Here is a 258,812-nt window from a genome sequence, read left to right on the forward strand (position 1 = left end):
TCGTAATCATACTGATGGCGCGCAATATGAGAGGTCTGGCATCATTATATTGGGCCTACTTAGCTTACGAAAACTGGAAATGAATCTTTCTTGATAAGCAAAAATGTAAATCCAAATCATAGACTTAATATGTCTGTTATGCACAGTTCTATAGCCGGCACTTGAAAAGACAAAATAATGAACACAAAGATCTGCTGGCACGAAAGAAAATGCAATTAGAAGAAGAAAATGCTCACTTTTTCTCGGTGATCATTTCATTTATCGTCATTATTTCGTAGAATATTATTTAAAACTTTGATGTTGATTTTGTTCCCGGATCTCTAGAATGTGCGAACATCCTTTCGAATAGTTTTGGGGATCGTTTAGAAACATTGCCATTCGATTTCGCGTTTTGTCATCCGTTTTCTTCAACATTGCTTTTAATTTGCCGATCACAGTACCTGAGCGGGATACAGCAAAATCTCTCGCTCAGCTGCTGGAGGAATTAACCAGTTCCATACTGAATTCGGAAATCCCCATATATTTAATACACAGGCTACAAGGTTCCCGAGTGGAACGGGTTAAGGTAGTTACGACGGCAACATATCACCAAGTTAATAATCAACGATAGAACGAAGTGACCGGAGCAAGCAGAGCCACGAATGGAAAGAGTCGACTGTAATTTTTCCCGTAATATCTATTAGACTATCTATTTTCATTAGATTCCTAATTTTGGGATAAATCATAAGCCTTCAATTGAATGTGCATGAAAGAGACAAATGATAATTTAAGTACATTTTCACATTTTAGTTTGAAAACAAATTATAAAAAAACTATAAAATACGAATGAGTATTCAACAAACACACAGACACACGCACACGAACACGCACACACGCACGCACACCTTGCTCATGTCACACACATACACCGTCTCACCCCACCTCCCCCCTTCCCCCTTCTAGGTGTACCACGCCCCCTCTCCCTTCCCCTTAACCCCACCTCCCAACCCCGCATATACCAACCCTTGAACAACTTCGCTCCCTCACCCCAAAACCTACTGAAAATGAGTCCCCAGCCAAGGGACTCTGAAACCCGCACTGCCAGGCGGACTGACGCGGATCAGAAAACGAGAAAAACCGAGAGACCGTATAGCTTTGAGTTTCGCTCAAGAACGAAACATGACAACAGCACAGTGTATATTGCACTGTATGACAATAAGTGATAACTACATGTGGCGTTTTTCTGTACAAACATGACAAAGGGATAGAATTATGACACTATCACAATGGTCGAAGGGTTGTAGAAAATACAATTATAAAAAAAAAACTGTCAAAACGCTATTTCTTAAACTGCGCAGTTATTTTTTTCTAAGCTAAGAACTAGTGGGTACTAGTCTAACATTTTTCCTGCTTTCTCAGCAAAAGACACAAAAGTGGCTTTAGGGGGAGTTTTCTTCAGCCGACGGATGCAAAGATACGGTGTTTCATTAGCAAAGATGAATATGATAAAAGTTTATTACGACCAATCCCAAATAACTTTCTTCAAAATCAGTAACATTGAAGATGGCGTCACAGCTCATGAAAAATTATGGCCAGGAGACCATGCTAATATAATGTATCGAGCAACCTTTCCATTGTCACATGATAAAAAGCACAGTTTCCTTCTTATCATCACATAAAGTGTAATTAGGTGAAGGCCTGCAGGTTGCCGTTGCAATAAAATTGCATCGCTCAACCAATGCCAACGATTTTTTAGAGAAGTCGAGCGGGCTATACAGCGGGACAATCTCCTACCGGTCACCGGCCGATTTGTAAAAATCGCCAGGCTTCTGGTCTTTGATAGGAGGGACATCTGCGGTGTCCCATTGGCGTATAGCAGAGGCGGCCCGACGGTCATTGCTGGAAATTTCTCACGAGCAACATATAGGATTATGTTTCACTGCCCTTTGGTCATCAACAACAACTAAACGCTATTACACTGCATCTGAGCAGTCAACGAAGTCAGTGGGCCGAATGCATAAGCAATTGCTTCAAGCAAAAGCACAAGCTCGTCTAGCAAAAGGTCTAGCTCAAGCAATTGCTTAAATCCATATGCATAACCTTTTGCTAGTGCTTATACCTTTTGCTTGTCCAGCACAAGCAATTGCTTGCGTTTTCAACAAAAGGGACGTCACGCCTAGCGCCTGTGCGAACACAAGAACAAAGGTGAGTGTGGCAGCAGGTATTTGAATGGGCATGTGTGTGCAGAAACATTTCCTGACATGTAGCCCAGTCAAAATATGAAATGACCCACAACTAATTGCAACAGAAACGATTCCACTTGCATTTGACCCGGAAGAGCTATCAAAATAACATATTAAAAGTTCCCTAAAATTCGAGTGGTGGATCAGTGTCTAATTTGCATAAATTCAAAATGGCCGCCATACAACCTATTTATGCCTATATCTGGGGATATATAACCCACAGAAAGTAAATTCCGGTGTCTAATCCTATGTTTTTTAGGTCAAGGAATACAATTATGTTATGTATAGCAACTTTCAAACATCCTTTTATATAGTTTTTGCATATATTTGCATATAATTACATGCAAAATGGCCGCCATATCGCCTGCGCAAGCCCGTATCTTCGTATATCATTAATGTAGTACACTCAGGAATAAGTCGCTATATATCTGGACATAAAACCCGCAGAAAAATAGATTCTGGTGTCTAAACCTATAGATGTTTTTTAGGTCAGGGAATACAATTATGATATAAGCAGTAACTTTCAAACTTCCCTTTATACAGTTTTTGCATATATTTGCATTCAATTAAATCACAATGCAAAATGACCGCCGTAGTGCCACTACAGGCTTATATTTCTATCTGTAAAAGGTACCTAGTGATGGTGTCTGTGGTCTTAATTTTACTGCTGAGAATCACTGATGTAGAATACGTTCCACTCAGGAATAGTTACCTATATTTCACTAAAAATTTGCATATATTTATACATAAATCTATTCAAATTACTACCGTAAATATGATTTCAGATATACGAATACAAGCTGCAGAACGTTATTTGTACTGTAATGTCTCATCCAAGATATCAAGGGAAAATTGTTATAATACCATTTAAAACCTTGATGATTATCCTACTCCTAGTGTGTATATTCTTGCAGTTATCAAAAGTATTGTATTACATTGTACTCACATTTTCTTGAGATACAGCCTCAAAACAGAAAACAACTGTAAGTAGCATCGAATAGAACATACCTTTATTTAACTGTAAATTCAACTTATCTTCCAAAGTGTGCTCAATAGGTACACAAATATTAAATTCTGAAATTATGTAGTAGGAATCGTTAAAATATTTCATGATTGCATGATATTTAATGTATTATGTTTTGTAATTTGCCCTCATGTTTACTGCTTATTACTTGTGTCTATGTTGCAATTCTTTATTTCTTCTCTCTTTTTTTTTTTTGCCAAAGGGGGGGGGGGGCATATCATCAAGTTCATGATTATCCATAAACTACTCTACAAAAGTTTCATGAGTTTGGACATATCTCATATAGCTTTCAAAGTGTGCTTACGGTACACAAAAATTGGTCTTAAATCATTCAGCAGGGTTTTTTTTTTTTCAAACATCTTTTTTCTTACCTGCGATGATTTACATCCATGTTTAGTTGATACTTGTGTCCTTTGTTGCAAAACTTTTGGTAAAGGCATGTTTATCAATGAGCAACATATGACCGTGATAATTTGTATGGAAGTGGATTTTGTCATATTTTTGCACGGTTTCACCCAGTGACTCACTGAAAATGTAAAACGTTGTGATTTACAGCCAGATACAAAGAAAAAGAAAAAAAAAGGAAATGCCTTAACATTTCTATTACTAGTACTCTGGATTCATCAGTCGATCAATACAAACAGCATCCTTCTCATTGGCTTCAAGCTCATACAACACATATAAATTCTTATAAGTCTTACTTTTACAATTTTTCGTGTTGTATCTGCAGCTTTATTAAAAGAAATGTTTCCTATTGCATTGAGGCTTCGCACTAATAACATTTTCACCAACACACAGTTGTTGTTTTTTAGAAATGCGAGCAGAATGAAGGCTGAATTCAATTTTGCTGGCGAAAAAGCAGTCTTAAGTCAGATAAAAAAGAAAATACATAACATCATTTTCTGTTCCTAACCCTTCCAAAAGGTCCCTTCTCTCCACCTCGGTAGCAGCTTTTCTTCAAGTTAAACAGTGGAAGGGAAATGACATACAATCATTGGAATTGGGACGATTTGAGGAAGATGTTTAATCAAAAAAACAAATATGTTCTGATCACTACAGACAAAGCTGCAGCTATTAAGGAACTCCTGAAGAAAGTCTGATGCAACTGCAAGACAGGATGTTAGCAACTGGCAGTGTATAGTTGCAGGGCAAGCAGATTTGACTGCACACAACCCATACCAGTGTCAGATGCGGGCCATTATATATCAGACACCTGTAATGTTGTATTTCTAAAATATGTGAGGAGTGAGATTATGCTATTCTAATTGGTGACTAGGAATAAGAAACGTGAGACTTACCACGCTTCAGTATGAAATGGAGCCGAGATCCTGTTTGCTTTAAATTAATCAACTGCAATTTCACACCATCCTAGTCCAGAATTTGTGGTAAACACATAAAACACTGTGAGTGTAAGCTATAGTTTTGTATACTCGTTTTTCACTTTTATCATTGATCTCTATTTTGAGAGATCACATTACATACCTTAGTATCTGTATTATCACAAGCTAGAAAATGAAAATAATGTACAGGAAACGAAAGAAAGTTTTCTTGAAATCAAGTGACTTTGATCCATTAGATTTTAAACTCATCTTAGCCAAAGGTTCAAGACAGCAAAAAAGGTTCAAGCTAATATTGCAAATAGCCCTCATTTATATTCTACTGTCCGGTCGTCGGTCATGCATACATTTTCAAAAACCATTTCCAGGTTCTCTTTAAAAAACCCATGTAATGACAGATTTTCAACAAACTAGGCAAGTAGCATCCCAAGGATGATAGACTTTCAAGGTGTTCAAATAGACACCATGTCCAAAAGGTCCCAGAACCCCGAAATTAAGGAATCTATTATAAAAAAAAAACTCCCCTCACACACACACACCCTCACACACACACACGCACACACACACACAAAAGTAGAACCAAGTGTAACAGAGCTAGGTATAATGTACAAAGTTGAATATCTTGGAGATTGCATATAGATTTAAGTTTACTTTCGCAGTTTAACTTGTTTTCGAAATATTACACATTGTACATATATATTATATATATATATATATGATACTTGTAATCCATGTGTTGGCACCAGTACAGAAAAGATGACGAATTAGGGTGGTAATGCATTTCAGTCCAACAGTGCTATTTAGTCAGACCAAATTTTCGACGAAAACATTCGTCTTTCTTCACGATTGTCGTCGATCCTGAGGAAGACGAATGTATCCGTCGAAAATTTGGTCTGAATAAATAGCACTGTTGAACTGAAATGCATTACCACCATACTTCGTCATCTATTATATATATATATATATATATATATATATATATATATATATATATATATTTATATATTACGGGTACCATCTACCCCAACCCCCCCCCTCCACCCCAGGCCACAGGATGCCCAAAGGCACCTTAAATATTACCTATACCGGACGCCTTGGGGCTGGGACCAAATTATTGGGGGCCACTTTTGATTTGTGATCCTCTTTTTGAAAACATATGGTCAAATTTTCAACAAACTTAGTACTGTAGGTGCATTTATTGCTAGTGTCATGAATATATGAACATCATGCCTCCCTGGACCATGGAGGTCCCTAAAGGCTTGTAGATATGGCCCTAGAGGTTCCCAAAGTCTTCCAATTTCCTCTCTCCCAAGTAATAGTCTGTAAGAATGGATGGAAGGTGAACTTGAGATACTCAGTGAGGGCTGGACCCCTGGGTCTTTTATTCAGAAAGTGAGTGAGTGACATGGTACCCTGATATGACAAGAACATTCTCTAAACAAATGTCCAAACTCATGAAACTTTTGTAGAGTAGCTTATGGATATAAGCTACTCTTAATTTGAATAGATTTATGTATAAATATATGCAAATTTTTAGTGAAATGTAGGTGAATATTCCTGATTGGAACGTTTTCTACAACAGTGACTCTCAGCAGTAAAATTAAGACCATAGACACCACCACTTGGTACCTTTTACAGATAGAGATATAAGCCTGTAGAGGAATTATGGCGGCAATTTTGCATCTATTAAATGCAAATATATGCAAAAAATGTATAAAGGGAAGCTTGAAAGTTACTGCTAATATCATAATTGTATTCCCTGACCTAAAAAAAAACATAGGTTTAGACACCAGAATATATTTTTTTGTGGGTTTTATGTCCAGATATATAGCGACTTATTCCTGAGTGTACTTCATTAATGGTATACGAAGATACGGGCTTGCACAGGCAATATGGCGGCCATTTTGCATATAATTATATGCAAATATATGCAAAAACTATATAAAGGGATGCTTGAAAGTTGCTACAGATAACATAATTGTATTCCTTGACCTAAGAAACATTGGTTTAGAAACCGGAATTTACTTTCTATTGGTTACGTATCCCGAGATATAGGCATAAACAGGTTGTATGGCGGCCATTTTGAATTTATGCAAATTAGACACTGATCCACTACTCGAATTTTAGGGAACTTTTAATACGTTATTTTAATAGCTCTTCCGGGTCAAATGCAAGTGGAATCGTTTCTGTTGCAATTAGTTGTGGGTTAACCCACTTTTTGTCGTATTTTGACTGGACTAATGGCAGAAGAGCTATGAACTGACACTTATAAATGCACACACAGACGCACACACACAACTATACACACACACGTATTACTGACTGATTCCCATCACTGCTTACAGTAGCCCGGATCTGCCAGATCGCACGTGGAGAGACGTCTCCTTGCTCTCCACCGAAGTCAGACATCCTACCTGTTTTTCATCACATTTTGCGTACTAACCACTGGACATTCCCGTTGTTGAAATGAACAATTTCTTCTTCTTCTTCTTCTTCCAGTCTGGTACAGTCCGCCTCTGGCGTATTATCGTACCTTGTGCTTGTCAAGTGCTGGGTGTACAGTGTGCAGGTAAAAATCCTCTACAAAAATTTCTATGTGCAGCTAAAAAACAAGATGAGAGCTCATCGGAGCTTTACAAGTTGCACCTCCTTCTTGAAGCTCTCCAAGGAGGTGCAGCTAATGGTGGAAGGTGGTAGGGAATTCCACAGACGAATAGCATCTGGATAGAACGTGGACTGAAACAAGTGAGTTCTGGCAAATGGAACTTGAAGCTTATATGGGTTTCCGCGTGTTGACGGTCCTGCAACTGGTATGAAGTAGGTGACTGGAAGATCTACCAGACCATTAAGAATGCTATACATCATGTAGACTCTTTGCTGTGCTCTCCTTTCTTGAAGAGTGCCCCACTGTAGTTTATTGAGCATGGCAGTAACACTACTTTCTCTGTGGTAGTCACCTAGGACGAAACGTGCACATCGGCGTTGCACCATCTCCAGTTTCCTGATGTTCTCTTGTGAGGATGGGTCCCAGACTGCCGAGGCATATTCCAACACAGGGCGAACTAGGGTCTTGTATAGTAATGCCTTTGTCTTTGGTGGGCAGGCTCTCACATTTCTCTGCAAGAAGCCCCGTATTGAGTTGGCTTTCTTGGTGGTGGCATTTACATGGTGATTCCATTTCATGTTGTTTTGGATGTTAACCCCCAAGTACTTTGCAGTTTCCGAGACTTGTAGACGGTCTCCATGAATGAAGTATGGAAAGGAGGTTCTGGATGATGCTCTTTTATTGGAGACATGCATGACCTGGCACTTTTGCGGGTGAAGTTGCATTAGCCAGTCTGCCTCCCATTCTTGAATTGCCTCTAAATCCTTTTGCAAGCAATCCGCGTCCTCCTTACTTGCCACCTTCCTGTACAAGATGCAGTCATCAGCAAATAATCTTACCGTTGACCCAGATGATATACAATCAGGAAGATTCTTACTCTACTTATGAGTAATTTCTTGTATATTTATGCCACTCCTTCACAAGTGTGGTCTTTCTTCCATGAATATGAATATGAAAATGATACTTAAAAGGGAACGTCCCAGATAAGCAAAAGTTCAAGCTCATTTTACAGAGCTCGGAAAATCGTAAGCAATTGCTAGCAAGAACTAGCTAAAGGTATGTTTTATGCGTACGTTTTTAAGCAAATACTTGGTCTCTAAGCAATTACTTGCGGGCAGCAAGCAATTGCTTGTGTTTGCTAGCAAAAGCTTCTGCTCACAAGCAATTGCTTATTTTTATGCATACGGATTCAAGTAAAAGGCTATAGCACAAGCAATTGCTAGCGTTTATGCATCCGGCCCAATGCCCCGTTTAGGATGGATATTCCGCAGCGTTCTGGTATTTTGCGATTGTATAGGTTTTCCCATCCATTTTCGCACTTTTGTCATTCAATTTCAAAGATTTATTATTCAATTTCGTCCCGAGTGGCACGCGGAACGCAAATCCTAACTTCAATTTTGTCAATTGTCATTGTAATTCGTTTTTCGTCAAACATTTTCGAAGACATAGCATTCAAAATCCTCAATTGTCATTCAAATTCATCCCTCCCGCCGACGGATCGCAGAATGTGAAGATCAAATTCGTTTTTGTTCACATAATTTCATGAATTTTTCATTCAAATTAGCCAGATGTTGTCGTATGCGAGACGGTACGTCCGTTTGTATCAGTGTATACTCGGATTGCTTGTGTGTGTGTCTGTATCTGTGTGTGTGTGTGTGTGTGTGTGTGTGTGTGTGTGTGTGAGTGAGTGTGTGTGTGTGGGGGGGACACTTGTGTGTATGTTAACTCCTGAATGTAAAATGTGAACGGTTACAGAAAAAAATACATGAATGACTGGGAAATCACACCGGATAGAGATATGAGACGAATATGAATGAAAATGTAACGAAAATGATTGACAAAAGACGAAATCGATCCTGCTGTTTTGAGTGCTGCGAGTGAGACTGACGAATTTGGAACTGTAAATGACGAAAATGTATGCCAAATGACTAAATTGAATGGACTTTATTTGAAAATGAACGACGAAAGACGAATTTGAAAGTAAGATTGGCCAATTCCCGACATCCCGCGACGAAATTGAAGTAAAAATTTGTGAAATTGAATGAAAAAAAGTTTGAAAATGAATGGGAAAACCCATATTAAGAATCTTACTGCCCATTTTTATATTTTGCTCTCTTAAAAGTCATTTTGAACATGGATTCGAAGTTCCCTTTGGACTGGACTCGCTGATAAAGTCTCTTGCTGGTTATTTTCTTTCCAGGCCACTATGTCTAATTTCAAACTAAATCTCATTGTGTGGTGAATGGACATATCATTTTAAGAAGATAAACTTTCAGTCTGCAAGAATGTGTGAATAATACCACGTTTGATAGAAGAGGAAGTGAGCTTCTTTGTATGTCAGTGAATAGTATTATTATTCCACTTAGCAATGTTAGTTTCGGTCATAACGTAACTTGATCAGAATGATGCTCAAACTTTCGAGTACTTGAAGTCTATAATTATTATCTTACGTTTAAAATCTACTGGGTAAGTATCCTATCATTTTGAATAACAACACCGTTTCGGAATTAAAGAACCTTCGGATATCGAACCGTTGTTTTTTTTTTCGGACTAAAAGACTTTATCCGAATGACGAACTGTGACCATCGCTGATGTTATGCAGCTGTATATCTCATTCGGTTCAGATTATAATCCACAGGAACACAATTATTTTTGTTTTTGACGCTAATGATGTATGAAGTATATGCATCATGCCGAATGATAACAAAACAGAGCAGTTTTTTTTTTTCGTCGATGCATCTAGACAAGTATCCCAACTTAATGTAAGTGATATTAATAATTGCAAGTCATTTCTTGAACCTTTGAATAGTTAATACAACTAGGATTTCAGATGTATGTGTGACTTTCCGACCCGGCATCATTATACACATGACTAATTTCAATACATGAATCTCTTTTTTCTTTATCAGACGTGTCCACCTGTAGAAATACCAACACGGACCCTGAGTGAAGGAAAATTCTGCAGGAAGTACATCTTCTCTGGTATATTCAGCATAAGAAAGTCTCTAAATATATTCCTCTCCATGCAGGTGCTGAAATTGTGGACCTCAGCAATCTTCCTTCATTAACTTTATAGCTTCCCTTCCAAAAACATGTGCGGGGGGGGGGGGGGTGTTTGCTAGCCTCCCTTCCAAAACCCTCCAATGGGAGTAATTTTGATGGGTTCCCTTGAAAAGCTCGTGATAGAAGGTCAAAATCCTCATTTCCCTCTGTCAATCTGTAAAGGGGGTATCTCTTGGAATTTGGCCAAGCATTGTGTTTGATTGAACGCCTGAGTTGGGGAGGCGGGACTTTCCGATAAATATGGAATCACATAATATCATTTCTAAGGATTGTGAAGCAGTTGTTCATGTTTTGTTTTTTAATCCGCGGATTGTTTGAAACAGTCGTTCATTTATTTCTCAATCCGCGGCGTATTCATAATTATGATCATAGATCATACAGGAAAGCAAGCGAGTATTGTTCATGCATTGATTGGCAGTAGAATTTACTACTGTTTTGGTCTTTTGTTTGGCTTGCCCGAGTCACAGATAATGAAGTTGCAAGTGTACAGAATGCCTTTGAAGACATGTGTGTAACTCTTCTGAATAATATGTTTTGTATTATACTCCTCTTCTAAAAGACTTCACTGGCTACTAATACGACAGAGAATTGTGGATCCCCTTGTTTGTGTATAGAGAGAGGTTTACGTTTGATAATAAAATTATTGTCATTAACAATCTCTCACTCTCATAATTTGCGGAGCTCAACAATGACAAACTATAGGTTTGAGTTTCTTGAGTCTGTCTTTCTCTACAAATGAAAGAGCTTTCACCCCTCTGAATAATATCTTTCTTTCAATGACAGACTACTTTTGAAAGTTCCCTCTTGTAGAACAAAGGCGACGCTATAGGAGACAGGGCTTGCATTCATAATGTGCGACCCCGAGCTGTTCAACTTCTCTCCATTTGTTCTTAAAATCATAAATGTTTCACTTTGGTTTCAAGGCGAGGTCACATAAGTGACTCTTTTTTTCTTCTTTTTTTTTTACTTTTTCTTTTAGGGATGAAAGACAAAACATAATTTCAAAGATGCCACTTGTGGAATTTGCCAGTTTTGCAAAGGATTGCTTTAGTTCAATTTCTCGATCATTCTTTTCGTCGCAACCACACGAAAATGCAAAGTAATTAAGAATTCCGTTTGATGTACCTCACCTATATACGCACGTGTTATTGAAAGCCGTTGTAGTTTGTGTCTTGTGAGTGTTTGTATAAACTAGTTTCGATCAGTGCAAGTTTGTTTACTCCATATGGAAGCCTTTCTCCTTGGTAAAATTTTGCTACTCGCCTCATTCTTTTTTTCTCTCTCTATAACACTATAACATAAGTTACCAAGATTCGGCATTCGTGGTTCGGAACTTTTATGCGTAATTGATTATCTATCTAATAGAAAGCGATGTGTATAATAGATAATCTTCTGAATCCCGGAAATCCGATATCTATGTGGTATTCCCAAAGGATCAATATCTGGAACCGTGTTGTCCCTCGTGTGTATCAATGATATAGTTATTATGGTAGATTCCTTCAGAATTCTCAAAGTCATACATTTTTGCCGATAATCATGCTGAATTACTCCCATAAAAAACTTGGAACACCCATAGATACGTTTATAATCAAAGAAAAAAAAAGAGTTTTTGCGATATGAGTATCTGCTCTGAGGATTCTGAGTTTTCTTTCCATGCCAGGAACCTGAAGAGACATCTCGCAGCCAGGGGCTACGGTACCAGGAGAGTTCAACAAGCCATCAACAAAGTTCGTTCTCTCCCCAGATCTGAAGTTCTCAAACCGAAAACCAACAAGCAGGGCATCACTGACAGAATACCCCTCGTGACCACTTTCCATCCCAATCTACCCTCTCTCTACAATCCTTCGTGATAATCACCATATCCTTCACATCTCTGATCATCTCTTACAGGCCGTCCCAGATACTCCCATCCTGGCATACCGACGCCCCCACAACCTCAAGGATCTCATCGTCCGTGCTGAAGTATCCTCCCTCACTGACAATTCTTCTCCTTTACAGCATGGCACATTCAAATGCATCATTTGCAGCACACACATCCATGAGAGTGACTCTTTCACCAGCAACTCTACCCGCCTCTCTCACCACACAAAGGGAAACATCACTTGTACTACCACTAATGTTGTGTATCTCATCACTTGCAGAGTTTGTATAGGATTCAGTATGTTGGGGAAACTTAGACAACACTCAAAAGACGCTTCTATGGACACAGATCTACTGTCAACACAGCCAAGCTCGACACTCCAGTGGGCCACCATTTCAATCTTCCCGATCATTCCATCACTGATATGACTCTACAGGGCAATGAATCTTTAGGCACTCGTCCAGACACAGTCAGAAATAGCAGAGAGAAGCTCTGGATGAGACGACTTCACACCATCCAACCACATGTCCTCAACATCCAGGAGGGAAACGACTGACCACCTTTATTTTTTCATTATTATAACCACCATTATTATTCTCTTTTTCATTTTTTCATTTCATTCTGTTCTTTCTTTGAGCTTTTTCCATTTGCAGACCCTTTTATTCCCAATTGATTCCTTCCTCTAGTCCGAGTCTCTTTTATACAGCCTTTTCCCACCTACACATACACACACTTGGTTTAATTTGAAATACATACTTGTGCTTATTATGCCTTGCCTGCTTATCTACATACAATGTATACAATTTTCTCTCCCCCAGTTTTTCACATGTGCTTTATTTTATTTCTTTTATCAATATATATATTTCTTTACTGTTATTTCATTGTCATTATTGTCATTACTGTGTGTGTATATACTTTGATATGTTTCATTACTTCCTTTTGTTGCCTCCTCCTGGTACACCTTTTAGGGCTCACTATTTGCTCAGCCCCCCCCCCCCTTCCCCTTGCTGTTGCTTTTTTCACTCTTTTCCTTTCTTTATCCCTCTGGTGTTCCTTATCTTCTTTGATGTTGCCTCCCCATTCATCCTTTTCCTTCAATGGTTGCCCCCCTTGATCCTCATGATCATCACTGACCCTCCTCTGCCTTTTGTCTGTCTGCTCTCCCCTGCCTTTTGTCTGTCCACCCTCCTGCTCTAATCCCCTCCTTTTACCTGTTGGGCTCCTTGCCCGTGACCTCCCACCCTCTCCTTTGTTTTCTTTGTTCTGTGTACCCAGCCTGTCCCTGTCTGTTCTTGTTGTGTGAAGTCCTTTATGTGATTGTTCTCCCTGCCTGTTTGTCATTTTGCCTCTGACGAAGATTCTGCTAGGATCGAAAGCTTAGGCCCCTTTTGACTCCATTTTACTTCATTGGCTCGCCTTCATTGGATAAGCAGTTTTCAGCAGCTTTTTTTGCTACATTGAATTGTCCCTAAAAGATTTATTAGTTTTAAAGTATAATATTTCTATTTCACAAATTGATGATAATAACGATAATTATCTTAACATTTGTATTGATGGAATTTCATTTACGTAATTCTTTGGAGTTATCACTGACTCCAGCTTCACTTGGTGAATAGTCACATTCATGTATTCACACCTCTGACTTTCAAAAGAAAAGGCTATCTCGTGTACACCGACTGAAAAACTTCGTATCTCAAAATGTTCTTATAATGCTGTGATTTTTCAAATATTATGTAATATTGAATGAAGAATGTCATTGAACCCAAGTAAATGCAAATAAATGCAATAAATGTAAATACAATATACACAATAATCATGTCATCTTGTTCCCATAATCATAGATTATTTCACTACAAACTTGACAGTTCTTTCATACCAAGATACGTCAGTCGTCTAATTACCATCTTGAAAACCCCAGAACCGTCATAACTCCCAAAGCATTAAATGGGCCAAAATGTCTGGAACTCTTTGCCTGCCAATCTAGAACAGTGTACATCTTTACTTTTTTTTAACAGAACTAAAAAGTATAACCTTACATTCGAATATTCTCTAATTCAATTACGTGAATAAAAATCTAATATTTGCCCCTTTGTAGGTTTCGGCAACTCAAAATTCGGGAACTCAGGAATTCCGTAAAGAGGGGAGGCCTTTACAAAATTAAGGGGGCGCACGTACCCCACCCCCAATGTTTTTCCTTTTAATTTCTTTTAATTTAACATAAAATAAAGGGGACGCACGTCCGGTTCGCCCCGCCTGGATCAGCCACTGCTGACATACATGGACGTTCTACTTCCCAGAGCCACATCATCAGTGGCGGATCTAGTCTGGGCTCCGTCCCCTTTTCCTTGGTGCCAAGAGAGGGCGCAAACTTTCTGATTGCGATATTCGAGAGACTGCGCGCCCAACGGGTATCGCAGTTCTCGGCGTATCGCAATCCTCGGGTGTCACGCCCTCATACGGCTTGACTCGTACACAATCACCGCTACGAGTAAAAAGAGTCCAGAAGCTAGACTATGGCGGATCCAGAGGGGGACGCAACCGGCGCACGCACGGGGTTTATGTCGGTCTCGTGGGCCTTGTTAGCTTAGTGTCGAACTAATGGGCTGTATGACTCGTGAGCTGTATAACTCTTGGGCTGTATGACTTGTGAGCTGTATGACTCTTGGGCTGTATGACTCGTGGGCTGTATGATCTGTGAGCTGTGTGACTCGTGGACTGTATGACTCGTGGGTGCCAGTCTCGTGACGTGCACCCGATTATACAGAGTCAACTTTCCAGACAAGTCATGCTTACGAATATTGGTCCCCTGCAATCCAATTATTTTCTGTAAACTTTACTGTAATCGAAGTGTCCCCCTTTTTAAGTGTTCATTCAACATGACATTGCTTTATAAATCTTAACTTTCAACGTTTTTATCATAATGTGGAAAGTATAGGCCCTACATACAACTATGCTCATTATGTATATGATAATGTCGCATTTTAAAGCTTTCGTATAACCACAGTGGAATACAAAAATAGAACTGAACTCAGCTGAAGAGAATATAAACGAGTTGAAATGCAAAAAAAAAAAAAAATGCTAGATCCATTTCAACTTGAGATTGAAGCTGCTGAAATACAAAGGAGATTGTTAAAGTAGTACAAGTTATAGTTACAATAGCATTTTCAAAAATATCTCTTGTTATGTCATGAGTGCAGTATCATTAAAAAAAATGATTTGTGTCAACTTTTAATGATGACCTAAAAAAAAACCAACTTTGGATTATGTCATTTATCTGTTATTGCATTCAAACACTTCATGAATCATGATCATGGAATTGTGAACCACTGTTTCATCGTCCTTTTAGATAATGATAATAATGATAGTGATAGTGATAATAATAATAATAATAATAATAATAATAATAATAATAATAATGATAATAATAATGATGATAATAATAATGATACTACTACTACTACTACTACTACTACTACTACTACAATGATAATGATGATAGTAATGATAATAATAGTAATGATAATGATGATAATGATAATAATAATACTATTACTACTACTACTACTACTACTACTACTAATGATATAGTAATAATAATATTTGTTATTATTATCATTATTATCATCATATTCCTCCCATGACTCTCAATACACCAAGTGTACGTAGAAGGTATATACATGTATACATCAAGTGTTCTTTCCCTTTAGATTATGCAAATATTTGGTAGATAAAACCACAGCCTAACAGTACCTTTTTAAGATAACAGAGATTGGTTACCGGAGTTTGGTACACTGGAGGAGAGTTCTCCAAGATTGTTAACATTAGAGTTGGGGAGAGAAAACACTAATTGGAAGAGAGAACAAAGAAACCCTCTTCACTGCAAGGGGTTAGGAGAGTGTTCTGTTGTATAAATCTGATAATGTTCCACTGTTCAACTGAAGACCGTGCAGAGCAGTTACTTCTGAAGTTTGTGCAGAAGTTTCCATTTGGAACACAGGGTTTAAAACAGTTTGTTAGTTCAACTAATTCATTGTTTCATGTCTAAGCCTTTTCTCAATATTGTATATTGTAAGGGTAGCAACTATATACAGCAACTACCAGAAGGTTAAAGTCATGATTCTCCAAGAATAATCCGTCATTTGATTATGGATCATATGGAACTCATGGCATGATAGATTGCAATATACGATACAGTGTCTTTTCAGTATACTTTGCTGTAAACAGATATCTCACATGAAAAGTGAACTCTGTTCGTTCGTTTTGGATAGAGGATACATACATAGTAGCTGATCACACACTATAATATGGATTTAGACCAGTTTAAGAGATAATTCACTGAAGTTTGCTACATGCTGTGATGTTGTAAATAACACATAAGTGACACATTGTTTAGATGTTGTATTATGGCAGTATCATACATTGTATTATATTCATGATTGATATAAGCTCATAATTTATATACTTGCATGCTGTTTACGAAGGCTCATATTGAGTTTAATTGTATGATATGTTTGGTAGGATAATCTGTAGTTTACCGATGTGTAATATAGAGTTTCAGATTTACTTGTGATACAAATTCATCGGAATTATTTCTTACAAGAAATACATTTTCACTTCGATTAAGTAATTTGACTGTTTTGGTCAATAAATAAAGAAAGGCTACGTACTGCACAAGATGTGCCGATTATATTTGGGCTTATGGTGATATATGAAAAATGCAAAATTTGCAGTAATAATGACACCACATTTAAAGGGTGTGTACAGTTCTTGTCGAGGTGAGGATGTAGCTTTTAACATCTTGCGAGATATTCAGAAACCACTCGATGAGATGTCAAAGAGCACGCAATTCTAAGGGGTATCAAAAGTTTATTTTGATGAAAATCGGTCTTGAAGTGGCCGAGATATCCAAAAGCAATGTGAAACAAAGAGATCCTGATAAAGTTGTGGCCTGTAGTCTTTTATTATCATTATCACTTTTTGGGATATCTCAGCCATTTGAAAACCAATTTTCATCAAATAAACGTTGAATCCTTCTTAAAATTACATACTCTTTCATATTTCATAAGAGGCCTCATTATCTCACTTATGAATGTAAAAAACATGAATCCCCACCTCAACCAGTACTTGTGTAACTGTAAGACAACAGGTGTTTGTTTCATCTATAAATGGGAATGTCAGGAAAGGAATATATTTGCTCTTATTATAATTATATCCATTTTGTATAAAAGTTCGTTAGGTCGATGCCGTCTCTGTTAGAATACCCCAGACAATATACATAAAAGAAAATTAGTTAATTGGATTCAGTTATGCCGTGTTATGTGCTAGATTCAGGCGAGCTCATCCGGCTGTGAAGTTAGGGTAATGATATTCAGGAATATGATTAGGTGCTAGGGAAGTCTTAATTTAGTAAGTAGAGATAGTTTGCTTTGTGAGGATGATTTTTAATGCATACTTCTGTCTGAGCCATATGTTAATTGATTTTAGCTGTTTGTGTATAAGTACGGACGTTGCAGAGAAACATTTTGGTTAGCACGTAAGACACACATCGGTACGGTGCTTGAACTAACGTTGGCGAGCGGGACTGTTATGCTGAGGCGACTACCGACACGAGCCGAGGGACGAACCTCGCTACCTGAGCCACACCTGCTGAGCACTTACTGAGCCACGCTTGCTGAGCCACAACTCGCTGCCGACCTGCGGTCTACCGGGTACGACGCTGGTGTTGTACCAACTACCGGGGGGGGGGGGGGGGACATGAACCCGGAACTCAGAGCAGTATAGCCCAAAGGTTACGTGTTTATTTGTACTTTGTTTTATATTTTTGATATTCTGATATCACATCTTCGACTCTGCAAGCAAAACCAAAACTTGATTATCATTATTAAAAACATTGATTTAACTGTACTTGATTTGTTTCGACTTGAATGATTACGTGTCAAAGTAGCAGAGTAAATAACAAAAAAAAAAGGTTGCTTATGTGACAGGGATACATATCTTCCAGGATATAGTACAATGTACCAATTTGGCTGTTTTATCTTACTTCAATTGTAAATTTGTTTGTAGGATTAGAGATCGTTGAACAATAGCTAGGAGTTGATTCTTATAGTAACCTGTACAATTCATTATTTGCTTATTTCAGTAAACCGTAGCGTCGTCACGTCATCACGTCGCATAACGTCACCGTCAAGTCACGTTGCATCGTCACGTTGCATCGTCGTGTTAAGTTATGTCAACATTACCGTCAAAAGCTTCTGTGTGAAGCTACGTCACATTACATCGTAACTGGCAATCGAAGTTTATACTGCAGCAGCATCGTTGTTATTCTTGTATGAAGTTGATCATCGGATCATCTTTTGACGCTGAATAACAAGAATACAAGTTCAACGAAACCGAAATTATGTGCGCTGACTGATTTATTGTCGTTGACGCGTTTGCTCAGTGATTAACCCCGGAGTTAGCAACTTATGTCATGTAGCAGAGGCTACAGAAGGAGAAAAAAGGAGAAACTGCAGTATAACTAGATGCCATGATTGCGTGAACCGTGAGGGGCCCTCTTCAAAGAATACTCGTAGAAATGAATAAAAAATAAAAACTGGATATGAAACTCGTAACTGAAGACGAGTTGGTGCTACGCTTGGGGTCATCAGATATCGGTCACACGTAATCGGCAACGAAAAGGACGTGATTATGATAGCGACTTAAAGGCCGTGTCACACCTTTCCGGGCAAGCTACGCGGGCCTGTTGTGAGTAGGGGTTTTCCTGCAGGCAGGAGAATTTTCTGCGGGCGGACAAGAATGTTTGCGAGTTTCGCACTTGTGTCTGCTAGACGCGTGCTACTTACCTTCTACTTGCGTGTATTCCGCGTGACCTTCGTGAGAACTTTGAAACCGATCCATTTTCTGTTACTAGCGCCTTACGGGTACTGCGAATTGCGAAGTACCTGCGTTGGAGTTGCCTGCATGTGACATGCCGGTAAGTGTCTTCTACTGGTGTTCTGCGTGTACCTCTTGGGACATATCCCCGAGAGTCACTCGGAACAAGTTTTGAGCATGCTCAAGGCCTTGTCATACCGTATCTGGGGAAGTTTTGCGGGTTGACCTGCGGGGAAACAAATTTGCTTCCCAGAGCTCTCCGCAGTTGGTCCGCACCTGACAGTATCTAGCGCGTATCTCGCCCGTAGTTGCCCGGAGGTGCGCACACAAGTCCGATTTACCAGCAACCAAGTTTTGAGCATGACCAAAACTATTCCCGGGTGAGTCGCGGGGATTGCCCGCAGAGGTCCATGCAGAACGCCAGAAGGAGGCCCTTAGCAGCAGCACCTCGCAGGCAACTCCCACGCAGGTACTTCGCAATCCCCGTATTCGGCCAAGATAATGACATTCTGTGGGATTTCTGTCATTCCTTCAGAGGAATTCCTTCACTGAGTTGTCAGCCTCCACGCGCCTGGCACGCAGGTCACACAGAATACCCGCAAGTAGAACTTAAGTAGAACGCGTCCAGCAAAGTAAGACACATGCAAAACTCGCCTAAATCTTTGTTCGCCCTCAGAAATTATTGCCTGGTATGCTGGAAAATCCCCACACGCAACAATCCCGCGTAGCTTGCCCGGAAAGGTATGACAGGGCCTTTAGCTTTATTGGGATACGTTCGTGGAGTCCAGTTCTTTGTACCCTTAAGGCCGTAAAGACGACTTGTAAAGAACAATGTTTACTACCCGGAGGTCCCCGCAGATGGCCCGCACATGACAGTACCTAGCACGTATCTCACTCGTTGTCGCTCGGAGGTGCGCACGCAAATCTTTTTACCCGCAACCATATTTAGGCCCTGTCACATCTTCCCGGGGTATGCTATGCGGGCTTGTTGTGTGTGGGGATTTTCCAGCATACCGGACAATTTCTGAGGGCGAACAAGGATTTGGTCGAGTCAGAGCATGTGTCTTACTTGCTGGACGCGTTCTATTAAAGTCTACTTGCGGTTATACTGTGTGGCATGTGTACCAGTCGAGTGGGTGCTGACAACTCAGTGAAGGAATTCCTCTGAAGAAATGGCAGAAGCCCCACAGAATGTCATTATCTTGGCTTCATACGGGGACTGTGAAGTACCTGCGCGGGAGGTGCCTGCGAGGTGCTGCCGCTAAGGGTCTCCTACTGGGGTTCTGCGTGGACCTCTCCGTGCATCCCCGCGCTCACCCGGAAAAAAAGATTTGGTCATGCTCAAAACTTTGCTGCGATTAAATGGGACTTGCGTGCGCACCTCCGGGCAACTACAGGCGAGATACGCGCTTGCTACTGTCAGGTGCGGACCAACTGCGGAGAGCTCCGGGTAACAAATTTGTTTCCCCGTAAGTTAAGCCGCAAAACTTCCCCAGATACGGGATGAAAAGACCTTGAGCATGCTGAAAACTTGTTCCGAGTGAGTCGTGGGGGTTCGCTCGCAGAGGTACACGCAGAACACCAGTAGGAGACCCTTACCGGCAGCATCTCTCAGGAAACTCCAACGCAGGTACTTCTCAGTACCTGTAAGTCGCTCGTAACAGAAAACGGATGCATGGTTTCAAAGCTCCCAGGCAGGTCACACGGAATACACGCAAGTAGAAGATAAGTACAGTACATCACCCACGGATACGCAAAGTGAGACAGCCATGACGAAAATAAAAGTTTTGCCTTTTTTTTTTTGGCCTGAAGTTAATTAGTCTCAACCAAAGCCATACGATGCATTTCATCAAAAAATAAATAAATAAATAAATAATGTGTGTTTGTGTGTGTGGGTTTTTTTTTCAATCTGAATAACAAACGATGTTCGAAAATAACAACGGGAGACGTAATTTTCCTGGGGCAGGGTGGTTGTAAGAGGGGTGATACTTTGTTTGGGACTTAATTTCAACAAGGGGTAATTGTCAATGGAGGTAATGCTCTCTGGCAATTATACCAAGGAGGTCGGAATCTCTTCCCTCTTCCCTGATATACTGGTTGTTAATGCCCAAATGATGCAGTATTACGGCAATTCTGAAATGAGCGTTTATACGACAGTGAAATCGCATCTAAGAAACGCCTAAACACAATAGGTGGCAGTAATATTCACACTACTGTACCAAAAAAGGGTGTTAGAAAAACAGCTGAAAACACATTTTTCCTTTCATTTTATGATCCAAAACTTGAAAATAATGTGGAGGAAGAATATAGCTCTTTCACAAAATATGAACAAGTTAAGATTGGTTTGATTAAGGGTTTCATCCTTTTCCTTTTTTTTTTTAAATTCCTCACATAAATTCAAGGGGAACGACTTTTTGTTGGCTTTGTGATGCACGGTCACAATTTTGCGACGTATTTTTCATGTCATATCAACGACGTATCAATGACGTTAAATTTACGTTGATTTGCAATGTATTTATGACGTCATATTAGCGACAATTTAGTGATGTGACATTTACATCAGAATTGCGACGAAGATATGACTTCATTTTAGCGACATATTAAAGTCAATTTTTGCGACGCATTATTCGCGTCATATTTACGACACTGTGTATTCATTACGTGAAATTGAAATTGTTATGCGACGTATTAACAACATGATGGTTACGTCAGCTTTGCGACGTATTTATTACGACATACATATTAAAGGACAAGTTCACCTTCATAGACATGTGGGTTGAGTGAATGCAGCAATATTAGTGGGTTATATTAGAGAGTTTGAGGAAAATCGGACAATCCGTTCAAAAGTTATGAATATTCGAAGTCTCTGCTCAGTCACGGCTGGATGAGAAGACTACTATAGCTTGTGATGTCATAGTGAGTACAACCATTATAAAGAAAGTATAAAGAAAATTCAAGATATTCTCACTTTTCTCACACAATAAAAGAACACTCGACTTCTCTCTTTCAGAAGTCAGGGAGATTGATAATTATTACCCCTAATATAAGTCAGTAACAAGTCGAGGAAATGTGCACTCTATTCAAAAAGTGAAGTTTTGTGAAATTCTCTGTTTATTTTCCTTATATCGTTGTACGCATGTGACATCATACACTGTAGTAGTCTTCTCCTCCAGCAGTGATTGCACAGATATTTTCAAAATTCATTACTTTTGAACGGATTGTCGGATTTTCCCCAAACTTTCACTGATGTGTTCTACTAACATTGTTGCCTTTACCCGATCCACATGTATATGAAAGTGAACTTGTCCTTTAAAGACGTAGAATTTGAGCCAGTTTTGCGCCGGACACTTTATGATGTTATACTAACTGCGTATTAATGACGTCAAAGTTAAGTTGCTATTTATCACGTCATATTAGCTCTGACAGCAGAGACACGCCATAATGACGTTTATTTCAAAGACGTCAAAATATATATCGTCTTTCTGACGTAGATGGGCAAAGAAAATGGACGCAATTTCGACGTCTCCCTAACTGACGTCAAAATGTGGTATTTTGGTTAAATTGGAAAACGTCTAAAAGACGTCATATTTGTGAGTTGTGTCTGACGTCTAGGTGGTAAAAGACAAATCATAAAGACGTTTAAATTGCTACTTTAAAGACAAAGTTAACGTCAAAATAACGTATTTTTAAAGTGAATAAACAAAGAAAATTGACGTCATTTAGAGGTCTGAAACTGATGTCAAAATGTCGCATCTTTGCTCAAATGGAAGACGTCTAAAAGACGTGATATTTATATGTGACGATTGTCGGACGTGTACATAATCGGTCATTTAGAGACGTCAATGACATGTAAATTGCTATTTTAAAGACAAGATGTCACGTCAGAAAGAAAGAAAAAACGTCATAAAACGCATAAAGTGCATGGAAGGTGTAATCATTGCGTTGTCAGGCGCCCGCCGTCGAGTTTTCGGTACAAAGAGAAGACAAAAGAAGCTGCAACATTGCTCATGTATGGCGCTAGAGCACCTGTCCATTATTATAGCTGTAATACCATCATTCAAACATACAGTGATGTGTCAGTTTCCTGTCAATGCATAAGAACTCGTCAGTAGCGTTTGTGACTCTGATGTGATGCTTTTGATGCTCCAATTTAATGGAAAGATCTTAAATTTAGACAGTATCGGGTAAATTTTTTTTGATGAAATTATCTTGCTCCAATGACATCACACAGTAAAACGATCGCTTCAAATCGCTTCCAGAAATGTGTATTATTTGAGAATCATAGCAGTTGGTTGCATTTTTTTTTCTCCCACACGTAGACACAATTATAGCTATACTAATATCATAAAATTCCCACGGGTAAACTGATATTATCTTCATTATCTCATCACTTTCTGTGAGTGTACGCCTTTCTTTTGTATGTTTGAATACTGCGCTACTTCGAGACAAGAAATCACGCATGACTTCCTGCCTTGAGTGTCAGTCGACAACGAATGGTTTGTACACATTTAATCTCATGACCCTAACTGGAAATCTGATACCAGTTTGGAACTTGGCTTCTTTTGGTTTCTATATACCCAATCATGAATTTTCATGAAAATGGAAGCACATGCATATGAATGCAAATGCCGTGCATTACTTTTTTTTTGTAGTGTAGGCCTACATTGATTAGGTAATAAACACAATGACAGTCCCAGTATTTATTTTGTGTTATTTTTTTAGATGTTTGAAATGTCACGCAGCTAGCAAACAATAACAACATGCTCACTTCGTAATCAAGTATGAATGATGGAATCGAAATAAAAACATTTTTTGAAACAACATAAGAGAGAATCTACGATTTGGAAACTAGTGCAAATAGAAAGAAGACCTCATACACTGAAAAAGTTAAAGTTAAACATGTTCAAGTTAATGCTAGTTCAAATTGCATAGCTTTTTAACTTGACGTCATTTTTACCAGTCTACTTTTTTGTGACTGGTCGCAAAGACGTCATATAAAACGTCATAAATCAACTAATACGACGTCCAAAGATTTCCATATCGATCATGAATATTCATAAAATTGAATCTGATGTGCACAAACAAGTGGAAATAAGGATAAAATATTCATAATTGCAGAATTCATTCTGTGTTTAATCTCAAACTCTGTCATAACACTTTTTTCTTATTTTATCCAATCTTCCAACTGTGTTATGAAGGCAATGTTTTCATATTTTAATTGCGCTGATTACAAAATTGTGACCTAGTCTAGTAACCATGACTCATGAAGCATTACAATTTTTCCCATATGTATAAAAACGTGATACAATAATTCAGTAACTATAATAGGTGGTAAGCATATAGGTGTAGCATTTATAGGGACTTTAGAAGTATAGGTTAGATTAGATCCCGCGTATTATAAATGGTTGTATCTGAAGATACCCACAGCTTCATTAGATCTTGTCATAAACTCTTCAGCACGTCTTTTTTTTTCTGTACCAATAGGCCCTTAAAGGCCTACGTAAAAGATCATAAATTGACATGTAAAGGACATGTTTATGACGTTATTCTGACGTGACATTTTGTCTGTGAAATATTGATTTAAACGTCATTAAGACGTCTTTGTATGAACAAAACGTCAGAAAGACGTCAAAATATGACGTCTTTTGGACGTCTTCCATTTGAGCAAAATAACGTCATTTTGACGTCCGTTTGAGACGTCTTAATGTCTGCTTCATGAAATGCCCCCTGAGCCTTCTTTGCATAGTGTCTTTTTTTCTGCGTTGTGTCGAACTCATGGGCTGAAACTCGTGGGTCTAGTTTACTTGATGTCGAACTCGTTGGCTGTATAACTAGTGGGCTGCATGACTTGTGGGCTGTATGACTCGTGGGCTGTAGGCCTATAACTTGTGGGCTGTAGGGCCTATACTCTGGGCTGTAACTCTGGGCTGTGTGACTTGTGGGCATCGGTCTCGTGACGTGCACCCATGTATTAGACCTAACCGTAACTTTGCCTACTGCGCAGAAGTTACATGTACAGTGGCGGATCCAGAGAGGGGCGCAGCGCGCACCCCCTCTTTGTTCTTTGTTAAAACAAAGGAAATAAAGGAGAAAATCGGGAGGAGGGGGCGTGTGCGTCCCCCTTTTAATTTTATAAAGGCGCCTCCCCTTACGGAATTCCTGGATCCGCCCCTGCATGTACGCACGAAAATTAAATTTGACAAGAAAAAAAAAGGCACCAGAAAGAAGGAGCAACGAGTGTATTATTCTAATTATAATCAATCTTCTTTTTTTGTGCTGCTCTTCTTCAAAGAGAGAGAGAGGGAGAGATGGAAAATAAAAGCCCAAAACTCACGACCCTCATGCAAAATGTCAACCGGGAGATGTATTGTCCGTACCTCTAGATGGCGCACTTTATAGAGCTCTTGAGCTGTTGCAAAAAAAATTGACAACCTCAGGCGCTTCCGGTTCCTCGTTTGTAAATGGCGGACGATTCGAATCTACTGTATTACGCCTACGGTGTAAGGGATGTTCCATTTTCAGCCATACCTTGTCCAATGTCACTAAAGTAAGTTATAATCAGCTTATTAAGGCTGCCTCGAAAGGCAGAATTAAATAATCGAGTCAATAGAGTACTGCTTATAGTTATGTTTATAGAGCTGTACCTGTATGTCATGTTGCCTGATCGCACACTAAGCAGTTCATGAACACGATGAAACGCGATAAACACTCGCAGGCTACGTTATACATTATGCACACCGCATATCCGCACATGAATACAGGGACCGCAAAGCCAGCCAGCTGTTTATAATGTATGAATATGGGGTTTGTGTAGCCCGACCAGACGCCGTGACTGTGCACGGTTACAGCGACTGGGCTGTGCTTTATACCTTCTATCATTTAGTAGGGGTGTTACTTGTATGGAATATAGTCTGATGATAACAAAATTATGATCGTCGATGACAAGGTACAGAGCTGTCAGCCGTGAGAGCTGGTTGTGACTTGTGTATTGTGAGACACTGTGTGTGTGAGGAATTGAAGCAAGCGACCAAAATTAAAATGAGCTGAGGATCAATCGAAGTCTAAGGTGAAAGCGACGGTTGTGGTGGTGGTGGACGTATAGATGGGGGGGGGGGGGGGGGGGGGAGAAGAGCATGATGCCTGTGTGGGAGTGTTCCCATTCCCCTTCACTGTAACATTGGGGAGTTTGACATTTCTGCATTTAAAATAGTCCACACATGCAAAGAGTCTAGAGAATGTACCTGTGGGTGGGTAAATCTTGGCGGCAATTGACTATTTTTGGGACACGACACATTTGTTTATTCATTTTTACTTTCTGTTTGTTTGGGTTTTTTTTGTGGGCCGTAGGGGAGGTTCTTGAAAATTCCGTCACTGGAGTGAGACATTAGTGTATCTTTTTATAGGCAGAATACTAGAATGAGTGCTTTCAGAGTCTCTCTATTTATTATTATTATTATTGTTTGATTATCATTTACGTGAGTCTTAATTGTGCTAATAATTGTGTGAGATGTACAGTTGCAATATGTAGTCACTTTTTTGTACGGTACTAGAATCTGTCTAGACTATGTAGACCAGGGGCCGCGGAACGGGGGGGGGGGGGGGGGGGGGGGGGCTTGACCTTGACCCCCCCCCCCCCCCAACACTGAAAAACGTTCCGCGGCCCCTTAAGACCCTATCACTTGTATATGAATTGTACCGTGTTATGATGTAGGCCTGTTCAAGAAACGTGTTAATGATCAGCGTTGTGAAATCCAGACCAATTAAGGGTCCACTATAGAATTGCATATACTTGATCACAGTCAAACTTGAAAAGTTGGTGCAGCAAATATTTACTGTATTTCAATTCTTCACAACAGCAAAATATACAGTACATGCATTGATTGAATATGAGTCAAAAATCTAATTTATAAACAAGTGTAAGTATTACTGTGAACTGCACAGGTAATCTTGTGAATTAGAATCAGTCTTTACAAAGTGTTTGAGGCAAAGAAATCTACAAATATAAAAATTGTTCTGATGTATGATGAACTGCAAAGTGGTCTTGGCAAGTCTTACCTGATTCTGTCCAGTAGATGATAGTTCAGTCATATCTAAAATATGTATACTGGTTGCATTTTTGCTCAGATGACCAGCTCACAGTATGTAAGCTACCCATGAGGAGGGCCTAGCTAACACACAATGGCAGGTGTACCAGAAAGGAAGTACACAGCTCTCCGGAAGCGCCTGGACCAGCTGGGATACCGGCAGGCCCTGGGGATCGAGTCCGTGCCCCTTGTGGAGAGACTGTTCAATGATCTCATTCACACCACAGAGAGCCTCAAAAAGGCCAAGTTACAGGTGAGGCGGACCCTGTGAGCTATGGATGTGAATTTCTCCAAAATTCCATCAATCTGTTACTTTTGCTTTTCAGATGATTATGCTTCTTGAGAGGGTGCCATGTGTTTCTATCCTCTCCCCTTGATAATGTAAGTGGGTAATTCCATGAAGTTGGGGCAGTGTCCATGTAGCATCGTGATATTTGAAAAATATATTTCAGCATAACTCAATATTAATGATGCTATACATTTATTGTTTGCAGGCTGTACATTTGCATTGAGTCCACACATTTTCCTGGAAATTTTGTGCCATTCAGACTCAATTTTGATGAAGTTATTAAACAATATGTAACGGTGTCCTGTAGCATCGGGACGTGTCCATGTAGCATCGTGATATTTTAAAATTTGGTCCTAGGAGACAAATTATGGCAATTAGCTTGACCAAAATTTGATGCAATATGCATATTTACTAGATTTGTCAGATAGCTAAATATCTCAAATTTCCTGTACACAGTTTTAATATTAACAGAAAATTACAAAATGTATCATGATGCTACGCGGTGTCCTTTTTTGTTACATTTGGTGGACACCGCGTAGCATAGTGACACATTGTGTAAATTTTCTTGTAAAAGTAAAACTGTGGAAAGGAAAGTTAAGATATTTAGCTATCTGACTAATCTGGTAATTATGCATATCATATCAAATTTTGGTCAAGCTAATTGCATTAATTTGTCTTTCAGGACCAGATTTTAACTATCACGATGCTACATGGACACGTCACGATGCTACAGGACACCGTTACATTTTTTAAAGATCACTTCATCAAAATTGAGTCTCAATGGCACAAAATTTCCAGGAAAATGTATGGTCTCAATACAAATGTAAAGCCTAGAATAAACAATATATGTATAGCATAATTAGTATTGAGTTATGCTAAAATGTAACACTTTGTGCCCCAACTTCACGGAATTACCCAAATACTATGCCAAGAGGCAAGGTATTCCACATAGGATAAGTTGTGATTATTCTCTGAACGTAAAGCTGTATAGATCAATATCAATGTTTTTGCCCGATGTGTATCACTATAGCCTTCCATGAGTCAATCGGGGCATTGGGAAAGAATTACACAGAATTAGATGTACAGTGCACTCCCGTTACAACGAACACGGTTATAGCGAAATTTCGTTATAACGAAGTAAACTTCTGGTCCCAAAATTATCGCTATTAAAGTCTATGGTACAAAATTCGCTTATAACGAACACGGTTACAGCGAAATTTTCGTTATAACGAAGTCTTTTCCGAGCACCACTGACAAAGAAAAACAAAAGACATGTGTTCCGTTATAACGAAATGCGGATCGCTTTCGAAAATACGTAGCGGAACAAGGCATTTACAGCGTCTCTCTGCATGGGCGAACGCGTCACATCACTGTGTGTTCGCTTGGTGTGTCACACAGAGTTTCCGAGGGGAACATGTGTTATTGTAATACAATAATCTGAAATTGATTAACTATTTGTTTTATTGTTCACTTAGCTTTAGTATGACGAGTATTCAACAAACAGAATATATGCGTGGCTTCCTTGTTTTCGTTATATATTGTATTTGTTCGGTTATAACGAAATTTCGTTACAACGGAAGAAAACTGCCGGTCCCGAGCATTTCATTATAACGGGAGTGCACTGCAGTACATTTATTCAACAGTCATTTTAAAAGTCAAATTAGTATGGCTGTTACTATGCTAATTCTGATTGATAACCTGTCAGATATCTCAAGAGGAGTGGGTGGCATCTGTTTTCTGAATCAAATTTTATTACAAACCTGGTCATTCCACAAACTCTGTTTTATACCTTGACCAAATGTATTATCTATTACTGGGCCACAGAGTAATTAAAATCTAAGAATTCTTTGCTAGCCAACATTAGCATGATGTACTTTATTGGGGGGGGGGGGAATGGGGTAGTAAACTCCTTTGTTTGAAAATCTGCTGGCTTTATATTTTGTGCATCGCTCCTCATTTATTACTGGTTTGTATGCACAATATGTTTGTGTGAATGCATGTCCATTTTTGTGTTTGAGAGAGAGAGAGAAAGAATGCAGAGATTATCACAATGTTGGGGTTTTCCAGAAATTTTCATGTCTGCTCTGTTCTCATCCCAGGCTGGCAAGACAGTGAAAGAGAAAGGTAGCTGGGAGGAGCAGATTGAACCCTATCGAAGTGAAAATGCCAAACTGATGAAGGAAAGTAACGATCTTCATGTACAACTCATTCGCCTGAAGGATGAACTGGATTCAACTTCCAAAGACCTCAAGGTAATCATACAATGTAGCTGGGTAATTCTTTCCAAATGCAGGGGTTCGCTTGTGTCAAAAAGGTTGTTGGCAGTGTAGCTTGGTAGATTCTCATAAGTTCTAAAAGTTTAATCACAGGAAAGACTCAAGAGTAAGGTACACTAATTAAGACAACAGGGAAAAGAAGGTGAAATAAAGTGGTTGTTGTTGTTGTTTTGTTTTGTTTTTTGGTTTGTTTGTTGTTGTTGTTGTTTTTTTTTTTTGGGGGGGTCCTTTATGTACAATTTGTATGTATTCTTTTTAACATCCAGCCTTTGAAACTGAAACCATGCAGTTACCAAAAAGTAATTATTCAGAGTTAGATATATATATGTAATCTTCAAGTAATGATGCCAAATCTGTCTACCCTATACTTTGCTTCTCACTCTTATAAAGAGCACCATTCGTAAACTGGAGCATGAAAATGCAGACCTGCGCTTCCTCAACTCGCAATATGTGCACAAGGTACGTGCCTTAGAAAGAGACTGCAAGTCACGCAATGACCGCATCGCCCATCTACAGGAAAAGAACTTCCATGCTGTGGTACAGACGCCAGGTTAGTATGTGATCGTGGCGACAAAAAGTGGTCAATATTCAAATTTCCGTTATTCTTGCATGAATTTTATGTTGCAACTGATCAACAAATTTCTCTTCATCCTTGTAAATAAATGCTGATTATTCAGTGCATAGAGTAATAGCCAATCATGGGCATACCTGATCGGATAATTGGTTAGATACTGGGCAATATGTCTGTTTAGGTATGCTTGTTCTCATACCACAAAGAAGCAGAGGCAGTACTTGTTTCCATTGTTCTCATAGACCTGTAAAAACCACAAGTTGTGATTAAAACACATGCATTCAAGTGTAATGAGGTTTTATTTTGCTTGCCCTTATTACCTGAAAGTGTTTACTGGTTATTTATGTTCATTAAAATGTAAGCACTATAGAGTTTGGCTTCCTAAAAAAAAAAGATTATAAACAGTCACTGGAGGTTCAAGTACATGCATTATATTTGTGCTTTGCTGTATTTAGAAAGGTTCATTTTTGATTTGAGCCATTTTTCTCATCTGATAAAAGTGCATCTGATAAAAGTGTTGACTTTTCAATTAGTCCCTCAAGAAATGGCAAGTCATAGTTCACCAGAAGGAAACACTGATCATAAACATTTCCAGTTGGATTATATTGGCCATTTACAAGTTATCACTGAAGTATATCCAAGGTTGTGATTTTGTCAGATGTACGGTAGTCCTTTACAATGACAATGCACTTTTAATACTATGCTTTATTGAAGTCCCCATTTCTGTAGCGAGATATTGGGCCCCACTTATTTGTGTTTATGATGCAACATTTTGTCTGACATGCTGACGTTCTTGATATTTTGAAAATCAGAGGTAAAACAAGTTTGCTCAGTGTGTTCATGGTCATAAGGATTCACTGGCAATTCTATCTCTCAGCCATGAAATGTGCAGGCAGTTGAAGCCGACGTCTGTGACGTATGTTATCTTGAACATAAATGCCAGCTAAAACCAATATTTTGTGTACCAATGAAGTGTTTACCGAAACAAGAATTACAATGTCGGAATCTCGGAGCTTGGGTATTTGTTCTATGTTCATCGTGTCACTGCCGGCAACCAGGGACACCCTGGTGGTAGTGTCGCTGCCCGGAAAGCAGTAGATGACAGGTTCGAGTCCCACTGGTTCCTTTTTTCCGACATGTTTGTTAAATTACAGATCAGCAGTTGCGATCTTAACAAATTTTCGTTTGTAGAGGGAGACAAACTGAAGAAACTCAAAAACCTGAGCCTTCACCCCTCTGAATAATATCTTTCTTTCAAGAATTATATTAATGTTATCTGTAGAGTCACAGTGTCTTTTGATAATGAAGACCTATGTGGTGTATGAGACTTGGAATATAATTCTTCTTTTTGTTTTGTTCTGATTTGTTTTGTTTTTTGGTTCTTTGTTCTCTGAAACCAATGCCTGCAACTGTACAGGTGGCCGCAAGAAGAACATTCCCTTCAGAAGACAGCGAATGGACATTGACTGCTCTGTGCCAGGAGCGAATTACTCTCCGGCTGGCATTCCCCCGGGAGTGGACGACCCGTACGTGGCGGATCTCATGAATGTTGCAGACGAGAGGGTGGAGAAGATGCAGAGGGACGTGGAGGGAATGATGGAGCGGCACGAAGCAGACCAAAGAGCCATCAAAAGCTTGAGGAAGCAGGTACAATGTGCATTTTGTAGGAGAATTGAGGGGGTCGGTGCAATAAAGTGCTAACCCACACAATAGCCATTTTGAGATAATCGCTGTTGAATGTTTGAAAGTCCATACATTGTACATAAATAAAACATGAATGCATGCATTTTTACCATCTCATTGGTTGAATTCAAATATGATATTTTCACAGCGGCTAGAGTGAAGGATAAGGATTATGAAATTGCATGTAACTCAATTTTGACAAAAGTGTGGGTTAGCATTTTATTGCACAGACCCCTTCAATTACAAAAGCATATCTGACTGTGTGTGCCTTTACTGTTGTGTGTTAAAGTGTGTTCTCTTTGGTTCTTTCTTTTGTTTTTGTTTTGTTGTTGTTGTTGTATTTTTTTTTTTTGGGGGGGGGTGTGGCCTATTCAAATGTAAACAGTGTAAATGCTGTTGAAACATATATATTGCATGTACCAAATATATCCTTCCTTGATACTCATCAGAGACCTAGAATGGCAAGGTTGAGGAAATGATTAAATCAGATCATGCCATACACTCATCAAAAAGGAAATTTTGTCTACCATGTACATTGTATCTTGAAACAAAGATCATTATGTTTGTGAAGGAACGGCACACAAAGAGCTGACAACTGAATACATTGTAACAGTGCATTGATGATTGAAATGAGATGGTGTATTTAATCCAGTTTTAGACCTAGGAGTGTTAAAGTCGGGGTGGAGTTTCATAAATCTTGAAGTGAGACGGTACCATGTAATGCCTTCAGACAGAAGAGACTACTGTGCATGAATTAGACTTGCTCAAAGAAAGAACTATCCTGGCTAAAAAGCATAAATCCTGGAAGACAACTGCTTTTGCTGTGGCTATTGCAGTAAGTAAATGTAATGGTAAGTTTTGTTGTTGTGTTTATTATTTTTTTTTGGGGGGGGGGAGGGGGAGGGCTGCATTTGCATGTATATTGAGTTCATATACATGTACATGGAAACTGGCTGTTATGTGCTACTACTTTTTTTTCCTGCTATGGTTCTAATTTGAAATAAATAAAATTCTGTTAAGAAGACTAATCAAATAGAATGAAAATAGATGTCACAATTCACAGTCCGTGAGGAGGGAAACTGTAAAATGGGAAAGATTAAGATTTATATCGGGGTTTTTTTAGACCAAAGACATCATATCATGGCTTACATACATGACATACTGAAGTACCTACATGTTGTAGTCCATTTGTATTGTAAAAGTACCTTTGTCTTCAATATGTACTGAACAGTGGCAAGATAACATTGCGTGTGTGCTTGTGTGTGTGTGTTTCACGGAAAGTTGGCCTTATACCGAAATATTCCAGTCAACAGGATGCTGAATGTCTAACAATGGAAAAAAACAACTATTGCAGACAGAGTGAATATTATAACAATACAATGGAACCTATGTTGTAAAGAGGTCATCAAAAATCCTCTTGTAACAGGGTGCTTTTGCAGGTCCCAACTCGTTACATTTCTTTATTTTTGTACCCTGATCACAGTGAGAAACCTGATACAGTCAAACCTGTCTAAAGTGGCCATAAAAAGATGAAAAATACAGTAGTCGTTGTAGACAGGTGGCCCCTATAGACAGGGTCGTTAACATGGCTTTTCTCTTGGGGGAATTGTGTTTAGTAGTCACATACGCTGTATGGCAGGTCGCCCCTAGAGATAGACAAGTTTGACTGTACAACAAGGGAATTGTTGTGGGTTTTTAGGTCCTTGTTATAACAAGGTTCCCTTGTAATATGTGCAAGTTGATATTTATTTGTGGAAATTACAAGGCATGTCCAGGTGATAATTTGTGATTTGATGTTCTATCTACAATTTCATGGTCATACTTTACAAATGTACCTAATCTCAGACATAGTAATGATACAAAGTTCATGGTGTTATTTAACTGTAGTTTGGCCTGAAGTAAAGGACGTGGACCCTTATTAATTTTAAAAACATGCTATAACTTGGATAACTGAGTAGGGCATGCATCACACATGGCTGCTTCAAGTGTTTTGCATTAGGGCAATTCCATGGAAAATGTTACTCATGTAAAATCAAGGAACAACTTTGTTTTATCCTGGAAAGCGTTCTTGAAGGGTCTCATTATAATGATATACAATGATGCACATGTATTTTTTTTAAAAATGTACCCAATTCAGAATTTTTCAGCTCTTGAATAAAGTTGTTTTATAAGACATTGCAGTTAAATTCATTGTGATTTGCATGTACATGTATTTCCTCTAAGTAAAAATTGTCAATTACTTTCAAGAAATCATTCTTATACAATATGTACATATGTTATGATGAAGCTGAGGACTCATTCTTACGTCATCCTGCTGGAAACCAAACGAACAAAAAATATGTATACACATGTATATATATATATGTATATATATATATATATATATATATATATATATTATTGTCATTAGCATTGAATTGTTTTCATTTTCATATTAAAGTGTAATGTCCATAACATTTTACATTTACAAATCTTTGTAGCACAAAGTGTAATGTCTATAACAGTTTAGATTTACAATTCTTTATAGCACACTAGTGTTTTGGTCCAACTCTGTTCTAAATTCAATGGACATGCAAAGCTAGAATGTGATATCGCACAACACATCCAGAGAATATTTTGAGAATTTACATACTGGTACTTCATCAAAAAGTGTCACAGACAATACATCACCAATGCATTATGGACATTACACATTTGTAGCACCAAGCATGTGATTTCAGCAAATAGTTTGGATTCTACACTGCAATGATGTCCCTGTTATCTCATGTGTGACATGTGAGTGTTCAGGGGCCCGTTGCATAAAAGTTACAATTATGGTAACTTTGCCATCCAATGGTAACTTCCATGGAATTCTTGATTTTGATTGGCTGTTGAGTATTGTTACCATGGTAGTTACCATTGGATGGCAAAGTTACCATAATTTTATGCAACGGGCCCCTGGAGATCACCGAGCAGAACGTCACTTTCCATGTCGGCAACAAAATGGATGAAGTGTGGGTGTCTGTGAAGGGAGCACAAGGAGTTTACTTGCATTTGCTGCAAGCCATATTCAGAAAAACAACTAAAGCAAGCTTGATGAACACTTCTTCACTGATGCTGGAGAGCTACAGTTTGTACGTGTACAGGAAGATACGAGCAACTGATTCCTGCTTTAGCAACAGCTTCCATTGGGCCCTCTGTTTGCATAGAGTTCCTCTAACAACAGAAGTTTGCTATTAAAGTATAATTTGTCGCACAAATCAAAAGGATCCATATTGGTGGATGCACTGTGAAATTTCTGAAAATGACAAGGATCCATGAATTTCTTTGTGTACAGTAAAAAAACAAACAAGAATAATAATTTGTTGAATAGTATATGATAGCATTGGTACTGTATACCCTCTCATACAATGGACAAGAGGAACTGCTTGTATTTTCAAGCCGATGTGGAAGCCAAATAAATGAAATTTTCATAACCTGGACTTTTCTGACACTTGACAGACTGTAATATACTAAAAAAGAAAGAAAGAAAAGCAGATCCTTTAGTGAGCAAAAAGACAGTAAATTTTAGTTGAACCAGAGTATTATGCATTTGTTTTAATAATAGGAATTAATAGTTGTTTATCAGTTTCTAGAGTTTATGTTCAGCAATGGGTATCAATGTGAATAGTGTGTATAAATTACCATCCAAGTGAAAGGAATAAAAAGTATGCAAGCATGTGATATCTACTAATCAGTGATGAAAGTGGACAAATCTGCAGTGTCCATAATCAGGGCTAACACTAACTTGTTTTACTGGTGGCCTGTTCGAACTATTAAAATCTTTGAATTTGACATTTTGTTGGCTCTGGAGGGTACTTTACATGTTTCATATGTTTCACTTCATTTATATAGACCGATTCGGGTTTGTTGAGGGCAGCAGACAATTTGTGGCACTGGGCGCAGCCGGGGTCGGCTAAGACACCGCGTTAATGGCGCTGCCCATGCCAAAAATACACATATAGCGCGTCACAGAATCGGTCTATACGGTACATTGTGAATTGGTTCTGATGTAATTCAACATCAGTTTATGAATAAACTGATCTACTATAATGTGCTATAAGTAAATTCACAGAATTTCCAGTGAATGTACAAGCATGCAAAAAGTGGTGTTCAAAAAATGTAGTGTTCATGATGGCAAACCATTATGTTCAGTAAGTACCACATGATGTGCTGAAATGGATTGAAACTTTCATTGTTTGTAATTTTGCGTTATTTGTTTGTGATTCTATTCAAAATGAATTAAAGACAAGAAAAGTTGCATTATCTTAAGAGTTTACAGATTTCTGTACAAGCCCCATTGTCTGTCTGCTTGTCATTTTTTATTAACTTATTAAATATTTTCAAGAGATCCTCATCTTGTATTCCCCTCCTCCACTAAAGTAAAAAAACACAAAAGAAAACCAAAAAAGAGAACTCTAACATGCTTGCATAATTTCTTTAAGAGAATGAATCCCAAATACATGCATGCAAATTGTTGGAATGCAGCAATATTAGTAGAACACATCAGTAATTAATGTCTAAGGACAATCCATTCAGAAGTTTGGAATTTTTATGTTTTGGTGCAGTCATCACTGGATGAGAAGACTGCAACATTTTGTGACATCATGTATGTATGACGTGAAGATTATATATTTGACATATCATATTCACTGTCTAGTATAATGAAAGAACACTACATGTATTACTTTCCTCTTTCAGAAAGCGAGGGAATACATGTAATTTGACCTCTACATGTCAGTAACATTTCAAGGGACTGTGTAATTTTCATTCAAAATGAAATTTGGTGGTCCCTTTTACTGGTATGATATCTGTTTTCTCTCGCAACGATTTCTTTATCTCTCATGCACAAAGTTTAGCCATGATTTATGATGAATTGATGTGTATTTTTTCAAAAGTGATTTGTTGATTATATTTTACCATGCAGAAATGATAAATGAAATGAAAAGATTTTTTAAATAATGTTTTCTTGCAATTCAAACAAGTCATACAAATAGAAAATGTCAGTGAGTATGTCAGAAGCATTTTCATTTGACAAAATACTTGTAAGTTGTAACTAGACTACCGGGTAGGTAACTGGCACCAACATTGACACGAGATTTAAAAAAAACAAAACAAAACACACCAAACAAATCAGAACAAAAATCAAAATATAAACAAACAAACAAACTACAAACAAAACAACAACAACACTGTTTGCAGCTTCAGACCATGTTATGTAGCTAGTATAAGTCCCCTAAAACTTGTACTACAGCTAGGTACAATGTGTAGTCGTGTCGGCAATCAGATTCAGAGTCTCGGCGAGTAGACTCGAGATAGATGTAAACAGATACTAAGTACTCAGAAGTCAGAACTACAAAAAGGTAAACGAACCCGGATTCTCTGGCTGGCTGTAGACAGTTGCTAGGCACGCCAAGTTATGTGTACGCACATCCCTACTTGCAAATTCATAAAGTTTGTTATCAGTTTAGCACGCTCTTTTTGATAGGTAAGAGCAGTAGAATCGGCGAAATTGAGCTGGTACGATGCACTATCTGAGTTTAGGTACACAAAACAATCGTCGGTAGCCCTAGGGTCCCGATCGGATATGTATGAATAGAGTGGATCACGGATAAAGCCGATCGCACACGAGGACACGCATGTTGAAGAGGGGGTCAAAGGGCACAATGCGCGATGCGGAGGGGGTAAATTCAGTTAGGATTTGAACGCAAATACGGTCAATAATGGGATCAGCGAGTGTATTGTCGGCTGCTAAAGTGCTCGTTGCTTGGGATTTTCGCAAAGGCTTGTCAAGTCATATTTCGCTATCAATCGTCAATGTGAACGAGCAAGCAACGGTTAATCATGTCGGATCGACATAGCAGTAGAAGGAAGTCTAGAACTAGGAGTCGAGTGAGTATGCTATTCGCGAAAAATTTGTGTGCATTTGTTAATCAAAATTCAACGTTCTTCACCGCACCGTCTGTTTTTTGCACGCCGCTGAGAATCTGTCAAAAAGTGCTTGCCTTCTCTTCTCTGTAAGGGCGGTCTTCGTTCGGTTGATTCGGGGTGACGCTTGCGGCTGCCGCCGGTCATTGTTCCGTAGAAAAGGCGTGAATAGAGACAGGTGTTCATTCTCAAATTATGCAGACGGCTACTGTACTGAGAGTCAATGTAGCTCACGTGAAAATAACGGCTAGTCCGTCGATATCGTACTGAGATTTAGGGAGAGCAGAACGTTATACTTAAAGTATGTGTCTAGTATTACTAGATTTTCTTGAATAAAAAAAAAAGGGTTGACGTTCAATCAGCCTGGCTTTAGCTGATGATGGTTTAGATGGTGTAGCCTAATTGCTCGCAAGTGTTGAGAAAGGAGAAAGGACACATTAACAACTAGAATTTTGTAGGTAAAAAGAGAAGTTATCCTTTTTTTTAAATACAAGATTCAAGAATATAAAGGTCTAGTGGTATGACCAGCCTTGTGGGACCGGACAGGTTGTGGGACGGGACGCGTATGTAGTGGTATTGTACATAAGTGCGTCTGTAATGAAAATGACGCACCCAGGAATTCTCACGCCGTTTTCAGAGTATGTTGTCAAGTAATAGTATATGAGGAGTCTATATCATTATCATGTCTTTGAGGTAAAGAAGGGTGCATATTCTGTGTAAAATAGGTAAGTTTTCACGCGCGAACTTAAAGACGTTTATAGTGTCCGGGTAAACACAACCTCCCATCATACTCTGTCTCTGTAACGTTACACTTCGAGTCGCAGCTCTAGGTGGAAACTAGTGTTGCAAAGCAAAGATGGAGGTACAGAGTGTATATGATAGCAATTTTACTTTGTGTTTTCGTATTCAGGGCATCTATGAAAGAGTGTACAAAATAAATAGGCCTACATTTTAACATTTTGAAAATTTGTTGGGAGTTTGGTTGACACATTGTTACTATGACTCACTAGTCAGCATTCTCCATGTTAGTTAAGCCTGGTGAATGTAAGTCGGCCATTGCGGGTACATGTATGTGTATCATGACTTTTACTGGAATTTTTTCTTTGTATGTGGACAGTTATTCTGGCTGTAGAGTACAGTCTGCAACAGATTTAATCTATTTGATGAAGTCATTGTCATTCATTAGCTCTTTGCATACCATATCACAACCAACTCGGGTATTGGCTTGCCAACTTGGCATATTTTGCTTAAAGGCACAACTGCGCACACCTGGATCAATAAATTGCAATTTGCCACAGTATTGGTACAGTAAGGCATCATAGCCATAGTAGCTTTGTCATGACTTTACATCACAAAGCTTGCAATTTTCTCTGTACAACTTACTTTGCTCTTTAGAACTGCAATTTTAGCATTAAAAGGCTTCTCAAAAAAGTTACCTGGCTTCAAAAACAATGTTTTCTAAAAGCACTCATGTTGCAGTCTCAGAATAATGTGGCACAGAGGAGGTTTACACCATGTAGCACATTGTAAGAATCACGCAATTAACTCAGTGCAACAAGCTCTTCTGAGAAAGTTCTTTAAGCAAACATTGCAACTCAATACACATCCATTTGAATTGATTGTGATGATATTGTGTATTATTTTTAAAATTGTATAAATGATGGGATGATCGATTCAATAATTAAGCTAAGTTGTCAATTTCACCAAATAAAGTGAACATTGGTGTTTGGAAGTGGAAATGTCATCTGCCTCTTCTGCTGCAAGATTTTGTTTTCATATTCAATAACCATACAGAAACTACATACAGGTTGCACCTGTTTGTTGTATAGTAGATCTATGCATAACAGATATCTCTGTTGAAATATTCATGAATGAGGAGGTCAATTAGACAATTTTTCGAGATGTTGTATTCGTGATTTGACACCTTTGGCTATCGTAAGTGCACCAATGCTTGTCCACTAGTGCATCAGCTGGAGGTTTCGCTCATTGTTAAAATCTTAAATTTGTGGCCCAACGGTGATTTATAATATTTATGCAAATTAAACCCTCATGAAAAAAGCAGCTTTCACAGTACATTTAGACCTGCCTTAGCTTTCACCTGATGGGCAAAGTAAAGGTCAATATGAGTCACATGTTGTCATACGTACTACACTTCCCATTGAACTGACCAGCTTGCCAACTCAGTGTGGTGTTTGATGTTTTGAAGTACTTACCGTATCACCAAACTTGCATCGTGAAACTTCTCCATCACTACAATAACATTAGAAAGCAATCAGCATGATTTAACATGGTTGTTTTTGTTTTTGTTTTCCATATGAAGTATTATTTATAATGTTGTTCTCTGCTAAATACAGTGCAAATCAGGAAAATTTCACATTGAAATTCTGAAATTTGTTTGAAAATTCTCCAGCAGCTGATTGACAGCTTACATATCTCATGCACAATAGAATAAAAGGTGTGATCCTAGTACATATTGTACATGTTCAATTTATGAAATTGTGTAATGTTTTTTTCAGCCCATTCCATTTCCATGTTAATGAACTACAAATTGTGGGTTTTTTTGCAGGTGGATAACAGGGACCAAGAGATATCGAGACTTAGTCGTCTCCTTGAAGGAGGACGCCCTCTAGAGGTAGTGTCTACAGAAGCCCAGAATCGCAGCAATGAGAGGCTCATATCACATCTCAACATCCAGGTAATGACTTCAGCAAAGTGACTTTACAGCATCCTTTCACTATCCAACAATTCATGCGATAGAATTAGCACTATAATGTAGCAAAAACTGAATATTTGTTCTTGCACTATAATGACATTAAAATTAACATGGCATTTGTGTTAATGTGTACATTTGAAAAATACATTGACTAATACTTTTTGTAAATGTTTTGTTTATCATGTCACATGGATCGGTAGGTTGTTTGCAAAAGCCATTGTATTCTGCAAACATTTCAAAACTTTTTGCATTTACATTTGACAGAATTACAGAAATATTGAAAATACAATTTGAACAAAAGCCACAATTGATATGCCAGTTACAATACTGGAACAAATTATGAATAAAGCTGAGGTGATAGTCAATGTTATGAATGTGTTGTTTTTATCAAAAAATGTTGTTTTTTCTAACCACCATGCATATTTGGAACAGATTGAATACCTACAGCAGGCAAACCGTGAACTTGAGAGGGAGCTGAAAGACTCCAGACAAGCGAGGGAGGCAGCTGTCGAGGAGAATATCGTTCTCAAGGGGCGCAACGATGAACTGGCCGGCGAGCTCCGCGACGTTGACCGTCTGGCCAAGCGGTTGCAGGCTGACCGGGACAGTGTTATGGCTACAGCCGACAAGGACATGATTGAGGCCAAGACAGAGCTCACTCAGAGCACCAGGGAAATCAAGGAGCTGGACATTGAGGTGGAGCAGCTGAGACAGGTAAAGCGATTCATCAATGCCTTTGTATGACTTGAAAAACTTTTTTTTTCAATTTAATCTTTATTTCTGATTCAGTATATAGATATACACTGTAAAATATTAAAAAAGAATATGAGCAAATTGTACAAAAAGTGTAGTTTGAAAAAATGGAAACACTGACCAAACCAGGCGAGATTATGAAAAAGACACACATTAAAAATGGGGAAATCAGATAGCATAGGTACGTGAAGTACAGAAACTCATTATCATTGTGTGTGTGGTTGATCGGAAAATGATATGCATGTAGAAAGCCAGAATAGGCTTGTTATGTTGCACATACCCTGCGTTTTAAAACCACTCTAAATATTTGTGACCTTGCATCACAATCAAACAAAATAAGTCATGCAACCCCATATTATGCAAGGATTCAAAATAGGTGAAATGGGCCAACCTAGTGAATCTTCAATTTTTCATATTTTGTGAATTTTGAGCAATTTTTCCACTTCAGAATGATTAAGTTTTGGATCAAAAAATGAAGCGAAATTTTGTTCCTTGCAATTTTTGTAGAACAACTTTTTCTAGAATGATATGATTAGGCGTGTTCAAGAGGTCCTTTTTCATTTTGAAATTTTGGTCGCAATCCTAATTATGACCCAAAATAAGGCATCACGTTTGAATGCAATGAAAACATTACTTACAATGTGCGGTACCATCCTCATGCGCACACAATTATCCGTTATTTCAGGTGGCGATCAGGTCACCAGCTGAATTTCAAATCTTTTGCAATGAGAACGTTCCTACTGCAACATAAACCAGTACGCATCATTGGTTTCTGTTTGAAATTTGGGAATGACTTCAAGTGAGATGTTGACTCTTCAACAATATTTTTGTTTTGTTTTTTTGCTGATAATCCAGGAAAGAAAGAATCTACTCGATGACATTGATGCACTGAGGAGTGAGGGAGCAGCCAAACAGCAAAACATCAAGAGGTTGCAGAACCTAGTAGACAAAATCCAGGAGGACAAACGCAAGCTCAGCGAGCGAGTCAACAAGCTCACAGCAAATGGTATGTACTAAGCTTCAGGGCTCCCTTTTCACTAAGCATTGTACATCAGTTGCTATGGCAGTTGTCAGGCAACAGCCACTCATCCCTGAGAGTGAAGCCATTCTGTGGTAACTTGAATAATTGAAATTACAGTTACAAATTTCAATTTGAAATAGGGACCTAGTGGAAGGCTTATGTTTGAGAGAGTGACTCATGAAATCTTACTGTTTTTCTTATGTGAATCATCTTGTGAGGTAAAAAGTAAAAATATGAATGTAAGATTACAGGCATCTTCACTCATAAAATAAAAAGCAATGAAATTGGAAGGAAGTGACAATTGTAAATTAGGCAGATGTTTATACCCCCGCCAAACGAAGTTTGAAGGGGGTATATAGGAATCGGCGGTCGGGCGGTCGGGCGGTCGGTCCGTTGCAAATCTTGCGTCGCGAACTACTTCCTCAGTTTTCAACCGATTCCCATATAACTTGGCACAGATGTGTGCCTTGGGTTGTAGATGTGCAAGACATATTTTTTGACAGTACCCAAAAGTACGTTGCCATGGTAACGGCATATTATGGGCAAAAATGGGTACAAATCTTGCGTCGCGAACTACTTCCTCAGTTTTCAACCGATTCCCATAAAACTTGGCACAGATGTGTGCCTTGGGTTGTAGATGTGCAAGACGTATTTTTTGACAGTACCCAAAAGTACGTTGCCATGGTAACGGCATATTATGGGCAAAAATGGGTACAAATCTTGCGTCGCGAACTCCTCCCACAGTTTTTGATCAATTTTTATGAAATTAGGTACAGATGTTCATCTGAATATATTAATGTGCAAGACACATATTTCCGCAGTGGCAAAAAGTGCGTTGCCATGGTAACGGCATGTTATTGGTAAAATATAGGGCAAAATGCTTCATGGCAAAACTGCTTCATCAGTGTTCTTCCAATTCTCATGGAATTCATATTGAATGTTTGTCTTAGGATATAGGTCAGCATGACACATTTCTTGACAGTGACAAAAAATATGTTGCCATGGTAACAGCTCACATATTATGAGCCAAAATGATGGAAAATTTTGTGTTGCAAACTACTTCCTCAGTTTTTGCCCAATTTCCATGAAACTTGGTACAGATGTGTGCCTTTGGTTGTAGATGTGCAAGACGCATTTTTCGACAGTACCCGAAAGTACGTTGCCATGGTAACGGCATATTAATGGCAGAAGATCAAGGAAAGATCTTGCGGATTTAACTACTTCCTCAGTTTTTTGACCAAAGCTTATCAAATGTTGTTTTGACCAAAGCTTACGAAATGTTGTTTGGCGGGGGTATAACCAGTCGCTGTAGCGACATTTCTAGTTATAACTTTGTTGTCATTTTCATGCCAGTATGCTCATCAAGTAAGGTGTACCATAGCTACCTCGTAATAGCAGTTACAGCCATGTTACTGTGGTGTTGTTGACATCCTGTAGTTTGTGTTGCGGACAAACAACAAGACTATTAAACAGTTAGTGTTACCAAGCAAATTGAGATGAAATCTATTGCTCTCTTAACTAAGTGAAAGCACATTCTATGTAATATTTTCAAATTCAATATCATCCTGATGCATTTTAGTTCTAAGAATATACCAGTAATTTGTACATGAGAGGGCCTCAACATGTGTAGGACCTACTGTTAAATGTGAATTAAAAGGTTAATTTGGAGCTGGTTTCGTGGGATGTCATTAATAGGGGACATTGATCATTCCTGTCTTTTCTTGCTCAACAGAGAGGGAGCTCGTGCTTGAGCTGGAGCGAATGCGTAAAAAGGTCGGTGGCAAGGCGCGAAAAGATGCCCCACCCACCAAGCTGGACAGCTACACAAAGGCTCTGGAAGAGGAGAGAGACTACTACAAGGGAGAGGTGGAGGTTCTCAACCGCATCCTACGCAACAAGGATTCCAGCTCCAGTGGGGCCAAGGACCGGAGCCCCAAGAGGAGCCAGAGCCCAGGGAAAGGGAGCAGGAGTGCAAGCCCCAGCCGCTCTACAAGTAAAGACACAAAGGTCTGCACCTTCCAATTCCTGTGATTTCATTTTTAATGAGTATTGAAGTGTAGCATATTTATTTTTTCATTTTTTCTTTACCCAGGGTAGCCCCATCAGTGGTTTACACACTGTTATCCTAGGGGGCCCTGCAACAAAATGAGAAAATATAACAGTTCAACATACACAAAATAACAAATCAATCAAGGACATCCCTTTTTAAATCGTAACATCAACATAATATCAATACTCCACATAAATGTATAAATGCAAAATTAATCTTATCCAGTATATTATCCAGTATTCTACACGAACCCTATTCTATACGCACTCCTGTCTCTTATCCATTATTGAGCTTTTATCAACAATTGGTGTAGATATTTCTGCAAGAAAAAAAGGAAAAAACATAGGACAGAAATTTAAAAGTAAAAGAAATGTTAGGCCATAGCATTAGTTTTCTGAGTTTGCGTTTCTCCTACTCTTTACCTCTATTCACCATTAGATCAGATCTTTTCTTCTTCTTTTCCTGCTGTCACAGCATCTTGCAGATTTTCCCACACAACAGTACTGTAAAAGTGGAAATTTTCGTGATGTTGAAATTTTCACGCATTTCACACAACCAGAAACTAGTGCGAAAATAAAAGCGCACAAATATTTTTGCTTGCCATGTGTTCCAGTACTTGATGTCTTGATTCTGGGGAATTAAAAACACGCAAAACTCTTCTTACCCGACTGAGCGCGAAAAATTAGTCACGCGAAAATATCTACTTTAACAGTAAACTATTATCCTGCCTTCTTTCATCAGCTTAATTTTGAGTTTGTGCTTGTAGATTGCTCTTTAAGAATGGGGTTGAGGTGTGTTGGGCTCTATTCACTTCACTCATACTATCTAGAAACTTTAAAGGAACCCTGTACTGAGCTTTACCTAACATCATGCATTTTCAAGGACAGATGACAGTCCTGTTGTGCTTTTTATCATCAGACTACTTGTAGTTTCCCAACTGGAAAAGAGTGTTGCATGTTCATAGGTTACCATACTCAGCCACAAGGTAGTGTAGTAAATCTCACAAAGGCCACTTGGTGGGACTATTGAATGGTTTTAATAGGGCTTGCTCTAGATGTATCATAACCTTAGTTAACAAGGAGTTGACAAAGTTGTAGGAGATTTGTTTTTCAAGTTTTGCCCATGGAAGCAAGGACAGGGCACACAAGGGGTTAATCAGAATGTATTATTTTACTGATTTTAGACCGATGCCCATTATGAAGCCATCATCCGGGTATTGGAGGATGAACGGAACTTCTACAAGAGAGAATATGAGACGCTGAAGGCCCTCAGGGCTGCTCAGAAAGCCAGCAGCCCCCTCCGCAAGGATAACATATCTGCCATGAGAGATCTGGTGAGTTCTTGCTACGATCTGTTGTTATCAAGATTACTAAACATTCATTCATGCAGTCACACAGTTGTCTGAAATGCAAGTATGAATAAGTACTTGCATCATCCAATAGAGAATACGTGGGTGCCACTGTTTCTCACAAAATAAAGAATTGGGCAATGAAATGAATAAAGATAAATGAACATAGAAGGTTCCTACCTGAAATTTTGCTTAAAGAGCTAAGTTGACTGAAATTTTGCATTAAGAGCTAAGTTGACTGAAATTTTGCTTAAAGAGCTAAGTTGACCGTCATCACCATGATGCCATCAGATCAGTAGTATTGCGAAAACTTGGCAAGCTTACTATGATGTACTTTTACATGGTAGTGAACAGTTCTTATACTTGATATGCAGCAACAAATGCTAAATAAACCATGCTCTTTGTTTCCTTCTACAAGATGATGTGTCCCTTTTTTTCAGTCACTGGTAAAGAGGCAGGAACATACTTTGGAAGACTTTGTGGTAAATAAAGCTGGAAAAAATTGAAATATACTGTATACGCCAATATTTTCGCATACAGATATTTTCGCGAATCACGGTATCAGTGGCAATTTCGCGTGTTGTTAAATTCGCGATTAATAGTATTAGTAGGGTCTACTGCCAAGCCCGAGAAACACGTTCAAACACTTGCCAACGTACTCGTAACGTTTTTCCATTTGCATTATGACTTCCCAAACATGAAAATAGAAACGACACAGTAGAAGATTTATAAAATGAAACAATTACGGCATTCACCAGTACTCGGTACCTACCAAATGTTGCAACAAATAGACGACAAAGTTTCAGAGCTGCGCTAGCGCTAGCGAAAGTTTTACATGCATCCTATATACTAGTACTCTAGTACACGGCCCTGTCGCTGTACACAAGTGTCGCACTAGCTACACCTAGCTGCGCATGGCGTCTGCACGTCCCTGCACACGCGGCGTCTGGTCGAGCTACATGCATCCCTAGGTCTCATCCGTGTACCCAACCACGTCGAGCTGGTTTTCGTTCGCATAGGGTAATGTAGCACGGAGATAGCACATTTTAATGCACGTTTAGCATCGTACTGCACTTCCACAATCGGTCGCACTGTAACGTACGTGCTAGTAATATAGTACTTAGTATGTGTACGTACTGGCCGATGTAACAGCCGCGTTCTGGTCTGGCCAGCGTTGGATGCATTTTGTCATCAATTTGCACATAAGGTATGACAGGGTAATATTTTCGCGTGTCTTTAATTTCGCGATCAGCCCAAAGCTCGCGAAATTCGCAAGAATGAAACCCTCGCGAAAATAACGGCGTATACAGTATATGCCAGTCAAGCTGTCATGAAACAGTTTTATGCATTTTTTTTTTTTTTTTTTTTTTTTTGCTTGTGTGAGGAAGAGATGTGGGATGGGTAGTGGTGTTAGCCAAAGATGATTGACGGATACTGTAACAAGAATTGTAGTAGTGATGATTAAGTAGTGATTGTTGCTTTCTAATATCCTCTGTTCCAGAGGATATCAGATGAAGCAGAGATGCTCAAACTCAGGAGGGAACGTGACGACTTGCAGTCTCTCCTCGACAAATTTGAGAGGCACATGGCTGAGGTAAGTAATTCGGTTAATCCCACATCAGTCAGTCCGCAGCGTGTGCGATAATGAGGCACGAACGACAATTTTATTCAGAATCACGTTTGCGCAGTTTGTGCCCTTGAGACTGACGAGATTTCGCAATACTTCACAAGAGTTTTTGCAGAGGTCGCAATAACAGCTTTCATAGCTTTCACAGTGCATTGTTTGACCCAGGATGGTTAGGTAAGTTATAGAGCTGATTATGCTCATTAATTTGATACCTAATTTCCCTATTTTTGATCTCAATATAGTAGTCCATTTTAGCATCAAAATAAACGATTATTTTGCCAGTGTTCAAGAAGCTTTTAGATCATAGTTTAATGTTTTGCTAGTTCCTGACTGGTATTGAAAATAGATCTCTGTAATTTCTTCGATTTCACAATCGTGAAACTTGAGCGAGTATGATCAATTAAAAAACGAAGAGGGGCACCATTTTTAAGGTTGTGAATTTTCCTGTGGAAAACAAGGCAAATTATGTTTTCTTACCGGAAGTGGGGTAGTGAATGAACACGCGTGGAGTGTGTTGTTGATACCCAGACAATGGTCATGGACAATGACCAGGATTGGAATGCTTCATGAGGAATTCCACTATCACAGCTAGTCTTTGTTCATTCTAAAATGTGGTGTGTGCAAGCACATGGAAACATGTGCTTACTTCTTTCATGTGCATGCATTTCACCCTGTGTCAAGAATTCAGACTAGCAGTGCTCAGAGCAATCCACATGAATAATTGATAAAGCATTCATGTGCCTTGCAGCAGAGCTCGGGACAGGTGGTAGCCAGGTCCATTGTTCAGGGTCATTGTAAGTGCACACTCACATACACATCATTGGTTCCTGTGTAAAGTTCAAGTTTTGTATAGAGAGTGAAAATTCGATCACAATCTGGAACCTAACATTTAAAAAAATCATGGATTTCATGAAACTAATATACGCTTTCATTTTCAAATTACCTCCTACTCAATTGTACACTATTCAGCTATTACTCATATCAATGACACTTTTATCTGATACATAGTTTTTGAACTCACAGCATTGAGTCAGCAGCCAATGGATGCTACGCAATGCGACACGCCGCGTCTTGCGACAGATTTCGACCAATCACAGACCCGGAATTCCGGTGCAAACGCGATGATAATCTTTTTTAAACTCGACGCTAGACATGTCTCTGAATTTTGCTAGTTCCTGACCCGTATTGAAATGAAGATGAGAAAACGTGCCCTTATTGTGATACTATATACTTTAGGGACATGGTCTTCACCATATTTTAGAGGGGTATGAAAGATTTCAGGTTATTTTTTTGGCGTCAAACGTGAAGGAATATTTTTGAATACATACCGAACTTCAAGAGAGATTTTGATATTCTATATTCTTCTTTTCCGTTTTATTTTGATCATGAGCATATTTGCTAATGTTTTCTCTTTCAGTCGATAGTAAAAATGTCGAAAACTGACAAGAAGTACTCGTTCTACACGGATTTATTCATGACCATGTATCTGCTCATTACGTATGCAAGCACCGCTCAGCCGTGCATACGACTTGAATAGATATGTGCGTTTTCGCTCGCGCTGCGGACTGACTGACATTTGTCACCAACAACTTCACATGACATCTGATGTACAGGCAGTAGCTGGTTGTGTTCAAATAACTTCACAAGGAACTGGCACAATAATTACAGATTATTGTAAACAATCATTGAACCACTGCACCTTGTATAGGGGAAAATCTCCTGTTTTTCCTCTTTCTTCTTTTTCTCTTCCTCTGTCTTTCCTTTCTGTTTATTTTTTTTTGATAGAAGAAATGAGAAACATCAATATTGCTTCTAAATTGAGGTGTCATCTTCTCCTTTCTCTTCTTTTTTGATATATCCATTTCTTTTCTTATTTACAACATGATGGATGAATTTTCATGTTTATTAACCAGGCTAGTTCCTTTTTGATTGCCTTACCCATCTTCAAAGGTGTCACCTCAAAAGGGGCAAAAGAAAGTAAAATGGAATCATTATTTGATAAATGATGTGGATTTACATTGCTCTCTGTTTTGCTTTCTGATATCCACATTGTAAGTGTCTTACTACACCAAGAATGTCGGGACTTTAATACTTTGAGTTCATGGGTTGTTGTTTTTCTTAATTAATATGATGAAATAATTTAATTTACATTAGGATTATGCTGTAGTTAGTGTTTTGTGTTGCCATGTTTGAAGGATCACAAATAAAGTGTACACTTTAACACTTGAAGTTAATACTTGCACACGAAACTCCATGCAGTGCATTTTGTACTTGATGGCATATATCCCTGACTCTGACATTCAAATGTATTCCATCTATGTTTCTAGTTTTCACTTATCACAATGATCCTCACTCTGACAGATCCAAACTAATGTTAAAGTGCTGACATCTGAAAGAGACAAGGTCAATCTCTTATATCAGCAGGTAAGACTGATTCAAAAGTTCCAACACTTCTTGCATGCATGTATCAGTTGATACAATAGGTAACTACCGGTAGTGTGGATGTATTGGAGGAAAAAAAAAACCCTAAACAACAACAACAACAAAAAACATGCATGTGTATCACATCAGTGGATTACATTCATATTGCATGGAAAAATCTCAATAGAAAGCTTGAAGTATAAAGATGAAAGGCGGCTACAGCAGTGTGTTCAGTTTTGAAGTTAACATGCCAAGGAATGATGTGAGGGAAAACTGCAATATTATTTATGGCATAACTTATTCCATTCTAATGTACTAGAAACTGTAAAAGTGGAAATATTTTTGCGCATTTCGTGCAACCGGAAACCAGTGTGAAAATAAAAACATGCTAATATTTTTACATGTCGTATGTGTTCGACTATTAATGTCTTGATTCCTGCGGAATTGAAAACACTCAAAATTCATCTTGCCCGGACAAGCATGAAAAATTACTCGCACGAAAACATCCACTTTGACAATATTATTGAACAGTATCTTGACACTTTCAACACAGAGAGAGAGAGAGAGAGAGAGCCTGCAGTGTTACTTTTCAGTGAATATCGTGTAATGGGCAGTCGACCAATCAGATAGCAAGAATTTTTATAGGTGTATTGGCTGTCATGTTCCCGCTGCTCCATACATGCAAAAGACCGAAAGTGTATTCTCCTTTCCCCACACCAGAATATATACCAGCGGTATAGTCTTCATTTCAATGACTTTTCATTCCTACAGTGCTGCACTAGATTTTGATTGAATGGTATGTATTTGTCTATAATTGAATGGCATAATTCATTCCTTAATTTCATAAACATAATATGTCAAATGGGTGCGTGCGCGCGCACACACACACACACACACACACACACACACACACACACACACATTGTTATGCACAGTGTATAGCATCCCTTGGCAGCTAGAGGTGGAATTGCTAGTGTTGCAACTGATCAATGGCATATAACAATCACTAGAATGTCTTATGACACACAGAAAAAAAAGTAAAAATAAAGGTATGTGTTGAGAAGATGACAATAAAGAAATATTCAAAATAGATGAAAGAGTGCATACTGTGAACTTTGCAGGCAAACGATGAGCTTCAGAGATTACGTCAGGAAGCGGTCAAGTCACCCAAGTCCTCCAGGGCATCCCTGGCAGCCCAGTCCATTGTCAGACGGGTAGGCAATGAGCGCGATGATGCCATCGCTGACCTCCGCCGCATGACCACCGAACGTGATAGTCTGAGGGAACGCCTGAAGGTGAATTGCTGTTTGTTTTGGGACTTCGCCATATCTAAATGAGAAGGTTAAATCATTGCATAGAGCCATAAGGAACTAGCAAGTTTTTTTTTTTCTTGCCTGCTGTTTCTGGCAAAAGTTTGATAACTGTGGCCTGCAGCCAGAACCATTTGTCTTGATTTTCAGTAATAGAATCCTATAAAACACAAAACACAATCTCACACAATCACAGAGCTGGATATCACTAGACATCTCATTGATGACGTGTTTGCTTTCTTTTGTTTCCAATATCAACACTATATAATCTTTCCACAAGGAAGTTTGTAGTTTGTAGTGTGTGGCTCTGTTATTATTTTTTATACATTCATTTATTTTTTGAAGATGGTCCAAAAGCTTAATGGCACTTTGAGTGACTCTAGCTAGAAGGCAAAATATGTATATTGAAGAGTTTGAGTTTCTTCAGTTTGTCCCCCTCTACAAATGAAAATTTGTTAAGATCGCAACTGCTGATCTGTAAATTAACAAACATGTCGGAAAAAAGGAACCAGTGGGACTCGTTCCTTTTTTCTGACATGTTTGTTAATTTACAGATCAGCAGTTAAGATCTTAACAAATTTTCATTTGTAGAGGGAGACAAACTGAAGAAACTCAAACCTGAGCGTTCACCCCTCTGAATAACATCTTTCTTTCATATCATATTGAAGAGTGTTTTTACATAAAATTATCCTCCTTGTACTTGCTTTCGATTTAATAGCTTTCATAGCTTAATGCTTAATGTGGGCAAGAAAGAAAGAAAAAAGTCAGATGGGTCTCGTAGTCTATTTGCAACAATTCAAATATGTAATTCCCATTTTTTGCTATTTTGAAATCTTGTGCAAGTTGTCTGAACATTTTCAGCTTTAGAATGTGTACGCAAATTTAGTGTTACTGCCAATATAAAGATAAGCGATGTATCTCGACTATGCAGTCTGGTTTCAGACTGAAATCAGAAAAAGATGGTGAGGAAGATAGATATATTCAATGTACTAAATTTTGTTAAGCACTAAGAGAAAGTACATGTATGTGAACAGAGAAATAGACTTCCTGAGTACCTACTATATCATGTGTATTCAAGGTAAGACCACACCGTTCATGTTGTTAAAGAACATATTTAGGAGCAAATTCACTGAATTGGTATTATTATACTTTTAGAGTACACGTGTGTAAATGGTCCCAGCTGAGCTAGCAAATAGTGTGTGTTTATGATATTATATTCTTTTCTGCATCTTGAATAAACACTTGTAATATGATTTTTATGCCTCCACCAACGAAGTGGCCGGAGGCATTATGTTTTCGGTTCGTCCGTCCGTCCGTACGTCCGTCCGTACGTCCGTCCGTACGTCTGTACGTCTGTACGTCTGTACGTCTGTCCCGTTTTGTTTTTGTCGATATCTCAAGAACCGTGAGGTGGTTTTGCATCAAACTTGGTAGGAGGGTATATCCTGGGGGGATGATGCTTTGTTTTGATTTTAGGGTCACGGGGTCAAAGATCAAAGGTCACAGGATATTTTGTGAAAAAAGGTTGAAATTTCATTTTTTTCTCCATATCTCGCAAATGGTTCGAGGTATCTTCATGGAACTTAGTATATACATGTACCGATGGGCAGTGATCATCTAGGGAAGTTGGGGGTCATGGGTCAAAGGTCAGGGGGGTCAAAGGTCAAGGTCAACTCCTCAAAATATCACTACTTTCCTTATATTTATGCAATGCCTGAAGGATTTATTTTAACTCTATGTATGCATGTATAACCCAATATATATTCTGTGGAAAGTTTGTTGCCAAAAGGTCAAAGGTCAAGTGAAAGTGCTAAATTGCACTTCTTCCTCCATATCTCAAAAGTAACTCAAGGTACAATTGTATTATCATGAAACTTACATATTTATGCATGTTCTACCTAACAGTGATTCTCTTTGGAACTGTGAGGTCAAAGGTCAAAGGCCAGGTTTAGATAATACTATTTTACCATTTGATACTGAAATTATACTTTTTCTCAATACCTTGAAAATTACTCAATGCATAAACTTAATATAAAAGGGTCAAAAGTCAAGTAAAAATCATCAGTTCCCCCAAATACCTGCACTCTGACGTTTTAATCATTCATCCACATGAACCTAGTTCTAGGAAAGTGAACATTCAGCACATTTGTGACAAACCTATCATTTTAATATTTTGCCAATTGTGTGAAACTGTCATCACACATTGTCAAGACATTGTACTATAGACCTATTAGGAGAACCATGCATTATGGCGGAGGCATACACCAGTCGCCGTAGCGACATTTCTAGTTGAAGTATAATCCCCCCCCCCCCCCTGAAATTTAACTAAACTTTCATATCTTGTTCATGGATATTTTTCTTCAGAATGTTTTGTGACATGCAGAGTTTGGCAGCCCATTTCTAGCCATAATGTTCTGTCATGCATTGTAAACCTGTTGAAGACTAGTCCCAAGTACACTCGGCTAGGTGTCTATGAGAAATACGTGTTATAGCAAAATCAGGTCATCCCCAGTGGGTTAATGTTATCATTGAGGACTCTCCCCGTCCCTTTCCCAGATTTCTACCGACACTCACCTAGGTGACAAAGCCAGACTTGAACAGAGAGTGGAAGACTTGGAGCTCCTTCTACAAAAGGTACTTTGCAGCATGTGACTGACTGTATGCGAAAAGTATTTGTGGAGTGTTTATATGATTGTTGCTCTCACAAGATGATATCTTTTGCTAGCCAATGCAAAACTCCATGTTTGTTTAGATATGTCATCAGAGACTGAAACTGACTCGAGCAGGTACTGCGGTAATCCAGCTTCACAAAGTCTTCCTTTGTAGTGTGCGCACAGAGCACCAACACTCAACTCTTTATATGCCTCAGTACTATTTAGCTTTATTACCAAGCTTTGTCATCAGCACCCAGTAATCCATTCAAACTTGACCAAGTTAAAGGTACATGGTCCCGGTGTTTTAGTCAAATGCGTACGTGGGGCACGTCACAAGTTTCCTATAGAGACCTACGCTATCGACTCCTCTCTAGCGCTTACGCTTTGGCCCACTTCCCCGAGTCTGAAGAAGTCCGATTCACTGTAGTCAGTGGTCGGATCACAGTTCGGCTCATGATTCGGGTGAGGAGGAAGACAGCTTTTAGCAAAGTTCTTTTGTGATGTCATAATAACAAGCACATATGCACGCACCATGGCATTACTACAGACTGCGCGATGCGCAGAGAAGGCAACGCAGGCAACGTTACTTAGCAACAACTACGCACTTTACTCTTGATGACAGCTCAACTTCGGTAATCTTCGTATCAATGCTAACGGTGATCGGCAGTATCATCAACAGCGCCCTCTACACCACCGGGACGATGCCCCTTTAAAGATTAGCCAGCCCACTCAGATGTAGCAATGTGTCTCAGTCCAACAGGAAGACCACATGGATACAATAGGGATTTATTGGGATTACAATCTCTATTCATTACTTGTTACACTCTGGATACCTGCACCAGTCAGTGAAGCAATTACTCCAGGGCCCCATTTCATAAAGAGTTGATATGATAGCAACAGGGCTCGTACGCGTCATGGAATTTCTGGAAAGTCAGGGAATTTCAAAATACTTTTTCCAGAAGCAAAAAGTCAGGGAAAGTCAGGGAATCCATCTATTTCTTCTGGAAAGTCAGGGAAAATCATTTTTTCAAGATATTTGTTAAAATGATATTTGATTTCTCTTATCAACAAAGGAAGAATAGTTTGTCAAATTTGTGGTTTCTCGTATTAAGACCGTTTTCGTAACAAACTCCACGCACATTGGTGTCTAATTGCGTCTTTCATGGGCATGTGCACGTGTACTTGTGTGTATGACTATCGACTGGCAGTGATGTAAGGTGCCGTGGTGCCTTTGTGTACACATATGTACATACGTGACATGAGCGCTGCTGATGATGTGAATGGCATTATTTTAAATTGCGTGCATGATCGAAGCGTCAGTCATCTAATACAGGGCTCGACACTAAGGGTGGGATTTCACGGAGCACGCGAACGATTTGCGAAGGACGCGAATGGCAAAATCCAGCATTCGTATTTTAGTCTGCAAAAGATCGCCAAACGAACGTGAGGGTTCGGAAGCGTCGTCAATTGTTCGCGAATGTCGTTTTTACTTCGGCGAGAATTTCAAAAAAGTTTGAAATTTTTGGCGAACCTTTTCCACACACTTGGTCGTGATTTGCTCGTGAATTGTTCTCGAAAGTGTCTTTAAAGCCTCGTCATATGCGCAAGATCTTCGCAAGACACGCGCGATGTTCGCAAAATGTTCGTGAAACCCCAAACAGACTCCGAAACTTTGGAGAATGTCTCGCGTATGTTACGCGAAATCTGCGAAGTTTTTCCGATCATTTTACGACGTAATCGCAAACTGTTCGCATACCTTTTGAGATATTCTCGCGAACGTTTAGCGCACGTTTGGGGGATATATTACCTATACGTTTTCTACAAATAAAAGTCGTAGCATACATCTAAACATCAAACAATTATTAACAACTACAGTAACAAAAGAAATTAAAGACTAGCAAAGAGAAAGAAATGTTTGATATACAAAAAAAAATCGCAGAATACACTTAATATTAATCTAAAGTATGCAAAATTTCCTTTAAACTATAGAGATTATGTGTTGGAGGAATTGCTTAAAAAAAATCAAATGCTTTACTACTTGTAGTGGAGATAGGTCCTAGGGGAAAAAAAATGTAGGCAAGCACAGGATAGAAAAATGAGAGAAAAAGAAAGGAGAAATAGAGGAAAGAAAAAAAAATCAACTCAAGACAGCTTCCACCTCTCCTTGGGTACATTTCCTCCCATGATTATTGAAAAATTTTCGTTGTTCGCATTTCCGTCGCGTGTTCTTCGTGAACGTAACATGCTGTACTTTAGCAATGATACACACGACATTCGCACAAACGTCGTGGAAACTTCGCACAAATTGCGCAAGAATAGTTTTCGGCTTCATTGTCGAAACGCATTCGGAGAAAAACTTTTCCGAATGTTGGATTTTGTCATTCGCGTCGTTCGCAAATCGTTCGCGTGCTCCGTGAAATCCCACCCTAACGGTGGCCCGGTAGCCCGTGGCCACAAAAAACGCACATCGGGCCACCAAAAAAAAAAAAAGTTGGAGGATTGCCTTTACTTTTGGAAATGGACAGCGGTAACAATCGGCTCCGTAAGATGCTAAAATAAATGTCAGATGTTTGCTTTTAATTTTGGAAATGAATAACGGTAATATTCGACTCGGTATGATACTTAAATAAACGTCAGATGTCTGCTTATACTTTTGGAAATGAATAACGGAAATATTCAGCTCCGTAGGGAGCTAAAATTAATGTCAGATATTTGATTTTGCGTTCGGAAATGAATACGGATAACATTCGGCTCCGGAAGATGCTGAAATAAATGTCGAATGTTTGCTCTGACGTTCGGAAATGAATACTAATAATATTCAACTCCGTACGATGATAGAATAAATGCCGTATGTTTGCTTTTACGTTCGAAAGTAAATAGCAATAACATTCAGCTCCGGAAGATGCTAAAGTAAATGTCGAATGATCCCTGTGACGTTCGGAAATGAATAACAATAATATTCAACTCCGTACGATGATTAAATAAATGTTGGATGTTTGCTTTTACTTTCAAAAGTAAATAGCAATAACATTCGGCTCCGGAAGATGCTAAAATAACTGTCAGATGATTGCTTTTTCGTTCGGAAGTGAATAGCAGTAATATTCTGCTTCATACGATGCTAAAATAAATGTCGGATATTTACTATTATATTTCGAAATTAATAACAGTAATATTCAGCTGCGTTTGATGGTAAAGTAATTGTCTGATGTCTGCCTTGACGTTCAAAAAATGAAAAACAGTAACATTCGGCTCCGTACGATGCTGAAATAATTGTCAGATGATTCATTTCACTTTCGGAAGTGAACAGCAATAACATTCGGCTCCGTACGATAATAAAATAAATGTTAGATGTTTGCTTTCAAATTTGGAAATGAATAACGGTAATATTCTGCTCCGTACGATGCTAAAATAAATAATAGATTGTTGCTTTTACATTTGGAAATGATTAACGGTATCAATCGGCTCAGTTAGATGCTAGAATGAATAGCGGATGCTTGCTTTCACGTTCGGAAATGAATAAGGATAACATTCAGCTCCGTAAGATGCTAAAATGAATGTCAGTTGTTTGCTTTTAATTTTGGAAATTAATAACGGTAATATTCAACTCCGTATGATACTTAAATAAACGTCGGATGTCTGCTTATACTTTTGGAAATGAATAACGGTAATATTCAGCTCCGTATGGGGAGCTAAAATTAATGTCAGATATTTGATTTTGCGTTCGGAAATGGATAAGGATAACATTCGGCTCCGGAAGATGCTGAAATAAATGTCGAATGTTTGCTTTGACGTTCGGAAATGAATACTAATAATATTCAACTCCGTACGATGATAAAATAAATGCCGGATGTTTGCTTTTGCGTTCGAAAGTAAATTGCACTGAAATTCAGCTCCGGAAGATGCTAAAGTAAATGTCGAATGATCCCTTTGACGTTCGGAAACGAATAACAATAATATTCAACTCCGTACAATGATTATGTCTGATGTTTGCTTTTATAATGTTCGAATGTAAATAGCAATAACATTCAGCTCCGGAAGATGCTGAAATAAATGTCGGATATTTGCTTTGACGTTCGGAAATGAATTAAAATAATATTCAACTCCGTACGATGGTAAAATAAATGCCGGATGTTCGCTTTCATGTTCGAAAGTAAATAGCAATAACATTCAGTTCCGGAAGATGCTAAAATAAATGTCGAATGATCCCTTTGACGTTCGGAAATGAATAACAATAATATTCAACTCCGTACGATGATTAAATAAATGTCGGATGTTTGCTTTTACGTTCGAAAGTAAATAGCAATAGAATTCAGCTCCGGAAGATGCTAAAGTAAATGTCGAATGATCCCTTTGACGTTCGGAAATGAATAACAATAATATTCAACTCCCTACGATGATTAAATAAATGTCGGATGTTTGCTTTTACTTTCAAAAGTAAATAGCAATAACATTCGGCTCCGGAAGATGCTAAAATAACTGTCAGATGATTGCTTTTACGTTCGGAAGTGAATAGCAGTAATATTCTGCTTCATACGATGCTAAAATAAATGTCGGATATTTGCTATTATATTTCCAAATTAATAACAGTAACTTTCATCTGCGTTTGATGGTAAAGTAAATGTCTGATGTCTGCCTTGACGTTCAAAAATGAAAAACAGTAACATTCGGCTCCGTACGATGCTGAAATAATTGTCAGATGATTCATTTCACTTTCGGAAGTGGGCAGCAATAACATTCGGCTCCGTACGACAATAAAATAAATGTCGGATGTTTGCTTTTAAATTTGGAAATGAATAACGGTAATATCCTGCTCCGTACGATGCTAAAATAAATAACAGATTGTTGCTTTTACATTTGGAAATGATTAACGGTATCAATCGGCTCAGTTAGATGCTAGAATAAATAGCGGATGCTTGCTTTCACGTTCGGAAATGAATAAGGATTACATTCAGCTCCGTAAGATGCTAAAATGAATGTCAGTTGTTTGCTTTTACTTTTGAAAATGATTAACGGTAACATTCGGCTCCGTAAGGTGTTAAAATACTAGTAAATGTTGAATGATTGCTTTCACAATCAGAAATGAGTAACGGTAACTTTCGGCTCTTTACAATGCCAAAACAAGTGTCGGATGTTTACAAATGTCTGTAAATGCTCCCACTTTATCATTTCAAACGTAAGTTTTGACCACCTACATGTAAATAGGCATCAACTTTTATGATAACTCTATTCATTTATTTTAGACATGGGTACCTGTATCACGTCAGTAATGCTTAATATTTATTTTTCTATGTTTAGTAGGACCGATTTAGTTTTTCTTGTGTTTTTCTTGGTTTTTTTTTGGCCACCAGATTTTACTTTCGGGCCACCAAAAAATAGAAATCAATGATTTCGGTGGCCGGATCGGGCCACCAAAAATAGAAGTTAGTGTGGCGCCCTGTCTAATAACACGAATGTATGATTACTTTTGGATTGAGATAGTGCATTGATTTTGATATAGAATTTGAATTAAAGCATTTTACCACAGAATATTGACAACACAATCATTTCAATGTAAATAATAATCATCTTCCCTCTCCTTTATACTTGAGGATGTTAAGGCTTAGATAATTGTGCGTACATTTATTATTGAACTTGATCAACTGCATTATCGATATCCAAGAAAAAAACTAGAATTGTGAAATTCTATGTACAAACTCAAAGGAGAGTTGTCCTCTTGTGATATCACATATTCTGGCATAGTTCTGTCCAAAGAGGGCAACATACACACTTTTGCATAATTCTTGTTAACAGGTTATCCAAATTTGCTCAACATTTTACTGTTGGGTTTCTAAAATTGTTTTCTACTCACCTAATCCACGTTGTTGTTTGGGGGAAATTCCCCTTTAAGGTGCTTCCTTCAGAACAAAGCATAAGTGTGTATTACCGAATATACACACTTGTTTTGTGTTTTGCTTCCTAGTATTATGATGATGTATTTTTACACACTTTAGAATAAGATGTGTACATCGTGTAAAATAGTCATGGAAATTTACATTTTCTGCTCTGGAAAGTCATGGAAAGTCAGGGAATTTTGAAAATGTGGAAGCGTATGAACCCTGTAGCAACTCTTGCTGGAATGGCAATTGTCAAGGTAACAACAAGAATCCAGCCTCCTGATTGGCTGTTGCTATGGGAAGTTGCCAATCCAGCAAGAGTTGCTATCATAACATCTTTTATGAAATGTGGCCCTGGTTGCATACCAGTCAGTGATCAAAGCACAGTTAGGGTTAAGCAGTATTTTCTAACACTGCTCATCATTTTCTCCACCCATTCATTGCATTATGCTGGCACTCGGGGGCTATGTTATGTGTCACACAGATTGTTAAGTGTGTGAAAGACAATTGTTTAAAATCATGTATGTATACACATACAACTTTGTATCTACGTAGCAGGATTATGATTTAATGTTGTATTACTTCATTTTGTACATATTTCTTTGATAATGTTTACTTGGGTGAAAGTCACTTTGGAAGAGTCAAACAAAGTGCAACGAGATTCAATAAACAAGTACATTGTACTCATTCTAGATTATGATAATTGGTTTAGATCAATGTTTGTGACATTTCCAGTAAAGATTTAATTTAATTGATGAAGAGTAATGTTCATACAAAGACAAAACAAAAACAAAAACATGAACAGAAACACTGATAAGGAGAACACCATCTTCTACTGAACAATGAAACTAATCATACATTCAGAGAATTTGAAATTCTACATTGCTTCAAATTTTAATAGTCGTACATTGAATACAGTGTATGTGATCTATAGACTGGGGAAATGGTTGGATATGGTGACCCTATTAGTACCGGTATTTAAAAGTGGTGCTCTGTGCAAGATGACATCTTTGACGGTTGAATATGATAAACGAAGGGGATAATTTCTTCCTTTCCCCCCTTGACACCAGGCGGAGCAGGAGCGCAACAGCAGCCAGTCTCGTGTCTCTTCCCTCCAGGCCATGATAGTCACCCTGGAGGAACAGGTGCGCACCCAGGTGCTGAGAATTGAGGAGGCTAAGGAGGACGCCTCAGCGTCCAAGGCCCAGGCCTCCAAGATGAGGTTTGTTGAACATGCCCACTCCCCGTTAACCCTTTTTGCGCCAGTGAGTCTAACATGCACAAATTTCACACACTTAACCTGTGAACAAGAAATTAATGTGGCACGCAGAGAGTTAACATACACAGAATCTATTGTCCTATTCTTTCACAAATGTTTACCCTTATCTGAGCCTTTGTTTTCCCCTTTTTCCCCTGAAAGGCAAGCAACGTGTTTGCTGTAGATGGAAGCCCCCTTTACCATAATAAGCCTCACCAACTTCCAATACATTTTATCTGATGCTCACTTGTGGTGACAGAATGGCATATTGCAAGCTTTAGCACCCCCTCCCCCCCCCCCCCCCTTGATTTGATTCAGGTGTAGCAGCAAGGTACAAGTCTTGTTCTTTCATCATCCAGTATTTTCCAAGAAGTGATTAAAGGTGCCTTTTAGTCCACTTGATCTGTGTTGGTACAAGTGTTGCAGATAATGGTGGCTGTAATGCTGTTATGTTTTCAATACTTCAACCCTCAGTCAGTTTACATCACAAGGAGTCCATTCTTTATCCTCCTCTGCTGAGCAATATCTTGAGGAATCCGCTCCATCCATACTCCCGGTTATTGCCATTTCATGCCTAAGAGAAGACCCATTAACCTGATGCAATGTAATCATGACCAATGTTCGCCATCAGGTTGATCGCAGACCAGACGGAGCAGTCGGTGGAGGAGTACCAGCGCAGACTTCACACCAAGTCAGGTGACCTGCAGGTAGCCGAGGAGAGGATCGTGAGACTGGAGGAGAGAATCAGTAAGTGGGCATCTTGGCCCGTAACTTGTCTGTTGATGAGTGTTCTATTGTATGGCAGGAAACTCGCAATCTTATCCACACCTTTCATTTCAACACTTCATTATTGCCTGGATATCCTATGATCATGCTGTTCTCTCTTCGCTTCTGCACAAGGGATATTGTAGTCACATACCAGGTACCATACTCCTTTGAGATGCTAACAGAGTAGCTGCTTTCTAGGGAACATGCAACTCTTGGATAAGCAGAATTATAAATGCAAATTATATCAATGGGGAAAGTAGGACACATACATGTACAAACTGTATCATAATCTTGTTTGAGAAAGATGTGCTCAGTATTGTGCAATGCTTTTCCCAAACCCAGCGGACATGAATGCCAACAATGCACTCCTGAGGGACGAAATCAACGAACTGAGGGGGACAGTGGCTTCCATCGACCGGGAAAAGGATGCTCTTCAAATGGCTGTTGACGAGAAAACAGAGAGGGTCATTGACCTGGAGCGGGATCTGATTGAGAAAGGCCGGACCATTGGTGACCTGAGAGCTACAGTGCACGACCTAGAGACCAGGCTAGAGTGAGTCATGTAGGAGCATTCATTGACGATGCTGCTGAGATATGCAGTTAGATTAAAATTATCCTAGAATGCATGAGCATAAGGTCTTTCGTCCTTACTTCCAAGTGAATGAATGGAAGGCATACATGTAGCATTTGGTGACATGAATGTTACGGAGATATGAATGTACGATATGGTTAGTTCCCCCATCCGCCAGCTGTTGCGTGATGATCAATTGAACCCTAGCAGGAGTGTCTTTTAGCAAACTACATGCAATTCACTCTCGCGTAGGAGATCAATCGCTTTGGTCCAATTTGTCAATTATTGATAATCCATCATCAAACATTTATACGGAACAACTGTGATCAGATACATGGTCAGATTACAGTACTGTTGCCCTACCTTTTTGGCCAATATTTCACATATTTACCATTAACCAACTGAAATTGTGTTATCAAAGCATTATTTCTCACATTTCTCATGCATACACGTACATATGTGTCCATGTAAGAACAAATATTGTCAGTATCTGCAGGCATGTGGAAACTCTTGTTTTACCTTTAATATCTGCCTTTTTAGGCAAGCTGTCAGCGACCTCGGTAGCAAGGATCGGGAGATCCGCAGCCTACGCCGACAGTTGGACTCCACCAGGGATGAGCTGACAGATGCCTCACGAGGCCGGGATGTCACCATCAGGGAGAATCGCCGCCTCCAAGAGGACCTTGCCACTATGACCAGGGAGAACCAGGTGAGATGACCCTCTTGAACTGCTTGAATTTGTCTCACTATCTCCCTATTGTTTGTTGTCATTTGTTGCTTGCTGCAACATTAGGCTTGATCACTGAGAAATAAAATCAATGCACATGAAGATGCATTGCTGATTTTGTATTGAAGAGGAAGTTTCTGTCCATGGCATGGTGAAGATTGTTGATATCCTATAGTACGTATGTATGTACTTTGCTTTGTATGGTGGTGAATATGAAGTACCGTGGTATGCGTAAATGTGAATATTGTTTGTTTGTGTCTTATTTGGCTATAATTTGAATATCAATCATCTGGACTACTGAGAATATCAGTTGCATTAATGGTTAAAATCTTGTTTGACTTGTCATCACCCATTCCCATGTCAGACCGTCAACCAAGAGCTGGAAGTTGCCATAGAAGAGAGGTCCACATTGAAGACCCAGGTCCAGGAATACATTGCAGAAGTGGCCCGTATTGAAGACCTGCTGGCTGGCAAGGTGTCATATCTGTAGCAGTATGCAAAATCTAAAGGGCAGGAAACTGTAAATTGTTCTGTCTGTCTCACTGTCTGTCTATCCATTGATCCGAATATCAAACAAGATAAGCAAGAAATTTACAGAATGTATTTCTTTGATTGGAAATAGAGTAGTAATGTATGAATTAACTTTTTATGCTACCACTCCAACAGGAGCCAGACACGCTTGGCTTTTCAGTTGTCCATCTTTCTGTTTCTTTGTTATTCTGTCTGTCTGTCTGTCTAAATGACTTACATTAGCTGTCAGAGTCTCAATATACTACTACAAAAGTAAAGTATATAAAAGTTGTTCATGAATTAGATTTTAGGAAAAAATGTATGTTTAATCAGTGTAATTTGGGAAAATTCTGATTCTGAAGTGTTGTGTAAAGCATTCAGAGTAATTTCACTGGGTTTGTATGTACGTAGGTTAAACCATATGTGACCATGCATCACAGAACGAACAAAAATTCGCACGTACTGATTTTGTGTGAGGACTGAAAAAAAGGTGAAATGGGTGAACCTAGCTAATTTGACTCCTTCATATTTTCTGAAAGAGCAAGTCTTCTTCTACATTATACTAAAATTTGGGATCATAAAACGAACAGTAAAGTGTGTTTTTTAGCAGTTTATCTTGAACACTTTTTTTTTTATAATAGCGTGATTAGGAGTGTCTGTAGAGTCCCCTTTTCTAAAAAACCCTGTAGACACTCTTCATTTCCAACTCTTATAACTTTAGAAAGGGTAATGCTACTGCTTTGAAAGTTGGCATTAATCATGGACAGAATGTGTTGATAAAGCATGCTTAATTTCAGCTTAATCTGATAATCCCTTCATTGCTGTTACTCCGGTGGTTTACATCCTGTTTTTTGTCCCATTCATGGCACATCTAGCACGGCTTGGTAAATATAAAGCGCTTGAATAGACCCTGTACTTTAGAGCCTCTTTTCTCAGTTCACAGTTTTCCTGAGTGTGTGCTTTCTTTCCAATATTTAGATAGGTTAGGGGAGTCCATTTGATCTGAGTTATACATCATTTTAAAGCTCAAAGTCTGCTCTTTCAGAACATGCTCTTAACTAATAATCCATGTCTGGCGACTTTTTGTTGGTTCTGTGATGCAGGGTGACATATAATGCTGTTTTAATAGTGTTTAACCCATTGAGGAGGAGTCCTGAGTATACTCAGGCAAGTGTCCATGGGAAATGCTTGTTGTAGCAAATTCAGCCCGTCCTCAATGGGTTAATATTGACAGAAATTGATGAAAAAACAAAACAAAACATGTGAGGGTGTTACGAGAATGTGTTTTGCTGTAATGTGATCTTCCCTGCCTGTTTCTCCGCGTACCCAGGAGCGAGAGCACCGCGACCTGTTGGACAACTACCGCTCAGCCACGGCGGAGGCTCAACGCTGGGAGACGGAGGCCACAGAGAGGACCAGCGAGTCCTCCAACATGCGGCTGGAGCTGATGGCCAAAGACACGGAGATGAAGAGGATGCGGGAGAGAGTGGACGAGATGGAGAGGGAGATACATGAGGTCAGTCTTGACCAGTGACAGGACATCTATCCCTGGGACAGTTGCTCTGGTCTTATTTTTTTCCAAGGACTTGGTGTTAGGGTTAGGGATGTCATGGTGTTTTAGGTTTAATTTTTTTTTCCAAGGATTTGGTGTTAGGGTTAGGGTTGTGATAGTGTTTTAGGTTTAGTTTGATGTGAGGATTAAGGTTATGTTTGTGGGTAGAATTTATGTTTGGCTTAGCATCAACATTTTCATGGGAGCAGTCGTTGCAGGAGCAAATGTCATGAAACCATATTGACCAAATAGATAAGAAGTTGGGGTGTGGTCATAGGATTTAAAACTGTCAAGAAATCAAATTTTACAAAAGGGGAAAAAAATGCTTTAATTATTGGGAAGGCAGTCTGCTTTTTAAATTTCCACTCGTAGGAATATAATGGTAAAGATTTTTAAAAAGATCTCGTTGATTGCTCTTTCAAACCCCTGTGATTTTGGTGTGTCAATGTGTGTTAGTGTGATCCCTTCAAGTTCATTGTGCCGCATGGTACAGTTTGTATGCTGTCTTTGAAGTGCCGTCCCAAACATTATTCACAGTGAAATATTCTTGTCTCTCCTTTATCGACTTCCTTCAGTGAGTTGTAAGGATCTACTATTAAAGGGATGGTACAGTATTGGTGGAGATGAGAATTGGACTTTTAACTTTTTGCGAGATACCAAGAAAACACTTATGAATTAGTACAGAGCATGCCATTTTAAGAGGAATTCAAAGTTTATTTGATGAAAATCGGGTTTGGAATGACTGAAACATCCAAAAACAAAGTAAAACAAAGCGATCGTAATAAAGTGTGGGTCCCACACTTATTAGAATCACTCTGTTTTGGATATCTCGGCCATTTCAAAACCAATTTTCATCAAGTAAACGTTGAATTCCTCATGGAATCACATGCTCTTTCATATTTCATAAGAGGTCTCTCATTATCTCACCAAAAAATGTTAGAAACCTGAAATTAAGTCTTAACCAAAACTATACGATCCCTTTATATATACTGCTGCTGCTTCAGTTAATGCTCTCTGCATGACTGATGAGCAGTTGCTGCATTCAGTCATACAGTGTATTCTGATTTTCTTGCTATTACCTGATACATACCTCATGCAAACCCTCACACCTATGCAAACTTTACTTTTTCTCTCTATTTCTACCCCTTTCCTCTTATGCTGCTATTGTGACAAATTGCCTTCTCCATTCATATGCACACCTTTTTATCAAATTTTCATATTCTTTTCCTACCCCCACTCCGCCTTCACACACTCACCTATACTTCACTCATAATATCCATTACAGCATCTATCGACCCAGCAAACCTATGAGATGCAGGTGTCCAACCTGACACGCTCCCTGTCCAACATGGAGGGTAACTTAAGGCAGCTCCAAGACGAGAAGGACTCAGTGGTTCAGGACCTTGCAGCCGTCAGAGAGCTTTGTGTCAAGCTAGACTCCACCAAAGAGTCCCTGTCACGCCAGCTGACAGCGAGGAACATCGAGTTTGAGCAGGTAAGGACACTTTACGCTACATGACATTTTTTTTTTCTCTCTCTCTTTTTCTTTCAGTGCCAAAGTGTTTGCAAAATGACTTTTATAGTGAATTCCTGTGAAGGTGAAGCTCCCCTGCCATGGGTGCTGTGATTTCTGCCTTTAAAGGGGAAGGCTAGTAACTGATCAGTGGGAATCAGTAGGAATGCTGGGGGATGATTGTTCCAATCCCTGTGGGATTCATTTAAGAGTACATTATACATCTATTTTTGTGTGAAAATTATTTGCTTATTATAAAGTAATGTGCAGTTTAATGTTTCCAGGTTAGTATGCCTGTACAGTGACAGGGTGATCGTTAAGGGCCCCGTTAACGATCGGCATTCTCACTGATTCCCACTGATCAGTTACTAGCCATCCCCTTTAAGGAAATTCCTTTTCTTTAAAGTTGTTTTACTTCACCTTTTCTTCTTTCTCTGTTCCAGTGAATGTAAGCCAGTCTATGTGTTGCTTCAAATGTGAACACTTTAATTACTTTGCTGAAATAAAGAGTGGACTTTGATGCAGTTGGAAGTGATGATACACATGGGAATGATCACGTCTTATATAGTTTGTTCATGCAAACAGATTACACAATACATACTAGCTTTTAACCCATCCTTAACAGTAACTATACATGATTTTTAACCTGTTTGTAACAACATCATACTCACCAATCATTGGCAGGCACATTGAAACAGTCTTTTGCTGGCAAATATGTAGTGATGTGGTGGTCCATGTTCTACACATAGGATTAGCCAGTCCACCCTGCAGTGCTTGTTTCCCCATCCTATGGTCATTACCATCTTTGTCTCTCTCGGTAGTGTGAGGCCAGGACTGAGGACCTGAAGCGAGAGGTGGAGATGCTGCGTAGTCAGGTGTCCACCGAGAGGACCACTGTGAGGAACCTGGAGGCCATGATCGCTGGCAACAGGGAGAAGGAGTTTCAGGCCCAGCTGGACAGCCAGGAGCAGCGGTCAGAGCTTCAGCTGATCAAGGACAGACTGGCCTTGGCTGATAGTAAAGTGTGAGTGACGTATTCAGAGAATGGTCCTGTTAGACAACTATGTCAGACATTTGATTCAAGTCAATAATAGTTTTTATTTTACCTTGCATTAAATCCAAGAGTTGAATTAGACATGGTTTACATACCAAAATGGTAGCTTATGACATTAAAATTGATTACAATGCTGTGATTAAATTAATTATTGTACATTTTCTTTTAGTCTTTTACTTTTTTTATATGCTTTCTCTGTAGTTTGTAAGTTTTATTTTTATACATAGGCTTATTTTCTGTAATTGAGCTTGTGCACACAAGAGTTTGTGTAATCCTTTTTTTTTTGAGGGGGGGGGGGGGCATGTATGGCTAATGCAATTTAACATCTATTACATCTTGACTGATCATTATTTTGAGTTTTCAGCCAGTATAGGATTAAGATTATATTTTACATTTTTATACTAGAGAAATTGAATGTTCATAAGTATTTTGTACACAATCACTAGATGACATCACCAATCACTCATTGCTTCATGTCAACTGTTCATGAACTGTTCGGTAAAAATTAACAAAACTTCACAATTTCATAGCTTCTCTAAATTTTATCCAATAATATTCAAATTTTCACTGTTGTGGTTAGAAAATTTTGTTCTTTCTTTTTCAGACTAATTTTTAAGTGGTTTTGAATTGTCATTTGAATCCTGCATCTTTCAGGCAATCTCAGTTACCATACCAGGATGCCAGTGTTGCAAAAAGTTGATTCCATAACTCTTTAAGTAGTACATGAGTTAAATCATATTTAACAGGACACTTGCTGTTTCTGAATTGTGTACTATTGTTTGTATAAATGATAGGCAAAGTCAGAGCCGGGAGATCCAAACACTGCGATCCAGGACGACACAACAAGAATCTGAGCTGGACAGAATCAAACGTCAGTTGACCAGTGAGAGATTTGAAAAGTAAGTTCCACTCTAGTAACAAATGTCTAGCTAGTGATATCAGTACCTCAGTGGCCTTGTTTCATCAAAAATATTTGTTGTTGTTATAAAATCAATTGCAAACTTTCATGTGCATGAAGCAAAAAAGAGATTCACTTTAACCCGTCGAGGACGAGTCCCGAGTATACTCGGGCAGGTGTCTATATGGGAAATGCGTGTTGTAGCAAAATTGAACCGTTCTCAACGGGTTAAATGTTAATAGAAGTTCATCAAATCCCTAAGTAAATGATACTTTTCTTTTTATAATGAAATCATGTTAGAATAAAAAAAATAATGAAAATAATGAGTTTTCACAGTAAAATCTTTGAACACTTCAGAAATATTTTGCATCAGAGTTTGTTGTCATGCATTTACCTTTCATAAAATTTCTGAAGTGTTCAAAGATTTTACTGTGAAAACTCATTATTTTCTTCTTTTTTTTCATTCTAACATGATTTCATTATAAAAAGAAAAGTATCACAACCCAAAGTATCATGTCATGGTTTTTTGCCTGTATTTTCAAATCATTAAAATGGTTGTATGAAAACTGATAAATTTTGTCTGACTCGGAATGGTTTTGTGGACAAGTTTTTCATGTGACAACATTAGGGTTATTGAAATGATTGAAAACTTAGTAAAGCCTGATGATTTCATTTTCCTTCAACGTACAGAGAAAGACTGACACAGGAGATGAGACGCAGCAGTAGCCATGGGCGGTCTGTGGCCAATTCCAGCGTCAGCTTTGAGAACCGGACCTCAACCTCCCATATAACATCTACTCTCACCACCTCATCGTCACGACGACGGTCCTCCAGTCCACAGAGGGCGTCCTCACCAATCCATCAGATCATTTCGCCTGAGCATTCCCTACGCCGCTCCCCAGAGAGGTCCATCCTCAAGACGTCCAGGTCGTCGTCACCGTACCGGTCGCGATCCCCCGAGAGAAGTATGCACAGTAGTCGAAGTGGTGGTAGATATGGTATGGTTGATGATAATGATTGGTTATCTGATGGTAGTTTGACAGGTGGGGATGACAGAGAGAGCACTCTTTTCACGCCCCTGAGAGCGTCGTCACGATTGGTGAGTTGTTGTCCCCCCTCTAGTGCTCAACGTGTGAAACAAAACATCCAAAGCAAGCTACGCAAAACACATCAAGAACTCCAGCTTGATGCAAAATTCATTCAGACATCCTGCCATTTCTTGCTTCCAAGGACCACAACATGTCGAGGGGTCATAGGTCATTCTCTGTTGATCATCTGTATGTCGAGGTTGTCTTTCTCCTCGTCTGATGTTTAATCTTGTGACAACCACTAATGGATCAGAGTGAACGAAATCACACAGTTATCGCATGATCCCATGGGCATTATTTTTATATCCTCATCTCAACTCATCTTTGTGCAATATTGAATGTCATTGATGTTCATACAGCAGTGAGCATTTGTGTGTCTGGTTTTTCCTGGTGTATTTGTGACACACTGTTTGTTGTGTTCAAGGCTGCTGTTTCAGCTTTTCAGGTATAATGCTTGTTCCATTGTTACTGTGGCTTATCATAAATACTGAACGTTGCATATTGCACATTATGGTTTACACATGAAATGGATACAAGGTGCTGGCAAATTTTCAAAGCTGTAGTCAAACATTGTGCATACTCACATGTTGACATGATCATTTATGAACCATGATGATTGATCAGTCTCCAAAGTTATCAAGCTGACATATCTTTGTTTCTCATGTGGCAGATGAAACTTGGCACTGGCAATAATGAACATGCATACCTTGGAAATTCCTGGGAAGTCGTGCATTGCGTAGATTTTGAAGATTTATGGACTGTACTTGTCTCTACTGCTTACGATTCTAACACTCTTTGTCATGAGTGTACCATCCTTGTCCTGAAGGAAATGAGTGACGCTTTATTGTGCAAGTATAATGCAAGAAATGAGAAGCCTCAACAGTGCTGTCATCTAAATTTACAAGCATCCATTCCTGTCATTTGTGATGCCAAATCTCTGTCTACATCGTTCATGGCATCATTTACATTATGTAATCATTGATGTAACATTGCAAGAGATGATCTTCCAAAGATGGCATTCCTTTTTTACATGGATTTCAACACATTACATCTATTGTGTCTCGCGGTTATTACAAATCTTTATAACAATAATTTTTGACTTCACGGTGCATCTCGCCAAAACAACCTGGTGTATGTTCAGTAGAAAAACTATTTCCCAAGACATTCTTAACATCTTCCCCAAGGTGTTTCAACCTCTTGTAGCAAGCCTGATATACGAAGGAAGCTCTGGCAAACAATGAATGGGTACATCTATGCAAGGTTCACTGTAGTAACATAATACATGAAAAGAATTGGGTGTTGTAATAGTTACTGAAGTTTTTAGATGTTCTGAATATGGTTGACTCATGTAGATTATCTGTCATTATTCATCTTAAACTTAGAATTTTATTCACTTACTTTATTCTCACCAAAGCAAAAAAGATACATTTTCATCAATCAGTGAGGTGATTTTTTTTTCTTTTTTTAATCCTGAGCAAACAAGCCTCTACCCAGGGTAGCTTTTCTTCATTCATCATTGAAGATTGATGTAAAGATCTGAAGAGTTTGGTCACAAAACAAGCTAACTCCATTGTTGTTGAATTGAAATATTTGCGATGAAAGCTGCTGCAAAAACAAAAGAAATAATAAAAAAGTATGAGATATTTGTAATTATAACTTTAAGAACATTCCTTGTTATTTTACAAGTGAAGTATCACTTGCAGGCCTCGAATTAACCGACGGCCACCGACGGCCATGGCCGTTGGTGCCCCTCTTGTTGGCCGCAATGCCTTCTTTTCCTTGATCAAAGTTACAGCCGAAAAAAAATGTGCCCTTTTTCTTGTGGCCGTGGTGCCCTTTTAGAATGAAAGTTATTATTTATGATGTATAATATGCCCTTTCTCAAAGTCTACACTTTAATAAGCTTGAACAACTTTCCTGATCTCAAATATCATACCTTCAGTTCACTTGCGTCCCAATATATCTGATTCAAACTCAAAGTATCTTTCCGAGATACGAGATGACGTGTAGAAGTCTATGTACATGTACGCCGACCGGCTTTTACCGTCCCGACTGCCTCCGCAGCAGCGCAGCGGCCATAGAGTTACTAGCTAGGCAGCGGCGGGCCGAAGCAACTGGTCGCAAGCCATGCTAAAAAATGCCAGGCCTGCAGCTGTCGGACGGCTGCGAGCATTGCCATCTCTCTCGCTCTGCATTCATGCCCACATGCTCAAAGCAAAATGGCGCCAGAAGTGCTCCAAAGCGAGCGCGGCGTACGCATTGAGAACGTACTGTATTACAGAACCTACATCGTATTGCGTATGGCCTACTGCCTAACGTCTTCTGCTGCGGAGAGATCTTATGCGTGCGTGCGCTGCTGGAGTGTAGCAGCACGGTCGATAGCATATACAGCTCTATGGGGCATTCACATCACGTATAAACACCCAACATGCCCTTTCCAATGTGGCCTTGGTGCCCCTCTGACTGACCTAAGTGCCCTGGCCTCTTGGAAAAAGTGCCCTTTTCTAAATGGCCTTGCCCCTCCAAAATCCTATTTCGAGGCCTGCACTTGAAAGGTTTTATTTTGCTCTGATGGTAGACTAACTTTGAAAATGTTTATAAAAGCAGTTAAACTCATTTTGCGATCAAACTCTTCATCTTTAGCAGCCGTGCTGTCCTTTATGTGTTAATACACATTTACCCATACACCTATCCCCCTGTCATATTTGTTTTCTTTTCTTGTTTTCTCTTCGCAGGATGACAAGGGATGGCACCTAGATAGGACGTGATGTTTCATCCATAGGTTGGTTGATACTTCCTACTTCTTTGCAATCTTTGAACAGGATTTTAAGTTTGTTTGGTATCTGTTAATTTGTTGATTTGATGGCTTCTTCAAGAATAATCAGTAAAATTTTACAATTATGGCCTGCATATAACTATGGCTACATGGATGCATTTTCTTCGAGTTCCACTTTCACCTATATCAGGTCTATGGAGGTGGTTAAAACCTTTTAAGTTCATTCCTAGCTTTTATTTTGATGGAATGTAGCCAATATTGTACTTTTAAAAAAAAAAATTCATGCAAGATTTTTAAATAAGTAAGTGGTTGATATTTATTCATTTCCTATCGTTAAAAGAGGAGTGAATTCATGAATTTGCACTTGCATGTGCCTAAAAACTTAAGAACGCTGTCACAGAGTCAAAGGATTATAATCATGTCTTGTAAAGAAAACGATTAATAACTATTGATAACTGATAGATAAGTGCAATCTATGTTCAGGAAAATTGTGTTCCTCATCAGGTATGTGTTTTCTTGTTAGTTTGATATTTTCTTCCTTGTTCTCATGTTTTGTACGGCATATTTTTCTTGAAGCGCCAGAAAACTGAAAGGTGGACATAATGCGCTGCACAAATAACCACTAGTATTATAAGTCTACAGAATTCAAATAAAAGTGAATCTTGAGCCCATGAACCCATTCAAGTGTGTACTGTAACTACAATTTAAATTAAAGTTAAGTGTGCTGACAATACTCCAAAGTTCTTATTACATAGTTATCAAAAGATTTCTTGCATATCAATTTGTTTGCATATCCATTTCTTCTGCAGATTTCCAAGGTTATTTCAAGGAGAGCAACCAAGGCAATATGGTGTTATGTGCATATCAGGTCTTGTCAGCAAGTTGTTTCTTGCCACCTTAGCTGTAGAACCTTCCCTTTTTACAATTACATTTCAAGAACTACTGTGGAGTAAAAACTTCACACCCAGCTGAAAGTTCTCAGGTGACTGTTAATCTATTCCATGAAAAAAAAAAAATCAAATAAGTGTTAGATGAGTAAAAATTGAGTATGCCTTATCGTCACTGGGGCGACAAGACCTTGTATCTACAAAATGTCAAGTGTTCAGGAGAGCAAAAAAAAAAATGGCAGCCAAAGCACTACTGTATATCAAATGGGATAGCCTTTCATTTGACATGCTGTGGTGGCTTCATTTTTTAGGTAAGACAGATAGGATTTGGACAGGACATCACTGAACTGATTATCTGGCCATTAATCAAAGAAAGGCATTTTCACCAAAATTTGAGATACAAGGTCTTGTCACCCCAGCAACATTATGTAAAGAACAAGCAATAGTAGGAGAAAGGCAATCACATGCCATAGTAATAAGCTTTGCACAGATGATTCATCAGATATGTATGGCCAAGGAGGAGGTGCACTGTACAATATAAGGAATTGTTACCACATATCTTCCGGGCATCTTGTGCAAAATTTTGTCTAGGCAGAAGAAGAGGAGAGTGTGATTTTTATCGTACAGGCTTTCCTGTATCGACTTGCACAGGCAGCTGGTCAGATATGCCACAAATATTGCTGAATGGCTCAGTCAATATACCACCTGAAAATGATGTGCTATTTGTTTGTCATTTTGTGTGTGCTCTGTTTGCACTATCCTCATGACTAAAAAGCAGGTTAAGAGAGTCTACATGTACTGACACAATTTCCGACACATAAACTCAGTATTCAATTAACTTTAAGTTGGGAACAGGACATGGCACTAAGTCAAGTGAGACACAGTGCATAAGTGATATCAACAAACTGAAAGTAATGTAACATTACTGTCATTCTTATGATAGATATCTTAGTTGCCCTAACTGCTGGTGTGTGTGATGAATTGAAAGTAGGGATGGTTCGTAATTGTAAACTGTGGAAGTTTAGATACACCAACAAAGCACAAAGACTAATGAAGTACAGGTGAACTCTTTGTTATGAACATATAAACAACAGGATTTCAATTGTCATTATGTCCATTATTTCCTCTGTCCACTTTCATGAGATTTTATTACAACAAGCAGTTCTTGCAGTTCGGAGTCCAGTGAAATCTCATAATTAGGTAGGATATAACTGAAGCAAAACCTTATTATGAGAAGTTGAATTTGCAGGTCCAATTCCTTATATTCTCTGTTATTGTACCCTAAGTGTGAAATCCGATGTCTATTGGTCCTTGTTGAAATGAGGCTTCTTTATGTCTTGTTATAATGGGTTTGCCTGTGTACATATCTATTTGTCAAAGGGCATTCCATTTTCTACCATTCCTGTACTGATGATTTGTATTTCTGTATTTTTGCTCTCCCAGTGCTTCTTGCCATTTAAGCACAGATACAGTATTCCATTATTTTTTTTTCCAAGTTTGATTCTAATGGTGTATAATTTGCTCATTGTCTTAACCCCATTTGTTTGATATGGCGTGTCCATGCCACTCTCCTAAACTGTTACTTTTTCAAGAAATCAGTCAATACCTTAATATGCAAACATTCAAGTCAGCTTTTCCTACACTAAGGCCTCACAACCATTTTGGTTACAAAAAAGTGTGTGTGGAAGCAAAATGTGTGACATTTGTTCTGAATGATGAAGTATGCAGCTGATGCAGCTGATGCGCCTGAGGATCCCATAGTTATTTCCATTCGCTCTTTTGCCCAGGTGTAGAAATATAGGGCAGCATAACGTGCTGGAGAATATACAGAAATTATTTTCCATTTTTATGCCTTCAGGGAGTTGATGTGTAATACTAGTACACTGTATCTCCATGAGCCTTGCTCAAGTCGACCTCATATAAGTCAAATAATTGTCTAAGTCAAAGGTCTTTTCAAGTCCTCTTTTATATTCTGTGATTTTAATCCCTCATAAGTCAAATTTTCTCCGAGTCAAAACTATTTCTTCAGTCCAAATATATTCGACTTAGGCAAGGTTGATTGAAGAGGGACAAACTTGTCATACATATGCAATTATATTTTGTGTCCTTTCCCCAAATTGTAGTACACAGGCTGTTTTTTGTGACACCTTGAGTTCTCAGCCACCCTAACCTGTGTGTATGTTTGTATGTGTACATGTGTGTGCTTGTTGTGTGGAGTTAGGGTGTGTGAAAATGTGTGTGCTTTTCTATCTCCTTTATCATCCCTGCACCACCCTCCTGTGCAGTCTAGTCTCAAAATATAGTTTGACATTTACTAGGATGGTACTGCGAACACTTCCAAAAAAAAAACTTCATGTTGTTCAGAGGGCTATCCTTCAAGCAATGAGCAGAGGACTTGTAATACATGTAAAAGCTTGATAATTAAGCTGGGGATTTATTGAACCTTTTTTAGCAGACCATGCAACAACAAGATCTGTGTTTACTGCATTTCTTGATCATTCAGAAAGCTGCCAGTAGGTGTGCATGAATATGAACACCATTATTACATGTACATGTACAACTGTGGTTTGCAACTTTGTGAATTCTTAATCCAAAGTCGCTTCAAGCTTCACATTGTAATGTTAGAGCAGCTCTTCTTTTTGGGTTCACAGTAAATGATATTTTCTTCTGTGTGGAATATGATGTGTCATATCAGACCTCATCCAACATAATTCCACGCAAAAAAAAATGGCTTCAAATTTAATGACATTTGAGCCTGAGCTATGATTGTACATGGAAGGATTATGCAGGTTTATCTACCCACCACCTTGCTGTGATTAACACAAGCATTAGCAGACCCAACGTGCCTATACATAATTTTGTAATTTGTCCAAATTTGAACTTGACTTCAGCCTCCCATCATGAAAACACTTGTCTGCTTGTCCAGTGGTTAGTTTCAAGGGAGCCATTTCTAGCTTGGAGTGTACTAAAACAGCAATTCAGTGAACATACATCGGCATTCCTAAATCTTGAGCTTGTTTGCAATGCAAATTACAGTTCATGAAAGCAGGTTGGACTATATGACTGTGAGTCTCCCTCAATAGGGAGCATAAAAGTGGCTTACAATACACGTACACATTGTATTATGATGTCTACGAAGTAAAATGTATGTGTTCATTCTGCATCTTGTGAATGGAGTGTATTATAGTGTGCATATTGTGTATTTCACTTTGTACGTTGCAATTACAGAACCTTTTATTTATGATGTGTACAATATGTACAATGTGAAAAATTGTAATTGTATTGATTTGCCCTTCAATCTTTAATTTAAATAGATAACAATTTGCCATTCATGTATTTAATATGTACAGCTCTGAATTGTTAATAAATTGCTGTGAATTTTATTGTTTCCAGAATTTCTGCCACTTCTAACAGTGTATGATGTCTTTTGGGCCATTTACAATGTACATGTAAATGCATAATTTATTTTGTAGCTATTGTACAGCATTTTATCTATGGCCAGTAGCCTTGTACATTACTTTTGTTACTCAATGTTTTAAATCAAAAGGTAACAGCATTGTGAAAGCCATAAAGCAGGTATTACCAGCTACATATACAATGGTACACACACTGACTCCATATTATTATTATTAATCAACATACATTAATTTGTAATTTGAATACTGCGTGGTGAAATCAGGCAAAAGAACCACGATTTCATAAAAATCAGATAGAGAATACAATGTTTCAGAATGTCAAAGTTTTTACATGGAGGATGCTTTTTTAAAAACATTGGTATCAGACATATCACATGCAAATTAGACGAGTTGATGAAGTCATGAATCCACAGGTCTTCCACAGACTAAAAAGCAAATTTCAACTAAACATTGTTTTCCATGAAATAAAAGAAACAATCTTTTGTGTCCAAGTACTGGTACATGTATTGTAGTCTTAAAAATAAGCCATAGAAGAGGAGTGTACTTTGCAATAAATGTACCCTGTATTATTCTCTAGATAATCTGCAGGGAAGAATGTGAGGCAGTAATAATAAATGTCCTCATTAATTTACATATCTGGTTGCAACCAATACATACCTATGTATCATCGTTTCTTCTGTCATATAAAATATTTTGTTTGATTTGGCTCAATAGGTCAACTTGAACAAAGCATGTATAGTGCACTCCCGTTATAACGAACATAGTTGTAACGAAATGCTGGTAACAACGAAGTAAAAATTCAGGCCACAAAATTATCTGCTCTTTGTTCTTTATTGTTTGTTTGAGTTACAACAAAATTTTGATAAGTGTATATTGAAAGGAAATTGCCGGTCCTGAGGACTTCTGTTATAACAAGAGTCCACTGTACATTGTAGGGATTTATCACCATCATCCAAAGACATTCAATGACAAAGAAATTCATACCTCTGCACTCCTTGCTGTGGAAAGGAAGTGCCAAAGAGCATTCACACTGCAAATCACAAATTAACTGTTACACCAACATCATTAGAAAGCAATTCGTAATGATCAACAAAGGAACACTGCTAAGCTATAAACTGTCATTAAGCAGAAAAAAATTTATTACACTTGCATACATGTACCTGGTGTACACATACTGTAAATCATCCACAGTCAACTTGTGTAAATTGATTACTGAAGGGCAACAGCTAAAAATAGATTACATGTCATCCAAGTATGGATTAATTTCTTCCTGGATTAAAAGTAGTGAACTGGTACTGGACATACCAGTAAGAAAACTTGGTATCTTTATGAATTTAAGGGGCAAAACTTATTTCTTCACATACCTTTGTACAGTGCACCCTCGCTCTAACGAACATGATTACAGATGTAAAATGAAATTCTTGTTACAATGAAGCAAAAATTCAGGCCTCAAATTTACCATCTGTACATGTACAATATCTTCATATACATTGCTGTCTGGCTACAACAAGGTATAGCAAAAGAAAACCACCTGTCCCGCCGACTTTGCTATAACAGGAGTACACTGTGGAGTGTCCTGGAGGCAAGGACTTGAGTGTCAATCAACCTTGCTTAAAGTGAAAACTAAGTTTCGGTAAGTGCTTGAGAACCCGTGTAGCACCATTTCATTTTTGCTTGCAATATATCGAAAGAGTCCACTAAGAAACTTACCTTGCTGACGCGGTTTGCCGGAATGATGAGTCGATTTGGAGTATTTTGAGAAAAATAATAATAGTAGGAAAACCGACTTTTATTCCAGAAGGCTCCAGACTAACTCGGTCTCGGGAAAAATTCGACCCTACTTCAGACAATTCACACGCAGTAAGTGATCGCCACTGTATTACTGGCCACTGCATAATTCAAATGAGGCCTAACTGAATGGACAGGAAAGTGCGTGCTAACGTAATCCTGTACAAAACAAAACAAAAATGACAGCGCGCGGCCCTCAGTTGCTGAGACGCGCGGTCTTTGGAGTTTTTGTTGTTGTTTATCTAGCGCCTTTGATTGTTTTAGAGGTGCTTGATAGGCGCACACTAATTTTGCATGCGCGCAAAAGAGGTTTTTGATGCGCGCGTTGTAACAACTCGGACCATTACTGCGAGAAGCCAGAACACGAAGCGCTAGTTTATACAGGCCGCTCCCATAGGACAACACTGTACAATCAGAGGGACAACCATTAAAACTCATCCCGCCGTCAAAGCGAAGCCGAGTTATCCCCGAGTCCGAGTTTAGCCTGACCCCGATCGGGTAAGTTCTGAGACTGAACCTTTTTGGTTAATATTTCGCATTTTCGTCGTTACCCATCAAATATCTTGTAATAACATCGTTATCCTGCTCATTTCCTAAACATACGTTCACATTTGGGAGCGAAATTTGACAACTTTTGCAGGCCTACCAGAACTTTGTTTGGGCTTTAAAGGTAAAACATAGTTCTAATTCGCCTGCAGAACTGTTGAATTTTGCTCCAAAATGTACACGTATGCCTAAAGAACTGCGTGGAACAAAGCTGTAATAAGAAGATATTCATTGGGTAATGATGAAAATACAAAATGTAACCAAAAAGGTTTGCCGGAGTCACAATCTCAGAATAGGGTCAGGCTAACTGGGACTCGGGGACAACTTGGCCTCGCTTTGACGGCAGGGCCGAGTTGTCCCTCTGGATTGTACAGTGAACTAGTACATTGGGAGCACTTCGCATTCTGGCTGGTCGCAGTTATGGCCCAAGTTGATACAACACATGCATCAAAGAACCCCTTTGGCGCACATACAAAATGAACGTGCACCTACATGGATGTATAAAATATGGCGATCACGAACTGCATGTAAAATTGAAATAGGGCCAGGTTGTCCCTGAGACCGAGTTAGCCTGAATCCTTCTGGAATAAAAGTCAGACAATTTTTTATCTCAAAATACTCCAAAACAACTCATCATCCCGGCAAATCCAGTCGGCCAGGTAAGTTTCTTGGTAGACTCTTTCGATATATTGTACGCAAATATGAAATGCTGCAAGACGGGTTCTCAAACCCTTACCAGAATTATGTTTTCACTTCTAGTCGAACTCACATTAGTTGAATAATCACCAAAGTCAAAGGTCTTTTCATGCAAGTCTTCTCTTTATATTCTGTTGATTTTTATCACTCATAACTCAAATTTTCTCATAGTAGCTATTTCTTCAGTCAAAATAGATTCGACTTATTAAGCAAGGCTGACTGTACCTGTATGTCTTATTCTGCTCTGATTTCTACTGATCTGTTACAGTGGACTCCCATTATAATGAAGTCCTCGGGACCGAGAGTTTTCTTTCATTGTATCGAAATTTCATTATAATCAAACAAGTTTATATAGAGCGGGTAAAGTTGCAGCCTGAATTTTTACTTCGTTGCAACTGGAATTTCATTATAACTGTGTTCATTATAACAGGAGTGTACAAATGTACTGTATTTTGCTGCTACATACTGTACGTAGCACCTTCACAAGAACTATTGTGACATGTTACTTCTGAAATTAATGTGCCTGTGAGTACATGTAACTCCAAACTCCAAACACATGCACACTACATTTATCAGCAGTGGCGGATCAAGGGGGTTCGGGGTTTAAATCCCCCCGCCTCGGGCTCCATATAATACTGAAGCGGCACCAAAAAATTTGAAGATCTTTTTATTCATTTTTATGACCGAAACTTGACCCCCCACCCAGCAAAAAGCAAGATCTGCCCCAAATCAGAATGCACACAGTGCTTCCAAATTCCATCTTCAGTTCAAGTTACACATCTGTACACCACAGAAAACATGAAATCAGTTCATACATCTACTATGTCCGTTAGTTTCCATGGATCTCCACATCATCTTCACTCAGCTTCTTGAAAAGTAACAGACCGAAGCTCACTGCTACAAGTTGCCATGGTGATTTTGATTTCTCCTTCATGTCGCACCAACAACAGTCATAATTGTTCCCACAATCCCTGTATTTTTCGTTGCATGTAGAAGCGCTCAAGTCAAGGTAACCTGGATGATTTTTACCAGCATGCAGCACGGATTGTGGTGAACAGGAGACTTGCTGAGTGATGCTAGCTTGTCAGCAGATTATCCCGACTTGCACAACGTGGATCAAGAGGAAAACCCTGTCAGAAACACATATACATGTACACAGAGTCATAAGAAATATTTCCTTCATTCAAATATTACAATAAGAAACACAAATCAAACACTGTTTACATGAATGCCGATTATTGCAAGGGATCATTCAAGAAGGGGTGGCAAACTATATACTTAGTGTCTATTAGTATTTCATTCATACATGTATAATGTTTTTGTCTTCAGCCTGCATAAAGGCTGCCATTAAGAGAAGAATAAAAAGATAATCCGTCAGCCCACAAAGAATACTGAATAGATATCTGATACGTCATTTGTTGCAAAACATGTAGAACCCTAGTCTATGACTATGTAAAATTCTCTAACACCGTTTAATAGACAGCAGTGTGGTAGAGAGACAGTAAATCAAATTAATACTACTAGCTTTCAGTACTTACACTGTACAACTGTACGGTCTGTAGTCGATGTCACTACAAATCTAATTGTACTACAACACTACAGTACACATACATGTACTTGTTAAACAAATGCATGCCAGTGCTTACCACTACAGCATAGATTATTTTAGTCTGTGCCCACAATCAACCGATTACTACCACTACACTAGGCACTACTGAAGAAATATCCAACACAACTGGCAGTAGTTGGGACTACACATTATCCAGAGTACACGACAACTGATGTCTGCGAGTGTCCGATAATACTTACATTTTCTGGCCACTCTAATGACCCCCTTGATGCTCTCTCAGATTCTGAAAACGATTGGCAATAGCTAGTGTCGTATCGATGAATCTTTCCACGCAGTTGACGAGACAAGTCTCAGTTTTACTGTCCAACTTCGAGCTAGGTTTATCGACACATTTGTCCCAGCACGAATCCGTAAAACTATGGACCTGCTGTTGGAATTTCGCCTTTTGAGTTTCCATCGCGATGAACTCTTTCAGCTCAGCATCCACTGCTCCCTCAATGTTCCCTCCTCCTGGTGCGCTGTTACTGAAATTCATTTTTGAAAATACAAATTTGTTCCCGATGGGCAAACTCGAAGAAAGACTTCTCAAGGCTCCGTGCTCCCCACTGTCAGACACGTGTGTGTACAACAGCGGCAATGCGTAATGCAATGCCCAATGGGCGATGATGATTATTGCATCACATACTTTGCATCGATTCAAATTCAAAGCCGTAGTAATGTAATCGATTAACTTTAGAACGATCTCCTCTGCACTCGGCTTGTCTGCACAAAATAATGTATGATTCAAATTGTGGAGATAACATGTTTGAAAAAATACTTTCACTTTCTACATTATTTTTTTGTTTCTTTTGTCGGGTTCATCTTTCTATTTTTTCTATTGTAGGCCTATACTATTTCTTTCCCCCTTTAGTATCTCCTTTCGAGCTTCCATGGAGCGAAATGCATTTTTTCGTTGTTGTTGTTTGTTTTTTTTATGGCACCATCCCTGGCCTTTGCTAACAACAGTGGGTTCGACCTCAGTCTGAGCATGGAGGAACTATTTAATTTCACCAGTCTTTAGGGGTTAACTTCTAACATCGAAAATCGTTTATGGTAGCTATGATTCTGAACATCCTAAAGTGGGAAGCGGGATCAACCTATATGAAATGCGCCTTGGTGATCATACGTCACAAAGAAAACGCGTAGAGCCATTTAATTACTGCGCATGTCCGACTTACCTGGTAACCACACTGTGATCTGCTACAAAGATGAATCACAACTCAGTACAATGTACTATAGTTAGTAGGAAGTGAGCATTTTACATAATTTACCTTGATACTATACAATCGCTGTTTCACTTTATCCAAATGGTTTTGTTTTTGCAATCAGAGAGTTTGATATTAATGCTACAACCGAACGGCAAAGACAGACAAATAGATTGATTAAACACAACAAAGGGGCCACTGGCAATCAATTCTCATCACACTGAAATAAATCAACACTAACTTCATCAAAATGGAAGACGACGAAACCGCCTTCAACAATGACGACGAAGACATCCGGATTATAATGAATCCCGAGTTGCGAAAGAGGCGGATGGCCGCCGCCGCCGACGGACTAGAAATCGGGAGCAAGTTCAAGGATGAGGCGGAAAAGTACCCGTCTGCAGAAGAGGGTCTTGACGAGGAAGGGAGGAGAAGTGGCACGGCCGAGGAGAAGGAAGACAAGGTCCGTATCAATCAATGATTGCCGCAGAGCTTGCAATCGAGGTGTTAGGGAGGGATGGTTTTGTATACCCATCCTCCGTGTCGCCCAAAAGTTTTGCGCGCGATCGCATTTCTATTTAAGTATGCATTTATTATTGTTATTATTCATTTTCAATCTGTGAAGATGGCTGGATAGCCCATATTCAGCTACACTAAGCTGGTCTTCTGGGGTCCAGTTGAATGTGAGGTCCTAGCCTCATCATTCCTCATTCACAACAAACCGAACAAGCAGCGTGCAGTAGGCCTTCCCGTGTAACACGTATAGTATTTAGTTATATATTTGACAGTAATTGTTAGTGTGTATAGGAAAAGGACACGCTCTCAAAAATCAGTAAAAAAAAATGTACTTCTTTAAGTGTAAAATGCTATTAAGGGCGCGGAAACACGCATTAGCCTATATTTAATCCGCAAGATTTCACATTCAGGTACAAAACCTGGCAAACAAAATTATGCACAAAAGGTGTGCGCAAGATGGTTAATTGCTAACTTTTTATGCGATACTATACTTTCCCCCCTTTTTTAATCCCGGGTATTGACAACAAGAAGATCTAAAGAAAATGACTTTAGTTCTGTAACATGTAACCAAAATATTCCACACACGGTTTCAGCATTTCTTCTGAAATTACTTGCATACATGCGAACAAATACAAAAGAACAAATACTTTGCACACTGCATGGGTACCATCTTGGTCGCCTTGAATATCTCGAAACGTCCAGGGAAGTAAACATTGCATCATTCCAGATTCGAATTTAGCACCCTCGAATTATTAAAGGACAAGTTCACCTTCATAGATTATGTGGATTGAGTAAATGCAGCAATATTGATGTACACATCAGCAAGAGTTTGACGAAAATCGGGCAATCCGTTTAAAAGTTATGAATTTTTGAAGTTTCTGCTTAATTACTGCTGGATGAGAGGACTACTACAGCTTGATGTCACTTGTGTACAACGATATAAAGAAAACAATAAAGGAAATTCAACATATTTTCACTTTTCTCGCGTAATAAGAGAACACTTGACTTCCCTCTTTCAGAAGGCAAGGGGGAATGATAATTACCCTTAACATACGTCACTGACGAGTCGAGGAAATGTGCACTTTTTCAAAATGTAAAATTTTGTCAAATTCTCTTTATATTTTCCTTATATCGTGGTACGCATGTAACATCATGCACTACAGTAGCCTAGTCTTCTCATCCAGCAGTAACTGTGCAGACACTTGAAAAATCGTAACTACCATACTATTCTACTAATATTGCTGCATTCACTCAATCCACATGTACACGAAGGTGGAAAGCCATCAAAGAACATCACAGATAACAAAACGTATGACTGTTGGAGAAAAATGTACATTGAGTTTTATTATTGACTTGGCGAAGCATGTACATGGAATGTATGAAAATAAAACATTTAATGTAGAATATATCAAACTTAATTAAAGAACGGTGAATAAATGAAAAGTTGGGGCTATCTTATAGATACTTTGCTTATTTTATCATTATGTTGGTAAGGTTGGTATTGCCGGTATGGTAAGGTAGGGATGATTAATAAAATAATTGTTTGCTTGCTGCTGTGCTTGTTGGAGTTGCTGTTGCAGGGGCGGTTTTTCTCTCGGGTCCGGTCGGGATTGTAGGGGGTGGTGTTTTTGTGTGTTCCTGGGTGTTGGTAGGGGTGTGATGGTCTTGATGGTGACGGTGGTGTGCGGGTGGGTTGTATCTGCAGTGATGGGTGTGTCTGTGGGTTGCGTGAGGTGCTTTTGCTGCACGTCCACTCATGGCGACCATCAAGGAGAGTTCCGCCCGACCATCGTTGTTGTTGTTGTTTTAGATTGTGGAGCTCTCTGCCGGGTGGGCAATTTGCTCCAAAAAATATAATTATTCAGATATGCCTGAAATTTAATTATAAAAACCTAAAATACTTTAAATTATTTACAAAAAACAAAATTACATTTATTTTTATATTTACAATGATATATATACATCGGAAGGAAGGGGACAGGGTTCCGGAAATGATGTCATCTGCCTACTCCTGCATCGAGAGAAATGCCGTTCCCGTCGGCAAAGCAGGTATAGGACCCGCCCCGCCGACGCCGCCCGACCATCCGGGGGTTGCATCTCTTTTATTAACTCCTGGATGTTCTGCATGAATGACCCCGAGAAGCCTAGTCTTTTCTTGCCAGCCGCTTTTTTTTTTTAATCTAGACAGGACAGCGGCAAAATGAATGACCCCAGTAGCCTAGTCTTTTCTTGCCAGCCGCTTTTTTTTTTTAAATCTAGATAGGACAGCGTCCAAAATAGTACAACCACATTATAATAGGGAATTTGAAAAAGGCTCGCGCGTGAAGATCAAACTCTTTATTGTCCGGATAAAGTGTCCACGATCAGGTAGAACCTAGCCGCATAATAAGGAATTAACCCCTGATCGAAACCACAATCGGAGTTCCATTTATTCGGTATACAATAGGTTGTGAATTTCGATGGCAGTTTCAATACACCTGTGGGCAGATTTTTCCCGTTGCTGAAAAGGAATCTTGACACCAACCATTCTTCCAGTGTGGTCGAGGCTCGAAGTTCAAAGACTGGGGCGGACAATAGATAATTCAAGCCCGGTTTTCTATACGGATTGCGTAAGAATGCCGCCGTTTAGTGTCTCAAGGTTTTCTGCCTGCATTTTACAATTCGCTCCAGGGCAGTCATTAAGGCGCAAAATCAAAATTCAATACATTACCAACACCTTCTCATAGGTACACAAACTAGCAAAGTGACTCTCATTACTATCGTATTTTTGTTGATGTTGTTGTTTTGGGGGTTTTTTTTACCATTATTGGTCACACGTAGGAAAAGGGGCGCACGCCACTCCAGCGGTTTCGCGCCATCGCCAACACGGTGAAGCACAACCTAAAGTGGGCCAAGATGTTATCCACCCAAGAGGAAGAGTCCAAGTCTTTCACCATCCGCCAGACCGAGGGCGAGGCAGACAACACCCTCACCTTCGACGTCAGTGCCTTCAAATCCAACGTCCAGTCGGTGGGATCAAGATCGCTTCCGCACAGGGCCAAGAAGATCATGCGGAAGAACTCGTGGGAGCGGACGCCTGAGGAGCTTAGTTACCTCTTCGGCTTTGTGGACAGGGTACGAGCCTCTACTGGATGGATTTCAATTCTTTTCCTGCTGAATATTTATTTTGATCGAAGCGTCATGTCGGCTCATGTGGTCCCCCCCCCCCCCCATATCTTTAGTCTAATGCTTCGACTCCTTGTTTTTCTTGATTTTGATTACACGTGATTAGTCGCGAGACTTTTGTAGAGCTGAGCATAATTATGATAATAGACTTTGAATTCTTGTTTGTCGTTCGACATTTCGTCGTTCAGGACACTTTTGTATCATGGTTAATGAGACTGTGCAAAACAGACATTACTCAACAGATACAAAGAGGAGACAGACGTTTCAATAAAAGCTGTCTTTTTATTTATGAAAAAAAAATATTCATAAAAGCCATCCAGCTTTGAAGTTGATACAGCAGATAAAAGATCATACCATGCCCTTTATCTATAACGAATGTAAGCACGGGATAGATCCATTATGAATTTTAAACACGATGAGTTAAATTGCATTGACATTGGAAACAGCCATCTTAGACAGTAACAAAAAACAAACAAAAGCGGATCAATGTATACGTCTTGGTATCATACACCATAGTAGTTGAATAAGAATTTTAAATGAAATCATCCGGCACTCTTTTCATGTGTTCATGCAAACCTAACATTGACTAACATCTGATTAGTATACTGGCTGTTTTGTTTCGTGTGCAGATAAGTTTTTACATTTATTTCGAAATAGATATTCACAAACATTACAATCTGATATAAAATGACAAAATAATCAAGTGGTAAATAACACTGTACACGAATATGGATATTACATGAAGAAACCTTGTTTCACAAGATAGATACAAAATATTGATGTACGCAGACCACGAGATTATTATCAACTGTTGCATCTAAAGGTTATCTTAACTTTCTCCTCTTTGTGATCTATCTAACCACAATTCCACAATTTGAAATTCATCAATTAATATAAATGCAATTAAACTTTGTGATTCATCAAAGATCTGAACGCAGATTAAAACGTTCACACCTATTTTGCGAATAATTTTCTTCTCAATACACCTATTTTCTGTATGTTACTATACCATAGCTGAAATGCTTCGACAGATATTCGTCAACGATCAGACACGTGCTCGTGGGCGTGATCTACTACGATACCTTCGAAGAAGGTCGCGTCATCGTGAGGCAGGGCCACCCCGGACTCGCCTTCTATTTCATCCTGTCGGGTTCCGTCATCATCGAAGTCACGGAGACTGATAAACGAACCGGTGAGAGATGCCGAACGTTGTTGCCTCCACCGCATTTCATCTCGGACAGACGAGACATAAAATGCCGCAAAGAGTACTTTCTCCCCTTCATAAAGAGGATGAGGGGAGGTGGGTCGAGATATACTCTTTGAAAATGTTTGTGTTATGAACTCTGCGCTGCAAAAGATATGTTATCATGATGATCTGTCCAAATGCGCCACGTCATGTCTACAGGCCATGGACATCCACAAACTCAGTGAATCTCAAAGGACCAAATCCTGAGCTGACATTGATGCTGATAATATAAGCATTACTCGTATTGTTTTCTTTTGTTTTGCTTTGTTGGCGTTTTTTTTTTGTTTTTTTTTTTGTCGTCGATGTAATGGGTCTGCTTTCTTCAGACTTGTGAGATATTATACTGGCCATAAAAATATATGAAGATAAAGAAAAATATGGCCCCCCAAAAATACAACATTGTCAAGGTAGCTATAATCTTTAATAGATATGCATTTCGATTATGATTATGCTTTGGTTATTGTTAACAGTGATACTTTTGTCGTTAGCACGTTGTTTTCTTGTTTATTTGTGTATCATTTTGTTTGTTGTTCAATTTCATTTTAAGGAGAAACAAATACCCGGAAGATGGGCGAGACGCACGCTGGGGCAAGTTTTGGCGAGTTGGCCCTCTTACACGGCACGAAAAGAACAGCCACGATTCGATGTAAAGGTAAAGTAATCTTTTTTAATCATTATAATTTAGTTGAGTATTGATTCATGTTCTCTTTTTGTGCCAGTGGTATTAGCCATTGCTCTTTCAGGGAAATCCAGTCCAAAAAATAAGTTAGTCTGATAAAAAAGAGTAAAATCTTACGAGTTCAATGGTAAAAATTTGACTGAAATGGGATGAAAAATAAGGAAGTTATGAAATTTTGAAGTTTTGCTAATTTATGCAAAACAGTTCTTGTACAGTGGATATGAACATGCAAATGAGTGAGCTGACCATGTCATACCCTCACAATTTTCCGTTGATCATGTACAAAAAGTGACGAAAATTCAATGTTTCTGTCATTGAAGTCTGAAACATATGTTATTCGTGGTTGAATAACTTCACAATAGTGATCAGTTAGATATATCAGGATTTGAGCCTCGGGCATAATTGCGTTTGAATGAAAAACTGGAAATTTCAAAATTGAATGTACAAACTACTAGTATATGGCAAGTTGTGTGGGGATGACATGCTCACTTTGCCATTTGCATAATTATTCATATTGACCGTTCAAGAACTGTTTCCTCAAAAATTAGCAAAACTTCAAAAGGTCATAACTTCCTTATTTTTCATCCGATTTCGATCAAAATTTAACTCGTAATATTTTACTCTTTCTTATCAGACTAACTTATATTTGGAATGGATTTCCCCTTTAACGTCTTGAAAGAATGGAAAAATTTCTCACTGTGTAGGACCAGGGGTGAAGTCCAGAATCAGATGTAGGACTTATCTCTCTTACTAGCTGTTTATAGCTGCCTTTTCTGATAGCCACATTGCTCTCTAAGCCCACTTTGGTATTTCCTCATTGGATAAACATCTTGTTACTTTGACACTCAAGCACATACATACACACGCGCGCACACACACACGCACACACACACACACAATCCACACTCATTCACACATAGACACTCACAAACACAGTCACATCAATCACACAAACAGGTTTCCTAGCCTTTGTTACAAGGTTATGCTTTATGTCACCTCAAAAATATTGATTGTTATTAATATTGTTATTATTATTATTATTATCATTATCATTATCATTATCATTATCATTAGTAGTAGTAGTAGTTGTAGTAGTAATCATCATTATCATTATTATCGTTATTATTCATTCGGCATTTGCAAGACAATACTAGTGAATGATCAAGCAACAGACAAACAAACAAAACAAGCGTAATTCATGGGTGCAAGATGTCCCTGGTGATCTCGCCTAGGTTGCTGGGTTGGAAAAAGCAATCAAAATCACTATGGCCCTTGGGCTTCTCCAACCAACTTAAGGAAGCACATCTGGGAATAACTAAAACACACACAGAGAACTTAATACAAATACAAAAAAAAAATAATAAAAAAAGTGATAGATTGATAACGACACCGATATCTCGCTTCTTCTAGAGGACTCGGAATTCCTGCGCATCGACAAACCAGATTTCGACATGGTTCTGCGCAGGAGTTACCAACAGGAGTGGGATTCACGGATGAATGCCCTCCGCTCTATACAGACGTTCAATGATTGGACGGAAGAGGAGCTGCGTTCAACCAATGACAGATCGAAGGTGATCGAATACCAGCCAAACAGTGTGAGTCTCCACCCACTTAACTTCACATGGTCGGGTTTTTTTTCCCCAAAAGTTTAAAGGGGTGATATAGTTTAGGTTGAAATGGAGGAATCAGATTTTTATTTTTTTTTTTCGAGATAATTAGAAATTATTCATGAAATATTGAAGATCATACAATTCTAAGAAGAGATCAAAGTTAATAAAAATCGGATTTGGAATGGCCGAGATATCAACACACAAAGTAAAAACAAAGTGGTCCTAATAAACAACCTCTTCGCTTTTGGATTTCTCAGCCATGTAGAAACCAATATCATTCAAATAAACGTTGAATTCCTCTTGGAATTGTATGCTCTTTCATATTTCATATTTATGCGACAAAGTAAAAAAAGTTGGAAACCTGAAGCCCCTTCTCAAACAAGAGTATACCATCCCTTTGGATAGACTCTGGATTTTACACAAGATGAGGGACAATGTTTCTTCTCGCCTTTATTGTTTATACACACTATGTTATGATCACACCGAGGCAACTAGAATGTACCTTGATTTCTGTCGGTAATATAATATAGTAAACACCTTTGCCCTGCAAGAAAGACCGGAATCTTTTGAGAGCACATTCATTAAAAAAGAAAATCAAGTCGCCATTCGTATGCTTCAAACAGTAAGCCCCGCCTAAAAAAAAAAACAACTAAAAATAAGTAACAGTGACTAATAGTCACCACCAACGACATGAACGAATATAGAAGGTATAATATTCATACTCTTTGGTCACTACTTACACGCTTTCATCAGTTGGTAATTGCTTAACTGATGTCATGGATAGATGTACATGGATGTAAAGATGTACCACCACTCTACCTGTTCAGGTGATACTCAGCAATATTGTCGGAGCTCCCGATCATATCTACTTCATTCACTCTGGAGATGTGAAGATTGTTCGCGAAGTCGTGCTGCTCGAGAACCGACTCCCGTTCGGCCGGGTCAAGCTCACCCCTCCACCCCTCACCGATCGCGACGTCGCTCCCGACTTCAAGCCCGAGAAGTACCAGCGACTGGTCCGCAAGCTCCTGCACATCGCCACCATCGGCAAAGGGGACTTCTTTGGCGTAGGTTCGTGAAAGCGACAAGCTGTATCCAGCAGATACGATTATTTTTTATTTGATATTTTCCACATTCTTCTAATTTTGATGGAAACATACAGAACTGATAACAAATCAATTTCTGAAACAGATTTTTCATCCTGTCCCAATGAAACGCGTTCCTTTGATTGTGTATCTTTTTCTTTCTTTCTTTCTTTCTTTCTTTTTTTAGCTGTTGATATAAGAAGGTTCAAAGAAAATGGGAGCAAATAATGACTCTAATGGGAAGTCCAAACGAAGGTGAAGAAAATCCATTTTAGAATTAAAATTATGAGAGTAAAGTGAAATCGGCCGATATAAAACGTATATAGCCATTGACTGAAGGTCACTATCGTATATTTGTTAGAGCGGCCTTAATAGTATGTGGAAAGTTTTGCAATGACCGGGTGCATGGTGGGTGGAATATGGAGGAGGTAACAATCGTTGCGGCTTTGTTTTCTTTTGTGTGTGTGTGTGTGTGTGTGGAACTATATATAGCTTAGTTATGTGATATGCACTTTTTTGTTTTAGTTTTTGTTTAACGCTGAAGCTCAATTCTACAAAGTTGGGGTGCTCAAATCGATACAGAACATCACCAAACTCACTGAAATCAAAACCAAGCCTTCAGTGAAGTACAGTGGGGAGTAATCCAGCCCGGCTCGCACTTTTCTGCATGCACATGTGCTAAACTCCAGTATATCATATCAATCATACTTAACATTCAGCTCCTACTGGGATCCAGTCATCTTCGTGGATAGGGGCGAGAAGTTGGAGTGTCTCGCTCTGAGACACAAGTGCTGTGGCAAGACTCGAACTCTAGAATTTCTCGGTTTTAAGCGCAGTGCGCAATCCGCGGGGCCGCGACACTACCATTGTACAACATCTTGCATCTTAAGAGACCTAAAAAAGGCAAGCATTCTCAAACTTATGTACAGTTGTACTTGTATCTTTCTAACTGAAAATTATATGGTTTGTTTTCTTTCTATGGTTTCTTTCCATCTTTCGAAAGGTGAGGACCTGCGCAAGACACACCTCATCGCCATTAACAAGGTGGAGTGCATCCTAGTGTCCAGGGTAGCCTTCATGCGCCACCAGCGGGGCAAGTGTCTGGGACCGATGAAGACCGAGGTCGAAGAGCTTTTCCCTACCTACGAGGAGACCTTCTCTAGCTACCTAGTGGACAAGAGATGGCGAGCTTACAAACGCAACCTGGTGAAGGAGTTGGCCAGCAGACGACACATCCCCAACAACACAACCATCGAAGACGTACCCCTCATCTTACGGCGGGAAAACTCTCAATCCACGTCGAAGTAATCTAAAATGATACAGGCAATAGCGCCACGAGCTTCCTCGAATGGCTTGCGTGCAATATAACATGCTCTATCATTGTACGAAATCATGCTACCATTGTGGACGTCATTTGAGAATAATTGGCACTTGAAGAAGATTGGAAGAAAGCTACAGACATATTTCAACGAAGGTATTATTTGTCATGGCAAAGCAGACAAAAATCCTTATCTGCTCTGGGTTTGTTACGATCTCATACTAGTTATGAAAACTATAAGAGGTCTACAGGGGATTAAATTCGAACTCCATCATGTCAAGTATGATATATGTCCATGAAGTCCGAAGAGTATAACTGAATACGCATTTTTATGTAAGATGTGATGAAAGAATGATTCTATTTTTTGTTTTTATTTATTTCTTAATTTCCTTTTTTTTTTTAACGAAACATCATAATGGTACGTCAATCCTTCATATCTACATTCTTCTGATTGATAAAAACCCTTTCTCCGGATGAGGCAAGTATCACATTACTCTACAAATTACCTCTTTAGAAATTAATGTCCAATTTCATGCGTGGGCTTGATAACAAGAAAAAAAAAATGGAATATACGTAGGTGAATTCGTTGATTCATCAGGTTTTTTTTTTTTTTAGGTACGGCTCGACTGCATCCATACTTCTGAACCAATCACATTTTAAATAAAACATAATAAAGAAAATACGTCTTTTCATGACTTCTTCCACTCCGCGTTTCACTATCTTTTATTACAAATCTTAAAATGGAACATTTATAATAATATGTGTCGCATATACCGCATGTCACGTGACACGTACAGTCATATTCAATTCACTATTTGGACGCAAACTAAGAATCAAATTGAGATGATGGGAAGCGAGCATTTCACCTAATCGTTTGCTATACATGCAGGTATACATGCGTGAATTAAAGGAGTAGGATATAGGTATTTTGTACAACAACGGGTGTGAGATATATTTGTATATTGTATACTCCTTTGGAACAAGGCAGCAGATTAAATATCTCGGAAACAAACGAATAGACTCATCTCCACAGCTATCAAAAGTTCATGCTCCCCTTCCCTTGCGAGAACTTGCAAAGGTCGGTAAATATTATGTGTTTGGCTGGAGAGATATGGCTGACTGTTGCATTCTTCTAGCATTCTAATATTTATTCTTTGACGAAGCAATCTGAAGTATCGCAGGTACACTATAATTCATATTATTTAACCGTGGCTTGATGTAATAAATGCATATTATTTAACCCCGGTTTAATGCAATAAATACGACGGCATGACATTTTGTACAACAGCTGTCTTCAGTGTAGGCTGACTCATGTATACTTTCCATGGAGTCAACGAGCTGATCCGTGACGCATACAATGCATTATCATGCGGACAACAAATATTCACGAAGACAAGTTAACAAGAAAAGGAATTCAGAAATCTCGTCCGTGGTAAATCAAAATGACATTGTAGCAAAACACAGGAATTTTAAGAGCCAGTGCGCCAAAAGAAATCATAAAATACACCGTGCATGTATTCATGGCAGAAGTAGGAAAAACTAATGTGCCGTGACAAATTGATACACTACAAATATTCTTACTAACTCCATGTGAATGGAGAGCAGCCTGTGTCCATCACGTATTCCGTATATAATATACGAACTTATCGAAAAGAACAGAAAATACCAAACTGTCGTCATTTCCGGGCGTCATTTACAGAGACTGATGATGACAACTGCTTTGATTTTATGCACGACAAAATTAACGACGATTCCGACACTGTGCACATGAAATAGAAAACTTTGAAAAATAATTCGAAGTGATGGCGGAAAGAGTAGACTAGTGAGTGTGTTACAGTGCAGTCCTCACCACCCTTCTGCTTGCTTCAGATACTCGGAATGACAAACCCCAATCCTAGCTAAATAATAGTACAAAGAGTTTTCTACTGAATAGCTATAACACACTTAGTAATCCTATGATTACAATGCCTAGGTGTAACACCAAAGTCGTAACTGGGGATATGATTAATTATACCAAAAATAGCTGCAAAATTAAACACATGGTATTAAAGCAGGAAAATGCACCAATATAGCGCATTCATGAGGATGAAACCTAGAGGAAATGCGATCCTGGAAAATTCATCAATCTTGCTGACACTGTTGAATGGTTTTTGGTCCTTACACCGCCGAAGTCTACTGTTGCGATATTCGGCGTTTCCCGTGATGCAATTCCAGGCGTCGCTGCATAGCGTGGTTTCGTGATCCGAGTATCTCCGATCATCGTCCGAAGGTGTCCGAGCCACCTTCACCTGGTACCTCGTGAATCCTCGGATGAGTGAGAATCGCTTCTTCTTCTTTCGCATGAGAGTAGCTTCCACTTTTTCAACCTGCTAAGAGAAATGAATGGATCGTGAAGTTCTAGTTAAGCGCCCGTCGACGACACGGCCCCAGTGACAATCTTGACAAGAAGTATAATGATGATATAAGACTTCATTCAACGACACTAAATAATGATTACTCATTTGGTTAGACGGCTCATGTCATGAATTAATGTTACTATGTTTGACCAATGTTGCAAAATAACGGCCGCAAACTTTGCAACAAATAAATAAATAAATAAATAAATAAACAAACAAACGGAACAATCCAACAAGTAGAACCTAAGGTGATAGAGGAACTGTATTATGTAAGGATAACAAAAGCATGAGGGATCAATATGACATGTATTGTATAGCAGTAGGAGATATCAACGGAAATGAAACGTTTTAATCTAACTCTCATTTTCATAAAACACTTCTTTTTGCCGGTTATCTTGTCAATTCACACAATTTTGTTTGTTTACTTACATCAGGGAACAAAATACCCCATAATAAACAGGCTGTCAATGCGCGTTACTATGACGAATTTTAGTATCAGAAATTTTTGTTTCTGGTCAATGTACTCAACACTCACTGCATTAGAAGTTTTGAGAAGGAATATCTATTTTTGCAATCATGGTAACTTATCATACGGTACAAAATTACATGCTGTATTGATATGCTGATATTGATAACAGTTCATGTTGCTACCATCGTCAGGGAAAATTTTACTACATCTTCTATTATTGCTGCTGCTACTGCTCCTGATACCATTATTATTATTATTATCATTATTATTATTGTTGTTATTATTATTATTATTATCATTATTATTATTACAATTACTATATCAATATCATTATTATCATTATCATTATTACTTCTACTCATACTACTACTGCTACTATCACCACTACACCTACACCTACTACTACTACTACTACTACTACTACTACTACTACTACTATTACTTCTGCTACTACAGGTGACTTTACTACTACAATATTTTGTTTGCAATGAAATTATGAGCATCCAATATCAAACCATAGCTTACAGTTGGCGTTACATATCAAACCATTGTCCACGTCTGTGAGGAGTAAGTGAGTGTGCAAACCTCGATCTCCATGTGGTCATTGATTACCTGAGCTTGTGCGAGGTCATCCTCCTCATCGTCAGCCATGCCAGGTAGCATGCCTGTCCGGCGCTTCGTGAAATAATTGACGGTGGCGAACTCGAGCACTGCGCCCAGCACGAAGACGAAGCAGAGAATGATGAACCAGTCTATGGCCTTGGCGTAGCCGACTTTGGGCAGCACAGCACGGGCACTCCATCCAAGCGTGGTGATCGTGAGCGTGGTCATTGTCCCTGTCGTACGATGGTTGAAATGGGAGCGATCGACAGTGAAAACCAAAACAAGCACAGCATGAGAGGCCTATGCGACACAATAAAGACATGTCTCAATACCAACCTGTACTATTTGCATAAACTTGATCTTAAGAGATTTCAAATTGCCATTAAGGAGTTCCTGAATCTTTTACAACATTGCAAAATCCTCGACGCTCAGTTATCTTGAATTAAAACTTGAAGAAAAAAAAATTGTTAAACATTTATTGGACAAAGAATAAGGGATCAAGCTGTTGTGAAGTAATACTAGTGAATATTAGTCAGCAAATGGAAAACAAGCATGTATAACAAACAAAACGGAAGACCCCCCCAAAAAAAACAAAAACAAAAAACCTACCATCACCATGGAAACGGTGAGATTATCATTAGACATATCTATACACTGTCGAAAGAATGTAGATAACAAAATATTGTGTTAATCTGCCATGAAAATAATCAACATCAGCTATTTGGGGGCTTACATTATCAATTTTTCCATGTATATTTATTAGAACATTAATGGTCACTAATAATGACAGTTATCTCATAAAGCCTCTTCTCAGCGTTTGTTGTTAAATCGTCGTTTATTTGGCATTATTCTATCGGTTACCGTCACATCTAATCGTGACGAGAACAAAAATCGTATGTTAACGATGTGTCATATCATTGATTTGCTATGTATGCATGTTACATTTTATGCATTATCATTTTTCTTTTTACCTTATGATGTCTTTTTATATAAATTATGTATGTATGTTTATGACGGAAATACAAAACAAACAAACAGAGCTTTCTTGAAAAGCAGCTTGTTTTATTCGTTATGTTTTTGAATGAATAAACTCACATGTAGATTCTTAAATTGTAGTCGTATGCTGAAAAAACAAGGTAACAGTTCGATATGTATTGCCTGAGAGAAGAAAAAAAAAGCCACCAAGCCCAAAAATCTGAAATCAATCATCATCTTCGCCAGTGGGTGTCACAGTCTTCTCTATTGTCTCACTTGCGTCCTTTTCATCCTCCCTTCTTTCTTTACGATTCATCGTTGGTGTGGTTGTGTTTCTCGCAAGATCAGATTTAATCAACTGAAACTCAATAGTCCGTACAAAAGCTACCTTTTACAGCTCTCAAAAATCAATTCTCATCAGAGGTAGCATTTCTTCTTCTCCTCCTTTTGCGCACTTCGGTCGCACCATTTCTTTTTTTAATCAAATCCCCAAACACCAGAAGTTATAAACAGTGGAGCTCAGGTAAGAATGCAATTGATAAAACTTCCGATTAGCAGCAAAATAAATAAGAGGGTGGGGAATCAATAACGAATATTCCCTCACTAACCTCCTTTTTTCCATTTTGTGTTCTTAGATTAAAAAAAAAAGAAGATGAAGGGGGCACAAAGATCTCTTCAAATGTTTTTGATGTGTGTTTATTTTCGATTATAATTTGTCCAGGTAGTAAATGGTAACAGTCCCTAAAGGCTTTCTGTCGCGGTGATGCAGCCGGTCGTAGAAAGGCTTCTCACGAAATCAATTTGGCAACCGTCTCCGTGAGAGAAATAAAGATCGTCCGCATCGAGATGTAAAGTCAATACGAATTCTATTTTGTTAAAAAAAAAAGTTTCAAACAAAATGAGGTAACTGTAAAGTATAGAAATATAGAGTCATCTATAGTTGTTTGCATAGGCAAAGTATTCTTATTGAAAATGTGAATTTGAGTTCTTCACGACAGACTACTTTCATCTGATATTCTATTTTTGTACGTCTATTTTACTCCTTTTCTTGTGATAGCAATTTCTCTACAGAGTATCTTTATATCACTAATGAAAGTTTGTCGAGATAAATATTGCCTTAACCCTTGATTAAGCTTTTCTGTGCAAGGGACTTTCGACAGTGTGTACAATGCTATGGGGTTCCTGTGCAAATCATCATTCAAATCACACACAGGGTTAAAGGGAACCGAGGATACCATCATGTATGAATATTGTGGCAGATAGCAATATATCGGAGATACTGTGATTTTGAAGAACGTCATAATATGACATCTGCTTTCTTCATGTGGCGAGATTTCAGTACGACATAGAAGTCGAATTTAACACCCGCAATCTATGTGGAGGTAAAAGTTTAAGCCTTTTCCATACCTATGATTGCTTTCATTCCTGGCTTTTGTCTTCCGTTCTTTTTTTCCCCTCCATTCCTCTCTCTGACCCTCCCTCTCTCTCGGTTGTTTTCGTTTATCCAGTACGACTTTTTGATGGAGTTATTGACGAGCTCACTCACGGTCGCGAAGCCTCATTTGGCGAGTTATTGGTGAATGGAATAAAGAACGTAAAGAACGTCACGGTCACCCTAGCTCTGCTATTCCAAGATGCCATTGACTGTGGACACGGCGCTTTACTACTAGATTGTCAAATGACAATAATTCGCGCTGATGTCTCTTACCTAGGGCGACACGGGCGGGAGTGGCTTCACGGTTTAGCCAGAAAGACACCCAGGATAGGGCGACAATCATGACACAGGGAAAATAGGTCTGGATGAAGAAGAATCCGATGTGGCGGGCGAGTATGAAGTCCACTGTCAGCATGGTTCGATTTCCTTGAAATAAAGGCAGACACAGAAAAAGAGAATGCCATTAATGCGGGGGGGGGGGGCAAGAGAGAGAGAAGAGTTTGTTTGTTTGTTTGTTTGTTTGTTTGTTTGTTTGTTTGTTTGTTTGTTTGTTGAAATGCCTCATTCTTGAAGTTCACGATGTCTTTATCTAGATCATCGATTTCATAAAATTTTATTTTTGTCTACGTATTTTTCGTCCTGAACAGCTCAACAGGAACATGGGAAACATAAAACAATGATGATGATTGAACACTACTGGGTATTCTCAGTTGGGCCTACAGGACACAACTAAATCTTTCTCGAAGATTGTACAACAAAGTACTCGCACATTACGCGAGAAACATGAAATCAAAAGGGCTGCATACTTCCCTTACCAATCTAGACAAAGGAAAAACACAAGAATGAAAAGGAGGCCATTTTGCCACCTTCAATAAGACTTGCATAAGCTTGTTAAACTCATGCTCAGATTTCTTTTGTCCCTGGCTTCCAGGAATTTCAATCAGGTGAGCTTGTCTATTTCGTGCTAAGTGCAAAACAGCGTCCGGTTCAAATGCAAAAAGGACGTAAATACATTGATGTACTGTATCAAAAAGGTAGGACGCCTTCATGGCAAAACACTGACAGAGCCACAAAGAGCAGGTGGTACTTAGTAACCCAATGTGGACAAGTGATATTCAATCTAGGTTTCTAATTTACTTCGTTCCGTCAGATGAGAAAAACAAATAGAAAGGAAAGTAGACTAAGTCAACAACAGAACACTATGAGGTTTACCTAAAGGAACAGACTAGGGATAAATTCACCTTAATCAGGCGCTTTGGCATGGGGGTGGGGGAGGGTATGAGAATTCGAAAAATTAGTCGTCTTTATTTTTCCCCATTGCTGAAACGTGTTGGCTCGATAGATGTCTAACTTATATATTATGATTGTTTGTTTGTTGTCTGATTTTCAGCAGTAAAATTATTTTGTTGAAAAAAAGAGGTATGCTGAAGACCGTATGATATGAAAGAATGTTTGCATCAAACTTAGGCCCTTTCCGAAATTGTATGGAATCTCTCAGATAGATCAGCATTGTGATCTCCTACGTTCACTTGTAACAAATCAGACAATCTTAGTACGCAACAACCAGAGGGATAAGCTTTAAAAAGCGTCCGCCAAAAAGGACTGGTCATAGTTCAACTAAGCCAGTTTGAAGACTTTTTAATTCTGCTGTGGGATTGTTTGAACTGCCACTGTCGGAGGGTGAGGCAAGCTGCGGGAAGAGGTCCGAGCTGCCTGCGAGACACTCCACAACCATTCTTTACCGACTGCTTTGGACGTCTTAACCCGATGGTATCCCTTCCAAGTTTGCAGTGTGAACTGGGCTAACCGGAGCTCGTCGGAGACCTCTATGGAGCGTGAGGCGTTGGCATCGGATGGGTACTTCCACACGTACTTGACGTCGTTCTCCGAGTAACTGTCTGGAGGAAAATAGAGAGTGTAGAGTAATGTGATGCACGCAATGAACAGAGAGCCACCTGGCAGATATCGATAGATGTATCAAGGTCAAGCATGGATACATGCATGTGTATGCTTTGCTGCTATCAACAAGTTACTTTTAAAGACAAAATGTTGGGAAATATGTAACTATTGACAGCAATAAAGATGAAGATATTGTATTAAAAAAAAGAATTATTTTGTATGTGTGTTGTATATGTATGTATGTTTTTGTGTGTAAACATACATCCGTATACTTATGCGTTTGTATATGCATCTTCATGAGCGAATGCTAAAAAAAAATGAAGAAAAAAAAAGGAGAATAAATCGACATCAAGCAAAGAAACGGAGCACTCGAGAAGAAACCGTAAACTTGGAGTTCGTGTAGGACTGCAATCAATGAAAACAATCAAGGGGGAATAGAAGACTACAATTGTAGTCGATCGGGTAGACTGGTTTTCGGCCTTTGGGCCGTTTTCTTCATCATTTCCAAGTCTTTGGGGGAAATACTATTCCCTCTGCAAGGCATGCCTACATCCCAATATAACTCATCATTGGGGTATGGAGTAGGAAGTGGGGCTTCACTGGAGAATTGATCAAGAGGTAAGAGTAGGAGAAAATCTGAGAATGGAAGCGATTATAGTGGGAGAAAATCTGACGAGGTAGACAGAGCAGGATAGAGGGAACAGAAGGAATGAGGGAGAAACATATAGTAGAGAGAGAAAAAAACATATAGCAGAGAGAGGGAGAAATATATAGCAGAGAGAGGGTGAAACATATAGCAGAGAGAGGGTGAAACATATAGCAGAGAGAGGGTGAAACATATAGCAGGGAGAGAAAAAAAATACAGCAGAGAGAGGGAGAAACATATAGGAGAGAGAGGGAAAAACATATTTAGCAGAGAGAGGGGAAAACATAAAACAGAGAGAGGGGGAACATATAGCAGAGAGAGGGGGAAACATATAGCAGAGAGAGGGTGAAACACATAGCAGAGAGAGAGGGAGAAACATATAGGAGGAGAGAGAGAGAACATACAGCAGAGAGAGGGTGAAACATATAGCAGAGAGAGGGTGAAACATATAGCAGAGAGAGAGAGAGGGAGGGGGGAGATGGAGACGGCAGAGAGAGAAGGGGGGAGGGGGGAGAGTGAACTTTTCTTCATCTAAAACTAGGGCTAAGGTTATTGGTACCATAGTTCCAGGCAGGACACGATGATAGGTTTGAGAAGATCACCCTTGTCATAATGCAATCCAAAGTACGTGTTGATTGATTGGCCAAGAGATGGGAGATAATGGGAATGAGGTGGCGTCGCAGGAGTGGGCAGGATGTCCTGCCGCATCACTCGTCCATCTACTTCAACATGCGAGCTCTTCTCCCTCTCCCTGTTTTTTATACTCTACCGACTCCAATCTCCATTGGATAAACACATTTACCGCAGTCTTTGTGTGTTGGCATTTCATAGCATGATAATCGTTATTATAGTATTATCATGTTTAATCATTATGACTAGTGATTTTCATCAAAATTCAAACATATGGACTATCAGTCTTCTTCTTCAACCTGCTTTTCTGGTTCAAGTAACATTGATTGTACCTTGATGTACTCCCTCTCGCTCTCCCGCTTTCTCCTTATCTCCCCCCCCCCCCTTAATCATTTGCATTTTTGGAAACGGTGCATAGAATAATGCAAATTAATGTTGTTAGCAGTAAGGCACGGGTTGAATGGGATAAGATATAAATTTGAAAACGTTAAGGAGACACAAAGTTGTGTCCCTAACGCACAGTGTGTCCTTAATTTCTTAACCATATAACCATATTAATTGTCTCCTTTAGGTGTCATCCAAAGAAAAAATTATAGAAATCATGTATATACTGACAGATAGTTATGTGTATTGCTCGTTGTTGTTGTTGTTATTATTATTATTGTTGTTGTTGTTGTTTAGGTAGAAACGTTGATTTAGATTTAGATGCACTATCATAGTCGAAAAGCTTTATGCTGCTCGAGGGCGTTATTCGGAATCTACACATTCGCAGCTGAACCCCCTTTCCCCCATTTTCTGCTACGAATGATTGAAATTGGTCAGCGGCCATGAACGTTCGACGAACTATCAAAAAATACGGCCGTCAATTTGGTAGTGGGTCAACCCCTAACGATGTAATCTCTTGCGTCCAATTGGCTGATTGTGGAGCCAGTATAAAGAAGACACTCTTTTTGTTACAGAAATCGAGGGCGTTGCACTACTTTTCTTGCTGATTGTAAAAGCTGTGTCTCCGCGAGGCTTGATGTACTAGCATTTCATTCTGTTCTCATTTTCTTTGTGCACATGACCTCATTCAGGTACACGCCGATCAGTGATTAAAGATACCAAATTTAATAGTAGAAATGCCCCCAAACGGTAGAATTGCCCCAGTTTTTTTTTCTAACTCACAAGATTTTGCAATTTCCGCAGTTTTGGTTGCACAAGGGCAAGTGAAAATGTTTTCTTTTTAAATGTCCTGCAAATAACTGCGACTTTTGATAGGGAGAACTTATGTGTTTCTTTACCTCATATACCACTGACTGGACCAGTTTGAAAGAAATCCTCCTCCCAGCATAACCATGGTAACCGTTATCATGCCATGATTGACATTTGCAGAGGACAGCTCTTTCCCGCTGCAGAGAACTCCAATTACGACATGAAGGAGGTTGTTGAGAGAGACTAGACCCAGTCTCATTCTTTTCTATGAACCTTTTTCTTCTCCTTCTCTTTATATCCTTTTTAGGAGGGGGGGGGGGGGTCTCTGTGTGTATTTTCCTATAATTTTCTTCATCATTATTCCCGATTCTATATGAGGCGTGGATATGTGAAAACAGTAGGCTTGACATACATCATTCGTCACGCAGTGAGCTAAGGACTATTCAAAGTTCAAGCACTGAAGTACAGTGGGTGCAAAGACCCATGGCAACGATTTCTAAAAGACAAAACCTGCGATGTGTTAACAATGTCGTTTTATCGCAGATGACCAGCTATAGTGGAAGCGGGAATTCCTGATGGTGAATGTGAGCGTACAACTTCCTAGGTGGTGAACAACCTGTATTCTATTTGCCTTTTCTTTTTAGATATGACTATTCGGAAAAGACGACTCGCAGTGTAACTCATTTGTTGTTGTTTTTTATTATTATCTTTCTTTATTTTTCTTTTGGTTCAAACTTTTTTTTTTTTTTTTGCGGAATCCGGCAAATCAAGGCAAAGATCTCAAGACCATCACAAAGAAAGAATCTTTTACCTTTCAAAATGTAAAGTTGGTTGCCAAGGTTATACGTTCATATCTGAGACTTGTAAAATATGGGAGATACAAAAATAGTAAAATGGAATTGGAAATATGAATGAAAGAAAAATGAATCCGCAAAAGCTTATCTCCCCCAAACTGAAACCAATATAGAATATTGAGTGACTTGATACTCTCAACGGTAGGCCAAATGGCAACAACGATCAGAGATGGGGAATATTGTGGAAAAGTGCAGTGGTATGCAAGTGGGAAATATAGGAATACAAAAGTATATGAAAATATACCAAGGAAGGAAAAGGCATGAGACAGATAAAAACAGAATTACTTAAAGTAGGAGGTGAAGAAAGAGATATTTTGAGAGTGAGTATATAAGGGAAAAATAAGATATATGAAGAAAGATATAGAGACAGAGAGAAAGAGAAAGAGAGAGGGGAGAGGAGGGAGTCATAACAGAGAAAGAAGGAGATAGGAGGAGAGAGATAGGACGGAGAGAAGAAGTATTAGAGAAAGTGGAGAGTGCAGGGAAGTTATAGCACGAGAGTGGGACAGACACACATAATATAAGCGAGAGAGACATAGACAAATTGAGAGAGTAAGAAAGAAAAGGAGGAAGAGAGCAAGAGAGAGGGGAGAGAAAGGGAGAGAAAGAGAGAGAGAGAGAGAGAGAGAGAGAGAGAGAGAGAGAGAGGGAGAGAGAGGAGACACCGTTGTGCGTCACTTTCTATTTATTTTGGAAGGCAATCCCGCGCTTTTTGCGAGAATTGAACGCGGCCATCTGTACTGTTTTGGGTTTCTGTCATGCCCTTAACAAAATGACCAGTCAGGGATAGTAGCGCACTGTTCTCTTATGTGTCACCCCATTTTCATTCCATACCCCCCCCCCCCCCACTCCACGTCCCCAGGAAGTAAATGAAAACATCGTTTCAGTACAAAGCCTATGACGTTCTATCACGTGACATAATACTTGACATGAAGTCGAAAAAGGAGAGAGACAAATTTAGAACACTAAATTTCAAACAGTGTGTGCCATAAAGAACAAAAAAGATGGCATTGAAGGTCTCAACGTTGTTTTATTTCATCTTTGTATTCTTACCGATGAGAGTTTTCTTCCATGAAAAATAACAGATGATTAGTTGACGCAATTTCATATTTTGTGTGAATGTCAAGAAAAATTGAGCAAGTTACGTTACTTCAACGCTGCAGACAAGAGATCAAAAAGAGCCTTGAAAAAGCACACATTGCCTGAAGACTGGCGTAGACGTCCTTGCGAAAACGCTTATGAAACAGAAGCAAGGCCAAACAACAACAGTAAAGAACAACATTACAAATTGCTGGTTGGGATGGCATAGAATTTTGTCAGTGAGTAAATAAACAACAAAAAAATGTCCTTCAGGGTAGTTCTTTCTTTGATGACATTAATGTACGTTGAGTGCATTTGTATCAGGGTATGAAGTGGAGAATTATGTATACTGCTTTATCAAAAGGGATTTATGTGTGCATGTGGAAAGATCTGTTTCAACAAATCTGATGTGTCTACATCTTGCGACTGCATTAAAGGGATGGATAGTTTTGGTTGAGATGGGGCTTCAGACTCCCAACTTTTTTTGAGAGAGATAATGAGTAAACCTCTTATATGCTCTTTCATATTTCATAACTGGTTTCTAATCGTCTCGAAAACAGTTTAAATTGGAATCTCCCATCTCAACCAAAACTATATGCACCATCCCTTTAACATCTGTCTCGCTGTCTCTGCATGGTATAATGCGCGTGCGTACTCCGTTCCTCGCAGTCTGTCTGTCTGTCTGTCTGTCACACACACACACACACACACACACACACACACACACATATATATATATATATATATATATATATATATATATATATATGTATATATTACACACACACACACACACACACATATATATATATGTATATATATATATATATATATATATATATGTATATATATATATATATATATATATGTATATGTATATATATATATACATACACACACACACACACACACACACACATATATATATATATGTATATATACATACATACACGCACACACACACACACACACACACACACACACTTTATTTCTGTGATCTCTGTTGCTCACGATTACAAGTGCTCTACAAGAAATGCAAACATTCAAGCCGTTGCTTCCGAGAAGCTTATACATAGTCTCATAGAATTCATCGTGCATGATTATACGGTTCCCATCTGTAAGACGGGTTTATACTGCAAGGGTTACTGTCAGCACATTACCATGAACATATTATTCTTTCCTATTTATGGCTAAGAATTGTTTTACAAGACTTTCCACACTAATACACCACGGTAATCTATTTAGACATGAAGCAATAGAGGCCTCAAATCCTGCCATTATTCTTCAAAACAGCAAAGGCAATTTTCCATCTTCTCTATTACGTAATAAGACAATTTACTGTTACACCCTCTATGGTCAATACTCAGATAAATCATTATTTTCATCATTTTCGTCATCAGCGCCATCACGCGGTTGTGGCATTAAAGAAGAAGAAATGGAAACAAAACCCGTAGGAAAGGAAACAGGATGTAAATGTGCGTATCAGGGCAATTACCCCCCTAGGGCAATTACCCCCCCCCCCCCCCTAGCTAAATACTGGCTAGTGATAAGGTTAGAGTAAAGATTAGGTTTATGGTTAGGTTCAGGGTTAGAGCCTAGTTTACGGTTAGGTTTAGGTTCAGGATTTAGGATTAGGGTTAGGGTCAGGGAAAAGGTCTGGGGTATTTGCCCAGGAGGTAATTGCCCTAGACCCGTAAATGTGACCATATTAAAGGAAAAAGTAGACATAGAGTAATTTTGTTCCTTATCATTGCCTATGCATGTCCTCTGTCTGTTTGTTTGTTTGTGTTTTTGTACTTACTACTGCCGAAAGAGAGAGGGCAGACTTGCTTGTCCATGGGGTACTTCCGTAGATCCATCAAACACTGCGCCACCACCGTCAGCCTGTGAAAAGACGAATGCAGTAGATTACCTCCCTATAATTTCATAAGCAACAGAAAATTAAAGTCAAATTATTTGTAAATTGTACCAAATTGTCTGTCTTTAATTCATGTATTCTCTACCTATCTATACCCATCCATCTATTTATCTAGCTATCCATTGATTCATCTCTCATTCTTTATATTGATCTATCTATCCATCCATCTATCTATCTATTGATCTGCTGAACTATCTTCTTACTTTCTATCTTTCTGCCTACTACGTGTGAACACATACGAAATCAGTGATATATATTATTAAACTATCTATGTATGCATCTACTTCTATTCCTGACCAGAGTAGACCTTGCTTTGTTAATGTAAGTGTGATGTAGATTTGTGTGTATGATTCTTTTCGGTTACTACCATATTGTGTGTGACTTTTTGTCCTCCTTATTTATGCTAGTTACTTCTATTGCCCCTTACTGTAAGTGCAATGAACTGCACTATTCATTAGACAAATGTATATCACATTCACAAATCAAAATTCACAACTGTTACAGGAGGTGAGGGGATGAGAATAATAACCTTCTTAAAATCATACAGAACAGTTGTGATACCAATTATTCCAGTAATTTTTAATTTACGCATGACCTCATGCAGGAGCCACGTTGAGGTATTACAACTTTTATTGCAGATTACTTTTCATAAATTTTCACTTAAGACGACGCTTTGGTTCTAGGAATCAAACGGTCGGTTTGTCTCCCGCCCGTGACGTCACCTTGACGTGTAGAGAATGTCGCCATTGGGTGACACCCTGAACATTCGATTGGGTGTGGTCACGCTGTGTTTGATGGACCGCTTGCCGTTGAAGAAATAAGTGTCTGGATACCAGATACTCTCCAACATCACCGTGTTAAGGCGGAGCTCGTCAAACGTCGTCACGTTGAACTTCAGCCTTGGGTCGTTCCAGCGCTGCCGAAAGAACATGTCGATGTTGTACTCCTGCGCGAGAGATAGGTAGAAATATAGTTAGATAGATAGATAGATAGATAGATAGATAGATAGATAGATAGAAAGATCGGAAGATAGATAGATAGACAGGTAGACAGATAAAGAGAGAGACGGATATAGATAGATATATAGATAGATCGATAGACAGAGAGAGAGAAAGAGAAGATATAATGTGAGACATATTGATTCATTGGATTTCCTTTTCAAGCCTCGAACATTAACCCCCATCTCATCAGTCTGATCTGAAAACCTATCTAGAATACCTCGTGTCTCCTTGAGAATGTCAATATGAAGTTCATGTCCATTCTTACCAGGTTTCCTTTGATTGAATTAAATGTTTTAAACATGCGTATCTTTCAGACCCTCTCAAAAAGCAATGGATAGAAAGTCAAATTCATGAACCAAAAAAGTTTCATCTTTACCGGAGAACAAGCTCCATCGAATCGCCACTGTCTGCTATTTGCTATCTGGACACCATCTTGGAAATTATAAGGGAATTGCGGGCGATTGCACCCCAGTGAGCAAAGACATTCTAAAAGACATCTCCCAAAAGACATTTTCATCGTAGGTTATTCATTAAAGTAAAGGCTCGGGAGGATTTCACTGACTTGAATCTCCATACACAATAATTTTCCACAGGAACTTGTTACACTTTATGCTGATGTTTCTGCACATACCCTTTTCTCTCAAGAAACGAAGTACGCACATCAGTGATGGGCAGCAGAGTCAAACGTCCCAATCAAAGAAAGACTTTATGTCTGAGGCATTTCCTGTCTATTTCCCATCTCCCTCCGTCTTTCATTTTTTCCTCCCTCATGAGCAGAGACTATCATCTCCCTGGGTTGTAAACACGGTTATATTTAGTCAGGGCGATGAAAATCACGGGTTGTCGACGTTGCCAGCGCCAGGCAACAGTACTGCAGAGACTTGCCTTGATGCATATCCCAACGGTCAACGGTCGAGTTGCCCTTCGGTCATTTTCCCGCTCGTGTGCACGGGTGTGTAATAATGAAACACGCTAGAGCATGACCGATGCCCAAGGCTCTGAGGGAAATATCAGGATTTTGGCATGATATTGTTATCGGAATACTTCTAATATATCTCAATTTAGAGCTGTCTGTTAGCTACCTTATATCAATGCCTCTTTCTCCTCTCTATCTCCTTCACTTACCCTTCCTCTCCTCCTTTGCCTTTTTCATCTTCTTCTTCTCCTCCTCCTTCTTCTTCTTCCTCTTTTCATCTTAATGTCATCCTTTTCTCCCTTGTGCCTCCTCTGTCTTCTTTCTTCCTCTCGCTGTATTTATCTGTCAGTCCTGTTTCATTATCTCTCTCTCTCCATCCCATCTATCATTCCCATCCCTCTCCTCCAACGGCCATTACTCGATGGCACGATTTAGGCTAGATTTAAAAAGAGACCAAGGTTTTGAACCATCCCTGCACCCCGCTTAGTTAAGAAATCTTCTGTTTAACGTCATAATTCTCTCATACTTGTAGCAGGTTCTATGACATTTACTCCTAAATTGCTCCCATGAAATATCTGCACGCTATGCCAAACGAAATTTCTAACCACAAACATAATTCTAACCCTAATTCTAATCCTCACATCAAACTAAACCTAAAACCCTATCAGAACCCTAACCCTATGTCCTTGGAGAAAATTAGACCGAAGCAAATGTCGCAGGAGCAAACGTCGTGTCACCCTCATTATCATCATCATTTCATATTACATCATGTTTTAATTGTATCATGTAAAGTCATCTTACAGCATGTTATACCAAATTTCATATTTTTGATTGAATTGCACTAACCTGTTGGAATATGTCTTTCTTGTGCCAGAAACCACATCATCACAACGATTATTCTATAATACTATGAAGGAATATAATGTTAAGGATTTTTTTTTTAATATTCTTGAAATGCCGGACGGCGAAACTTTACCCATCAACCAGCGAAAACGAGGGTAATCGCGTATGAAGGATAAACGAATCAAAATTTAATTTTCTTCCAACACTCTGTCCAGTATGTCGGTCAAGATCAGCTTGTTCCTATTTTGCTCAGGGAGAGATCTCTCGCTGCAAGACATTCACCAATGAGATTGATGAGGGTTCTTATGGTCTGAAATCAGAGCGAGGCAAACAAGTCACATGATACCCCAGAATTCAGATCTGTCACGTGGCCTTGCCAAATGGTACATCGGCACAGACCAATAGAGCTGTTTGACATGAGATGGTATTACGTAGTCAAACTGCCTTTCTGACTAGGTCGAGTGCGGACTCTTAATAGATGCATTAACATCTCTTTTATGAGCACAAATAGAACGCAGATTAATGCAAGGAGAAGACATCATCATCATCATCATCATCATCAACAACAACAACAAAACGATAATATCCGTAATTGCGCCTTTGGCAGTGTGTTACATTACGACCTTCTGAATACTGAAATATATCGGCATCTAGTCATTTTGTTAGGGAAATTAGTTGCCTATTTACCTATTTCTGCTTCTTGAATCAGAAAACCCAAAACAAACACTTACTTTCAGGATAAAACATCAAAGAAAGCACAAATATCGCAGCAAACCAACCATCAACGATTGAAATGATAATGAATTAGAAGCCACTTTAAATCAGTATTAGTAGTCAGGTGATTTGCAATAGTCGTTGCTAGACATTTCTGTACAATTCTCTCTACTCTTTGTATATGCAAAGTCTGGTAGGTTGTAGAAAGATTCTGTCCAGAATTTATTCTATCAAAGCAACCTACTTTCCCCACAAATTTTAACCCCACTCATTGCTAATGGACAATTATGGAATTGAAAACAAAAATCCCCCGAAAGGCAAAAAATTGTAACGAAAAAAACGCCTTTACAGAAAAAGAAAAAAATACACTGACATTATTTTCGTCAACTCTAGAAAGTCTTGCCTGGCGGACAACTGTAAATGGGTACACAAAACATGTGGATCTTGGAGAATTAATTACTTACGTGGTAATCTCCTTTCTAGCAAACAAGTAACATAAATACACAATTTGAAGGTTGCTGTTTTATTGGCAAAGCTTGCTTGCACAACACTCCGAGAGGACAGTGAGATTCAACGATGCTACAATACTGGTGCAAAGTCAACAGGGTCGGATAACCATGGATACTGGATCTAACACATTGGGAAAAAGTATTTCGGTAATATTTGACCAAACTTACATGACGTATAATTATTTTCCCCCTCCCCCGTCTTTCTGCCTCCCATTCTCCCCCCCCCCTCTCTCTCTCTCTCTCTTTACCTCAGGTGACTAATCTTTTGGTTAAAAAAAATAGTGATGTTCACAAAGGCCGTAAAACAGATGGACCATGCTATAATTTTTGGAATAACACTCCTGTGGAATTAGGGATGGCCATGTGTGGCTTATTTGGGATTGCACGCACTTTGCTCAAAGTATGACTTCAAATGCAATAACACGCGTCAACTGTCAATGCCGATTCTCTTTACAGACTTTGGTAGCATCTTGTCAAGCATGAAAACTTCCAGTCGTTAGAACGTAAAAGAAAGAACAATAACATCGTGTCTGCTTTCACTCTCTAAGTCCGGTAGACCACGAAAAGCGAAGACATTTTGTTCAAGAGAGATGTTTCAAAGAGACGCGTTGATATTACCCCCTAGCCCCTACGGCACCATAACGAAACATTTAGGTTTTGAATAGCACGGCAATATAACACGTTTCGACATGACATGTCAAACATCATGCCATCTAACCTAAAACCTTAAAATGAGGTTTTACGGAAGGGCATTACTTTTTCCTCTCTTGTCTATTCATAGATATCTTATTTTTGCTGGTAGCGTTTGCAAAAAAAAAGGGGGGAGGAGGGGGCGGTTGACAAAATATTGTTTTCCCTCTTTTTACCCCTTTCTTTGACGATGAGGAGACGTGAGGGTCGACGATCTCCTAAGTGTTCCATAACTCACCATGTCAATTTCGATAACGGGCCCGATACTGAGGACGAATATGTCGGCCTTCACGAGAACCGGGTCTCCTGGATCAAGAAGAAAGGCGAAAGTATGAATCAAATTGGATAAATGCAAGTCTTTATCGTATTTGAAAGCAAAGGAAATAAGACAGTAGATCACTTATGCGGGACAGGCAACCTCTCTGTATACGGTGCCACTAAAGACATCATGATACACATACAGACGTTTGTTCGTGTTACATTGAAGAGTGGTTGTATGCTTTAGGCGGCAAAGTGAAGTTGTCTGTCCAGAGCAAAAGATTTCAGCGTCTGTGTTTGTAAAGTCTTACTTTGAATTGCGCACTGACTTTAAACATGGACGTGTTTTATCGAATGTAAGCACGCATACGTTCTTTCTCAACATTCATGTCTCCATGTTTAGGCAAAATGGGAGTAAAAAGTTAGACATGTGAGCGTTTAGGAGTATCTACAGTCTTGGACAATTCATTACAATGTTCACAGTCTGCATTGTCGGTTGAGTTGGTTATGTTATCAAGAGACGGAGGCGTATTTATGCGGATTCAGCAGCTTGTTTTCCCGAATCAATTTGTTTCACTTGCGCAACGTAGTCACGTGAGCGTACGTTACGAAATCTCTATGGTGACCTTTGAAGTCCTCATGCCTTCAGTATGATGGCAACTCATTATGTCAAACAATTATGACGTTTCATTAACACAGAGATGCGACGTGTGACTAAGGACTTTTGATCGGCAGAATATATACACTATACCCTGTACGTATAACATACTTTCACTGTGAAGCATGTGGTTCATTTCCTCGTAATACGCAACTAGTGCTTTTTTCTCTCTTTTTTTAAAGGAACATTTGCGGAATAGTCATTGCTTTGCACTATTGAAATAGTACTTTTGTATTAAAAAAAAATGCTCCTCGAAGCAAAAAGGGCAATGAACCAAGGAACTTTTTTTCGCAATATATTGCTGTTTTTTTTTTTCAGCATCAAGCGTGTACGCTGGTTACCTTTGAAAAAAAAAGGCAATGACATTGCATCAACTTATGACGCAAGTGAAAGTACATCTAGGAACAGTAAAAAGCGATTGATTCAAAAGTCCAGAAACTACTCAAGGTTAGATTATGGGAACGCAGTGAACTGTGAACACATCAAAGCATGCTTTCTCTTCTTGTGTTTTTCGCCCATGTACCGATCATAGTTCTGACTGTATCCTAGGATACGCAATTGTATGCAACTCTTGCAGACATCTGTCGTAAATTGAAACCTTAAAATAAATTTCCTGTACCTTTTCTTACTGCAGTGTTTGTTCAAAAAGAGCAGTTGATTGATACGTATTGATATTGCGGGGGGGGGGCGATGTTGTTACACGTATGTTGGAATGTTTAGACGGGTGTAAACGATTGCAGAGACACATCTTGTTATTAAACCTAAATTTTTAGAAGAAAGGGTAGACCTGTATATTGGCGTCAGTTGTAGCCCTCAAAATAAAATTCTGGGTACCACTTAATGTTAGAAGGATAAAACGTGAATATGTGCAATTAATCCTATTTTCGAAGAGTGGAGAGAGTGATTTCTTCGCCTGAAGACAGAGTATATAGTTACAAACTTGAAAGGAATCTGGGCACTGGTGGTTTAAATGAAATATAGTAAACAATACCAATGGACTTAAGTCACATTTTATCACTAATGTTTGCAGATTGTGTGTACCACAAGGTGTCTCTCTGAACTATCATGAAACGATGTTGTAAACAACGTATGATTGCATTACCTCAGAACACCATGCCTTACCCAAGTAATCCCTTCTCAGCTCGGATACGGGGAGAGAAAATTGAGCCGTTTAAATCTTCGTTTCTTTATCCATTCATTACCTTAATTTTTAACTAAAGCAAGAACTAAATAAGAAAACTAGGATACATCCTCTTCGAAGTACTTGGGTCAATAAACTTTCTTTTGAAAAGGTTAGAGAATGGCGGTCATGGCAAAGAAGGACACGGAGTAAACTGGGGAGTAAAATCAGGTTGATGGGTATACTACTTTTATATGTCACGCCTTCTATTCTACTTCGACAAAGAGAACGCCGGGCCCCGGAGCAAACATCAGAGGGAGTAGGGAAGCGTGAGAGAGTGGGAGGGGGATAAAACCACATTCCATAAAAAGAATACATGAATTTGGGAAGGCGTTAATATGTTATTCGCTTAATGATCTCTAATCTACCGCGGCAACACGGGGGAAAAGTCGAAGATACCTCCGGTCGAGTACCTCGCTTAATCATGGCTGGAAGATAACATACCGCAGACGATATTGTAAGCGACAGGCGCGGAAGTGAATTATTGAATTTTGCGCTCACCGCGGGCATGAGGCAGCTAGAGAGATTCTTTCTGACAACAGAAGGGAAAAGGCGTGATATTTCAATCACAGTCCTGTCTATCCGAAGAAACTTCGCATGTGATCAGATGGAGAAAAAATAGGATCAAGACAAGCAAACATAAGAAACAAACAAAAAATAAACAAAGAAAAGCAGACTTCCCTCCTAAATTTGGTAGTCAATAGATTTTGTCGCTTCTAAGGTTGAGAATCTCTTGCAAGCGCTTAAACAAAAAAAAAAAACTTTTTTTTTGTTCTCGTGTGAGAATGAACGACATTGGAGAATATAACCATTAATCGTAGGCTGCTAACAGTGTAAAGTGCCATAAGGCAGGCACTGATACAAGATTAACTTGTCACGTCTCGTTGGTTGAAGAAAACCAAATTCTCTCCTTATGTTTCGTCCAACTAATTCTACTCTTACTTCGATATCAGCGGCAGAGATTAAGCACAGAGGTTTTGCACGGTGTTAAGGCACTGATGGGCTCAAAAGGTTGAACAGAGAGCAAATATTAGGTATAGATGTGCTTTGTGTAGGGGTGGGTGGGTGTTTGATGACTCATGTGTGTAGGAAAGAAAGAAACAGACAGATAGAGCGCACACATAGTAACAAATTGAAAAGTAAAATAGATGCATAAGAGACACAGTAATACGACGATAAACATCAGTGTTTTTAGTGACCTAAAAGAGAGATAAAAAAATATATACAGTATGTCCTAAAAAAATTACAATCAGATTTTCGCACTGATAACACCCAATATGATTAAACTGTTTAAATGTTACTTCAAGGTCTTAAAATATAACATCTTAGCTCTATTTTGCAGAAAACCCCATTCAATTTGGTTAAGCGGTCACAGAGAAATGTGGATTGTTGTAAAGCATGTCATGAGTCTGATTCTTCCAAGTTTAGCACTTCGATGCTCTTGTGTGTGAATACAATAGACAAAACTTAGAGGGAAGAGATTCCTGACATCCTCTCCAAAATTCCTCATTTCTCTTTGACCACAGAAGCAAATCGAATGGGGTTTTCTGTAAGATGTGGGCAATGAGTTATAGTTTCATACCCTGAATTTGTATTTAGATTGATTTGCTATTTCTAAAGATATCATTGTGGAGCTCCCGTTGTAATTCTATTTGGACATACGGTATAATGGCAGACTCGGACGTTGGTCCACAAGTGGACTCAGCAAGCTTCAGGTTACTGCCTATTGGGAGCAGGTTGGTTCTGTGCCCACTCTTTATTTCAGATTCTTGTAGCGAACGGCTAAAGCCCTTCGTGATGACGAACTTAGTTTTACGCTCTAGCTCTGGGGATCTCTCCTTGACTACTTGTTGTGCTGGTCAATGACCTTCTTTACATTCGACCTCATTGACGTCAAGAACCACCCTCGGAAGTAAAATTCGCTCCAGGAATGTCACATTTGGAAACAATCGTTGTATTCGAGTTCGCCATTATGCAAACAAAACAAAGCAAAACAAAAATAATTAAAATCATGTTCAATCATATGCAGTTCCACATGATTATTAAGTTATTGAAAAACCATTTCCAAAGTTCGTTAGTTCCTTTTTTTGCCAACTGTCTGCTATTTGTGACTAAAAGGTAATAATGTGAAAGAAGATGTTTTTTGTTGTTGTTTTTTACCATCAAGAAAGGTAAAGTACCGAGAAATCTCCCAGGTAACTAAATTTTGGGTAGAAAGCCGAACGGGTTCGAAATCGAACCGAAAGGAGAGAAAGGGATTTGATCTAGCCGCTGGAAGAGATTACCAGCGTGATCAGTTTCCAATTAGGAATTCGAGTAGTGTACTCGTCGAGGATTCGCTCCAGCATCGTTGGATGTGCGTGACTGATGATAACTTGTATTGCAGGATTAGGGTACGGAGAAAAAGGACCAAATAAAAAAAAAAAGATCTGGAAAACAGACAGAAAGACAGACAGACAGACAGACAAACAAACAAACAAACAAGGACAGCTTTTCACAACTCATATCTAGAATTTATATATTTCATTTTGCCATGCACTCTAAAATCGGTAATTCATTCGGCTGTAAGTGGATCTTCTACGCTAAGCTTGGTATGTATATAAGTATGATAAGTGAACATCGTGAAAATTTTTTCTTCTACGTTCACAAACAAAATGGTTATCTGAAACTTAAATGAAATAAAAGACAAACATGCAATGAACCTTTTGTATTTGTATTTGTATTTGTATTTGTATTTGTATTTGTATTTGTATTTATTCGTTTATGCAAGGGAATATAAAAAATGCTTTCAGATAAAAAGCTGTTTTTTTCTTAATACTCTGAGATTTATTTTTGTTTCATTTCGAGAGAGCCGAAAGAATTATACTAATGGTGTCATTAAATCTATCAATGATAATCTAACACTGCGACTACAATCTTTCCTTACAAATGAGCCAATACTCTAATTTTAAAAATGTATTAATCTAATTGCCTCTTTGACCATAGATAGTGGTACATTGCTGATAACAGACAAATATACAAATATATATATATATATATATATATATATATATATGTGTGTGTGTGTGTGTGTGTGTGTGTGTGTGTGTGTGTGTGTGTGTGTGTGTGTGTAGATGTACATAAAGTTGGTGAACGAGGAACTAAAGACGACAGGTTAAAAAGGTTGTTACATTATTATCGTGATTTCATAAATTTGTTTACAAAAAAAACACCTGTTTCAAAAGCTTCATATCGATACACCTTATATATCAACCCTTATCATCAACCGCCCCTTATCGTCTCTGTCTCACCATATGTGAAATACTATATTATGTATTTACAATACAAAATGTCTGATATAATTTATGTAACATACATATGCGTGTGAGTGTTATACTTAACGAGAGAGTGAAGAGCATAGGAAGAGGAGAACAGAAATTAGAGGAAGCAGTGAGTGTGAGAGAAAGAGAGGGGGAGGGAGATTTTGAGAACATAACGATCCTGTTTACGCTCGATCTTCTCTTCCCTTCTTCTCAAGTGATCGCGAGGCGAGAAATTGAGATATACTGTGACCAGACGCCTTCAAGGCAGTACCGATATGGGCTGCATAAAACACACTTGAGGAGGTCAAGCATTTATCCGAGTCGTCGAGTGGTTACAAGGTTTGTCTTCATTCGCGCCACCATTTTTCGAATAATTACGTAGATTGGAGGCTCAAAATTGACAGCAGCGGCAGAGTGGACGGCATTACACGCGAGGGAAGAAAAAAAAAAGAAAAACCGCAAACACAATATGGAGGCGGAATACAACTTAGGGAAAAGTAGCTGGCGGTGTACACGAAGCTTTATTAAGCGGAAATCAGTCGAAGTCCAACGAAACCATCAGTCTTTCGATGATATTAATACCGATCCCATCACGCCTAATTTCCCACGAGGTTGTCGTGATTTCTGGATATGCTTTCTTCCTTATTTCACGGCAAGGCCAAGTGGAGATACTGTGTCCTCAAGGTGCCCCCAGTTCATGGGGATTTTTCATCAGTGTAATCTGAAAGAATATAAGTAAGACAGATTGATGCACGGCACAGGGCTGACTTTATGTGATCATCGGATTTATTAATATTTTGAATAACACGCTAGCGAGGATATCTCATCTAGAATAAGTTTGCTTTTTTTTTTTCCAGCGGACAAACTAACGTAGCATTTTCCGATGTATATGTAAGCATAAATATTAACGCCCTACCCCCTCTCCTTTGAAAAAGTTTTACAAATCCCAGAAAATATCTATGTAATGCCCAATATACACGTATGGATCCTATTGTTGTGGATGTGCGTGCTCTGCAGCAAGTTTCCTTTATTTGCTTCCTAATTTCCTCTGTCCTCAGCATCCACTCTGCTTGCTCACGTCTTAGTCAAGGCTTCAATCACATCATGGTTTGACTGCCTCTGTCGGCATATTGCCAGCAATTGAAAACTAGAATTGCTTAACTCGCTTGTGATGTCCGGTGTTACATCCTAACACGACCAGCCAACACAGTGAATGAACTGCAGCCACAATCTGACAAGATACCAACCTCCAGCTACTCTAGTTCAAGTGGCTTTAATTTAACTGATGTCGATAAATATAGAAAGCTAGTTTGCCTTTTCAGAAACACCAAGCCTCTTGCGAAACTGACGGCCATCAGAGCTAGTCCCGTCTCAACGCAATGCTGGAGAACCGGTCGGCGGGGCAAAGCCAAATGCGGCCGGACATTAATGCAATATTTAGCTATTGACTGTGCCAGTGGTAATAAGGAAGTCGCATGAAATAGATGGAATAGATTACTGAGTTGAAAGATTTTAACCTTGCTACAGACATTGATCGGCTAAAGGCGGAATTTACCCTTTTGATTTACTCCCTGAAAGGTTAACGTCTCTGATATTATTTGAGTATACGTACAGTTTGTGTTGCATTCAATTTACCCTTGAGTGAATAAATGTCACTGTCTGCAAAGCGTGATGTATGAGGAGTTTAAATGCTGGATTTTCCATTTTGTTGTGATGAAACATCATCTTACGGATTTAAATTTCATAAATATTTGGTTTCAGGGGATCACATGATCTTTCTATTTTGTTCAGGCCCAGAAAACATGATTTATTCAGAAATTTTGACATGGGGAATTGAATGAAATCTAATTCATTAGATTATTTATAATGCGTCTTGTTTTTAACATACAGATGTCTTTACCAGTGTCTCTGTACTGTGTGTGTTCAATTGGTGTTCTCTATGATGATAAGAAACAAAGCTTAATGTAACAGAATTCAACTGTTATTCAAAGTTGAAGGGGCAGGCTTCCATGCTTTGTAACAAGATAAAATGTTGAAGATTTTGGGTTTAGTTGGGAAGTCCATATCAAGTAAGTTTTGTGTAAAAACATCTGAATGTAATCAAATATCTTATATACCAACCTCTATCCGCTGTTCAGCTTAGAATCTTTTGCTTTCTTCTCTTTATTTTTTTTAGGAGGAGGGTATATAATAAGAACAGAAAAGAAATGCACTGCTATTACTACGCTAGCAGAGTACAATGTGCATTGGTTAATTGTTTTGTTTTGTTTAGTTTTTGTTTTTGTTGTTGGTGGGGTGTTTTTTTTAAGCACGGCTTTCCACCTGCTGTGTGAGACAAGTCCGATTGGTGGCGGATGGTGGGTGCTAGCTGGCAGCTGATGCTTTAGAATGGACCAAATCACGAGCCATTTTACTGGACAGCCGTACGCTAATGACTCCTGCACGTCTACCAACCTATACCACTGCATCTCATGCGTCTCCTGCCTTGCACTGAGTGACGTGTATTGTATACTACTGGAGTCAAAGGGGAGATGGGAGGGGGGGGGGTCATTAACTTACTATAGGAATGGCCCTTTTATATCTGTTGGGAGCCACATGCGCTCTTTGTATGTTGGTGGAATATTATGACGCATAAATGCATACTTTATGAAAGAATAGAAATCAATACAAGGCTTTTTATTCTATGGTCAATTCTATTCAATTCGATTCCATTCAGAAACATTATGTGTGTATGTTAAAACATTAACAATTAATAATATTCGACGATACTTCAAAGAAACCGTACCTACTTAACATCGACATACAAGTTGGTTCCATGAATTTTATGAATTTGCCGCGTAGGGTATCTACTTCTATTCTATAACATTCATTAGGCAACCGTGACACCATCTCACAATCTCAGGGGGCGGAATGAAATAATTCTTACTGTAAGTAATTTGATTAATTCATAATTGATGATTACCTAAAATCTACAAACGACTTAATCTTACACAGTTGTTATAATTCAACTCATCACTGCAAAAAGGAGAAATGATAACATACACATACGCGCGCGCGTGCTTGCGCACGCTCACGACGCGCATGCTTCCATGTCGAAGAGTCGCCGTCTTTGCCTTCGTGATTGTTCGTCGTCGATGACTCTGTCGGCAGAGGGTGGGATGCGAACGGTGACGGGCGGCGATTCCAATCTAATGAATACGACTGCGAAACGATACGCGGGGACAGGTGCCTGTCTGAAATCAACCCATCTTTGACTCAAACTATTCCTAATGTCCTCTCGACGCCCTTTACTGCTGCCATAAAAAAGGAGAAGAAATAGAAGCGGGCCTTCGCACTTTACAGCGCGGATATCACCCACAATGGAGAAAATGTATGATAGGGCCATGGAGTGTACGAGAGTGAGAGTCAGTTTGTCGGAAAGGGAAACGGGATGACCTCATACTTACTCTCACTCCCTTTCTGACTCTTTCCTCCCTCTCTCTCTCTCTCTCTCTCTCTCTCTCTCTGTCCATGGTTCTCTTTCCCTCTTTGTTGTCATCTCCCCCTCCCCTTTCCTTGCTCCATGAGGCACGGCTGGGATTGGGCGATCGGAGCTGCTCTCAAATTCCCATTCCGACATACTTCGGAAACTAGGTGTCAGGTCCAATTTTCCCGATCTGTCAGAGACGGAATAGGTCTGTTACCAAAGCCTCGCCTCTCTTCACGTTGTCGTATCGGGTAACTGTGATAGGCCCATCATTGCAGAACATCGCTGGTGGCAGATAAAAATGCATCCCACGATGATCCGACGTATTCGGGCGATTCCCCGGCAAATTGCTAACAAATAGCTCCCACCGGACCTCCTCTAAAACACCCTCGGAAAGCCGCGGGGGGAAACGAATGTATCATGTTGAGCAGAGCTGCATGCCAACTGCCGCCGAGGTCGCGTCGCAGCGAGGTGGCAAAGAACTTGGCAAGTCTTTGCATGCAACCCACAGACTTTTCTTTCTCGTTGCAGTCTTTTTTTGTTATCAAGGACGAAAGTGACAATGCTACCCACCTAATACTTATAAAAAGTGTAAGTTGCAAGAGTGCAAGTTAGCGAGATGCATCAATATCAGAATGAGAAATCTGTGAAGAAAGATAGATAGATAAAATGAGAGAGAGAGAGAGAGAGAGAGAGAGAGCGAGAGAGAGAGAGAATAAGGACGAATGATCTCAACACTGTGACCTTCGACAGAAAAAAATGCAAAATCAGATTTCACTAAAAAAACAGATACAGGACAATATAATATATATATGAATATATATATATATATATATATATATATATATATAGAGAGAGAGAGAGAGAGAGAGAGAGAGAGAGAGAGAGAGAGTGAGTGAGGGAAGAATGAAAGAGAGAGAGAGAGAAAGAGAGAGAGGAGGTGTTCGAGGATAAAGCAGAATATCAGAGCAAAAAAAAAACTTAACAGAAATGCAAACGCAAACACTGCTTGAAGCACATTGGAGCGTTAAACTTTCTGTCCGTCAAAATAACTAGAGGGTATCTGAAGTTCAGTTTTGATAGAAAAGTCAGAGCAATGCAATGAACACACCGACAAATAAAGCTTACTAGATAATATATCCAACGGAGACCCGGTGTATCTTGTAACTTGATCTCACACAAGCAAGTCATACAGGAGGTTCATATCTAACGTAGATAGCGTAGTGCATACTGCCTACAGTATCATAGAACCATTAATTGCCTGTGTGATGCAACCGACTTCGCTCCTATTGTTGTCATTCACGTGATGGGGACTCGTAGATCATTTCCGAAAGAGCACACAACCTTTTTAGATTGGTAAATGTAGAAGCAAACATTACATGTTGCGATACATGACGACGCATAAATTTGTCACTGTCGAACGAATGTTAGCCGAAGTAACCTCGTTTGTTAAACATTACGCTTTATTTTAAACTGTGGCCCTCTATTCAGTTGCAAACCAAACACACTGAGAAATGCACACACGTTCGAATTCACAGTAATGTCATGTCAGGAGTATTCAAATGTTAATTAGATTTATTCCCAAGTGTTAGGGGTAACATAGCTGCATTTCTTTTTGAGAAAAATACATCGCTTACAATCTTCCTGTTCTAATTTCCGATATGGATATGATAACAAATTTGAGTTTGAAGTATTCATGTTGTAAAATTAATGTCCAGGTTCCGAGAAAATGTTTAAATTAATTGCTTACTCCTTTCATGCAAATCGGGATATAGTGTGTGTCATGGCGAAGGAGTTTCAGTTCAAACTGCATGAGTTTGCAACAAATACAATTATACGATTATTTCTTCACCTTTTTTTCAAAACTCCGCAATAGAGATTGTCGAAATTTTGTTTCATTTGAAAATACGAGCCCAAACAATAATTATGTACATGTATTTGTATTATTTTACATTGCAAACTTGCCCTGTATTAACCGTGAATACTCAACAGATTATTCATAACTTTGAAATGGGTTTCACGTGAAAGGATTTTCCTCCGACAGAAAACCAAAAATTTGTTTTATGCTTTCGTTCGATCAACCAATATATGCATCTACATGTAATTTGGAGCAGAAGGTCGCAGTTTAATGTACCGAAACACATCTCTAGTAATGATGATTTGCACAAGCAAATGGATCTTTACTCAACGTGTCTGGCGAAACGCCAAGCTTGCTTTAGTTGTTGCCGTCGGCACCGCGAGAATCAAGCTTTATCTATTTCTTGTCGGTGCTCTGTTTCTGTCGGTCTGTCTGTCTGTCTGTCTGTCAGTCTCTCCCTTTTCCTTGGTTTCTTTGCGTGTGTCTGTGTATGTCTGTTTTCTGATGTTTCTCTTTTTATTAATTTTATCAATCTTTAGCAATCATACCATTTTGACGACAAATGTATTTTTTTATATAAGGGAGAGAGAGAGAGAGAGAGAGAATGGCGGAAGAAGAAAAAGGAATATAAAGAGACTGAGGAAAAAAGAGGGGAGTCACTACATATTGCCGAAAGAAATATGGACAGCCACGGTAGGTTACTACTTCCTGGATTGTATTCAAGCATAACATCTTTTTTTTTTTGCTCCATCCATTTGCTGATTTCCTCTCTATTCTGCCTTAATGACGAACACTGTACGTCTTCAGGAAATTTTCTAGCATAGCACAGCCAAGAAATAAGTGTCCTTCTAGGGGGAGAGTGGCGCCCTAAGTGTGGTATAACATTTTTAAACATTCTGGCAGCAGAAAATAAAGAGGTGACTTGGATGACCGTAATTGTGCATTCTCCAAGCATTCGCACGCGATGTGTGGCTGCGGCTAACTTACTGTACTGGATAAATCGTCAGCTTATATTCCATTCGCCATAAGGGGATGTGTGGCGAGAATATTTGAATAATTCAAGGTATCCTCGGCTTGCCGAGATGTGACCGCTGTCAGTTCGGTAGGTGAAGCTAATGTTGACGTGCAGCTTATTTTTCTTAATAATACCCCTATCTAATCTTACTCAATTTTCTCTTTCCCTCTTTCCCAGCAGTCTCTTGAATTCTCCCTTGTACAACTCAATCTTTCACTCTATCTTCCTTTCTCTCTCTTCTCAGACGTTCTTTCTTTCTTTCTACTTTCCCATTTCTAGTTATTTTTCACTTTCTTAATTAAGCACCAATTAGCTGTGGAGATATATCACGACACATCAATTTGAATCGTCATCTTTGTTGTAGTATGAACGGAACCACCCCACCCCCGCAACATAGGACTAAGAATTTTCTTCTGGAGCTTATACTCTTTATTATTAGCCTATGAGGTTATTTCATTCTGACGGCGTTGCATTATTGGTATACAAAAGGAAAACATTTTTCTCGTCTTTCCATGGTGTTTTTCATAAGCCTGAAATGCTAGATACATTCTAGATTGCATTTTAGTGCGGTTTATGCAATCAATGCAGACATGACTGAACTGGAGATTCAACAAAGCGACTGTAAGTTCCGACGAAGAGTTTGGGCGTGACTTCGTTTGCCATCAGCTGAAATGGTTCGTACTGTGTCATTTGTGAGACAAACATGTACAAGTATCTGTCATTTGTGAGACAAACATGTACAAGTATCTGCCATTTACAATGTCGAGGTTAGACGGGGGCGGGAGTGATGTCATTGTACCCGCGCAATTTATAGAGAAAGAAAAAGAAATCTGTGTATACAATGAATACATCACTAAACAATTCAGTTCTAAATTATACACTTGCTTTCAATCGTTGTCTTGTTTTGACATAAATCAAATGAAGTCAACCATCTTTTCATCACGACCTTTAACTCTAATGCATTTTTAGAGTTTGACAAACAGGCCAAAAATCAACAATCACTGTCTTGATGGCGGACAAGAAGTCTATGCTTTGGAACACCGCACATGGCAGAATGATCCAAAATGGATCAAGGTGTTAATATTTACAAATCTACTTTACGATTGTTTTTCAAATTCTTTCTTGGATCGTGTTATCATTATAAACTGTCAGAATCCTTTGCACGCTCCATCGAATTGTCTGTCTGTACGTGTATTTCTCTCTACGTCAACTCTTTCTTACTCTCTCGCGCTCTTTTTCCATCATTCCACATTCCGTTCTCACACATTTCAGACAGCCTCATCAGTTTCAGACAGCGACCGCTGGCAGAAATTTGAATCAACTGACATTTCTCCCCTTGTTGCCGTTGACACGGCCAATCACATTAGTGATATTTACCCCACGCAAACAATAAACACTCAGTGCGACAATGTGATCGCTACCGTCTCTCTTTCCTCTTCTTGCCGTGAACTTTCCGATGATCAATAATCAGTGTCCTGATATCACAAGCTGAGACAAGTTCAAGGAATTGGGACAAGTGTGTGCTTCTCCGCCCCCACCTCTGGGTTGTTGGGTTTTTTTTTTCCTAGCTGTTACGAACAGATATGGTGCGAAAATACTGTCTCTTTGCTGGGGAGTATTATTAGTGAAAAGAAACTTTGCAAAAGCAAGTGCGGATCACCCCATTTGGCTATGACGTTGAAGTTAGGTAATAAGCAAGGTCTTGGAAATAGGGATGGATGTAAAGCCGAAAGAATGATGGAATGCTGTAGTTTTATTCAGGGGTAATGACAGTAGATTAAGACAAATGTTATGTGAAGAAAGCACTTACAAATTGTAGCTAACATTAATCAGGTTTTATCATGCTAGCTCTGATTTTGGTCACAAAATGTGATTACAATTATATCATTGGCTCACCTCAGACGTAATACTGGTACCGTAATAGGTGTATTTTGTTTTGAGATACATTTACTTTCATTTTGTAATACCTTTCTTTTTTTTTCATACTATCTCTTACAAAAATCTTACAAGTTGAATTCAGAATGCAGAATACAAGAAATATCACATTCTTTCTCAATCCTTCTTCTCATTACTTGAATATTTTTTTTTTGTCAAACGAGGGAACGGTGACGTACTGATTCTAATGTGGTAATGTGCGGGGGCTGTTTAGTCTTCAGTGACTGTATAATCAATCCACCATAGACAGCCATGTGTCAAACATTTCCCCCTTCATTGCATGCTGTCAGGGTCTGTCTTCATTTCACCACTAAAATGAGTCGTTGCTGCGATGTAAAAAGTACGTGATCGCATTCCCTCCTGCAGCGTTGAAGCACGATTCGAGATTTAAACAGTGTTAAAGGCAATCGTTCTGCCGTGGGCATGCTATGTTAATTGTTACGAACACAGTTTGCTCAATTTGAAGCAGCCTAACGCAATTTCAGACTTAGAGCCACCCCAGATGTTACGTTCGCTGATAACCTCCGTTAATAGAAACAGAGCATAAACTTGCAAGAGTACATATAGCGGCTATATAGTGGTTAAGAATTGTCCTTGTTGAAATCACGGATTCTTATGTCATCGGTTTTTCTCTTTTATAAACAGTAAGCAAATGTTTGAGGCACGTGAATTGACGTGGTTTTCAGTCGCCAGAGGGATATATGGGAGCTATAGAAGAGGTCGTTAATGACTAATCGGATTTGGAACTCTAATGATCATAGTGTTCTCGAGATTTTTCAAACAGATGCAGAGATGATATCAAACGTCTAGGCAAAACTGCCCTACTTTGGCAAAAGGAAGCAAGTGACATTGAGTACAAATGCTACAAATGAAGAAAATATGTTTTTGGGCGGACCCTTCAACATGGAAAATTGTGTTGAGAAATAATGTCGGTATTCGTGCAAGTCATTTGGTGATGCATTTATGACATTTCGAAGAATTTTGATATTCCCATAGAAACTCATTATTATGTAACTTGCTTCCTTTTGCCAAAGTATTATAGATTTGTAGCAAACATGAAAAATTTGGCAAAAGGAAGCATGTGACAAGCATATCATGAGTATGTTACTTGCTTCCTTTTGCCAAAGTATTATAGGTTTGTAGCAAACATAAAAAAACTGGCAAAAGGAAGCATGTGACAATCATATTATAAGGATGTCACTTGCTTCCTTTTGCCGAAGTATTTTAGATTGTGTGCAAATATAAAAATTTGGCAAAAGGAAGCAAGTGACAATCATATCATGAGGTTGTTAACTTGCTTCCTTTTGCCAAAGTATTTCAGATTTTTAACAAACATGAAATATCTGGCAAAAGGAAGCAAATGACAATCATATCATGAGAATGTTACTTGCTTCCTTTTGCCAAAGTATTATAGATTTGTAGCAAACATAAAAAAATTGGCAAAAAGAAGCAAGTGACAATCATATCATAAGGATGTTACTTGCTCCCTTTTGCCAAAGTATTTTAGATTGTGTGTAAATAGAAATGATTTGGCAAAGGGAAGCAAGTGATAATCATATCATGAGGTTGTAACTTGCTTTCTTTTTGCCAATTTTTTTTCATGCAATTTTGTACACTTGCTTCCTTTTGCCACCCGAAAATCTCAGAAATGGGCCAAAATTGTAACTTTTGGATTTTCTGTTAAATGGAGCATGCTTCAAATATGCCAAATCAATAAAAAGGTGATATCCATAGAAATGTCACTAGCTTCCTTTTGCCGAAGTAGGGTAGAAAAATATATCGTGGTATATCTTCCTCTTTCCCTGTCTCTCTTCCTTTCTCTATACATTAAGCAAATGCGCATAGACAGCAGAATTAATGTTCACACACACACACACACACACACACACACACACACATAAATAAACATATGACTGTATCTCTCTCTATATATAATCATAATTACATATAATCATATATTATATAATCATGTATATAGAGAGTTTTATAGAGCGAGATAGATACATACAGAGAGAAATAGACATAACTTTTGAAATAGATATAAAATGTTTATGCTAATTCACTGCATTACATAGAGTGGCCAGTCTTCATGTTGCACTATTGGTCAGATTATCAGTGTGTACTGGTGTATAGTGTTTACTCGGTGTGAAGTGTGTGCCACCTGGTGTGTTCAGCACTAAACAGGGAGCAACGCTGTACATGGCCGTAGGCTGATTAAACAGCCGTTATGTTTGCAGAGCAATTTGCCCCTCTCTCAAAAAGAAAAAAGAAAGAAAGAAGAAAGACGCCTCGGAAAGACCTTTCTGCGGGGAGATCACCTTTAAATTGCCTTCTCCCCCACCTTCAAATCCCTTTGCTCATTCCTTTCGTTTCACCCACTTCTTTTCCGGTTTAGAGCTCTGTCGTATTTACCAGTTACTAAATACCACCATAAACACCTAACGTAGACTATCTTTTGTATCTAAAATGGTATATATCTAAAATGGTTTAAATGGAAATTGTTATCATTGTTACAGTGGAGTTCATGTTCAATTACCGATTTGTTCTAGAAATTAGGAAACAACTTGATACCAAAATTTACCCCCGCCCATAAAATCATAGAATAGGAGATAAACAATTGTTTATACACACATCTCATAGTGCTATTTTGCAGGAAAAAAGATGAAGTTTACTTTGAATCTGTACTACTGGTTACCATCCAAACACCTGTCAGCTGTAGTATATGTGTACTTTTAGTATACTAATGATGCACAGGATAGAGTGTGTTAGTGAAGGTGCGGCGCGCTCGAGAGTACTGACAATGGTGCGACATGCACGAGGCGCAGCCGAGTGCATGTTTGCAACCGTTGTCAATACTCGAGAGTGAGCCGCACCTTCACTAACGCCACGAAATAATCCTGTGCATCATTTGTTTTATAAAATGGGTCGAAAACTAACAGCATTATTCACGTACCTTTGTGGGTCAATACCAGTCAGCTAAATGTAGCACTCGCTCAAAAGTCAAGATGTCCGTCCCAAACATTTACGCACGTCGCACTCGGAAATCCCGCACATAAGTACTGTACGTACGTATAAGAGTATACGTACGCCACGTACTGTAATGCACAAGAAAGGCCGCCGGCTGTTGTGGCAGCCCGCGGCCCGAACTAGAAGTTGTTTACCGGATTGACAGCGCGTATAGTAGCGCGTGACGCACTTGTAACAACTGATTGAGTGCGCACTGCTAGCGTAAACATTGTGACGTACGTCAGGCCAGGGAGGTGGAAGAGAGACTCTTCTTAGTGCATACCTGAAGAAAATAATGCACGCACACGTGACTCATTTCAGCGCTTCCAATTGGCTACATTCTTGAACCCATTTTATAATAGCCATTATACAACACCTCAGAATGATGTCGAATTGTGATTGGCCAAGAACATGTCACATGACATTCAATAGAAAATACCTACCAAACTCATTGAGAGTGACAGCCATACAATAGGCCCCTGGCATGGGCCTATTGCACGGCTCGAAGGTACTATAGCACGGCTTCGTGGGGGGCTACTAATGCATGGCCGCTCACAGAGGAACTTTCTGTGGCTCACAGCAGCAAAGCGCCAGCAAACTACATTGTACGTGCTGGCAGGCTGCGCTGCGATGCGCTGCCGGTAAACAGACCAGTCGCGGCGGAGTACTGCAACGTTAACGTGTACGCGCAGCTACTTTACGTAGCTAGTTGCATGTATTGCGGCCTACCTACTGCTGTGTTTTTAGTTTTGACTCTGATCTGCTACGGGGACCACAGTGATCCCAAAATCAAGACTTCATTTCAGGTTGAGAAACCGTAATTTGATTATTTTTCTGTGTTTTTATACAAAATGATCTTCGGAAATAGAGAAAGTCTAGACCTACTACTAGATCTACCAACATCTCACTCTCAGGTAGGCTTTACAGTCAGGCCTAACTCGATCTAACGTTAGCGTAGAATGGGTATAGACCCTGCGGAGTTTGTGATTCCTGTGACTGTGTGGTCGAATCATGACGAGTGTTTGAAAGCAGTACACAGGGTGGTTTACAATTCTCGGCCCAATTGTTATTTTTGGGCCTTCCTGAGTTAGCGGTCACTAATTTAGTACTGTGATTGTGGACAAGGTGTTGTATAAAACGAATAATTTATGATTTTGTTCGTGCATTGGGGCACGTAATACCGCACTAGGCGCGAGATTCGCCACTGGTCTATTCAACGCGGCGCTACGCGCCTTGTTGAATAGACCAGTGGCTTATCTCGCGCCTCGTGCGATATTCGTGCCCTATGCACTCACAACTCATAAATTATTCGTATATTATAGCGACATTGACACACACAGATTGTCAGCTAAACTTGCATTCATAATGTGGTGGTCCGAATGACCCATTTGAATTTTTAAACGTCTAATTCCACCTACTTTGGTCGTAAATAGGCAATATAGAGTCTTTTTGCCCCCCCCCCCCCCCCCCAAAGAAAAAAAAAAAAATCTATTTATGAATTTCCAGTCAGACAGACCGGCAAAACTGATGTTCCATGGAAATTCATTGATTAAAATGCCGGCTTGAAGTTTGCTCACGGCTCCACTTTATGAAAGATCGTCAAATTGGCAACTTCCCACATAAACGGGCACACACACACACACACACACACGCACACACACGCACACATACAGATATATAATATACATATGAACAGCCGAAGCAGAACGATAAGAGCGTAACTGTACCCGCATATCGATATACTGTTGGCAGTTTCAAACGGCGACCGCCCCGGGGTATGTCGCGTTCAGTATTACGGTATTCGGACTAAATCGATGTTTTTTGCAATTAAACGCGTGTTCATTTCAAGTATCCAATGAAATATTAAATTTTCTTCGGAGAACGACAGATGGATTAGGAATAACAAAGGTTAATCAATAAAGAGGGCATGTGATCGTCAGGCCGTGTACCTGAAGTAAACAGCTTGAAAACATTGGAAACCACTTAGCAGTACCGAAGCGGGCGGCTTCCATTTCCTTTCCATTTTCTATTTTTACCCCTTAAAAATAATTTTCCGATATGTAAGGAAATTAAAGTCACCCGAATCGAATTAAGACGAAATGAAATCTAACCTTTTGGATGGACGAGTTTTTTGTCTAGGGAGTGTCTCCCCGCGCTATTACGCTACATTTGTATACTATGTCATTTGACTTGCTGTACGAATGATATCCCCGTCATTGTTCCATAACACACAGAACATGAGCTGCCTTTGACTATACTGCAACAAGTGCAAACAAGCCGTGCAAGTCACGTATAGTTATATAATTATGTATATGTGTAGGTATATATATATATATATATATATATATATATATATATACATGTACATATATCTAAACACTCCTCTCTCTTTGTCTCTTTCAAACAATGTAGGGGTCATGATAAACTAAACTCATTTTCTATGCAGCATTTATTTTATAATTATAATCATTGCGATGAAGCGAAAATACACACAAATGCGCTAACGAATCTATGGCGTTCTGAACTTTGAACTTTCTGCATCAAAATGCGGTCACTTCCTAAAAAAAGATGGTCTAAAATCAAACTTCTCATCATCTCGGTTCTAACTCTTTGGACCTTGTGGTAACTGAAAAAGGTTTTACAATCTCTTCTATCATCATCATCGCTGTTTTAACAATTTCAGAAGTGTAAGCAGGTCTCAATCTGTATTCCTGGTTTGTGATTGAAAACATTGAGAATTTGAAAAACAGTATAATATAATGATAATCAAATAACATCGTAATAGCTTGATATTTTTGTTAGTCATGGGAATGTTACTCATATCAATAGAAATCCAAATCAGTCATTTGAATCGTTATCTATATTTTCATTATTCGCAAGGGGTCTCCAAAGATGATATCTGAATTTGGACTTGGGCCGTTCTTAAATTCGGCTACTAATTTGGTTGAATTGGCATCGCTCGCAGTTGATTGTTTCCAGCATCGTGCAATAATGATTATTATTAAGTATTGTTGCATAAAGAATGTAAAGGTTGAGATCATGCATATGTCAGAATATCAACCTTTAGTTTCTGAATACTCAATTCTGATTGGCTGATACCTTATTTCTTACGTTTGATTTTCTGACGTATCTTTTATAGCATCTTTTTATACAACAGGGCCTTGGTGTTACGCAACCATTAATCAAGATAATTTTTTCAGTCTGAATGTCATCATATACCTCTCTATTTTGACATTGGCCACGGTGAAATAGAACTGCACTTGGACTTGGATTCTTTTGTCGTTCAATATGACTTAGTATAAGATCATGCACTGTATAGGCACTATCCTGTCTCTTATAAAGGAATTTCGGCTCTTTTTCAGTGGCATTATGATGTCATTGTTAAAACGTAGATTTCAAGCACAAACCCGTCCCCACAATGTCCTGATCGTCATCTGACATCGTATAAGGCAAAGGCATACAGTGCCTACAAGCATTTGACCCACCCCAACCTTTCAAGAAAGTTTGACGCTGGGATAAAATCCAGCCACAAGTTGGCAAAGTAAATCCTGAGAAATTCGAGCTTTTCCTCTCATTGATTGGACAGCAATGGCAACATTCATGTTTTTGTCCGAATAACTTTCATTTCGCTATTCGAGCAAGGGTACAGTACAAGGAAATGTATAAGGGCACTGAACCCGTGTGGGAAACGATTCTTTGCCGCCAAATTGCAAATGTTATCAAGATACGTTTCCATCTCTCCTTTTTGCCACCTCCCTCCCTCTCTCTCTCTCTCTCTCTCTCTCTCTCTCTTTGCCTCTCTCCCTCTCTCTTTTTCCCTCTCCTTTTCTTTAGGTTGAAAAGTATCAGGGAATGTGTGTAACATGACTCAGAAACTGTAGGCGTAATTTATTCCGTGGCCTTCCATCGTTCATCCTGTGAGTCTGCATATCAACCCGTCTCGATATGACCCGATCGGTACCAGAAATTGTTCGATTATGTGTATGCGTGTGTATTTGTGTATGCGCAACCTTGCGAGATGATGAAACACGTGTTTTCTTGTATTTAAGGATCACGATTGTGTCTTGATCCACTCCGCAAAACAAAACAAGACGAAACAAACATAACAAAACAAAAAACCTTGGCATCAAAGAAACACACGATTTTTCTTGATTAAACCACAGCCGGGGACTCACGGACACTGTGACTTGTGTTTCAATACCCCGACTATGATTGAGGGTGGAGGAAGGAAAGAGTAAAAAGGGGAGGCCACCGGACATTGATCTCGGACATTGGAGGAAGCTGAAAGAATGTTTGCTTTTCAAATCTTGGCAGTGTCTAAGAATTTAATCAAGCACGGGTTTGACTTTGATATATCACTACATTTCTGCTTCCTCTGGCTCACTTGAAATAATAATAAAAAGCAAAACAACAAATGTTTTTCAGTTTGAAACGCTCGATATGGATACATTATAGACACTTTGACAAGATCAGATGCTACCTTTAAGAAGCTATGACCTGATTGGACACTGAGGGCGGCCTACCTCCCATGTTCGGTCTCAGATTCTTGTCATAGTGGCTCTCGTTGACGAGATGATCCAGTATACGAGAGATGTTTGCCCGGGCTTGTTCTTCCTTCTCGAACTCTAGCCACTCCTTGTCGATGACGCTGGCGACGTCGCTCTCCCTAGTGACTTCATCCATACCTTCGCTGGTCGTCGTCAGAAAATCACAGAGTGTACTGTGAAGAAAAAGAAGATAAACAATTATCAATCTTTTCTCTTTGAACCCTATCCCCTTGAACAGCAGGCCCAAACAAACGTTCACTCACAGGCAGGGAGAGTGAAAGACAGAATATTAAACAGATTTACTTAAATAATAACAGAACATAATATAACAGAAATACAGACTTCTGTCCTTATATGCCTATACTGCAATAATATCTTTTCTTTTTTCCTTTGGTCGAGTAAAATCATAGTCTTTTTTTTATCCAGGGCATCCTCTTCATCGTTGCCATTGCTTTACCAGAGGACCTTGCTATTATTGTATATTACCTAAGCGTTGCCAAGTACCCATTTATACACCTGAGTTGAGAGGGACATGATGACACGACCATTTTTATCTCCCCTGTCTTCACTCCTTTTTTCCTATGGATTGGGCTTTCCAGCCCTGCGGAAAACTGGTACCAACAATAGCTCAATCCGTGTGAAGGACTTATAACCTCTCGCGGGAAAAGATGACGTCAGGGCCATAGGCTTACAACATTTGAACTGTCACTTTCTCTGGGAGTCACATGACTACTAATCAGAGCAGTGCATCAACATAATTATTCCCTACGGATTATGACAGTATCCGTGTTATAAAACAAAAATTAAAAGCCAAGGAATTTCTAAAATAAAGGAAATATACAATTCCCAATCTAGAAATAAGACAAGAAAAGATATTAGAAAGAAAAGGAACTTTGAGAAAGAGAGAAATAAAGAGAGATGTGATCGTAATACACACATACACACAACAATCATGCCTATTAGTTTATCTATGTATTTATCTCGTTACTCAGTAAGAGGTATATAAGAGGTATATAATAGTTAGATTGTGAACCAGTTGCAACAAATACAACTCGACGCGAGACTTTCAGTGATATGAAAGAGGTACTATCAAAACAAAAAAAGAATCGCATATTTTCTGTGTACGTGTGTATGCGTGTATACACATCTTTACGTGCCCAATGACTTTGAGTAAAATGCTAGAAAAAAAGGCTTATAAAAGATGATGAAGTTATTAATGCCAAACAATTTATTTAAATCGATAGAATTAAGAGGAGATAATGCTATTGTGATCAATGTGTTCATATTAGGAACACAAACACACATCAACTGAAGTTGATTGATGTTCGGCCACTTAGTGCATATGATAAAAACTACAGCAACAACAATGACAACAGGAGACAAACAGGCATCAGGGGGAAATGGAATGATATATGACGGTTTATTTCTGAATCGAAAGAGTGGAAGAGATCATTCTACATCCATGACTGCCAGTATGTGGGGCAGAACATTATTACACACATTCATCACAGGGTGGCAGAAAAGTTCGCCATGCACTCTCAAGGTTTGATGCATTGATAAGGGAATCGTCACCAATAAGTATTTTCTCTCTGGTGAAAATGTGTCGTGTCATGCGAATGGTGTGTGATGTAGTTGCTTTCTTTTTTATTCCGCTCTATATTTTCTTTCTTTTTCTATTTGTGATTAAAGTTCACCCTGTGCCGGATACTGTCGTTTCACTGGAATTGTATTTCATTATGAATGAGAGTGAGTTGAGAATCGACCACGTGTTGGGCCATGACGACACATAATCAGGGTTATTATGAATCACATATATTTTGGATTACATCCCATTTCAATAGTGACTTTTTCTCACCCTTTCTCTCTCCGTTACAGCTTTTGTCATTTTCTCTGAATAAAGATTCTCCAATCGATGACGTCACTGGAGCATTTTTTTTCTGGCTTTCTTGACCATAAACGATATTATGCGGCATCACACGGGGAGCCGTTCTCGTGTTACCCTCTGCACAATTCAACACCGCGAGTATCACGTAGCCTGCCTTCAAAAAAACACCACTCGTGAACTTACGATGCACTTTGGGGAAATCAGAGGCGAAAGAGATTTGGTGATGTCAGTTAGCAGCTCTTGAAAAGAAGGAGAAGAAAATATGACTGCTTGCTCGAGAATCTGCTTCATATCCCACCCCTTCATTGATTTTCTTTGCCCTCTATCAGTGGGGTCATTCCTCCTATCAAGAAGACAGAGAGAAGGGGGGGGGGGAGGTCCAGAGGCAGAGGGAGGGATGGGGAGACAGGAGAGAGAAGAGAAGTACGTATAACGTACGAATATAGTGTAATCGGATTTTAACCAGTAAGGATTGGTTCCTAACGCCGTGAAATCGGCAGTCGTGCGGCAATTATTACTATCTGTATTAGATCGATACATCCCGCTGAGCCTGACATGGTTAGAAGGAGGAGGAAGGTAGAAGGAGATGAGTATCAGAAGAAGTGCTTAGCCAATAATAAGGGATCAGATAGAGAGAAAGAGAGAGATAGATACAGATAGACCAACGGACAGATGAAGAGATTTATGACAACAATGTCTAGCGAGATTCTTTGGCTAGAGTACAGAAGATTAGGAGTCGTATATCTTTTTAATCGTGACACTTCTGTCCTAACTGCCTGATTGGTATTATTCCCAGGCTCTCAATTTCTTGACTTCATGAGATGATTCGTGATCGTTCGTTTGATGAATTACTTTCGCCCCACTCTACATTCATAAACCATGAAGGTGAACACAAGTTGGTAGAATATCAAAGACTTTATAAAGCTACAAGTTATACTAACCTCATCTGCTGATGGCAATATCGCCCTGTCTGTCTGTCTGTCTGTCTGTATCTTTCTCTCTCTTCCTTTCTATTTTTTCTCTCTCTCTCTTTTATCCTCCCTCTCTCTCTCCCTCTCTCTGTCTTTCTCTCTCATATGCATAGAAAGAAAGATGGAGAAGGACACAAGCGGAAATGATGGGAGAAAAATGGGGATAGACAGATAGATAGATATAGATACAGGGTCCAAACCGATTTTGTCGCCTTCAATCATGAAATATAGAAAGAAATTCTTCCCACCTGCGGCATTCATCACGCTTTCGTTGTCTTCCAATTTTTCAACCGGATATGAAAGTACACTTAGTGGTGTTGTCTTTTTATCGAAACCATTTAAGGTTTGATGATGGAAAAGAAAAAGAGAAATGTTCAAACCAGCAATGGGTTTCGAATTGCCTGCAGTTATTATTGCATAGGGTTGGCTAACTCCGTGACAGTTTTTTGGGATGGATGAAAGTCGGCGATACAGATGAAGATACGCTTGCGTACAATCCCCCCGAGCAAATGTAATAATCTCGATGACACCAACCCGTGTATGCTGTGCACGTATGGCTGGATTTATACGACGTGTGTGCTAAAACCTGCAGGTGTTTAAAGCCAATAACATGCGGGGTATGTTGTTGAGATTATGTAGCGTTGGCTGCCCAAAAGAGGCAATATGTTTAGGAAGAAAAAGGAAAATACCGGGTCGTAGTGACGATAGGACCCCGAGGGTCACAAAATAATGCCTCAGTACCTGTTGGCTGGCTAACCACCTCACTGTCTGGGCATTGAACTACTAGCCAGCAAGTCAGACGCGAGTCTTGAAGCAGGTTTGATGATAAAATCTACCTCAAGACGAACTGTTTGGAGTTCATTGCGATTGATTAAGTGCACAATTCCAACACGTCCAATATTCCCAATAAAGTTTAGCCTACAGTTGTATAATATGACTCATGAAGTTGAGTCTACCCGTTGAGGACGGGCTGATTTTGCTTCAACACGCATTTCCCATAGACCCTTGCCCGAGTATACTCGGGACTCGTATTCAACGTGTTAAGAGATCCATGTAGGTAGATGAAATATTGTAAATTCCCTTTAGAGTAGATCTTTTAAGTCAATGATCGAATAAGTGAATCAATCAATCAATCAAGAAACGAATGGGTGAAAGTATGAACAAAAGCATGTGAAAGCATGCATAGCATAGAAGCAGGTGAAAGCATGCTAATGAAAGTATGCACAGTAGGATATTTTGGCCCAAGAATGTGGAATAGTCTCATAAATTCTGTTCAACAGTGCACTTCTGTCTGTTGTCTATCTGTCCAGACTCAAGAGAAAATATAAGTTATTGTAAAATCACAAAAATTTAATCCTGCCTAATTATCAAGATGTTATTGCTGCCAGTATACATTAATAATCGAGCTTTTTTGTTCTGCTTTTGGTTGCTTGTTCGTGTCTTGCTTCTAAGCATAAAAGTATTTTTTTATTATTATTATTATTATCAGGGATTTGAGGTAAATTTGGGCAGTTGTGAAGATACTAGCCAAAGCATTTAGTTAGCGACAACTGTGTGTATGGAAAAACCTCGTAGATTTGCGGTCTTACATGGTTTATACTGTACAATAAACCGAAATGAAATTAAATAAAGTGCGTATTGAGAGACAGAGACAAAGAGACATCCCATTCTGTCAGACAAATTAAGACCAAAAAAGTAGACATAGACATCACTAGTGAATGAAAAAAACCGGGTGCTGTTCGTTATTCCGAAGGTTCGCTATTCCGAAGGGTCGTTATTCCAAAGGGTCGTTAATCCGAAACACGCAAATTCCCTATACCTACAGGTTCGTTAATCCGAAAATGAAAAAGGGTTCGTTAATCCGAAAATTTGTGGCGTTATTCCGAAGATTCGTTAATCCGAAAATGAAATTCGGACAAATGAACCTTCGGAATAACGAATCTTAGGAATAAAGAGCCTTCGGAATAACGAACCTTCGGAATAACGAGCTGTAACCAATAAAACAGCCCATCTTTAATTGAGCTCTCAGCAGTTGGTAACCAACAACTGTCAGTGCCGTTCGAGCGAAATGATACATCGTCGTGTTTTGCGTAAGGAAGACACTTGGATCGTTTATCCGTGGGCATTGCTGTCACTTTATGTGGCATTGTGGTCGGAGAGCTGACTGTTCTTTTCTTCTTTGGTTTTCTTCTTTGTTCGGGGAAACTTAAAGGACAAGTCCACCTTCATATGTAAGTACGTGTGGAATGAGTGAATGCAGCAATATTATTAGAACACATCAGTTAAAGTTTGGGGAAAATCGGACAATCCATTCACAAGTTATGACTTTTTAAAGTGTCTGCGCATTCGCTGCTGGATGAGAAGACTACTACAGTGTATGATGTCACATGCGTACAACGATATAAGGAAAATATAAAGAGAATTTCACAAATTTTTATTTTTTTGAAATAAAGTAACCATTTCCTTGACTTGTCGCTGACGTATGTTAAGGGTAATTTTATTCTCCCTGCCTTCTGAAAGAGACAAGTCAAGCGTTCTTTTATTATGCGAGAAAACTGAAAATATGTTGAATTTCCTTTATGTTTTCCTTGTATTGTACACATGACATCACAAGCTGTAGTAGTCTTCTCATCCAGGAGTGACTGAGCAGAAACTTCAAAAATTCATAACTTTTTTCCTCAAACCCTCACTGAATTGTTCTACTAATATTGTTGCATTCACTCAATCCACATGTCTATGAAAGTGGACTTGTCCTTTAAAATGAACAGCGTTAACTCTCCTTGTTTCATGTGCATATGTAGATTTTTTATTTCGCACACGAACATTTGTGATCCCCGTCACTGTCGTACCCGCGAATAGCCTGTGAGGTTTTTAGGAAGCAACGCTTAGCGTAAATTGGCGCTTAGTCAGTGAACTAGTGTTTTTAGTTGGACATGTTTCTTTTGATATTTCCCTAGATACATTTAAAAAACAACTACATGGATAACATATATGAAGAGCTTGCTTCCAAAAGGCGCTAAATCCATTTTTTTTTTCAATTGATTTAGCGCCTTTTGGAGGCGAGCACTTTAATAACTTTGAATGTATGATGCGTCACCCGATAGAGTATACCAACCCTTTTCATTATTTTGCACTCATCAATCCACAGTCTAGATGTATAAGCAATACCGATCGTTCTTCGTATTTAAATTTCATTCTCACATGCCCTTGTTTTTGTTTATGCTGTATCTTAGGCTTTGTTAATGTTTTTCTTTATTTTTGTCTCTTGTGTCTGAAAAAAAATTTACCACTGTGTTAATATCCATATTCTTCTTTTTTTTCATGGCATATGTTCTATGTTTGTAATACTGTATATATTAATAATGCTTGTACTTTTAACCTGTTTTGACGAGGCTGACGAGGGTGTTCCACTCTATGAGTGGAAAATAAAAGATTGAATTGAATTAAACTGATTTGAATTCAACTGTCGATTCATACACGCACACACACAAACATCTTTGTGAGGAATGATAATCTATGCATTCCGATTGTTCATTTAGTATGAAAACAAATTCAACTGTGAAAGTTTAATCAATGGTGTGTCAATACAAGGCATTTTTGTTTGTTATCACGATGTATGTATGTCTATGTATATCTATGCATATTCTCAACAACGCGCATGTCATATTTTTCATATGCTTTGTTCATTCTGTTGAAAAAAAAGTGAAAATAAAGTTTGAATTGAATTGAATTGAATTGAATTAAATTGAATTGAATTGAATTGAAGTTGCATTATTCAACAAAACTAACTCAATGGTGGCTTAGGCCATAATATGAGATCAATAAGACTTCAATATTACACATACATGAATGGGCACCAGGCAGGAGGTATAAATCCCAGTGAGAGTCTATAAAATCATTTATCTTTTTGGCACTCAGGCATCAGTAAATCAGTAATCCCCAACGCGACTTTTTCTCACACGCACAACACAGCCCGAACGAAGCGTGCGTGACATTGGTCCCCACGCGAGTTGAAGTATTTCAGAAATATGAATGTAAACACGGTCCTCCCTCCCTTACCAGCACCCTATCATCCTTTTGTCACGAGTCTCATTGTTTGTTCATCGTTCGAACCAGACAGATCGGAAAATTGATGACGGAAAGATGATGTTGTGATTACGCAGGCACCGATAAAGGGTTCAGTAACCGGGAAAACGCTGGTGCTTCGTGCTCGGCAAGGGCAATTATCTCTTCTTTTCAGCCATCACCGGAGCTGCTGCGCGACGTCGCGCGAAACAAAAATCAAATAGATGTGATATCAAGTAAAAACAGCTTCTCTCGCACTTTCTTAGTTTCCTTCCGTCATCTACCACCTGCATGACTTCTCAGAGTGATAGAAATGCACTGTTTGAGATACATATATCTACCTACTATATACCTCAGAGCAAGAGACTGAATAAAACATCGCGTCTAGTTTATGGCACCGATTCTTCGTGCATAAGTCAATCAAATTTGAATAGCAACCTTACTGACTTGGCAATAAAACAGCATCACTATGGTTTGTTGTTTCTTCTTCTTTAGTTTCAAGTATAGAAAATTTTAAACTTGCGGTGATCATCATAATTCCTCTTACATTATCTGATTGATGTTGAGTCCTTTAAGAGCGCCATGTCCACTGCCGTATATTCAGTGGTCTTGTACATGGGAGGCGGAGAAAGGCGAACTGGTGTCCGTTTCTTGTCAATATCCTCTCTTCGTCCCAAACACGTGTTGCCATCCCGCCATGGGAGATGAATCTCGGTCTGTTTCAGCTGGCCAATACTTCTTCTTCTTCTTCTTTTTTTAACGTGTAAGACCCTTTTCAGATCACGCAATTTCACACGGTATATCCACTAGATTTCTTTGCGACCTGAAATCATCTGCTCATAATTCAAGTCAACACTCCGATGAAACACGAGTGTTGATTAAACAATTACAACAAATAAACCGACAAACAAAACCTCCTTCGTCCTCAGGGTTAAGTCCTGTATCGTTCAACAATAAATCCGTTTAATAGGAGAATCCGATCAGTAAACTTCTACAGTGGAAACTTTCAGAAGCTGTTTTAATTCCTTATACTTTGTGTGTATAAGTATCAAGCTGTTTATTGAGTAGGTGTGTTTTGCGCTTATTTTTATCGGGGTTCATTGTTTTGTTAGAAGCTTGAAAAAAAAACCCTCACTGATAACAAGCACACTTCTCCTCGTACAATCAAGGGGTAATTAAGGACAATCATTAGTCTGAATGGGGTAAGATATTGACCTGTCGGAACAATATAATATCATATCTGTGCGCAAGCAGCGTGTGCGCACGTGGCAGACAACAGCTGGAGATTTTGGCGCCATCACCGAGGTGTGTCACGTGCGTTACCTTTCGTCTTCTATCATGGCATGGGTACGAAAAACTAGACAAGGAATACACGTGCATACAGCGATCATCTATACGTATGATTCATCGTGGAGCACGAGTTTAAATCAATTTTTGTCAAATTTCCGAAGGGCAAGAGCCTTGGAAGAGGAGGGGGTAGAAACCAGGGAAGAGGCGGAAGAGGAGGAGGAGGAAATTCAGAACTTTTTTAGTTTCATGCATTTCAATCTTTTGACTACGTCACCAATTACGCCGATGTATTGATTCAGAAAATCTATATAGATTATGATAAAAGGCAAAAGAGATGACAACGAAACAAACGTAAGCCATGCTACGAAACATTTCAAAAATCAATGTGTCTCTTTGATGTGTGTTTTGTGTACAGATAGGTATGGATCATGGTTAGATTGTGAGAATGAAATTGAAGGATTGTGCGTTTTACGCATAAGGTTTAATTATTATTATTATTTTTTTTGGTTTGAGACAGGAGAAAAAAAAAGCAGTCTCCGTCAGAGACTAGCAGCAGCAGACTGGGGGGGGGGGGGGGGGAATGGACCTAATTTTGTTGGTGTTGTTTTACTACCTTCTCCATAAAGACATATCTTATTACTGGTACTTCAGCGATTATCTTAACCTGAATTTCTGTAATGAGTTCATGACGAAGAACAATTTCGCTGAAAACAGTTATCAAATGCTGAGCCCACTTTCACTTGTCACTCTTCAGTAATTTTTTACTGGTTTTCTTCAGTAATATCTTAAATGTAATTCTGATTGGATAGTTATGTTGTTGTCAGGTTTTCTTTTTCTTTATCACAACCCTCACCGTTGCCCAGTATACGTAATAAAAGGTTGCTAGGGGTCCACTCGCATTGGATTTGGCGTGTGGTCTCTACAATTCCTGGGGGTAAGAAATTAATTTGTATCCCACAAAGGTGTTTTGAAAAATAATACATAGATGAAGCCAAGCGGACTAACATGTCACGGGCCTTCATGATTGCTTTGTTGAATTGGGACTAGTCTCGGTTACCCAGTGCTCTTTTTGTTTTTGTTTTGTTTTCGGTTCCCTTTTTTCTCCTTTAGTTTGCATTTCACTTGGGAAATTTTTGCCGCTTGCAAAACGGCAGATGAACAATCTCGTATCCTCAGAGTAGGAGTGGTTATTGCCTCCGTGTAATTGGTACATGGATAGGAAGACTATGTGAGGGTATAGTGTGGGGCTTGATGATGCAGTGTAATATACTATATTTATGGCCTACACTAACATCTTGAACGTATGCACTGATGCAAAGTTAAAAAAAAAATACTGGGAAAGGGCATAATCACTGCGTAGTATTGTAATGATTAGTGGGTCCCTCCATTTTTCGAATTATCCACATCGTTTACTTATTTCAAATCACTTGAGTTTTATGATAATTATCGTAAGGTGCTACAATCATTGTACATTCTTTTCATCCTACATAGTTTTACGCATCTTTTTTTCTGTTTTCTGTTACAAAAAAGAAGAAGTGATGTTTGTATATTTTTGTCGAAAATGAAATAAAACATTGAATTGAATTGAAAAAAAAATTAATTGAATGATTACAGAAACACATAGCATCGACATAGAAAGTAAATCTAAGTATGTGTGTGGTTGTGTGTGTGTGTGTGTGTGTGTGTGTGTGTGTGTGTGTGTGTGTGTGTGTGTGTGTGAGAGAGAGAGGGAAGAAAAAAATATAAGAGGTAGATGCACGTGTATACGACAGTCACGACACTTTATTCTACAAAGAATACCGTATTGAAAAAAAATACAAACAATACATGAGACCCCAAGAAACTGCTTTCTGATTATCAAGTAGTTTTGTTTCAGAGTTATATTTCATCAGATTGTAAATAGTTTCCAATGCAATATTATATTTAAAGCCGAGACAAAAGAATGCAAAATGGAAACAATTCCTCTGACTGTCTGTTTGTCTGTCTCTTTCTCCCCTCCCCCTCCCCCTCCCCCTCTTGCTGTCTGCATTTCGTTTTTAATCAAATTATTACTTTCAACTTTGGCTACCACCTGCACTTGACATGTATGGAGATTAATTCCTGTTAATTTTCAAAAATGTACATACATCCGTTTTGCACAGACAACAAGAACTCAAGTCAAAGTTGTAGGTCCGTCCACACACTTGGGATGTCGCTAGAAACCGTCCCGACATCTGGATGTACCTAATTCAGTAGGAGAACAGACACGAGTTCCTGTCCATAGATTTCATCGATCCTTCTTCGGAATCGCACGACCCTTGCGGGGGAAAAGGGTGCCTGAAAAGGGGGATGGAATCGAAAAAGCGTTGTCAGGCTTTGCTCTTGGAAGACCTTGGAAGTTTCATGGCGTGATTATTCCGTCATGGGATTCCTGCTAAGGATCGAGTGGTATCCGAGAGGAAATCGAAGAGAAAGGGATTTGGTAGACGTTGAAGAAAAAAAAAGGGGAAAAGAATATGGACCTAGGCAAAAGAAATCCCCTAACTGTAGCAAGTTGAGTTCCTCTCAACAGTCTGTCTGTTAGAAAATCTGGTAATAGTTTCCCAGATGAACACGCCGCAATCAAAACTTGGATTTAGCTTCTTTATATCGTAATCCTAGATTTAGCTTCTATCTATCCTAAAACAATAGCACTGTGTCACTACATTACAGGGGGTAATAATCTCTTTTTTTTTAACTTAGACAATATGTCTGTTCAATTGCAGTGACCAGCAATGTCGTTTTAACCTCTCCCGAATGTTTATAAGGGAGTATGTGGGGGGGGGGGAGCCTGGAAGACGTGACATTTTGCGGATGTCTTCCAATAATAAGTTGCAAGCAAGTGCATACATTTAATATCGATCTCAGCATAGTACCCCTTCATAGTAAACAAACTGGTCCCCTTTGATGACAGAATTCATTTCATTGCGCTGATATGGTGTAATTTGGTCGGCTGTAGTTTTTGATAGCAATTTATTATGTAATGTTTAATGTTGATTACGTCATTTCCTGTGTCATTAGAGAGGAGGATACGACAACGATATAGTTTGACACTCTGCATAAATGAACTCATCAAACATGAGAACGCCTGAGCACACATTCCATGCACTCATGCCTACATTAACATGATTAAGCCACGAATCAGTAGTCCCAATCGTTAAAAGCGTTGTCAGTAAGTGCAGTCCAGAAAAATAGATTTCTCATATCTGTACAGCTGGTCATTATACAACTCAGATAAGAATAATGAATGTAACAAACCAGGTGTAAGGCACAACTTTTCTTCAGGGGGGCATTTCATCAACGAGTTCGTCGGAGTTTTCACCGACAAATTTGCTATCAGCCAATCAGACGCAAGGATTTCATTAGCTTTTAACAGTTGTCAGTGTAAATCCTTGCGTCTGATTGGCTGATGGCAAATTTGTCGGTGAAAACCTCCGACGAACTCGTTGATGGAACGCCCCCCAGGTGTTCTTCCGGAGAGGATGTTGGATAGTGGAAAAGCCTTTGACTCAAACGGTTCTTCGTGAGGGGGGGGGGTTACAAAGAATTTAAGTCGATCTTAAATTTTAAGAACAATTAATGAAGATTATGGTAGGCTGTATGTGACTTCAATTGATATTCTCACTTAATTCATATAAGAATGAACATTTTGGAGATTTTTTCATACAGGCATTAATTAACAAAATAAAGTACGGGACAATCTTTTTTTCAAAATTTTGATAACGATTAGATGTGGATTCTGAAAACGTTAGATGAATTGAAACAATGAACCAAAGGCCTACCATAATTCTAAGTTGATCTTAACTTTTAATTTCAACTTCAATTCTTTGTGAAACAACCCATCTCCCATAGGATTCTGATCCTGCACTGTTTGATACGTACATTCTTGGACATGCTGTTTTACACCATTTGTCCCTATTGACTGGGATGCACAAAATGACTACTGGTACAGTACAGGGGCGGATCCAGGAATTCCGTAAAGAGGGGGCGCGTTTACAAAATTAAGGGGGGGGGGCGCACGCACCCCTCCCCCAATTTTTTTCTTTTTATTTCTTTTGTTTCAACAAAAAATAAAGGGGGGGGGGCGTGCGCCGGTTGCGGTCCTCCCTGGATCCGCCCCTGCAGTAGGGGTAATATGTTTGTTTGTTTGTTTGTTTGTTTGTTCATTTTCATCTGAGAAGATGGCTGGATAGCCCATATTCAGCAACGTTAAGCTAGTCTTCCATGGGGTCCAGTTGGATGTGAGGTGGGACCACTTCACCGGGTGAAACACCCTGCTCTTTGCGATGAATGAATGAAGCGGGATCTTTTACGTGCATGAGTTGTTACCTCTCATACACGGGACCTCCATTTTATGTCCTATCCAAGGGACAATATAATGGCAAGGTGCTCTTGAAGAATACATCTTTAAAGAGATCGTATATAGTGTTGGTTGAGACCTAACTTTAGGTTTCTAACATTTTTGGTGAGATAATCAGAAAGCTCTTATGAAATATGCACAAGCACGTGATTCGAAAAAGAATTCTACGTTTATTTGATGAAAATTGCTTTTGAAATGGCTGAGATGCCCAAAACAGAGCGATCCTGATAAAAGGTGGGGCCCACCTTTTATCATGCCCTCCAAATATCAACGCAATTTTGTCTAAAAGTCGCATTTGGTATAAAAACATGGCAGTCTCAAGCTTCCATGAAAGTAGAAAACATGCGAAAGCATTCCTTTTGTATTCCGCTCTTTCGTTTAACATGTGGCCTACTTTTTTTTCCTCTTCTCAATTTTATTCATGTCAAGCGGCACTAAAGAACATTCGCTGAATTTTAAAAATGTGATTCTTGGCTCCCATTCACCTGTGACGTCACGTTTAGATCGAGGCACCGCCTCTATTTCCAGGATGTTCTTGCAAATGAGGGGCATACCGACCTTGAATGACATTACGTTTTAACTGGGTTAGACTGGCTGCGTATCTATAAGAAGCATGTGAGACGCTCACAGAAAACAACATCAAGCCATTCCTGAATGCTAGATGGCGGGAAGAATTAAATCAAGGAATATAGTTAATAAGCACGTGATTTGGGACGAGGAATTGCAGCGCGACGATTCCAAGATGTGTGAAACAGGGGGACAAAGAAGACGAAAAGACTTTCAAAATTGGCGGATGAGGTTACCTTTGATACATTTAGGCTAAAATGCGGTGAAAGCACCATCATTACAGACCTTCAACTGCACAATCACATGTCAGATTGGCGGGATGAAAGGGAAGAATGAATGGTGACATTAGGGAGAGTCAACAATTTGATCAAACGGGTAAATCCTGCCCTATACCCGGGGCACTGCATGAGAGCCTGCGAGTTTCATTCCGTCACAATTGGCGTAATCCAATTTCTGGCTGGGGAAACACATGTGCGAAGGCATGTCAGTGCGATGATGCGATAACAGTTCGAATACAATTCGCCTTCAGCAAACCAGTTCTTGTCATCAAACTTCTCACTGGGGGAAAAAAAAGCACTCCTAGATGTGCTGTCTTTCCAAAGCTGACTGCAACAACGTGTGTATTTGACTACCAATCAGTACAGGCAGTTAATGAATAACTAACTACAGAAATGGATAATGATAGATAAATAAAAGCAAAACTGAATTAATGAAATTACAACAAAAACTTATTAGAGTAACACATGAAAAGTAAATGGATAGATTAGTATAGATAAAAAGGTAATTGACACAAATTAATTTGCTTGATCGTAATTCATATTTCGACATAGAAAATGATAAGTTTGCTATATATGCCATCATGAGAAAAATGCGTACAAGTTAAGCGCCCCTTTGTAATCAGTACTTTGTCTAATATCAGATGGGGGGGGGGGGGGTCTTCGTCAGATGAAAGATGGGAACTTCTAAGTTTTACCGAGTAACAATACATTTTTGGGATTGAACCATGGATCTTCCCTCACTACAGGTGAGTTACAATCATAACCCTTGAGCCAATTCACTCCCACTATAATAGCTGAGGAATCACTTCACAATGGCAGAATCAGGAGTATGAAGTGCTGTTGGTTGATAGCAAATTTCATGCTAAAACACAAATACACAAACACATACAGAAGGGTGACAGACAGGATGAGGTATCGAGATAAGAGAGATAGAGATGCTTCCAAGAAGACACCGGCACTGAAACATACCGTTTATCATCAGGTAAATTTTAGTCAAAGTCGGATGAAGTGTATACAATAAATTTAAGCTTTAAAGTTTTACTGAGACCTTCTGCCTTGAATCTAGTAGACATTGCACATTATATCACACACAGGCATAATGTGTAGGTGTGTGTGTATGTGTGTGTGCGCGGGCGTGTGTGTGTGTGTGTGTGTGTGTGTGTGTGTGTGTGTGTGTATGTGTGTGTGTGTGTGTGTGTGAGTGTGTGTCTTCGTAAAGTACAATATTCGCCAATTTCGTTTACCAGATTTAAAAAGGGTAGTCTCCTAAAAGCAATGGAATTAGGGTTAATGGCTGACCGAAACCATGTAGACCTACTGTAAACGAGAGTAGGTAGCAACAGGCATTGCTTCCCTTCACTCTACCCCCCCCCCCCCTACCCCCGCCCCTTTATTTTGATGACACGTATTCGAGCACAACACAGCCACCCTAAGGTTTTGATTTACACCAAGAGCTCAGTATTTTACCTCGACGATATCATTGCAGATTTCGTTAGAGAATTAATGTGCATGCGTGTATGTGTGTGTGTGTAATGTGTATGAGTGTGTGAGAGAGATGGTGTATTTGTGTGTGTGTGAAAGTGTGTGTGTGAGTGAGCATCGATGCCTTTGAGTATGAGCATGCACGCAGGCGACAAACGGATTATACTTCCAACCAGTGAACAAAGAATGATTCCCAGAGTGCCTCAGACTTTGTCAGTAAATAAGTGCCGACCAGGCGTCTCATTTTGAGAACAATGAGGGCGCCAAATGGAGTCTCTTCCGTTCATCGGAATCCGGGTATTAAGTTACTTCCCCGAAACTTCCTTCATAATCTTCGGAGACAGTTGGAGGAAGTATGGACAGTGATGAAAGAGACTTGGCAAGAATTAAAAAAAAAAAAAAATCAAGGAGAAGGGAATGAAAAGGGGTTAAGAGAACCAAACATCCTGGTATGAATTACTCACGATTCATGTTTGTAGTCACGAATATTAATAAAAACATTAATTCAATACGAAGCAACTGATATTCAAACTTTCACATGAATGCTGTTTTTGATTTGTTTTGTTTGTCTGTTTGTTTGTTTCTTTACTTCTCATCCGACTAAGAACCACTCAGCGGAATTTAAATGTTCAATATCGCAAGCCCATGAGTAGTGGATTTGGGAACACATTTGGGAACACTTAACGTATTCCCTTAGGGAAAAATGAAGCTGTGTGAATGGGAAATTAATGAATTGCATAAGCCAGTGTTATGAAGGTCATGTATGAAGCTTAAGTTCGGATTTCACAATCTCGTACAGAATGAGTTCAGAGTACTTAACGCATGCGGTCATACGATACACGTATAACCGTGCCATTAATTAGTTGGACATGGATTAGTGGATGGGAGAGGACCTACATTGGAGCTGAGGTACTTATCACAATACAGCGATGATTATGATTAGGCACTCTTAAGAATTTATGATATTGTGCATGAGAGTGCTCTGTCAAATACCATTACAATGCAGTTTCACTATGTTAAAAACAAAACAACAAAATTCAGATAGATTCAGAAGAATAACCTCCTATGCGTACAGTTCGCGGTTGCTCAAATTAGGATAAAATTTTGAAGGGTAATCTCAGATAGATGGTAAAAAGGAATTTCCATGAGATTCTTTCTGCAGAGTACACTGACTCCAAAACCCCGTGAGCAAGAAAGTTGAAATAGAAACGAAGGAGAGTAAAACGTATATCAACATTCCTAGCAGTTAGTATTCAGAGAGCAGTTTTAAAGTACGATAACGCATATATGATCCTTTAAAAATATGCCAAAGGTCACTTTCACTCATCTTCTGCATATTTGGTCTTCAGTACATCTTTAGACGCTATTCCGAATATATGTATCCATTCAAAGCTATTATGCAGCTTGTGTGTTTAAAGGGATGGTACAGTATTGGTGGAGATGAGAATTGGGCTTTTAACGTTTTGCGAGATACCAAGAAAAAACTTATGACATAGTACAGAGCATACCATTTTAAGGATAATTCAAAGTTTATTTGATGAAAACCGGGTTTGGAATGACTGAAACATCAAAAAACAAATGGAAACAAAGCGATCGCAACAAAGTGTGGGTCCCACTCTTTATTAGAATGGCTCTTTTTGGGATATCTCAGCCATATCAAACCAATTTTCATCAAATAAACGTGGAATTCCTCATAGAATTACATGCTCTTTCATATTTCATACGAGGTTTCTCATTATCTCACCAAAAAATGTTGGAAACCTGAAATTAGGTCTCAACCAAAACAATATAATCCCTTTAAGTTATTTGTATAGATGTTCGCCGCATTATTCTGTCTGACTATAGGGAAGATATAAATGGGCTTACAATAAAACACATTTTTTGGAATGCTTTATTTTCTTTGATTGTTTGCTAATTTCCTTGTTCGAAAAGAGAACGCGCACACACACACATACACGCACACACACCCTCTTTCTCTCTCTCACACACACACACATACACACACACGCACACACACACACATACACACACACACATGGAACCCTCTCGTTATGCTGCTATGATAAGGTGGTAAAAAGTTACTTGAAACAGGTGCGTCAACGATTAGATGTTACTCATCACCCACTATCTCTCTCTCTCTCTCCCCCTCACCCTCTCATCTCCCTCTCTCTCTCTCTCTCTCTCTCTTTCTCTATCTCCCTCTCGTTCTCTCTATCCCTCTCTCTCTACACTCCCTCTCTCTCTCTCCCTCTCTCTATTCCTCTCTCTCTCTCCTTCTTTCCCTCTCCCTCCATTTCTCTTTCCACCGGGTCAACGACCTGAAGTTCGAAGTAACGCCCATCATGAATAGCTGCATTCATGTGCCATCTTGATTCTCCCGAGATAATTCTCATTAATAAGCTGCCATTTTGTAAACATTTCAACACTTGAATAAAAAAGAAACAATATCTAAAGATTAACGTTCTTTGTTACTTGTGACAAGGAATTTGAATATATGAATAAAAAGTCATCTACTAAAAAGAACCAAGCCTATTCTATATAAAGAAGGAACAAAATATTCAAGTGATTTGTATCAAATTGAAGAAAACTGTTACCACAAAGTGATTTTTGTTTCGTTATAAAGAGAGTAGACCTGTTGCATTTGCTGTTTGCTTTCAGAAATGCACAGGGTCAAAAAACACAAACAAAAACAGCGTTTCAAGATTTCATTCATTCAACGTGCCAGTGGATTGTAAGTGAAGTATTACGTCAATAGGAATCTGAAGAGTTTTCTGGATGATTACCGCTTTTGAGCTGCAAGGAAGCAGATATAGTCCTTTATGTGCCCCTCCCCGCAACTTTTCAATTTGTGACAGTGCACTTTATGAAGTCACTAGCCCCACTAATAATCTACTCCACTGATATCATCATGACTATATTTATCTTCTGATGGCAACGAACTCCAGACTATCAAGTGTCATTCTAAACTTTGATTCAACTGATTCCTTCTATGTGACATGGGAAAATATTTAGCTTATTTTTCTTCTTCCGGTTTTCAAGCAGTCTGGTAGTTGCCGAGGAATTGGAAATATTTTATGATCAGTTCCGGCGCAAATGTGCCATTAAAACCACGAATGGGATGTCGCAATTTGATCATTGCGCGTGTCATCATCCTAACCGTCTCAGAACCATTATCCCGTGCTCGATGCCATTCATGTTGTATTAATGTTGTCAATGGGAAGGGCAGGCTTATTGTAAGACGATAGACTTTCTCCATATTCACGTCTACTGAATTTGACGTGTTTGGGACATGCACGTTTGCTCGGCAAAATTGATACGGGACTCAAGACGAGGACACGAAATTATCTCTACTTTGTGAGATTAAAGGGATGGTACAGTTACTGTTGAGATGGGGCTTCAGGTTTCCAATGTTTTTTTATGATGATTTTTGAGGTAATGAGAAACCTATATGTGAAATATGAAAGAGCGTATAATTCTAAGAGGGATTCAAAGTTTATTTGATGAAAATTAGTTTTGAAATGGCGGAGATATCCAAAACAAAGCAATCACAATAAAAGTTGGGACCCACCTTTTATTAAGATCGCTTTGTTTCACTTTGTTTTTGGATATCTCACCCATTTCAAAACCAATTTTCATCAAATAAACTTTGAATTTCTCTTAGAATTGTATGCTCTTTAACATTCTTTCATGTAGTGGTTTCTAAGTATCTCGCAATCAGTTAAAAGCTGAATACTCTCCTCAACCAATATGTCCTCAACCAATACTATACCATCCCTTTGATACTTTAACCTGAGGCAACATAGTGTTTCATTTCACAAATTTTTGATAATCGACTGTTGCCCATCAAAGCCCAGCTGGTCAGTTTTTTTTTTCTTGTTTGTTCTTTGCAAGTGGCAATGCCAAATGTAAGCGTATAGAGGATGTTTAAAGGAGACCTCCGGATGATTTTCAGAATTTTACATTTGAACAAGTATAAGTTGGTTATACTGAGTACAAAGTTTCAGAATTTATAGTGATTTGGATGAGGAATAAGAATGTTTTTAAGATTTATAACAAATTGCAATGAGCAGGGATGATGACATGGCAGCCTCACCATCAGAATGCATGAGTTGGGGCTCAAGGAAGCAGAACAAGAGAAGAAGGCATGCATAGATTCTGCACAGGTGAACATGTTATAAGCAAGCGGTATTGTAATGGGAATTACACTGCTACATTTCTGAAATAAGTGAGGCTCTGATGTCATCGACACTGTTCAGTGTAATTTGTTTGAGATTTTCAGAGTATTGGTTTCTCTGCTCAAGGGCCACGATAAATTCCACAAATCTATACATGGAGCTGTCGATTTATGTACTACGTGATGTGAAATTATGAAATAAGCTGCTCACTAATTCTGTCAAATATGCTATAGGAGGACAAAAACAGGAGTCTGGAATGCCCCTTTAAACAGTCGGTCTACCCAATGTTGGGGAAAATCCCGAATTTTTGGTATGGATGATATGCTCGTATGTAAATGTGCGTTAAGTATTGAAGCGAGGCAATGTATATTAAGATGTTCATTAACATCACTATTACCGCGCATGTATAGGCACTTGTGATAGGAATTTCAGAGAGATAGATAGAGGGCAGAGGAGAGAAAAGAAAATAAGCTGCTCACTAATTCTGTCAAAAATGCTATTGGAGGACAAAAGCAGGAGTATAGAACATAAACTGCATTTAAAGATAATGCAATATTCTGATCACAATATGTGGCAATTACCTAATTAAGATATCTTTCATTACCACGAATTAGACTCAGACGGACTCTCCTAGATGTGCTAAGTTTTGTAAAAATGCCGCAATTCAGTAATTTATTAAACCATTAATTGATACTCGACTGTTGGAAATCACTCTACCGTGCTCTATGCACAAGTTAAAGCTTTCGTTAAGTCGGTTGTTTGAAACTTATTTTCAAACAATAATTGAGTAAAAGAAAAAGATTTCAAAGAAGCAGAACAGCAATGAAAATTTTCCCAAAGAGGATAATGTACCATCACATATAAAAAAAAATCACGATAAAAAAAAAGTTCTATAAATGATGGTTTCTCAATTGAGAAAATCTTTTCCAAGTAGTATGGCCGTCATAATCATAATTATAATAATTGCTGTCATGGACTCTTTTTTTTTAACGTGTGCTCGTTTTGTTTTGATTTTAGATATACACAATCATGCCATGTGCATTCTTTAAAGAATTGATAAGAGAATAAATCCGTTACAATAATGTTTAAATATCGCATTGTGAAACTAAATGGGTGAAGCAAACAGTCATAAACGCATGTTATTCGTACATCTCAAGTTTGTTATCCGCAATCTATACCTCGTATAAAAGGACTGTGAGATGCTGAAGTGTTGATAATGGCATAGAATATGAAGCATCATGTTCAATTTGAGACTATCAGGCTGTATTTACCAAGCTTGGCTTACAGAATAGTGTCGGTCGAGAGGCTCGATGACATGGTAAGAATATATCTGGGGAAAGGTATTTTGTTTCTAATTTCTTTTTAAGATCTCCATCACGCGTGTCTCAACTCACGGATAGAACAGAGGGGTGAAATTTAGGACGCGCATCGTTTTTCAGTGGGCCCCGATCCGACATGAAAGCCCCGCAGACCTCTCCAGGCATCATCTTCTCCATTCATAAACAATGAGCCATTCGCAGCCTGCTAAGCTGTGGGCCCGTTTCGTCTTGCGTTGATGCAAGGCCGCGCGGAAGTGGGGGGCCTTCGACAAAATGACCTAAAAATGTTCTGCTGATGATGATATTGTTTTGAATGGCTTTGAAAAGCACTGAGATTTGCGTTTACATTTTTGTTATTGTTGCTGTTGTTGTTTCACGTGGTTATGAAGGAAAACGTTATGTGCTGATAATGGCGCAACCATGTACGCGGGGTCGACAACTTTTAAGTCCCATCCTATTAAAGAAGCATGTAATGAAAATGAAGGACCTTGTCTGAAGGCAATACCATGAGCACTGTTTTCCAAGAGACTCATACTAGGGACCCCAAGTCCTCTGATCCACATCGGCTTCTTGAACATTTTTAATTGCTCGTCAATATTTCAAATGTCTTTATTCTCTTACTGATGTTGATTTTAGAACGTGTATGGCTAAGTCGACGAGGGGTCCTATATGATTTTCTGATGTTATTATCTTGCTTTTGTTTTGATGGGGAGTCGTCGGCAATTCTGGATTCATAAGGGTTCAAGAAGACTTTCCAACGCCTTTCATATATTCTTTTGACTTACGTATTTACTTCAGCTCTTGTTTTACATTTACGTACCACTTTTGAAGAAAATGCCGACAAAACTCACAGATTCCTATTCTGCTATGAAAGAAATAACAACAACCGGTTGAATTCTCTGAAGCAAAAAAAAAAAAGCTTTCATATAAATATTCTTCGCTTTTGCCTCAAATCGGTAAATAACGCTTACTATTCATAGAATTGAAGATATCGCCCACAAGATTTCTTTGAAAATGCATTTATTACGTGTTTTCATTCACAGAAAAGGCCAGATGAAAACATTTAGAATATTTGTCATTATCCCTGCGGTTTTATAATTTGCCCTGAAATTTTGAAAACCCCTCATGCTAATTCCATTCTGCATATCGTAGATATATCATGATATTGCTGCCTTTGATTCTACCCTTGATATGGTTCTATATCCATACTCTACTGCACTTTACGCAGCAAAAATAAAAGTAGAACACTCCATGCACAGAGGATTTTCTTCTACCATTCATTGTCTCAGATATGTCAGATGTCATGGATCTAGTAAATACACTTGCAAAATATCAATATAAATAAGTAAGAAATTAATAGATAAATCATTTGATGAAGCGATAATGAAATGGATACATAGAGAATGGAATACGTAGATAAGTGAATGAATAATCACATCAATTGGATCACAGAGGACAAACAAAACAAACAGAAACAAAGACGGAAAACAAACAAACAAACTATAGGCGTGTCTTCATCAGCCCGAAGTTCAAACTAGCGGGACATTTTGCGGTCTTAGAAAATAGCCCGATACAGCGAATGTGCGTCTTCATCAGCTCGAACAGCCTGCTTCGGGAAATTAGTCCGAAAATTGACGCATGCGCACTTTGCAATATTACTCTGCCTGGCTCGCGGTTCGAAAGTGGATTTCCCCGCTCAAAATCTCCCATATCACCGTATGTACGATTCTACAACCAGGGAGGTGAGCAGTACAGCAAATTCTCTCCAAAGGGATATTAATAACGCTGCTCTTTCTTCTGTCCAGTGAGGCATCTTATACACGTGTATGAAATTAACGAATTGAAATGTTTAAACAAATCCAAAATGCACACAATCTGCAAGAATCTTCAGCTAAGGTAGAGTGGACCAGAAGAAGAAGTTTACAAAAGAACAGCCAGCATGCACGGCTCTGTTTTAATAGGGAGGTGAGAGAAATCACCTCCCTGGTTCAGATGACAACAACAGTAGGCCTATAGTACACACATGTGATCCTTGAATACACCGTGCATGTAATGTACTACACACAATCACTAGCTGCTTGTACATGCGCTTTCCATTGCCAGCTGGCTAACCAGAAGCGTGGAGGATCGAGAAAATTTCGGGCTGATGGAGACGCACCCAAGATAGCGCGCTATTTCACGAATTAGCGCTCTAGTTGACGAACTAGACCAAGATTTTGGGGGAAATTTTCCCGATCAAATAGCGCGCTATCTGCGTCTTCACTACACAGATAGCGCGCTATTTTGACATCGGACTAGTTTGGTAACCGCAAGATAGCGCGCTATTTTGAAACTTCGGGCTGATGAAGACACGCCTAAACTCAAAGACGAATGCTAGAAACAGCTACACGAGTAGTTGTATAAGGAAGTGGGCAGCTGCTCATTGTGCCAGCTATCTAATAAGAAAGCTATGCAGGAAACCATACTATACATCATTCATCGCTGAGGAAAGGGAGACGGGTGGTTCTCTTCCCTGGAGCTAACCAGAATTTGATTGGGAAGGCAAACGAGACACTGATGGGGGTCCAGCGGGAGTCATCAGTAAAATGTCAATATTACACACACGGTGGACATTGTGATTTGTTTTTATTTCTTTATTTTTTCTTTTGCAACTGCGTGCATATGTGCGTGTGTATGTGTGTGTTTGTGTGTGTGTGTGTGTGTGGGAGTGTATGTGTGATCCCGAGGGGATGAAAGCTAGGGGTCAGTAACCTTTTTTCCCCCCCACTTATCGCTTCATGCACATTACATGCACGACGTGGGGATTCCTTCAGGGCTGCACAGCATAAGAGCCAGAACAGATCCTCTGCCCCCCCCCCCCCCCCCCCTCCCAGCCAACCCTACTCCACACAAGGACCACATGTACATGTTGTTAATTATGATGCTAGGCTAAATCAAAGGACCTTTCACATCACACAAGATGGAAATAGAGTAGAACGTATATCAGCTTTAAACAAGACGATCATGATAGTTCTCGAAATAGATTCGTAATGTGGTCAACAGAGCATTTCGTATGTCCTTCTTTAACATTATTTCTCAAATTTGCGATAATTCTTGAATATGACAACAACCTTAGACTTGACAACCTCATCATTAAAGACACTTTGCCATATCGTCATAGATACTTTTCGATATTTGCCTCGTGTCTGATTAAAGTGTCTCTTGAAACTAACAACAGCCCGTGAAAACAATCTAGTTGTGATTAGTATCTGTGATTTCTTTTTCTTTTCTTTTCTTTTTTGCCTGTTTTTGTTTCCCGTGTTTGCCGGCATTACGGTATGCCCGTCTTTAGAATGAACGTATATTCTTGTGTGGTTCTTCTCCCGACTCACAAATCTAGAAGGCTGAAGAGAATTGCAAGTCAGAGTCGTGGTTTCGGTGTCGACTCTTCTATCCGCCTCCATCCCCTCCCAAAATACATATGAAAAAAAAAACCCGCCGTAAACACTGTCTTGTAATGCCGTCTGCACGTTTGATTGTCCTGTGTCAAATGAATCCCATGCGGGAGCTATTCTCTCGCACTGTTGACATTTAGAATAATTCTGCAATGAAATTAGGAACCACTGCGGGAATTGAGCAGTTCACTCGTCCTGAAAATTGCGTTCTCCTTCGTTATTGGGTCAACTCATTGTGTCCGCCATTCGTTGATAACCAATCAGACGACTTCCTTCTTTTCCGCCTCTTGTTTTATTGGTGGGAAGAGTTGATGGGTTAGTCGTTTATGGACACGACTTCTTTCTGTTTGACTTTTATTTCGCTGCACTTTCGCGCAATGAGGTCTAGATGGTTTCCGTTGTTGAAGCGGTATTATTCAAAGACGAGTAGACCTCTCCCTTTTGCAAATTACGGTACATTTTCAACATTAAGCTGGATTTTACGTAAGCTTAGTATTCACCAAAACTGCGACACTGTCGCATCCCAGATAAACTACAAAAACACAAAGAAGCAAAAAAAAAAAAAAAGACAATGAAAAATAACCGTACTTTTTTATTTTCATCTACCCCCTTTCATTCCCATTCTCTTGTTTAACGTACTTACTATAACTTCATTTCTAACTCCCCCTGTCGCGATATGTACTCATAATATTTTCGGCTAAGATATATTTCTTTATTTTAGATTCACGATCGCAAGAATTGTACCGGTACAGAGTGCGTTATCGCCATTAAAGTTCAACATTTTCCAATATGTGGTGCGTTACCAGCCCTAAAACTTAAACGTTTGGCAAGATGCGCCGAGTTCACACCCTCTTGTCTTAGGGTTACCGTCCCCACGGCCCAGCCCCCGATCTGCTCCCTTTGTGCCCCGCCTGTCGCCGGTGCCAGCGAGTAATCGATGGGATGAATAATGTACTCGGCAAGCTAGCTTCCTTTGACGAGGCATCGGGGAAGTAGCTTGTAACCTTGGAAGTGACGTCAGGGGTGAGGGAAGGTGAATGTTACAAACTATGTGTCTGTATGTAGCCTTTCCCTGCGTGATCAATGCAGAAAATATACGTCAGATGGAGGGAGATTACACAGAAAGACTTGTGTCACAGAAAACAACCTAAGCATATGTAGTAAAATCGACATGATTGTATGTGTGTGTGTTTGTATGTTTGTAAATATGTTCATACATGTGATTCTCTTATATCTATTTAATTTTCCTACTTGTTTTTTTTTTCTCCTCAAATAGAGGGTTTGACTGTTTTTGTTCTAATCCTTAGATTTCCGTGATCTTCTCATTCTCTCCAATCTATTTCCTTTTCATTTCTTTCCCTAACTCGTCCTTCTTTAGCTAAGTTTCTTTTTTTCGGTTAAAAAGATAGGTCAAGCTGAATTCTGCACTTGGAGTATGAATTCACATAGTTTGGCATACTTACAAAATCTGGGGGATAGATCCCTTGGTTGCAACAACAGCAAAAAAAAAAAAAAATACTGCACATCAACAAATCTTCACGAAACAAAAAGACCAACAAAACTTTCCTTTTTTACGTAAATTGTTTTGCTTTATATTTAGGGTATATCTGAGGCTCCGGTTCAAGCTCGTCATCATCAATTTTTAAATCAAATCTAACTGCAATGGAAGCTTTTCTTTTCTTTTCTACAATGCTGACATGATTGAATAGAATGCGAAGATTTCAAATCCATTCCTTTTCTTCTTTTTGCTGTTATACGCAAAATTTTTCTTAGAGAGGAAAAAGTCCCTCAGGCAAAAGATTCGTGAATGGCATTCCTTATTTTTTCATTTTTTGTTTAGCATATCGCCAAGTGGATGCATTTGCAGTGTCTTGCAAGCAAAAGTAGGAATGTCCTACTTTGATCATTTCTACAAGTTCAAAATAATCTAAATGCAAATTGATCAGTGGCTTTCTCGGTAACTAATGCAACTCGGGTTAAAAATAGGCCAAGCAACAAACAAAGTCAATTTAATCTGAACCAAGGGGAACACAGTGCCCACGTCGTTCTTTGTATTTGCCCTACATATCACAAAAAAACAACAACCTAGCCTTGACTGTATGATCATAACATATTCTTGGATCCTCCAAACATAAAGAATGCCCAAAGCCATGTCTTTGACATGAAATTATATAAATATACCTGTATCTTATTGTTCCAATCTTTCAAAAGTCCATTTTGAAACCGATGTCACAAAACGTTGATGGAATTAGTGTCCTTTTCCTAAATCTATTTCATTTCATTTATTCATTTTCACTTTCTTCATTGGGTTTACAAAGTTTGCATAAAAAAACTCTTATCAAACATGATAGTGGTGGAATCATGAGAAGCACTAAAATAGGCTTATTGAAAATGATCCCTAAACATATATTATGATGTAAATACATGCAATGTTTCGTAATTATTAGTAATTAGGCTAAAATGAATATTAAAAAAAAAAACTATTTATAGAATTCAGAGCAACTCTGAATTCAAGAACATATGCACTGTTAGAGAAAAGAAGGAGCTCTACATTCAGCTATTCATCAAGTTGTAAGGTAGTTGCATAAAAAAAGTGTTGTTTTATTATACTCTTCTACATTTACCGAGTCCTGTGAAAAGCACCCTATAAAAGTTGAGCTATGACTTCTTACTTTTGACGTATAGCAAACATCAATTCATCATGATTCCTCTGTAACGTGGAACGTGGGACATCCTACAATTATATCCTTGCCACAATCCGACCAAAGAATTCGGATTCATTTCCGATAAATAATGGAAGACATCATAAGGGGCCCATCTGTTTTTGAACAATCTTCCCTAAAATGTATCGCATGTTATTCTGGGGCCTCATTTATCATGTACGCGTACACAGCCGATGTCAGATGAAAATTCAAAAACAGCATAGGGAAAAAGTTAGTTGGTTCCTTTAATGCCATTTGGACTGCAAATGTCACGACTGTTTGATATGTGGCAGGTAAAGCTTAATGGAATTCTACCCGTATTGATCGAAGTTCATGGGCAGTGTTTTGCTATTGACGGACTCGAAATATCGCTTTCCCCGCAAATTCTAGCCACATTGCACGCACAGCTCCGCCATTGCCGGCGAACGAGTCGAACGTCGGGTACACTGCGTCCCAAGTATCATGAATAATTTGGTGTTTATATCTCAGTTTGGGTTAAGGAATAATTCATGTGCCGCACACTATACCAGTCTCAGATTAGTTGCTGTCAGGAACTAGACACAAAGTTCAACTCATATTCCTCGTCGCGTTTTCTTTTTTCTAATACTGTTTAGGGGTATTATATCTTCTTATTTTAGAAAGAAAAAACAAAACGAGAAAAGTATCATAACTGAGGAAAGGTATATTGCAGTGGCATAATGCCGGCATTTACAATACGTACCGTTGGCTAGTGTCGTCTTTTGATTAGAAGTGTGACAAAAGATGTCGCAGGATATAATAATACACCTGACATCCAGACATCAAAGCATAAATCTATTGAGCACCAGAGAATGTGCCGCATTCAATCGTTTCCTTTCTATCATATTATCACATTTCTATTTCTGTTGATATTTCTGTTGTTGCTTTTGCTCTGACAAATAACTTGATAAAGTTTTTATGTTCTTTACCGTGTTTGCAAACACCATCAATTTCTGTGAACTTAGAAGTTATGATCACAGCATGAATTTGTGAATAATTTGCTCTAACCATACCTAAAATAGCATTGTTTTTTTAAAATCTCGATTGATTTTGTGTCAATCCCTGTAGAGTATGGCGATCTAGCCTATGGCGTATATGGGGTTAAACGTAGGCCTATACATTATGATTATGAGCAGAACGTTCAGGATGCGTAGTATCCATTTGTGGCATATCTCCCATTATCACCTGTCTTCATATCAGCCCAACCAGGTATCATTTTGCTGCACAATATGTATCTTCATTCTGATTTACGCATGGTATTTTGCACTTGGTGAGGACTGTTAAAATTCTAATAAAACGATGAATTTATGAAGAAACAGGAGAACATGTTGAAAGGGGGAAATGAAAAGAGGGATGAAATACACTTATATACTGTATTTCAACCCCTCTTCTTCCGTTTAAACGGAAGCTTTAGCTGATTAGCTTTTTATTATATTGTAGGATAAAGCTAATCAATAAATGATAACAATGCAATTCATTGTTACATAATATACTTATGATTATTGTGTTAATAAAACTTTTAGCATAATGTGTGGTTTAAGATATAGATAAACTGAAAATGTAAGGCACTGTAGCAGGGAATGGAATGGTAACAGACAATCACGAATATAATTGTATCAAATTAATACAGATGGCTATAGAATCAAGGCACGTTTGAGTACCATAGGCATATGTGGTGGGTAAATTTTATTGCCAGCAAGATCGATTGAGTCTTTCTATCGAGAGAACCCTGATCCACAATGTGATGATCTGTGTAAAGCATTATCTATGTTGCTTTATACCGATCGATCTGCTTTACCTCACCAGTGCCATTATTCATTTAAACAGGGTTTGGTCACGTGGACACAGTCAGTTTATTTGTTGCGTGAACATTAGAAATAGGCATATTATGACATCCGACATGTAGTTTACAACCGCCGTGGTACAGGCACTCTAAACGTTTTATAAATCCCTTGTAATGAAAAGTTGCATCTCTTGTTAACGCCCTTTCAACTTTATCTTTTCCGAACGCTCTGTGACGAATATCAATTGAACTACCAATAGCGTTTTGATATTTATATACATTATTCCTTCTTTATCATTCTCTTGATCTTTTTTCGATTATGTGTCTACGATAGAGATTAAAGTTCTTCATACATCAATTGAAATTAGACCCCTTTCTCTCTCCCCATCCTCCCCCCTCAACGACTTTACATTGCTCAAGCCAATTGTAATGAAGGTTAAAAAATATTAACTGAACTTTCATCCTTCAAAGGAAGTTTCCAATGGTCGAAATACATTCCTGTTCAGGTAACTCTCTAATGCCAATCAATGAAATGCCTACTATACGATCTGATAGTAGCGTTCCATCAGTGATCTAATTGTCTTCTGTTAAAAAAAAAAAACAAAGCAAAAAACTCTCCGGCAATAATATTATTGATGGGCACTGTATAGGCGTTAATTCAAGATTTGTATGTTACTGAATAAAGGAGAGCCGTTCACCCGACACACCATGACTATACCCTAAGTGTGAGATTAGCCATCAAGTGTAATGGATATCTAACAACAAATGGAATACGAGAAAGTAATATTTCCTACATCATAGAGAAACAAGTTGTTGTATGAGTTATGCGGTAATTATACTTCGCGCCAATACAGTGGCTCCATTTTCTTAACCGTCACTATGCTTAGTTCGACGATTGGAACATACGCTGGAGTGCAATCTTTGTCGACTGGCGCAGATGTCTGTGAAATAATTGTCAATGAACGGAGATTATCTCATCTCCCCATTCCATATTATGTCACCATGGACCTTGTGTTGGGGCACATTGGGACACAATGCTACATTTGAGCTGGCTTGCGAGGTCACTTTATGATGGATTTCTGAATGCTGATGACAAGGTTTAGCCAAGTGTCTATAGGCAGATATAGTGTTAAACAGAATCTGCGTCAGTAACCGTCCTTGTAGTGACGGTCTTTCTCTTCCAAAAACCTCATGGACTTTGTATAAATTTATCAGGTATTCGTGGATGAAAGGTACTCTTTCTTCCTTTCCCCTTTCAGCTTTCCGGGTTATATTTCCGCACCCCTTAGTTTTCCATTACTTTCATTTATTCATCCCTCCATCTCACTATATATTTTTTCTAACTCCGAATCCCTTCCGTTGCTGTGTCTGTAACCCATACATCCATGTCCTCGGCTAAATGTGTGAATGGGGAATTCATACGTATTCATATCCCAAGGAGGGGACATATTGCGGTTGAGTAATACCTAAACGTCACGACTCGGCGGTTGGATGAGTTTCCTTGGGACATTAATCAGTCAGATGGATGGTGTGTACTAATTGTCGCTGTTGCCAATGGTTGCGAAATAATGCACTCATGATGTGGCGCACACACTCACACGAATACACGCACACACACTCCTTCTTTCTCCGCGGCGTTAATAGAAAATGTATGCTTGTCTGATGTCCTCTTGTCTGGATACAAACCGCGAAATGAAAAGAAAAAACTGTGGTCTAATGCATTATTGTTGAGGTGCGAATACCCGTCACAAAAAGAATATATTTTCTCTCACCTGCACTATCTCTCTCCTATCTCTCCCATCTCTCTCTCTCTCTCTCTCTCTCTCTCTCTTTCTCTCCCTTTCTTATTCCTTTTCTCCCCTTCTCCCTCTCCTTCTCTCCGTTCCTCACTCATTTTCACCCTTCCATCATCCTCACTCCTTTGTTCTTCTTCTAGTAGCATTATGATAGAAATTGGCTATTTCGTGCGCCATCGAACACAGCTCTTGAATTGACTATCAATTGTTTATGGAGTAAACCGATGGTTCCATCTCTTACCCCCCCCCCCCTCGCCACCAGCACCCCGATCTAGCTGCACCCCCGTTAGACCTTTAATCATGGAGCTACGGAGCTCCATACTTTAATTGAAGAACGACATGTCTGAGGAGCGGAGAGAAATTACCCAAATCTAGTGTATTATAATCTCATGATAATAGACAGAGGGGCTTGCGAAACGGGAATGAAGAAAAGTGTTTTGGAATTGATAGCTACATGCCGCGAAGATGCTGATATGACATGATATTGGTGATTATAGCTGCGCCAATTATGATGATGCTTCAATCGCGATGGTGGTGTTATAAAGAAATACACATCATTGAAATGCTGGAAATGTAAGATCAAATACGTTATGACCGTAGGGCAACAAAAAATGATAGACCGGTGATGATGATGATAGCGATGAAATTAATGATACATCAGCAACTTCATCTATTCTATTTTTCTATCACTGTCATTAAGCCATTCCTGCTACTCTTTTTGTTTCTATGGAATTGCTTGTTTGTTTGGAATCGATTTTTGTTTGATTGCTGTATATATTTTGTTTGACAAATTGTACATGAATAAACAGGAAGGAGGAAAGAAGAAGACGAAGAAGAAGAAAAAAGAAGAAAATGATAATGATGATGATGATAAAAGAGAAGAGGAGGAGGAGGAGGAGCAAGAAGAAGAAGAAAGGTATTGGGGACTTCGATATACTTTTTTTGCGTGAGAAGTTTGCGGATAACAAATCATACTCCGGATCGTAAATTGCGGTCACCGACATTTATATCCCCACGATCACCCCCCCCCCCCCCCCCCTCCTTCCCTTCCGCAGCTCCTTTTCTCGAACTCCAGTGGTTCGGGATCGAGCACTGATCGCAAAACGTCCCGGATATGATGATATCTAATAGATACAAGATATGAATTGGGTCGATATTAGCGCGTATCTTTCACGTCAATCAGCCAGTAGGTTGGGATCCACGGTCTGTTTAAACAAGGACACAAAATCGACCGGCTACTATCGAACATGAGAAGAGGGGACAGAGAGGTGGAAAGAGAAAGAGAGAGATGGGGGGGGGGGGAGGGAGGGAGGGAGAAGTAAAATGCATTCGTGGAGGGTTTGCATTCCAAAACTGTGCAGATGGCTGCTAACAATGCAGTGGTTGTTATATTAAAAAGAAAAAGAATCAAACCATGTCGTTAAAACTCATTAGGCATCAAAGTGTGTCTCGCGTGACACTATATTAATTGGGAATCGTCGTTTGATGCACGTCCGTCCCCATCCCATCCATGAAAAAAAAATGAATAAATGACAAATCTAAAAAATGCTTATGTCACCACACACGGAAGTCTCTCTTGTACTTCCGGTAAAGGAATAACACAAAAATCCCTGGAAAAGGAACCCTCCTCTGATCTTGATTTTGATAAATTCCCTTTAAAACAGAGCAACCTTTTTTTGTACAATGCTTCTTTCCCGAACTGTGATATTCTGTTAGTTGTGAATGTCTGCACGGAATTGGGATGTATTTTTATCATGAGGATTTATCTTATTTTGTTTTCTATCATCTCAAAACCATAAAGGTATATTGGTTTTATTTTTCTAAATTCATCTGCACTATAAAAAGGACTTGCACATTCATTCACACTTTCTGTGGTCCACCTCGTCTGGTGAAAACACTTATTGTGTCAAAACAATCCATGGTAAGAATAACGTCTGTTTACCATATTCTTGAATTCTTAACACATTATTCGAGTAATTTTTCGGAGCTTACCTATAAAATAAGAAAAGTTTTTTTTTTTTCTTCAACGACCTTAAAAAGTAGTGTATCTTTACTTTTGTTGCTGTCGTGCATGGATCCAAGTTGGATAAAAACAGGCATTGAGATTTGTTTCTGAGATAGGAAACTTATTAACAATCTATTTAGCTCATTTTGGTTCAACTTCAACCTCAGGAGGAGACATTTGGCAGTACGACAGAGCCTTCCTTGTGGCATCAATTTTCTCAAGATTAGTAAGAGGGGCAAACATCTCATCCATTTAATCAAATAACAGTCTCCTACATCTTAGCTATAGGCGTGAAGAAACAACACCGACAATTCTTGTAACAGAATTGCAATGTTCTTTAAGTACTGCATAATTGAAGACCTGCGTTTTGAAGTAGAGAATATACCGCTCCACTAGGCCGCGAACCACCGTCTGCGCTCTAAGCGGCGGTGTTAGCGCGGTCTGATCGTTTGCCTTTACCCAGATGGTGTGATATTCCATCCGGGCTTTGAAGCCTCTCCTCCACTTGGCAGGCAAGTTCCCAGCTCCCGATACGGAACCCTCAGCCATGGATGCATTGGGTATTGTGTTACCCAGTGCTCAAGCATCGAGGCGCTGTCTCGATCGCTCATCGTTTGTTTCACTCTTCTCGTACAGTTGTACCTCTTGAATTATGCGCGCGGGTGCCGATTTGGGACGACGCAGCAGCGCAGGGAGCGTAACAGCAAACACTATTTGTCGCTCGTCATAAGAAGTTAGGTCTCGTGCTTTATAGGGGTTGTACAGCCGAGTCCTGAATACATGGAATATTTTACATGAGGGATCAATTCAGAGTTCTCCAGGACAATCATAATGGCCAAAGTTATTGTTGTTCTCTTTGGAGTTCATAAACGAAAGACAAACGAAGATGGACTATAAGGAGACATATATCTATGTTTTGTGAAGAATAATGATAAAATGACCATCAGAGCCACAGGTCCACTTGCGCAAAATTTCTAGAAGTCATTGTCTACGAGGTATTTTTGTTATCGATTTGTTGCTTTTGATAAAGCTATATGCGTACCAGCGCAATGATGTCTTCATGTGATGTTGTCTGTGTGTGTTTGTATGTGTGTGCGTGTGTGTGTGAGTCGGTGTGCTTGTTCATGTGTGTAAGTTATTTGTCTGTGTAGGAAGGTTTGTGTCCTTTCGTGTCCGGTCAACGCTGAATTTTCGAATGATTTTGTTCACCTGCCCTCTCAGAATTCGAAACATTTCAACTCTTAAAATGTTGCCACACACAAATGAAGTCAAACCAGTCCATAGCGGTCTTCCAAGGGATACGAACAAATTGGCCGTTACAGACAGGTAGCCGCTATAGGCAGAGGAGTTTTATTTTAATAGGCGTACATACGGCAGGTGGCTGCTACAGACAGGTGGCCTCTAAGGCAGGTTTGACTGTACCACCTTACTGAAGGTGAAGTTTTACATGTTGCCACTGAACACTCGTATCAGCCATAGACATAATATTTTACGCAATTAAGACAAGAAGAAGATGTTATCCCCTCACAACGGCCCTCTTGTATGGTTTCTAGGCCATTCAGAGAATGAGATACAGGTTTCAATACTTACCAGCTAATACTCATTTAACAATTATCAAATCATCACAACTTTCTTGCATTTCCATCCACAGATCTTCGGCACCGTGTGTGATGTCATTTGCATAAAGTCGTTGTGACAAACAACCCTGTTTCGTAAAACAAGGGATAGGAAACATTACAATTCCAAAAGTTTTACAAGTTCTGTATTTATCAGGTTTTCCTGTTTGTGACGGTGTACTCCACTCTTCGTCTGTTCATTGAGTCGGGTTTTACTTGCGACCATTTCGCTCCTTCCTTTTGATTCCTATTGAAAGCAGGAAATATAGGGGAGGGTGGGTGAAGGAACTCAAAAACAAACGTAAGGAAACTATTAAATTTCTAATCACAAACGTTTCCCCACACAATTCGAGTGGATATTCACTATAGCTGTCATGCTCACTTCGTTGATTATAATTAAAGAGTTCTGATTCAATCTGGGCAATCTCTTAATGCGCGTAGTAACTGTTCATTTTTCCGACCCCCTACTACACATGCCTGCACGAGGAAATCAGGACGTGAAACCCGTAACCCGAATCTCAACACGAAGGCACTTTCCACAAGCCAGCGCAGACGATATAATTTGAGGTACGGCATACTCAAGGGAAAAAAATCAACCTCAATTATCTCATGCGATCGTTGGTAATCTAATGAGACAAGAAAGCTCACGCGCAGTCATTGAAAATGGAAAGAAAGAAAATGATAAGGAATGGAAGAAGGAAAAAAGAAACTGCACCGATTAATCGATGATACAGATATGTCATCGCAGAATGTTAACGAACTCGCAGTGTTTAGAAAATGGCGTCTAATGACGTTAAATGCCTCTCGGCGGCATTCTGCGTCATGCTGAGTGGCCATGGAATGCTAAGGCTTTTACTATTAAAGCCAATATGTAGTTTGGGATACATTCACACACGCACATACTGTATAAGCACATTTATACACACATACACACACACACACACACACACACACATACGCACACACAAACATGTATTCGTATGTTATTATACTTGTACATGCATATGGGGGCACTCGTCTTCCTTTCGCCCCTATGAACCATGATGCTCCTCCAGAATATGATCTTCATGAAGTCATGGCTTAGATGTGGGGTAAGCATGCTCTCTTGCCGTAGATTGAAGCAAACACATAAATCAGAAGATAACCCTGTAGCACGCACCAGACACTTCACCTAATATTGCGTCAACATTAGACTGTATGATTTATGATGGCGGCATAAATCATGTGGATGCAAAAAGACAGCGAACCGCTGATAGAAGTTGGCTGGGGAATGGCCCGCATTCAGTTCCCCTTGCTTGACAAGCATTCCGCGCGTGATTTCGGGAAAGCAGGTTTACAAACATTGCTTGGTGCCAGGGTAAACTTTAGAGGGGTTCAAAGGGTCGCCCTTGGATTTCACACGTCTTCCTTCGTCTTTAGGGGAAAGCCATTACAGGCACGTGCTCAATACGGGAAAATCTTGTTTGTGGTTTGTTATGCATTTGTGTGTCAATACGTTTGAGTGTGTGCGTGTGTGCGTTTGCTTGTGTGTGTTCGTGTGTATGGGTATGATGTCCGTGGGTGTGTGATATGTGTGTTTGTTTATAAGTGCGCATGTGTGTGTGTGGGTGTGTTTTTTAATCTGTTCAAAATGAGGGACATGATATGTGCGACTGGTCGACATGCATTCCCTGTTCGACCGTACACGCTCCCTCGTGTGTTTCTTCGTTTTTCTGTCAGGGAAGTCCGTAACATCGAACTCTATCCTTGAAAAACTAATTGGAAAACGATCATCCTTTCTATGCCTGTCAATCGGGCCCATGACGTACACCATACGAAAAGTGTCGCCCCTGATTTATGTACGCAGAATTTGGCGTCCATCAATTTTATACTCCAGCGTCCGGTCGTGCATGCTGGTAAATCAAAATTCACTCTCAGCGAGTCTGCTGCGCTGCTTAAAATGCGGGCGTAATCAAGGCCTACGGACAAGATACTCTTTAGCCTGTTATATTCCACTTTTTGTTCCATTTTCCTCAATCCACTTTTTCCATCCTATCCAACTCCATGCATTATATATATATATATATATATATATATATATATATATATATATATATATATACATATATGCTTTAGTTCTTTATATTTTAGTGCGACGTGATTTGCTTTTGCGTATTATATTCTTTTTGTGAGTGGGAAAGTGGTTAGGGTATATTGTTGATTATTAATCTCGGCACCGTTAAAATGTTGTCTATCTTCTAGAGAAAGCTAGTCCAATCATTTTGTTGACGTGCGACCGGTTTCGTCATGCAAGTTTCAAGCGAGCTCCTACATATCCCTAGACCGACAAGAGCCATAGCAGAGTTGCTCCCTCGTGGTTTGTACAACATCACCATGGTTACGGATGTTGATCCAGGCATCTGCCAGGATTCGAAACCTACCAGAGGAGTACATCATTCCTTGGACATGACCAAGCTGATGATAATTTTAGCCAGCATGCCTCTCTTTGATGATAGGTGTTTAAATGAGCTCGTTTGTAATCATACTAATGCTATTAATACAATTCCAAGCATTTCAAAGAGAATAAAGGGCACAATGCCAGGCTGACCTCGGCAAAGTGAAATCGTATCATTGTTTTGTTTAAACTTCATTCTCCTTAAAATACACATCGTTCATAACAGAACGTCGTTATTCAGCTGCGTTTTTCTCTTCCTCTCTCTCCTCTGAGATTACGAGAAAGAACTATCGAAAGAAAGTGGTATTAGCTTTCCTGTATTGAGAGAAAAGGGCATTTATATTCTTGAAAGAAGAAACCCTGACACACAGACAGTAAAACAAAATGACCACATGATAACATGTAAATTTCTTTTTATGTTTCTTTTCATTGTATCGTTAAAGGACGGTAAATAACCAAGCCTGGTACCAACGAACCCTGAAATCCTAAAACCGAAACTTGTGAAACCGACTAGAACTACCTCTTATCTATTTTCAACTTTCTAAATATATTCTTCCGGTAGTCCTTCCTCGGAATCGTTGCAGATTCTCTAAAGCGACTCTGAAAATGTTGAACCAACCGACCTCTCCATCCTCTTATGTTGGGGAATTGATCACTCTTAAACACAAAGTCCTGCGCAAAACAACATAGATCTAATGAAAATGGCGTGTCTGTATGTGTGCTAGAGTAGCAACGTGGAAGCCTCGCTACTTTTGATTGATTCCCCGTCCCAGAAACAACAACAGCTGCTGCATTCTGCTTTTGCCTCTGAACGTGGCGTCTTTACGCTTGCCGCGCGTTGCATGAAGACAAATAATAGCGTCATTGACTGTAGATCGTAATCTGTTTTTGTCACGGAGTACACAGATAAAAGAGTCTGCAGAGAGCCGGTGTAAATGACAGCGGTAGTACAAGGCACTGTGATTCTCTCGCCGTCTCGCTCAAGTTATGGCGGTGAGAGTTTCCTTCTCGTAGCGTGATCGAACCATCTTAATCCATTTCCTCTGGAAATCGTGTCCCCCCCCCCCCTTCAAGCTTTCCGTCTTTCGTGGCTGCTTTTGCTTTCTCCCACCTTTCATCACTTTGTCTCTCTCCCTCTCCATCTCTTCATGTTTGTTTCCTATCTTTTGTCAATTTTCCCCGCTCAATTCCTCTCTTGGCCGATCTCCCGATCGTCTGCCCCACCAAGGCCCCCTGAATGTTCCCTCGTTTGTCACCAGTTCTGAAACAATCAGACGTATGGAAGATGATAATCAGGTTTGAGTGTATGTACCTAGTGAATCACTTTCACCACAGGTGAGGGAAAGGGGGGGGGGGGCTGACAAGCGCACAAAGCGCTCGTGTAGGACTCATCATTGTTCATAGTGAAATTCATACTTGAATCTAGAATACATTTTGAATCGCACACTCCTTCTTTTATCTCGCCAGCATAGGATTGCAATGACAAGAGCAAGGTAAACATGTGTCGGAAAAGAAGAATACAAAAGCAGGATGTATGACAATGCATTATTAATTGGAGGAGCCCTGTTGCATTAAAAATTGATCGAGAGAGCATGTATGTTTGTTTTCACTCTTGCCTCGTTCAACTTGTGATCGCATGTTTCAACGTCACACTATTCAGCTACGTTGAAATGACGCATTGCGTAGTAATTCTCAAATCACTTCTGATATTCCCTCTCTCACCCTCTCTTCATTTCCCCCTCTCTCTTTTTCTTTCTTTCTCGATTCGCCTTTTCTCTTTCCCTTCTATTTTCAAGACATTCCTGTAACGACTTTCTACGCTTATTCAGCCCTGTCGTGGAATATTTTGTGTTAATCAACAACGATTATGAAAACGGAAAAGGTGTTAAACACTACGTCCCGTGCGCGTCAGTCTTTTTTCCATTTTGTTGTGATCATATATAATGAATGTACACACTGACATGGCGCTTTCCGACACTTACGTGTCAACACATCCAGGCTTATATTGATGCCCGACACAAGGCGCGTGAAGAAACATCAACTTGTCAGTTTTCATTATACGACTGTCAGGATCGGCTCCGTGACACAAACACAGGTAATTTTATCGTAATTACAGGTGATATGTCGCGATCAACTGAGCGGCTAGATGGATAGGCCACCTGGTCGGCGACAAAATTCATCAGGAATGGCAGAGAAACCGACGAGAGAGCACCTCAGCTATCTCCTCTCCCCCTTCTGCCTTTCTATCTACCTGTCTATCTCTTTCTACGCAGCATCCCTGAATCATTGATAGTGTTTGTGTAGGCAGCGCAAGGTTAAAATGAGCCTCAATCCACGGGCGGGAGTTCGTGACGATCGCTGCCAAGCGAGTCTGTTTTCGAGTGTGTCATTTCCATATCGAGCACCGAAACCACCACCTTGGCACAATTACGCGTTACTCTACTATCCCAGATCTACTTCTGTGAATTTCAAGAAGAGTTTCCTGATGGTTTTTTTTCTTTTACCTTTGAATAAAACTTCTGATACTACAGTATCTGCTTGTGGTTGGTGACAGGATGATATCATTTCAAAGACAGGTGATGATTTATTACAATCTTGATTGGTATAGACTCTTATCATTCGTTCGAGTTTCGACTTTAATACACAAAAACATAGCAAACATAAAACTAGTACTATTTCAAAATATAAGACATTGTCATCGTCAATTTCATGACAAGAGGGTTAGTAGGTCAAGAATATAAAGAATGCGTAGAGAAATTTGCTCGTCTTGCACTCTCTGTAACCCAAAATGAAATGCTACATACAATGCAAAAATTTAGAAGGGAGCTATCAATTGGCTCCCACAATCTTTAGATTTCGTTTGCAATGTATTTAGCTGCAGTTGTCTTCTTGCGTTGGTTCAACGGGACATTTTATCGCGATCAGCAAAGAGCTCCACTTCTGAAGTATACATCTATCAATGAGATTAGGAACTGACATGCGTAATCAGTTTGATTAACCGGTAAGATTTAAAGTTGTATGTGTTTCTCCATGTTATTCTAGTGAATGTAGAGTGACGTTTTGTAACTTCTAGGAGAAATGAAAGCAAAAATGTAAACATTTTATTCTTCATGGCAACCACTCGGTTTTGTCTTGGATTTCTGACAGATAAAAATCTAATCTAATGATCTAATCTGAAAGCTCACTTGTTTCATTAATGTCAATGGAAAATGCGCTATATAAATGTTATTATTATTATTATCATTATTATCATTATTATTGTTATTGTTGTTATTATTATTATAACTGTTATTATTATTATCATTATTGTTATTATTATTATAATTACTGTTATTATTATTATCATTATTTCATTATTATTATTATCATTATCATTATTATTATTAAACACCACGTTGTATCATTTCACCTCTCGAAAGACGGAATATTTTAGATTTTTATCTTAAAGAATATGACAACCACGGCTACCATTGAATATCATGTTGTGTTGGTAGCATCCTCAAGCTATCATCGCTAATAACTCTTCCTTCCCGTAAGGGTGGAAGCAACATGCCCCCCGTGGACCCACATGCTGCGAACGAATTCAACAGCGATTGAAGATCATCAAGAAAATTAGACCGTGACATAGATAAAGGGCAGAGTCACATTGGCTGGCTGCATTCCTTTGTGCACAGGCCGACAGTTTTCATATGGAAAGAAAAAAAAAGAGAGAAATCGTTCAATTCACTGTACTACTTAAAGGTCAAGGTAGGTCCTTTGAGACCCACAAGGATGAAATCAAACCTCCCCTGACTTCATTGGAGTGATGTTACCAGGAGAATTCTAAGCTCAACACCTCCCTCATCCCCCACCCCTTCTATCCTTCCCGACTTCAATTTGATGTCAGCCCACAGCGAGTCAGGGTCGGCGCTAACTACTTTACCCCGCTCACTACGGGATTATTAGCTCCCCATAACTTTTCAAAGCATCTACCAGCACCCTTCAGTGGACGATGAGTTAACAAAGAACTGTGTATGAACGAAATACCCTTACCTACATGATGATAGGAGGTAACACAAATCTCCACCCATCTGAGCAGTTCACATAATAGTTCAGATATGTGTTACCCCAACTAATAAACCTTCTATATCTTTGACTTTGTCTTGTATTTTTGTTGACCCTCTCTGCATGGTGATCCTCCCCTCCTCTCCGAAATATCACCTGTCTGCCTGTTACACGTTAATTCGATTGCAGTGGGCAAGTCTGGTTGTCTGCATATTTTACGTAGTTCTAAAATTCGCACATTATAAGTAATTAAGTTAGATCTAAGAGAGGTCGACCTGGCCTAGTAGTCCAAAACAAAACAAGAACAATAACACTAGACTTAAGATTGACTGGCATCATGAAACCGTTGTTCTTACGGTATTCCTTTTCTGAAGAAACGGGGATTCACAAGTGAGCCCATCATACCTTGGTCAATGCTGAAATGCATTCTCAATTGTTATATCTGCTAAGTTCATATGCATGTATTAACAATAACAGTAAAAAAGTAAAACAATAACTCGTTCAGTGCCATGAGTGCGTGAGGGATTGAGAAAAAAACGTCGAGGACAAGATTCACGGAGCTCTGTCTAGTGTTTTTGGCGTTTGCTTCTGACACCTGCTATTCGAGAGAGTATCATGGTTATACACATTCGAGTAGGGACTTCATCATGCAGCTACATTATTAAAAGGAAGGATAAGAACAACAACAATAGCAAAAGATTTACCCGAATGAACCTTCTAAATCACTGTGACAGCTTGCTCAAAGAACACTTGCGGTGATTTGTAACTATTTTATTGTGGGAATAGTTTAATACTCCTCGGGGATCATAAAAACGACATCAGCCGCTTCCATAATTTTTCTGCCACACCAACTTTGACAGATAGGGGTAGCAGTAGATAAGGATGCCTCCAGATATGCAGTCAGTACAGTTTTAATCATATGAACACTTTTATTGGAAAAAAAGAGGGGAGCTTAATTCATCATCATTTGTGGAAGTGAAAAAAAAAAGAATGCCAGCGCGTTTACATCTGAGCGGTGATACGGACAATTGTTTTACCAGATTTTCATTTTCTCAAAACGATTGAGCGCATGCTAATATGATCTGCATTAGACAGTTTAAGAGATTCTGCAGCAACCGATAAAACGCGCTTTCACTGTATTATCCCTTCCTACGCAAAAGGAAATGTACATAATTATAAACATGTTTATTTATCTTTTATGCATATATTTTTCGATCTGTCCGTCTGTCTGTCTTCCTAGCAGGAATAATGTGTATACACCCATACACGATGCACGCAAGTATATACACACATGTATACACACATACACATACATACACGCGGATACATAATTATGTGCGTGCGTGTGTGTGTGTGTGTGTGTGTGTGTGGAGTGAAAGAGAGAGAGAGATGAAAAATAGGGAGGGGAAATTCCCTATGTTGTTCATGTGTCCAGTAAAAGTCAGATTCTTTTTTTTTCAACCGCGGTCACCACAAGCCAGCATTCCAGCATGTTACCATCTTCCTTAGATAACACTACCAGAATATTGTAATTTGAGGTTTACTAGCAAGATATTTAAGGATTGCTTTAGATATCGTTTTGTTATAACTATGGGTCGAACGCTCTGGAGCATCGGGGTCAGGGTTGGCAGAACGGGGGGGGGGGCTCGCTCCCCCCACTTTTTTTTATAATACATATGAATGCATAGGGATCCCTTTTTCTTTTCTTTGTTTTTTTTTTTGGTTGTCAGCTATGGAAACTCAGAAGTATTAGCAGAAAGTTGCGCGGATAAGGCCCCTTTTTTTAGCTTGTTAGCTCATGAAACCCGGAAGTACACCAGAAATATAAATTGCCATCCCCCACACACACACACTTTTCAAAACGTGGTGCCGGCCGTGAGAGTAACCTGTTACCTTTTGACTGCTGTAGCCAATGTACCGACATAAACAGAAAACGCGTGCAAATCTTGATACGTCACTTTAACCCTCTGAACTCTTTCGTCAGACAAAAGGACAATGTCAAATTCCAGTATACCCCAAGTAAACACAGCCAGCCATCTTGGGATACACAACGCGATGGGGGAGGAGGTGCCAACTCAATTCCCAACCTTTTATTATTTATCCAAACTGGCTAAGGGATGCTCGCGTCCCTGCCCCTTCTCTATTTGGAAGGAGGAAAAGCGGAGCAACCTGCGAAATTTAGCACCGCTCAAGGAAAGGAGAGCAATCAAACGGCCATTACGAGATCAGACCAACGCGCCACGCCAAACATCAGGCCGGTGCATCCCCATCCAAACACACCAGACCAGCTCGATGAGAGGGTTCTACAGAGGACACCTACTATCTTGATTTTTGGCGGGGGGGGGGGGGGATAGAAAGGCAAGGAGCCAATAAAAGGTGGTTCTTTCCGAGAAATGGGGAGTAAAATTTGCTTGCACATTCACCAATGAGGCCATGCCATGGGGTAATAAAAATGGTGTGGCAGTTCTCAATGATGTCTCTTCACTCTTTACGACTGCGTGCACTCAATCGCGAGATTTTAGATCTTGATTTGTTTGGAAAGAGATGAGGGAGATGGATAGAGACGAATAGATAGACAGCGGGAGAGAGAGAGAGAAAGAAAGATGGGTGAGATTTGAGGGAGACAAATGAGAAATATATAGAGAGAAATAGATATAGTATAAGAGACAGGAGGAGAGAGTGTCAGAGAGATAAAGATGAAGAGAAATAGACAAACAGGGAGAAAAAAAGACACAAATGAGATACATGCATACAGACAGATGGACAGAGTGAATGAATGAGAGATAGAGAGAGAGATAGATAGATAGAAAAAGAAAAAAAAGAAAGATAAGGAACGAATGGTAATACACAAGGTTTCGGATAAATTTTCCAGTGATAACATTCAGCTAGGATGCTATCTGACAATGAGATGGTTGATGATATCGACGATGACTTCCCTGCCAGGAATGCGACCAACGACCCTTGCAGGATGATCCACGGAACATCTGGTTGTCAAACAGCCACTTTACATCAGTATCATCCTCCTTCTTTCCAGTCCTCCTCTTCCCTTCTCCCTTCCGTCTCTCTCATTCTCTCTTCCTTTTCTTTTTCCCTTTCTCTTCCTTCTTTCTCACGCTGTCTTGCTCTTTCCATTTTTAATCAGTGCTGCATTGTTGACTTTAAAGGGACATTCCAGACGATTTTCATAATTTCACATCATGTAGTACATAAATCGACAACTCTATAATTATACAGATTTGGGGAATTTATTGTGGTTCTTTAGCAGAGAAACAATACTTTGAAAAACCATAAACAAATTACACTGAACAAGGATGATGACATAGGAGGTTCACATATTTCAGAAATGTAGCAGTGTAATTCCATTACAATACTGCTTGCTTGCGAGTTCACCTGTGCATAATCGATGCATGCCTTCTTCTTTTGTTCTGTTTCCTTGAGCCCCAACTCATGCATTCTTATGGTGACTCTGCCATGTCATCATCCTTGTTCATTGCAATTTGTTCTAAATTTTGACAATGTTCTTATTCTTCATCCAAATTATCACAAAATCTGAAACTCTGTCCTCAGTATAACTAATTTATGGTTGTCCAAATGAAAAAATCTGAAAATCATCCGGAGGTCTCTTTTAATCAATGAGATTTTAAACAGCTGAGGGCAAAAATTCCAATATAAAGTACAAGTTTAGATGAACTAATGGAGACGTTTCTCAGTCAAGTGGGGTTTACGTTTTCAAAGGACAGGTGCTTATTTTCCGTCGGAGAGCAAGCTACAATCTTAAGTGTTTCAGTGAAAGCTGGTATATCCGTCTACTAAAAGAATGCTTCCGCAGGAAAGATTATGATTTTGCGAATGCAGTAATACGAGCAAACAAATTCAGCAAACAACATCATTGATTTGATCCCATACTTCTATCAAAGATCTGATCAATGTCAAGGAATCATTCACTCTTTCACTATTGAAAAAAGAAATGACCAAGAAAGTACACACCACTCCCTTTCCCGTGCCTTACCACTATCTGTATCTGATGCATATAGCATATATGGGCTTCTTTAACTGATATACATTGAAATACGATGTGCGAACGAAATGCGAGAGAGGCTCATGTCACGCTTTCACAGTTTGTACACCCGTGATAGATTTGCGAGACAAACTGTCAATAGTGGTAACTGCCATTAGACAAGTGATTCACAAGGGACGGGCGGGTGAGGGGGGGGGGGGACGGTGGAGGGTAGCAACATGAATAAAGCATACGAATGAACAGTCCATCAATAACACGCCAGATTCGATAAATATTCTGTCTCAATGTAGGCATAAAGTTATCAAAGTGGTTGTTAATGCCACTGACGCTTAGAGAACAATGAGAGGCGATAGAAGAAATTTGCCTTCACCCAATTCCATAATTTTGTCATTCACGCACTCGTTATTTTTAGACGGACTCTCCCCAAATAAGAGCAACAACAAAATGATATCACATTGCTGTGCATTTTACGTCATGACTGCTGCGACCGTGGTGACTTTTGATGATTGCACTGCTGAAAACCACACCTGGTGTAACCTCTTCTCTGCAGCGATGGTAATTTCTATGCGTGGCACAGCCAGACACCGGATGAAACCAATCGACAAATAATGAGCCCCTCCCCCACCCCCCCCCCAAAAAGCCAAATGGCGATTCAAATACAAATTTTACAGTACAATTTGTACAATACTGAATATATTAAACACCTCTTGCAGCCAATCAAGCGCTTCAGGAGCTGTCATATAAATTAGATCTTTGTTGAACAACTACGCGCCTTAAGCTTCGCAGTGTGCTAGGGATGCTGCAGGTGTTACAGATGCATTATCGTACTCAAGCCAATTGACATTGGCCTATTGTGGTGACCTACTTACAGTGTCCTCTCAAAACAATTTCAAATGTGAAATATGAATATATGGTTATGATCTGCTGTTCATTGTCGCAAGGCTGTTGCTATTATTCCACATACTGCTTTCTGTTTATTCATTCTTTCTCTCATAGAATGTCGTTTACCTTTCAGTAATATCCATCAATACCACGCTGGATATTCTTTTTTTTTGCCTCAATGTAAGAATAAAACGACCTAAGTAGCTTTTAACGCTACTGACAATTGGACAATAAGAGGTGATGGAAGAACGTTGCTTTCACTTAATTCCATTACGTCATTCACGGGCTCATTATCTTTAGACGAATGTTTCCCAAATAACAATACGAAAATGATATATTGGTGTGCATTTTGTGCGATGGCTGCTGAACCTGTGGACGGTAGCAATGCTAAACGTTTGAAAACCACACATGGAGTATTCGATCCATGCGGGAAAGGTAATTCTTTACATGACACAGCCAGACACCAAATAAAACCAATAAAGAGGGGAGGGGGGGGGGGGGGGAAGCCATGACTTCATCTAGAAATACAAATAGTCGAGTATATAATCTTTACAAAACTAAATACATCAAACACAATTGGCTGTCAGTCAAGCGATAAACATGCTGTTATGCGATTGTCATTGAGTCATTGATGAATTATGTGCAACGCATTCCTTCTTTTATAGTTTCTGTCATAGTTTCATATTTCACCTCATCATAATGAGGGGTTCTAGTAGTAGTAATAATTTCATTTCATTTCATTTCAATCATTTATTGTCCATATCATGGATATTAGTTTTGTTCACATGCTTTAAAAACTAACAATACAATTTCATAATGATAATGATAATGGTAATGAAATAAAAAAGCAACAGTACTAATTATGAATAATAATTATTATAATATATATAAACATATACACACACATATATATTACATTTATATATATATCGTCTTATTTCTTTTTCTTTCATAAAAATAATAGACAGTCGGAATGTATGTGTGTGTCTGTCTGTGTGTAATCAGCATGCATGCATACCAGGTGACTCCTATAACTGGCTGCTTTAGCAGTCGTTAAGTTGCATATACTTGCTCCCAGTAATACGGAAGTAGGCAATATCTCCTGGCCTTTATTCTCTTGCAGTCTTTCTAAGATGTAGGGCCTACTGTGAGTTCTATCGATCTGCTCGGACTGAACACAATTTTGTTTCTATCTTTATCTTTGACCGCGAGCAATCACACTTACAGCGCGCGCACACACACACACACATACAGAAAAGTTTACGAAACACTTAACAAAGGAAATCGGAATTTGATCATGGCGCGGCGCCGACAAATCTAATTACTCCACGCACGGACATTGTTATCGCGCTGATCAATTTCGGCCGGGTCAGCCATTGTGACCTGGATGCCAATAGACAATGAACTTTCGTCAGAGGAATTTTGATGCCCAGCCCTGCGCGATGGAGAATGGTAATGTAGGTGGAGGTGGTGTGGAAGGGAGTATAGGAGATATGGCGGGTTGAATACACGCAGGAGATCAAAACTTAATGCAGGAATAATACCACGCTTCAGCGCGCTTCCAAGCCGGTCTTTTATAGTGCAGAGATGACAACGGGCAGCAGGTGCCTATATCATGGTGTTTCATATGCTTCCCTTACATTTTTGCGCACACCTGAAGATAACAAAATGCGCATTATGGAGTATATGACTCACCAATGGGTTCGACTATCTTTTTCTAGGGCGATATCTGTTCCTTCCAGCAAGAAAAGTATTCACATTAAAGGTAGCATTTTGTTGATGTCAATTATTCTACCAAAAGCGAAAACTAGATGCTGCAGTTGCCTTCTATGGCAAACAAAGTAAGATGGTCCGCGATTGATAAAAGTCCTAGTCTGGTTGGTAAATACAGTCATTTAATTGCACCGCTATAAAACCCCGTCTCTCCTTGCGCAGCTTGCTCGCATGTACAAAGCGTGTACCTTTATATATTTTACCCATGGCATTCTTTTCCATGTGTTACACGCTCTGAAATGAACAATGCTTGTATGTGCATGCCCTGCCCCCTCCCCCCCCCCCCCCCCCACCCAAAAAAAGAAAGACTGCTACCATTCTGGAGCAGTATTGTTTCTTATACATCACAAATCGACAGACACCTATCGCGAAAGAAGACCCGACAAATCTTAGGAACTTTGGGGTACAGATATCGGGAAAATTTGATAGTGCCATAACTCTTCGATTACAGCACACTTTCTTTTTCTTTCGATCCCCTTTGAAACGAATAAATCTCCGCCTGAGACTACTTATTTATGAAATTTAGGGCACACCATTTAAAGGCCTTTCACAATTCTTCTTGAGTATAATCTACTTCATTTCTTTTGTTACCTAATGGGCAATGAAGTTAAGGTAAATCGTAACAACATTAATGAAAGGAAAATAGAAATACACATTTATTTACCATGTAAATGTATACTGTGTGTGTATGTGTGTTCATAGATGTATTTATGTTTCAAAACGGGCACTCTCGAATAATCAAGACAACATTAGTCAAGGCTTGAAAAAAAAAAAAACCAGAACTTGATAGTAATTTGGATATTAGCCACTGCCAGACGATAATCATATACTGTATTGTACTAACTGAGATCAATTACATCACAAGCAGTGTACGGCACTGCTCAACATGGCAGCATGTCTACATATCAGGCAATGACGCAATGTTGTCAGCAATATGAAGGATATTGAGTGGTTGTTTTTCCTGCTGAGTATTATTCAGATTTCATAGTTCTTTTCCCGTTTCCCCCGTTTTGGGGGACAGGACGGAACTGCGCTCAGATGTCGATGTTGAGTGGTTTACCGATGAGCGAACGCAGTCTCCTTTTCAGCGAATGAAACTGATACCGACACCAAATCTGACTTCAACCATCCCCCCCCCCCTTACCACCAGTATCTCCGACTCGTTAACAGTACAGTTTGTTTGTAAATCATTCTCATACCTGGGATCATTCGAACACCATCGCATTTGTAGAGGAGATAAATATCCCTACTTTGACATAATTTTATACAAAGGATATCATGTTTCCTGTTTGTTTGCAATAGGCAAGTGCATTTATGAATTTCTACACTCCATTCAATTTAAGAGGTGAGTCACGTGGTTCACAATGAACTACCTTCACGGTGTTTTAAAGTGCAATTTATGCTATCATTAGACACACAATATTTTTAATCTCAACTATGATGCAATAATTATCGGTCACAGGCCCAAGAAGAGGGACATACTGTAGCAGTCCTTTATCGTGTACGCCAATTAAAGGACAAGTCCACCTTCATATACATGTGAATTGAGTGAATGCAACAATATTAGTGGAACACATCAGTGAAAGTTTGAGGAAAATCTGACAATCCATTCAAAAGTTATGATTTTTTTAAGTATCTGCGCAATCACTGCTGGATGAGAAGACTACTACAGTGTATGGTGTCACATGTGTACAACGACATAAGGAAAATAAAAAGAGAATTTCATAAAACTTTTCTTTTTTAATAAAGTGCACATTTCTTCGACTTTTTACTGACGTACAGCAAGGGTAATATCATTCCCCCTGCCTTCTGAAAGAGAGAATTTGAGTGTTCTTTTGTTATGCGAGAAAAGTGAAGATATGTTGAATTTTCTTTATACTTTCTTTATATCGTTGTACACAATAGATATGTGACATCATACACTGAAGTAGTCTTCTCATCCAGCAGTGACTGAGCAGAAACTTCAAAAATTCATAACTTTTGAATGGATTGTCCGATTTTCCTCAAACTCTCATTGATGTGTTCTACTGATATTGCTGCATTCACACAACCCACATGTCTATGAAGGTGAACTTGTCCTTTAAGATCATTGAGTATTCTATATGAAAACACATGATGTGGTCAGTGTAATATGAGAACACATGACGTGGTCAATATTTGATAAGCTTGCTATTCAGGAAGAGGAATCACAGATATCTGAGGTTGTCTTTCAGATCTTCCTTGCACTCGTATACAGCTCTTTCATATTTTCTTCGCTCAAGCGGTGTCATTTTGATGTCGTCCCGAAGGTCATCCAACTGTGTAATCTGATTTATTATGTATTTTGTAATATATTATGCATTGTTTGATATGTTACATATCTATCTTATATTGTGTTATGTATTATGCATTTGTTTCTGAATCGTCGTCATACTTAAATCGTAATCATGTGATTTTCAAAGAAAACAATGATTGTTGTATACATAGACAATGCCTGCCAAGAGAGGGCTTGCCTATGTACATGCCGAAGAGGTGGGGCTTAATCAGGGTTCGAAGTGCTTGTAGTCCCACATACAATAGATTATGCTGACATGTCCGGGGTACCTGTTGGTGGACTAACTGGGTGACTAGCTGGAGAGGGGATAAGAGATGAAGGGAGGTAAGAAATGGCCGAACTGCTAGCATAAAAAGAACAGGATATATAAAAAAGGGAGGGGATTTATTTATTTATTCTCAACTGCGGTTTTATGATAAATGAATAGATAGATAAATAAATGAATATATATACATATATATATGTGTGTGTGTGTGTATGTGCGTGTGTGTGTGTGTGTTTAGATGAATAGATAGATAGATAGTAGATAGATAGATAGATAGATAGATAGATAGATATTGTTTGTCTACGTCTGTATTCGTATGAAATATCATTTCCACTCTCTGCGCCTAGTTGGCATGGTTATTACGTAACAATATGAAACTAAACATTTCTACCCTTCATAATTTCACTGTGAAGAAGGACGAGATCTATTGCCTTCCACTTTAACTTACCTTTCTTTTTTATGTTCTTTATTAAATTGGGGAATGGGCAGCTTTTGAATTTTCATAGAATTTTAAACCCTGCTGCCATTTTCATATTATTTGCCATTCATAATATAATCATTACACGTGTAATCAATAGTGCCATAGTAATAAAAGAACAGTCCTGTTTCTCTCTCTTTAAATGGAAGACTGCGGCCATTGCCCTTGTTGGGCGATAAGGTAGTGATCAACCATAAACCATGATGGACGTCATAAATAGAATGTTTGGTCGTTGAAAAATGGTGGGAAATTGGCCGGCGTTGCCAGAGCAACCTGGCCGCTAATCAGATAAGGTCATGTGCGCATGATTAAACATGTGATAAAAATTAGATCATGTAATCATGTTCATTTGTCTCTTTCATAATGCCAGTATTCAAACCGACCCTCCAGGTTTTGTCTCTTAAGACTAAGGAAGGACAGGACGGCTAGGAGCAAATTTGGTTATCTCATTACGTGGCCCTTGATAACCATTCTCCCTCTCCCACAGCACCCGGCATGCCCGGCGAGGTTCTTAAGTCTTTCGTAGATATCCGTGTCATCACATTCCTAGACGGGGGAATTCGTAGTCCGGGAGTGTGCTTTACACGGAGGAAATAATTATGATTCAAACACGGCCTTGACATTAAATTTGATGTATACTCTGCATGCTCTGCGGTGAATTCTCCTGATCAGTATGGGAAATAATAGTGATGAGGATGCTTATCGTCAATGATCAAGAATCGTAAAAGTAATAGCACTCCAGAAAGGAGAGGTGAATAAGTAAAAACTATTACTAACATTTTAGCGCTTTTCACATGCTACGGAGTAAACATAATGTATTGTCCGCCAATGTCTGTAATAATTTCAGTATTGAAAGAAAGCTTTTTTTTTTCTAATTCGCACCGATACTCGTGTTGAGTTCATTTCACACTGTGATCATTTGGCTTATGTAGGGACACTACGTCAGGTATAACGAGATCAGCCCATCTGCTTACGGGAGTAGCTACTATTATTGGTTTAGGTGAGGCATTGAACTTCATTGAACTTCTTTTTTCCCTAAGACACAGACTCAGACAAACAAACACATACATAAACACACACAAACACCAAATCACACACACACATCTTTTTCTTTTCAGTCACATCTCTAAATGTAAAGTCAGTGATGATCCCGATTTTAAAAGTAATATGCCTTTTGATTACACTAATACACTATACACAAAATATTTTAAGATGTATAATTTGAGGTTTGAATTTTCTTCTCCCTCTAACAAATGGAATCTTTAAGATCACAACTGCTGATCTGTAATTTAACAAACATGTCGATAAAAAACACACACACGTGACTCGAACCTGTCATCTACTGCTTTCTGGGCAGCGACACTACCACAAGACTATCCCTGGTTGCCGGCAGTGACACGATGAACTCGGAACAAATACCCAATCTCCGAAATTCCGACATTGTTATGTTAAGTATAGTCCAAGGCGGACGAGGCTTTGTTGTTCAACATTCTTTATCATATCAATAAACAATGTAACATGATAGAGAATATCAAGTAGAAGAAAATTGAAACCTCAACCTTCAACCCCTCAACGTAATATTCTCTTGCATTTATGTGTAATTTGATTGATGAAATATAATACACACACATATCATTAGTATTTACGCATTTTCATGTATATGTATATATGACTTTATAATCATATACAACACATTTGCATATCATTGGGACATATGAGTTATGAAAGTACTCCCTCTCCCACCCCCCTCATCCATTTAAAAAGTTTTTTTTTTTAAAAATATAATACGACCTGTGCAGATAAATGCGTACTCGCACATACTTCTATACACAAGCGCGCAGACACACATTTCTCGCCACACCTTCACGTGTCTAATGCCCGTGCCATCACTATCGAAGCGGAATCGAATCTCCGGAACGATTGGCGCCTGTTTGCACCTGCGCTCCGAAATCTTCCCCCCTCCTCCTCTCTACCCACTTTTGCTTTATGTGATTCATTCACACGTAAAGACTGCTTGCAAGACAGCGCCGGGACCTAGAGCAAAGTCAACTTTAATCAGGACTTCCAGTAATGACTAGTATGGACAAAACAAAAATCATCAAGACAATGTGTTATTCATGTGAGCATATTTTTCATGAGCTTGCGTAAATTTTGAATAATATTATTCTTCTGAGGAGGTTAAAAAACACGAAATCGCTATGCATTCCTCTGCAAAACAAGACAATGGAAGAATAAGATATGATTCGAGTAATCACCTAAGGATCTCTGCAAAAAAAAAAAACAATGAGGGTGATTTCACTTTTGTTCTTTCTTTGGCACAAGGAAACTTCACATCGATAAACATGTCATTATTCTGTCAAATTAAGTACAGAACATCAGAATGGCAAGAGACACTCAAGGGCGCATAGATGGTATGTTTTCATTACGTAACACGGTCGACGGTAACATAATCATCCTACTTTGCAAAATAAGCCGCCAGGAGCTAATGGTTGCAGCCCAGATAGTTTGCCCTTTATGTAAGAGCTGTCCAATGGCTCTTGCTTTCCACAAGTTATTCAAAAACACATGCTTGTTTTCTCTATATACACAATCACACACAAAAGTGCATTTTTCGCTTCATAATGATGGAATGAGTAATTGTTGCCGTCAAAAATGCATAATGCATAATGTTGCAAAAAAATGCAATAAGATAAATAAAATATAAAAGTTTTGAAACATGTGACTCAGTTAATAGGAATATTTCAATAATGGTTTGAGTGAAACGCAGGTACATGTGGTATCTTTTCTTTGCCACCGTTATCATTATTAAACTATTACTAGGCATGCTACTGTGCAATTCTTAGGGAAAGCACTAGTGTCAGTTTTATTGATGTCAACTTTGTATGCTTTTTCGCTTCATGACTTTATCATTCCCATTTTCACGATCGATTTGAAAGCGTTACCGCAATTTGTTTAATTCTGATTACGGTAGTTATTTTAACGCTTGCTTTAGGAATGTCTATCACTGGTATGATCAATCAGGTATTCGCTTCCCGGCCAGTGCCTCTAGACCTCCCCCTTTTTTGCGTCACAGCAGTGATGTGTGTAGTATAGATGATTTCTGTACACCTACGAACGCCTTATCCAAAGCAATAATCTCTGAGCAACAAATCCCAAGTGGGCAAACCTTCCAAAGTTAAGGTATCATGGTTGAAAAAAGACGTACCTTGTTTTTGAATACATTGATTGGGGTAAGATACATAATTCAGCGCAGCGTGGAAACCGAAAGCATTGCAGCAGAAGAGGTTCTTTGAATTATATATCCAGTACACCAGAAGAATGCTTGTCAAAGGAGTCCAAGGGAGAGAGGGCTGCTGCTGGAATAAATGCCAGCACAGACGACATCAGACAGTAATGCCCCGGGGGGTTCCAGACAATACCCAAGACCTGTGTGTTCACCTCTTTTCAGGTTCGAGGTCACTCTCCGTGCTGGCAGTTCAGATCATGGATAAATGTTGATAAAAGTATTTGGTATGGATTTATCAGGTACACATATATAGTTAAAGTTATCGCAAATAAAATCATTGCCAATGCTATGTGATTAATGGTCATGTTGCTCACGCTCAATAGCTGATTAAATAATGATGCAATAGTAATAACGACAGTGAGAATGGTAACAAACAGTAATCACCTGAATAAATGTTGAGACACGTTGTTGTAGTCTTTCACAAAGACAAAGTGGTCGTTCGAGAATAGATTAAAAAAAAGTGTAAGTTCTGTATTGGTGCACGTTTTTTGCCACTCAAATGGTTCCATGTGGTGTGAGATGCGAATGACTTCACCTGCAGAACATTTATTCCAACAAATCACTACTCAACATGATTTATCTCCCTGGAAGATGTTCAGTGGCCTCGAGTCGGTTGCCTTTAAAGGCATTGTTTACCTTTTGCAGATGGAACAAAAACCCCTGCTTTGGTGCTTCAAAATAGTTCTAAAATGTGAGTTAGGGATAGAAACAACAAATGTAAAGTGTTTGATCGTTATAATCAGTGTTTAATGTGTGAACAATAGCTATACTAGGATTGTGTCTAGGCTAAACTGTCTAGAGTTGTGGTTTAGTGAAAAAAAAAACACCCAGTAATATCTCATTTTTATTCTGGGCTTTACTGAGAACTTTTTGAGATGGTAGGATGTTTTGTGATACAACTGACCTACACATAATTATGCATCAAATGTGATAGCTCGAACAATTTTTAAAATCACTGCTCCCAATGGTAAACGATTCTTTTAAGTGCAAAGTGTGCAGGGAGTTATAAGAAAAGAAAAACACATAACAGGCAGAATTACATTTACTAATAATACCACGGAATTACCAATACACATCTCCTACACTATACCACGGTATACTTCAAAAATATAGTAAGGATTTGAACCCCAAGCTTTCTGTGTATAAATCCTGAGCCATATCCACTATAACACAGTGGTCCCACAAAGGTAGCTTTGAGCTTCAGGAGCTTCTTTCACGGGTACAACCATGCTTTAACACCAAATTTCAATATGTCCATGGTACTCAGAATAGAATTCTACAAAAAGTGTTTTAGTAGAATTTGGCAAAATAAACAGAACATTTTGAAAGTGGTGTCCCCACTTTAAAGTGCAATGGTGGTGACAGTCACGTATACCGATTGAATGCAGTGATTATGTCATCGCGTCAGGAGTTTCCTATTGGTTTGCGAACAATTGTCATCTAAACTTCCTACATTGAGAAGTATCTTCAGAATATCTACAAAACATCAAGTCATATTATTCGCACAAAACACTGTCCAGTTGTAACCGCAGAGCAATGAAAACTCTTTTTCATTTATTGGAAAATTCATTAAGCAATGTTAAAGGGATGGTATAGCTTTGGTTGGGATGGAGCGTCAGGTTTACAACTTTCTTTTTGTGAGATAATGAGAAACCTCTTATTAAATAGGAAAGCACACACAATTCTAAGAGTAATTCATAGTTTACTTGATGAAAATTGGTTTTGAAATGGCCGAGATATCCAAAAAACAAAGTGGTCCAAATAAAAGGTGGGACACACCTTTCATCAGGGCCACTTTGTTTAACTTTGTGTTGGAATATCTCCGCAGTTACAAAACCGATATTTATCACACAAAGTTTGAATTCGTCTTAGAATTGTATGCTCTTGACAATATTTAATAAATGGTCTGTAATTATCTCGCAAACAGTTAAAATCTGAATCCCTATCTCAACCGAAACTAGACTATCGCTCCAAAGAACGATGTCTATAAACTTTTTAGTACAAATTGATGAGGAAGTGGTATAGAGCTTTAATCGGATGGTTGCCTTTAAAACCATTATACACTAATGTCTTGTTCTGCACACGGCAAAATGAAACAGCCACGTCAAGGCTGGTAGCTGTTCTTCTCTCACCCCACCCCTCCCTCTTCGCCCTTTACCCTAAAATAAGCGACCCTGACTTGAGCCTCAAAGCAGCACCTCTCGATCTGCTTGACAAAGTATGATTAGCATTACATCCATTGGCAGAGAACTTGGGCAGGGTACCCCCTCGTGGGATCACCTTGGCGAGCCCTCGACCGCTGGACCGTGAAAATGGCACTTAACTCTCCTAACAGCCTCCCTCCCTCCTCCAATTAAGGTGACTCTTCTCTCTAAGTGTATAATTCAGTAACGCACCTTCCCACCATCGTGAACATATGCTTTGCAAGCAACGGATTTGCAGTGGCAGACGTATTTGTCTATTCCTCTGTTCACTGTATATTCCTGTAAAAGTAGTTAGATGGATTATATATTGCTCATTAAGCATCTATTCGCTTTTCTTTCTTTCGGGCCTAAAATGAGACACATCATGTAAAGAAGCCTTCAGTTGCATATCTCATAATCATTATGGTTGAGATGCCTTTACATTGCTGTAGAAGATTAGAGCGATGCAATAACCTCAAATTGTGGGCATGGCGAGGATCAGTCGCATGAGCAAGTAAGAACTTTGAGGGAATTAGAGAAAGAGAGACGGATAAATAGACATATATATAAATTATATTCGTCTTTGGTAATGTTTGGTAAAGCATGATACTCGGGATTTGAATGGACATAAATGCTTTATGTCCTTCACGCTTGACCGCACTTAAACCTCAAAGCCGATTTCAGTTTCTTTTAGCCATTTCGGAGGTACATTTTAGTCAATTAAACCAATTACGACAAATTATACATGAACAAAAACTTTAATGCACACGAATTCACCTATACCAAATGCGGGAAATAATGTTCAGTGATTTGATCAGGCCTACATGTTGTTGGGTTACAAAAGATAGATAGATAGATAGATAGATAGATAGATAGATAGATAGATAGATAGATAGATAGATAGATAAATAAATCAAATTTATAGATAGATGAAGAATAAAAAAAGGAAAATGTGCAGAGAGAGATATTTTGCCTCGATCGTTCCCCTCTTGACTATTTAGTTCTCCCACTCAACTTGAAATCGATAGTGCCTGAAGGGCGCAATGCACCATGGGTAGAAGTCGACATGAGGAGTGTGATGCCCACTGGCCTGTACTTGTAAAGGCAAATATGAATTTTAACCTGCACTCGAATGGTTACACCTCTATGACGTTTACAAAAAGAATGTCCCTCAACATTGCGTTCACGGGATATCTGACTATCATGTTTATCAAGCCCGTCTATACTTTGCCCAACACTACGCCATCAAAATAAAAACGGTTTTCTAAGTGTTTCATATTTCACCAGATAACCAAGGGAGCAGTCATTTCTACATCAGCTTTCGAATCTCACAATAGAATAAGACTGCTACCTCACCCACATCTGAAACCAAAGGGAAGAAATAACTACTTCAACTCTGAGGATCTCACGAAGATGAATTTACCCTCAAGGGTGAAACATCCAATAAAAATTTCACAACATTTTACTCGTGTCGCTAGTCTTAGCCGACTGGAGGACAGCGTGGCATAGATGAAGAGAATGAGAAAGAAACATGAGGTGAATTACACGCATAGCTTCAGTCCTTACCGCCTATGACAACTAACAGCTGGCGTTGTCCGTAACATGATAAGTACAAGCTGAAAATAACTGCCATCTTTACTTAAAACTGAAGCTTTGAGCTCACAGTCGTTACCTTAATTATCTAATAGCCATTACGTAAAAACGCTATTGACAATGTGTATACGCAGGCTGCCTATGGAAATGACAGGGTTAAGGGGGCAAAAAGGCCTGAGGTTTTTGTGCCTCCAATGCGGATCTTCTAAATGAATAATTCATTACAGCGATAGCACAAAACGCTACGGGTGGGACTGCTGTTTTCGGATATTCAAGGAATTCGCCCCAGGTCAGGCTGTTTTTAAGTTTGCAAAGTCAACTCAAGGGAAGGACACATTGTCCCCTTTTTGTAGGACATGTCCTAGTTTTTTTTTTCCATTTTCGCCCTGATTCCATGGATATGAGAAAACAATGCTATCTGTTTTGGGGCAGAGAATTTGAATTAAAGGTATAGGTCTACTTCCTCTGATGATTGAAAGGGCGTGTACATCTTATCTGGCACTAAAAATACAACTTCTTGTAAAGAAGAATGTTTTGAAAGGACACTTGTTTTCTTTTAATCAAATTGATAAGTAGTTTTGTTGATTGACTGTAATTTATATGTTCTCAATGTGTATGTTATTGTATTGTGAAGGGGGTCGCTCGTTGTATGATTACAAGTGTTCTTTCTCCATCATGACAATTTATTTTAGATGGTGTGGGAGAGAGCCAGAAATGTGCCTACAATCAGCCGAAAATAAGTGATTACACGAGTCAGAAATGACCGACCATCAGGCATATGCACGATGGCCAATTTTGGTAACAACAGAGCGTTCTTTTATCTGGTCAATGCACGATAGATGAGGAAATCCATTTAGGTGTGAGTTTCACTTATTTTCTTGTACAAAATTAAGCAAGCAATCAGCCAACATGACATCATAATGTATTAGGTGTCATGACACATAACGGAAAGATAGGATGGCGAAAATATAGAAGCAGGAGATATTTCAAGAATCATGTGAAGGTGCCCGTTTTCTGCTGTAGCCACGCTCACCACTGAAGGAAATGTACACTGCAGGTTGTAATATACACGAGTCATCTATCAGTTGGCTTCCATCAAGAGTAATGCTATCACTATCGACTATCTTTTTGGCCTACACCACCCCCTCCCCCCCCCCCCCATCACTCCCTTCCCTTCCCCTTCCCATGGTTTGAAGCGTAAATCTGATTTGCTGATGAATAAAGGATCTTTCGTAAATCATGTGAACAGGTGATGTTCATACGTTCTGTGCATTTCTCTCTCTCTCTCTCTCTCTCTCTCTCTCTCTCTCTCTCTCTCTCTCTCTTCCCCCCCCCCCCTCTCTCTCTCTTTCCGTCCAGAGCTGTACATGGTAACCTAAAATCTACACAGATGTGGGTCTTGCATCTGTTCAAATTCTTTTATTTAGGATTTGGGAGCAGAGCCATCGTCCATAATGGGAGAAACGATTTTGACGCCAAATGTAAAACAACAGAAACACCCATCAAAGCCTCTCCTCCCCCTCGAAACGGACAGCGTCAAGGAGAGAGAGAGAGAAAGATGGGAAGAGAGATAGAGATGGAGAGAGATAGGAGAGAAAAATAAAGAGGGGAGGCGTGAAGGAAGAAAGAGACGGAGGAAAGGAGCAAGGGAGAATGACACATTTCGATGATAGAGAAAGGTGTAAAGTAAAGAAGGCACAAATCTGCATATTTGGCAAGAGTGGTTGGATGAGATGTTAGCCTCGACGGAGGTACTGCAAACATGACAATGGTCAGCGAAGCTACGTCATAATACCACGTGTTACGTCAACAGGGTGCTGGTATACTGCGAGCCTTCGGTGGCGAGACACACAGCAGACTTGTTACATACGACAAGTGCGAAGAGCATTGAGTTGTGTCATTGTATAAATGTATAATGACATACAATGTACTACCAAAACGTTTTAGATAAGCGTACAAACAGACTAGACAGACAGGTAGTACGAAAGTGCTCTCTCTCACACACACTCATGCATACTCAAAGCCACAAACACGCACGCACACACACACACACACACACACACACACACAAGCAGACACACACGCATACACACGCCCATATTCAAAGTCACACACACGCACACACACACACACACTCAAAGTCACACACTATGACAAAAAAATCCTCTAATACATTTTTCTGAAGGTTATATTGTAGCTGTGATTTTCTGAGATTCAACTAAAGCAACCTGTCAAGTACTCATCAAGATTCTACTTGGCATTTCAATGATCTCCCAGGCATGTATCGAATCACCAACAAGACTCTTCGACAGTTATACGTCAAACATTGTGATTCTTATTTTTTCATTTATCACCATCAAACATCCATCCGCCTTTTTTACATATCTACCATGCCCTTCACAATGAGAATACGTGCTGTTCGAGGGATTGTTGTTGGTATTGGCCGAGCTTTGAAGAGGAACGTAAGATGCGCACCATGAAGAATGCAAGGTATAAATGTTCCCCAACTCAACACGTTGACTTCGGTTGACTAGCGGGCTCCCTCATTTATGCTCTGCAATTGCAATTTATGACTGCATTGATATCAACCGAAAATTGCTGTTTGTCGCGGCGGGCAGCTATGTCGCGTTCAGCGACTCGATCAATTTATCAATTTCTGATTATGCGACGCTGTCCCGGGTTACTTTTGAGCAATTACCAACACAATTGGGAGCTATCTAACGATGCCTTGCACTAAATGTATGACTTCATTCCATCATTTCACGGATAACAAGTAAAAGCTTTTCTCTCACCCCATACATAATTTTCTCCTCCAGAAATGGCAAGGTTATCAATCCATACGAATCGTAATTATGCAGAAACTTTTTTTTTACTGTCCTTTCCTTTCCAACATGACAGCAAAATGGATAACATTGGAAAGGTTTTGCTTATAAATAGGTAAAAGTAAAGAGTCACTGCCATGATGTATTGTGCTTTTACAAAATGTGATCGGGGCGATATTTCACTTTATCAAATGTTTTTGTTTTATAGCCCAGAGATCTAGTTCAGAGACGCCTAGAGGAGATGTGCAGGAGTGCCTCAGGATTTGACGGATCGAGAGGCTTAAAGAGCGATGTGAACGGGGGGTTACTCCTGGAGCAGTCATCTTTCAATATTTTGAGAAATCTGCAGTCAAGGTTTATATCGGTGGCTATTTGCTGTGAGATGTAAACAATTTACTTCTCCCAATATCACGGACGTGTATTTCCTTTATCTGAGACGGACGAAAGAAAGATGGAGAGAGAGAAACAGAGACAGGGAGAGAGAGAGAGAGAGAGAGAGAGAGAGAGGGAGAGATAACATGAGGTTTGGTGAGATGCACAGGGGTGTATTCAGCCACTCTAGTCCTCGTCTGTCTGAATATTACAAGAACACAAGCATATAAAAAAGAGGGTCACGGAAAATAACCTTATATGTAGAGTCTGTGGCCGCTACTTATCATGTTTCGTGCGACGTCTTTTGGGCTTCTATTCCTGATGTTTCAGTGGGATCAACTTTCTGTTATATTGGAAGGCTCTATTCAAAACTCGGCCATTACACCAGTGATATGGCTCGGAGGCACTATCAGTTGAAGACCTATTCGATGCACTGCAAGTTAAAAAAAAAAAGAACCCAACAAATATTAACGGCAAGAAGGGTATGTAGTGGTAGTATGTATTATGACTTCTCTCTTCATCTCTCTTTCTTTTTACTGTCAAATACTCAAAACACACACACACACACACACGCACGCATGCACGAACACACAAACACACACACACACGCATATATATATATATGTTTATACATACATAATGTGTACATGTATATATATATATATATATATATATATATACATACATAAACAAATTAAAATATATATATATATATATACCAACTTTCCAACTATTGCACTTTTTCCGAAGGGAGGAACAGTAAGAGGAATAATGATGCCAAAGCTACGCACCGTTTTCTTCTTCCTTTCCCGTATCTTATAATATATAATATATATACGTTATATATATATATATATATATATATATATATATATATATATAGTAAGTTGTCCACGTGTTGGTGTGATAATATCATCAAAAATCAAACTGAAACCAAATTATGGTTATGTGTAGATTTTGGCTGTATACGGTGCACATCATATAAGAAATTGTTCGAAAGCATTTGCAGGTCCTATATTCCCTGTTGTAGAATATTAGCAATATTATTTGAAGAATAATGTGAATTTAAGAAGGCCTGGCACCCCATAAATCATGCAAAATAACAAAATTTTACCCTGAAAATGTCAAAAATTACGTACATGTGTAGCTAGAATGTTGGCTCTACAGATACAGTCTCTTTTGAGCCTTTTGCACAATACTGAAATATTGTGTTCTTGGTATCTTTCATGACCAGATTAGTTTTGAGGGAATAGTAATGATACTGGTATTCTTTTTCTGCTTTGTTTGCTCAAAATTTATTCGGGCCTAAAGGCCTATTCCTCCTTCGCCTAATGGATGTCAAAAGATTTTGGTTTGTCATGTAAATGGTATACAGTGACAACGAAGTGAATGATGTGATATTATATACACCACTACTTGAGTTGTTTTATTAAGCTGCAGTGAGCCATTCGCCACTTCAATCCCTCTCCTTCCTACCCCCTCCCTATCCACCATCCCTTCCCTTTACCGATTCTATACACGTCATTCTTTTTGACAGCCACGTCGGCGTTACCAGAACGTTTTAATACACAACCGTATTGCCACATTTTGCATTAGCACCCCTGTGCTGTGCAGTTGCGTCAATGTATATACTATATTCTCCCGAGTGTCGATGTGGATTCTATTGTATTCTCTTCCGTATTAGAGAGAACCAGTGTATGATATATTTTCAGCTACCTAAGAATCACGGTATTGTGCCCCTGGACACAAGATGGCTTCATAATCCCCTTCCAGATTCGCAACGGATGACATTGAATACGTCTGACATGTAAACATTTTGGGTTCCTTGCTTCCTACTGCACACGAAGGGATTTTATTCCCCTGTAGAAGAGAAGCAGTCTGAGATTTGAAGATTGGGAGCGTTCCGCGATAGTATGAATACAAATGAAACTGCTTTCTACTTGTGTACAATGATAACCATTTTATTTTGGTAGGGCAAAGGGCAATGAAATTTCATTGTTTTTATCTTCTCTATGGGGACATGACTTCTCCGCTATTTTCATGAAATACCACGAAATTCCCTAACCAGGCTTATTATAATATAAGACGTTTGAATATCATACAATATTTTTAAAATCCAGATTCTTTCTGTTTCTGTTTTCCGTTGTCTTCTTCTTTTTTTTTCACTCTCAGTGCATTTTCATATCTGCTGAAATCACTCTCGCCAAGAGTTTCCATATTTTTTCAGTGACAAATTACGATGTTCCGTAAAAAGCTTAACATATTTTCACAAATATTATAATTGTCTTTGGATGACTGAATGTATGTGGCTCTCACATTTAGTTTGTTCTTTGGTGAAAAGAAATAAAAAAGAGACCGTGAGAGTTAAGACTGATGGGGCGGGTACTGCTTTTTTAAATCAGATCTGGTGTTCCGACAGCGTTTTGCGAGGCGAAATGATTTACCAGTAAGCTTGCGAGATTTTTTCGCTCGGCGTCGTGAAAGTTGGACTATCCAAGGCAATGGCGGGATTTCCTCACCAAGCCTGACTAGGCTGGAAGGAGATTACTTCTACTCAATAACAGGAGGTATCGTATGGCTTTTCCAAATGACATAGGGATTTCTCGAGTGTATGTAGAACAGAGATTATTACCAATCTTTGTGTATGTGTGTGTGTGTGTGTGTGTGTGTGTGTGTGTGTGTGTGTGTGTATGAGTTAGGGATTATGTTTGTGTATGTGTGTTTATCGGAAAGAGGAAAATGCCAAAAAGAAATAGGTCTATGTTAACGTAATGGAAAATATTTTTTTTTTTTTTGTCAAGATCAAGATTGCCGGAGCAATGAACTGCCATGCCCTCGTGATAAAATAACCAACTGTATTTACACCCGTGGCGTATGATAGTGGGATGTGACATGTACTAAATGTTAGAGTAATCATTGTTATCTAAAGAAGGAAGCGGGTACTCGATGAATTTAGGTTCCCTTGCTTTGAGCAATTTGAAGACAATTTACGCACTTCAAGAAACGAATGTTCAGTGAACGAATATTCAGTGTTCGCTATCTATCAGATTTCTTGGCTGAGCGTCAGATGTCTGTCGTCACATTAAATGTGTGAGGCTGATTTAAAACGCTTGAGAGAGAATGTAACTCATGTTATTCTAAACGAAGGAACAAAGAAACGGACAAAAAGGGATACAAGACGGGAGAGAGAGAGAGAGAAAGTGAGAGAGAGAGAGAGGGTGGTTGAAACATGAAGAAGGGAAGGAAGAACCAAGACGCCAAGATAAAAAGATAGAAAGATTCGATGCGAATGATCTCATGCAGCTGGGGACCATTATGTCATTCTATCACACTTCGTTTAACTAATAAATCTAATATTCGTTGCTTTTCTATTAAAAAAAAGGTTTCTATTCTTGCTTCTGCCGGCTTCGGCCGGTTTCATTTCAGCCTTAATCTTTGATGAAATATATTAAAGGGATGGTACAGTATTGGTGAAGATGGAAATTGGGATTTTAATTTTTTGTGAGATACCAAGAAAACACTTATAATATAGTACAGAGCATTACATTTTAAGAGGAATTCAAAGTTTATTAATAATTTTAATGAAAATCTGGTTTGGAATGATTGAAACATCCAAAAACAAAGTAAAACAAAGCGATCGCAATAAAGTGTGGGTCCCATACTTTATTAGAATCGCTCTTTTTTGGATATCTCAGCCATTTCAAAACCAATTTTCATCAAATAAACGTTGAATTCCTCATGGAATTACATGCTCTTTCATATTTTATAAGAGGTTTCTCATTGTCTCACCAAAAAATGATAGAAACCTGAAATTAGGTCTCAACCAAAACTATACGATCCCTTTAGATAAAGGGCGCCATAATATTCTTGGTAAGCTTAACTCTTTGTATATCATGGTGTAAACCCCTGTAAGCCACATCATTGTGAGACCACAATTGATTGCATGAGCACTTTTGCAAAGTTATTCTGTTTTTCAATGCCATGTTCCTTTATATAGAAATATTTATGCTAGAAATAAAATACAACGAAGTTGTAGAGAAAACATATCATATACATCATATACATGCTGAATAAATATATGATTATATATGTATTATCCGAATCCCTTTCCCCCTCTTTTTTTATAGTAAAAGCATATTGTAACTACAAGGCCATATGATCATCATTAATCTAATTCGACAGTGGATCGTATAAACATACAGGGCCTGACAATGGCCAATACAGGGCTCGAGAATTTTTGCTGGCCCTGTGGCCCGGTGGCACCAAAAATTAATGTCGGGCCACCAAACTTTCGAAAAGCATATCTTTTTAGTGGCCGCACCGGGCAACCAAGATTGAAAAGATAGGTTTCCTATGTTCTCTTTTATTTGGCACCACTGCACTTCGTTTTCGGTCCACCAAAATGTTAAACTTAATACTAGTAGTACCATGGCTGGGCCAGCAGAGAAAATAAAAAAGCTAGAGTCAAGCCCTGACATATATATTATATAATATAACACCATTTTCCTCTTCTCAGTCACTTTTTCTCTATCTTTTTGTTTTCAATCTGTATACCACTCGCTAACAAAAATTCAAGTTCAAGCCTCCTTGTCACTATTAAAGAGTGAATTCACCCCAAAAATAAATAAACTTTATTAAGAAAAAGAAAAAAAATCCCTACAAAACGTTCCAAAAATGAGGGGAGTAGGGCATTTTGAAATGTTACATTTTTTCTTTCGGAAAACAGTTCTTGACCAGTCCTTATGAATATTCAAATGAGAGAGTTATGATATTTTGCCCTCACAATTTTTCATGTACGTAATAATAATATATGACAGTAGGAAAAAAATGTTATTTTTAGCTAAGACAGGTAAGAGCATAGTCCCATTAAAAAATATATTCGAGTTAACATTTATTCTCTTTAATTGCTCGGGATTTTAATGCAAGTTTTATATTTTGTATAGCTTAAATATGAGATTTTTGTCATTTCTGTACATGAATTTAATAAGGATTGTGAGAGCATGACATCATCAACAACTTGTTGAGTTGAATAGTCATAACGACTGTTCAATAAATGTTTTCCGAAAAACAAAATAAATTTCAGAATGCCATATTTTCCTTATTTCTTATCCGATTTTGATCATTTTAGCACTGTTCTGCAGGAAATTTTGTTCTCTTTCTTATGAAATTGATGATATTCTTGATCTTGAGTGTATTTCTTTTATAAACATAAACGCACTTCCCGCTACCTGTACATTAGTAAAAAGATACAGTACGTAAATTTACGTATGTTTCATGTACGTAAGGGTGTATGTATGTATGTATGGACAAGTATATATGTGCGTATGTACCTATACATACACTGATACACTAATGTGCGTATATGTATGTATGTGTGCATTTATATGCATGCATATGTTTTTGCATGTAATTATGCATTGATCTTGTTAGTTCGAGTCCGCCATGTAATTTTTAGGGTAATATTTCGTAAGGCAATGGCTAGCCATTAATTACAGATACTAGTATCCATTGAAGACTGGAAGAAGGTTCCTGAATTGGAAATGTAATGAAATATCCTGCACGTATACCAGAATATCTTTTCGTTAAATGCTTCGAATCCTCCTTTTTAAGACATAATGGGACTTGAATTTCCCAAAGAGCCATGACTCGTCTTAAAGTCTTCTGTTTGATGTACTCGAAGCGAGTGGTGCCGACATGACTACCCATTGATGGTCGTTAACTTGCGTCGTTCGAGACTCAAAACGACGCTTTACAAGGACATGGAAGGGGAAGAAGAAGAAGAAAAAGAAGAAGAAGAAGAAGAAGAAGAAGAGAAAGAAGAAGAAACGTTAACTCCTAGCTTACGGCGCCAAGCGATTCCTGTATAAAGTCTTTTAGAATTTTGAAAATTCCATAGGAAACGGGTTACACTAATTAATGTAATTCTGGCGTCGAGTACTTTTTTATTGCAACTGATCCATAAATTGCCCTATATCAAAGTTAATATTCGAATATGAAAAACTCCACGCAAGAATTTCATAAATTTGAATAAATACGCATTGCCCGCTGCATGCTACCAGGATTAGAACCAGCACTCTCTTTTGGGCGGAAGTGCGGTGGTCTAGTGGCTGTCCGCTGATCGTAGGTTCGAATCCTGCCCGGGTATCTATGCCCATGATTTGTCGTCAGTAGTAGTAGCACAGATTAATTTGGTGCACATTTAGGGAAATTCGTCAACAAGTTGCAATAAAAATGGTTTATAGTAACTTGTTAAGTTATATCCGTATTATAGGGAGATCAAGTCGTATTCTTCTCATCTATGTCTACATAATAAGAGGGGATACTATGGAATCTTGGAATCACAATTATGTTAAGATTTGGCCTTAGGTTTAGTAGACAAAGTCAAACAACATATTGCTCCCTTATCACATAGCCCAGAAAAAAGTAATCAATACCAATTAAAAGTCACCAACCTTAACCATTACACGAAAACTAAAAAACCATCAGATAAAACTAATAGGATATTTTGCGAGACGTAATAGCAATGGTAAATGACAATAGGTCGCTTGTCAAATACGGAAGAAAGCATAATTATAATATAAACAAATATATAATTTTCATTAAGCTCTACCTGACGTTATTAGTCCAAAAGAATCACATATGCCTCGGAAGTGAGATCAATAATATAAACTGTGGAGTTCCAAGTTCCTCTCTCACACATCTTCGAAATGCATCGGCAGTGAAAGGTAGCGTACACACATGGGTAAACCGCCCTCATTTGTCAAGGTGGTTTTTACTGTTACCGGTGCACCAGACCTGATTTCATACCAACTTTTCTGGTTCCAGTGGCTGTGATACGATTGCAATAATCAAGGCTTGGATAAGACAAATATATTATGGGATTATTACTTTCACGCTCTAATTATGTAAAAGCCATTCACTATGTTCTAACGTATACCAACAACCATTACCATTTCATTGCGTATCTCGCACATATTTTTCAATTTAGTCTGATATTGATTGATATGACACTTCTCCTCTTTTTATACCACCAAACACAATGACAAATACATACACACATACAAACGCACACGCACACACGTATGCACACAAACATACGCACACACACATGGAAATATCATAAACACATCGTTTACAAAACGTAGTCATCTGCTCCTTGCTATTAAAAATCAACAATTCTTAACGCCCATCCCGGTAGTTTCAAATCTTAATCTTCCTTGTTCAGATTGTTTCCTCATATATCAAAACTATATCATTATGTCCAATATGTCTGTCAATCTTTAACAACACAAGCAAAGAGACAAGAGAGATTTCCAGTAAACATCAATCGAAATTCTCTTTCAGCTTCCTTTTTTTTTCAATCCTTGCTGCATAGAATTAACACTTACATTTCGGAAGCAGCCTTGCACGAAATACAATATCCATCGGCAATGCGTCTAAACAGATTATGCATTTCCATGGAAACCGTCAGGAAAATAATATTTACCGTCTGACCGAAGAGAAAATGAAATATGACCTGCCTTTGGAGGCAAGTGGTTTTTAACTTGAAGGGAGAAACACTTTGTTACGTGAGTGGTTTGCTGGAGAGGGTAAAAAGACAGTGAATGTTATCTACGGTAGATCGTAAAGCACTCGGAAATCCTTTACACGACTGCAAAAGACTTGTTAAAGGATGCATTATTCTCTGGTCTCCTTTGTGTTGAAATTCAGAGTATCAACCCAAAAATATTCCAATGTTTTCTCACATGATAATGACATCATTTTTAACATGCTTTTTAGTTATTGAACAGAAATTTCTTTTCTTAAAGTGCATTGATTTTTGATACATTCGATCTTTCACATATCAACACTCAACACATTCTTTGCTCCCTATGATCCAAATATAAAATCTGACAAAGGGGATACAAAAGGGATTCGATGGTAAAGAAAAAAGGATAGTATTATTCTTATATGCATATATATGTATATATTATGTACATATATATATATATATTTATATATATGTATATATTATGTACATATAAATATATGTATATATATATTTATATATATATATATGTATATATGTATGTATATATATATATGTATTTATATATATATATATATATATATATATATATATATATACATATATATAATTACATGCATATACATGTATGTATACACATATGTACGCACCTACATACACACAATAACTTTACATGCCCACAATATACATAATAGATATATACCAGAGGAAGGAGGAGGAAGAGAAAAACCCGACAAAAATGCATTAGAACGAAGAGATGTCTCGTTCTAAAAAACACACAACATGCCTTCAGGCAAGAGATACACCGAGAAACCAGGAAACCACCTCTCTCCATCTCTCTCTCTCTCCTTCTATCTTTCTCATTCCCACTGCTCTCTTCTAGTGTATGTTTGGGAGTAAACATTATGTGTGATATATATAACGTCCCAACTCTGCTTTTCTAACATATTAGTATGCTAGGGGAAAAAAATCTCCTCTCGTACAAGCTACTACAACGCGCTTTAAGCATGCACAGTATAGGATAGAGAGCAATGTGATTAATACTACAATTTTCTCAGTGCACTAGTACAAATGGGCAGGTTGAGATGAAATCGTATACGTTCTACGCGTGAGGCAAATTCCATGTGATAATGAAATCGGAAAGGGTGGCTTTTCAGAAGAGAACTTTTGCAATTAATAATCATTCTCTTAAGGGGTGATGGCGAGTGATAACGCAGCTGTCAGAACACCCAGATACCGGGGCAACAGTGTTGTCACACTACACATACTGAGGTCTCTATCCATCGATACTAATATATCTCTCACTAGATCTGTTTCCCCCCGTTCAGTACAGAGAGAAAAGCATTGACTTTGCCTAACGAGATAAATGCGACATGTGTGTCTTTGGCACACATCCCATTAGTAACGCACGATTCAAGTTGCCACACACATTCACATTCTGTTCAAGAATGTAGTTGCGCTCATTGGTCCTGTTTGTATCTGCTTTTCTTCTTCTTAATGGAAATGCATGAGCTCTTTTTTTCACAACTAAGGGACCCATGCTAATCTAATATAAGTCTTTACCGCGTGGTAGAATACCATCAAAACAGAGCACAAAAGAGATCACAGAACACGAAACATTTCGCCAAAATTTACCCCATCTAACCCTCCCCCCCCAACTCTCTTATACACTGTAGACTCACTTTAATCACACATCCTTCACTTAGAGATCGACTTACCTGCTGAAATACTGTGACAGGATCAGAAGGACGAGAACTAATCTCCCTGTGACGGCCATTTTTCTCTTCTTCCGCGTTCTCTCTCTATATCTCTTGCTCTGGCGTCGCAGTAAACTCTTGGTTTGTTTTTAGCTCAACAAATTAAATTCTGATTTAATTACCGAGTTCTCTCACAACAAACCGGCCTGTAAAAACGAGACTGGTTCATAAATCTTCGAGTTCAAGCGAGAACATTTACCAGTTGAAGCGGTTCCAGAAGTGCTGCGGTAGACTGCTAAAAATTTTGATTGAAAGTTTAGCAGCACATAGTCATAGGCAATTACGCTGATACACGGGAGATGTTCATTCCAGTCGACAATGGACGTTGATTTGTTCACAGCAAAGGAAATCACCACCAAGTTCCAGTGTAAGAGCGTGAACTTTGACCTCGACTTTCGACCTTCGAGGAGGAGAGCTTGGCCATAATCAAGAAGCAGTAACATATGTGCACGCGTGGTTGCAAGTGGTGACTGAGCCAGGCGGGTAACTGTTTGTTTGTGTGTTGCTATACGGCAGGAACATGCGGTCTGTGTGCGCGCACAATCATTGTGGTGCTAGCAGACGATGCTTGCGAGAGGGTGACGAGAAGGTGCGAGGAAACGCGTGGCATCCTGGGATTGCTAAACTTCTCACGTATTAACCTCCTCTTCGGCCAAGCTCTTGCCTTACTCTTAAAGACACACTCGATGCTGCTCCAGATTGGCTGTTTACATTACACAGAGGGCAAACACGCAAGAAAATTTGTTTGTTTGTTTCTTTACTCTCTCCCTCTCTCTCCGTAGAAACTGCAAAAATTTCACGGAATATATGCATAAGAAAGAAATATTCATACCGATAACAGTCGGCCGCAAGCTATGATGTGTACCATATTTTGCATAAAGAAAAATAGAAGAGCCTTGGCGATCTATTGACACAGATTGCTATCCGTTTCGTGCAATCAGAGTATCCTTACGGGCTTTCACGGACGCATAATCCTACACCCCTTTCAACAAACAAAAGAGCGCCTGGAAAACGCGTCTTAAAATAGACAAGACCCGACGGCGAGTGCCGCTCATCCCGGGTACGAGCAGTGTTATGATGGAGGGAGACGCCAATAAGGCAACCGCGCCACTCGCTGGCGATTGATTTAATCAAACGGGCATCGCTTAAAATGACTTTTCATCACACCAAACACTGCCACATCAATGTCAGCCACAGACTCGAGTGCAGGAATTTTCTTGTAGGGCTCTCTCACTCACGAGCAGAAATCCGTTATCGTTTAATATTAATAAGAGGTTGTTCCCCCTGTTTTGTCTCGCTCTATCATGAATCGATTTCTTGCGTCAATGTCGACTTTCGGTGGCTTCGAGAAGCACTTTTCGCTGTCAGCTGGAATCGACTGGAACTAATTAAGACCATCACTCTGCATGGAGTGTTCCGTGTGAGGTGGCTCATCGTTAACTGTCTAGATAGCGAGGGGCAACCTCAAGCGACAAGTGGAAACGTGCCTAATGCAACGATTACACGCCTTTTAAAAGAGAATACCAACAACAACTATAAGTCGGAATGCGGACAAGAGCAAGTATTTTCGCAGAATACAAAAAAGGAGAATACTTCAAGAGAATGGAGGTTTGAATGAAATTATGTTCAACGTGATCAGGTTTCAAGGTGAAGAGCTAACTTCTCCTAAGAATCAAAGCACAAAATATTGTCAGTATAGCTTTGCCCCTATCCCCCCCCCAAAAAAAAAAATCCCATACACCGCTCCCCACCCCTTCCACCCCGCCAACAAACATGGGAAGTCAACTAAATCTATCCTTTTAAAAACTTTTGCGGGATGTAATTTCAGGGCTTCCTTCTTTTTTTATCTCCACTTTTTTATTTGGGGGGATTTGTTCTTCCACTTCTTTCTTCTTTTCCTTTTATTTCTCAATTGCTATCATCCAGCTCAGCATTACCTACTCCGCGCATATACATAGCATTGCGTCCCTCACTTAATGTAATCTAGACGGAAAGATATCCGTCTGTAGGCCCTATATAGTTTCCGTCTCTTCTTCACTAATCACATTTTCACAGACACGAAACTCTCATCGCTGTCTGCTGTGGTGCGCTGATTTTCAGCAGCTAGACAGAGAGAAGTGAGGAAAAAATAGAGAAAAATTATAATAATAATAATAACGGCGATCTACGAAAGTCGTGCAGTAGTAAACACTGCGTAAACCGTTTTCATCATGGGGCGGTATGGCGGTACGTAAACAAAGAAGGAGGTTATGACACGCTTGGCTGAACGATAGCCAAGACCATTAGAGTGGGATGCACGGGATATATTGGATTCCGAACGGATGGGCGGGCGAACATGATTCGCTTTTCTTCGCCCTCGTCGCTCGCGGGGAGTATGAAAATGAAGACACAGGGGGCAGACTTTACAGTGGTGTATCACTAACTACAGGTTCAGTCTGGAACGACTAAGGGGAAAAAAAGATAATCATTAATGCTGTACTCTGCTTGTCAAGTCTTGAGGTTTCATATAATGCCTATCCTTTTCGTGTTTGTCATGTCAAGACATCAAAAGCAATGCAAGTTCGACGGTTACAATGTTGAGGATTAAAGGAATCACACTCTACAAGGCCTATTGGGATCCTTTTTTATTCATTTTCTTTCTCACCATTGAGGTTAAGTGGCTATATCTGAATTTTCTTACTCTCATTATGTGTGTATACTTTGTTTTTATGGGACTTGAATGGTAATACATGTATGCTGCTTGATTGCCTTTCAAATACTAATAGTATTACTTTGATACCTTACTACTTGACATAATATGCAACCGTCGTGAGTTTGTAATGAAAGCTGTCTTTTTAACACTTTTTAATCTTTATATTTTCTAATGTATTGGGTATATATAATTTGAAAAAACAAACAACCAAGCAGACAGGAGTCTATTACAAAACAGCAGACCATATAGCTGGGGTACAGAAATGTACCTTATTGATAAGAATATTATCATTGATTACGTTTCAAACATTGAATTAAGAAGGAGTGCATTATTTTACAATATGGCTGCAGAGATTTTAAAAAATATATTGACAAACATGAACCCGTGAGCTTGTCTATAGACGTTTATGCTGGTGTGTGTATATGGGAGTTAAACTTCTCTGTGTATTTGTTTTGTTTTGTTTTGCTTGTTTGTTTGCTTGGTTTAGTTTCTTCTTGAAGACGCAAATACTTATGCTACACAGTCTCCCTCAACACGCTTGGGAGCTGAGGGATTCTGTGCGGCGCCTTACAGCTGACCAGCCCCAAGACGGGTAGCCGGTCTACACCTCACTCCTCCTGGAGATGAGCTTTTGGGATGACAAGTGTTAAACGGCCTGTTGATTTGAAACGGATAATTGGATATTGATTTTTCAAGCTTGTGTTCTCATTCCTCCGGGAATAGGAAAAAGAAGGGAAGAGATAAGAAAAATGTCTTGCCCCTTACCGCCATAGAAGGTCGGATCTCCATCAATTATGTTAATGATTGGATGGCGGGAATTGAAGTCGGCCTTGTGCGGTGGTAATCTGAGAAGGCGGGAAAACATAGGAAGAAGGATCCCATGTTTGAGTGCTATAAAGAGGAACCCCTTGCCACGTTCATCTTCCTTTCTATGTACCTTTTTCTAAGTCTCTCTCTCTCTCTCCCTCTCTCCCTCTCTCTCTCTCTCTCTCTATTCTTTCTCTCCCTTTCACTATCTAACTCTCTCTCTCTCTCTTTATTATCTTTTACTTTTTGTTATCCTTTTCGTATTTCTCCTGGGGGTATCTGGCACTGTGAAAGGTCAGTCGGAACCTACTGGAACGCATGTCTGTATGCAGGCATGTATTAACGTGTGCATGTATGTATAATAATAATAATGATAATAATAATATAATAATAATAATACTAATACTAATAATAATAATAATAATAACAATAATAATAATAATAATGACATTGGCCTCTTATACTGCGCTAAAGTCCATCAAGAATGATGCTCACGGCGCTCTTACATAACCAGCATGACCAGTACATAATACAACCATACAATAATCAAATACGATAACTTATCAGAACATGTATGTGTGTATATAATATAACAAACGTTTGTATGTGTGTGTTTCCATGAGTGATCGTGACCCTTTACCACAAAGCCTTTCAAAGTAACCGGATTTGGCGTCACCTTGTCTTATATTTCAATAATATTCTTCAGATGTCAAGATTCATATGCATAGCTTCGTATTTCACTCTATATTTAATAAGTACATGTATGTAATAGTGTGTTAGGAATAGTCACAACTGATTAATATCTAGAAACAATCATAGAAAAAATGTCAATTACAAAAAAAAAAATGACAGTTAGATATATTTTGGTTTCACAAATTTGTCAAGTCTCAAGAAAACCTGAAAGATTCCAGAACAAACTCTAGTGATATCAAGTAAGGCAGGATATACACAATTTTATTTCACAGAATGCCCCAAAACGCAAGCCACAAAATATATACCTTTTTTTCATCCACAAAATACAGTATTGTCATCACATTATCGAATCCGGCGGGCAATCAATCAAATGCTTTCAACATTTCAACATTTTGAAGTATTCAAACCTTAACTTAACAAGATGCATGGTCTCTGTGTGTAAGTAGCTGTCTTCTTGTGTATGTTAATGCATGCATATGTATACATGCTTCAACTCCAAGACCAAATTGACTCTTTCGACTCCCACACTGTCTGGCTGCAGATAGTAACGGAGGTTTAAATAAGTTTATTACATCTCTCTGTTATACGGGAAGTAAATTAATATCGGAACGTCCCACTCGTAGTGTGAAGAAACCCCTCCGGACATCATGTTCTCTTTGGAGTCTTAGACTAGAAGGGGGAGATCACTGTAGAATGTGATCATAGCGCTGCAGTATTGGTGTTACCTGTTATGCTCTGTACGTGTGTATTATGACACCCACCAGATAGATGATCTGATTCGATTTATTTCATTTCAATCTACCCTTCTTCGTATACCGACACCAAGTCTACGGAGATTCCAGGATGTTATCATGGTTTAACCTTATTCCTGCCAATTTTTTTTTTTCACGCAGAACAACAAATACAATTTCAATTCATATTTCTATTTCTATTTGGATTTCTTATTCATCAATAAAAACTACATTAAATGATATAATAGAGTAAAATGATACATGATATCCAGCTAGGATGCTTAATAAAATATTGGAAACCTAACATGGTTGTCGATCTATGAAAGTTTGAATCTAAAATATAAATGCTAAAGAAGTACGATGGAGAATATAAAATCATAAAACATGATGCACACAATGTTAATATCCAATTCCATAGACTTTGGTTTATGCAAGTCTTCTGCATAGTTCTTACAGAAGATTCAATCAAATTTCCTTCCTTCTGCAAAAGATTTATTCGGAAGTGTTCGCTCATGATGTTGACTGCTTTTAGAAATTATGCTTTAGATTATTTCTCTGCTAAAAAACCCATGCCTTGGGGAATTCGTTCTCAGGGGAACAACATAAGCTATACACGACAACAGAATTCAATTGATGGAAATTTACAATAAGCCGACAGAGAATAATAAATAAATATAAATCATATAAGAAGTCCCGGAGGATGTGTATAGGTCCAGTCACCGCGGTACTCCGTATAAACCCAAAGTGCAATATATCATGATTCGTGATTTTGTTGAATAGAGAGAAAAAAATTGTGGTGTGTGTGTTTTTTTTAAAACATTTTGGAGTTAGTATCCATTCTTTTTATTCCTATTTAGAAGCATGTTACTGAGGTGATTGGACCGTAACCCTGAGTTTAAGTGCCTAATCACATGCAAGATTGAAATCTTTACAATACAATTCCATCGGATGATTCTCCGGTGCTAGGAGAAAATAATTATGTAGTGTGAGCAAAAGCACCTGCTACAGTGTACCATGATTCGTGGTATCTTGTGAGTATCTTATATCTTAAACATAACATTTTCAGGTTGCATCTATCAACATACATTTCTCACCTTGTTTGGCTTCATCTTTATCTTGATTTCCATTGCATCGTACTCATAACAATTATCGCAGGCCACTCCCAAATGTTTGGTTTCATATTGTCGTTTTAATTTAATTTGGCTTCATAATAGCGAAATTTTATAATTTGATATCGCACGTGCATGCTTCAGTTGTTTCTACTGGGATTTTTTCTCTCTCCCTCTTTTCCTTATCATTGTTTTATCTTTATTAACGGTGCGGGTGTTTCAATTTTGACCCAGTTTCTACAGCGTCTTCACAAACATGTCCATAATAAAGTTTTCTGGCGTGTAGATAGGGAGGGCTTATTAATTTTACGGGACGGCCATCAAAGACTGATTCATTTTTTCTCTCTCTTCCTGTTTCGTTTTTAGAAAACCGTTGGTCATAACGTGGTCGGGAAGAAAGGTTGCATTATCAGAATTTACATTGGCAAAGTGGCCGAAATATCCAGGGGATTTAGAGGAAGGTTGATGGACCCATGGCATGGTTTATTAGGCCAAAACAATGTCAAAGTTCGGTGGCACTATTAGTGTATAAACTGACCCTTTCGCTTGATTAGTTGTGTATTTTCCACCCTGGAGTAAAGACCCGTTGGGTGTGGGGTGATCGAGGGAGAAAGAGAGAGAGAGAGAGAGGGGGGGGGGGGGCAAAATGTGATTTAAGTTGTTCAGTAACCAGGGAAACGTCAGGGAGATGTATTAACCTTTTGAACAGAAGTTATGCTACTGTACGTGACACAAACAAACGAATGAAGTGTCTACGTTTTAATTTTGTTAAGGTTTCCCAAAACTCCATTAAGATTTGTAACATGTAAGGATGATGATAATGACCATTATCAAGAGATTGGTTATGCTGGTAATGATGACAATGACAGTGGTAATAACACGGATTGTCATGCTTGTGATGATGATAAAAATGATGATAATGGATGATAGTAATGCCTTTGTAATGGAAAATATAGAGCTTTTTCGATATGCTGGATTCCCAACGCATTGCAATGAAGTGGGAGTACAGACGGCATTCTATCAAGGCCTTTTCTACAAATTTTCGGCTCTCTTTAAGCAAAAAATAGTACAGTAATGCCTTTCGTTTCCTCTTTTATAGCAGCAAAACATCCTCAGTGCCCCCAACATCTACTCAAACCACCCCCTCCTTTCTCTCAACATCCTGACAAGTCCATTCTTAGCACCCTTTCGTGTTTTTTTTTTCATCCTTTCCAGTTGGCATGCTGCACTATCCACCTCCAAACACGATAGAGTACCTCTCGGGAGAAGGGCTTTATCGTCTTCCGCTCAAACACCTATAGGATATCCCTTCACCATCGTCTCATTCGCCTTTCCGGTCGGCTAGCGAAGAGGTCAGTGAGTTAGATCCAGAGGTGGAGCCGGCATGGGAATAATTTGTTCACAAACAGTTCTCCAGCTTCTCCACATTAGTGGTATTACTAGCAGATAAAATCGCGATAATGATAGAGGTAGTTGCCGAGATAGTGGTGTTGTTAAGTTGAATTAAATGGCAACTGGCGAAGTTTGAATGGTTTCGTTGGACAATTATTGGTGTTGAAAATGTTGCAGCTGTTGCTGCTGTCATGAAGCATTATTTTAACAATTGTAAATAATTTTATTGGCAGAATGGACACAAAGCTTATTCAAGGTCTTTACTACCCATGACATGATCATCAATGAAGTCTTCATCGCATTGATAATCAATTGTCATAATTTTCTTGTTATTTTCATCATAGCTCATGAGTTCGTTTGACAGTCCTATGATGAGTCACTATCGGTTTCCCGTACATTCCTAAGTGTATCACTTTACTCATCGATGTCAATGTTGAGTCATCTACCCCCATTGCCATTTCCAACAGAAGCAGCAGCTGCAAGAACAAAAAACGGGGATACTAATTCAAATTAGGACGACATATGACTTCTGCACCTGTTTGATATGAGTTTGGAAACTCATAGAAACTTTTAAACTTCTTTGTCATCTTTACGTTATCACGAATGGTTGATGAAGCAGGGACTAGCTCGTGCAGAAACATTATTAAGGTATCAAATTTTTGCATCGCAAACATTGCAATCTCCTATTAATGCCTATAGAGTTCATGCATGCCACTTTCGGTTCCTGTGAACCATGGGTGATTATAGGCCTACATCTGAGTTGTTTGAATCAAACAAAATACTGTGACAGCTACATGGCCACCTGAAAGTACATAATCTAAAAGCTAATAGGTAGAAGTGTGATAGATGATAGAAACTGAGAAGAATTCAGTAGAATGCAAGTGTATAAAATAGCTTTATAAAAAGGCTAGGCAGGTGGTATCGATTTTATGTAATACATAAATAATAAGAGAGTATCAATGACGTCGTCCCACTAATGACTTTTACAAACAACCGACTTCTTACTTCCACTGTTGACACTGCCCATTTCGGCGTTAAGAAAACATCAAGATATAACCCCATCAACAGTTTCTCATTTTGAAAGTCTTCCGAGTCAAGGCCCATGAAAAGATCAGCCCCGCAATATTGGCATCAAGGACAAGGTGTACTGTCGCCCAATTTTGGGTAGATTGCGGGGTGATTTTTTCCTTTCTTTTCTTTTCTTCTCCACACGTAATTCCAGGAGTATCGCACTCTGGGCCGAAAATCCTTGCCCCGAATCCAGCGCTTCTTCCGTGTCGTTTCCTGCACCCCTTTTCATAGCGAACTCCTTTAATTTCCTGGAGCTAACGATCTCAACCTTGCCTTCTCCTCCCAGCCCAACAAAAGAAAAGCCCACGCAAAGCCGTGATAAGGGACAAGCCCCAACGAGTCTGGATGCGAGGGCTTCGCATGGAATACGCGAACAGCCTCACGGAGGCTCACTTTCCACTTCGATGTTGAATTTCTGTATCATTGATCTGAATTCGATACGAGGAAAGAAAAAAAAGTAAAAAAAGGTAAAGAAATAGGAGAGAGATGAGGAAAGAGAAAGAAGGAAAGGCGGGAACCAAAACGCGATATGACTAGAGACGAGGCGCGGAATGGTCGGTAGTATGGTAAGGTTCAAATCGTGAAACTTGTAAGGGGTAAGGGGTAGACGATTTTGGCGTAGTGCACCTCGTTGTACACAGACCTGGCATCTACCAGCATATTATGTCTTTTAAAGGGTTTCTTTTCAGCACTCTTCATCCTCGCACTCTCTCGCACACACGCACACGCACACACACACACCCACCCACACATACACACACACACACACACACACACACACCCTTACAATGCACTCTTGGGTAGACATAATGTATAAAGGGGCATGAAAGGATTGTCAATTCCGGGGTTTGTCCTCTTCTTGTCCACTTCAAGCGTGTGAGTGCTGTTGAGTGGCTGGCTGGCATTGCTGCTTAATTTGAGGATCTGATTGGCAAGAATAGGTCCGAGTGGTGAGGTTAGAGTGACAAACGTCCACATAGTCCATTTAGCAGCTGCCTCCCAAGTAGGAACATGAGCAGGGGGCTGTCACGGGGGTGTAGCAAGGATGATGCCGAAAATAAAAATGAGACGACAAAGTAGAAGGTGCTTCATTGTAAACGAATCATTACTCTCGTTAATGTCTGAGATAACACCAGGAGACTGCAATTCTAGCAGTTTATTTAGATTGTAGATCGCCTTTCAACACAGAGGCCACCGAACTGAAATAGGCCGCCAAAAGTTTAACTGAAAAAAAAGACAATCAGTTTTACCTGGTGCAACATTTTTTCAATCAAATCAAAAGATGATTGTCTGTGCTGATTAGGGAAATACATAATGACTTTTTTTGAGAGAATAACTTGGAGGTATGACTTATGTTCCTGTAAACAAAAATTTCGAGTAGAATTTAAGTGGATAGTAATCACTCGTGGTTTACCATTGACAATACCCTTTTTGGAGGAGGGGGCGTTGTGTGTGTGTGTATGTGTGTGTGTGTGTGTGTGTGAAATGCATTGTATTTGTTGTAGTAAGTATGGAACTCTCGTTAGGCTCGCAAGGGACACGAGAAAAAAAAAACCGTCAAAAGCTTTGATATGAAATAGATTTACTCTACTTTAATGTACGATTTCGGATTTCTCTTATTATCGGATACGGATCCTTTTATTTGCCATAAGTTCAATCAATCCAGCACGTATAAAATGCGTTGATTGCGAATACAACTGATTATTGATTATACATTACCGAATAAAACTTCTAAAGGTGGCACAAATTGAAAAGTCATGAACAAATGGGGGAAAATGGAAATGTACCAGGGCCTAGAGGTATTCAGAAGAAAAAAAAAATAGACAAGGAAACCTGCCCCATATACACACACTGACAATGTAGCATGAGTTTTTAGAAATGACCTCAAATCTTTGCGTTTTCGTCGTCCAAAATAGTGAAGGAAGAAACTAGTATTGCTCGTTGAAACTCACCGTCACACATTATCCTTCTCAAGCCTTCCCATTGGCATTGCACCTGCGACCTTATATAGAGCCACGTCTCTCGAGTTACAAATACCGACTCAAATGGAGTTACCATGCGATATCTTGTCGAAAACCCGCGAACAACAACAAAGAGATAAAACGAACGCCACTCCGAAAAGTCCAAGTTTTCCATTGTTGTGGCATGTGTGGTTCAATTTCCTCTTGAGCAAGACCGCTGAACTCTTACTAATGTCTTCTGAACCCAGAAGAACACTAGGGTTGCCAATGGCAACATAATTTTTTATGTCAATATCATTCAGTACCAGCCCAGACGAAGAAAAAAAAGTGAATTCTTCAGGGGTACCTAGCTAGAATGGCACCCTATTGTCTGTTCCAGTACCGGTGTCTTATAAGAAAATTATCGCGCCTAGTTCACCTCTGCCTAACTTTTCAAACTTCCGTAGCATCGTAACGAAAACTATCAATACATCCTCTTACTCTTAACTGAAACGTTGTTTTTATTTAAATGACGATGTAAAGTCGTAGAAATAAGCCCGTGTATCTATACTTTATTCACACGTCTGTTCGTCAAACCTACAGATTGAAGTTCTAAAGTTTTATACTTCGTCTTCTTTCTTATATTTTTCCTTTATCTTTTTTCCTTTAAAAAAGTACAGCGGCATATGGTAATAGTGTGTCGAAAGCTCTCAGCCATGTAAACCTCAATCTTTTCAGAATCTAATGAGTCTTGAGATGTGGCAATAAGAAGCATACGAGCTGAGGTATAAACACCTACTTTGCAATTCCACAAGATCTACTAAGGCGCTGTGAATCTTGTAAAGTTCTACACTGACGTCTCTGTGCGGTAGAGATCCACTCCAATGTAATCTGCAGACGGCACGACTTCTTTTCTATGCATGTTGGTTTTCAGACATAAGACGAGAAAAATATACAAGCAGAATTAAAGCTTGGTTTTCCCCGTCGCACACGATTACCGTCAAGTCTTAAGACGAGCTGATCAAATTGTCAAAATAATTTGAATGTCACAGAGTTTGTTCGCCCAGGGAGTCAATTACCTTAGTACCACGTCCATCAGACTTTGACAGCCATCCCTGATGACGCGGTTGTCAATGTTTCCAATCCGAGGTGGTTGCGGAATTTGTGTGAGTTGAACAACTGGTCGGAAGATATGAGAAAACACAACGGAAAGCAAAGAAGTATTATACCATGTATATAGGCAATACTCTGGCCACTTTATCACGAGGTATATTCTTTCTAAACAGAAGCAAAATAGGATCTCATATGTTAAGATACCAATTCTGACTTATTGGAGAGTAAAGTTTGTGTGTTCTTCCCCTCCGGTCTGCACGATTCGAATTGTTGCCCTTCTTCGTAATCAACCATCAATATTGTACCTTGTTTTGCAATCAAATACAGCTGATAAAAGCAAACGCCAGACTGATGGCCATTATTTCTTTCATATCAACTATAGAAATCGGTAGAAATAGAAAATCCTTTCTATTTCTAAGGAGACAGAGAGAGAGAGAGAGAGAGAGAGAGAGAGAGAGAGAAAGATAGATAAACTTTGATGCTGTGGAGAGTGCCAATCCTTAACTCTGTCAGTACTTGAAGCGTCCTTTCCAAAGGTGAAGTGTATCGTATCACATTCCGTTAAATGAGATTTGTGTTGGTCGACTATCAGGTCAGTGTCAGACGTGTCGGTCGTGACCCGATGAGGCGATATCGCCAGATGAAAGAACTAATACCCCATTCCACAGAGATTTTACCCATCGGTCACTCGTCGAGGCAAGATCGTCCGATGACGATCACACCTGACCTGACCTGAGATTCATCAGACTGTGATCCGATACACTTCGTTGGGTGGCCGGAAGCAACAAACCTTGCGTCCGACGAGTGACCGGTGAGAACAAATCTTTGTGAAATGGGGGTATTAGCTCAGAGCTAAAGTCCCTTCCATTAATAATCGAAGGCTCACCTGATTACCCAAATGCAAATATTTCGGCGTTTTGATGAGTTCCGATAAAATCTGAACCGACAAGCTCCACAGACTGTGAACAAAGTTTACAAAAAGTGATACCAATGCCAGAAGAGATTAGAACAGAGATTGAAGTAAGCTATGATTCATAGTTATTGAACAAATATCTAACATCAACTTCGGACTGACTCAACACGATCCGACACTGACACGACTTGTGATCGTCGGAAACGTCATCCGGTACCGAAATAAGTCCGAACTTAATTCCTTAATGGGTATGAAACTATAACTTATTACCCACATCTTACAGAAAACCCATTTCGATTTGCATCAACGTTCAAAGAGAAATGAGTATCTTTATATAGCATGTCAGGAATCCCTTCCCTCCAAGTTTTGTCCATTGTGTTCACAGTTCCAAAGAGCATCGAGGTGCTGAACTTGGAGGAAATGGACCAATGGCATGCTTTACAATGATCCACATTTCTCTGTGACCACTTAATCAAATTTAATGGGGTTTTCTCCAAAATGTAGGCAAGAGGTTAAATTTTCATTTCCTGAAATAGCATTCAGGTTGTTTCATTATTTTGAAAGTTATCAAAGCGAAAGTCCGATTGTAATTTTGGGGTGACATAATGCAGTCGACCAACAAATAGCGGACTCATCAGACTGTGATACGATACAGTTCAGCAGGTATCGGGAAGAAGAAGTATAAAAAACACAACAACTTTGCTTCCGACGGGCAGCCGATGAGCTTAAAGCCCTATGAAAGGAGGTTTAAATTTGGTATATTGAGGATCGGATAAGCCTCTGATGGTAAGTGGAATACCCCCATTTCACAGAGATATTTTCTTTTCCTCATCGGTCACTCGTCGGAAGCAAAGTTTGTTGCTGCCGGCACACATTGTATCGCATGCTTGAAGTCTGATGAAACGACTTTTGTTGGTCAACTATTACGTCAGCATCAGAAATGTCGCGCGTTATCCTCATCGGACGATCTTGCCTCATCGGATCACCGCAGGACATGTCTGATACTGACCTGACATCATATAGTCAATCAACACAAGTCGGATTCATCAGACTGCGATCCGATACACTTCGGTTGATGGCCAGAAGTAAATAACTTTACTTCCGACGAGTGACCGATCCGAAATCATCTCTGAGGAATAGGGGTACAAGAGGGAAATAACCCCGAAAAATCCGCGATGGATTTTTTCGATTCCCATAGGCTTTTATTCAACCATTACCTAGATTTTTTTTCTACATTGGCTAGTAATGACATCCATATTCGATTCAAATCCTCTATGAGTGGGCGTTGCGGTGATGAATAAATAAATCACCCAGCATTCCACTTCGTAGGGTGGATTTCACATAATGTCATGCATAGAGACCCAGGGCTTTTTTTGTTTGTTTGTTTGATTTATTTCTTTTTTTTTTGCCGATCCCCTGGAAATCTAGGGTTGAAGGAAATATTTTTGTATTGTTGTATCTTTTTTTTTTTTGGTATTCTTAATCTATTCATCATCTTTTTTTTTCTTTTTTTTTTTGGGGGGGGGAGGTTAAGTGTGTAGGGTGGGGTACGCGGTTGGGGTGCCGCCATCTCAGCCCCTTCTTCGCTAATAAACCATGATGCAACCTAGAGAATACATTGCAATCACTCCATCTAGCATGGAACCCATTAAAAATACCAAAGATAACCTACGGTTCACGGCTATCGTCCATCATAATGTGCATCATAATGTGCAACTTAAGGTTATAGTGCAGCATAATTAGAGTACTCCAGTGAGCTGATATGGGAAATGTTCGAATGTGTGTAGGCCTACTTACAAAGCCGAAGATGAAGTTTAGGGATTCGGATGCAATGTCGGTAACCATTAGTCCAGAATCAAATGATTTTTTTTTTTGACAGGATGAACTTCGGCAATCGGTAAAAAAAAAAAAAAAAAAGATTGTCTGGATAGACACTGTTAGTTATAACTGATTTTCCTTTGTCTAACGAATTTGGCGTACAAGAAAATGAAGACCATAATTATACACTCCTTTCAAATCACTTTTAATTTTCATTCTGTTTCATTTCTTTCATTCATTTGTTCTGTTCCACACTCGAACCCAACACCACGAAGGTGCTCATTACACAGACACTGGGACATTGCATAATACCAATCGGTAAAACAATAACAATAAAAATGCAAACAAATGTTTCGAAAAAAAAACCCACCATCATGAGTTGTACAGAACAGGAACCTTTGAGATAAAAAGTAGAAGTGCGGAATAGTGTTTCTCAGAATTACCCCAAATACTTGGTGACTCACTGCGTTTGTGTAAAAAAAAATTCACTACCCCAGATTCTTCTCGTCGTTTCTCCTAAACCTTTCACATTGGTTCTTTCCCCCCCCCCTCTCTGCTCTCATTTCCCTCTCACATCATATTTAAGGTAACATCGTTAAATTAGTGGATATTGCTCAAGGACAGACAGAATTCCATCTTTACAACGTTCATGGAGAAGGCAAAGAGAAGAGGACGATAAAAATACACATCGCGTATGACACAAATGCCGGTGATTACAGTTAAGTCATTTGGGTCACTACTTTAAACGACGAGTTGTTACATCTTAATGGATGCCGTGAAGCCTTCCATTACCCTTTAAGTTCTTCCTCATCATGACCGTATTAACGGCTACTTTTTCCATTCGTCGTAATTGGAGAACCGCATGATAAGAATGAGCGATAATTCTGTCCGGGAAGACGACTTCAAAGGGATGGCCGAATCGAAGCCAATTCAATTAAAGACATCTCCATCTCTCAATCACGGAACATACGGTTTCGGACTTGGTGAAGCGAGGTAGAGATGAAGGGCTTTAAGATGGGCTGGTGGTGGGGCTAAAATTCTTCTGATGTTCACGCTGAATCAACCGAAGATTATATCCATCAAATTTACCAAAGGCGACAAAAAAAAAATAAAGAAGCAAAAGTGTAGAAAGGATTAATACAAGAACACTGCTTTAACACGGAACGACGGAAGGCTTAATACTGGCGAGAATAGGTTTGGTTGAGGGAGAAATAGCTAAACAGGAAAGGCACTTCAACTGTCTAATCAGTTGTCACTAGTAGGTGATCGAGATCAATGCATGACAATGTTTTAGGCTACGAGTATTAGTCCAGCCATTATCTTTTGGGAATGGTAAACATGTCACACCTAGATAAATATCACTCCGTGACCTTGTCACACTTTACTGAAATAAAAGAATACAGGATCATTGTCAATATACAAACACATACATGATTATAACATTAATGTGTGCTTTTGTCTGTGTGAAGTGTTCATGTATACTGTAGTAATTATGTATCGTTGTTCTTCACAGATGTAATTGATTGAACTAGGCATAACATTTTGTCATAGGGAGTCTGCGCGATGCACGTAATTTCAAACTCACTTTTCTGTTCATGACTTTGCTCTCCAGAAGAAGAAGAAGAAGAAGAAAAAAAAGAACGTGCCGGAGAGAATACCGAAGAGGTCATCTTCCTTTATTAGTATGACACTAGCACTTTGGCCTCGTATCATGGCATGGGAATTATCTCGACGCCTCGTGATCGCTGAATAATTGACAAATCTCGCACTGGAATTATGAGAATAAGGAAATCACAAACGAAAGGACACCCGAGTTTCCTATATGGCCCGAAATAATGGAGAAAAATAAGACGAGACACGAAACTTAGATCTCATGACTTTCCTAAGGGTGCTCAACGATATTCATGAGTGCATGATATTTCACGACCTATTGGCGTTTCCAAGAATGTTTCTGTGCCGTTGAAAAAAAGAATATAAAAAACGATGAAGTGATGTAGGCACGTAAGTCTCTGTGTTAGTGAATGTGTGTTGCGTATCAGCAGGTTTATGAGCGCATTGTAACATGTTATTAGACAAAATGAGCAAGGCATTAAAAAGATAAACCAAGAATGATTGACTTGAACAAAGAAAGTACAGTGAAGATTAAATTTTGATTATCTTTAAAAAAATGTATGCCTGAATTCTGAGAAATATATTATACCAAAAAAAAAGAGAATGCGAGATATAGATAGAGACAAAGAGAGGGGAGTGAATGGGGAAAAGAGGATGTGTGTGTGTGTTTGTGCGTGTGTGTGTGTGGTTGAGAGAGAGAGAGAGAGAGAGAGAGAGAGAGAGATCGAAACATAGGATAAATGTTAGCATTATTCACCAATATACCGCTGGTACTTAAAGTTCACATAAGAAGCCGATCGCCAAAAACTGGACTGTTTGTGTTTTTGAAAGGCTTATTAACCATACTTTCCTATCTCACATCTTTCAAACCCCTAAAAAGGTTGGTTTTTGAGGAATATGCGTTCAAATTTCGTCAAAATATCGAAGCCTTATTCCCCGTTGAGTCAAGACCCCTAGATTATGATGTCACGTAAGGGTATTCCCTCTTATGTCCACGCAAATGCAGTGCTGTCAAAGCTTTAAAATTGCGTCATATCGCTCTCTTATGATGGATTTTATGTTCTAATTTGTTTAAGAATTATTAGAAAAAAATGTTCTAGTGAACGATTTTTTGATACATCACATAATATTCAGAAAATTTAGAATTTTGAGAGGACTTTTTTAGTTTTATTTTGGTTGGAAAAATAACGTCCCGCGTAAAAGATTAATCCGCGAGTGATGCGACTCTGTACGTGCCAGCGCGCGGTACGGTGCGGACGCCAGATGCTGCCAGCAAAGAGCTACCTCTGTGTGTGTGTGTCACTACGTGTGTGTGTGTATGTGTTGTGTATGATGTGCATATCGAGGCAGGAAACTGGGCTGGTGTCGCTTGCGATAGCTCCTATAGGCCTACAACACGCATCACAGCATAGCACGCACCCTGTACTGTACATATCGGATACAGTCACGCTCACAAATCACGTACGTCTTGCAAAACAACCAGACTAAATTTCTGTCTACTATTATTAGTTTACTTGTGGATTGGTTATGATCTTATCGTTGTTCATTTATATGGCATTTATATTTCGAAAGTGCACTCGCGATGCTCGAGTCACTGGCACTATAAAGCCGAGAAGTCGGTTGTGAATACAATCATGTCCGCTTAGCCAAAGTGCGAACGTAACCATGCTCGCCATGCCGGCTGCCCTGGCTTGCAATCGCGATGCTCTCTCGTCCGCTCGGCTCCCCGAATTTTACCGGCGGGGCTGCCTAGCTGCTGCTAGCTAGCTGCGCCTGCATACATACGCGGGGTTCGTACGTGTTGTAGGGCGCTCAATACGGTACATGTGAATCGAATGGAAACTGAATACCGAGCACGTACGTACGCACGCAGCGCACACAGGGTATGACAACACATAGGGGGAGTGGCTTCTGCGCTTGTTACGCGTATTTTCTAACCGCTGTACGCTCATTATCTGATCGCTGGAGATCCACACGCGAATGCAGCTTTTCGGCGTTGTTTGCAAACATGATTTGGGTCACATTTTCATGCGTGCTCGTAAAAAAATGGGGTGATATTGCTGTGATTTCAAAGTTAAATTTCTCAAGATAGAAACATCATTTCGCCATGAAATTTGAAATATGTCTTAATGAATATGTCTAAAATCGAGACGAGGAGCATCCCCGTCGTTTGCCATTCCATCTCCATCGAAAGGCAGCGGCTCATAGGGTTGCGGCACCCGTGGCCCTGCCGCTGCTTCCCCGGCTGGATTGACGTCGACAGCACCTTGCTCTCCCACTTCTCCATCGTCCTCTCCCCAGCTTACATCTTCCCAACTTCCATCGTCCTCGTCTATATTCTCGTCCCCTTCTCTGCTTTTGTCGCTTCATTCCTCTTCACTAACGTACTCCTCAAAGTCCATAAAAAGATCACTCTGATAACTCACTGTTCTCGGCCATTTTCGGAAGGAGTGAAAGCTCAAAATTGATCGACGCGAAATTTCGAAACGAACCGCTATGAAAAAGTTACGATGATACAAATGTGAACCGCACGTACGTACGTACAATGCATACGATACGAGCTGCGAGGTGATACGTCATACCGACCGACGGCCGACCGGATCTACTTTCGCACCAAAACTATGAGGAGAAAATTGTGATAATTGTGTGAAATTTGGGCTTGTTGCAGATCATAGTAATACAAAATAATTGTTTGAGAAGAAGCAGTTCATGATAATACTATTAAGTGTAGACAAACAGTAAAGAGTTGGTGTCAAAAGTATAAATAGCAGAGATTTCAGACTTTGAAAAAAAATTGACAGAAATTCTTTCCCGATGCCAAATGCTTTTCTACAGAGCATCCGGGGCCCGTGGCTCTAACTACCCTGGCGTGACGTCACAACTTTTGGAGTCCCGTACTGTGGCTGGTTTTCGAGGGGGAGGGAGGGGGATGTTTGGGACTTGCAAATAGCGGATATCTAGATGCTTGCGGGGATTTGAGCCAAACTTTTTGCATAATTGGTCAATTACCAACATATATTTCATCTACAAACGAATTTTACGAACATTTATTCCCTTCATATAGGATCTTTAAAGTCAAATGGAAAGAATGAAATGCATTGCTTTATTTTTAGTAAGCTTTGCAGCATATTGCTTTCAACAGAGTAATCTCATGATCGAGTAAATTGAACAAAAACTACTCAAGAGCAAATCAGAAAAAATCTTCAGATATATATATATATATATATATATATCTTTACGCTCTCTACTTTCATTTCACGCTCCCGTTACCATTTTAGGTGGCGGCATTTGATTCATCATTTTGACAGTTCTGTGTTAATCACAGTGCAAATTACCATTGGGTTTTTTTGATAAAAAAGATAGAATTTCAAATCAAACTTAATTACTCAGTTTTTTTTTCTCTTTCTTCCTCTCCCTGCTTCTCTTTATGCAAAAAAAAAATATAGGTATATTCTTGCATTACAAAACCGAGGAAAGGTCGAAGTGGTGAATTTTCCAGCAAATCTTAAAATAAGAATTCTGTGGCAACCCGGTTGATATAAGGTTTAACACAAAATTGTCCCTATTTTTTGAACCAGGTAGTCAAGTAAACGAGTCTTCATAAAAGTAGACATTTCTTCTTTTTTTTAGGTTGGTTTTCTCATTTTTCTACCTATCGGCACGTGAAAGCTTAAGAACCAAGAGTCAGCAGTATAAAACACCTTCCATGAGCGCACCAAGTCGTACAGTCAGTTTAATAATACCTTCCTTCACTGTAGGCAATGTCTAAATCCCCTTTCACACTTTCACGGGTTGCATCTCGGATCGTTGCTCCGGGATCATCCGTCTTATCACCGGCATCATCGTGTAACCAAAGGGGAGGTATCTGGTGTAATTGTTGGCGTACCCTCACGTGGGAGGGGGAGGACAAGGGTTTTTTCTGAACTTGGGTTTCACACATAAAAAAGAAAAACAACAACCAACAATCCGTACTTTTCATAAAGACACCATCTACATCCGTGTAGCCTCTAAATGCACCGGGGACACTCTTGGAATGAATAAATGAAATTTATCATAGATAAATCACAAATAAGTTAAATTTATCTTTTAAGTGATATTATAGAAAACGACGGATTACAATGTACATGATTCGAAGAAACAACAAATCACCAACACAACAAAATCTTTAAAAGAGGAAAGAAACTTTATATTCAAAGCAAGGCACTGTCGATCAAATGAACAAAGAAAGGTTTGTCATATAAGAACCAGAATATTCTTAGCAGAAAGTCGTAGACAAGAATTTCAACCCACCTCCCCCCCCCCTTGTAAGTGCATGTGGCATTGTGTAGTTGCCTTTTCATTCAATATTTGATTCAATAACTCATAGTTTGATATCAGAAATCTGTACTTAAACAAATGGTTTGTAACGTATGTAAGGCAGGTTCCTTCTAAGGCCTAAATATACTATACCAGTACATTAATCATATACTTATAAGAACCATGAAACACTCTACACACATGTAATAAAGAAGATCATTATTACGATCCCAATACACGCATGATTGTTCTGTAATGCATGACGAAGTGACAATTGAGGACTACGATACCCTGTAAGTGCCATTGTGAGCTTAGATTCTCATTTTGCCACTCGACAAATTTCTACACGCTCTCCTTTCAGAAACGTCCAGATGATTGGAGAAAGACGGATTAATTAGAAGCGATTCTGAGTCCACGTTTACCATATTAGTCCAAAGTGTCAATAAGCTATGGAGAAAAAATGTCAGCTTTGTTTTCCGAAGCAAAATAGTTAAAGTCCACTACGCTAGCTCGCCCAGAGCAGTGTGAATACCTCAGCGCCTTCAATGCGCTGCTTGTCCGGGCGAGTGAAAGCGCAATTACGTTGTTCATCTTAATATCTTTTCCAAACAAATCGTCGAAACAAAGTAATGGGATGATATTTGGAGGTGAAGGTAGCGGTGTAGCGGCTATGTACTCTTATGGCAGATATTGTGTCAATAGACTTTCAGCAACCTTGAAATTAATGGGCTCAGATTGTTTCAACATTAAGAGAGAGAAAAGGTAAGAATGGCAGTCAATTAAAGCAAGGGGAACTGAGAAAGGGGAGAGGCGAGAACATAGAGGGAATGTGGGAGAGACAGATAGACAGGTTGATAGACAGACAAACAGATAGATAGATAGATAGATAGATAGATAGATAGATAGATAGAGAGATAGAGAGAGATAGGTAGATAGATAGATAGATAGATAGATAGATAGATAGATAGATAAATGATGTAGAATAAATTGGGCATGGACTGAAGAGAAGACAGGGCATAATTATGATATATCGTCTGAAATTGACGAGGAAAGAGAGAAATAAAAGGTGAACAGAAAATAAGAATCAGAGGGCGATACAGGAAAACGTGATTGAGATATATAGATAGATAGATAGATGAATATATATATATGTATGTATGTATAGATAGATTATACAAATAGTGCATGCTCTATGATGCACTATACTGGATTAGAGAACGACAAATACTAAATTATCCCGAGTGCTGTTTTGTTTCACCGAGGCCGCAGGCCGAGGTGAATAGAACTGCACGAGGGATAATTTAGTATTTGGAGTTCTATAGTCCAGTACTGGTGCATCAATAGAACATGCACTAATTGTTATAGTAAATAGGTCCCTCGATCCACATGTATTTTCCGTAGGTCTAGGCCCTATAATTTTAATCTAACAAGACTCACCGTACCGCCGGCACTGCACCAACCTACTGTACAGTTTACGTACACAGCGCGTGACGCTAGTACAGCCGCGTATGCGTATTGTATACATCACAGAGCAGACTCGCGTATAAACTCCTACATTCTGCGTCCAGTGCTCTACGCGCGCATACGTTACATGCTTGGCCCTACGTCCCTCCCTGCGCGAATCTCTTCGTATATAAAGCGTAGGCACGCACTGTAAGCGTTCGGTATAGTGGCACGGTCGTGCCACTATACCGGAATTTTTGCACAATCACGTGATACTATCCAACCAATCACAACGCAAATTTCACTCTACCTATTTACTATAGATAGATAGATAGATAGATAGATAGATAATTAGATGGATAGATAGATAGATAGATAGATAGATAGGTTGACTTCTCCTGTCGACGAAGTATGTGATGAAGATCTATCTCAATGTCATAAGTATAAGAATCACATTTAACAACGTTCACATCAAGATGTTTGAAGTATAACCAACTACTAAAACACATCAACAACGAATCACTCAAAACATTGTATTCAATCGTGTAGTCTGTTGGTCATGTTGGTTATACACAGCGTTCTCCTGGCGCAAAGGTACATAGGCATGATACAAAATCAGTGCGTATTCATGACAGTATCACAGTATCAGTATTAGAATATGCCCATGTGTCAGTGTCTGATCCTAAAGATTACATCCATTAAGTAAGCACAATAATCTACTACGATGGCATATCGCAAAGCCCTGAGGAAAGTACTTCAATGGCGAAGGTAGGTCAGCCCAACGCTATGATTATTCTCATTATTTCCTTGTGTTCGATAGTGTCTCCCGAGTAGCTGTTATGGGTCAGCATACCTGGGTAATATGCCGAGATGAGAGTTTTTCTTTTTTACTTGCCTACATGGTATCATTCATCTTTACACGCGGATACAAATTATGGTAGTCACTGAATGCATGCCATGGTTCAAAACAAAATTAAGAATGCACGACAACAGAAGTGAAGCAATCTACGATCTTATCATTCTCCACATTCTAAATCTCGTGTAGATAGCTTGATAACTTTCTGATTGCACAATGCAGGCGGAAAGCCGTTAAGATCTGCAGAGAAGAGGAGCAAATGGTATTAGCCACAATGAATAATGACTTTGCTCTTTTTGTCCATGTGCTCGAATAGTTTCCTTCTTTCTTTTCTTTCTTAAGGGGAAAAAAAAAAACCCTGGTAGCTATTAGCAACGATAAAACAAATTTATCCCCACACCATGCGTGGTACCGGCTAGGACGTAGTTCGGCTTTCAATGTTTGCTATGGAGCAAGGCGAAAAGGAAATTAATGTGAAAATCGCAGCGAAACAAAAATGTAATAAAAATGAACGTTGCAGACAAACAACCAAATTACCTGACACCGGAGATTTTTTTTGAAACTTAGATATACATTGTATATATATATTTTTTTCTATCTTGGGAAATAGAGGAGAGAGAATGTGTGTGTTCACAATGTGCAGTCACGTGTGATGCTAAAGACGATGTTTTCACAAGTGGTGTATGCATCGCTAGCACTCAAACATGTTGGTTATGAACATGATAAAGTCAACATTGACACCCTCGCTGGCGTTCATACGCCATCACCTTCTTCTCTCCTCATCTCTCCCCATCTCTCTTTCTCTCTATAGTACATTCCTTCTTTCCCTCTCCTTCCCTCCCTCTATCTATCTATATATCTACCTTTTTATATTTCTTTCTATCTTTATCTATCTATCTATCTATCTATCTATCTGTCTATCTATCTATCTATCTCTATATATATCTATCCAACTATCTTTCTAACTATCTTTCTATCTATCTATATCTATCTATCTATCTATCTATCTATCTATCTATCTATCTATCTATATCTATCTATCTATCTATCTATCTATATATCTATCTATCTATCTATTCATATATATATATATGTATATATATATGTATATCTTTCTCTCGTTCTCTATCTATTTCTGTATCTCTTTGCTTACCCACAGCTATGCATTCAACAACAACAAAGAATATCCAAACACACTCATGTACTACTCATCTGCTAGATTAAACGAGAAGAGAAAAAAGTGTCAAGCCAGCAAGGAGGAAGACGTAAGGAAAAGACGAGAGATTAAGAGAGGGGGGGGTGAGAGAGAGACAGAGAGACAGAGAGAGAGAGAGAGACAGACAGACAGACAGACATAATGGGAGATGAGGAATAAAATGAGAGAGAGAAAAGTCTAGACACAAATAACATGAAAATAATAAACTAGGGCACTATTAAGCTACCGTCTATCAGAAACTGGATCACACGCGGCTGGATCTATATCAGCAACGTCAACCCGTAACAAGGTGTAAGTGTATTATATGATTGCCAAGACGAAGTCATATCTTTCCTCTTTCTCTTTCCTTTCTATTTGTCTCTATAAGCAGTCTGGGCTTGGCTGGCAAAAGACGTGATGCCCTGGCTACGATGACCCTTATTTGCTTAACCTATTGCACTGGGCTATCCACGGGGGCGCGCACCAGACGAAATGCAATCACCAATTGCAGAACGCAAATAAAATCTTCCTGATTGATACACTACATAAAGAAAGGCTCTGGAAAATCGCAATCATATACATGTATGCATATGCCTACCTTTTCGTTTCTTTTCTTGTCTGCTGTATGTACAAAGACTATGCCTTCAACATACCCAGAGAGTGCCGTTCCATCCCTTTGCGCTAACAATCCACAACCTGGTCGTAAAATTCATTAACAAGTTCAAGTTGAATTTAATGAGAAGAATAAAATGAAAGGAACGGAATGATAAAGAGTTTTCCACATTACAAAAATAAGAAAACCATGAGAATTAGGTAACAGTGATATTTTAGTAGACGTATTAGTCGGTGAGATATGAGGCGATAATGATATTGTGACGTCATAATCTCTCATTGAACTTTTAAAGAAACACGTGAACCCTATTCCTATTTTTCCTTGTTACGCAGCAATAACAATTATAACTTTTACAGGAGAAAAACGTTTTTAGTTACCAACGTATTCTATCAGCCTCAGCATGATTTTCATGATACATTTGTGCGCTAACCATAAAAGGAGGTTGTATAATTACTGACCAATGTTACCTGAGTTGATGTGTATAATATGGTTGTGACCATTACTCCCATGTAGTGAGATTAATTCATTAAACTTAAAGTGAGCATAGAATGACAAAGCACAAGTACGCCACTTCGTGTTGCCCTCTACGTTGTCAGAGCCTAATGTCTGCTAAACTACTGCATTTACTATAAATGACATTTGTTTTTGTGTTATATTTGAATACTTTTACAGTATATACATGCAGTTATTTATTTCCTTTGTCCCGAATAAAACCCCCTGTCTTGTCAGGTAATCGCATGCATCGATATCCATTAAAGGGAATTTGATCTTAATGGGGTTTGAATTGATTAGCCCTCTTCAATGGGGTAGCTAGTAGACGGGCTATCTCCACGTTTGAGAAAGCGAGACATAATCTATCAGAGTGTCTCTTGAAAAAGGACAGTGAGAATTTCCTAAATACATGTACTGCACTTGATTATGCTACATAGTTGAAATAATTCCTTCTTTTTGTTGATGAGTAATGGTTTTGCGGAACACACTACAATGTGTGCATGGCCCACTTAATGTATGTATAATTAGTGGTTTTTTTTTTTCTCTCGGTGGATCATGGTTTGATAACTACGCAAACATGAAATACTCATCAAAAGCAGGGCACGGTTTAGTTGGTGGCATATCTTTTCATTAGATAAGCATCGCATATCAACCCACACCAGCATTTCCCTTAGGAGCATAATTATTTTTGTCTTCTGATTTGCAATCCCAGCTTTCGCTAGTATTTCCTTTTTCCTCCTTTTTTGTTTTCGATGGCTCAGTCAATGAGCGTAATTCGACAGAAGAATGCGTACTTTTGGCGTCAGTGAACAGATCATTATGCATGCAGTTTATCAATGCAAGATGTTTCATCATTTGACTCAGGCACATGTTTTGCATTGTTTTATGTATGAGTGTGTTTTCTATATGTTCTACATGACGTAACTGTCTACTGTGACCATCACATTTTATTGTACAGAAAGGCAATTTCAACGTCATAGTTTCCCTATTGTAGATGTTGCACTTTGCGTAAACCATCTAGCAATATAAAAAAAAAATCAGTCACGAGTACTGTATCAATCTCTTACAAAAGGCAGTTATGATTGGTAAAACAATTTGAAGATCAGAAACTATACAGGCGTGGCGACATGAAAAGTAATAGACCTTTAATTAAAGGATACCAATCTGAGGTGAATTGTGAACTTGTTTGTGTTTAGGGGTGTGCGCGCGTGTTTTGTTTGCCTGAAGCAAAATATTAAGCAAAGCATCAACTTTCTCCCATTCTATGTTTTCAACGTTAACAGTGGGAGGTGTTTTTTATTCTTTGATGACGTGTGTGACGAAAACACAAACACATTATCCTTATCATAGGATGAAAAACCTGTCACAATGATATTCTGTCAAATTCAAGTTCAAGTTTGCAAAAAAAAATCTTATAATGATGTTCTCACTGCATTTCACGTACATGAAATCGTACAAAGGAAGGTAGAACATCAAGAAAGCAAAGCTTGTGGTGAGCTGCCAAACAGAAATACATTATATCACAAACACACACACACACACAAAACGACAGCAACTGTGAACAAATTATAGTTCCCAGCATATTCTGTCATGAATCATTACTTCCATGCAATATAACTTTTCTTACATTTTGGCATCAATTTCTAATAATAGATATTAATTATTAATCAGTTATCAATTACAATATTTTGTTGGTGAATACATATCTCCTGGCTGCTTACGATTTTATAAAAGAACTGTGCTTATCTCGTTGTCGCGTTTTATGTTTAAATTTGAAATAAACCGTGGCGAATGACATGTCGTATATAGGAAGGTTTGGTCTGTTGATTTATAAATTACAAAGACATGGAATGAATGGCCCGATGTTATCAGGTTTTGTGCATGGGTAACAATGCACATAATTATGCAGAATGCCACCTTAGGCAACTTGGGAATGGAGGGGGCCTCGTCGCGGAGAAAACTAAATTTGAGCCACACACACAACAAAAATGATAATGAATAAAAAAATCATGAGATAAGACTAGTGAAATCGAGATCAAGACCATCACTAAAACAACGAAAAACAAAAATGTAAAAGTGAAAGACTTCACAATGCATCACATCAAATTTAAATTTGATGATACATTTCAGACAGGGAACTTCAACACATATTCCGCTCGAGGGATCAATACATATTGTATCAGAATACATGTGTCGAGTTAAATAACGACTTTGAATACAGACCTGAACATCAGCCGAGAGTACACACCCGTGCTAACTATTGGAAATGACAACTAAAATCAGATCCTGCCATTTACAGTTAGTTACAACAGCGTGGAAATTAAGTTTGTAAACATATTGATTGGAGTACATACGCTTCAGTATATGATACTAAGTCATTATAATTAGATTTGACTGTTCCATAGGACTTGATAATACACCATGATCCAATATCACTCGCAGTCTTATACGTGCTTTGTGCGAACAAATTGACAAACGATATTACGTGATTCTTGTCTCCAAAGTTCCATACTGTTCTTCATATTGAGAAATTGATGGCTCGTTCACACGTTTGATTGACATTGTTTTATTACGCTCTCATGTCTAATGTCATAAGTAATAGATAATGACACGTCTTAAAAAAACAACAACAGCTGAACACGGCAAACTATCACAGAATCTCAGAAAAAAGAAAGTAAAGTTATAATCTTTATCTCGGCACTGAACAGGACTATGCATAAAGGCCATGTCAGAGAGATTGACGGATGCGTCGAGGAAAGCGACTTCGAATCATGTAATGGTTTCCCGCCCCTTTTTCTCCTTCTACTATAGCGAGTATTAAGAAGAGCTTGCAAACGTCTGTTAGGTCTCGGCAGATTTAGTCCTTCGGCGCCGACTCATTTCATGATTGAATACCAAATCAGTTTTGTGTATTCACTCATCCATCATCAAAGCTTCGAGTAAAGATACATATTCAGTTGCCGGCAAATAATGGAGACGATGCCTTAAAGGTCGGCATAATTATCACGGATATTTAATCTCGATTCAGTGAACTCTTCACTTTAATGAAATATCTGCGGATTATGCGATTTTTCACTCCAGCGGATTCTGATCTCTCTCCCTCTCTCTATGCAGTACCCTTGCTATTAAAGGCTGAGTTAACATCAACATGGAATGACATGAAGAGATGCAGGCCCGCCGTCTGCCCACAGCGGAAGTGAGGAACAGTGGTTTTTACGCCAAATCTGGAAGGGTTGCGAGTGACCAGAGACGTGTTATCACCGTGACTGTATCTTGAGGTTTTTTTTTCCATGTGTTTAAGTGGTTGTTGTTTTTTTAGTGTGCTGTTTTTGTTTTTGTTTTTGTTTTTTTGGCGTTGTTTCTGTCTGGATGGAACAAGTATGTCTCACACCACTTCATTTCGCTTGGTGTTTATTTCAAGTAGCACTGCTGTTTAAAACGCGATTTATGCAGCGAAATATTAATACGTTAAGAAGATAACAAGCCTCACACGCGGAATTTCCAGTAACGATAAGACTGTGGTAAATGACCCCCCCCCCCTTTAAGGATCTTAGTAAGGATATGTTCCATAAAATGAAAGTGCAAAGAGAGATAGAGAGAAAAAAAGTTACTCATTTGATAGAGAAAAAGTAGAAATTCCTCCTAATTTATTGCATAATACGTTAGTAAGACCTAGTTTGAAATGAATAATACTGAACTGTTCTTATCAAGGACGATCATAGAACATCATTAAGTTGAATTGCAGGACATGACGTTCATACCCCCCCCCCCAAACAAAAGACATATACTATATTAAGTCTTATATACCATTCTTCCCGAGAAAATGTTCGCTGCAAAGTGAGTGAATAAGTTGTCATCACACTCTTATCATTGCAACTAACAAGTAGAACAAAATAATATGAAAGAATTAATTGACAAACCAAATATCAGGAGGACAAGAAAACATCAAGTACAGACAGGGAAATGGGGTTAAAAATGGAGCTACTTTGTTATCAGCCTAAACAATTAATTAGAGCACTTGAACCTTAACTCGCAAACTAATCATTCACGGCAAGGCTACCTGAGCCCCAAGGGTGATTGATGAAAACACGGGTGCTTGTCATCCAACGATGTGATTATCAACAAATAAATTGATTCGTTCTCAGCCATCACCGCCCTACAGTTAAAATGCGATACATTTGTTCTCACAAAAGAAACTCCAAATTATAGTTTCAACCGCGCTGCATGGAAGCTGATGATGGGGAACTTTCCTGTTTACGTTTAATCTAGAGCTACTCACAGTAGCATCTGCTTCGCAATTCTAGAACGGAAATTAAAACATCCTTCCAACAGCAAAATGGGACGATAAAGAGAAAGAATAATGTTTCAGTAAGCTGCAAGAAAAAGAAATTACAAGCCCTGGCCGAGTTCTCGTTCGAGCCCCCAAAAGGCATCTTCTGAGGCTTACTATAGTGATACGAGAGAGGGGGTTTATAGTTTTCGATTAGCGCATGCGCAATAGCGCCAGGCCAGTGTCGTCTGTTTGGAGAACGGTTTTATAGTGGTGTAAGAAACGTAAGTTAAGCGACGTGTTACGAACGCCTCAGCGCGAATACGCCGTTGGCCTATCGACTAAACACGGCCCCATACCGTGACGTGCAGCGAGGAATCTATGGCGGCGGTACGGCTAAATGACACGGGGAACGTACATGCAGTGTAGTAAGCATTTTCTGAGGGCCGTGTCTTTGGAATTTCGGTAGATAGCCACCTCTAAAAATCATGACAGTGGTTCTTTTCATCTTGTCACCGCTCATCTTTCTTCTCTCGCTGACGACAGGCTCTGGGCTCGGGCAATGTAGGTAAGACTTCCAAAACCACTGTTCTCGCCTTTCACAGTCAGTTAACATCGGATGTAGATCGCAGAGGTACGGGAAGCTCTCCCGTCGGATTTATGCTTGATTTGGGTGGATGCATGCGAAGTGACGGAAAACAAACAAATCTGTATAAAATGTCGACCATCACGTTTTCTTTATACCCGGTAAATTGTGCCATTAATGCGTGATTAGTCCTGCTGAAATCTGAGAGTGATGATTGGTGTATTGTTGTTTTGTCTACAAATTCAATCATTTGCATGCAGGAACAACGAGTCGTATCAATTGGACAACAGCCATCGAATAGCGAACATTACAGCGGCAATCAAATCCATGCTCCATGACTATGACATTCGATTGCGGCCGAGATTTGGAGGTGGGTATAAACCGTTGAATTGATTTTGGTTACGTTCTTCTTATTTCCCATACAGTACCGTGGAATATGAGCAACGTGTATTAGGTCGCTACCCGTTACGGAATTGTATTGTTTGTGAAGCCCCCTGCGTGTCTCATGGCGGAAGTAGTACAGAGAATGTTGTGCAGGTGTGTGCATGGTGTGTATGCTTCGCAATGTCTACCGGTGCATGACGGTCTTTACAGTATGATCATGGTTAAGCAGCGCACAAAAATTATAAATCATGCTGCTCTAGGTTCTCATCCTTAATTTGGCGCGCTTTAGTAATTCTTCCTAAGTTGCAACTGGCAAAATGTCAGACAATGAAATGCTTGCACATTGCAATCTGACCACATACACGTATGTTGTACCACAACCTTATATGCAAAGCGAAAGTGTATTCTACAGTAGGCCCTACTTGTTTTCACTTAATGATATGAATATACACATACACTGATTTATGAATGCGAACTTGGTTTCATAATTTCCTATAGTGGTAATGAATACAGGGCTATTCCTATAACACACGTCCGTAAATGATATAGAACCACTGATAAGCTTTTTTGCTCATGGCAGTATTTTGTAATAAAAACAAAAGCAAATAAACACAACTGCACTCAAGTGATTCCAACTACCTTCTTCTTTGTAGCCAGGGCCTCGTCCCCTCCCCCCACCCCCATCCAAGTTTACTTATACATTCAGATTTGATGCTTCTCGATCATCCACAGAGGATCCTAGCAACAAAACAGCATGCCTGAGGCTTGTCGGCTAATGTAGGCAAAACATATCCCAGCCATGGGACTAGGATTCCACAAAGCAGGTGCAATAGATACGTCATCACTCGGGCATTAAAGCCAAAAACATTCTGGAATGTTTATAGGCTGGTCTTCCGTGGTCCATTATAAGCTTAGATAACATGAACTGGCTGTTGCTATGTCGGGTAAAGACTCGGGCAATCCTTTTATTTGTAAGATTCAATTGTCTTCATTAAGGTTTGCCCAAGTGTAAAGATAACAGGAAAAATTCATAGTATTAAGAGACGTTTTGTATGAGTTTTTTTCTTTATTCTCTGGTGGTGGGGGGGGGGGTGCACAAGACCAAGAACTAGTAATATTACAGCAGCCTGAAAATAACACGTTCGAATGTACATGGAACAACGTGCGTGTTAAACACCTTGTTTCTACCCTATAAAGTCATTTGACTATGAAGTGCATGAACGAATTTAAAAAATGCACGTCACTCATTACTAGACAGTGTGAACACTCGCAATTCTTTAATACAGTAAGTCAAAATCCATTGTTAAATCATATTTGATTTTGTCGAAGTGCAATGACAATGGTGAAAACGTTTGATCAAACATTTTAAAATGAGTGAGAATGCCATGAACATCTCCTGAAATCGCAAAGATGTCCTATTAGTTTACCAAAGTTTTAGCTATCCACTGTATGCATTGATTAAATGGGTTCGATTAGTCGGTATAATTTGGCGTAAACTTTTCGTCAATCCATCTTTAATGGCTGCTTTAATTGAGTAGTGTATAGAGATAATGATGCATTGAATAAACAGTATGTTTTATGTATGTATGTTTGTGTATGTGTATGTGTGTGTGTGTTTGTCTGTATTGGTTGTGGTGTTTTACTTGTATGACAGTATATGTTAGGTCCACTTAAGGTAATGTCATCAGTAGTATTGAATCGGTGCGCCATAGGTGGATGGCATTAATGTATGCTAAAGCGTCTTGATTCGTTTCATTTCTCGCGATAGGTCTAAGAATGTACTTCTTATTGTACGCTCGTTTGATACAAGGAATGGTATTCATGTTCGTTGTCTGATTCGCTGAATCCTTTTTCGCTCTACTTTGTAGGGCGCCATCAAGAGGGAACCATGCGATATGGTATATGAGGTGGTAACTGCAGAAGGTTAACATCACGCGGGGTTACTCTGTATTGAAACACTGACAGCTCGATATTATTGGATGTTCTTCTTCACGCAAAGTGATTAAAGCGGAGAGAAATAGATTTAAGAGATTTATAGGGAATCAAAACATGGAACATTGTACACCAACTGCAGGTAGAGATCGACAGCAATGTGGGAGAGATAGATAAAGAGAGAGCGAGATAGATATGTAGATTTAATCATGAAGTATTATGTGGTTGGTTGTGTGGGTGTGTTTGTCAGTGTGAGTGTGCACGGGTATGTCACATGTTCGATGTTAAATGTTACATTCTTACTGTGGTTAACAATCGGATCACCTTTCTTTCTTCTTTGGTGTTTCAGTTATTTTTTTTTCTTTCAGCGGGTGCGGGGATGATATGACGGCGGTTTGCGTGCTTAATTGAGCTATTGTCAGATTGTACCCATTGCATGGATCAAAACAAAATATCTATGTTTTGTCCCAACTCAACTGGGATTTATGATGGGACTAAAAAAGATTGCGGAACTCGTAACTAATCATCACTCAAAACATATCGCAATGTTTGCAGAACTTCTATTTGAATGTGTATGTGTGGGGGGGGGGGGGAGGAGGAGGGTGTGGGTGGCGGCAGAGAGATAAACCTATCCAAGGGAGTACAGATAGTGCAGTGTGCTACCGCAAATCCTTGAAATACTTCTTGATCTGTCTGATAATGCAACGTGCAAAAATATGATTTTTTATGTCAAATTGATTTTCGTCAAACCGATAATCAAAGGTCAGAGATGAAAATAGCAATTGATCCCTTTAAAGATCGTAATCTGCTGGATGTCGTTATAGTTCTACTAGATAGTCGTGTCAAAATAAATTTCTTCGAGAACTGATAGCAATGTACACAAGAGCAAAGACGAAATATGCAAATGTCTGCCCCCAAGGAAAAACGCAGTATCTGCAATGTGATTACCTTGCAGATACTGCGTTCTTATTGTATCGATTCTGACAATGTCTTCACTTTTTTCATTGTTCTTCACAGAAAATTCTTGACTGCAAGTGTAGTCATATAATAGTAAAGTGACTCAGAAGTATTACGTGTAAGTGGTTTTGTTCTATTACAGATTGTCCTCGTGTCAGGTCTCTGAAAAAGAACAGCAACAACAACAACCACAATAAGTTAGCTGTATATATCGCGAATAAAATATATCATGGATGAGAACACGTGATCAGACACATTCATCCCTCGCCTTCACCTTATCCTAGATTATATCGTTCTCACATTGGGTCTCTTTAACAAAAGGTTTCGATATCATCTACATTTTTGATTGACAGCTGCTTCCCTTCATTGCTGGAGAAAAAAAAATGCGAATCAACCTGAAGCTCAAACAAATTAAAATGAAATGAGAAATAAAATACTCATGTCAATGAATTGCTATAATCCAGTGTGGATTGAGAAGCGTATTGATTCGTATAATACCGCTTAATTGGCATTCCAAGGTCCCACTGCACTATAAGTATTCGATCGAACTCTGCTAAGCTGCAAACGGGAATGTTCTCCTTTTCCTCAAATGAACCTGAAAAATGCTCCACAGTTGAGCAATAAACGAATAGAGCGAAATGGTTTATGAATATTGATCGCCCATCAGTAAGCACCCCTGAATACCTGCTACACATTTCGGTGTATCGTCACCATTCTGTTTATGTATACAATTTCCCATTTCCTTTTTTTTATTTTCATGTGTTTTTTCACTCTCGATATTGTATCATAATTACCGTTAAAGTTGTCATGAATACGCCCATTTTTCGATTAATTTCGAGTTTATAGTAAATCATTCAAGCGAAATGGGAATGTCTCTTGAATTTTTCTCCCCTGATCGATAGCCGCACTGCAATATTATCGATATCACAACCGTGTTATAATTCATGCGTCTCGGAAGCAGACTGCTATCCAATCATAGCGCGTTTTCTTCCTTTATTCGGCACGTTTCATGCCATTAGGAGCTATAGTATCTAAAGAGGAGTGACAACCACTCATACGTGTTACAACCTTACTGTGCTGCATGAATGGAATAGTGATCATCAGGTCGAAAACTGTAGTAATTAATATGGATTTCCATTTTATCATTCTTCCATACTTTAAGCCCTTAAAGCTAAAGTCTGACCTTGAAATCATTTTAACACTTCATTTTCATGATATCGAAATACAGCAAGGTTTAAAACAGCCTTTCTGTAAGAAAAGTAGTTGTGGAAACAAAACTTGATTACACAATGAGATATATCTTTACATAATGGTACTGTAATATCATAAACTAACTGAATATATATATATATATATATATATATATATATATATCATACATGTACATATATGCATCAATTTTGAAGTACTTATTATCAATGGTTGTCTTGCTTGACCATGCATGACCATGCATTACTTATACACCTTACCCAACTTATGGCATTGTCGTTGGTGAGATATTTGATACTGAGAACCTGCAACATTTTCATCAACATATCGGTCTGCCTAAATATCAATGACGTATTTTGTTTTAAGTTCTTTCTGGCAGTGTATCCAAACTTTATTTCCTCGAAAAAGAGTCGAATGGTAAACGTTTTCACTACACCGATGTCTCTCTTTTCTTTTCCTTTTCATTCTGGCGAGATTACCGTATGTCTTTGCATTAGTCCCTAGAAGACTGCAAGCCAATATGAGTTCCGTCTTACTTAGTTTGCACAGTTCATATCAATTGAGCGCCGATTAAGATATGGGGGGCGTTGTAACGCGACACATCTATCGATGACTGAGGATAATGTGTGAATATCAAATGAGAAAACGATAGCATCGATTTCGTGCTCATTTTGCCAGCAGCTTCATAAATGTGGCTCTTGATGGGGGAACGGAGAAGGAGCATAAATGAAACAGGAGTATGCGTCTATTAGCACTTCAACTACTGCAGACGGAGAGAAAGAGAGGGAGAGATAGTGTTTGTGTGTGTGAGTGAGAGAAGGAATAGAGAAAGAGAGAAGAGAGGGCGCCGGACAGAAAGAGAGAAAGAGATATAGAAGGAATATACAGAGCAGAAGGACCAAACGAGAAAGAAAGAGAGTATAATAGAAAAGAGTGCCACTATAGAGTGAGAGGGAGAGAGTGATAGAGTTCTGAGTGTGTGGGAAAGGTAGTAAGAGCTCGGAATGTTCTCTGCGTATTTGTTAAAAGGCGTGATGATATACGCGGACTATTTTGAGGTTTAATTTGGAGAAACATCTCCCAGACAGCCACTGAAAGTCACACAGACATATTCGACTCGCTCCTTCCCAAACAGAGAAACAATAAAGGTGATTAGGGCGAATTACATTAAAAAGAACTTAAAAGAAAAATATAATTTGAATTTATTTCATAGTAAAAGGGAATTAAAGAAGACTTGTTGTAAAGAGCAGCAGAAAAGAACATGAAATTCATTACAAGTATTTTTTAGCATGGTAAAATATATAGAAAACATAAGAACTGTAAAATATCAAACTCACTCAAGGGAATCTCGCCTTTTTTTTTGGGGGGGGGGGGGGTGTAAATGAAATTCCGGCATTATACTTGATGAATATGCATGCATTGTTTTATATTTCGTTTAGAGGAAGAGTTATAACTTTCAGTTTTAAACAACTATTCTAGTTAATTATGTAATATGAGATTAGAATAAATACTTTGGTTAGATCAAATTGATACTATTTGATACATAATTGTATAAATTCATGATTATACATAGGATATAATAAAGTGTGTGTATGTGTGTGTTTGTGTGCGTCTGTATATGAGTGTATAAGTATAACATACCCCTGGAGAAAATAGGCGCATGGATTTTACGTGATCAGTGCAAACATCTTTTCCATTTGCCCCTAATTTTATCCAGCTGCTCTCCTGCAGTATGACTTGAAAGAGAAGAACACAATAATCCCTCTCATGGGAGTGGAGTGAATGGTTGCAGAGAAGAAGAGATGTGGAGCTTCCAGGATTTTTAGCAAAAAAGTTTGGGGCCAAGAAGAAACAAGAAATGAGATATGACTATCATGTAATCTCGGAGGAGAAGACATTGGATATGAAAGCAGCTCAGGAACACGAGTAAGACGATAATAATAGTATATTTGTACGAACAATATCATGTTTAATTGCTTCACTTTTTCGTAACTATGTTTTGATAAATCGGACTTCTATTTTATGTAAGGTAGATTAATTGCTACCGCAGTGTTTTCAGTTACGATTATCTGTCTGTTGTGACACACTAATTAACAGAATCACAGACAAACACAGACACACATTCAAGCTAATACGACATTCAGTAATGTTTATAAGAGTTACAGACATTCAGTCTGAAATCCACATGCAACTACGGCTTGTTCGAATTGATTTACACACCCAGTGCAAAGTTATTGATTATACAATCGAACATTAATGTGTATTTTATGACCTTCTGGACCGTCATTCAAAAACGGTGTTACGGTTTTTATCAGGTTAAGCCAATGCACTCACAAAAAATCAGATAGAGCGATGGACCAATCGCTTCGCAACTGTTATATCGTTGTTGTTTTTTTTTTTTTTTGTTTATGAACACACTTACCAAGACACAGAAAGTTACATGCAGACAGACACAACCACCAGCACAAGCACAATATCTGTGACATATAACATGAATATACAAAATTAGGATATATTCATTTACTTACCTATACATTCAGTGAGTGGTTTTTGGCTGATCACTTTGTTAACTATTAATCTCCTTTCTTTCAGTGCGACCTATATGCTTTGTTGTTATAACTGCACATCGATTCCCTACAAAAGATGGGGTAAATTCTTCTCTATTTCTTGAAAAAAAAAGGAAAACAACGATGGATGATTTCTGTGCAGGTCATAGTGGGACTTGTGTAGTGATGACATCATCACATTGTAATATAAAACATTAACTTGTAAAAATTAGTCACTTTCGTGCAATCGCAATCACAAAATTAAATGTGGTGACACTGCCACCGCGCCGCATGAATTTGAAAATGTAGGGACTTCTATCTCGTTTCCGTTCCAATTGGCACGCAAATCACAAACAAAAAAAGGATAATCGGGAAGAAAAAAAAGAAGGAAGCAAATACCTTCATATTCACTGTTTTGTACCTGGCTCAACTACCTTGGGGAAATTCCTCTCGACGAAAGGAATATGAAAAAAAAAAACTGTACTGTTTGTTGCAACGCGGTATAGCATGGTCCATTTGCTTAATCTCTTAAGCTTGTCAATTCGAGTTACAATGACAGCGTCTTATATGTTGCACTGCCAGAACGCATGTGGAGAATCCATTCATCAGGTGAAATTTATCTACCATTCACGTTCAATTTGACTCGATTAAAAGCGTCGTTGACTTACTGCTCTTTCTCTATTATTTTGCATCTCCTTCAATCGGGGAAGAGAAAATGTTGGAGGGGTCGCTATGCATCTTATCCCTGTCAAAGATGAACTTTGAAACGTCGGAAGAGGAAAATCTGCTGTCCCTATTATTCACAGACGGAAGGATACGGCTGAAATGATGCGACACATTAATATGCAGCATATTGGAGTGAAAGGCGAGCAGCCGAATTCGAAGCGTCACAAATTCTTGGCCGATCTTGTCAGCCTGAATATGCCAACTGCCATGGCGGTCCCCAGAAAGATGCGGTTTGAAAAAAAGGAGGGGTATCACACTCCTTGTATGGCGTACATCTAATAGAATCCGTCTAGATTTTTTTTTCCGTCGATAGGAATCATATTGATCATAATAATCATGTAGAATGATATCGATGATAATAATAAGATCTTCTTTACCCAAGGTAGCCTCTTCAGTGTTGACACTGCTCTACCAGAGGTCCTGCCATTATTATTACCCCAGCGTTGCTAGGTGCACGCTTATACTCCTGGGTCGAGATGAAGATTGTGGGTAAAAACATATTTTCCAATGTTCAAGGATGTAAGCACTGGACTGGATTTGAATTTGAGTCCTCCAATTGGGAGTCAGGAGTCTTATCCATTATGCCAACGCAGTGGCTCACAAAGCATTACTAGTAAACTAAAATCATGACGTAATGAATGTTGATTAAATAGTCTTAGTGTAATGTCATTATAACAAGGAACAAAAAAAAAAAAAAAAACCTAATTTTGCTATTCAAATGAAATAAACAAACAATGCATACACAAGCACACACATGTATTTTGTTATTCCCACTTGTTTACATGATATAATTTTACAGGAAGATACGTGTATTGGGAGTAGATATGATTAATGTACATTTTGTTGACCATCGTAAAGCGGATGAACGTGTCTATACTTAGAAACAAACGAACCTTTCATTTAATTTTATTTCATTTTATTTCATTTCCAACAAAACACAACATTTACATACACATGATAACGCAATAGCAATACAATGTTTGTATCTATAAATTGTCCTCGTCGTTCGTTTTTTTTTTTGACGTGAAATGATGTAAACTCACCCACAACTTTGCTGAAGTCATTGCTTTATCATTGAATTATTGAATAACCACTCCATGCTTATAGGGGATTATGTATCAATACAGTGAAATCTAACAGTAGAAAGATAATCAAACGACGAATAAAATGGCTGAGGTTTCTTCTAAAAAAGGAATGATAATAATAGGAGAGGTAAAGGATTGTAAGGGTTCAGCTGTATTTTCACAAAACTGTAATATCAATTGCCACCACTTACACTAACAATAATGGTTGCCTCACCACACTTGGCATTTTGCGGTGCAAATATAAGAAACATGCTTTTACCCAGTTCGTCGACAATTCAGAAACATGAATTATTTTCGTCTTAAAGGTTAGCAGTGCTAAATTAGTGTATCATTACAACAATTTCATGGTAGGGCTGGAATATGACTATTCTCTTTGATCCCTTTTCGAAGAATTGGTACAAATTTGACTGCAGTTCTCCATGAGTGGTGTGAGGCGAAAGCATCATCATCATTTTATCTCGTTTGCGTATATTATTGTGACCAATATGAATACTTTTAGACATGTAAGAATTCTATGCCATTGTTTATCTAGTATACCAGTTTGTAATAAAACGTCTGCAGTTCTGTTCTGTTGAGCCCATCTTTGGAAGTAAAGTTCAAACACGGAGTGGATTTACAGTGTGAAGGGAGACGTGATCAATGGAATAAACAGATTCAAGTGCCTGGACAGTAGAAGGTCAAAGGTCGAAGGTCAGCTTAAATTTTAGTATTTCACTACAAGTATCTCCCGTGTATCTCTGCAATACATGAAGATATTTTCTGGAAACCTATAGTGTATAGGCCCTACATGTATTGTCATATAAAGATTCTCTAGGGAAAGTTTTGAACTGGGGTAAAAGGTCGATGTCAAGTAAAACGCTAGAATGTGACTATTTTTCTCTGTATCTTGGAAATGGTTCATGCTATCTTAATGAAACTCAGTGCATATTACCAGAAAATGATTATCTTGTGAGGTTTAGGGTCATAAGTCAAAGGTCATGGGTCAAAGTTTAGGTTTGAATGCTAGAATTACTCTATGTAATGCTGAAATTACGCTATATGCTTCATACCTTGAAAGTCATTCAACGTATGTACTTGGGCGTAATATTTGCATGCATCACAGCACAATAGGGAAAGATTTGGGTCATGGAGGTCAAAGGTCAAGTGAAAATGCTAAACTTACACTGTCATTTCCATATTCTGAAAATGCCTTAAAGCAAAGCTGTCTTGAGTTGAGGTTAGATTTGTCATCTTCTCTTTCTTCTTTCTCCCACTGTTATTTTACACTGTTGTTTATTGGTTTGTGTACACATGCTTGTCAAGGTGTACTTGCGTGCGTGGAGTGTGCGTGTGTATGTGTGTGTGTGTGTGTGCGTGGTGCGTGTGCTTGTGCGTTTGTATATCTAATTCTTTTCTGAGGATCCACCCCCACAAGAATTATGTTATTGCTTTATGTTCTCCCACACATTCTCTTCCTATTGATTATTAAAAAAATGGCATACTCCGGGCTGATTTAAGTGTATTCTGTAACTTACACTATTTTGAAAAGTTTATTCTCTGTATACGGGTTTTTTTAATGTGTGTGTGTGTGTGTGTGTGTGTGTGTGTGCTAGCATGAAAGGCCTATTGTTTGATATGCTGATGTACGTTACGATCGTTATTTGTGGAAAACTTAATAAATGAGATGAAATAGTATGAGGTCGGACAACTTGGCCATGCACGTATATAGGTCAAACGTCACGTGGTGCGGATTTGCCCCCAAACATGTACAAAGCGTTCGTGAGAATGTTTCAAGAAGTACAAAATCAATTGACGGACATGTTTGGGGTTTCACAAAGATTTTGCGAACATTTGGCACGTCTTGAGAAGGTCGTGCCCAAATGACGAAACTTTCAATACGTTTTCGAGAACAAGGTGACGAGCAAAACACGATCCAGGATGCTAGAAACTTTTTGAGATGTAGCACATGTTTGATCAGCTATGGCCTTGCTGCTGAAAATTTGTTCAAATATCAACAAATATTGTGCCTCAAGAGTTCACAGCGAGTGGAATCATGAAATTTGTAAAATTTCAAGTTCAAGTTCGAATTTATTCGTTTTTCCACAATAAAGTCATACAAACATAAATCTCACTTTCTTGAGTGACAGAAACAATGCATGTAAATTCATACAAAGAAAACAACAATAATGGGAAAAACTAACAGTATCAATACATTGCAATTGTTGCAGAGGTAACGAAAATGAAAGAATTGTCAATATGCACTGTGTGAAAAAAACGGAGGGACCCACTAAAAAGACAATGCTTGTAGAGTGTGGGCCCCTCTAGTATTAAAAACTCGATGCAAAATTTGACTAAATATAGCAACAAAGCTGCACGAAAAGTTTGGCATAAAAAGTTTAGCAGCCCACTAAGAGACAGACGGACAAACAGTTACACACAAAACAATAACAAACAAAATAATGAGCCATTTCGAAATAACTGCTCTTTAAAACAATTTTGCTATCCAAATGATTTGAAAAAAAACAACCAACAACAACAACAATGATAATTTCTAATGTGCTAAATAAAAGTATTTACAACCACTCAATATATTCTGGGCTTGTGCCATCAAACTTAAAAGCAAGTCATTTCCGTGTCATGCTAATCATGTGAAATTGTCGTCTCATTATATCCAGACCCTTTGGGTGAATGACTCGAATTAGCGGAAGCGTACCAGTCGTCATAGCTAGTGGACATTTCTAGTCTTATTGATAGGTGACAGTCGCTGGTATTTTGGTTGTGTGTGCAGTATATAAAGATGTCTTTTTTTCAAATTCTCGAATTTAACTGCATCAGCACAGAATAGGCCACGCTACCAGAATGCACGATCACTAACGTTGAACTTTCGGAAAAACCTAATTTTGGCATGACGACAATATGACTTCGTATTGAAAGTCAGCTATAAAGTGAGATGAGTTGAAAGTAATGTCTCCAAAGTGATGCTAGAATTTGCCTTTGCAATTAAATAATCATGGTATCATTAAGTCATTGATCATTCAAATTTCACCAAATCAGACCCCCACCTGCAATTTTGAAGTCCAGCGAACTCTGTTTGGTGTAATAAGGCGCATTGAACGACTTATTCTTCAGTGATCAAGACGGAAATGAATCAAACTTTATTACTGACTTTCAAATTTGATAAAGGTGAATATTTTTGGTCACATGTCTCGCAATTAGCATCTTTGTCCATGTACGATAGAGGGAAGGAGGGCGGGTGAATATCCTGGTAATTCAGACATGGTCTCTGCTAGTGCTCTGGGAATGCAAAAGTATTGGTATTATCCCAGAAGAGATTGTGATGGTGAATGTGATGGAACAGGATATGTAGACAGACTATATCGTGTAAAATTATCTCATGGACGATTATACTTATAATCTGACTGACTCGGAACTTATGGAAAAATATACACCTACGATTGCAGAGTTTTATATTTCGTATTAAACAAAATCCGATACCAAAGGAAAGAGAAATTAGTCATACATAATTCTATACATACAAAGGGAGTAAAACTAAACGGTGGATAACCGTACTCAGCAATACCAACAGGGCATTCTGATTTACAGGGAAGTCCAAGTAGAAAGTCCTCGGTTTTTTTTTCTTTGCCCTGAAGCAAAACAAGCCAACAAAGTGGAAACCATTTTGAGGCCCTGACGCAATAAAATAACATAACTGAATTCGGTATCTAAAACCGTACAAATGAAAAATAAACAACGGAAATGACACTCCCATTATAATGACTGAGGAGTAGATTATTTGATCAAAATTCACATTCCAAAACTAAGGTATAATGTATGAGACGTCTACATAATGAGTAAAGATTGTTTCATCAGTTCAGCAATCCTGGAATAAGCAAAACAGGGGGTTGGTCTTGGACACCATCACGCACAAATTTGATGTATTTAACCTCAGTAGCATTTTTCAAAACAAAATACCTGTCAACAAACACTTTCATGAAATAACATTAAAGGACGAGTAGAAAGAATTTATGACAAAGATAAAAATTCAATAAGATACAGTAAGACACTCATGTTCAATTGCTCGATATTCTAAAACAGAAGGGAAGCACGTGACACTATATAAAAGTAAGATGTATTTCAACGGTTCTATCAGATCTACCGTTGTGAAGGTGGTGTGTTTACTGCGTTAGGTAATACTTTCGTATTTTTGGTATTGAATTAATATCATTAATTTTAATGGAATTAACAAAGATTTGAGAAATTGACTTATCAAGTGACTCCTCCTCGTAGTAAAATACACAAAGGAAAAATTATCAGAAATGTATTGTTCCTGATGCTTTTATCTTCTGTTTGAAACCCAAGTTTCTGAATGAAAATCATTGAGCCGTGAGAAATGCAGTCAGTGCCTATTTCTTGAGAAGGAGGAAACAACGTCACAATGAACAGCATAAAAACGAAACGTAATTTTGTTTCGAGAAAGAACAATGCCGTTCCTGCAACGTATTGGTTTTGGGTGTAGATATTGTCCCCCAAGAAGCCAAGATACGAAGTCAAAACGACTCCTTAAACAACTAACTTTAGATAAGTAGTGGCTTGAGTAGTACGCGTTTGCTCCAAATTCATGCATATGGGTTGATGACGGTAGGGGCCCAGTTTGGTTCGGTTTAAGGTCAAGAGTGCATATAAACCGTTTCTTATAAATTGGCACTTTGAGCATTAAAAAGGTTTCTGTTTGGTTGTTGTGGTTTTTCCCAACAGCGGGATGGATGTATCGTGCTAATTCAATCATGTCCAAATGCAACGGACGCATTACTACTGACCTTGGTCGTCACATGTAATGCAATTTCGTAAACTTGTCGCACTGTCTTTTTCCTGCGGCATCTTGAGGTACACAAGGTTCTAAGAGGTATAGAAATATAAGGGAAGATTTCTGGATGATGTAACTTAATGAAATCAAGATCGGTGTTCATGTTATTTCAGGAAATTGCATAACTACTTGGTGTTCCATTCGTTTTTTTCCCCATGCACAATCACGAACATATACTGCTACTATGATATAACGTTTGACGTATAATTAATGTCCTTGTCTTCGTCCTTGTACTGTACTACAAAAGACTACCCCTCTCACCCATTGACCCCAATGTCTTACCAGGGAGCAAGCCATACGTGTTAAGTCAATACACTTTGCGAGATGTATCTCCAACGGACTCCCCGTACAGATATAGGGGATACGTTGCAGAGACCATTCTCACCTCACAGATATTTTCTTTTCACGCTTTTCTTCTAATCCCATTTGACGAACACTCTTTCGGGTGCCAAAAGTTACGTCTGCAATTCTCCCCCACCCCCTCTCTTTCTTACCCTTTCTTTTTTTTCTGTCTGTCTGTCTGTCTGAATTTATTTTTTTTTTCACCTGGAAGGTTGTTTTTTGATTTAAGTATGGGTGTTGATGTATGTGAACGTACTACTTTTCCAATCTATTTTTTTTTTTCGGCAGGAAGGTAAATTTGAAAAATATCTTACACTTGTAGGTGGGTAACACTCGCCATACACAGACGTGACTATCCTGAAGAAAATTCAATAAACTTATTTAAGTGTAGAAATGGAATCTGAAGGTTGTCAGTGTTAAGTTTCTTTCATTGGAAACCCCTGGAGAATTGTGATAATATGCTCGGGCTTTTTTTCGGTACGTGTTATGTAAGTGATCGTGTCGAAACAATATGCGACACACGGACTCTGTTTTAAACAAACAGTAATAGGAGAAGAAAACAGAATAGAAAGAAAGCAGTATCTTGGCAGCTTGTTAAGCTCGATGCAGGCTGAAATCATATGGTGAGTTCACAAAACGAGTGCATAAGCATTCCTGGCTAAGCAATGACAAACCGCAGATTTATGACGTGTCACTAAAGAAGACTTTCAGTTTCATTTTCAGTTTATTTTCATATTTCTCAAAGAATTATCAAATCTAACAAACTATATACATAATGTCTGGCTTGGATGTACAATGCAATATTGCCAGCTATCATACAAAGTTGTGGTCACTTTGTCGAAATTTGAATCTAAGTGAAAATACGACAAAAATACGATGGGATACAATTCGGTAGGATAAGCCTAGGTCTCAGTAGATATCGAATGTGAAGAAAAAGAAAAGGAGCATGGATACAACTTAGGATCAACCCAAAGAAAAATTGACAATAACATTTGATATGTAGATTAATATTTGTTATGATATCAATATTGATTGTAATGGTGCCAAATTATAAGCATTCATAAAACTTTGTAACTAGATCCACAGACGATGCAGAGGAAGTATTCTATAAGAAACATGTTCCAAAATTTCAAGTGTGATCTACCAGCTAGTTGCAATGACGCGAACAAAACAATGCCAGTTAACTGAAAAAGAGAGGGAGAAAAATATATTTACTTAAAAAGGAATAGACAGAGAGAGAAAAGAGAGATGTTCTCACTTTTTTCTATTTTTTCCCCGACACTGATCACATGAAAACTGTCCTGAAGCAAGCTTGTCAGTGGAGAATGGAAATGACTTGTCACTATCTGCACTCTTCTTGTTCCTCCAGTATCTCCATCACTTTAGGAGGGAGTCAATATCTTACCTCAGACAACCCAGTCGTATCGACCGGTCCCTACGGCCCGAAGGGCATTACCCCCTATCAAAGCCTCCACTGAATTCGGGATTTCCAGACAAAATGAGAGACAGTGGGCAGAAAAATATGAACTTAGTAAAAAATCGTGTATTTTTGTGTAAGACCATCTTCACCTTGAAAAGAAGAGAAAATAATAATTCAAATACACACAAGATAAACACACACGCATACATGTATTATAATTATAAGGAGTTTGATCGTATAAAACAAGATACTAGTAACTCAATTTGTAGTAATTTGAAGTGTTTGTCACTAAAGCAGGTAAAAAAAACAAAGAAACTAACAAAATATGAGAGATTTTTAAGTCATTTTTAAATCAATTATTTTACTTGTCATGTAACAAGTTTAGTGAGGTATCATTGGAAAAGAATTGTGGACAGGCCAAAAGCTTGCGAGAATAATAAATATAGTAAATAATATCATACATGTGTAATATATTATCATATAGACGTTTCGCGTGATGTTTGTTATACTGGTAAGGACTGTTATAATGTTTCTACTTTTTCTGCGGCCTCACTTGTGAGAACAATGACCGTAACAGAAATTGATTGATTCGACTGTAGTGGGGTACACCAAAGCTGCACTTGCATGTTTGTGCATCTGACCTGGATGTGCGTGTGTTCATTATAATACAATATCATCTCAACTAGCCATAACCCATTTTTCAAGTTCAAAAGAAACAGTAGAAATGGGTTATGGCTGGTGAGATGGAGAGAGGGTTCAATTCAGACCAAAGATGTCTTACTTCCGCGTGAGGTTAGGCAACAAATCTAGGAGCTATAAAGCCAAAGCTGTTATTGATTATACGTATGTGACTGCGCTCTTTTAGTTTATCTTTTTTTTTAATTTCTGATCAAACAAATTTAAGAACTCCTACACAGTGTTACAATGCGATGTATCCCATTGCAGAATTCTACGCCAGTGGGTTTTACACATTTAGATTTTAGGATCCTTTAATTATGATGATAATCATGAATATTTCTATACCGTTATATCCAGAGAAGCACTCAAAACGCTTTAAAGAAGTGAAAATAGAAACTGTTCAAGTAGGGAACAATGCCTAACAAGCAACCAAAATGTAATTCAAAACGACTACTTGTATGCAAATTTAAAGAGATGTGATTTTATTTTCACTTTAAATGGATCAATATTATGCGGTTCCCGGATATTACAATGCTATTACAATGCCAATTTATTCCAAAGTGATGGACCCGCAGGAACAATGATCGATCCCCCAGTGGGTATGAACTTTTGATACAGCATATAAAATTGAGTCAGATGACCATAGTTACCTAACAAGGGTGTATTGCTGATCATGAGAAACGTTATAGTCACGAGCAGTGCTATTGACAAAATGTAACATGAGAAGAAGATTTCAAACAGAATTCGTGATTATATATTGGGCAACCAATGTAGTGATTGAAGCACAGGGGTAATATTATGATCTCTTTTCTAGTGTGAGTTCTTATACGGGCAGTTGTAATCTGAAGTTTTTGAAGGCGTGAAGGCTTATCATAGGCAACTGGAAAAAATGAACATACCAAATCTAGTCTACATGATATAGAGGCATGTTCAAGCTTCTCGTCAGTGGACCTCAGGTAGGTAAATTACTAAGTTGCATGGCTCGAATATATGCATTTTGCAATAATTCTATGGAGATAGGGGAATATGCGAGTAGTGCGTGATTATCCCCTGATTTTTATTCTTAAAGGAGCGTAGTGGGCGTTATATTTGGCCCTTTTTGTCCATTTTCCTGTTTCTTTCTTCACCGTGGGCGAAAAAACGCGGTCAGTGTAATTATGGCCGAGGTAGACTGTGGACGTTGAGTGGATGAAAGGCTCTAAGCTCGTACCATAGAGTAACTTTGGCCGAGTAGGAGGTAATGAAGTGAATGGAAAACTTGATCAGGTCACACCAGAGTCACCCGTGTAGAACTAAATCATCGTACGTCTCTATATGTGTTGTTTTGAGGGCATAGCGTCGTGCCCCAACGGAACTCTTCCTTTAAATAGCTACGTATGACATTTCCTTTTAAGGAGAAAGAAATAATGCCTCTGCGTGGTGTAAGACTGCAATAATTATTCAAGCCTTTGACATGAATGTGGATTGTAACCAAAAATTTGGACATGCATTGTCAACAGCACAAACGACTATGGGAAAAAATGAAGCATCCTAATGTGCATGTGTTCTGAATGAGTTGCTGATTCTCGTATTTCTTATTGGGCTTAGTGATAGAATTAGTAATTTGTTGAATGACGCATTTATTCATGATCATTTTTTAAAACTTTTTTTAACGTGCATTCATGTACCTATAGTATTTTAATGATTTATTCATAAACGATTTATCAATTGTTACGATCAATTTAATACCTGGTAAAATTCAAATCTGCCAGTTATCTTGCTTTGCTATTTTGAGCTAATATGTAGTAATATGTAGCAATTTCATATTTGTGTTTATTCTACGTCTACTTCTCATTTGCCTTGCATGTTAATTTACACGTCTTGCTCTGGTCAATGTGCTGCTCTAATATTCGTGTTATTTCTATACTGCGTTGATACTTTCTCACTGTTTTCTTTGTTGTTTGATATACTTCAATAGGAATAATAGACAATGCATGATGATATAAAACCATCTTAATTTGGACTTGGCACAAAATTACACGATTATGTATGGTCACCGTTTGACTATGAGACTAACTTTTGCATTTTTTTTAAAAATCTCATCACTCTATAAACCCAGAGCTTTCCGGAATCGAATGTGACCTGCATAATTAATCGTCTGTGTGCTTTGAGTACTAATTGACACACCCACCCCTCCCCCCCCCCCCCACACACACACACGCATTTACGCTCAAACACACACCTACACGATCTTACACCCGTGACTGTCTAATACGTTTTTGATGCGTAAGAGGGCGAAGCGGAAAAAGGCTCCAAACTTGATTCTGAAGAGCCTAATTAATAATGATTATATTGATAATTGACAGTGCTTATATAGCGCATAACACATAGTGCATAATGTTCCTATGTGCTCAAAAAGTGGAAAGATTATACCAAAAAAAAAAATGTATTTTAATTATTAATATATTAATTGTAACGCTTTCCATCACAGAAACCAACTATAAGGTCGCATGGATTGATTTCTCAGTCGTGTTGATTGTACATTTTTGGTGTATTCGTTTGATATGAGTTTTTCGTATTTCCTGTCAGAGTTTCTATGAAAATGTACTCTCTAAAAGCTGATAACAATCTCAACTTTTTGAAGAATTAAATGGTCTCATTTAGTATTCCTTCTCAAGTTGGTTTTCTCCGTTTTCTATTCTTGATGTTTATGAAGGTCTAAGTGAAGCCCTACAGAAACTTCAAAAACTGTCAGCTCTAGCTACGATAGTTAGACGTTATAATGAATATTGTTGTCAAGGAGTGTAACAATAAGAGCTTTGATCTTGCTCTCCTTTCGTATGTTTATTGGTTGTCATGGATTTTCTAATGGAACCTTTGTTATACACACAATACAATATAGGGTAATCAATAAGATATAACTTCAGAGTCCCTTTTCTCAAAATTAGCACCCTTACCTGCTTAAATTGCCATCATTTATTTTGGAGATTTAGGATTATCCGAGTCTGATGAGATCCATCAGAAACGTCGAAATATTTTCTTTCAGAATTTGATCCTAACTAGAAATCCTATCAGTCGACTTTGGGTCCACCTTCGAGACCACTTTGCAATGCAGTAATGTCAAAAGGGAAATGTAGTCAGTGACGAAAATGGAATGTATGTATAACATTATATCAATCATATAATTACCGAAATGTTGTATTACGTGTAGGGGAATGCACACTATGAGCTCTGCTTTTTACCATTCCTCTCCATTTCCAGCATTTCCGGTAAAATTAAAGATATTCTGCAAACCTCTCTTTTATCATGTATTGCGATGTAATTTATGCATTCAATTTCTGTAAAATATTCATATGTTTCTGTTGGACATGGAAAAAATGAATGAATACATGAATGAATGAATGAATGAATGAATGAATGAATTAAAAGATTAGCTCGCGTTTTCTTTTTTCAGATTCTGAGAGCATTGTTTAATAGAGACGATTGTCTGATGTCATTATTTCGTTGTTACCTTTGAATTTCCTGACAGAAAAATACAACACGGTTTGTAAAACAAGTCCCTCTCTTTCTTCCTATGCAGGCCCTCCGATCGATATTGGAATGGATATCGACATAGTTTCAATCAACAGCATATCAGAGGTGAATATGGTGAGTCTTTCAGATATGTAATCTTGGTTCAAAATTACTGTAAGGTAGTTGTCCTCTTTTACATTGGAATTGTTTGCTGGCAGAATACGCGATGGTGAGCAATGTTGTATAGTGAATGGCTCTCTGGACCGGATTTGACTCGTTGTTCTTTTGATGATGTGCTTAATTACCCCTTTTCACTCGTCCTTACCCAGATATCAAAATAGCTTCCTCGCGAAATTCGGGAAAGAGAAATAGCTAAGCATTGTGTACACTACTACCAATATACTTGACAAGTAAATAGGGCTAAATTAGACCGTAATATACTATGATAATGTGAAGAGGACTTCTGATATCGGACGAGCACAAATCATTTTTCACCCGAAATCATTAGAAGGTCTTTAAATTATAGCAATGAGATACAGAGATAATCTTGACACTCCAGTGCAATCTCAATCAATGCCTACTTACAACTTACCTGCGTGTCAGTCTGTCCACCAATACTTCTCCTGGGGTCGGAAGTCTGGAACTTTTACACTTGACAATACTGCATTTTCTCACAGTGCTATTTACGCAATCATTGACTTCGCACTGACAATGGGCTAATCGTAGACATGCAAGTGTTATAGCATGTGTGTTTCTTTGTGTCATATTCATGTCTTATAATGTGTTATAACTCATCTCTACGTGCACTGAGAGTGTGAAGGTGCCATTCAAACTGGCATAATAACATCGTGAAAGAAGTCTTGTAGTTTACTCTGTGTCATTTATGGGCATAATCGTCATGTAGTTTTGTCACAGTATGACCTGAGTTAGGAATTGAGTATACATTTGTAAAGAGACAAGAAACTAAATGAATCATCATCTTATCTGTAAGTAGTTTGAAAGCTCTATCATTATTGTTCTTTTTCATTGACATTACCATTACTATTGTCATCATCATCGTTAGCAGTAGTTGTACTATGTATGATATACTTAAGTGTCATTTAAAACTTGATTTTGTTTTTACCTCTGTGTAAATTTACCATGGAATTAGTGTAAGAGAAAAGATATCTTCCTATAAATTTTAATTACGATTACGAATATTGTGTTGATTCCATTGCGCATTATACGGTTGGAGAAGATTTCAGGATTGAAATCATGATCGTTTGTTACCTGTCTCGAGTCGACTATGAAATTTTATTGGATGGAGTGGATATCCGCTTACCCCAAGCTTGGGAGATGAAAAGCAAATATGCTCCCACCGTCAGCCCTGCCTCGAACGCTCAGCTACAGCCTGGGATAGGTCCTTGGAGTTGTATCATGACAGGGTTTTGTGGAAATTAATAACTGCCATACATTTAATCACGTCCCCCGTGTTGATATACTAGGAAACAAGCACTCCAGTAAATAAGCGCCCAATCCTCCATGTATTCTGTTCATTTCAAGTACGCTCAAATATTTACCCCAACTAAATGCATATAGTGGACAGCACACATCGTAATATTGACTCCTTCCCGACAAACTTCTCTGCCACTGCCCAATTTTTTTTTTCGTCCTATAATTAGCGACTTTGGATAGAATTTGGAAAAATCCAATTGAGTGGACGAATATATTGCGGTCGCCCTCTCTCCCCTCCCCCTCTCTCTTTCTGTACATCTTTCTCTATCCTTGTCTGTTTTCCCTTCTCTTTGGATATATGCATTGAGCCAAACAATTTTAAATTGGGGATTCCAAATCATATATAGCAGAAAGCTCTGCTGTTGTTGTTTTCATCTTTCGGTATGTTGTGAGTAAATTTTAATCGGCACGATGTGAGCGCCAATCACAAATATATTTTAATTGTAGATAGTAGAAATAGATAAAGGAAATATGTGTGTCATTTCTCTCACCTATCATTAGTACTTGGTAAGAGTGTATATAAAGGGGGGGGGGGGAGTGGGGTGGGGTAGCGACAATCCGGGTATTATCTCTCCCGGATAATGAGCATCAACGCCGTGCACCGCTCCGAGCACCGATACTTCTTTGCTGTTTGCTTCGCGCTTGTCACAATCCCCTATCAAGAAGGGGAAAAAATCCTCTCGAGATTTAAAAGGGGGCGGGGAGGGAGAAAGGTTGATTAAGATTGGAATCGTTGATTCATTATGTGTTGAGGTAGTGGTACATAGATTGGGGAAAAAGAAGAATTAAGACCAAGAAAAAAAAATAACCCAGATAGGATAAGATAACTGTAATGGCGTGACACACGATGTCCGATATGTTATTTCATTTGCCCACGTTTCACTAGTGTTGCCATATCATAACGAACACTGGAAATTCATTATGGAAACATAGTCAACCCTTCTCTACAGCCGCTGTTATCATTTCGATGGAGTCTGGAGTCGTCACCCCCCCCCCCCCTCGCCGCCTTAACAACGCGTAATGGCAAGTACATAAATGAGCATCCTGCAAAGTATCCTTGTAAGGATGCGCATTGGTGATCGTAAAGAGGGGAAAAAAGAACATAGTGAAACGACCTGAGAACAGTTGAATGACAATTCGAAACCTCATTACAATGGTGGCGGCGTATATAGCCGAATGAAGATGGCGAGTAAACCGAGAAATGGTGCAAGGTAGTCTGCACCGCAGTCGTTACACTTCGAGGCCAGTGCCACAGGCGGCCCGTGAAAAGTAGTACCTGGTCATGCTGTTTTTGTAATTGATGCTCGAGTTGATACATAGCACATCGCCAAGGGCCTGATACCCTCTAGAGTTTAACTGGAACAGCGAAATGGGTTAATATGGCGTGGCTATTCCTATCTGCTTGATCAATGCGGAGAGCACGGGAGAAGACCACCGTGATTGAAAATTCAAGCGAGCGCATATTCACGCAGTGCGAATTTCGCTTCTTAAAATAACACCAAAGAGCGTTTTCTATTTCATTCGTTTACTTTGTTATTCTGTTTATGATTCTTATTTCATTAAATGTCTTTCCTTTTTTTTTGTGTTGCTTCTTTCCCTTTGGAGAATTTTTCTCTGGCCTTGTTTTGATTTGCTGGAGGGTAGGCAACGATTGGAACTTGATCGATTGTATATGAAATAAGGATTACTCCTCCCTATACAATGATATTATGAGGGAATAATTTGCCAAGACACTCTTTCGTATGCCTTCCAAAGTCCCACAAACCACCAAAACGACTGAACTTGTTTTAGGGAAGACAATGGAAGATAAAGTGGTAATGGACCAAAGGATTAACTCGAAAACATTTGTTTCATGTTGTGTTCTCCATGAAAAATAATATCACTCGATGATCCTTTTTTTTGCGATCTGTAAGTAATGTTATTCGGCGATGAATTTTCGATGAGTTGGTTTGACCATTATGACATTCCATGACATTTTTTGTTTGTAATGGTATCTTTACGTTGAACAGTAATGCATGAAGGGTTTACGTCGAGTTTTATTCACAATTCTGCGGATCTCCAAGAGCATTTCCATAATATGCACGTAGATAACAGAGTCGTAGATGTAATCATTCTGTTGTTACAGAGGTATTCGCTATTGTGATCCTTCATTATACCACGCAAAAATGTTAGATTAAGCTCAAAACCCATATTATGCCTGCGATATATTCGCTTCAATAAGTGGGTTTCATTCTCCAGCGTAATTCAATCATGAAAATACGTTCTTTAATATTTGAACGGGTGAACCTGCGAAAATAAAACGGAATAAAAAATAATGATATGTCATCATACACTAGATATACCATGTTTCATTTTGTTCTAAAGAAAATGCGATTGTCATAATGATTCATTTCCCTTCACTACAAGTTTTCTTATGTTTCTCAAATGAAATTCGGTACCATTGATCGGATCTTTTTGTCTTCTTTTTTTCCTTCTACTCCACTGAAACGCACCACGAGAAAGGCTTTTTGGTGCCTGTGATAGATAATTGTGGAGTTGTCTTGAAGAGCGCCTAGCACCGGCGTCCGCTCGAGAAGCTTCCCGAAATAATTATCAACATGAGTATCGCTGTTGATTTGACTGACAAATGCACTCACTGAATAGTGCACATTAGAAACCATTAGTCAATGGGTTTACCGGCAGACGGATTTTAAAGGGAAGCGCATTGCGATGATCTCACTTGAAATCAAAATCAAACCTTGATAGACAAATAGTCCAGCGGCATATTCAGATCAGACCGAATTGTTAAGGTTTGCCTAAAAGTGCCAAATTTGGCATCTATGTATATATTCTAAGTACAGATTTGTATATTGAACCGCTCAGAATTCCGACGTCTTCTCCCGGTGTCATAGAAACAAATTGTAAAAAACACATATATTTGTAATCATACAATGCAATAATTGAAGCTCATGGGAATGCTAAAAAATGGTAACTGCTATGGTAACATTTGAATTTCCATAAACTATGTATTTATAATGAAACAATATAAAAACATTATAGACGTTTCTGAGTTTGTTCAAGTTAGACTTTGTTTGCCATCAAAATCTTAGCTCTGCAAATTCATATTATCTTCCCTATAACATGGTAGTTGCTATGTCAACAACGATGTAGAAAATGCTGTTTGAGAAGATACGATCATTTCTATATCAAGGCAAAATGCAGATGACTTTAATAGGTACACAAATGACTCTATAAAGTACACTTAGTTCTAACTCTGACTGATTACAATTTAGATATATGTTTTTATGGTAATGGTCATACCAGATGGAACAGTTGCTAGGCAACACCATGATTGACAAGTTTAAGTAAGTATGCTTAGCATACAAATTAATAGAAACTGTATGTACTAATGTATTTTTGAATGTAACTCCTCCTCTTTGACATTATCATATAATATATCCTTGTTTTAAACCCGTCATACTCGAATTTACTTTTCTAATATGCTCTTAAAAAAACAACAACACACATACAAAAAAAACAACTTGTGGTTCATTTCTTATCATACCCACAACCTTGAATAAATAGGAAGCTAATTGCATTTGAACAAGTAATTCTAAATCGATATATTGAGTCACTTCTACATTTTACTATTTTATCAATGAAGACATATGTTTTTTTTATATTTCGTTACCATGGCAACGGGAGAAGACGGCAGACTTCTGAAGAGCCCAACATCCTAATTTGCATAGAATACATCGGTGTACATGACATGTCTGCTGAATTCGATTGTATGAGACAAAACTGAGCAATATTATTTCACTTAAAGAACTACAAAGGGTGTCTGTTTTTCATTTGCCTTTCAGCTTTTTGGTTTCTGTTTCGTTGTGGCTTTTGAAATATTCATCATTTGTATCGAAGCTGATAACTATTATATTGTAACCTTTGCTGCCAAAGTAATTCTATCAGTTACGAATCCAGACCACGCTACATTCTTTAATAAAACAGTTAAGTATGCAGCCGGGAATATTTGTGACCCTGCACCTCAAAACAAACAAAAAGTCGCCAGACATGAACTTTTAGTTAAGACCATGTTCTGTAAGAGCAGACTTTAAGCTTTAAAATGATGTATAACTCAAATCAAATGGACTCTCCTAACCTATCTAAATATTGGAAAGAAAGCACAAATTCAGGAAAAGTGTGAAATGAGAAAAGAGGCTCTGAAGTACAGTGTTTATTCAAGCGCTTAATCTTTACCAAACCGTGCTGGCTGTGCGATGAATGGGACAAAAAAATTGGAAGTAAACCCCCAGAGTAACAACAATGAAGGGATTATCAGATTAAATTGAAATTAATCATGCCTCATTAACACATTCTGTCCATAATTAACGCGAACTTTCAAATCAGTAGCACTATCCTTTCAAAAGTTATTAGAGTTGAAAGTGAAGAGTGTGGACAAGGTTTTTCAGAAATAAAAAAGGGATTCTAAAAACACACCTAATCACACTATTCTACCAAAAATGTTCGAGATAAACTACTAAAAAAAAATACACTTTCCTGCACGTTTTATGGTACCAAATTTTAGTTTAATGTAAAAGAAGACCTGCTCTTTCAGAAAATATGAAAAAGTCAAGTTTGGCTAGGTTGACCCACTTCACTTATTTTTCAGTCCTCACGCAAAATCAGTGTGTGCAACTTTATGTTCGTTTTGAGGTGCACGGTCACATTTTCCCTTGAATCTTTTATTTTGTTTCTTACTATTCCTACCCTCATCCCACCCCCCCCCCGAAAAAAAGAATGTCTTTAAAGTTCTTGTGCATAGTTCAGAAGAAGTCGGGCAAATAGTTTCTTCACAAAAACACATGCGTGGGAGAATGGTGAGTCACGTAGTTGACGTAATTTTAGACTATTTGTCCGAATTTTTTAGTCATCTACGGCCGACAAGCTACATAGTGACATTATGACCCCAACTTCTACTATGCTATCAAAGATAGTGAGACACCTTATCTAATTCGGTTTTACATTGATACCAACAGACACACACACATTTACGCATTATATATTAATATACGTGCGCTTGACGTTGATATGGAAGGGACTCAGAGAGAAATCTATATTTAGATATAACGGTAATTACAAGAGCAATAGTATATTCAAGAAACGTGTCGATATATACATAATATTGTACGATTGTGTAACACGCAATAATCGTATATAAAATGCGCTCTATCCATGTCGGGTCAGGATCTAGAATACTGATACTCCGGTGCCATTGTTGATGGCATACATAATTGTCCATGCATTCCCTAGATACGCCAGTGTGATAATACGTTCGCATTTCAAGGCCCTGCCCATAGGTTACAAACTTGCGACCCTTGTCATAGTTTTCAAACGAACAAAAGGTAACTATATAAAACACACACGACCAAACACGTACACAAAAACACACACACACACAGACACACATACACCCATACACACATTCTATCTCTCTCACTCACTTTGTTGTTGTTGCAGTTGCATTCAAATACTAATTGAGAATTTATACATTGTGATAGATGGATAACAATAAGCGTTGCGGCTTATCCAGTTAATATGTTTTACACTCGTCTTCTGCATACATTTATGTTTTTTTTTTTAATTCTCCCTTTACTCGGGTTGCAGTATAGGCCTGGGCAATGAAATTTATCTCGCATTCATCTCTCATAATTGGGTTTCATAGTTGATTCCACATCATGTGGCTGTCTTGCAGGCGTGCGCAGCGGTCATGTGCCGTGTGAGAGGAGGGAAGGCGACTCGGGGCAGACGATGAACACGACGCTGAACGATCGCCGTGAAGTACCTGTTTACCCTATGAAATGATCGGGGCCTGGGGGACCCCGGGGTAATGTTAGACACAGAAGGTGCTTAAGACGGAGATGGAGAGGGCACTTGAGTCCTTGTAGCCCTGGAGTACCCGTCATGGTCATTCAGACCAGCCGGTTCCTGTACCGACATCTTACACCGCGGTGCGAAGAGGCACAGCGGAGGGCATGCACGAGGGAGACATAACCAAGTTTCGTCAGGGGGTTACCAACTTCGACTCTTTTTTTCTTCCTGTTCCTCTAAGAACTAATTAGGTAGGAGGAGGGAACTGAAGGTTCTTAAAAGTTTGCTTTCAAGAAAGGAACAAAACAAAACAAAACAAGCTTTGTATATTCGTAAACTTAAATGAACGATTCAAGTTCACGATTATTCACATGGGGTCAACATTCAGTATTCGCAGAACTGGCGTGTAAAAACTGCGTCTTTTGAATAGAATTATCACCGAACAGACGTTATTTGAAACAAGTTATTTCTCACTTCCCAAGTCTGTATATTCCATCACTGTCTGCCAATGCATTGCTGTTCTGATGCATGTGCTCACAGGCTAATGGAAACTCTTTCAGACCGAACCACGGAATACGTGTGACGTTCATCCAGTGAATTATTCATGACTACTTACATCCAGAT

General features: G+C 38.9%; 5 protein-coding genes across 5 annotated transcripts in view; 3 read left to right on the forward strand and 2 right to left on the reverse strand.

The window, feature by feature from the left end:
• Positions 1-7,205: 7,205 nt before the first annotated feature.
• LOC139745127 (uncharacterized) lies at positions 7,206-7,766 on the reverse strand. The gene has a single exon (XM_071655547.1). It carries the CDS (start codon positions 7,764-7,766, stop codon positions 7,206-7,208), a length of 561 nt encoding a protein of 186 aa, XP_071511648.1.
• Positions 7,767-27,163: 19,397 nt separating this feature from the next.
• LOC139745095 (centrosomal protein of 135 kDa-like) lies at positions 27,164-73,161 on the forward strand. The gene is made up of 25 exons (XM_071655516.1): positions 27,164-27,322; positions 29,458-29,610; positions 30,025-30,184; positions 31,623-31,852; positions 40,401-40,529; positions 40,980-41,261; positions 42,156-42,306; positions 44,054-44,328; positions 45,555-45,704; positions 47,221-47,313; positions 49,708-49,770; positions 50,889-51,062; positions 53,634-53,711; positions 60,675-60,826; positions 61,494-61,609; positions 61,973-62,183; positions 62,742-62,910; positions 63,293-63,403; positions 64,769-64,954; positions 66,276-66,485; positions 67,325-67,527; positions 68,352-68,456; positions 69,146-69,420; positions 72,279-72,325; positions 73,129-73,161. Exons 1-24 carry the CDS (start codon positions 27,164-27,166, stop codon positions 72,281-72,283), a joined length of 3,840 nt encoding a protein of 1,279 aa, XP_071511617.1. The 3' UTR covers positions 72,284-72,325; positions 73,129-73,161.
• A 9,555-nt stretch (positions 73,162-82,716) lies between these two features.
• On the forward strand, positions 82,717-92,075 carry LOC139745128 (uncharacterized). The gene is made up of 7 exons (XM_071655548.1): positions 82,717-82,929; positions 85,803-86,096; positions 87,162-87,339; positions 87,941-88,045; positions 89,483-89,667; positions 90,510-90,753; positions 91,771-92,075. Exons 1-7 carry the CDS (start codon positions 82,717-82,719, stop codon positions 92,073-92,075), a joined length of 1,524 nt encoding a protein of 507 aa, XP_071511649.1.
• A 2,055-nt stretch (positions 92,076-94,130) lies between these two features.
• Positions 94,131-201,744, reverse strand: LOC139745096 (gamma-aminobutyric acid receptor subunit alpha-2-like). Its single transcript, XM_071655517.1, has 9 exons — positions 201,557-201,744; positions 132,059-132,255; positions 111,096-111,163; positions 106,907-107,130; positions 106,068-106,150; positions 99,706-99,861; positions 98,237-98,389; positions 95,563-95,786; positions 94,131-94,451 (listed from the first exon to the last, which is right to left on the reverse strand). Exons 1-9 carry the CDS (start codon positions 201,613-201,615, stop codon positions 94,131-94,133), a joined length of 1,485 nt encoding a protein of 494 aa, XP_071511618.1. The 5' UTR covers positions 201,616-201,744.
• A 29,391-nt stretch (positions 201,745-231,135) lies between these two features.
• LOC139745097 (gamma-aminobutyric acid receptor subunit beta-3-like) overlaps positions 231,136-258,812 on the forward strand; it is a 75,851-nt gene continuing 48,174 nt past the window's right edge. Inside the window, 3 exon segments of the mRNA XM_071655518.1 lie at positions 231,136-231,218; positions 231,497-231,606; positions 250,918-250,985. Coding sequence (XP_071511619.1) covers positions 231,139-231,218; positions 231,497-231,606; positions 250,918-250,985 — 258 coding nt within the window. The 5' untranslated portion in view covers positions 231,136-231,138.

The sequence above is a fragment of the Diadema antillarum genome, unplaced genomic scaffold (genome assembly GCF_040938485.1).
Source record: "Diadema antillarum isolate AM-2024a unplaced genomic scaffold, OU_Dant_1.0 seq00001234_RagTag, whole genome shotgun sequence".
In the NCBI taxonomy this organism is placed as follows: domain Eukaryota; kingdom Metazoa; phylum Echinodermata; class Echinoidea; order Diadematoida; family Diadematidae; genus Diadema; species Diadema antillarum.

Coding starts and splice junctions, on each gene's coding strand:
- LOC139745127 (XM_071655547.1), bottom strand. CDS start 7,766: ATGAAATGGAATCACCATGTAAATGCCACCACCAAGAAAGCCAACTCA.
- LOC139745095 (XM_071655516.1), top strand. CDS start 27,164: ATGGCAGGTGTACCAGAAAGGAAGTACACAGCTCTCCGGAAGCGCCTG. Junction 31,853..40,400: donor TCAAAAGCTTGAGGAAGCAG/GTACAATGTGCA, acceptor GTTTTTTTGCAG/GTGGATAACAGGGACCAAGA. Junction 68,457..69,145: donor ACCAGTGAGAGATTTGAAAA/GTAAGTTCCACT, acceptor TTCAACGTACAG/AGAAAGACTGACACAGGAGA.
- LOC139745128 (XM_071655548.1), top strand. CDS start 82,717: ATGGAAGACGACGAAACCGCCTTCAACAATGACGACGAAGACATCCGG. Junction 88,046..89,482: donor AGCCACGATTCGATGTAAAG/GTAAAGTAATCT, acceptor CGCTTCTTCTAG/AGGACTCGGAATTCCTGCGC. Junction 89,668..90,509: donor TCGAATACCAGCCAAACAGT/GTGAGTCTCCAC, acceptor CTACCTGTTCAG/GTGATACTCAGCAATATTGT.
- LOC139745096 (XM_071655517.1), bottom strand. CDS start 201,615: ATGGCCGTCACAGGGAGATTAGTTCTCGTCCTTCTGATCCTGTCACAG. Junction 107,131..111,095: donor CCGTTATCGAAATTGACATG/GTGAGTTATGGA, acceptor TCTCTCGCGCAG/GAGTACAACATCGACATGTT. Junction 95,787..98,236: donor TCCCGCCCGTGTCGCCCTAG/GTAAGAGACATC, acceptor ATCGTACGACAG/GGACAATGACCACGCTCACG.